General features: G+C 48.6%; 6 protein-coding genes, 1 long non-coding RNA gene and 1 pseudogene across 29 annotated transcripts in view; 4 read left to right on the top strand and 4 right to left on the bottom strand.

Moving 5' to 3' along the window:
* SREBF1 (sterol regulatory element binding transcription factor 1) overlaps positions 1-2,319 on the bottom strand; it is a 25,772-nt gene extending 23,453 nt beyond the window's left edge. For 3 of the 4 annotated variants that reach the window (XM_054671007.2, XM_016932328.4, XM_054671008.2), the window contains exon 1: positions 2,021-2,319. In XM_054671007.2, the coding sequence (XP_054526982.1) occupies positions 2,021-2,111 (91 nt within the window). In that variant the 5' untranslated portion in view covers positions 2,112-2,319. The remainder of the gene's footprint in view (positions 1-2,020) is intronic. The other variant, XM_054671009.2, reaches the window with a different exon arrangement.
* A 6,540-nt stretch (positions 2,320-8,859) lies between these two features.
* Positions 8,860-133,548, bottom strand: TOM1L2 (target of myb1 like 2 membrane trafficking protein). Of its 10 annotated transcripts, XM_009432661.5 has the most exons (16): positions 133,342-133,548; positions 72,805-72,889; positions 63,943-64,021; positions 59,022-59,171; positions 50,000-50,134; positions 48,072-48,230; positions 44,994-45,110; positions 34,704-34,837; positions 32,194-32,242; positions 31,614-31,737; positions 28,053-28,170; positions 26,795-26,870; positions 23,073-23,159; positions 16,204-16,263; positions 14,159-14,195; positions 8,860-13,137 (listed from the first exon to the last, which is right to left on the bottom strand). In XM_009432661.5, the coding sequence occupies exons 1-16, from the start codon at positions 133,391-133,393 to the stop codon at positions 12,989-12,991; spliced, it is 1,611 nt and encodes a 536-aa protein (XP_009430936.2). In that variant the 5' UTR covers positions 133,394-133,548; the 3' UTR covers positions 8,860-12,988. The 10 variants fall into 10 exon arrangements, 9 of the variants coding, with proteins under 9 accessions (XP_009430936.2, XP_016787802.1, XP_016787804.1 ...); XR_010152973.1 differs by lacking the exon at positions 23,073-23,159 and having other exon boundaries at positions 16,204-18,177; positions 133,342-133,547; XM_016932313.4 differs by lacking the exon at positions 23,073-23,159 and having other exon boundaries at positions 133,342-133,547.
* On the top strand, positions 40,050-41,847 carry LOC129137693 (uncharacterized). The gene is made up of 2 exons (XR_008540440.2): positions 40,050-40,385; positions 41,065-41,847. It is a non-coding gene; the product is annotated as an uncharacterized LOC129137693 (long non-coding RNA).
* A 277-nt stretch (positions 133,549-133,825) lies between the features above and the next one.
* On the top strand, positions 133,826-179,360 carry DRC3 (dynein regulatory complex subunit 3). 3 transcript variants are annotated; one of them, NM_001279839.1, is given in 14 exon segments: positions 133,972-134,054; positions 134,929-135,039; positions 138,669-138,845; positions 144,969-145,085; positions 149,087-149,253; positions 153,879-154,025; positions 155,442-155,561; positions 156,146-156,258; positions 158,618-158,792; positions 165,639-165,770; positions 167,455-167,525; positions 168,297-168,420; positions 178,533-178,664; positions 179,027-179,360. In NM_001279839.1, coding segments are annotated over 12 exon segments (1,572 nt in total). In that variant the 5' UTR covers positions 133,972-134,054; positions 134,929-135,039; positions 138,669-138,685; the 3' UTR covers positions 179,141-179,360.
* LOC100610993 (membrane protein BRI3-like) lies at positions 142,212-142,726 on the bottom strand (annotated as a pseudogene).
* Positions 173,643-175,481, top strand: LOC112206053 (small ribosomal subunit protein uS5-like). Its single transcript, XM_063798897.1, has one exon. It carries the CDS (start codon positions 173,741-173,743, stop codon positions 174,212-174,214), a length of 474 nt encoding a protein of 157 aa, XP_063654967.1. The 5' UTR covers positions 173,643-173,740; the 3' UTR covers positions 174,215-175,481.
* ATPAF2 (ATP synthase mitochondrial F1 complex assembly factor 2) lies at positions 177,528-201,702 on the bottom strand. 3 transcript variants are annotated; one of them, XM_009432658.5, is made up of 8 exons: positions 201,339-201,702; positions 191,054-191,098; positions 190,669-190,814; positions 188,796-188,893; positions 187,101-187,181; positions 184,229-184,341; positions 183,607-183,722; positions 177,528-178,729 (listed from the first exon to the last, which is right to left on the bottom strand). In XM_009432658.5, exons 1-8 carry the CDS (start codon positions 201,469-201,471, stop codon positions 178,670-178,672), a joined length of 792 nt encoding a protein of 263 aa, XP_009430933.1. In that variant the 5' UTR covers positions 201,472-201,702; the 3' UTR covers positions 177,528-178,669. The 3 variants fall into 3 exon arrangements, with proteins under 3 accessions (XP_009430933.1, XP_001159122.1, XP_009430934.1); XM_001159122.8 differs by lacking the exon at positions 177,528-178,729 and adding an exon at positions 180,732-181,156; XM_009432659.5 differs by lacking the exon at positions 177,528-178,729 and adding an exon at positions 183,125-183,482.
* Positions 201,672-230,817, top strand: GID4 (GID complex subunit 4 homolog). 7 transcript variants are annotated; one of them, XM_016932319.4, is made up of 7 exons: positions 201,743-202,360; positions 207,602-207,661; positions 216,543-216,650; positions 219,132-219,188; positions 221,296-221,397; positions 224,275-224,405; positions 227,591-230,817. In XM_016932319.4, the coding sequence occupies exons 1-7, from the start codon at positions 201,923-201,925 to the stop codon at positions 227,652-227,654; spliced, it is 960 nt and encodes a 319-aa protein (XP_016787808.2). In that variant the 5' UTR covers positions 201,743-201,922; the 3' UTR covers positions 227,655-230,817. The 7 variants fall into 7 exon arrangements, with proteins under 7 accessions (XP_009430931.2, XP_054526977.1, XP_054526978.1 ...); XM_009432656.5 differs by lacking the exon at positions 219,132-219,188 and having other exon boundaries at positions 201,672-202,360; XM_016932321.4 differs by lacking the exon at positions 224,275-224,405 and having other exon boundaries at positions 201,832-202,360; positions 227,591-227,734.
* Positions 230,818-246,052: the final 15,235 nt, after the last annotated feature.

The raw sequence follows: 246,052 nt of genomic DNA, 5'->3' as shown, positions 1-246,052 counted from the left end.
GGTCTGGGCTGGGAGCAGTGGCTCACACCTGTAATCCCAGCACTTTGGGAGGCTGAGGCGGGCGGATCACAAGGTCAGGAAATCGAGACCATCCTGGCTAGCACAGTGAAACCCTGTCTCTACTAAAAATACAAAAAATTAGCCAGGCGTGGTGGCTGGCGCCTGTAGTCCCAGCTACTTGGGAGACTAAGGCAGGAGAATGGCGTGAACCCAGAAGGAGGAGCTTGCAGTGAGCCAAAATTGCGCCACTGCAAAAAACAAACAAACAAACAAACAAACAAAGGTCTGTATCAGACCTGTGGCCCAGAACAGGTTCTGTTGTCCAACTTGCCCCTGAAGGGAGGGTTTGCATCATTTTTCTGGAGGTGGAAACTAAGGTTTAGAGGCTGAGAGGGCTTGAGCAGGATGACAAAGGAAGTGAGGAGTGTCCAGGTTCAAGTTCTGACCCCAAAGCGCATGTCCTCCTGGCTTGGTCACGTTGCCTCTTGGGACTACACTCACTGGGCCCAGTGATGTGGAACTGGTAGTTGAGTCAGGCCCAGATCTCCCTAGGGCTTGGGATTTCAGGGTACATCACTCCAGAGGGCAGTGAAGGACAACCCCTCGTGCCAGGGATAGGGGAGGCTGTTTTGGAAAAGCCTCACAATCAGGGCCTCTCCTCTGGGGTCCTCCCCTAGCCCAGCCCCAGGGGGAAGGAGGGAGGGCTGGGAAGCTTCTGGGGCTGGCAACCAGCTGGGCTCATCTGCAAGGCTGCAGTAGGGCAGGAGTGGTGGTGGCATAGATATATCTGTTTTTGCCAACCCCAGGGTGGCCACGGGTTCCATGGACATGTCCATTCAGGCTGTGAGTCTAGGCATCTTGTTCCTGCGACCTTGGCCTCAGTTTCCTCATCAACCAAGTGCAACTTAGCCAGTGCTGCTAAAACTCCTGCTCAGAAACCATGCAGGCAATTTGCTAGGGGCTTCCGTTTGCTCTATCTACAAAATGGAAGCAACGGGCCTCCTAATTGGCACTTGGTGCCACCATTGGCCCCAAACCCCTTCTCATCACAGCCAGGGTGATGCTCCAAAGATGGAAACCGGTGCCACTGTTCTGCTCCGCCCTTTGCCTGGCCGACCAAGTCGGTTCGCGTCCTCCTCCTCCCTGACCTCACTCCTTTGCAAGCCTCTAACTCCTCACACTTAGGCCCTGCCTCGAGGCCTTTGCCCTTCCCTTGCCGTGGCCTGGAAAACATCTTTCCTTGCTGGTCCTGGGGGTGACCCTCAGGTCTCAGCTTAGAAGTCCCTGACCGCTCTACCCAAAGTAGCCACATCCCTGCCCTCCCCCAGCCTCGCTCCACCCAAGGTACAACTAAATACCCGTTTGGTTTCCCGGGAGATTTTTGTGTTCCCGAAAAGAGGGGGTACCCAGGTCTGTCTGTAAACCCTCGGTGCCTAAGACGGGGCCTGGCATTCGGTGGATGTCAGTGAATGAGTGCGGAGGCTGTGCCCGTCGCAGACCGGGAGAACCCGACACGAGGCGGGGGAAGGGCGCGAGGCAGCGCCCGTGCGCATGCGCAAGAGCTCCGACGCCGAGCTGAACTCTCGGGCAGGAGGGAATGACCGTGAGTAACCTCGCAATTACGTCACGGCTGGGGCTGGGGCGGGGCTTCGGCGACGCCTGGGTCCCCAGCTTCAGCCGTGGCCACCACAGGGCTGGAGAGTCACCGGTCGGGCGGCACCCGGCCTGGGACGCGTAGAGGCGCACGTGTCCCGGCCCGAAGCCGCCAAGGGACCCCGGCCCGGCCCAGGAGCCCTCGCCCACAAGCGCGCGGCCCGAGACGCTAGCGCGGGAACCAGGGAGGCTCGGTGAGGCTCGGGACACCGAGGCTCACGGCACGCAGCTCAGAGACACCGGGAAGTCCCGCGCGAGCACAGCACGGAGCTGGCGCCCGTGGGGGAGACAAAGGCCAGGGAGGCACCTGCGCGCCCCCTACTCGCGCCACCCGGCGCAGCTTCAAGCCCTGCCCGCCCTGACGCACCTTCGATGTCGGTCAGCAGCGCCGCGTCCAGATCGCACGGCTCGCCCAGCGCCTGCTCCAAAGCCGCCTCGCTGAAGGGTGGCTCGTCCATGGCGCAGCCGCCTCCTCCGGGAGGCCCGCCGGGCCCGCCGCCTCGTACGGCCCTTCCTAGGGAGCGCCGCCGCGGCCCCGGCTCTCAGTCGCCGCCGCCGCTCCGCGCGTTCGTGTCCTGCCCTGGCCTCGGAGGCGGCCCGGCGCCGGCGAAAAGTTCCTCGGAAACTGGGTTCCCCCGGCCGCAGCTCCGCTGGGCGGTCGAGGCGGAGGCGGGGCCTTTCGGGGAGGACCCGCCCTCCCCGATAGACGGCCCCGCCCCACCTTGAGAGAGCGGGGGACCCCTGATCCCCGGTCTGCGCCACAAATCTCCCCTCAGCCGGCCCCTCCTCCAGAGCGCCCTCCAGTCATTCATTTTATCCAGCCTCGCGCACAATGGCAGCGGCCTCTGGCCGGCTGCTGTGGGAACGCGGGCAAGCCGAGCCCCGTCTCTGGGCCTCTGTTTCTCCAGCACCAAGCAAGGAAGCCGAGTGGAAGCCCCAGGCCTGGGCCCATCCCAAACTTCATTTCCTCATTTCCTAGATTTGACTCTTTAGAACAAGAGAGACCAGGATCCAAGTTATAGGGGTCCCAGGCCTGCTGTGTTGTGAGCAGGCCTGATGTAACTGCTGGGCCAGTTACATCACTCTGCCTCAATTTTCCTCATTTGTAACATGGGCCTAATGATGCTTTCTCACGGGCAGGCTGGGAGGCTAGTGACAATGTGGAGGGGAGCATGACCTGTGAGATCAGCCTGCCCCCTCTCTGCAAAGAAACCAGAATATTGGCCTCTTGAGGACAGGAGTGGCCAAAGAAAGAGGCTGGAATTTCTTCATCTGGTTTCCTCCCAGATCCAGCTGTAGGGATAGGATACCAGTGGGCCCAGTGCAGCTCCTGAAGGAGGAAGCCAGTACCCAAGGAAGACTGGCCCCAGGGCTGTCTGACCCCAGATTTGGCACTTATTCCCAGGAGCAGCCAGGATAGGGGCCGCAAGGAAGAGGTAGCTGTGCTTTAGATCAGAGCCAGGCTGCCCTGGATCATCACAAGCTGGGACTAGATCAGAGCAGGCAGCCCTGTTGAGAAGAGGGCTGGAAACCGAACCTGGTTCTGTGGCCTAGGGACAGAGCCAGGTGGGGCAGGAAGGAGGGAAGGGGTCCCAATGAGGTGGGTTGAAATAAACCAGAATTAACATTCAGGTATCTGAATGTGATAAGGCAGTGAGCTCCCTGTCCCCAGAGGTATGCAAGCAGAGAGAAGCACCCTTGGTGGAGGGCAGTCCAGGAAACTCATCAGGGGCCTGGGCCTCAGGCCTTCCCGACCCCAGACCTTCATAAGTCAAGCCATCCTGCAGACTGCCTTGCTCAAACTCCAGATATAGCCTATCTGGCCACGCCCTAAGCAGGAGTAACATTCATGATGCATTTTAGAAGGGGTGTGTGGGGGAGGGAAGCCACAGAGCCCAAGTCCCTGGGGCTCAGCCTGGACATCCAGCTCCCTTTGTTCCTCTCCCAGAAGTGGCTGCGGTGGAAAATTACCCAGAATAGGGGCGCCAGAAGTCATAGGGGTCTCCAAACCACATCTCCCCAAGTAGCCCTGCTCAAGGGTCCACCCAGGACCCACTCCCTCCAGATGAACAACTGCTGGAGAACACAGAGAACAAAGCTGGCTTCTCCTCAGTGCCCCACCCCCACCAACACTCTAGAGGCTGCAGGAAGCTGGTGACTTCCCTGAAAATTTAAACAGCCCTTCCCAGGGAGGGGGTGGGATAGGAAGTGCTGGGTGAAGCCTAAATACCATTTTCCTCAGAGCTAGGCAGGTGATCTGGGTTTTCACCTGCTTGCTGTGTGACCTGGATCCAATACCTCACTTCTGAGTCTCAGCTACTGTATCTATAAAATGGGAATAACCCTTTCTGCAGTCCCTCTGCAGAGGCAGGGAGGGTGTTTTGGAGTCATCATCACAACAGATCTGCCTCACTGTTTTTTGTTTTGTTTTGTTTTTTGTTTTGAGACAAAGTCTCTCTCTGTCACCCAGGCTGGAGTGCAGCGGCATGATCTTGGCTCACTGCGACCTCCACCTCCCAGGTTCAAGCAATTCTGTCTCAGCCTCCTGAGTAGGTGGGATTACAGGCGCACGCCACTATGCCAGGCTAATTTTTGTATTTTTAGTAGAGATGAAGTTTCACCATTTTGGCCAGGCTGGTCTTGAACTCCTGACCTTAGGTGATCCACCTACCTCGGCCCCCCAAAGTGCTGGGATTGCAAGTGTGAGTCACTGCACCTGGCTATCACTGTTTTTGTTGTTGTTGTTGTTATTGTTTTTAAGACAGAGTCTCGCTCTGTTGCCCAGGCTGGAGTGCAGTGGCACAATCTTGGCTCACTGCAACCTCGGCCTCCCGGGTTCAAGCATTTCTTTTCCCTCAGCCTCCCGAGTAGATGGGATTACAGTCATGCACTACCACGCCCGGCTAATTTTTGTATTTTTAGTAGAGATGGGGTTTTGTCATGTTGGTCAGACTGGTTTCGAACTCCTAGCCTCCAGTAATCTACCCACTTCGGCTTCCCAAAGTGCTCGGATTACAGACGTGAGCTACTGCACCCAACCCGCCTCACCGTTTTTAAATGGGTTACCACATATGTAAATAGAATAGCTCAATAAATATTCACTCCATAACTGCAGGAGTTAGGGGAAAGGGAAAGAAGGTAAGACAAGGTCAACAGAAGACCTGCACCCCAGAAAATTCAACCCCCATGGGGCACAGTCCAACGTGGGGGTGGGAGGAATTTACGTCTTTGCCACCAAAGAAACAAATCTTTGCCCCACAGCCTGGGATTACCAGGGCAACCCTCAACGTGAGGGTAGGGGAAAACAGAAGAGGGGATACATTTTTCAGGGGGAACATGCTTGTCTTGGCAGTTTCTCTCCTCAAAGATCCTGAGACCTCCAAACAAGACCCTCGGGCCCCGGTTGGCTGGGGAGCGTTGAGCACGCCCAAGGAAAGGGGGCACAAGCCCCTCTGTAATGGTGTGGCTATCAGGGGTCAGGGATCCAGCCTGGTCCACGGTGACCCCGGCGGGCAGGTTCAGCACAGTTTACTTGCTGAGCGCTTACTGAGTGTTCAGTGTGGTTTAAACCCATTCACTCCTCTCGACAGCCTCAGGCGGTTGAGGCTGTTACCATCCCATTTTACAGATGAGTAAATTGAGGCACGTGGAGCGGGTCGGTGAAGCGACTTGCTCAGGACCTCACAGCACTGCTGCCCCTGATTTTGTCTGGACTGGAGGTAGCCGGAGAGCCGGGGCGGCTCCGCACGCGCGCGGGCCGGGGCAGCGGCTGGAGACCCAGGGGAGCCGGGGCGCAGAGCCAGACCAGCCCCGCCCCCGCGGGCCCGGCGCAGCCAATGGGCGCCCGGCCCGGAGTGGGGTGACGCGGCGTCAGAGCGTAACTCCCGGGAGCCCAGCCCTGGGTCACATGCGCCGCTCCCGCTCTACCCGGGAGGTAGGGAGGGGCGGCGGGGACAGGCTGGGCTCAGCCCCCAGGCCAGACACCTGGCCAGGAATGCCGCCAGGTGCGCGTCCCGGGCACCGGAAGGGCTAACACGGGACAGCCCCACCCGGGACTGCGTGGGGCGCCCAGAGCGGAGGATTCCTTCCAGGTCACCCAGCCCGGCCCCTGCCCGACCTCGGCGTTGCCAACTGGGAGATAGGAATTCGCATCTCCCCGCTTCCTCTCCAAGCCTCTTAGAGACTGAGAGGCAGCTTCTGTGGGTTTCGAGCCTTTTCGGGCAGGCGTCCAGCACGGGCAGGGCCTCTTCCAGGCCGCTTGTCCTGTCCAGCCATGCCCTCGGTGCCCGGAGCTCAGCGGTGGATGGCAGGGCAGGCACTGGGCAGGAAAACTGGGTTGTCCACTCTAGCCATTGCCTAGGCTACTGAAACCCCTCCCCACTCCCAGAGCCCCCCTGCCCCCCTGCCCCCCTGCCTGGCCCTGCATATCCTTCACTGCTGTGGGAGCCAAGCTGGGACCTGCCCAGGTTATGGCAGAGGGGCCAGGCTGTGGGAAGAGACTGCTCAGAGCCTGAGTCTCCCCTCCCCCACTTCTCCATCTGTATATAATGGGGTCAGATGACTGTTGACATGGGTGATTCTGGTCCTAGATGACGCTCGTGGTCTCATTCCAGCTTGGGCTCTGTGGTGAGCTGGGCGAGTTCTTTCCAGCCCTCTCTGAGCCTCCATGGCCAGCTTTGCCCCTGGAGGCTCACACCCATGTGGGCACCTGCAGGCTTATCATGAGTCACTGAACACACCCTCCACAAAAGAGCTACTTGAACCCCAAAGATTGCTGCACAGTGAGGGGTGTAGCTCACAAAGGCTGAGGAAGACTGATACCTGTTCCCTGGGGGGTAACTGGCTGTTTGAGGAGAGGCCAATTGCATATTGAATGGGGTGAGTCTAGCCGGCAACAGGGAGAGTGAGGAAATCAATGTAATAAGGCCCCTGTGGGCATTGGGTTTACCACCCACTACACCAGGCAACAGGGAGAGTGAGGAAATCAATGTAATAAGGCCCCTGTGGGCATTGGGTTTACCACCCACTACACCAGTTTACGGATCAGGAGAGTAAAGAACAGAGTGAGACAGTGACTTACCCAACACCTACAGTTAAGCCTGCAACCCCAGGGAGGAATGGGGTGGACAGGAAATGGCACCAGACAATGGAGTCCACTCAATTTCCGGAAGCATCCTACTTACTCCCTAGTGCTGAGAGTAGAGATTTTGCGTCCTGGAATGTTGAGGGCCTGGGCTTGGAGGCCCTGGACAGACTCCTCTGGGGTCCGCCCCAAAAGCTCTGACAGGGACTCCTGTAAAATAAACTGATGGAATTTCTGGGTGGGTCATGCAGACCTGTCCAAGGTCTCAGGTTCTGCCCTCCCGCTGCCCCCAGGACCCAAAGGAGACCTTTTTCTTGGAAAAACCACAGGCTCCCACAATGCTTCCCTCAAGTGTGCAGCTTGAGTGCCCTGGGGCTCAGCTATGTGCTCAGAGCCTCCTCTCCCTGCAGGCCCTGGAAGAGAGCTACAACACTTAACTGGCTGCAGAGTGTCCTTGACTCTGGGAATAGAACCAGGCTGCACATTCCCCAAGGGCAGGACTGGAGCAGCCCTGTCCCTCCCCTCTGGCACCAGCCTGGCACACAGCAGGCTCTCAGGAACACTGCTGAAAGCACAAGTGGCCTAGGTGTCCTGGTGAGTCCACAGTAGTGTCTCAGCACCAATCTACTCTCCACAGGGTAGGGACAGAGCTCAGGCCTCTTTCAGTGCCCACATTGCCTGGTACAGTGCTGGGGGCACATAATGAGCCAGGATCTATGCTATCTGTTTAAAGGGACCTGGGTTTGCAGCCCCCCACCCCCACTTCAGAAGCCCACTCCCCTTCTCCCCGGGGTGTGGGAACCTTTATCTCACTCCAACTGGTCAGAAACAGGGCTCTGCAGAGCTCCCTGGAGCCCAGGGAGGCAACTGGCCAGAGGTAGCTGGGTGCCGCCCCTTCTGGCTACGACTGGTGATGGCGGTGGTCCCAACACGGCCCCTGCCATGACCTGACTCCTATCAGTGGGCAGGAGAGCCCCTCCTGAGCCACGCTCCCAGAAGGGCTGCTGTTCAGGGTAGGTGGGGCAGCTTTATCTGCTGGCCATGGAAGTGGTGTCTTTCCTGCCCACTTCATGGACCTGTCTGGGAGGTCTGGCTCTGGGTTGGGTACTGGTTCTGCCACTACTCCCTGTGCAGCCTGGGGCAAGCCTACAGCTCTTTCTAGTCCTCCATGTCTTCACTGGCACAGCAAGAGTTTGGGAAGATCTCCAGGTTCATCGGGGGTTTGGTGAGTCCACCCTGACTTGAGGTCTGTCCTTAAGCCCCAGCGAAGGGATTAAAGGGCCCTCGGCCTCCCAAGCCACTTGGAGAAGGCACAGTTCCCACAGGCTCCCACAATGCACCCCTCATGACCCCCTATGCCTCTGGGCCTGAGGGGCCTGCTTCCAGGAGGACAGCTACCTTACAACAAAGGGCTGCAGGTGCCCACCTCCAGGACAAGGGGAGAGGGGGAAGGAAGCCTTTTTAGAAAGGGAGAGCAGGCTGTGGGGATGGGAGGAGACAGGTTTCTTTTTGGGGGAATAAAAATGTTCTAAATTTGGTTGCGGTGATGATTGCCCAACTCTATGGATATTCTGAAGACTACTTAATTGTACACTTTAAATGGGTAAATTGTATGCTGTGTGAATTATATCTCAGTAAAACTGTTAACAAAGTGTGAAGTCTACCTGGCTTGGAGCAGCAGTTCTCAAATTCAGTGCCCAGCACAGGCTCTGCAGATGATGCCCAGCCAAGCTGTGGGAGTCCAGCCGAGGGTGGGGGCTGGGGCTTAGAGGGGGTCAGGGGTGGCTCAGGCCTGCTTGCTCAAGGCCTGGGTGCCCTGGGCAAGGGTGAGTGGCCTCCTCCTGCCCATCTGGGACCTGGGGTGAGACCTAGGAACAACCACAGCACTTGGTCCTAGAGCTCTCAGGCAGGTTGTAGCAGGCTTACAGCCACTCCCACCGATGTCACAACCTGGGCCACGCACAGGGATTTTCCTGGCCAGGTAAGGGGCTGCTCAGGCAGCCTGGCCACTGGGGAAGGGTGGACTGAGGGTCCCCATGGCCGCCCCTGCTTAAATAAAGCAGGTGGTCAAAACTGGCAAGCCCTTCGGACAGTCGTAGCCAATTCAACAGACCACACAGGTATAATTTGTTCAATTATTTATTTATTGTGGAGTATTTTACATGCAAGAACCCAATTAGAGAGAGGGTATCTGGAAGGAGGGCCAGTGGGGTGGATGGATGCTCTGAGCCTCGGGTGCACTGACCCACCCTCCAGAACCAGCTCTGCCCACAGAAACACATGACAGTGACAAAAACACTAAACTTCTAGGACGAGTGGACAGCAAACGCGACATTCAACACATTCCTCTTTTCAGTAGCCCCCAACAATCCTGAGAATCCTCACAATTAAGTGCAAACTTTAGGAAATAAATATCCGTCCCCCTCTCCGGGAGAGCCTGGAGGTATGGACAGACAGAAGCAGTTCTGACTCGGGGGCTGATGGCTGCTCCCTATGGCTGGTGGCCGCAGGGGAAGCCTGACTTGGACCCCACAGATAGGAAGGGCTGGTGACGGGCACTGGGGGAGGCGAGCACTTCAGGGGCTGACAGGCAATGTCTCTGGGGTGGAAACACTTCTCTCTGGGTGGGGAAGGCTGGCTGTAACCCAAGTGGGTGAGACGTCCCCACAGCCGACAGTGCAGAAGCTCCCAGGGACCACTCCAGCAGTGCCAGAGGCTGAAGCCAGGCTGCAAGCAAGGGCTCCTCCACACTGCTCTTCCAGAGCTGCCCCAAGGGCTGGCCTGGCCCCAGGTGGGCCCATGGCCTACCCCAAGCCATCCAGAAGGCTGGGCCCAACTGAGTTAGAGATGCATGTCTGCGGGGCCCCAGGGTGGGGTGTGGCAGCGGGAAGGAGGGGGGCAGGAGCGTGAGCATCGGCAGCAGCTGCCCTGCGAGCATCTGTTGCCCTTGGGCCATGTGGAGCCCTTGCCCCAACTCTCCGGGCTGGGTCCTCTCCTCCCCAGGGGCTGGAGTGACAGCACAGGCCCCAAGACCACCAGGTGGCATGGTGGGGTGGTGGGGGAAGGCTAGTGAACCAAGGCACCATCACTCACATGGAGGCGCTAATAGAAAGACAGGAGGACAGACGGATGGTCACCTTTCCCTCTAGCCCAGGCCAGCAACAACCCCTTGAGGCTCCAAAGCTCCTTGTCCCATGCACGCTGGTAAGCGAGCCAGTCATTCTCTCAGCCTGGCCACAGATGGCCTGCTCAGTGCCTGGAGACTGCCCAGGCAGGGCTACTCTGCGGCAGGCAGGCCAAAGGCCCATGGTGCCGGGGGCCCAACTGCACATAGCGCCATTCTCTGCCGCCCAGTGGCCAAAAAGATAGGCAGGAGGGAATGGTTAGTTTTCACATCTCAGCAACAATGAACACAGAAAGGGTTAAACACATTCCCAAGAAAATGTTTTGACAAAATAAATATTTTAACCTATAATCAGGTATAATTAGTGCTTATAAGGAATCCCAGCAATAATTTAGTGTAATTAAGTATATACTGTATCTGTGATTTCTAACACTCACGGAGAGGCTGCTGGGCCTTGAGAGTCCAGGTTTCCTGACAGAGCCGCGCCCCCTTCCTGGACCAGGCAGCCTAAGGACTGTGCTCCCCAGATGGTGGGGTCTGGGAGCAGAGATCTCAGGACACGACATCTCGCCAGGGCTAAGCGGAACCCACTCTGGGGCACCGGGGCTATACTTGCTTCCCGTGCAGGCCTCAAGCAAGAGCCCCCTCTGCCTACAGGTGGGGCAGGCTACCTCCGGATAGGAGGTGCAAGCAGGCCACCTGAGGGGTGGCTCCAGGCCAGGAAGACAGGTGACACTTGTCAGCATGGCCAATGGCCTCCTGCCAGCCCATACAGGTCCACCACTCCCTGCTGCCCCTGGGGCAGCCAGGCCTCTCCAGTGATGCCTGGCAACCAGCTGGCGCTGGAGCTGGAGCTGGGGTGGGGCAGTTCTGGGAGTGGGTATGAAAAACAGTTTTGCTGGGGGCTCCCCAGGAGGGCGCCTATTTCAGCTTCACGCACTACGGAATCCCTGCTCCTTTCAGAGCCTCCAGGCTCCTGACTTTTTGGGACTCCTGGTTCCATGAGGCAGGGAGGCTGGCTCTTCCCTCTGAGGACACTGGGTCTGGGCTGCAGTGCTGAGGCTGCGGAGCACTGACTGCCCGAGGTCCGGCCGCCCACCACCCGCAGGCCCAGCTCTGGCAGGGCCTCAGAGACAACCCAAGTCACAACCCAAAGGCAGCCAAAGGGCTGGGGCCTCTGGGTGCACCTGGGCCATCCCAGCCACCTTTTCTGCAGCTCAAGTGAAGCCAGCTGACTTCAGAAGTCTTCACATTCAAGCTGGCCTCAGGGGGGTCTGTCTTTGAGAAACATTGAGGAGGCAGGGGCTCATCAAGCATCAGGGAGCAGAAGGCCCAGGCAGGTGTGGCATGTGCTGCCAGAGAGGACAGGGCTAGAATCAGGCTGGCCACTCCACGGAGGAGCTTCCTGGGTGAACCTGAGCAACTGGAGTGAGACATCCCAGCTAGTCCCGCCCTCAGCCAGACAGAGGTTTCCTCTCTGGAGGAAGCTGGAGGGCTGCTAGCCTGGCACAGGGTCCTGGGTTGGGCAGCACTTGCTCTTCACTGGAATAGTTCCTGTTGGTGCTCAGCATGACCCCCAGCTGAAGTCGCCATCCTGAATGCTCCCCAACGACCATGTCGCTGGTCTCTTCTCCCGTCAAGCCCAGCCCCCTTTCCCTGCTTGGCTGGTGGTCTGGGCCGTCCTGCCAGGTGGGAAGGGCTAACTACACCATGGATCAGGAACTTGTGCTGACCTAGGCAGTGCATGCTGGAGGGGACAAGAGCAGACTGACCCAGCGAGCTGGGCCCAAGACACACGGGGATGCACACAGCTGCAGTATTCTCCTTCTGAGCAACAGCAGCCTGGTGAGAGGTGTGGGGCCAGGTGTCTGGCTGGACCAGGGCCTGGGATGACCCGAGTCCCTTGCCCATGGCCAGGAGACACACCAGTGAGGACACGGGATGGGAATACATGTTACCAGCCCCTAGCTGCTCTGCCTGCCTTCAGGATCAGCTTGGGGAGAGAGTATAAATTGGTGGCCAGAGGACCTCTGAGGTGGGAGGAGGCCAGACTGTCAGAAGAGTCTGTGCAAGGAGGCCAAGGCCTATGCCAGGGAGCAGAGCAGGGGCCTTAGTGCTGCCCAGGCCTCTCAGTCACTGGGAACCTCCAAGGATGCCACAAAGCTGTTTGCTGCTGGCTCTTGAGGCAGATGTGCGAGGCTACGGCAGGCCAGGCCACAGCACTGAGTGTGGCCCATGTGCACATCTGCGACACTTCCCCAGGCAAGCCAGAGCAATACCTCCAGTGCAAGTCCCTCCACAAGCCAGGACCAGGTGTGTGGGTGTGAGCCTGCAGTGTGTGCGTGGCAGTTTGGTTTATTGGTAGTGTCGTCTCAGCAGCGTGCCACATGGCCACCATCTGCGGGCTGCCTGCTGCCCTCCCAATTGTCCTTGGCCCTCTCCCTGCCCAGGGAGCCTGCAGGGCCCCTCGGTGCCAGGCTCGGCTGCTGAGCCAGCTTGGGTGTGAAGCCTGGGCTGGCAGCTCAATGATGGAGAGAGGGTCAAGAAGGTGAGAGACCCCCCCCCCGTGGAGACCCAGCAGAGCCTTCTCAAATGCTGATAAGCCAAACGTCACAAGGTGACAAGTCCAAGGAGTGAGACCAGGCCCATGAGTGCAGCACACCCTGCTCTTCCAGAGATGCCACAAAGCCCCTTCAGGGAGAGAGGGGCCCAGGAGGGCAGAATGCCTGAGAAGGTCGCTGAGCCAGGCAGAGGTGAGCACAGGGCGGGGCCGGGCGTGCTCTTTCTCCATGGGCGGGTGGAGGAAAGACAGTCCGGGTGGTCTGCTCAGGAAGCACTGCCTGGGGCTGGGCCACTCTGCCCGCTCTTCCTGGGAGGAAACATGGGCAGAGGGGCCCGTGGTGGGAGGGGAGAGAGTCTCTGGCTGCAGCTGTCCCACCACTCAGAGAAAAGAAGTGGCTGAAGCTGGTCCTGACTAGTGGGAGGCCTGGGAGCAGACACGGTGGCATTTCCATGGAAACACAGGTGTGCAGGCCGTGTGGAGCTGGGGATGTAGGAGTGGCCAGTGCCCGGTGTCCACGGGGTGCGAGCGGGGACCCGCCATCTGGGGAGGCAAACCACAGAGCTGCTCACAGGGCGAAGAGGGCATCCTCTGACCGCTCTGGCTTCTTCCGGCCAGAAGGGTTTGAGGCTGGGGCAGGAGCCTCCATGGGGGGCGAGGGGAGGTCGGGAACCATTTCAGCAGCTTTGGCTCTTTCTTCAAGGAATTTATCAAACTCTGCAATACAAACCAAGGCAAGGGTCAGGGTTGGTGAGGGCAGGCCACCAGAGGAAGCGCACCCTTCCACTCCCCAGCCCGTTTCCTCCTCTAGGGCAGGCATGAAGCCCACCTAGGAGCAGGTGGGTAGGGAGGGGTTCGTGAGCTGCAGTGTGGGGGGAGGCTCCTGGCTGTGCCCAGTCCTCCTGCCCTGGAGGGAAAAGCTCTGGAAAACACAGCCCAGAGTGCTCACCCTACCGCTGACCATTTTCCAGATCAGCACTGGGTTTTGTCCATTTTCCAGATCAGCACTGGGGGTGGGGCAGGGTAAGCTGGAGGGGCCAGCTTCTGATTAAACAGGCAGGAACCATCCCACCTACCCCACCCTTGCCCACCAATGGGGGACTGAGGAGATGCTGAGGAATGCAGTGGGGAGGGGGGAGTGCCCCATTTCTATGGGCACTGAGAGCTAGGGAGCAGGGTCCTCCGAGCGGTCTGGCCACAGGGTCTGGCAGACTTGGGGAGAGGAGGACAGGATCACGGAGAGGCAGGTGGAGTGGGGCAAGATGAGCTTGGGGAGGCAGGATGTGAAGGGCAGGGGATGTGGGGGTGGCCATGTGGGAGAACTAAGACCCCGCTGCTCCCATCCAGCCCATCAGCTGAGGCCCAGGAGAGGCTCCTCCCTTCTGGCTCAGTGGCCCAAGGGTGCTGCTGCGCACCTCCACAAACTGCGTGTCTGAGCTGGGCTGAGCACCTGTGGGTCAGGACCAGGTGGCAATCTGCACCCGCTATTCACCAGCTCTGCAACTTTGTGGAATTGACATGTTCTTTCTGACCTGTTTCCCAATAAGCGAGATAAATCACACTTCCCAAATCAGCGTAAGACCTGGGTGGGACAAAGCCACCCGTGAAGCCCATGGCTCAGGGCCTGGCACCAGTAGGTGCTCTGGCAGCGGGGGCTCCAAGATGATGGGGGCTGGCTCCTGTGCAGCCTGCGCAGAGGCAACAAAAGGGGGCTGTAAGGCCACTGGCCAGGCCATACCTTCACTTGTGACACCCTCCTCCAGATCATCACCCTTCTGTGGGAGGAGCAGAGAAAATGAAATTAGGGCACTGGTCCAAGCACTGCCCACCCAGCCACCTCTGTCTGCCCATGGCCACCCTAGGGCAGCACTGCCCAGGGTAGCCTGAACAAAACTTCCTAATTTTCCCTGTTTCCAGATTTCTGTAATAGTAAAATACTGCTCTTCTTATTGGAGAAACAGAAGCTTTGTTTTTAAAAAACAAAAGCAAAAAATTCAAACATGTTTTAGGTTTTGATCCTCTAGAAAGGCTGGAAAGAAAACTCCAAAAACGGTGCAGGCTGGTTCTCCAGCCTGGGCTGCGGAGGGCGGGACCCCACCTTTGGCACTCTTGAGCCTCTAGGGAGAGGCACAGAGCAGTAGCCACAGGGGGCTGAACCTGAGCACACACAGGGTCACGTGTGCCCAACACAACACCCACTCACTGCCAGCCACAGGGTTTCTGGGAAGACGCTGTTGACACCAATAGCTGGAAACCGCATGAGGCCTTGATGGCTCAGGGCCACAAAGCCCACAGCACAGGGCCTGTCACTCAGTAGGTACTTTGGCAGTGGAGGCTGTGCCTCCAGAAGCCATGTCCTGCAGCCTCCTGGGAGCTGCACCAGCCTCCTCCCGTGGCCCAGATTATATTACCTGCTGCTGGCTCCTCAAGGAGCCATGGAGGCTCTGTGCACTCAAAAATTAAAGTGCATCAGACTTGATTTTGTTTGGAGAACACAGTAGTGTCTTGAGCTCATGGGGTTCCCTGGGGACTGAGGAAGAGCAGCATGTGCAGGGCCTCATTGGGAAGGGGCAGGATGGGGAAGTGACAAAGCCCTGGGCTGGGCTAGGAGACCTGGGTTCCTTCCTGACTCTACCACTGACCTGCTATGTAGCCTTACTGGATACATCCCCTCCCTGTCTGGACCCTGGGGTCCCCCTTAGAAGTTAAGGACCTTGGTCCTTCCTGCCTTGCTTCTGTGAGAGAAGCAATTTCTTTTCGAGGCAGCCCCTTGGGAAAGATGTCCCGGGGTGTGTTCTTCCTCCCTGACACCCAGGCAGCTGCCTTCTTTGGCAAGGCATGTGTTTGGAAAGCTGACCTTCTGGGGAGGAGGCCCAGAGCAGCCAGAGGCCCCAACCTGAGGCCTGCTGTCCTAGTGTGGGAGGTAGCCAGGTCACCAGCCCACAGACAGCCAGGCTGACCCTGTGGTTAAAGAACTCAACAGGCTCTTCTGCCTGGGGACAAGGCCCCCTGCAGAGGAGGCACCTAGGAGGGAGATGAGGTGTCTCCAGCTCTGGGGGAGAATCCAACTACCCCATGACTCTGGGCAAGCCACTTCCCAGAGTGCACTTCTTCATCCGCCACCCTGACCCCCTACTGGGCTGCTGAGAGTGAAAGTGCTTTGTAAAGAACAGAGGGAGGGGCCAGCAGTTATCACATGCAGCCACTGCAGCTCTCCTTTCTTGGGACCTATTGCCATTTTCAGATGCATAGTATCCTCATCTTCTAGCCCTATCTCTGAGGATGGAGACAATGGGTCTTTGGGGCAGGGGTTCTTTTACATCAAAAATCAGGAAGGGAGGAGGGAGATGACAGCCAATTAAAAACAAAAGCACTGTGTGTATACTTCACAATTAAAAAAAAAAAAAAAAACATGCTCCCCCTACACTCCCTCCCCCAAAAAACCAAAGCACGGCACATACATCTGAAATGGAAAAGATACTGGGGGGAAGGCAAGTGTGTGTTTTGGAGCCAGCTATGGCCAGGACTGTGTGGGTGAAGGAGGCTGTGCCCAGGGCCTTGCCCCCAGCACAGTTGGCCTCCGCAGGCCGGGAGGCCACTGCAGCACCCACAGCTATGGGCTGATGTCGGGGAGGAGGGGCAGCTATGGAGCTTGCCCAGACCTCCCTTCTCCACTGACCCAGACAGGGGTGGAGCCCCTGCTGATGCTCCCCCAAGGCCTGTCCTCAGAAGAGCCTCTGCCGCTCCACACCCCACAGATGAAATAGAAAAGTCGAGTCTCACCAGGTCGGTCCTGAGCCACACCTCAATGTCGTCCATGACAGATGGCTGCGCAACGGGGATCTATGGAGGCGGCAAGCAGTGGGCCAGGCAGCCCCCACACAGCCAGCGAGGGGAGACAGAACACCGGAACAAAGGAAATCATCAACAGCAACCCCAAATAAAACCAAAATATACACAGAGCAAAAAAACACAATTGGCACGGCACACAGGGGCAACACAGGGCAGCCACGTGTGAGATGGCAGGTGAGGAAAGCAATGAGGTGCAAATGATAAGAAGCAGGCTCCCGGCAGGGCCGGCGGTAAGGAAGGTGGCTGTACGCGTTCTTGAAATGGAGAACTTTTTGACTATGAGTGTCCACTCTCACATTGCGGGGCCTCTCAGCCCGGGGCTGCAAAACACCTTCTAACTTCAGGAAGGCGCTGCCATGCAGGCTGATTTTGAACTCAGCCACTATGACAGTCCGCTGTCAAGCCCAACCCAGGGAAGGCCAAGTGACAGCCTGCCCAGAGCGGGGTATAGGTGCTCAGAGGGCAGGGCAGCACCAGCCCCGGGGGGATGCAGGGGGTCTGTTTACTCCGCTGAAGAGATTTTGAAATGCGTCCTGGTGCATTTCTGAGTGGAGAGGGGAACTGGAGGAGGTGCGTGCTCCGCTGGGCTGGGTGTGGCCTGGTAGACAGAGGCAGGCACATTTTACCATCAACAGAAACACAGCAAAAACGAGGGCTCTGATGACAAAGGGGACTATGGGGCTTTAGTCTTCTTTGTGTCTCTTTAGGGGAAATTCATGAAGCAGCGCTGAAAGCAACAGCTCCCTTTAGTCTCGTCCTTTCTTCCCTGTGTTCAATGGCTGGCTGTGCTTCAGGAGTCAAAGAAACCAAGTTCAGCTGAGCACTGGGGCGCAGCAGCCAGAGCCAGGGAGGTGACAGCTTCCAGGCATACTAAGGTGTACCACGGGGTTGCCTGAACAGTCACCTTGCTTGGGCCCCTGTGCCAAGCACCTCAGGGACAGAGACTCTGAAAAATGCACATGGCTAAAAAGGTTTAAGTTGCCGTCAAATATGACATGATAAGAAGTAAGCTCCCTAGAAGCCATGTTAATGGAATGTTGGCTCCCAGCCTAGAGAAATGAGGTGATGACCCTTAATCACCTCCTCACCTACCCTGGCTCTGGGAGGTACCCTTCCGGGGCTCACTTGCAAGACCCCTATTTCTATTACAAAAATGCCAGCTCTGTCTATAGCTGGCTTCACCCAATGCCATGATCTAGGGTAAGACTAAAGTAAAAATAAGCAGTAAAAGGAACGCATACCCCAGTGTCTATCAAATGTAAAAAATAACACGACCTTCACAAAGAAAAAGAACAAAGAACACATATCACCAGCAGTGATGTGACAACTCCAGTCCTGGGGGTTGACACCTGCTGCTGATGGTGGGAGAGGGTGGTTTGGGGTCCCAGGTGGAGTCCAGCACTCTGAGCAGGTATCTACGATGCCACCAGAGCTTTTCACTCCCTCAGTGAGCTCAGCTGGCCCCTTGCTCTGAGGAATGTGCTCTGTGTCCTAACTTCGGACCCAATGTGGGAAGCCCACAAGAGCACTTTCAGAAAGGCCCAAGCCAGTCACTGATCAGATTAGGAAGAGTCTGTGTTGCCCATTATTTCTTTGACTTACTGGGGAGTTAAGAATGTTGAATTGAGCAGGGCACGGTGGCTCACGCCTGTAATCCCAGCACTTTGGGAGGCCGAGGCGGGCAGATCACCTGAGGTCAAGAGTTTGAGACCAGCCTGACCAACAGGGAGAAACCCAGTCTCTACTAAAAATACAAAATTAGTTGGGTGTGGTGGTATGTGCCTGTAGTCCCAGCTACTGGGGAGGCTGAGGCAGGAGAATCACCTGAACCCGGGAGGCAGAGGTTGCAGTGAGCCGAGATCACGCCATTGCACTCCACCCTGGGCAACAAGACTGAAACTCTGTCTAAAAAAAAAAAAAAGAACATTGAATTGAAAAGGTATCAGGGAGTCTTATCACCCAGACATGAAACCTAGGGACAGGAGGCATGTGGGTCCTCACTGGGGGGATGGAGGCACAAATGACTGACAGATGTGTTAACAATGCCTAAGGCTGGCACTTCCTTGCCCATCAAAAGGCAGTAGGGTACACTGCTACTCTGTGCTTGCTGGCAGGCCTTCTGCCTTGACACATTCCTGGAACAGGACACACCAGTTATCATGCTCTCAATGACTGTAAGTCAGAATGTGTGGCCTCTGGGAGGACGCATGCCATGCTGAGTCCCCAAAACTGAAGCTTAGAAAGTCAGCAGCATCTCCAGAAAGAAAACAGTCCCACACTAGCGGTTAGAGTGTGCACCAGCCCTTTCTTTACACCTGACCAGCTTTTGTCCACTTAGCAGAAACAGACTAGATGTCCTGAGCTTTCCAATATGTTGCAAAAGCTACAACAAAGACATTAAGGGGTCAGGGGCCTTAAACCTTCAGATTTTTCTTGTAATTGTTTTGTTGCTGCTAAAGAACAAATCCCTTGAGGCCTGGGGTCATACTTTAATTTTCTTCTTTGGGGATAAATCTTGAGAGCCAACATGCTCAGAAAATAAACAATGACACTTAAGAAATTCCTCACCTCCTCAAAAATAACTTCCCGAAAGCTGGCTCATGGGAACCCTTTTCTTCCATGTCCTAGATTTTTCCAAATAAGTAGTATGTTTATGGAATGGCATCCTCCAGACCAAGCCCTAGAGGGCACACTGAGGAGAGTGCACTGGGTGGGGTCCATCTGGGCCCTCACACTCACTGGTGGCAGGACCTGGGGTGAGTCGCTCCTCTCTGGACCCCACTTTCTTCACCGGAGAGCTCCCGAGTTTCTTCTATCCTAAGAAGCCTTAGAGATTTGGGTGGAGAGGCAGGAGCAGGGGACAGAGGCCTGAGCAATGCTTGGCCTCAATTTCCTCATCTGTGAAATAAGGCGATTGCTAGATTGTATTTGGCTTTCAATTCTTATGACTCAGAAACCTTAACTTTCAGGTTGGTGCTTCTGTTTTCTAATTCAGAAACCCAGGGATGTCAGAAATTATGGAAACTGACTCATTACAATATAGAAGCCACTTGGCCTCAGGGCGTGAACCATGGTGGAGCAGGGTGATGGTTAACAGTTAAGCTTATATAACGTAAGCTTAAATTGACTTTCTTGTGGCCAGACACAAAACCTTAGCTATCTAAACCTCTTGTCCTGGTAAATAAATGCCTTGAGTATTATAACAGGGCAAAGTTCCTTCTAACAATGTAGGTGCTATCAGACTCAGACTAAACATGTACACTGCTTGGAAAATATGAACCAAAGAAACTGTGGGAGGCCGAGGACGCGCTCCTTGTCAGGCTGATGGGAGGGAAGTGGGGCCCTGGCTGGAGGAGGGGGCACTGCGCTGAGTCTTAGGGGACTCTGTTTCTTCCCTGCAGCTTTGGGCAAGTCACCAGGCCCTTAGGAGGCCTCGGTGTCCTCATCTGTCAGACTAGGGGCTGGCCCAGCAGATTCCTAAGAAGGCTGTTGGCTCTGATGTGTCATAGTTTTATTTTTATTTTTATTTATTTAGTTAGTTATTTATTTAATTAATTTATTTATTTAGAGACAGAGTCTTGCTCTGTTGCCCAGGCTGGTGTGCAGTGGTGCGATCTCAGCTCACTGCAACCTCTGCTTCCCAGGTTCAGATAATCCTTGTGCCTCAGCCTCCTGAGTAGCTGGGATTACAGGCGTGAGCCACCACACCTGCCTAATTTTTTTTTTTTGTATTTTTAGTAGAGACAGGGTTTTGCCATGTTGGCCAGGCTGATCTCAAACTCCTGGCCTCAAATGATCTGCCCAGCTCGGCCTCCCAAAGTGCTGGGATTACAGATGTGAGCCACTGCACCCAGCCTGACATGCCATAGTTTCAGCATTTTCTTGGGCAATGATCCAAGCTGAAGGCTGGTCTGAGGGATCTGAAGAAGCGTATGAGTTGGAAGAGAGGGACAGAAAGGAAGAAGACATGTGAAGAGAGAAAAGGAAGGAAGCTAGCAGAGGAATGCCCTCCAATAGAGACTGCTGCCTGAAGCTCAGCCCCTCTGAAGATAGGTAGGCCAGGCTGGCTTGGCTGAGGCAGTGGTTAGACCAGCCCTGCCCATTTTCAAAGTCCACAGACATCTTGGATGTCAGAAGCCACAGGTTTTGATCTGAGTGGCAGGTGAGCCATCCTGCTGTCAGCTGATTCTCACTTGGAACTGCAGGCAGGAGCAGCTCTGCCTCAGGGATCAGGAGGGAGGGTTGCCTGCCCAAGGGGGAGAGGCATGTCTGTCTGGTACTCCAGGGGTTAGGATTATCCTTCCAGTGTAAGAGCCTTGGGGGCCTCCAGGTCTGAGGAGGGAGTCCTGCCCTCCAAACCCAAGCCTGGATTTTGGCAGCAGCATTCTTTACTAACCTACCTCTGTTCTTGTTTTGACTTAGATTCTCTCACATGAGGATATTTTCCTGGCTGCACCCTGCAAAAGGGAGACACCCCTAGCTGATCACCAGCCAGGAGAGGCAAAAAGACCTCACACTAGAGAGGCCAGGGAGGGAGAGCACAAGCCTAGCAGTCTCCCTGAGAGCTGCCCGGCCCTAGCCCATTGACAGGTCTCATTTCTCTTCAACCAGTAATAAGCCTGGTGGTGTCAGTTAACTTCTGTGTTGGCTATCCACACACCTGAGTCCCAGGAGCATAAGGGTTCCAACAGATGCTCCTCTGCAGCTTCCCACAGCCCCATGCCCACAAGGAAACCCACCTGTCCAGTTTTCAATGTAACAAGAACAATTTCTGTAGCTCAGGTGTGCTATTTCCAGAGAAGCTGTGAATCCCTTCCTATGTCACTTCAAGCACCACCCCACTGGGACCAAGTCTAAAAGCCTTTGATCTCACTCAATAGTACAAAAAGTTTCCAAGTAAAGAATTTGTACTCAGGAGGCTTGAAAAGACTCAAGGTTTCTACACTATGGGAAATAAGGCAAAGCAATTAATATTTGTTGTAAAGAAAAAAAAAAAAAACAAATTGCAGTCAGTCAGGCAAGACACCAGGTTAGCTGTTAGTTAGGTTTGTTTCTGGGAAGTTAGAGACTGGAGCTCTAGGTGGGACCTGGCAGTGGCGAGGCAGTCTGTGTGGGCAGAGACAGGCACCACCACCAGCTGCCAAGGCCACCCTCAGGGGAGTTTGTGTGGGCAGTATCCTTTTTTGCAGGATTAATAGGCACAAGGGCATGTGGGCTGGATCTTCCCAATGAATGGACATGGTTTCCAGAAGCCCTGCTGCAAAGGCCCCCGACATGTGGGCCAGAGGCCAGCCTGTCCCTGAAGAAGCAAATGAGAGGCCTGGGCCAGCACATCTCTCTAAGAATGGGCTTGGGGTCTAGTGGAGGAACTGCCTTCTCACGCAGAGCAGCAGTATGCTGCTGCTATGAGAGGTGGCAGGAGACCTGCCCAGGCTGACAGCAGAGCTGTGCAGAGGGCACCAGCCCAAGCTGGGTGGCAGGCAGATGTCCCTTGCTCCCACGGCTCTGGGTGACCCTGCATGGCCCAAGTTCCTACTCACTGGTCACGCTTTGCTCAAGCAGGTGGACCCTGTGCTGCTTGCAGTCTAGGACCTGCTGGCCTTTCCTCTGGCCACAGCCTAGCATAGCACACTATGGGCAGTTATGTATTCCTCTCACCCCACCCCACCTGGAGGGAGAGGCACATGTTTGCACTGCTTTCATCATCTTTCCTTCTCTGCATTCTCTCCAGCTCAGGCTCCACCACATGTACCACAGCTTTGGGCTCTGCTAGAGGTGAAATGGTCATCCCAAGGCATACAGCCTGAGATGAGCTGACCCTCTCTCCATGCACCAGGCTCAGGCCACCTGAACAGACAAGGCAGGAGAGACCCTTGCAGGTCTGTGGGCCAGGAAAGCTCTGCTACATGAGAACTAACTGTGTTTACAACATTGAACTCCCCTGGGCTTTGTTTTCTTTTTACTCTGTTTCTACTGTTTTTGTGTATTTATTTTTTTTTTTTTTCGAGAGGGAGTCTCACTCTGTCACCAGGCTGGAGTGCAGTGGTGCAATCTCAGCTCACTACAATCTCTGCCTCCCAGGTTCAAGCGATTCTCCTGCTTCAGCCTCCCAAGTAGTTGGGATTACAGGCGCATGCCACCACACCCAGCTAATTTTTGTATTTTTAGTAGAGACAGGGTTTCACCATGTTGGCCAGAAGGGTCTCGATCTCCTGACCTCGTGATCTGCCTGCCTCAGCCTCCCAAAGTGCTGGGATTACAGGCATGAGCCACTGCACCCGGCCTGTGTATTCTTCAAGAGGTTTCAAATCATTTTGACGGACTTAGTGGATACAAGCAACTATATCATAAAAATCTGTCAAGCCTAGGACTGCCGAATTCACAGGCACTGGGCTACAGGGGGCTTCCCTGACTGGTCAGATGCTTTGAGTCTGTTCCCTTAGAATTGTTCCCTCCCAAGCAAAAGCCACAGTAACTTGTGCTCATCCTGGAAAAGTGAATACTGCCCGGAGCTCCGGAGACAGTAAAAGGAAGGAAAGGACCCTCTCCTCATCCCTGCTAATGTCCCAGACTCTTAAGGCCTGGGGACAGGGAGGTATTTTTGGGACTGGGAATCTGTGGCTTACAGAGATTATGCAAAAATAGGAGGGGAAATTTGGCACCCCTGCCAGAAAGAAGGCGTGTGGCCTTGTACTGTCTGATCCACGAAGGCTTGGCAGGTCACAAGAGGAAGACATGAGCTGTTACACAGGTAGGGGCTGGGGTGGACAGCAGGCTTGGCTCGGCTGGTGACTCCTCACCATTCCTTGGGTTATAAGCCAGCTGTCTATGGGCTCCAGGTCAGACTCCCCACCTCTACCTCTCTTCTGGGCCGAGGACAGAAAAGTCTCAGAAAGAAAAGTCACAGCAAGACCCATGAGAAAGAAGTCAATAGCACATATTGTGGAAACAGAAAAGTCACTCTTCAGACGTGATCCTTTGCCACGTAAGGAAATGTGATGCCCTGCTCCCAACCTCCACCCCGGCACGTCCCCCTTACCTGCCTGGAAAAAAGAAGAAAAGTTTAGTAACCAAGAATCCCAACAGGATAACACATACTCATGCCAACTACTCCCGTGCCCTTGGAAAATCTCCAGGAGATCACAGAAGGTTGACCAGAGCCGCTTCTCTCAATTACGGCTATCAGGGTTGGGAGGGGGTCAACTTTTCAAAGAACCAGCTTTTACAAAAGCAGTTCTACTTTTTTCTTTTTCCTGCATTTTTTCTTTTTTTTTTTCTTCTCTTTTCTAGTGGCATGTGTATTCTTTTTCTAAACTCTTGAATACTAAATTTAGGTGTATTATTGCCTTTTAAAATATTTATTTGAGATGAGGTCTCACTATGTTGCCCGGACTGGTCTCAAAACCTCTTGGGCGCAAGTGATCCTTCCGCCTCAGCCTCCTGAGTAGCTAGAATGACTTTTTCTTTTTCTCTTTTTGAGATGGAGTCTTGCTCTGTCACCCAGCCTGGAGTGCAGTGGTGCGATCTCGGCTCACTGCAACCTCCGCCTCCTGGATTCAAGCAATTCTCTGTCTCAGCCTCCCAAGTGGCTGGGATTACAGGTACCTGCCACCACACCTGGCTAATTTTTGTTTCTGTTTTTTTGAGATGGAGTCTAGCTCTGTCGCCAGGCTGGAATGCAGTGGCACGATCTTGGCTCACTGCAACCTCTACCTCCTGGGTTCAAGCAATTCGCCTGCCTCAGCCTCCCAAGTAGCTGGGATTACAAGCATGCGCTGCCATGCCCAGCTAATTTTTGTATTTTTAGTAGAGATGGGGTTTCACCATGTTGGCCAGGACGGTCTCAATCTCCTGACCTCGTGATCCACCCACCTCGGCCTCTCAAAGTGCTGGGATTACAGGCGTGAGCCATTGTGCCTGGCCCTAATTTTTGCATTTTTATTAGAGACAGGGTTTCACCATCTTGGCCAGGCTGGTCTTGAACTCCCACCTCGGCCTCCCAAAGTGCTGGGATTACAGGCTTGAGCCACTGCGCCCAACCCTGGGATGACCTTTTCTTGACTGACTTGGTTGGATTTGATTTGTAGAGGTGCGGCTACACAATTTTCTCCCATTCATTTATTTTATTTTATTTATTTTTGAGACGGAGTTTCACTCTTCTTGCCCAGGCCCAAGTGCAATGGCATGATTTCGGCTCATTGCAACCTCCGCCTTTGGGTTCAAGCGATTCTCCTGCCCCAGCCTCCTGAGTAGCTGGGATTACAGGCATGTGCCACCATGCCCAGCTAATTTTGTATTTTTAGTAGAGATGGGGTTTCTCCATGTTGGTCAGGCTGGTCTCGAACTTCCGACCTCATGTGATCCGCCCGCCTCGGCCTCCCAAAATGCTGAGATTACAGGCATGAGCCACTGTGCCCAGCCTTCCCCTTTTTCATTGTGTTCTTAATTTCTCCCTTGGCCTCGTTTTCATTTCCAGGTCAGCATGGCTTGGGATGGGACAAGGTAACCTGAAATGCTGCAGGTGGGCAAGAATATGTGTAGACACACACAGACACACACAGCCCACATGCTCTGCTGCCCTGTATCGCTAAGGCTGTGGCCATGGCATTGCCCCATGGAGCAGCAAACATGAAAAGCAATCTGATGGCCGGGCATGGTGGCTCACATCTGTAATCCCGGCACTTTGGGAGGCCAAGACGGGCGGAGTGCCTGAGGTCAGGAGTTCGAGACCGACCTGGCCAATATAGTGAAACCCTGTCTCTAGTAAAAACACAAAAATTAGCCGGCTGTGGTGGTGGGCACCTGTAATACCAGCTACTCAGGAGGCTGAGGCAGGAGAATCGCTTGAACCTGGGAGATGAAAGCTGCAGTGAGCCAAGATCGTGCCACTGCACCCCAACCTGGGCGCCAGAGCGAGACTCCATTTCAAAAAAAGCAATCTGCCTACTGCTGGGTGGAAAACCTGCTGGAGTCATCAGGACCTTTAAAAACAGGGAGCTAGTCCAAGCCACACACACAAAGGGTGAAGGGCGGGAAGTCACTCACATCTCCTGGGCTCAGACCCAGGCCTGGGCACTGATAATGGCAGGGGTGCAGCAGGACACACCCTGGCATGGACAAGGCAGGTCCTGGAGCCAGAGTGAGGGACAAATGAGGTCAGCCTCGTAGGGGCACAACAGGGCTGCTCCCAGTGCAGGCCAGGGTTGGCCACGAGGAGGGGATGTCCTCACCAGGCAGTATCCTGGTAGGCCCCTGGCTGGGCTCTCTAATGCCCACGCTGGGGCAGGTGGGAGGACATTCTAAGTAATGGGAGAATCAGAGCCATGAGCACTGCATTGATTTTGGGTGTCCCAGTCTCAGGGGTTCAGGTGGCACTGCCCACTCCTGTGGAAAGGCACGGCACTGAGGACCCAAGGCAGCCAGCTGGCTCTTCTGCGCCCTCTGGTGACCAGTGCAGAGGGATGCATGCCCTCAGATCCACCAGGTGAAGACCAGCATGGATGAGGGAGTGAGTCCCTTCCCCCAAGAAGGAGCATCCCGTGGAAACCAGCACTGCTGCCTGCCTGGGCCCATTGGACAGGGGCTTCAGAAGGCTAAAAATTGGGACCCAGTAAGCAAACAGCCCTTTGCAAACCTTCCTGTCCAGTGGACAGATGATCACTGCCCTCTCTAGCCCAGCTGGGGGACCCAGACAGGAGTTCCAGCTGTTGTCGGCAGTTATTCCAAGGACCCTCCTCCTCCCTGCCCCTGCAAACAGACGTGCATTCATACACATTTCTTAGTTAGGCAAAAAGAAAAATCTCATGAGAAGCATTAAGACACACATCCTTTCCCCTTCAGTAATCTGAAATTGTACAGAAAGCATGGCTATGTTTGGGGAGGCCCAAACACATACCATTCCCTCCACTTCACTGTGCCGCACCCCCTCACCGCCACAGGACACCCTCCCAGCCACCACCCAACTGCGCCAGCTCTGTAAACAAACCCTGGCTCTCGAGTGCCTTCTAATGGGGTTGGTACTGCTCTGCTAGGCCAGTGACAAATGGCCATCAGAGATGTGGCTCGGGTCAGCATTGTCCTTCCTGGTGCAGGCCATGGTTTTATCAGAGCACTGACCACCCTGTGGCACTGTAACAGGTGACCATAGGAGACTTGTGCCTGGAGAACTTGGGGCCACTGTGGTAGGAACAGCAGGGGTTCTGGAGATGGACACTAATCCTAGGATTGGAACCCCGGCTTGCTGTCTGCTTTCTGGGTGTCTCAGCCTGTCTCCCACCTGCCTGGGACTGTTTTCTCTTGGGTGGATTGGGAAGCTCATGTGTGGCCTCATCTCACGGGGTGAGGTGAAGACTCAATGAGGCACTACCTGGGTTCCACGGGGTGTCCCTCGTGGGTCTCTCCCCCAGGGTGTCCCTGCCCCCTGTGCAAGCCAGTTTCTGCTGAATTACCCAGCCAGCTTTGCCAAACCACCTGACTTTCCCTCCAGAAGACTCCAGGCAGAAAAACAGGGTTAAAGACCTACCCCTTCTGAGCTCTGTTTTCGATTGTCTAGTGCAGAAGCAAGTCCTCCGACAGCCTGAGGATCCTCATAGGTTACCCTGGAGATGAAGAAGCAGCACAAGCAGAGTTCATTTTCCTCCAATGGTCATGGAGGGATGGGGTAGTGGCCTGTAATCACTTCTATCCTATGGTCCTTCCTCAGATGTCCTTGGAAAAACATTTCGTGAAACCTTGACATTGAGCAGAGGCTAAGGGCTCATGTTGTCTGTCTCCCTGCAGTGGACGCTAGGAGGCCTGGGTCCTAGCTCAGGCTGAGCCACTAATCTCTGCGATCTCAGATTTTGTGCACCTCAACATCCCTCTCTTGAGTAACAATACTGAGCATCTCTGAAGCTGAATGTCCAAAGTGCCCTAATACTCCTCAGAGGGAAGACTAGATAAACACAAAGTAACATTAATTCTTATTTTATTAGCAGCAGCCTCAGTGGCATTTGACAGGGAAGGTGGTCTCTGGGACCCGGGCCTGTCACTGATTATGGGAGGTCTTCCTCCACTCTCCGACTCCTTTAGCTATATATGTTTTACAATCAACTTTTGCTGGTGAAGGGTACATGGGACCTTGGGTTTCTGCTTACCCTACTGAGCCCCAAGCAGGACTCAGGGTGCTGAGTGCACCAAGATGCTGGGTCCCTGGGAAAGGTGGGAAAAAGTGTGTTTCACCCGCCTTTAGGCTGAACAGAAAGCTCAAAACATGTACAGTGCCTCCCTGAGATGTAGGGGATTCTCTCTTTTGGAATCAACTCCCTGAATTCCAGATGGCTCATCCTAGCCAGAGCTGCTATCAGAGGAGCCTCTGCTCTGACCACTTATTTTAGTCAGGAAAATCTCGCTGTAAGGAATGGGTTCACCCTGCATGGCTGCACCCTCCTGCTTCCAAGCTTCTCCTGTGGATGAGGGGCCAGGCAGGGTGGTGTCTGCAGCAGCAGCAGCAGCATGGGGAGAAAAGAGAAAAGCTGTCTCTTACAACTGACAGGAGAAATCACACTCCAGTCAACCCCAAGGGCAGGAGAGTGTGTGTGTGTTTGGGGGGGTGGGGGAGAAGGTGGGCAGTTGGTATTTATTCAGTATCTGCATCTAATGCCAAGTCCTTACAGCCATGCTTTAAAGTTCCTGGCAGTCCTGGACATGGTAAATAAATGCCTTTTTGTGCTGGCCTGTGATCAGGCATGGGTCAATCCCCCCAATATCTTTAGAGAGCCACTAAAAGGGGCCCCACATACGTCTTGCGCTGCTCAGCCAAGGAGTTTCCTCTCGTCTGGGCAAACATGTCAAAGCCGTCACGGGGATTACATTGCTGGAGTGAACTGAGGGTGCCACTGACGCTCTCTGTCCCCAAGTCTGTGGCAACAAAACAAATGGGTGGCAGATGAGAACAAAATGTAGACTGTAGATCTGATGAAGGGCCCCCAAGCTAGGACGCCAGCCAGGCGGGTTTAGGTTCCATGGGGAGGGTGGGGCGGGACTTTCCTTGGTACTCCCAGTGCACCACATGCCGGAGGAGCCAGGGCGGGCCAGATGGGGGACGGAACAGCCACTGCCCCTCAAACTGCTCAAGGAGGCGAAAGAGTCATAACAAAAAAGAGATTGCTGGGGTGACAAGGCAGGGACTGGCGCCAGTGCACCTGCAGATTTTCCATAATGCCCTTCTCGCTTGGGCTCCTCATTAACTCAATCACAATGTCCAAGGACCTGGAACATCTATTTATTCAGCAAATATTTCTTAGGTACCCACCATGTTCAGAGCTAGATCTTGAGTAGACCAAATTGAATCTGATATGGTCCTCAGCTTCAAGAAGGTCAGAGTGGGCAAGAGACAAGCCACAGCAGTGCTTGGCTTGAGACATCAGGAAAGACTCAAAACCAACACAACAGTGGGTCTGTAAGGATAATGAGGAGGATGCTGTGGGGAGAAGGGGAAAGGCAGATAAAAAGGCACAGGGTTTGGAGGCCAGGGTGTGTGAAGTGAACAACGCTCATAGGAAAAAATTTGTGGAGGAAGTGGCTGGTAATACCTCAAATGCCAGGTAAAGGAGTGGGTGGGAAGACACTAGACTTTTTTTTTTTTTTTTTTTTTAAAGAGACAGAGTCTTACTCTCTTGGCATGATCATGGCTCACTGTAGCCTTGACCTCCCGGGCTCAAGCGATCCTCCTACCTTGGCCTCCCAAGTAGCTAGGACTACAGGTATATGCCACCAGGCCCAGCTGTTTTAAAATTATTTTGTAGAGACAAGGTCTCGTTATGTTGCCCAGGCTGGTCTCAAACACCTGGCCTCAAGTGATCTTCCCACCTCGGCCTCCCAAAGTGATGGAATTGCAAGTGTGAGCCACCACCCCTGGTGGACACTACACTTTTTTTGTTGTTGTTGTTTTGTTTGAGACAGGGTCTCACTCTGGATGCCCAAGCTGGAGTGCAGTGGCATGATCTCAGCTCACTGCAGCCTCGACCTCCTAGGCTCAGGAGATTCTCCTACTGCAGCCTCCTGAGTACCTGGGACTACAGGTGTGTGCCACCACTCCCAGCTAATTTTTTTGTATTTTTAGTAGAGATGAGGTTTTGCTATGTTGCCCAGGCTGGTCTTGAACTCCTGGACTCAAGCAATCCGCCTGCCTTGGCTTCCCAGAGTGCTGGGATTACAGGCGTGAGCCACTATGCCTGGCCTACTATACCTTTTTTAAGAAGAGAGGTAGCAGAATCCAATTTGATTTTTTTTTTTTTGAGACAGAGTCTCGCTCTGTCACCCAGGCTGGAGTGTAGTAGAGCGATCTCGGCTCACTGCAAGCTCCGCCTCCCGGGTTCACGCCATTCTCCTGCCTCAGTCTCCTAAGTAGCTGGGACTACAGCCGCCCACCACCACGCCTGGCTAATTTTTTGTATTTTTAGTAGAGACAGGGTTTCACCGTGCTAGCCAGGATGGTCTCGATCTCCTGACCTTGTGATCCGTCCGCCTCAGCCTCCCAAAGTGCTGGGATTACAGGCGTTAGCCACCGCACCCGGCTTTTTTTTTTTTTCTTTTTTGAGATGGCATCTTGCTCTGTTGCTCAGGCTGCAGTGCAGTGGCACAATCTCGGCTCACTGCAACCTCCGCCTCCCGGGTTCAAGTGATCCTCCTGCCTCAACCCCCCTAGTAGTTGGGATTACAGGCACACACCACCATGCCCAGCTGATTTTTGTATTTTTAGTAGAGATGGGGTTTTGCCATGTTGGTTAGGCTGGTCTTGAACTCCTGACTTCAGGTGATCCACCTGCCGCAGCCTCCCAAAGTCTTGGGATTACAGGTGTTACACTTTGAATTTTAAGTATTAAATCTGGCAGTCATATATGCTGGACTGATTGAAGGCAGAGACATCTGTTCTGATACAGAAATAGTGGCTACAAATATACGAAATATTGAGAAGCTACAATTACAGCAACTGATAGCCACTAGAAGTTTAACTCAAGTCAAATGAAAGGAAAGTAGACGAGAAATATTTTTTAAAAAGGAAAACAGAAAAGCAAGACAGAGGAAAGAATTTTGAGGGCCATGCTTATTATTTCAATGTTATAATTTCATTTGTTATAAATTGGTATCATCCAGTATAACCAATGTGCTAGAGTCATATATACACTTTGAATGTACAAACTAAATGAACTGTGGAAAGTGGTGAGTTTCTTTTAAGTTCCAGACAATGGACTGCTTTAGGCTGATGGTAAAGTTCAAGGAGAGCAAATATTTCAGTGCTGCTACCTCCTGTTTCCAAGCCCTCTGTAGATATTGACAATCAATCAATCACAGACTTTTCTAAGCCCTGATGTGGCTTCAGCATCCTCCTCAAACCTGTGTTCCAAGAAGCCAAAGAGCTGAAACCTATCTGCCCTCCTTGACCTAGTTAATATTTTTTTTTTTTTTGAGATGGAGTCGTCCCCCAGGCTGGAGTGCAATGGCGTGATCTCGGCTCACTGCAACCTCTGCTTCCCGGGTTCAAGCAATTCTCCTGCTTCAGCCTCCTGAGTAGCTGGGACTACAGGTGCCCGCCACCAAGTCTGGCTAATTTTTTTGTATTTTTAGTACAGACGGGGTTTCACCATTTTGGCCAGGCTGGTCTCAAACTCCTGACCTCAAGTGATCCACCCACCTCAGCCTCCCAAAATGCTGGGATTACGCGCCCGGCCTTGACCTAGTTAATATTGAAAAGGAAATTACTTCAATCATAGGGAATGTTCCATATAAAACATGGCAGGTGACCTTTCTTTTTTTTTTTTTTTTTTTGAGACAGTGTCTTGCTCTGTCGCCCAGGCTGGAGTGCAATGACGCGATATCGGCTCACTGCAACCTCCACTTCCCAGGCTCAAGTGATTCTCCTGCCGCAGCCTCCCAAGTAGTTGGGATTGCAGGTGCCCACCATGCGCAGCTAATTTTTGTATTTTTAGTACAGACTGGGTTTCGCCATGTTGGTCAGGCTGGTCTCAAACTCCTGACCTCAGGTGATCCACCCACCTCGGCCTCCCATAGTGCTGGGATTACGGGCATGAGCCACTGCGCACGGCCGTGACCTTTCTTTAATTCCTTGGAATTTCCCCCATCCCTGCTTTCCAACATAGATTTTAAACTTCAAATTTAGGGGGAAAAAAGGTATGAATTGAAGGTAAGGTGGTACAACTGGCTAGGACTCAGGAATACACTTTCACATGTATTTCCCAAAAGACTCTCTTTGGGTCTTCCAAGAAAGAAAGAGAGGTGGCCTGCAAGGGAGGCCAGTGGTAGGAAGTAGGTAGGCCCTTTTGTCCCTGTGAGACACTCACCTAAGCCTGCAAGCTGGGAGGAGAGGGAAGATGGGGGCGCTGTGTTCCCCACCATTGGGCTCACCACGGCTGGAGACCCTGGCCCCAGGTCTATTAAGTTGTCTTCGGTTACTTCATTCAGTACCTGTCAGAACATGAGATTGGCCATAAGCCCCAGAACCCTGGAGTCAGACTCTGAGGTAGAAGCTGGCAAGGCAACTATGCAGGGTTCCAAGAAGAAAAGTATCAGCGCTGCTCTAGTACAGAAGCAAGGCCACTTCCCCCACCTGCCTTCCAGGTCCATGGTGGGCCTGGATGTCAGTGAGCCCTGCTCACTGCCTCCTCCCCGTCCCCACTAGAAGGAGGGGTTGCTGAGTCAACAGTGACTGTCCTGGGAGATGCAAACTTAGGGCTTGCTTGCCACCTTCCCATCAGGGGTGCCTGCTAGCTCTGCCCTAGTATCCCATCAACCAGGGCTTGCCTCTTCAATTTCCCAAATATTTCAAAACCAGTTAGAAAAACTGGAGGTCTCTCCAGCCTCCAAAACGTGGAGGGGTAGGTCTGGCCTCAGGAAATGACAGGATTCTGAAGGAATACTTACTCCATTACTGGCATTTTGAACCGATCGGCCAGACCTGTATCGTTCGAACCTAACAGGGGAAGGGAAAGCAGAAGTAAGGAGAGAGGATGCCTGTGATATGGCCCTGTGGGGTGCTCGCTAGTCCTATGAAGAATCCCTGGGACCAAGACCAGCCAGTCCCACCTGGGGGCTAGGGAGTGAAACCATATATCAACTCTGCCACAGCTTCCTCTGTGTGGGGCTTCCCCTGAGAGGATCAGCTTCTCACCCAGCACCCAGAGTGGGCATCAGAAAGGGGTGGTGGCTGGCCCATCATGGAGGTCATTGTGAGTGTCCCCAGCCTCTCCTCACACACCTGGGCCCAGAGATCTCCTCTTGTCCCTGGAGGGAGGGTGGCTTAACCACCTTACCTTGGAGCTCTCCAATGTTTACACCACCAGGCAGTAGCTGCAGACTCCCTATTTCATAGGGCTGTGTTCAGGAGCAACTAGCTAGTGTTCCTAACATGCTCCCAACTCAGCCTCTGGGGAAAGGGGGTGGGGCACACATAGGGTGGGCACCAGCAGGAGGAAGGCGGACGCATGGCCCTGGCTACGGCCTGGGGAAATGCTCGCCAGTAGCTGCTACAGAGAGGCCTGGGCCAGTCATCGAAGGACTGCTAGGAGGGTGGAGTGAGTGTCCTCTGCACCCAGTCAGGCAGTGCAGGGGGAGTTGGCTTTGAGCAACTGTCGAAGGCCAGGTCATCCTCCTGTCAGGTGGGGAATGGAAGAGTAGTTATGAGGTGTGTGTTGGGGTGGGGCAGAATAGATTATGTTCTGTATCGTATTTAAAAACTCCAAATGCCATGGGCAGTGGTAGCTAAGAGACTTTTTCCAGCTGGAGCCTTAGACACCCAGCTTTAGTGAGTTATGCTGCTCCAGATTTGTCTCCCAACTTGCTGGAGTCAGCAGCTGGTGACAAGAGATCCCCAGGAGGAATGATCTGGGTAAGGCAGTGAGTGTCCACTGTGGTTTTAAAAAAGACTCGTGTGTTTTTTCAACAGTGGTCTACAAGGAGAACAGGAATATTAATACATCTGAAACAATTTTAATCCTGGGGTACCTTTCCCACACTCATCTTCAATGAACAATGAGTATCATCAAAGACACTCTAACCAGGATAGCACTTCCAGCCACCAGCCCCAGGCTTTGCCTCTGAATTATGTGTAATGCTGGGACTGGGAGACTCTTGGGTGAAAATACTCATATTAGTTAGCTCCTGTTACGCTTTCTAGCAGGGCTTAAATAGGTTTAATAGGTTAAACCCAAGCCCATTTACCATGGAGAAACTGGAATCACATGGCAAGACAAAGGGGCCTCAGGCTGGGAGTCAGGTCCCCTTATATCTGCTCCTGTTCTCCAACTGATGCACTGGGGGGTCCTGGGGATGCCCCCACACTTACTGCAGAGGTTTATTCACCTGTCAGGTGGGCACAGAGCCACTGGTGTGTACTTCCGTAGTCAAAAGATGAGACAAGGCCCAAGGCTGTGACAGCCATAACAAAACCACCCTTTAGGTCCCCAAAGGGTAACGCAAATGCAAGCATCTGTCCCACTCACCCTAACTGATGCCAGGTCCTTGTCCTCCTGATGAATCCAGCAGTAGGCTGTGAGTCAGCTGGTGCGGCAGAGGGGACCAGGACCTTAAGTCTGCAGGGGACTCAAGCCACTGTCCTGTCCTCTCAAGCCTCATCTTTAAGGGGAAAAGGTTGGCCTGATCATGGTCCTTTTTGGTCCTTATGCTGAGTCCTTCATGAAAGCCCAGTGTGCTCCCATCAGGTGATGAGATGGGAACTGTGCTTGCCATTATTCCTCCTATTTAAAACTAGGTCTAAATAAGACATTTTGGACTTTGTCCTGAGGGAAGGCTTTGGAAATGAAAAAGAATTTGCAGGTTTGTTACCTCAAACCCAAAAATGATTTGGCTGCAGAAAGAACTGGAATGAATGTGTGCACGCTTCCCTAAGCAGCAGCATTCCGGCACTTACACCCGCCTGCTTCCCCTGACTGCTCTAGATAACATTGACATTTGCAAAGGGAAAAGCTTTTTTTCTTTTTTCTTTTTTTTTTAAGATGGGAAAGAGGAAATCCTTTTTCTTACTAGAGATTTTTTTTCCCTTTAATCCTTTTCAAATTCAAAGGATCATCAAAGGAGCAGGTGCAGAAGCTCTGGGGCCCAGAGGCCCCCAAGTGCTACCCCTCCCTGGGGCTGGGGGTGGCGGGGCAGTGGGGAAAGGCAGAGCAGCCTGAGGCTTACAAAGGGCAGAGCCTAATTCTGCACGTCAACTTCCTGCTGCTTCTGCTGCTCAGTTCCCAGGAGGACAAGAAGCATTTTTCCTGTCAGCCGGGAACAAATTAGCATCTCTGATGAGTATTTTCCAACTCTAATCTCTCTCCCTCTCCCTCTCTTTCCTTTGTTTATGAAAGAAGTCCCTCTGTTATGGCAACAATCTTTTCAAGGGAAAAAAAAAAAAAAAGAAATCCGGCTCCCACCTCTCGTATCGAAGGAAGACGTTGTTGAGGTCATCGTTCACATGCAGCAGCTCCTCGGTGACCTCCTCGTTGGACACGCGGGAGATGAGCTCCACGATGCGCTGCTGCATGGCCCGACAGGTCCTGTTGAGCTCCTAGGGAACACATGCACCTCTGGGTAGCCTGCTGGGTGTGCTTTTTGTCACATTCTATCTCCTTTGAAAAAATTTGTACTGATTCTTAAAAGTCACAAAAGGAGTACATGCTTGTTCATAAAACCAGACATGTGCCGAATTCAAAGTAGAAGTTCCCTCTTCACTGCCTGCCCCTCCTTCCGCAGAGGAAACAAGTACTTTTTCAGCAGACAAATGTCCAGACATACTGTTGTATGTATACAAGTACATGCTTGTACAAATCATTAAAAAATATTAAAATGTGATTCTTTCCAGATTGCTTTTTCTCAACAAAATATTCCAGACACCGTTCTCCATCACTTGGTACAGACTGCCTCATTCCTTTCTGTGTGTTTCATAATGTATCTCGCCATTCTTCTATTGCTGGACATTTAGATTGTGGTCTCTCTTTTTGTGGCCAACCTAAATAATGCAGCAATGAACACCTGTACACACACATGCATATGCACTTGGGCAAGCACTTCCATAGGACAAGTTCCTTAGCAGGGAAATTTCTAGGTGAAAGGGTATGGTCATTTATAACATTAATTAGTAATAGTAAAAGGCCCTCCGAAAATATGACATCAGTTTACTTACACTTCCAGCAACAGCAGGAGTGTATTTTATGACTGCATTAGGTATATTTTGGTGGCACATCTGCCACTTTGCCGAGACCTCAGAAGCCCAGGCAGCTCCCTGGCTGGCCAAAAGAGGAAATTCGCACACCCCCAGTTGCCCCTGGAGCCCTCTCTACCCTTAGAAGCAACATCCCCGTGACGACAGAGCCTTAGCACTTTATGGCCTGGCTTCCATGAGCCTTCCCTGTTCCAGAACAGCAGACTTACTGATGCCCTTGTTCAAACTTGCTTACAGAGCTCCGTCAATTCCTGCCAGGCCCCTTGCCATCTCGATGCCAGACTGAGGATGCTACAGAGGAGGGAGCTGGCAACACTGCCAGGCTGGCCCCCAAGCATGTGACCAAAGCTACAAGTCCCAGTGTGCCATACAGGGTTAAAGCAGAGGGAAATGCTGTTCCCACCTACCTGGGCACTGGAGGGTGCCAGTGAGTTAAGGGGATAAGACATGAAGGATAAGTCACTCCTTCTCACAGCTCAGCCTCAAAACGACTTCATTTTGAAACCGTTTCTGGTAGAAGTAACTGATTTATTCACAGGAGACACGGCAATCTCTCTTTAGTTCCTCATATTGTCTCATAATCTTGCTAGCTTGGCTACAGGGTCTTCCTTCCTACCACATCATAAACTCTTGAGGGGGTGTTGCCATTTATCCACTCAAGGATGCCCTCAAGCCCTGCACTGAGCCACACACAGTGAAAAAGCCCAGTAATCACCTGCTGAACACATCACCAAGGTGGTCAATCAGCCAGTGGGGAATCAAAGGCATCCCCCCTGCATGTCCCTGGTATCCTGCAACACAGCACTCACACAGGGGCTGGGCTTCTTATCTGCCCTCCCGTCTAGACTGAAGCTCCTTGAGGGCAGAGAAGGTGTTTCCCTGGTACCCATGACACATGGGAGGCTCTCCCCAAGTACTTCTGAGAGAATTAATTAATGACTCTAAAGTATTCAGAGGCCGGGGCCAGGTGTGGTGGCTCATGCCTGTAATCCCAAAACTATGGGAGGCCGAGGCGGATGGATCACGAGGTCAGGAGATCGAGACCATCCTGGCTAATACGGTGAAACCCCGTCTCTACTAAAAACACAAAAAATTAGCCGGGCGTTGGTGGCGGGCACCTGTAGTCCCAGCTACTTGGGAGACTGAGGCAGGAGAATGGCGTGAACCCAGGAGGCGGAGCTTGCAGTGAGCCGAGATCACGCCACTGCACTCCAGACTGGGAGAGAGAGCGAGACTCCATCTCAAAAAAAAGTATTCAGAGGCCAAGTGCGGTGCCTCATGCCTGTAATCCCAGCACTTTGGGAGGCCGAGGCAGGCGGATTACTTGAGGTCAGGAGTTTGAGACCAGCTTGGCCAACATGGTAAAACCCCATCTCTACGAAAAAATACAAAAATTAATTGGGCACAGTGGCATGCACCTGTAATCCCAGCTATTCAGGAGGCTGAGGTGGGAGAATTGCTTGAATCCGGGAGGCAGAGGCTACAGTGAGCAGAGATTGCACTACTGCACTCCAGCCTGGGGAACAGAGTGAGACCCTGTCTCCAAAAAATAAAAATAAAATATAAAGTATTCTGAACTCTTGGTCCCCGCAAATTACCAGCTCAGTTATCCACATACGCTCAGTCTTCTCAGCACTCTTCACTCAGAGAATGGGGAATTCTTGTTCATCCAGGATCTAATTTTCCCTCTCTAGGACTCATCCCAGGCCCCACTGAACCAGCAATAAGCACTTATAAACATACAGACAAGTGCTAGAATTAATAAGAGGTGAATACGGGATCTTAATTGCAGGGGACACTACTATCCAGTAAAGAGAAAACTCCACAAAATACCCACTCTCTTCTGTTGTGAATGGCTCATGTCCCCAGGCCAGGCAGGAGAGGGGCTCTCAAAAAGCTGCCTGGGCCTTGGGGCCTGCCAGACGTGGTCTGGATTGCCAGGCAATAATGGCCACAGGCGCCAATGGACACTCACAGGTCAAAACCCAGTCACAATTACTGTACACAGGAAAGCCAACAACACAGGGGAAACACTCATTACAGAATGAAGCATACTCAGGAGTGATGCAGAAAACCAAGGCAGGCCCTTAACATTAAAACAAACAAAAACAAAATAAAAATGTCCAAACTTACGAAAGAAGCAATCACATAGATCACGTGAAGGATTCCAACAGCCAGGACTGAAGTGAACAATTAAAATAATTATAGTATTTCAAATAGACTGGTAAAACGCAGTGAGCATCTGTTCAGGGCTGACAGAGGAGCACAGATTTAGGTTAACTTTGACAGACCATCCTCCCCTGCTTCCTAAAAGAAAAAAAGGATACTTGGCCAACACTTGGGCAGTAGATTTACCCCATACTTTGGAAGAAGCACCAGAGGGAGACCTGGCCAAAGTGTGCAGGATGGAAAAGGGAGGCTGGGCAGTAGGACAGAGAAAAGAGGTCAAACAAACTTCTGCCTCTCTGCTCTGCCATGGACTGTTCCGGGCCACCGTGCAGGTCTCCTCCCCAGGGATGTGGACGTGCCAACACACATGAGGACCGAGCCAGGCACTGCTGAGCTCCTCTTTGCTCCAGCGCTCCAGGTGTCTGCGGAAAATCTCTGATGAGCAAAAGGATCTCAAGTCCCAGCTCAGGACCCACCCCCTCCAGCAAACAGGCCCATTACAAGAAAGTGTGGCCTCTGGGGCTTGTGGCCTAGCAGCAAGCCCTGGCTGTCCTTGGTTGGGGAGGGAGAAGGAAAAAAGTCAATCACTTCTCATTCAAACTGCAGGCCAATCACAAGGCACAGGACGTGCAAGTCAGGGGAGTGTGGCAGTAGGTTGTGGGAAATAGATCCAAGTTACCCTCCGGAAGACTGGGGTATCAGCACCTAAGGCCCACAGGCCATCTTCAAATACACCTCAGACTTTCCAGGATATAGGTGGCCTCAGGCACTTGCCACATTGCTTAAGGGCTCCTGAGAAGTTGGCCATCTGCCTGCAATGTCCCTTATTTCCTTTTCCATCAAACAAACTCTTACTCATCCTTCAAGGCCTCAGGATGTTTCCCCACTCCAGTATTTTGTCATAAAAATTTTCAAACATACAGCAAAACAGGAAGAATTTTACAGTGAACAGACACCATATGCCTATCACCTAGATTGTACCATTAACATTTTACAGTGACAGCTTTAACACGTACTTCCCATTTATTCATCTTCCTGTCCACATACAATGTTTTCTGGGGATCTCCCACCACCCCACCCTCCTCAAGACTCCCAAAGCATTCAACACACTCCAGTCTGTCATCAGAGCCCCTCTACAAAAACCTCCAGCAAGGGGTGACCAGCCCCCACCTGCACTCCACACAGCAGAAGCCCCGAAACAAAGAGTAGGCCTCAAGGGTGGTTCACTGGATTTAGAGGAGAACCAAACCAGATTCCTCAGTAGACTGCAGGAAGTGTCTCAGAAACATGGCTACAAATACTCCCAGCACCGGCGGCCTGATGGAAGGGAGCAGGGGTTGATGTCAGTCTCCTCAACAGAGCCCTAGCCCCAGCTGGGTGCTGGGGACGAAGCTGCAGGCAGCAAGTAGCCTGTGACTGGATACACTCTCCAAGTCTCCAGTCCTCTCCAGGCCTGCTTCTCCCTGGGTAAAATAAGGGGGCTGCATTCATGAGGAAGTTCTTCTGCAGAAGGCCACTGACATGCTGCAGCGGCCTCCATGGCACGGGGCCAGGGCAGCTGAGGCTGCTCTGCTTTTCTCGATTTTAAACATTGCCATTCACTGTAAAATTTTATTTGTGGAGGAAAAGGTTCCATACTTTATTTATTTATTTACTTACTTATTTATTTATTTTTTTAGATGGGAGTCTTGCTCTGTCGCCCAGCCTGGAGTGCAGTGGCACAATCTCGGCTCACTGCAAGCTCCGCCTCCCGGGTTCATGACATTCTCCTGCCTCAGCCTTCCGAGTAGCTGGGATTACAGGTGCCTGCCACCAAGCCCGGCTAATTTTTTGTATTTTAATAGAGACGGGGTTTTACCATGTTAGTCAGGATGGTTTCGATATCCTGACCTCATGATCTGCCTGCCTTAGCCTCCCAAAGTGCTGGGATTACAGGCGTGAGCCACCACGCCCAGCCATTATTTATTTATTTATTTATTTAATATGTTGAGATGGAGTCTTGCTCTGTCACCCAGGCTGGAGTACGGTGGTACGATCTCAGCTCACTGCAACCTCCGCCTCCCAGGTTCAAGCAATTCTCCTGCCTTAGCCTCCCAAGTAGCTAGGATTACAGGCACCCGCCACCACACCCGGCTAATTTTTGTATTTTTAGTAGAGATGGGGTTTCACCATGTTGGCCAGGCTGGTCTCAAACTCCTGACCTCAAGTGATCCACTTGCCTCAGCTTCCCAAAGTGCTGGGATTACAGGTGTGAGTCACTATGCCTGGCCTCCGTTACTTTAAAAAAACGTTTGGAAAGTGTTAGATGATTTCCGAGGCTCTAACATTGTGACCTCAGCTTGGAGGAAGAATGAGCCCCAGGGGCACAGAATGCAGTGATCTCATCAACAGTCAGCACCAGGAACATCTGCTCTGGCCTTGTGTTTGCTGCCTCTTCCCCACAGCCTTCCCACTGGGGTGATGGGTTAGACAGCTCCCAACCCCACAGGCAGGGCCTCTATGCTCCAAACCTGGAGAAGCATCCTGATGGCTTTCCAAAGAGCTATGCTAAAGACAGGCCCAGAGACTATGACCTGGGGCTTCCACATCAGGGATTTCCAGGGGTCTCTGCACAGAGAAAGCTTTACCATCTCTTGGCTTCAGTCTTTTACACCTGTCTCAAAAAGGAAGAAAAGGCCATGCGTGGTGGCTCACACCTGTAATCTCAGCACTTTGAGAGGCCGAGGTTGGTGGATCACTTGAGGTCACGAGTTCAAGACCAGACTGGCCAACATGGTGAAACCCCATCTCTACTAAAAATACAAAAATTAATCAGGCATGATGGCAGGTGCCTGTAATCCCAGCTACTCGGGAGGCTGAAGCAGGAGAATCACTTGAACCCGGGAGGCGGAGGTTCAGTAAGCCGAGATCATGGCATTGCACTCCAGCCTGGGTGACAAAGCGAGACTCCTTCTCAAAAAGAAAAAAAAAAAAAAAAAAAAAAAGGACAGAAGGTGAGAAGGTGAAAGGAGGGCCAGATGTTAAAGACTTTTGCTACCACAGTGCCAGCCGGCCACCTGCATGTCCTCTGTGGTGTCATCACAGCCAGACCCTCAGCAGGCTCACTTGGGAGACTTTCCTCTGCTTCCTCCACCTCCAAATCACTCAAAGTGTGATTCTCTTTGGGCCTAAGACACCCAAGAGCCTACTGCTTGCTCAGGTCACCCTTTCCACTGTGCAACAGCCAGGACAGGAATTTCCTAAATGTTGACGACTTCAGCTTTGGCCTTCTCCCATTTCTGGTCCTCAACAGAGGGAAGAACAGCTGGTCACTTGTACAAAAGCCCTCCATCTATTAGAACACCTTGGTAAATATCCTCTTTTTTCTATCTAATTAATCCCAATGCCTTTATCTTTTCTTCAAGGTACATTCTCATCTCTACCTCACGCAACAGTCTTTTAATCATCTTTATGGATTTCCTCTGAGCCCTCCACAAGTTTGAAGGAACACGGAATAAGGTCCTGAAGATCTGTTTTCTGTTGCTGCAAAGATGGGAGGGAGAAAAAAGTCTTTGTTGATGAGAAAGGGGAATAATGAAGCTAAACATGTAGAATAAACTAGATTTCTCTAGAGAAAATGGCCTTGGCCGTTCTGTCTTTGTTGAAATGAGACGCAAGAAGCAAGAGGAGGTACACCATCTGCTACTTGGAGAAACGAGGAGGCCTCTGTTATTATCTTATGCTGATGAACGGCCACAGAAGAACATATATTTTTGGCATCATTGTATTAATTAAAAGTTATTCATTGAAGACAAAGCTCAAAAGGCTAAATTGGGAGAGACAGAGGACACTGGATGACATAATCGCAATCTTTAAAGATCCCAGAAAGCCAAACTCAGGCTTTCTGCAGGTAAGGGCATGCACTTCAGCAGGGACAGATGCAGTGTCCTGAATTTCGGGCCCAGACCTAAGGTTCCTTGAACACGATGACAAAGATAGGCTTAACCACCAGATGAGAAGTGACGCAGCAGGGTTTTCAGCTGATGGAAGCTCTCCATTTTATGTCTGCCTCTTGTGAAGAACTGCCTATCCCTCCCTGTGGTGGGCTGCCAAATGCTGCCAAATGCCACATTTGTTCCATGTGGAGACTGGGCAGTGGGTGGGGCTTACGGCAATCTTCAAATATTTAAGGATCTACCCATGTGAAAGAGGAATTAGTCTTGTTCTAGTGTCTAAGAAGACAGACCAGGATCAAAGTTATAGGGAGCCACACCTTAGATCAATGTGTGAAAGGGCTTTCTAACAATAGTCACGAAAGCTAGGATTTGTGAGGCCTTGCCTAAGCCCAGCCCTGCGCCAGGCACTGCCAAGGTGCAAGTGATCACTCCAGTCTAGAGAGGAGAAGGGGGCCTGGAGACGGCTGGTGACTTACCTGGCATCGCCCAGCTCATCAGTGGGAGGGCAAGGATGGGGAGGCATTAATTCATAGGCCTGTGTAATTTGTATGCCTGCTGTGCTGCTGCCCGAAGTCTAATCAAGATGTCCATTTGAAAGCAAGAGGGCTGCTGTGAACAGCCTGTCACTGGGGACACGCAGAAAGACCCAACAGATAAGATGCTGTGGAAGAAATCTGAACACAGGGGTAGAACTGAACCAACTTCCTGGAAGGTCTCTCCCAACTCAGAGAGTGGAGGATTTGACGCATAGCTCAAGATGAAGAGTTGCTGTGTTCACTCTGGGCACCCTTCCTTCCTTCTCCTCAGGCGCTCCAGCTACGCTGACAGCACAGGGTGCTAGAGTGGCCTCAGCCTCTCCTCAAATACAGCCACATACCCATGAGTCTGCAGGCAAACAGCTCACACTGCCAAGCTTCCCTGCTGCTCTTGCTTCACTATGGGAAGCTACACCCAAAAGTGCTTTGCGATGTGCAGGAGGCAACCGGGACATAACCTGCCCACAGTTATGATCATCCTAGGGCTGACACCACCAATTATCTCTCTTCCTATTCCCCCCACCTCCTACCCCAGCAATTTATACTTGAACTGGGAGCAGCTTCTGTTGGTGGGAACATCTGGGTTGTTTGTTTCCATGGCCTAGCCAGCACTCTCAGCTCTGCACTTCTCTGCCCCCCGCACTCTGGCTGCCCTCCAGCTTGATGGAGGGTCCTGGGGACACATTCTGATTCCAGCACTTTCTAAGCAGACAGTGGTATTTCTCCACATGGAAGGCTGGCTGTTCAGTGTGGCTCTGACCCTTGGGAGACCCTGCCTGCTGGCTTTTGACTGCCAGGGGAAGAAGGGGTGGGAAGATGTCGGCAATGGCGGAGGCATGCAGCCAACCAGCCAGGAGGGCTGTGTCTGTTCACGGCTGTCCACAGTGCTGCCCAGCTCCTGAATCTCCTGTTGCTGGAAGGACAGCCTCCCACTGGCACCGAGAGTCATTCCTTTTCTATTTGATTTATAAGATAGCAGTGAGGGCTGGGAGGCTTGGAGTTGGAACAAAACAGAGGGAAGGAAAACGTCATGGGAAGCAACCTATTTTTGAAAGCTGTGAGCTGACGCCAGGAGATTAGGTTCTGTTTGTCTTGGCTGATGGGCTTGTTTAAAAAAAAAAAAAAATCCCAAACCCCCTCTCCCCCCAAAACACGAAGTATTCCTGCTGTCTGGGTCTGCTCTGGCTGTCTGGAAGCATCTTGGCTTTGTTCAACACACCCCCTGCTGCCAGGAGCACGGCTCTATCCAGAGCAAATCCCCCCCGTCAGCAGGAATTCCGACGCTGACACAGCACAAAGCTGCCTCAAGAGGCCTTCTCAGTTTCTGGACTGACCTCAGAATCCTGTGCATCTGGGTAACGCCTGGCCGAACCTTCCTGCAGGCTAGGAATGGAGGCCAATGACAATGCATTCAAGGGAAGCCAGGTCCCCTGGAGTGTGGCACATATTCAGCTGGATCTGCTGAGCTGAGGCAAGCCTGGGCTGATGCAGGTGTGTCAGGAGTGAGGTTTGGGAACTAGGGAGAGGCCACTCAGGACTCCTCACTGGGGCTGGGCCAAAGGTACTTGTCTCAGCTTCAAGAGCAGGCTGGTGTAGTTACATGGAGACAAGTTGTTTCCCGGTCTATTTCCTGCAAAAAGCTGCAAGCTCCAGGGACCACAGCTCATGCACCTCTGTGCCCCTAGGACTGTGTTTTGTGTCAGGCCTGGAACAGGTCTCCACCCACCCTCACCCCCATAAGAGCCGATGGCTTTGGAGTAGGAAGGGGGCACAATAAGCAGCAACTTGGGACCAGGACAGGGCCTTCACAGGCGGCAAGCATGTGCCAGCAGCAGGGTAGAAGGTGTAGCACTTGGGGACCAAGACTGACAACGGAGGGCCAGACACAAATGGCAGTTATCAGCAGCAGCAGCAGGTGTATCATGAGAAACTCATGCCAGGTTGCTAAATCAGTCTGGCTCCTGACCTGTTCCCTCAAGCATCTTGCCTCCCATTGAAAAGTGTGTGGGGCCTTGCAGTTCACAGCATCCTTTTTCCACCCTCCAGAAGGTCACTGCTTCTAAGGGCAGTACCACTGACATTTTCTGCAAATGCCAGGGTCATCTGAGGCTGGGTGTGGTGGAGATCTGGGCACTGGCTCTGGACCTGGCTGCCCTGGGAAACAGGCCTGAGGTGGGGGCCTTGACCCTGGTTTCAGGGGTAGACTGCAGGCCGCCCACTCCTGGACCCCGTTCTGCCATGCCCCCAGATCCATGGGCTGTCCAGCGGCGGGGAGGCCAGTTTGCAATGGCAAACCACAATATGCCTGGGAACCCTCAGTGTTAGGGAAAAGCATGGGAGCATCACACTTCATCTCAGTCTCAGGACACCTTGGGGGTGAGGTGCCACTAGAAGGGCTCCTGTGCACAGTCAAGGTTGAACAGGCCCTCCTGCAAAATGTGATGTTGAGGGACCAAAATACAGAAATAGTACAAGCTCAACTACATTTAAAATAAACCTACAAAAAAGTCAGAAAGAAAATACATCAAAGCACCTACAGTGGTTATTTACAGATGCTTGGGTCAAAGAAAGTTATTTTCTTTTCTGTGCTTTCTTTTTCTTTCTGTGAGCATGTATTCTACAACTGGCATTTTATAATCAAGAAAAAAAATGTTATTAAGGAAAATAAAAAAGACAGACAGTGGTACTGGCCTCTGCCTGTCCGTAGGCAACGTGAGGCTGCACGTGCGCTCACATGGACTATCAACAACAGGGCCACTGGACCTGTCCCGCCTTGCCGCTGTGTCCCCGGGTGGGATCCTCCAACAGTGTACGGTGGTAGAGCTGCCACCACAGGCCAAGTGCTTCTGAAAGATGACTCACCTGCAGCAACTCCAGATCAGATGAATCCTCCTGTCCAGGGACCATTTCTGTTAACATCTCAGACATGACTTTTGTGTTTCCTCGAACGACGTCCAGTTCACTCCGCAGCCTGGCAATCTGGTGGGGGCCATGAGGAAGGAAAGCAGGAAGGAAAGGTCAGTCAGCCTGCACTTGCAATATCAGAATCAGCTTGCTCCTAGGCTAGTGACAATCCTTCTCACTGGGAGATCTGGGTCGCCTTTCTGAGTGCACAGTGCAGAGGCCACCTTCTCATCTCCCTCTGGCCTGCCTGTCAGCTCTGAGAGAGCTGAATGGGCCCTGCCACCAACAGTCTGTTGTGCCTCTCTGACTGTGACACGAAAGCAGTACCACATAGTGAAGGGCTCCGTGTCAGGAGTGCACCAAGCTGGCTGTCCGTCTCGGCTCTCCCACCACGGGAACTTGAGTAGAAGCTGAACCTCTCAGGGCTTCCGTTGCTGCTCTTTAAAATCCAAGTGCAGGAGGGCAGGAGCTCTGAGATCCCTTCAGAGCTGAGATCCTATTCTACAAAGCTCTGAGTTATAGACTCTGCTCCTAGGAGTTTTACATCTAAACACTAGGATCCCTCTGAGAGGCTGGGCAGTGTCAACAGCACTTTTCTGCTGTGGCAAGAATGAGAGAACAGGGGAAGACGACAGGGGAGACACCTTCCCCACCCAGCTCCCTACATGGTAACACAGCCCCTTGAAAAATACCCAAGTTGCCCATCAGCGATCCCAAAGCCTGGACCCGGGCCAAGGCCCAAGGATCCTCTCCAGCAACAGAGACATCATACACTTTCTCCCCTTGCCCTCAGTCCTGTGCCTCAGATCTGCCCCTTCACTCCCTCAACCCCCTCGAAGGATCTGCAGAAACCACAGGGACCTTCCTTGCCCACAGTGAAATATCATAGAAGAATCTGCATAGAGGTGCCTACTGGTCCCATCACTCAGTGACAAGAGACCAAATAACGCTGGACAGAGGTCAAGAACTGCACAGGACACTGGAGGGAGCCCTGGAAGACTCAGCAGCAACATCCAGAGCCGGACCTGAGCCTCTCTGAGCCTTCGTTTCCTCACCTACAGAAAGGTGGCACTAACCTCACCAGGCTGCTGTGAGTTTCCCATGCGGCGCCTAGCATGCAGGTATGCTCTCTACTACACACATATGGCCTTTGTTCCTGCTCAAAGGTCCAGAGAGAGGAACTGTAATGTCATTCTTCCTGCACTGTGACCCAGCTTAAGTGACAACTTCTCTCCTCAGTGAAGCCTTTTCTGACTCTCCCCACCCCATCCTGAGGTAGAAGCAACCACTCCCACCTCCTCAGGTTCCCACTCGCTGTGCCATCTTCCACTATTGCAGCTGTAGCAGCCTCTCCTGTGTGGGTGGGCTCTCTCAGCAGACCTTTAGCTTCTTAGGGCAGGAACTCAGCTGGGTTGAGCTTTATACCCTCAGCACAGAGACAGGGACAGGAGACCTCAATCAATGGTCTAGCAGGGAGATGGTCTGGGTCCCGAGAGGCTCTTGTTAGCCTCTGGCTCTGCCTGGTGGATGATCCAGGGGTTTTCTTCAAAGTCTTGGTAGAGAGAAGAGGTTTCTGGCTAGGAAGGCCCAGGAAGGCTATGGGCAGCCACCTGGTAGACTCTGAAGCCCTGGGTCCTCTTGGCCAGGCTGGGTGCTGACCTGCCTACCTCTGCTTGCATTCTGCTCCCCAAGGGGCAACATGCCTCAGGGCTCCTGTGCTACCTATGCCCAGACCCTCCAGACCCAGCATCTTCTGGCTACTAGGAGGGCCTTCCCAAGCACCTCCCACACTGTGAGTCGGTGAAGGGGCTGAGTAACTGTCCAACTTCAAACATTTTCTGCCTTCCCTCAGAGCAGGAAGGGCACAGTTCTGCCCATAGAAGCAGGGCCAAAAGCCAGAGACCTTCTTTCCCACAGCACTTGGGTAGCCACAATGAGGACCTCTTCCATCTGCCTGTCAAGCCCACAGCTGCCTGGTGGGGTAACAAATCACTTGTTCTACTGATGGGAGACCGAGGTTAAATGTCCTGACTGAAGCCTAGAGTGAGCAGCAGAGCTGCGGGCTCACACCCAGGCCCTTGGGGCTTCAAGTTCACTCCTCCTGCTCTCACCGTACTCCCTGCTCAGAGCTAGCAGGGAAGTGTGAGGAACACGACACAACACTGCCATCCCTACACACACATTGCTATCCCTACACACACATTGCTTGACCCCTCTGCTTCAGTGAGGTTCCACAGTCATGACATTGTCGCAAATAGTAAATAAGGATTTGGTAAATATAAACATTGGAGAGTTTTTTTTTTCCCCAAGTCTAACCAATTCTCAAATTGTAACTAATTGAAGTTTTATGGATTCTTCTAAAGAGCACTCCCCAATTCATCTAAAAAATCCAGTGTGGGGTTAAAACTGCATTAGTTTATCAGGAAGTAACCCGGGAAGGTGGGGAGTGTTTGGGATAAAAGCAGGCTTCTTGTGCTTCAGGAGGGCCTCCCTGATCAGGTCACAGGCCTCTGATGGCTGACTTTTTTTATGGGATAGATCTAAGCCTCTGCATGACAGACAAGCCCATCACAACTCAGCTGCACATCTATGCTTTTGGCCTCACATTCTGCCATGGTTTCCTCCCAGATCTGGGCCCTACATATGCACCTGCTCTCCAATCAAGCCACCTGCTGCTCCGAGAGAGCAGCGTCTGCATCTCTGCATTTAAATGTCATTGCTGAGCATGCGGTCTCACCTGACAAAGCCCAACTCCTGTGTCAGGACCCTCTGCATGTCAGGTCCCCAGTGCCTCCCAGGCACCACTCAACCCTGGGCTCACAACTCTGAGCCCTTGGTTCTGCTCCCCACCACAGCCTGACCACACTCCATCATGACTTCCTCAGCATCTGTCTCCCCTGGGGATTGAGCCCATCCATCTCTGTGTCCCTAACACCCAGCACAATACCTGGCTTGGGAGGCCTTTGTAAGTGTCTCCCAGAAAGATGAATAAGGAGAGTCAGCTGGCTTGCCTATGGCCCCGAAGTATGCAAGTACCTGTTCTGAATTGGCTGTGATGGGGCCAGTCACACTCAGAGCTGGGGCCTGCGGTGCGGAGTAGGGAGCAGGAGGCGGCGAGGAATAGGAACCAGCACTTGTCCTCTGCTGTGATTGGGACCTGGGCATGGTCGCGGCTGGATCCACTTCAGGGACACTCTGGCATGGCAACAACAAAGTCCTCTGTTTACCTGGGCTGCCTGCATAGCTGGACCTGGTACCTACCCCACCCCATGCAGCACTTCCCCAAGGCTGCCCACAAAAGGCTCAAGGCCCTGCTCCACTGCTGCCCGGGTGAGGTTCACAGAACCCCACTGAGCCCAGGCTCTCCATCTGGGAAGTGGGGCTGCCAATGGCTCCTCCCTCTACTTACCTCTCAAGGAATGTGTGGCAGACAATGAAAGCAACTCCAAAAGGCAGCACCGAGAGTGCTCTGTGAGCCCTCTGGTCATGGTTCCTATTATTAAGACCACCTCGGGATCCAAGTGGAGGGAGGGCGGTTATTAAGTTTTGCTAATCACAGATCTTTACTTGGTACCATAAGAATTACTTTTTTGGTCTTTACAAGTAGACTAATATAAATAGTAATTATGCAATTTACCAAATGTTTTTTGTAATTATAGGAACAACAACACTGCTCTCTGTCATTATTAGAAGAATGAAACAGGTTATGTTGATTTCACAAAGCATAGCGCATGGTCTGGAGGGATCATGATGAAAACAGCCTCCAGAAAGGGTAATCCCTTGGGCCAGGTGCGGTGGCTCACGCCTGTAATCTCAGCACTTTGGGAGGCCGAGGCGGGTGGATCACAAGGTCAGGAGATAGAGACCATCCTGGCTAACACGATGAAACCCTGTCTCTACTAAAAATACAAAAAATTAGCCAGGCATGGTGGCGGTCACCTGTAGTCCCAGCTACTCAGGAGGCTGAGGCAGGAGAATGGCGTGAACCCGGAAGGCGGAGCGTGCAGTGAGCCAAGATTGTGCCAGTGCACTCCAGCCTGGGCGACACAGCAAGACTCCGACTCAAAAAAAAGAGAAAGGGCAATCCCTCATGCTTGCCCTTTGAGTATCTCAGATGACCTCTTGCACATTAAAATTAAGTCGTGTTCCTACGAGAGACGTGCACAGGTGTGCTATCCTTCTCAGAGATGGGCAGTGGGGGCAGGCAAGGTGAAGTGTACTGGGATGAGGTGCCTCTCCCAGACCCTGGCGCTTTCCTGGCTCTCCCCCAGGCTAGGAGTGGAGTTGATTCCCAGCCAGTAGAGGGACTAGCTTCCTTGAGAAACCATGAGGCATGACCTACATGCTTTTAACCCTGAAGTGCCAAGCTGCCCCCTCCACAGTGCTCAAGTTACTGTTGGCACTGCAAAAGCTTTGGTGGGATGCCCCTAAAGGGACCTTCCCAGGGCTTTGATCCCAAGGCTGATGGAATCAAGGATTGAATCCAGAATCAATTCTGGATTGATGCTGAATACTCACAGCTCAAAATAAATTTTAGATCCGTTTGACTTGGTACAATTGAAAAAACAGAAAGCTACTTTTTGACCCAAGAGTGACATCAAGCCCTGAGGTGCTATGGTGCTCTGAGGGACAACAGGATTCCCACACCAGATTCTAGGGGCCTCTGAAAAGCAGGTGCTAATGACCCTCACAGGATGGCCCCGCCCAAGTAGCCATTTCAATGAAAACCCTGAACTGATCCCTTTATTATATTCTTCCACAGACACTGCTGCCACTTAATCACCAGTCAACCAGCTGTCTCACTCCTGCATGCCCCTTGTTATTAAAAAGGAATGCCCCCGAGCTTTAAGAAAGCATGATGACAAGCTGAATAATTCAAAGGCAGCAGCAGAAGGGTGGCTGCAGCAGCTTGGCTCACCCGTTCTGCAGTAGGTCTTTCTAGAAAGTGCCAGCTGGAAGCTTACCCGCTGTGGTGTGTGTATGGGAGACAGAGCGTCCAAGTCTGCCACGGGAAATTCAACCCCTTTCCTCTTCAGCTCCTCATATATGTGCACAACGCCGGTGAGATCAGGACTGCTTCGAAAGGCATCAGCCCATGCCTGGGATAATAGAAGGCCTGTTAGGAAGCATTTCTCAGAGCTGCCATGGTATCTGAAAATCCAAAGTGGCCCACGTCCTCTCCCCGAGACCAATGCTCTCCTACTTGCACATGCAAATTGCACTAGCTAAACCTATTCTGTTCCTCTCCTTCCGCAACTGCTGCCACGACACAGCTGGTGAAACCCTGGCTTTCAATGGTGCTGCTGAGCGTGAACAAAAACACAAAACTTAATTTAGCAGGTATTTCCTTGGAGAAGAGACAGAGAAATAACACCTATGCACGGTGGTGCATCCTAAAAAGCAGGAATTTTCCTAATGGCAAGGAAATCAATTGCTGGGGCTGTTCAGCTGCAGGGAGTGGAAGCTGGAGCCTTGTCAGCTCAGCAGGGTGCCTGCCCTCTGTGCGGGAGCACCTCTGCCCTGAAAGCTTCTACTGGTGGAGTTGGGAACCGGCAACAAATTGAGCAGAATGGAAAGGAGAAATTGATGTGTGACATGAAGTAAAGGCTAACTACAGGTTTCCTCAGATCAGAGACAACTAATGCTGAGCTTGTCTAGCCTAGCTCTGTCTAGCGCTGCTGCCGGTAGGTGAGATGACTGTGGTTCAAGGGAAGAAGAGCCCATTGGGAGCTAGACCCAGGCCAGACTGGGGAGTTCACCCCCAGGGGTCCTTTTCCCAGACCCAAGCTTCTTTCATGATGTCCACTGCCAAAAATGTCAGCACATGTGTGCCCAAATCGAAAAATCCCAAGAAAAGCCCAATCACCAGATTCCCTTCAGTGAAAACATATCACAGAGAGGAAAGAGCAAAAATTCAAGTAGATTATCATTTCTGTTGACTCATGAAACTTAAAAATTAAAAAAAAAATTCTGGGCCGGGTGCGGTGGCTCATGCCTGTAATCCCAGCACTTTGAGAGGCCGAGGCGGACGGATCACGAGGTCAGGAGATCAAGACCATCCTGGCTAACACAGTGAAACCCCATCTCTACTAAAAATACAAAAAAGTTAGCTGGGCGTGGTGGCGGGTGCCTGTAGTCCCAGCTACTCAGGAGGCTGAGGCAGGAGAATGGTGTGAATCCGGGAGGCAGAGCTTGCAGTGAGCCGAGATGGCGCCACTGCACTCCAGCATGGGCGACAGAGCAAGACTCCGTCTCAGAAAAAAAAAAAAAAAAAAAAAAAAATTCTGTTCTTTGGAAGTCTTGGACTATATCAAAAACAGAATACTCAAAGGGCTCCCCAGAAATGGCCCTTCCCATGCTGTCCCATTCACCATACATACCCAAAGGAGGAGGCAGAGCCTCCTGTGCCCATGACTCCATTGCCAAGTCTGTCATTGTCACAGAATTTAACTGTCTCCCTCACTCCAGCAATGTGGTACAACCAATCCTGAGGCAGCCACAGAAACTCTATCTCTAACCAACAGACCCATTTGAAGTTAAAAGGTCAGTTTCCAAAAAGCCTCCTTAATTATGACTGATGCATCTCACCAGGAACAGTACTGTCAGCCCGGCTTTCCCTGATGCACTTATTTAATTTGCATGCTCAGGGATTTAAAACTACTGGATCAGGACAGCCCCTCTTGGCCAACACTCCTTCTGGATTCTGAGGAGGGCCAAAGAAGGTGCCTCACAGAGCACTGTCTGGAAGGCCCAGCTGGAGGAGAGTAGGTTGCCCGTAGGGAGTGCCTCTGGCCCCGCCCCCACCAGCTGCGCTGGCTGCCTCCACCTGGTTCAAAATCCAGCTAAGTCCTGTGACGCCAACCTCAAAATGCCTTAGCATTTTAGTTTAGGGTGTTGACTTTAGGGTCTAAAAACCAGTTTCACAGCCCACTGTCGGAGGCTGGGGAAAAAACACATGGCAGTTCTTCCTGGCACCACTTCATGCCTTTGTACATGGAGTACCAACAGCTCCAGGGATTCCTTTCAATTCATCTAGCTCTCTACCCAAGCCAAATTTGAGATAATAGGAATAAAGATGAAAGAACTATGGCTCTTCTCTCCAGTTGGAGGATACTTCTTCGGGTCCACTTTCTAAGGCACTCTGCTTCCATGTTCACAGAGACAGACTGGAGTGGGAGGGAAATGCACACCCAAGTTGGGCCAATCAGATGCTCCTCCTTCCAGGAACTCAGCAGCACTAGAAGCTGGGATGTTCTCACTGGGTAGGCAGAACTGTCCTCTGTAACTCCAGGGCCATGTGCCAGCACAGGACTGGAAGCAGAGACAGCCTATGTTCTCCAGAAGGAGCAGCTAGAGTGCTCGGAGGTGCAGGCGTACAGGAGAGGATTTGGAAGGCCTTCCTGATCTTTTCTGTCCCTTCCCAGGGCAGGGTGACCTGGACTTCTGGGAGACTCTGCCCTGTCATGACAAACTCTTCTCTTTGCCTAGGCAAGCTGGAGTTGGCATCTGTTATTTGCGATCAAGTAGTCTTGGCTAATCTACCCGCTTCCTACCTGCCACAATTCCAACCCTTATCTGGGACCTCTGTGCAGACTGGATGAGATGGCTGCTAACAGAGCAGATATTCATGATGGCAATCTCTATTGAACAGGATTCTCATGCCAACAGAGGAAAAAACGGGGTGCAGGGGCGCCTCTGAATAAATGCAGCTCTGGGTGTCTCTCATCTCTGGGTGTCTCCCATTCATATGTGAAAACGTACAGATGGGAGACATCCAGAGAGGCCATGTGTCCCTAGCATCTTCTTGGGACATGCCTCAATAATTGGGCATGGGTCAGAGCTGTCCCCCAGGCTGGAGTACAATGGTGGTGCCAGCTCAGCTCACTGCAACCTCTGCCTCCGGGCTCGAGCAATCCTCCCATTTTAGCCTCCAGAGTAGCTGGGACTATAAGCATGTGCCACCATGCCTGGCTAATTTTTGTATTTTTTGTAGAAATGGGGTTTCATCATGTGGCCTAGGCTGGTCTTGAACTCCTGGACTCAAGGGATTCACCCACCTTGGCTTCCCAAAGTGCTGGGATTACAGACATGAGCCAACTGCGCCCAGCCCAGACACCTTTTGAAGGCAGACACCGAGTCTCTCACCCTTGCCCAGAGAAGGCAGTCAGTCAACATTTATCAGGTTAAACTGAATTCAGTTCTCACAGTTACTAAGCATCCTTATTTTCCTACTTCAGAGAACAGAGGAAAGATGGCCACTTAGGCTGTCAACAGACTGAAGTGACAGTGACAAAGGAGGGGTGCTGGAAGGCTGACCCAGCTGAGAATACTCCCTAGAGGAGATGTGGCAAGCCTCAGGAGGTCTGGCCACGCTTGGAGTGCTTAACCTGAAGCCTGGGAGCAGCAGAGAGGGTGGGGCAGGCTGCCTCCCTTAAAGCTGCCTTTTCAGAAAGCAAAGTGATGCAGCGGTGTGAGCACACTCTGAGGGCCTGTCACAGGAGCTAGCTGGTTAATGACCAAGTGGTCAGTTCACTGGAAGCCTTCTTTTCCTGCCTGTGGCTACAAGATTAGGGGCTTGGAAGACCCAGAGGAAGGTCTAATGAGGAGAAAAAAGGAAAGAGATCAATTCAGATCTCCTTCATTCCTTTGGACCGTATACAAAACCCCAGAATAAAGCCAGAAACAAACATAAACCATAACCTATTCATTTCTGTATCCCTGAAAGTTTTGACAAAGCTTTGAATCATCAAATTTCAGACCAATAAACCATTGCTGATTTAAACTATGGGCTCTGGGATGCCTTTGGATAGAAGGTTGCTTCTGTCAGCTCCTGCTTATGCCCCCAGACCAGACTTCCTATTCCCAGTGACAGGGTCCCCAGGGAGCTGCTGTCCACACAGAATCTGGCCAGAGCCCAGCTACCAGGCTCTGACGTCTTCAAAGAACACACACCTCCAGCTTCTCCTGTCCCCACTCCCATCCCCACCCCAATCAGTTCACTTTCTTCAGTGGAAAGTGCATATGGTTAGACTATTGCTGGGGCATGGGGAGGGGGGCTGGAGAGGCATGACCACACTGAGGTGACTCTGCCAGGATGACTCCATTTCTGCTCCTGAAAACAATTTCAAGGGAAAGGCTCAGGGATGGCATAGAGTGGGAGCATCCTTTTTGTCTTCTCAACAAATGGGACTTAATGTAAGCAAACAAAAAGGGACACAAGCCAAAACACCAGCCAAGGCATGAGGTGAAAACATAGGGGTGAAGCTGAAAGCTGCCGGAAGGGAAGTCTTTGGTGCCCCTGGGGGTAGAAGTGAGTGTCAGCAAGCTACCAACCAGGCTGCACCACTCTCAATGTGTCTTTCCTCCCATCCTCCCAGGGAGACCGGCTCCATCCAGAAAGGCAGATCCTGTGGTGCGGGTAAGCCGACTGAGCCCTCGCACCTGTTGGTAAAAAGTCCCAGAACCACACTGCTGGGTCTGTCTTTTGGCGGGTTGAGGGGGACGGGGTGGCTACGGATGGCTGGAGGGCAGCCAGAAGACAGAAAGCCCCCATACGGGAAAGGAAGGAGTACAGTGGGGAAAGGAGGGGTAGGCATCAGCTGGATTCTCTTTGCAGTTGGCCAGGGTGCTACTGATGGCAAAGGTGCCACTGGGTAGGCTGACCATGCCTGCGAATGGCACTCTGAAAGGGAATCAGAAGGTGGGCTGGGGGCAGGCAGATATGCACGGATGAGCTCTATCACCCACTTCCCTATAGGCACAGGGGGACTTTGGAAAAGCTAGTGTGGAGCCCAACCTCCCCCTTCCCCTCAATCTGGCTGCAGCTCTGCTTCCACCATCCTCAGGGCAACCAAAGGGGCAGTGGGCTTTGGCCAGCAGCTGGTAATCAGAGCCATGGGTTCTACCTCTGCCAGGACCCCCAACCATGCCTCACAGGCAGGAGGTGTTAGGGAGGCACGTCTGTGTGGCCCCTTTACCTTGAAAGCTTTTCAAGTGCTAACACATTCGATCTACTTTTCCATAATGGAAAGGTTAAGGCTGTACCCCACTCCACCCCCAAGCCACAAACAGTCAAAAGCCAGTTTAAGTCCTTCCTGGCTGGGCCCTCACCCTCTGTCATCTGCAAACCTTTGTTTCTCCAGTTAAACTGCAGGCTCCCTGAGGGTAGGGCCAGGACTGACCCTGTCCCACTTCTCTGAAGAGCACCAAGAAGCATCCTGATACCACGATGGTGCAGAGAAGTCTGTTACCGCTCTGGCACCCCACACTTAGCTGAACCTCCTCTCAGCCTAGCCTCATTGACATGAGAGCTGCTACCAACTCACAGGCTGGCAAGGCAGCCAGTGACCTGTCACCTCCAACCCCATTCTTGTCTCATGGTGGGAGCAGCACTTTCTCTCCTGGGGGAATTGTCAGAGTCCCTGGGGGAGTCTTAAGTTTTCTAAAGTATATTCAACATGCAAATAAAAGTACTTTCTTTCTCAAAGGGGCTAAAAAAAGGTTGACCCAATGCAATGCTACTCCATGCTCTAATGAAGAAGATTGAAAACAGGGTGTGTGCGTGAGGATGCGAAGCAACTAACATTCTTGGGTGCTGGTGGCCGAGAACACCCAAGAGCCCAGTGGAGCCCATTCCCCACCACACAGCAACCTCACACCCCGGTATGAGGTGGATACATATGAAATTGCTAATATTTGGCCATTTTTGACCAACAAAGATGGCACTTTCACATATTCAACTTAATATATTCCCATTAAAAAGGAATATATATATGCTCAAGAAAAGTCAAGTGCTAGATGCTCATAGCAGCATTTTTCACAGTACCCCCAAACTGCAAACACCAAGTCCCCATCAACAGTGGGAGGGGTAAATAAACTGTAGTGTGTTCACACAACAGGACTTGGCACAGCAATGGCAACGAAAGACCTAGAATCACAGGCAACAATGCGTGTGACACCCACAAACACAGCAGAGGCAACAGAGCACTCTGGATGAAGTTCAGGAACAGAGAAGACTCGTCTATGCTGTGAGAGCTCAGGCAAGTGGTCATCCGGAAGGTGGGAGGTTTTGGGTGTGGTCATATTCTGTTTCCAGATGCAGGGGCTGGTTACATGCTCAGTTTGTGAAAATTTATCAAGTTGTATACACTTTTATGTGTGATTTCCTGTATATATATTATAATTCAATTAAAAGTTTTAAAAAAAGAAAGGGCTAGGGATCCTGTTTATTCTATTGGTTCACCCTGTTACAGAAGCCAAGCCACCCACAGCTGAATGCTGCCTGCTGTCCTCTGCTGGGCAGCCATTACCAAAGGTAAGAGCTCTTCAGGAACACTGCAAATCTGGAGAGGAAGAACACTCTCCAGCTGGGTTATCAACCCCCATCTAGGAGTAGCACCATTATCTGAAGCCCATGCTTTTCACAGCTGGACCAGGAAACTGTCCAGCCAGGCAGAAGCTTGCGAGGCATCTCAAGGCCCTGTTCTGCTCAGATCCCCATGGCCAGCACACACTGCTACTGCCAGACCAGCAGGGGGAGGCCTCAGAACATGGTGCTGGCCACTTCACACCATGGGCTGATCTCATGGGCTCAGGATTGAGAGCAGACAGGCAAGAACCCCAAGTTCCATTTTACAGATAAGGTGGTACATGCCCACAATAAATTAGTACACCTGTCTGAGGTTAGCAGCAGGACTGGGTAAAAGCTGGGAGGAGCTGGAAAGTGTGGAGGGGTGATCCTGATAGGAAAGCTTGGAGGTGAGGGCAGGGTGTGCGGGGACAGGCATCCTCAGGGTAGAGGTGTGGGCCACAGCCAGTGAAGAAGGCTGTGTCTGCCCTCAGCCATGGTCCCCACACAGTCAGCAGGGACAGTGCAGTTCACACCCCTTGTGATAACTGTGCTTGCCATGCGGTAGGCTAGCCACCCTGCTGGGCCCGCCACCCTGCAGACAGGCCTCGGGGTCAGAAAGCTCTACCACAGGACATGCTTTGTGAGAAGAAGCCACCATTTGTTTTCCTAACATGAATTCCTGGGGGTATTGAGGTAGGGGAGTGCAGCCCCAGAAGGAAGGGCTGGGGTAGAGTGCGGTGTATGAGGAAGGTAAAGTGCATGCACACGTGTGTGTGTGTGTGTGTGTGTGTGTGTGTGTGTGTGTGTGTGTGTCTGAGGGAGACAGAGAGACAGAAGGATGTTGGGTGGGCAGAACAGGGACGAGGGACAACCCTAGGGTAAACATGGGAAGGCCTCCCAGAGTTCCTCAGAATTAACTACATTCACTCATTCATTATAAAGAAATACTGAACACCCGCTCTACACATTGCACTGCTCTAGACCCTGGGGACAGCATGTCCCTGGGTTCTTAGGGAACGAAGAATGAGGCAGACAAAAGAAATGTTAGCAAAGCCAGTCTTGAAGACCACAAAAAAGGATGATGTGAGACAGAGAGTGTGTGTGCTTAAAACCAGCTGGAGGCCTCCGAGGTACCTGTGAATGAGGAGCAGGAGTCACTGCTCTGAAACCTTTCAGGCAGAGGGAAATGAGCACAGGGAATGGACAGAGGCTCCTCTCCAGCTGCACACCTGACCCATCTGAGAGCCCGGCCTGCCCCGGCACTCCACTTCCTGCATTCTCCGCTGCCTCTGCCTGGCTGCCTCCCTTTGCCCTTGCTGGAGCCCCACACCCAGCCCTGGGTTGGTCTCTCCTCTTGGCTCCTGCAGGCCCTTGTCTTGCCTCTGCCACAGCACTAATCACCCAGGCTGGATGTGCCTGTTGACTTATGTGCCTTCTGTGTCACCACGTGCTCTGTCTAAAACCCAGGTCTGCATACATCCCAGCTCAGAGCCCTTCGATGGCTTCCCACTGCCTACAGGACCAAGCATGCCTCCTCGGCATGCATGGCCACTGGCCTCTGGGCATCCTTCTGGTCCCATCTCCTGCCTGCTCCCCCACCCCAAGCCCTGCCCCCAACATTCTTCATTACACCCCCTTCCCCACATAGTGGTCTCTACAACATGTCCACAAATTATTTGATCCTCCTTTCTTCAAGAGATGGAGTTTATTTCCCCTACTCTTGAGGCTAGGCCTGGTGACTCCCTTCTAACAAATAGAATATAACAGAAAAGATGGTATGTGACTTCCAAGGCTAGGTCATCAAGACCTAATCTTGATGTCCACATGGTGATAAACTCAGGTCTCTTGCCAATAGTCATCAAGGAACTGAGGCTTCCTGCCAACAGCCATGTGGGTGCACCATGGTGGAAGTGGAGCCTCCAGCTATAGTCGAGCCTTCAGACAATGCAACCTCAAGAGAGACTCCAAGCCAGAATTGCCCAGCCAGCTGCTCCTGAATTCCTGGCCCACAGAAACTAAGAGATAATGAACATTTTCCGTTTGAAGGTATGTTTTGAGGTAATTTGTAACACAGTGAGTGATAACAAATACAACCCAAATATGCCAACTGCTCTCTTTGATGCGTCTGGGCCTTTGCACATGCTATTCTCCCTGCCTGTGAAGTCTCTCCCACTGACTTTTCCACCAAACTCCCCATCATTCTTCAGGGTCCAACGGAAATGTCATCTCCTCAGTGAAACATCCCTTAACACCATCCCCAGCCCCTTACCTTGCTCCGCCTGACCCAGAGTTGGCCCCTGCCCTGTGACCTCACCAAACCTGCACGTAGCTCTAACATGGTTCTTCCTACTCCAAGTTTTCTCAGAGGCCTGTTGAGGCCACCCTACCTGCCTTTGTGAGCAGCAGAGGGATGGCACCCAGAAAGCTTCAGGAAGGCTCTGTTAACTGGCTGGAGAGCCATCAATTAGAATTTCATTCCAGTGGGATGAGAATTTTTTTTGAAGTATTTTGCACCAAATATTTTAAATGTAGAAGTCTCCATTTTTTTTTCCTCCAAATGGTGGGAGAGCATGAGGACTCATCAATAAGAGATTCATCTTACTCTTCCAACAAATTGGGCAAGGGGTCCAACCTACCTGGATCAGAGCAAGCACTTTGTCCTGTACAATGGTGGGAGGGTTGTTCTTGGGAGATATAATTTTGACCAGAACACTGTCGATGAAATCTCGGTTGGCCACAAGGATGTGGAAGCGGTGGCCACAGTTCTTCACACATGTCTCCAGCACCTGATGTGGGGAGGGAAGGAAAAGGGTCACCCCAGTGGGAGCTGGAGAAGACACTGGGAACTGAGGAGTGCAGCTGAGTTTCCACCATCCCCTCTGTCTTGCTCCTAGATCAGCTTTCTGACACGTCTCCTCCAGAGCCAAACCTGCATGGCACACGCATTCCCACACTCCATTCTCCAGGGATGACAGCAGCCCCTTACTGACTGAAGTCTCCTGTCCCTGCACAATAATCAGGCAATTAGTTGGTAATTGAGGCACCAGCTTTGCATGAGAAGGATGCTAGTGTTTTAATGGGATCAAAATTACTGAGCGGTCCCTGAAAATTAGCATTTTAACTCCTCTCTCTGGGCCTCTGGGTATAAGGCATTAGCCAATGGGACATGGGCTCTGTCACAAGAGGAGGCTGCTATGACAGCTTGAATTGCTTAGTGAGTTACTGGCCCTTATATGTGAGAAAGCAAATGCACACACACATCCCCCACTCAACCCTGCTTCTGCAACCAAAATTGGCAATGACAAAGGATTTTCCACTCTTGACAAATGGTTTGTGGACCTCAGCTGCCAGGTGACTTTAATGTCCATGTTCAATTCAGACCCTGCCTGCTCCTCCCTTGTCTGGGAAAACGAGTGACACAGGCTTTAGCTGCTCAGAAAAGCCCAGCATACTGGTTCTGGCCAGACGGTCAGTGAGAGCTTGAACCTCAGCTCCACCACTTTCTCCCTGAATGGCCCAGGACAGATCTTTCTGAGCCTCAGCATCCTCATCTGTAAAGCAGAGATGATGAGCTCTCCCTTGCAAGATCGTTGGAAAGATTAGCAAGAATACGTTTAAAGCATAGGCCGGGCATAGTGGCTCATGCCTGTAATCCCAGTACTTTGGGAGGCCGAGGCAGGCGGATCACCTGAGGTCAGGAATTCAAGACCAGCCTAGCCAACACGGTGAAGCCCTGCGTCTACTACAAATACAATAACTAGCCAGGCTTGGTGGCACATGCCTGTAATCCCAGCTACTTGGGAGGCTGAGGCAGGAGAATCGCTTGAACCTGGGAGGTGGAGGTTGCAATGAGCTAAGATCACGCCATTGCACTCCAGCTCAGGCAACAGAACAAAACTCTGTCTCAAAAACATACATACATACATACATACATACATACATACATGCATAAAATAATGCACATAGCAAAGTATCCTGCATAGGGGAGGTGCCCAATAACTGATGACCATGATTACGTGATTACTGTTCAGAAGGCTGCTGTACACACGACGAAGGGGATGGCCTCTTATCCTCCCATAGGACAGGTATGTAGCCTCTTGGAATTCGGAGGTGCCAACTGGGAGTGCTCTGAACTTCCCAGCACTCTGTAAACCAACCCACAGGGTTACCTGGCCCTTCCCATGCCAACAGCCCCCAGTGCCACAGTCTACTAACTGGGGAATGCCTCCTCAAAACGATGTCACCAGCAACAGGGAACATTTCTGACTACCTCAGTTATTCTCATTTGCCCAAACTAATCCAACCACTGGTTAACTTCTGCAGCCATCCCACAGGGCTAGGTCCAAGCAAGTGGGCTTTACCTGGACAAAACATAGCCGTAAAGAAAGGTCCATAACTGGAACACTGACTGAATGCGACTATATGCCAGGCACTATGAGAGATCCTTCCATAACATATGGAGTTTTATCCAATTCTCACAACTAATTACTTCTCCTTAAGTGGACCTTAATATCCCATGTTTTAGAGTTAAGAGGTTTAGAAAGGTGAAGACATTGATCTAGGTACAAATTGTCAGTCAGTGCCAGAAGGAGCACAGGAGCTGTGATTAGCCTTCTCTGGAGCTCCAGTCTCCTCGCCCACCTTGAGGCCACAGGGCCATCCCTCCCTCACAGCTCTCCTCCAAGCAGCCACATCAGCTAAGAGTGCCTCAGATGACAGGCAACATGTGTTAGATTTATTGTTCCCCTCTTTGGTCCTTGAAATAACCCTGTAAGATGGGAATCATCCCATTTTAGAGATGAGGAAGCTGAGGATCAGAGGTACCATGTAACTTAACCTAGGAGGCCAAAGCTGGGACTCCCCATGCCAGGCAGCTCCGCAGCCAGCCAGAATCGTTCCTTGCCTTGCTGCTGGCTGCACCTTAGGAGGCCCCGGGTTCCTCTGGGCTTGCCAAGGAAGATTCTGGAGGTTAGCACCCTCAGGGCCTCTGAGTGACCACAGGTTTTACTAAGCCAAGGAGGCATTTTCCTTTCTGAGTCTCTGCTTGTGCCTGATTCTGGTAACCGTGAGGTAATTGGCATTCACTCTCTTGTAGTGATCCATGGGGGCACTGAAATGAACCAGAGGGGTTCTTTCTGTTCTCAAGGGCCTTACAGGCACCCTTCTCTCTAGGATTCTCTAAAACCTTCCTCCCAACTCAGGCAGTGGGGTGTTGGGGTCAAGGCAGATGGCAAGAAGTATGCTTTATTTTGTGAGAAGCAGGTGGGAAAGGTGAGGCTGCAATTATGAGTGGGGAAGAGAATTGGAAAAACAGGCATAGGTCTGAGGAGTAGAGCAGCCTGGGGCTCCACTCCACTCTCAGAGCAACAGTGGCAGGAACCACTGCCCGCCATTAGGGAATACATGCTTAGTTTCTCCTGCACAGCAGTCCTCAAGGTCAGTGTGTCCCAGCCTGGTCTTGGAAGTGCCCTGGACAGAGATGCATGTGCCACAGAGCAGCCCCAAAGCCTATCTGAGCAGGAGATCTAGGAGGTCCTCCCTGGGCTGGCAAGAGCCGCTTTAGGCCACCCTGCCAAACAGGACCCTGGCAGTTTTGTCCCTATAGGTTGAAAGGCATGAAACATACAGTGGTAATTTTCCAGAATGAAGCCAAAAGCCATGGAGAAAGTAAACGGGGCCTCTAAGCAATCAGAAGTGATGTTTAAGTCCACAAACGAAGACACAAGCAGAGAGCCCCTCAGGGCTTCTTACTAACTTATTTTGGGTAAATATTAACAATTTTGGTGGGTACAGATATGAAGTCCGGAGAGGGCCACAGGAAACAGGAGGACTGAAAGTGACTAAGAGAGTAAGTGAAGCCCTATCAGCAGACGTGAGACCATGCAAAGTGCACTAGGATGGGGCCTCGGTGTAGGGACGGCAGCCCTGCGCATTTCACAGGCCTCCCAAAGGCATGGCTGGGTTTGTAGTGAAGACCTAACCCACAGGAAAGGTCAAACAGTGTCCATCATGCCCTGCTAGAGGAAGGCAAGTAAACGCAGAGTTCACTTTAGAAAGATTTCCATCCAACACGATTACCATGAAGTTGGGTGTGTAAATGGAGAAGTTTTAGATAGCAGTAAAATTCCCTGATATATTAGAGCTCATTCCCTTGTGATATGAGTTATTGAAAGCCACTCGTTTTGGGCATCACTCCTGGTTTAGTGAATGCTGTGGCTCAAATTCTGAGAAAAAATAAAATAAAAGCTTCAACTCCCTATTTCTCAACCAGTCTTTTCTCCTTTATTATTCAAATCCCAATTCCCTGGCAGAACTCTCTTAATAAGTTTTGGGGTTTCGCTTGGGCAAAAAATCCAAACAGGTTCTCTGCTTTAAAAGGAAACATGGTTGTTTTGGATAAATAACCTACTATTTCAAAGCCCCAGAGAAGTCGACCTGGTGACCTGTTACAGTTTCTATTTTAAGAACTCACTGTGGCCCAGATTTTGCCACATCTGAAAAACTGTTAGTTCTCAAGACAGAAATAACACCTGAAGTCGTCTTTTTAAATTCTCTGACAGCTTTGGTAAGGGCAAAAATCTGGTCTGTTCCTTCCTGAAAAAAATCACTTGGCTGACTTTTTCAAGAGTCTTTGTAGCTATTTTCAGTTTTTACCCCATGCAAAAGACCACTTTATGATGGCAATCCACAGCTCAGTACACCTCACTAGCTGTGAATGCTGGGTAAACCTCCAGACCTCTCTGAGCCTCAGTTTCATCATCTGTACGGGGGAGGATAGTAAAATCTCTTTTGGAGGGTGGTTGTAAACATATTCATTAATGTCCAAAAAGTTCAGCACAGTCCCAGGCAGGGGCAGGTACTCAATAGGTGGAAGTTAACTTTTTTTTTTTTTTTTTTTTTTTTTTGAGACGAAGTCTCACTCTGTTGCCCAAGCTGGAGTGCAGTGGTGTGATCTCAGCTCACGGCAACCTCCACCTCCCGGGTTCAAGCAATTCTCCTGCCTCAGCCTCCTGAGTAGCTGGGACTACAGGCACCTGCCACCATGCCCGGCTAACTTTTGTATTTTTAGTAGAGACTGGGTTTCACTATGTTGGCCAGGCTGGTCTTGAACTCCTGACCTTGTGATCCTCCCGCTTCAGCCTCCCAAAGTGCTGGGATTACAGGCGTGAGTCACCGCGCCTGGCCAACATTTTTACAAAGAGGAAACTGATATCTAGAGAAAGAGTTGGTCTCAGTCTCAGAGCAGGCTGGTGACAGAAAAGGGACCCACCCAAAACCTTTAGCTCCTCTGCTCTGGGCTTCTGTACCTGACAGCACTGCACACACCTTATCTTCTGCTTGTATACATTTACCAAATTGAAGCTCACCACTCCCTGTTTCAGAGGACAGGAAAACCCAAAGGCAATACCAGAAGGCTTTGCTGGACTCCAGTGGCCCAGGCACCAAGCCATTCAGAGGTTGTGCTAAGTGGGCAGAGGGAAGGCCCTGTGAGGGGGGCAAGGCCAGGAGCAAGGAGTTCCCCAGATGACTTCTCTCCTCAAGGAGAATAGCACTCACTGTTAATGCCAGCATCACCTCTCTGTAGTTCCGGTTCCCGTTGAGCCGCTTCTTCAGGGCTCGAATGGCATCCTTTGGCCTGGAAAAAAGAACAGACATATAAAGATACTTACAATCCCACTTGAGGACACGATCCTACAGATATGTGAACTAGTATATATGCAAGAATATTTGCTGGCTGCAGCATGTTTGTAAATGTAAAAGACTGCGAACAAACTGAATGTCCATCAATACACAACAGGTTAAATTAAATCATTGACACAATGGAATACTATGCAGCTGAAAAAAAGAATAAAGAAACTCATGCACCAATATACACCAAACTCAAAGACATGTGCATAAAGTTCTTTGCCTAACAGTGTACAAAGCTTGCTATTAGTTGAGTTATAGAAGGAAAGCAAACATACATAGCACAGGTGCCAGCGTAGGGAAGAGACTCTCTAGAAAGAGCTATAACAACCTGGTAACTGTGGCTGCCCCTAAGGAAGGGAACCAAAGGCGGAGGGAGGTTTTTCACTGGACTGCCTTTTTGCAGACCTTTTGAATTCTGTATCACATGCAAGTATTATTTATTCAAAACCATAACTAACCCACTGGTGTGTGGGTACATAGAAGAGAGTTTTTCCAGAGAAACCACATGAGAGACACAGAAGAGAGCGTGCCAGGTCCTTGTGAGCCCTGGATGCCCGGCTCTTCCTGAATTCCATGGAACTCCTTTTCCCAGAGAAAGCTTAAGTGAGTCTCCTTAAAACCCAACAAGTTTTGTGTTTTTAGGTGACAGATCTGAGGTGGATTCCCAGATAAAATCTTGCAGAATTATAGACAGTACTCAGTTCACAAATGGGCTCTGTCCAAAAGTTGGAGTGGAGTTGTTTGGAAGTTGGAGTGAGTTCTTCCTTAATTACTGTTATACCTTAGAGTCAGGATTCCCAGGCAGCCCTCTAAGTATACATATTACATGTAGGTCTTGTGTCTAACATGTAATTTAATTTATTCTAACTCAGGATTCAACAAAGCTGTGGGCCTAGCAGCTGCCCCTGGCACAAAGACCCTGTGCTGACCTGACCCATCACCCTATGCTCTGGGGAGCCCTTAGTCCGGCTGTGGGCCAGCGCTTTGCTATCACACATGGGTTCCAGCCTTCCACTAATCTATGTGTCAATATACTGGTCTTTCCCAGCTTGCACGTTTGTTAAGTCAGGGATCTCCTATTCCTACAGTTTTAAAACATTTATACTCTACCAAATGAAAAGGCCTCTTCAAATGTGTATGAGGAAGTTGAGGAGGGGAAAGGGTTGATGCTCTGCTAATCAGCTTAATTTAAGAGAAACTGGGCCGGGCATGGTGGCTCACGTCTGTAATCCCAGCACTTTGGGAGACCAAGGCAGGTGGATAACCTGAGGACAGGAGTTTGAGACCAGCCTGGCCAACATGGTGAAACCCCGTCTTTACTGAAAAATACAAAAATTAGCTGGGTGTGGTGGCAGCTGCCTGTAATCCTAGCTACTCAGGAGGCTGAGGCAGGAGAATCGCTTGAACCTGGGAGACGGAGGTTGCAGTGAGCTGAGATCACGCCATTGTACTCCAGCCTGGGCGACAAGAGTGAAACTTCATCTCCATAAAAATAAAAAAGAGAAAGTGTGTCCAGCATTATGGCTCATTCCTGTAATCCCAGGACTTTGGGAGGCCGAGATGGGTGGATCACTTGAGATCAGGAGTTCAAGACCAGCCTGGCCAACATGGTGAAACCCTGTCTCTACTAAAAGTACAAAAAAATTAGCTGGGCATGGTGATGTGTGCCTGTAGTCCCAGCTACTCTGGAGGCTGAGGCAAGAGAATCGCTTGAACCTGAGATGTGAAGGTTGCAGTGAGCCGAGATCATGCCACTGCACTCCAGCCTGGGTGACAGAGTAAGACTCCATCTCAAAAAAAAAAAAAAAAAGAGAAAGAAAGAAAAAAAGTATAAGGAGCAAGGCTTCTAGAAGAACATTTTAAAACACCCTGAATCACCTGTTTCCCATTCCCAGCTTGACATATGGCTGCCCTGTAGGAATTCTTGGCCCCTGGGTCAAAGGGCTGATGAGACAGACACAAGGCTCCATGGGGACTGGGCCCAGGGCCAAGTATGTCTGCAGTACGGCTGCCATTTCCAAAAGGGGATGCTGATTTCTGCAAATATGGGACTTAACCGGCTCTCTGCTTTGAAGGCTGTTTGTGGCATGAGAGCTGATGAAATTCAGTGACTACTGGCCAACAGCATGGACTGATTTCCTCTCTCCAAGGCTCTGCCAAACCACCGCTGTCCCTGACCCACAGCTGCCACACCCCTCAGTCCTCTCTTCTGTCCTCTTGAACTTCCATGGAACAGGAAAATAGGAAGAGCGCCTGAGGGCTGCAATCATTTCTGGCTGGCAGAGGATCAGCACACTCAGGGCTCTCCTGGTGTGGGGGCCACGGGGTGGGAAATCAGACAGTCAGCAGCTTCCTGGATGAGGTTTAAAATGAAAATTCATCCATAGGCTCTGGGAAGTACTGGCCGAGAGTGATGGGTGAGCACAAAAGCAAGTATTTATCTCTCTCCCCGGGGGAGAAGCTTCAGAGAGGAGGATCAAAGTCATGTCAAAGGAATCACAAAGTTTCAAGAAGCTGCAGCAGATTAGATAGTGTGGAGTTGGAAACCAGGAGAAGAGACAGAAGCATGTGTCAAGAGCCAAGATGGAGCAGAAAGAAAGGATCAGGAAGAATCAGTGGCCTGTGTTGAGATGGCATCAAGCCCTAGCAGCTTTCAGGGGAAAGGTCAGGCTCCTCAGGCAGTGCTCACAGCCTCGTGATTTGGCCTCTGGGCCATGATCAGGCTCCTCAAAGTCTCCCTGGACCCTAGACTTATAAGAACTCTTCCCTGATCCCCAAACAAGCCTCCTGTCATCCCTCCAGCCACAGCCTTTGTATCTTTGTCCTTCAGCTTCAGAACTACTCTCTGGAAAAGCTTTCTCCTCATCACCCCCAAGGAGGACATGGCTGCCCCTCTTCTGTCACCCTGAACATGCCCTCCCCATTATTATCTTGCTCTATTGCATGTCTTCAGTTCCTCCTCTGTGCCCTCTCCAGCTTACAAGATAGAACACAAAGATTCTATGAGCTGAGGAGGGTCCAGAGATGGCCATGTAAACGACCCAGGTCGGGGGTTCCTCATGAGAGCTGCACATCAGAGTCACCTGTAGTACCATTCCCAAATCCACAAGCTGTGCCTTGATTGTGTAGGTCTGAGGTGAGGCCTGGAAAACAGAGTCTAAAACAGTCCCAGCTGGGTGCTGTGGCTCACGCCTGTAATCCCAGCACTTTAGAAGGCCAAGGCAGGTGGGAGGTCAGGAGTTCAAGACCAGCCTGGCCAACATGGTGAAACCCTGTCTCTACTAAAAATACAAAATTAGCCGGGCGTGGTGGTGCACACCTATAATCCCAGCTACTCAGGAGGCTGAGGCAGGAGAATTGCTTGAGCCTGGGAGGCGGTGGTTGTGGTGAGCTGAGATCACACCATTGCACTCCAGCCTGGGCGACAAGAGCAAAACTCTATCTCAAAAATAAATAAATAAATAAAAACAGTCCCAGGTAGGTTATTCAGTCAGCAACTCCTGGTTAATGCCTGAAGGACTGTCATCAAGGCCTTAGGCATCAGCATTCCTCAGGCTGATGGTGACCTCAGCTCTGGACATTAGGGAAAGCCCAAGGAGAGGCCTCTGGGGCAGTTTACCAATCTGCACCCACCAGGACCACAGCCTCCCATTGGTAAAGTATTGCACAAATACAAGAAGTGCAGGCAGCACTTCAGTGGCTGCGGCCAGGTGAGCCTGTGCTTGCATCCTGCATGTGCCCTTCCAAGCTGTGCTGCAAGGCCTTTGGCAAGTGACCAAACTACTCAGCCTCAGTTTCCTTAACACTGAAACAGGCTGTCACTACCATATAGAACTGTTGGGGGTAGGGGGCGCTGCTTGTGATGATGCACTGCAGGGCTGGACACAGGGCCTGCAGGGCATGGCACATGGCAAGTGCTCACAGACGGCAGACAGGGTAAGGGCAGTGAATCCACCAAGATAGTCACCAAGACTGGGCAGATAACTGACACCCAAATGAAAGTGATGACAAAAGTCATGGGCAATGGAAATCTTTAAAGTGAAATAGTACATCCACATAGATATAGTATGGATATGAAGATACAGTTATGTAGCCAGATACGTCATATATATTTACTCCTTTAATCCTTGTAACAACCCTATGAGATAGGTATTATTGGCAACCCCATTTTATAAGTGAGGAAACGGGACACAGACACAGGGAGATGAAGTAACTCACACAGGCTCACACAATAAGCAAGTGGTGACCTAGAATTGCTCCAGCCTGTGGTGTCCACCTTCCTCCCCTTCATCCACCTGCCTCATCTGGCTGATACCCTGGCACTCTGTAAGACTCCAGTCTGGTGTCACTTCCTCCAAGAAGGCTTTGCTGCCAAAAGTCCCAAGGCTGACCACTGCCACTGCACTAGTCTCCGTAGCTATATATAGCTTCTCTCTCTCTCCCTGCCCCCCACCCAGCACTCGTTATGCTGTGTTATGCATATGTTTATATGCCTGCATTCCTCATCAGACTGTGAGTACCTTAGAGACTTCATTCATTTATTCACTTATTTAACAAATATTTATTAACAGCTAATCAAATGCATTGTGCTAGGTGCTAGGGACAAAATGTTGAGTAACTGGCCGGGCGCGGTGGCTCACGCCTGTAATCCCAGCACTTTGGGAGGCTGAGGCGGGCGGATCACGAGGTAAGGAGATCGAGACCATGGTGAAACTCCGTCTCTACTAAAAATACAAAAAAAATTAGCCGGGCGTGGTGGCGGGCGCCTGTAGTCCCAGCTACTCAGGAGGCTGAGGCAGGAGAATGGCATGAACCCAGGAGGCGGAGCTTGCAGTGAGCCGAGATCGCGCCACTGCACTCCAGCCTGGGCGACAGAGCGAGACTCCATCTCAAAAAAAAAAAAAAAATGTTGAGTAAAACAGATGGAAATCCTGTCCTCATGGAGATCACAGCCTTGCGGGGGTTGCAGGGCAAGACAGACACTAACAACCGTCCCACAGATCTGTAAGTTTAAACTGTGATGAGCATCAGTACAACACGGGTTATGAAATCATATAACAGAGGACTTGTCCAAATCAGGAGGGGAAGGGGTTAGGGAAATGAGATTCAAACTGAGAGATCCAGTGAATGATGGGATCTACTTAGTGAGAGAGGTGACAAGAACAGAAGGGACAGCAGGTCAGAGGCCTTCAGGGAGGGCACAAAGGGGTGGGTGGGGTGCCCTACTGTCAGTCCAACTTGTGGGAGTTTCTTTCACTCAGGAAGAGATTATTATTATTATTATTATTATTTAAGATATGGGGTCTCACTACATTTCCTAGGCTGGTCTCAAACACCTGGGCTCAAGCAATCCTCCTGCCTCAGCCTTCTGAATAGGTGGGACTACAGGCATGAGCCACTGCACCTTGCTAGGAAGAGATTTTGAGACACCTCACAGCAGAGGCAAGAAGAAAACATTCTCAGGAATCACTGAGGTGCTCTCACTCAAAAAGGTAGCAACAGGAGCTTTAGCCACTTGAAGAGAAAGATGTGTGTGACCAGCCTTCTGGGAACTGAGGATTTGAAAAAGAAGGCATTGGCCCCTTCAGAATAAGGAAGCTCCTGGGGTTCCTGGGCTTCCTGCCCTCAAGTCATAGAGATATTTGAGCAATTCACTGGAAAATAAGAGTTGCCAACATATTTGTATATTGCTCAAACCTGTAGAGAATTTCAAGCTGGGCCCAGGAATATGGAAAATTCAAGGAGCTGAAAGATCAGCAGGGTTGAAGAGCTCAAAGTGGAGCTGCCGAGGGGTCTGGGGCTCCTCATGAGGGGCCTGGTTAGGGTTTTTAACCTAAGTGCCTGCGAAACCCCTGAAGGCTTGTTAGCAAGGGAGCAACTTGGTCATTCTGCAGCAGGAAGGGGTAGGAGGGAAGGGGTCGAAGCAGAGGTCCACCTCTAGGGTAAAGTGCAGACACCAGAGAATGCGGCACCTGACCTTGACTACCTTTCCAGCCGGATTCCAGACCCTCCCGCTCCCCCAATGTCACCCTGTCTATCCTAGACCGCTTGTATCCCTTGACACACTGGCCCTTTTGATGCCACCCTTGGCTAGGGGACACATTTCTCCTGCCATCCTGGAAGACAGCCCCTCCAGGAAGCATCGATACCCACCTTTCCCTCTGGGACCATGGCATCAGGGACAGGCCTTGGCCACAGCCCTTGCCAGTCCTGCCAGGTGAGCATTCAAGGGCAGGCTGGAACATTCACCTTGGCATCCTGTAGCTGCTATACCTCCACCCCTGGGGGTCAGTAAACATGGCCAGATGACTGGACAAGCAAGTGAATGAGTGGCGTGTTAGGAGGACGTGAGGAAGGTAGCCACTCGGAGCCCAGTGACGATGGGATTAGAGATGTGTAGTCCCTAACAACTATTTGTGAGTCACGTCTGTGTGCCAGGCACCAAGCTGATCACCTATATTTAGCTGGTGAAAATATGCCACCTTTCACCAAAGACTCCCACGTTTTCATCCAGTGCAGGCCACTGCCCCCAACTCAAGTTCCCTGTGCAGTTCCCTGTCACATCTTCCAGGAGCCTGGCTGGCAGCAAAGATCTACTCCTGATCTCTGCTCCCCAGCCTGCTCCACCTGAGGAAACAGCAGCTCCATCCCATGGCTGTTCAGGCCCCAAACCTTGCAATTTCCCTTGACTCTTCATTCCTGTCCTATGTCAGCCAATTCCATTGGCTCTACCATCTAACACATTCAGAATCCCATCACTTCTAATCATCATCTCACACCAGTATTACTGTGATAACCTCCTCACTGGGTTTTCTTTCTTCTTTTTTCTTTTTAGAGACAGGGTCTTACTCTGTCGCCCAGGCTAGAATGCAGTGACACCGTCCTGGTTCATCACAGCCTCGAACTCCTAGGCGTAAGCAATCTTCCTGCCTCAGCCTCGTACAGTGCTGGGATTGCAGGTGCACGCCACTATGCCAGGCCATCGCTGGGTTTTCTGCATTGTCTTTGGCCTGCCCCCAGTCAGGCCACTTTGAACACAGTAGACTGAGTGATCTCTTTCCAATAAGAGTGGGACCACACCACTCCTCTGCTTGAATCTCCAAAAAGGTTGAAGCCAGAGTTGCTCTGGTTCTACGTGGCCCTGTGTTATCTGGATCCCCAGTATGTCGGTAACTTCCTCTCCAGGTACTCTCTTCTTTGACCACTCTGCTCCGGGCCCATTAGCCACCTTGCTATTCCTCAAACACATCAGACACCCTCTGTCCCAGGACTTCTGGGTTTGCTGTTCCATGAGCCTTGACAATTCTTCCCTTGTATAATCCTCACCCCCTACTCCCTCATCTCCTTCAAGTCTTTGTTCAATGTCACCTTCTAAATGAGACTTTTCTGTTGTTTTGTCTTTTCTTTTCTTTTCTTTTTCTTTTTTTTTTTGAGACAGGGTTTTTCTCTGTCACCAAAACTGGAGTACAGTGGCATGCTCATGGCTCACTGCAGCCTCGACCTCCTGGGCTCAAGTGATCCTCCCACCTCAGCCTCCCAAGTAGTTGGGACTACAGGTGTGCACCACCACGCCTGGCTAACTTTTGTATTTTTTGTAAAGACAAGATTCAACCGTGTTGCCCAGGCTGGTCTCGAATTCCTGGGCTCAAGCAACTGGCCCACCTTGGCCTCCCAAAGTGCTAGGATTACAGATGTGACCCACCGAGCCCAGCCAAGACTTTTCTTGATCACTCTATTTAACATTGCTAATTCCCAGCCTCCTCTCTCCCCATCTCCCTTCCACAGTCTTGTCCTCATCTGACCAGGTTATATGTTTAATTATCTTGTTTATGGCCTGCCTCCCTACTACTCTAGACTGGCCGCTCCCCAAGGGGAAGGAATCTATCTTGTTCACTGCTGTGTCCTCAGTATTTACAATAGGGCCTGGCACAAGGTAGTCATTCGAGAAATATTTGTTGCATGAAAGCAGGACCAAGCTTGAGAGGCTGGTCCCCAGTTCACACATGGCAAGGCTAGAGTGACAGTGCTGAGATGCCAGCCCAGGGATGCCTGAGTCCCAGCTGCTCTCCTTGCCACTCCTGAATATGGTTTAAGAGGGCATGGCTACAGTAAAGTAAGTGTTAGTGGTATGGACAGAGGGCTAAATACAGACCAGTTTGGAAGAAGTACAAATAGAGTGCAGCTATAAAACAAAAGAGGATTCAGGAAATAACAACAGGAACGGATCCAGCAGTGCAGGAATGCAGGAGGGGCAACGTGTTCTAAGTCCACTCATGCCGCTTTCCCACTCCCGGCCGTGTCTGCCCCATGCCCTGGACCTCCCTCCATGGACACGGTGGTGCTCTCTGACTCCTGGCAAACCAGGGCAGAGACAGGCTGTGAAGGAGAGGCAGAGGCCAGGGAGGAGGGGAGGGACGAGGTGACACTTGGGCTGCAGAGACTAATGGCCACTGGGAACCAAGTAATCAAGCAGCTTCATTTCCACTTGTGATTAAAAGCAGGTGATTAAAAGAGGTCATCCCTGTTCTACCTCCAGCACTGCCATTGCGCAAGTGGGGGAGGGATGAAGACAAAAAGGACAGATAATTCAGAGTGTCAGCTTATTCGATGGCAAACCAAACATACTAGGAACAAAACAAAAAATAAAACCTGCCACCCTTAGGCCCTGACAAGCTTTGAGTGGCCCCTAAAAGCTCAGAGAGGCTTCCCAGGAGAGGGGGGCACACGTACCCTTCCTCCGTCTCATTGATGATGTCACAGATCTCCATATTCAACGTCCAATCCTCACTTTGCAGGGAGCCATCTGTTGCCTTTTCTGTGAAATCAGAGAGAAAATGGGTTTACATTTCTCCTGGAATAAGTGGGCCTTGGCAGGAAATGGGAAGAGACCAGAACCACCACATTCTCCTCCCAAGCAGATGGGCTGAGCCAACAGAGCCATTCTAGGAGTGCTATTATCACAAGAGAACACCCGGGAAAGGTCCTGGCCTGAGGGCTGATGTTATAACGAGGTTCTTCATTCACCAAACTCTAGACTGAAAAGCTTATGACAGGCCTAAGCCATCAAAAATCACCCCAAACATGAGGATATTAGGTTTATGAACCCGTAGAGTCTGGAGCCAAACTACCTAGGTTCAAATACAGGCTCCACTACTTACTAGTTGTGTGGTCTTGGGTAAATTACTTAACTTCTAGGTGCCAAAGCTAGTGAAAACAACAGTACTTACCTGATATATTTGTTATGAAAATTAAATGGGTTGATATACATGAAACACTTAGAACAGAGCCTAGCACACAGTCAGTACTATACAGGTATTTGCTATTGGGATTATTAAAAATCAATTGCAGTAGTTAAAAACTACATTTCAGATAAGGGGGAGAAAGAAAGGACCATTGGTTATCAAGCCACTGTAGATGTGGTGTTGGGTGTTTCATGTACATTATTTTATCTCATCCACAAAATGACTTTCTGACCATTCAATGAGGAAAGGACAGTATTTTCAACAAATGGTGCTGTGAAAATTGGATTGCCACAGGCAAAAGAATGAACTTGGACCCTTTATCTTACACCATATACAAAAATTTACTCCAAATGGATCAAAGACATAAATGTAAGAGCTCAAACTAAAAAACTCTTAGAACAAAACATAGTGAAAAAACTTCATGACACTAGATTTGGCAATCATCTCATGGATATGACACCAAAAGCACAGGCAACAAAAGAAAAATTTTGAACTACATCAAAATAAAAACTTCCAGGCATCAAAGGACACAACACAGTGAACCTGCAGAGGAAGAAAATATTTGCAAAATTATGTATATGATAAGGGGTTAATATCCAGACTACGTAAAGAACTCCTATAGCTTAATAACAAAAAAAACCCAAACTATCCAATTAAAAAATGCAAAGGACTTCAATAGACATTTCTCCAAAGAAGATATATAAATGACTAACAAGTATGTGAAAAGAGGTTCAACAACACTAAGCATTAGGGAAGTGCAAGTCAAAAACACAATGAAATATCACCTCACACCCATTAGGATGGCTACTATCAAAAAAATAGAAAATAACAAGTGTTGGCAAGGATATAGACAAATTGGAACCCTTTTACACTTTTGATGGAAATGTAAAATGGTATAGCTGCTATGGAAAACAGGACGGTAGTTAAAACACAGAATTACCCAGCCAGGCGCGGTGGCTCACGTCTGTAATCCCAGCACTTTGGGAGGCCAAGGAGGATGGATCACCAGGTCAGGAGATCGAGACCATCTGGCTAACATGGTGAAACCCCGTCTCTACTAAAAATACAAAAAATTAGCCAGGTGTGGTGGTGGGCACCTGTCGTTCCAGCTACTCGGGAGGCTGAGGCAGGAGAATGGCGTAAACCCAGGAGGCGGAGCTTGCAGTGAGCCGAGATCATGTCACTGCATTCCAACCTGGGCGACAGAGCCAGACTCATCTCAAAAACAAAAACAAACAAACAAACAAACAACATAGCATTACCCTATGATCTAGCAATTTTACTTCTGAGTATATACCCATAAGAACTGAAAGCAGGGCCTTGAGGAGATATTTGCAGAGTCATGTTCATAGCAGCAATAGTCACAAGAGCCAAAAGGTGTAAACAGCCTGTGTCCATCAATTAAAGAATGGATAAGCCAAATGGATATACATATAATGGATTATTATTCAGCCTTAAAAAGGAAGGAAATCCTATTGCACGCACAATATGGCTGAACCTTGAGGGCCTTGTGCTAAGTGAAATAAGCCCTTCACCAAGACAAATACTAGATGATTCTACTTACAATCAGGTACCTAGAATAGTCGAATTTAAAGACAGAAAGTAGAATGGTGGTTGCCAGAGGCTGCTGGGGGGTGTGGGGGTGGGGGAATGGGGAGTTATTGTTTAATGAACACAGAATTTCAGTTTGGGGAAAATGAAAGAGTTCTGGAGATGGTTGTTGATGGTTGCACACAATGTGAACATACTTAATGCCACTGAACTGTATACTTTAAAATGGTTAAAATGGGCCAGGCAAAATGGCTCACACCTGTAATCTCAGAACTTTGGGAGGCTGAGGCAGGAGGGTTACTTGAATCCAGGATTTGACAACAGCTTGGGCAACATAGCAAGACATTGTTTCTACAAAAAATTTAAAAATTAGCTGGGCATAGTGGCTTGTGCCTGTGGTCCTAACTACTAATGAGGCTGAGGCAGGAAGATTGCTTAAGTGCAGGAGTTTGAGGCTGCAGTGAGATATGATTGAGCCATTGCATTCCAGCCTAGGCGACAGAGTAAGACCCTGTCTCTTAAAAAACTTTTTGTTGAGTGGTTAAAATGATAAATTTAATGTTATGTGTATTTTAAAAACCACCACCAAAAAAGACAGAAAAATTATACATAGGTCAATGGACTGCTGGGTCAGGGAGTAGCAGGGTGGGGATCAGAGATCATTTGGGTCTGTAGCCTCCTTTGACGGGAAACCCGGGGCCCGCAGAAGAAAAGGGAAAGGTCCAGGAGCTCAGGATCGTCAGTGGCAGAGCCAGGACTACAGCCAGGGTCACTTGACTCCCTTCCCCCTCTGGGATGTGAGCTCTGTGAGGGCAGGGACTAGGTCTGTCTTGCCTTCCACTGGGTCCCCAGTGCCCAGCACTTGGCAGTAGTGCAATGCATTTACATCAGATGAATGACTGCATTAGCATCCCTTCCTCTAAGTTATGGATCTCAGCCCTGGCTGCACATGAGAACCACCTGGGGAGCTTCTAGAGAGCACCAATACCTGAGCCTCATGCCCCAGAGGTTCTACTTTGAATGGTATGGGGTGGGATTCAGTGATTATTACTATTATTATTATTATTATTTTTATGTGAGACAGAGTCTCACTCCATTGTGCAGGCTGGAGCGCAATGGCGTGATCTCGGCTCACTGCAACCTTTACCTCCTGGGTTCAAGCAATTCTCCTGTCTCAGCCTCCCGAGTAGCTGGGATTACAGGCACGTGCCACCATGCCTGGCTAATTTTTGTATTTGTAGTAGAGATGGGTTTCGGCATGTTGGCCAGACTGGTCTCGAACTCCTGACCTCAGGTGCTCCACCCGCCTCAGCCTCCCAAAGTGCTGGGATTACAGGCATGAGCCACTGTGCCCAGCCCCAACACTCTTGATGGTTGGGGAGGTAGATCATTTGGCTGTTTTCTTCTCCATTCTCACCAAAAGGATGTTGCTGAATGCAAAATGCTAAAACCAGTCCTCTTTTGCCTTCTGGTGTTGGCTGCTTCTGAAGTCACTATATTTAACATCAAAGTGTAGAAAGCGGCAGCCAAAAAGCCAAGCCGCTGGATTGCGAGGCTCCTCCAAACAGGGCTGCCTTAGGTTTCAGAGAACATAGGAGGGTGGGTGGGCAGAAAAACCATGCTCAGAGCCAGCACTATCACTGCTGTCAGCGTCAAGGCTTCAGGGCATCCTGGCCTGGGTCCTACCCCAGGCGAGAGAAAATGCCATGGCAACGGCATCAGGATGCTATGCTGCTCTCGCACTGAAGATTTAATGGGAGCCGTATCTGATTACCCGAGCTCAGGCCTGCCCTGCCCTGTCCAGTCCAGCCCAGCCTGGCCTACCCTACCCAGCCTCTTCTCCAGCCCAGTCCTTGGCCATTAGCATATCACCAGAGAGGTCAGCACTTTACAATTATCCGTCCAGAGGGCTGGCTGGTGGGAAGGACTTGCCCCACTGTTCCCTAGAACACTGTGTTTCTGCTGTTGCACCAGGTTTTATTTTAGGTTTTGACGATTTAGGTGACAAAATAAATGAGATTGAACTTTGCTTTCCTCTGGCCTGGGGACAGGACTGAATGAGGGAGCCCACATTGAGTGGCCTTAGCTCCAGAGGCAATCAGATCCAACTTTGCTCTTGATTAGCTGGAAATTCTTTTATGAAGAGAAAAATCAGAACTGATTTGAGCTCCTCTGTCAGCCTTACTTCCCTCATCTGTTTCAGTAGAGCTAAATACCCATGGTTGTGTTTGTGTGGCATTTTCTGCAAAATGAAAAGAAAGCAGCATTCTTTTTGGGTTGGTTCTTTATAATCAAAATGGGTATATATCTTTTAGCTTGAAAACTCAAATCCCAGTAATTGAATAGAATGCGCTGACCCTGAGGATAAGTTATCATGCCTTTGAACCCTTCCCCAGTATCATAAGAGGAAAGGAAAGGGTGAATATAAGGTTAATGGATTCTGCTGCTAAACCGAACTTGGAAACGAGGTTTCATTGATTTAATATTTCCTCTATTAAGCCTCCCAAGACTGTATCCCTTGTGGCCCTACCAAAGTGCAATCTCTGTACTTTCTTCTCCATGAGAGTCTGTGCCACAGCTTGAGTTCTGTGAAGGGGAGAGACTACTACCCCCTAGCCAGCTGGCCTCTCCCCTTCCTGGCTCAAAAGAGTAGCAAGTCCAGGCCCGCAGGCAAAGCTGCTTCCATCAGGATAAGTCTCCTCTTGAGGAGGCTGCTGGATTTATGGCTGCAGACATGCCCCTGCTGTGTGTGACCCAGGTGGTGAGTCATTCCCTCTGGGCATGGACACCTTGAAGAGGAGGGGTGTTCAGAGACAGCTGCAGGAAGAGCAGGGGCAGGAGGCAGGCACCATTTCACTGCTGCAGGCTCCCAGCACACCTGGGGCTCATTCTGTGTCTGGATAAGCCATAGGGTGACAGGGCACACTGCTGTCTCAGTGGCTACATTGTGTCCTCCCCCTTAACCTTCCTGGAACCTCTGCCCTCAGTCTTTTCTTCTCTAAACGGATGTGCCTACCACCACCCCCATTCTTCCTAGGCCTGCCTGCCCTCCCTTGGGGGGCTCTCATTTCCCTGATAGGCCCAGGTCTGCTCCTTGCTGGCTTTATGACTTTTACTCTCTTTCCCACATGCATGAAAAGGGCAGAGAGGGGGTATGGCATCTCTGGGGCCTATCTGGCTCTTAACCATTGCTGACATGCATTCTCATCCCTTCCTCTCCTCCTCCACTTTCCCCGTCTTGTAGACAAGTATCAAATACTGCTTCTGTACCTGCCAGCCTGGTGCCATCTGAGGACTGACTTTGGTTAAGATTGCTCCAAATCTCAAGAGCCTCCTAGCCCCTGCCCAGTCCTCTGGCTGTGTATTGCATTCATGTGAAGTCAGATTCTTACTATTTGGGGGTGGGGTTGCTTTCTCAGAGCAGGGGCTTGGAGGCACCTGGGTGGTCAAGTCTTTGAGTCTTTGAGTGCCAAGTGTGATGAATAAAGAGAAAAGGTTAGGGATATATCTTTTTTAGGTAAAAAAAAATTTAAAAAGAGCAGTAAATAAAACAATGAGGCTTTTTAATGCAGACGGAAGACTGTTGCACAAATGTTTTGAGCAACAGCTATATTTTTGGAGTGTGCTGTCACTGCTTGTAAAGTATAGCTTTTGTTTGGATGTGTGAGTTCTATCTAGTATGTTACGTAAAAAACAAGTGTCACTTCACCATAGCTGCATCCAGTAAAACAAGGATACTTCCAGCCTGTACAGAGGTCTTCTATGTTATTATCTGAGTATCGGCGAAGTGTGGATTGTATTAAACTTTTATTAAAATAGTGGTGATGGTATCCTTTCATGAATTGAGAGTTAGGATGGGGTAGTTTCAGAATTCCTCCAAGATATTAACTTCAGATCCAAACTCAGGCTTTGCTAGCAGGTGAGACTATATCATGCAAACATCCAGGCTTTAGAGACAGAACTAGGATCAAATATTGGTACCACCAATTCAATGATGGGATCCTGGCTTACCAGGTGTGAAGTGGTTTCCCAGTGTGGTTTTGTTTTGTATTTCTCTAATGACTACTGATGTTGAGCATTTTTTCATGTGCTTTTTGGCCATTTGTATATCTTCTTTGGAGACTTATCTATTCAATTTTTTTTGCCCCTCACCCCTTTTTTTTAAGAGACAGGATCTTACTTTGTCACCTAGAATGGAGTGCAGTGGCCCAATCATAGCATCATAGCTCATTGCAACCTTGAAATCCTGGTCTCAAGCAATCCTCCCACCTCAGCCTCCCAAGTAGCTGGGACTTCAGGGATGCACCACCACAACTAGATAATTTTCTTTAAAAAAATTTATGTAGAGATGGGGTCTCGCTATGTTACCCAGGCTGATCTTGAACGCCTGGCCTCAAGTGATCCTCTTGCCTTGGCCCCCCAAAGTGCTAGGATCACAGGCATGAGCCACAATGCTTGGCTCCATTTTTAAACTGAGTAGGTTTTTTTTTTTTTTTTTGGTTGTTAAGCTGTAAGAGTTCTTTATATATTCTGAATATTAATCCCGCCTATTTTATGGTTGTCTTTTCACTCTCTTGATTGTATCCTTTAATGCACAAAAGTTTTAAATTTTGATTGTCCCATTTATCTATTTTTTCTTTTGTTGCCTGTGGTTTTGGTATCATATCTCAGAAATCTTTGCTAAATCCAATGTCATGATTTCCCCTTTTTAAGATTTTTTTTTTTTTTTTTTGAGATGGAGTCTTGCGCTGTCACCTAGGCTGGAGTGCAGTGGCGTGATCTCAGCTCACTGCAAGCTCTACCTCCTGGGTTCACGCCCTTCTCCTGCCTCAGCCTCCTGAGTAGCTGAGACTACAGGCGCCCACCACTATGCCAGGCTAATTTTTTGTATTTTTAGTAGAGACGGGGTTTCACTGTGTTAGCCAGGATGGTCTCGATCTCCTGACCTCGTGATCTGCCTGCCTTGGCCTCCCAAAGTGCTGGGATTACAGGCGTGAATCACCGCACCCGGCCTATTTTAAGATTTTTATAGTTTTCCCTTCGCTCTTATGTTTAGGTCTTTGGTCTCTTTGGGGTTCATTTTTGCATATGGTATAAGATAATGGTCCGACTTCACACTTTTGCATGTGGATATTCAGTTTTCCCAGCACCATTTGTTGAAAAGACTGTCCTTTCCCCTCTAAATACTTTTGGCACCCTTGCTGAAAATCAATTGACCATATATGGGAGAGTTTATTTCTGAGTTCTCTACTTTATTCCATTGGTCCATGTGTCTTTCCTTATTCCAATACCATGATGTTGTGATTATTATAGTTTTGAAGTAAGTTTTGAAATCAGGAAGTGTGAGTCCTCCAACTTTGTTCTTTTTAAAGGTTGTTTAGGGCCAGGCGCAGTGGCTCACACCTGTAATCCCGACACTTTGGGAGGCCGAAGTGAGTGGATCTCATGAGGTTAGGAGTTTGACACCAGTCTGGTCAACACAGTGAAACCCTGTCTCTACTAAAAATACAAAAATTAGCCAGGCACAGTGGCTCACACCTGTAATCCCAGCATTTTGGGAGGCCGAGGCAGGTGGATCACGAGGTCAAGAGATTGAGACCATCCTGGCCAACCAACATGGTGAAACCCCATCTCTACTAAAAATACATAAACTAGCTGGGCGTAGGGGCACACACCTATAGTCCCAGCTACTCCGGAGGCTGAGGCAGGAGAGTCGCTTGAACTCAGCAGGCAGAGGTTGCAATGAGCCGAGATCACGCCACTGCACTCCAGCCTGGGAGACAGAGCGAAACTCCATCTAAAAAAATTAAAAAATTTAAAAAATTAGCTGGGCGTGGTGGCGCACACCTGTTGTCCCAGGTGCTTGGGACGCTGAGCCAGGAGAATCACTCGAACCTGGGAGGCAGAGGTTGCAAAATGAGCCAAAATCACATCACTGCACTCCAGCCTGGGCGACAGAGCAAGACCCCATCTCAAAAAAATAAATAAAAATAAATAAAAATTAAAGGTTGTTTGGCTATTTGGGGTCCCTTGAGATTTCATGTGAATTTTAGGATGGATTTTTCTATTTCTGAAAAAAATACCATTGGTCTTTTTTTTTTTTTTTTTTTTCAGAGACAGGGTCTTGCTATGTTGCCCAGTCTGGACTCAAACTCCTGGGCTCAAGCAGTCCTCCCATCTTAGCCTTCCAAGTAGCTGGGAATACATGTGCATGCCACCATGCCTGGCTTCACTGCAATTTTAACTGGGATTTCATTACATCTGTAGATCACTTTGGGTAGTGTTGTCATCTTAAAAATATTAGCTTCCCAGGCCAGGCATGGTAGCTCATGCCTGTAAATCCCATCACTTTGGGAGGCCAAGGTGGGAAGACTGCTTGAGCTCAGGAGTTTAAGAACAGCCTGGGCAACATAAGGAGACCCCATCCCTACAAAAAATTTAAAAATTACCCAGGAGTGGTGGCTTACACCTGTCATTTCATCTACTCAGGAGGCTAAGGTGGGAGGATGACTTGAGCCCAGGAGGTCAAGGCTGCAGTGAGCCGTAATTGAGCCACTGCACTCCAACCTGGGCAACAGAATGAGGCTGCCTTAAAAAAAAACTGTCTTCCCATCTATGAACACAGGATGTTTTTCCATATATTTATGTCTTCTTTCTTCTTTAATTTCTTTCAGCAACGTTTTATAGTTTTCGGTGCACAATTTTTTGCTGCCTTGGTTAATTCCTAGGTATTTTATTTTTTTAGAGGCTAGTGTAAATGGAATTGTTTTCTTTTCTTTTCAGATTGTTCATTGTTAATGTATATTAAGGGAAACACAACTGATTTTTGAATGTTGATTTTGTATCCTGCAGCTTTGGCAAATTTATGTTATTCGCTCTAGCAGTTTTTCTTTTTTTTTTTTTTTTTGTGGTATCTTCAAGGTTTTCTACATGTAAAGTCATGTCATCAGGGAACAGAGATAATTTTACTCCTTCCTTTCCCATTGAGATGCCTTTTATTTCTTCTTCTTCCCTAACTGCTCTGGTTACAATTTCCAATACCATGTTGAACAGAAGTGGTGAAAGGCAGCATCGTTGCGCCTATATATATTTTTACAAAACACAGTCATACACCATGAGAGCAAACAAAGCTGATGAGAAGACCCATTTGAGTCCTTATTCCATAAAAAATTGCAAGAGGGTGAAAACAGGAACCATAACAGGATCTGCAGGTGTTTGCAAGCCCTGAGAAAGTCACCTCAGACTTCTGTCTGGAAAGCCTTCTCTCCAGCCTATCTGCCCATATCTAGCTCCCATCCAACGTCCTCTCCAGAACCTTCTTTGCTGCCGCCCACAAGAGAGGCCCTCTGATGGGCTCCAGCACCTGATAGTACAGTCCACACAAGGACTGAGCCTTCAAGACCATTCTAATGTTCTGAGAACTTTTTCAAATCTTACCGGCTTAATGAGCCGTTAAGTACCTTCTTGGCCCCCAACCCCAACCTAAACTGGAAGCTGCTTGGAGGCAGGACATCTTCATGTCAAGAAGGCCTGGCTTTATGCTGATGAGCGCCCTTTATAAGTAAAATGATGATTATAAACCCTCCTGAGGCCCCCGGGTGACAGGCACTGGGCAGTCTGGTGAGATGAGAGCTCGGTTCCCAGCTGTCCCCGGTTCTCCCTTCGGACTTAGTAGCAGGAGAAATGTGCATTATAATGGAGTCTAGAACAGGGAGTGTGAACTCAGATTTTGGTGAGTTCTAGTTCTGCCAATTACTGTGTGACTACAGGCAATAACCTGACCTCTCCAAGCCTTTTGGACTGCTGTAAAATGCTGCAATAACAGCACTCTCTCACACAGTGGCTGTTAGAGGAGACTAAATAATACAGAAAACACCTGACAGAGCCTCTAATACAGAGGACCTTTCCTTGCTGTTACTTCTAACCTTATTACAGCTCTTCTGAAAGGAGCTCTGCCAGTGCCCTCCCCTTGCACCCCCCTCCTCTCCTATTCCCGTGTCACCACTGCCACCTACAGGTAAACAGCCATCCACAAGCTACACCCATCAGATTCAAAACCCTGGGAGCTCTAGCTTTTTGGATTTCTGGGTTACTGAGCCAGGAAGACCTCCATGCTTCCAGAAGGAAGCCCCCAAACTTGGCTTGCCCCACCTGTAGGGTAAAGGAGCAGCCACACCACAATTTCCTTAAGAATCCAAGCATTAAAACTCCAAGAGGTCTTAGAGACCATCTAGTAAAAAGATTCCCCATAAGTCCACATTTCCTGGACCCCAGGAAGTGGGGCATGGGGGAGGAGGGGCCACGGTGTTGTTGCAAGTTCCCTATGGGCAGTTTCTTGCCCTTAAAGCTACCATTGAACCACTGGTCTCAAGTCTTCAAGGAAATGGCTCTCATTCTTTTCACCAAAAAAAAATGGAGAAACAGAAGAGAGAATGAAAACCCATTTATTTGGTTTGAGCCAGGTTCTTGACAGACATTACCTCATTTAACCCTACCATCCCACCCCCCAGCCGCCAGGAATGTTCTCTCTCTCTAATAGGAAGAAAATGAAGCCTGGTGGGGTGACTAGCCCCACAGTGTGCAGATAGGAGGTAGCAATACTGCCAACCACATGACCCAGGTCTTCCTGGTAAGCCTGGCTTTGGACCCTGATCCATCCTCAGGTAGAGGGTCACAGAGGCAAAGAAGACCCTGGCCTCCACAATAGACGGTCCAGAGTATTGGATGCAGCCCACCCTCCTGATTTTTAGGTGAAGTCTAAAGACCCTCTTGATTTTTAGGTGAAGTCTCAAGTGTAAAAGAGAGTGCTGGTGAAAGTGTCAAGTTAAATTAGATGCTGGGTCACTTTATTCTCTTGTTCTTTTTTTTTTAAATTAATACATCTTTTATTTTGGAATAATTTTATATTTACTGAAAAGTTGCAAAAGATAGAACAGAGTTCCCATTTGCTCTTCTCGCCATTTCCGCTAATGTTCAATTTTTTTTTTTTTTTTTTGAGATGGAGTCTCGCTCTGTTGCCCAGGCTGGAGTGCAGTGGTACAATCTCAGCTCACCACAACCGCCGGCTCCCGGGTTCAAGCAATTCTCCAGCCTCAGTCTCCCAAGCAGCTGGGACTACATGTGTCTGTCACCACACCAGCTAATTTTTGCATTTTTAGTAGAGACGGGGTTTCACAATGTTGGCCAGGCTGGTCTCGAACTCCTGACCTCGTGATCCACCCGCCTTGGCCTCCCAAAGTTCTGGGATTACAGGAGTGAGCCACTGCGCCCGGCTTTTTTTCTTTTTCTTGAGACGGAGTATCACCCTGTTGCCCAGGCTGGAGTGCAGTGGTGCGATCTCGGCTCACTGAAACCTCTGCCTCCTGAGTTCAAGCAATTCTCCTGCCTCAGTCTCCTGAGTAGCTGGGATTACAGGCGCCCGCCACCATGCCCAGCTAATTTTTGTATTTTTAGTAGAGACGGGGGTTTCACCATGTTGGCCAGGCTGGTCTCAAACTCCTGACCTCAGGTGATCCACCCGCCTCAGCCTTCAAAGTGCTGGGATTACAGGTGTGAGCCACCGTTGCAGGCAGTTCACATCTTACATAACCACTGCACACAGGCCAAAACTAAAAAGTTAACATTGGTATAGTACTATTAACTGAACTCCAGATGTTACTTGGATTTCTCCAGTTTTTCCAATAATGCCCTTTTTCTGCTCATGATCCGATCCAGAATACCACACTGCATTTTGTTTTCCTCTCTTTGAAACCTTCTGTTTTCTTTAAAGACCAATAAACTCTCAAACTCCCCAACTTATTCTCCTGTCTGGAGAGCTCAGTTCTAAAGGACAGCTCTGTGTGAGCCCCAATTCCACACCCTGGCCTCATTAGGACACCACATCCTCCCACTCCCCAAACAAAGGAACCCTTCAGGCCAGCCAAACAACAGAGAAAACAGAAGCTTGTTAGCCACACAGGCCCGAGGCTGCTGACCCAAGTTCTTTTTTAACTGGAATTCCCTTGAGGAGGATCCACAGATTTAAAATGCATTTGGGGTGTGCTCTCTAGAAGCAGAGCCACCGGTATTTGATGTATTCCGTTCTTTGTACTTAATGGAATAACTTACGTGTGAGTCAGTGTGTGAGAGTAGCTGGGGGAAGAGGCCAATTTAGGGCCGGGATGGAAATTGGCCATGGGGGAGGAAAGGCCTCTGCAGGAGCCAGCCAGGCCCCAAGATGGTGCCAGGCTTGGGGAAGAGGGGGCTGTGGCCAGCTTGTCCCAGCCTAGCAGGCTGTGCTCTAATGTCAGACAGGTGGGGTTGGCTGGGAGGATCAAAGTTTCTCTGTGACCTGGTGATCAGGTTACAGTTTCTGCTTAAAGCAGAGCAGATAAGGGAAAGTGGGGGCGGGGTGGGGGGTGGGATTCACCTGTCCTGTCTTCCTCTCGGCCTCTTCGGGCAGTCTGCTTTGCTGCCAATTTCTTCTTCCCCAGAGCGCCTCCCAGGGGCTGTTCCCCTCGCCCTAGTGCCCACCATTCACCACCAGCACTCTCAGAGAAGAGAGGAGGTGTGCCTGAGAATTTCAGTGTGCCACACTGTCACCAGCCTTTTTTTTGAGCTTCTCCCGATGACAGAGATACATCCCAGAGATGTGAATGCCACTCCTTGGGAAGGATTATCCAAAGACTTCCCAGCTCAATTTAAAAACTTCAACTGTGAGGCCTCTCCCTGCCAGACTGGGATGGAAAGAAGTAAGATGGAGCCCCTACACTGAAAGCGCTCCCCATTAGAGACCAGCAGACAGCCATCCAGGACACAGGGCACAGACCTGAGGCTGAACAGGGGAGCAGAGGGGACTGTGAAAGCTAAGAAATGGGCCTGGTACAAGGAAAGAGCAGGAATTTGAAGAGAGAGGAACATCATAGGCTATGCAAACATCCTCCCAGGGCCAGGGCCTCGGTGAAGGGGAGCGGTGAGAGGAGGCCAGCTCTGGAGTGTCCTTTCATTTTCTCTAAGGAGTCTGGGCTTTCCACAGGAGGCAACATGGGGCTTTTCAACAGGAGTGACAAGAATATTTATGTCTGAGACAGATCGCTCTGGTAACAGCATGGGGGCTGTAGTGGAGTGGAGAGACTGCAGGCAGGAAGCAGGGGGCAGGTTATCACAACTGCTCAGTGAGAAAAGGAGACAGGACAGCATGTTGGTCAAGGTCATGGCTTTGAATCTGGGGATTGCGGGTCAGTCTTGGCTCTCTCTGACCTAGGACACATTTCTCACGCTCTCTGAATTTCATCCATAAAACGGGGAAAACAATTGTACCTCCTCACAGGGTGTGGTTAAGATCAAATAAGTTAGTGATGTAAGACACGAAACAGGGAACCTGGAACATAGTGAGGGCGCAATAAATATGAACCACAATTCTTAACTTGTGTATTCTGTGGACTGCATCTCAGGAAAGACGGAATTCCAGCGGGGAAGCAGAAGGGGAGGGTGACTGTCTCCAATGCTTTTATTGCAGCCTCCAGGTGGAATAGTGAAGTGGCCACCTTAACTGCCTCCTGGAGTGTGAGCAGAGAGGACCAGGACAAGGCTGCAATCTGTTGGCCAGGCACCAACTAGCCTGTGAGGCCAACCAGGGACCGCAGGCATCACCAGGAACAAGGCTATAAAAAGGCCTCAAAGAGTGATTACAAAATTCCACACCAGGAGAAAGACTCCCAGAAGTTTCCCAGGGCTCATACCTGCTGTGCTCATTAAAGTCACAGTGTTGGCTGGGCGCAGTGGCTCACGCCTGTAATCCCAGCACTTTGGAAGGCCAAGGCGGGCGGATCGCCTGAGGTCAAGAGTTCAAGACCAGCCTGGCCAACATGATGAAATCCTGGTCTCTACTAAACATACAAAAAAATTAGCCAGGCGTGGTGGTGGGTGCCTGTAATCCCAGCTATTTGGGAGGCTGAGGCAGGAGAATCACTTGAACCCGGGAGGTGGAGGTTGCAGTGAGCCGAGATCGCGCCACTGCATTCCAGTCTGGGCGACAAGAGCGAAACTCCATCTCAAACAACAACAACAAAACAACAACAACAACAAGAACAACAAACACCCATGGTAAAACTTCAACACTTGTATTAACATGTATTTTTTAAGCCTGGGCAACATAGGGAGACCCTGTCTCTACAAAAAAAAAAATTTTTTTTAATTAGCTGGGCGCAGTGGTGAGCATCTGTAGTTTCACCTACTCCAGAGCCTGAGGCAGGAGGATCACTTGAGGCTAGGAGGTCAAGGCTATAGTGAGTCGTGATCGCACCACTGCACTCCAGCCTGGGTAAGAGGGTGAGACCCCATCTCAAAAGAAAAATGTTAAAATTGTAGATTTTATGTTATACACATCTTTAAAATGGTAAAAAAGATACTTGGGAGGCAAGAGGATCACTTAAGCCCAGGAACTGGAGGCTGGGAGACACTCCAGTCTGAGAGACAGAGCAAGAACTTGTGTCTAAAAAAGAAAAAAAAGGCTGGGCGCGGTGGCTGTCGCCTGTAATCTCAGCACTTTGGGAGGTCGAGGTGGGCAGATCATAAGGTCAGGAGTTTGAGACCAGCCTGGCCAACATGGTGAAACCCCGTCTCCACTAAAAAAATACAAAAATTAGCCAGGCATGGTGGTATGCACCTGTAATCCCAGCTACTCGGGAGGCTGAGGCAGGAGAATTACTTGAACCCAGGAGCAGAGGTTGCAGTGAGCCGAGATCGCGCCACTGCACTCCAGCCTGGGCAACAGAGCAAGACTCTGTCTCAAACAAAAACAAAAACAAAGGTAAAAATGACTACATATTGTATGATTCCATTTATATAAAATGTCCAGAATAGGCAAATCTATAGAGACAGAAAATAGATTAGTGATTGCCTGGGGTTGGAAGGGCTGGGGGAAATGGGGAGTGATTGCTAATGGGTACGGAATGATGAAAATGTTCTAAAACTGATTGTGGTAATGGTTGAACAACGCTGTGAATACAATGTTTTTTTTAAAAAACTCTGTGACTATACTAAAAACCACTGACTTGTACATTGTAAATGGGTGAATTGTATGGCATATGAATTATATCTCAATAAAGCTGTTGAAAAATGGGAGAAAAGCTACTAGGAATGTGTTCAATGTAGTATTATTTAAAATCCTTAGCTGGGTACAGTGGCTCAAGCAGGAGGATCACTTAAGCCCAGGAGTTTGAGACCAGCCTGAGCAACATAAACCTTGCCTCTACAAAAAATACAAAATTAGCCAGGCATGGTGGTACATGCCTGTAGTCCCAGCTACTCAAGAGGCTGAGATAGGAGTATTGCTTCAGCACGGGAGACTGAGGCTGCAGCGAACCGTGATCACATCACTGCACTCCAGCCTGAGGGACAGAGTGAGACCCTGCCTCAAAAATAAAATAAAATTCTTAAAACTTCTCAAATATAAAATAAAAAAGTGATGATTAAATATAGTATATTGATTCCACTGAATATTATATAGCTATTGATATAGTTTGGATATTTGTCCCCACCCAAATCTTATGTTGAATTGTAGTTCCCAATGCTGGAGGTAGGGCCTGGTGGGCAGATCCTTCATGCCTTGATGATGTCTTTGTGATAGTTCTTGCAATATCTGGTCAGTTAAAAGTGTGTGGCACTCCCTCCTCCACTCTCTCTCTCTGTTTTTTGTTCCTGTTTTCACCATGTGAGGTGCCTGCTCTCCCTTCCCCTTCTGCCATGAGTAAAAGCTTCCTGAAGCCTCCTCAGAAGCAGCTGCCAGTACTATGCTTCCTATACAGCCTGCAAAACCATGAGCCAAATAAAACTCTTTTATAAATTACCTAGTCTCAGGTATTTCTTTATGGCAATGCAAGAACAACCTAATACAGCCATTATAAGTAATAATTCTTAAAACCATAAAGAAACATTTTGTAATGATGTAAGAAAAAAAAGACACAAAATTGATTTTTAAAAAAACATGCATATGGATAATGCCTGGAAGATAAATGGGAAAAAGTGAAAATAATCAGTGTGTTGAAGTATTTGGCTTAAAGGCAAACTTTAAAATTTTTTTATGTTATTACTGTTACAAAAAGAAGGAAAGAGGATATTATACAGCAAAAGACTAAGAAAGAAAGTGGCAAACTAATGACCAAAACTAAAAGCCAGTTATTTAATTCTTCCATCAAAAATAGCCAGGTATAGCCCAGGCGCAGTGGCTCATGCCTCTAATCCCAGCACTTTGCCACGCTGAGGTGGGAGGATCTCTTGAGCTCAGGAGTTCAAGACCAGCCTGGCCAACATAGCGACCTCACCTCGTGTCTACCAAAAAAATATATATATATATATTAGCCAGATGTGGTAACGCACGCCTATAGTCCCAGCTACTTGGGAGGCTGAGGTAGGAAGATCGCTTGAGCCCAGGAGATGGAGGCTGCAGTAAGCTATGATGGTGCCACTGTACTCTAGCCTGGGTGACACAGTGAGACCCTGTCTCAAAAAAAAAAAAAAAAAAAAAAAAAAGCTAGGTATAGGCTATAAGTTAGTCGTGGTGCCTCATGCCCATAATCCCAGCACTTCGGAAGGCCAAGGCAGGAAGACCACTTGAGCCCAGGAATTCAAAACCAGCCTGGGTAACACAGCAAGACCTTGTCTCTACCAAAAATTTAAAAATTAGCAGGGCTCAGTGGCACGCACCTGTAGTCCCAGCTACTCCACAGGCTGAGGTGAGAGGATCACTTGAGCACAGGATGTCGAGGCTGCAGTGAGTTATGATCATACCACTGTATTCTAGCCTGGGGGACAGAGTAAGACTCTGTCTCTTGGAAAAAAAAAAAAAAGCTAGGTACAAGCTTTCAAGCTGGCCTAAACACAAGTAAGCTTCATTACTTAGTCTGAACATACAGACTAAGGATAAAAGCCTGGTAACCCCAATATCTCTCAAAAGGCATTTTATTCTGACCAGGCCTCCCTGCTAACTCTCCCTTGTCCCAAAGGAGGTCACCCAGGGTACCCAGCTAGTTAAGGAGGACCAAACTGAGAGCCAGTCTGGACTGGCACAAGGGGAGATGTGGACATAAATGTACACGTGTTTCACATTCCAAAGCCAAATACAATAGGGTTCTAGATCATCTGGGAAATTACTCCTATTCATCAACATAGAAAGGTCACGAATATCAACAGTGAGAACAAACAGGGAAGATTACATTTAAATGTAACCATATTTGGGCCTGGTGTGATGGATTACACCTGTAATCCCAGCAGTTTTGGAGGCCGAGGCGGGCGGATTGCTTGAGCTCAGGAGTTCAAGACCAGCCAACATGGTGAAACCCCATCTTTACAAAATATACAAAAATTAGCTGGGCCTGGTAGCACACGCCTGTAATCCCAGCTACTTGAGAGGTTGAGGCACAAGAATCGCTTGAACCTGGGAGGCAGAGGTTGCAGTGAGCAAGGATCACACCACTGCACTCCTGCCTGGGCGACAGAGAGGGACTCTGTCTCAAAAAAAAAGAAGAAAGAAAAAGAAAAAGAAATGTAACCATATTTAAATATGAAGAAGAGCCCCAACACAAGCATGTATTCCTGTTTATACAATATTCAGGGCTAACAGACTTATCACACACAGGTTGTGTAACTTATTAATGACAATGTGACTTTAAACAGTAGTTCTAACTGGGTCACCTTGAATAATACGAAACAAAGCTTGCCAAGGGAAACATGCAAATAAGATCAAAATCCAACAGGGAATAGGCATTTTCCTAGCTTTTCGGATTTTTACTGTAGAAAAATAAACACAGTATCTATCTAGTTTCTTTAGCACTAAAAAAACCAACAGCATGAAACTGCATTCTTCAATGGGGGTGGAGTCCAAAGGGACAGGCCTGACATTATTTTCAGCACACTGTACCAAGTCAAGCTGGTATGTGGATAAAGCAGCACAGCTGGGTTTACCATGTGAGTAATGGGCAGAGAGAACCTACCACCCTATGTGGCGCAAACCACATGAGGCCAGCTGCAGAGGCTGTGGAGAGAGGCCTCTCTTTATCCCTTCTTCTTTCCCTCCATCTCTTTCTGAGGCCAGGACCTGCATGCAGACCTTTCTTGATAAAGAACTCAACCTCAATGTGATACATCAAGGGAAACATTCCCTGAAGAACATGGTGGAGCAAATAAACATTTGGCCTCGTGAGAATGGCCACAGAAAACACTAGGGAATCTTAAACTGTCAGTTGGATGACTAGATATTTTATGATATTAAGGATTATGATTAATTTATTTTAGATATGATAATAAGCTGTTGGCTATACTTTGTTTTTTTTTTTTGAGACAGGATCTCACTCAGTCACTCAGGCTGGGAATGCAGTGGCACAATCTTGGCTCACTGCAGCCTCAACCTTCCAGGCTCAAGTGAGCCTCCCACCCTCAGCCTCCTGAGTAGCTGGGACTACAGGCATGTGCCACCACACCTGGCTAATTTTTGTATTCGTGGTACAGCCAGGGTTTCACTATGTTACCCAGGCCTCCCAAAGTGTTGGGATTACAGGCATGAACCACCACACCCAGTCAGCTATACTTTTAAAAAGATTCCTTATCTTTTAGAAATGCATACTTAGGTATTCATAGATGAAATTATATGATGTCTGGGATTTACTGAAAAATAATCCAGGATAAAAGTGTGTGGGGCTATGGATGAACCAAAACTGCCATGAATTGATAATTGTAGAAGCTCAATGATGAGTATGTGGGGGTTCATTATAGTCGTCTTTTTCCTTTTGTATATGTCTGAAATTTTCTGTAACAAAAAAAAAAAAATCAGTAGGAGACAGCATAAAACCATTCATAACTTTGACCCGGCAATAGCCCCCTAAGGAAATAAATAAGGGGGAAGGGGAGAGCTGATTCTGCAAAGATGCATAATTGAGAAAAACACTGCTGCTCCCAACAAACAAGAAGATGGCTAAGCAACGAGGGTACATCAATAAGGCAAAAACGCTACGTGGCTTTTTAAAATGATAAATACTTCAGCCTAGTCGCTAAGTGGAAATCGGTATAGGAATGCTAAGTGGAAAACAGGCAGGATAAAATATTATGTGCATACTAATCACCACAAGGTAAAAATGCATGCTCACATAATGGAAAGGGTCAAAAGAGAACACAGAAGGCGACATCCTCCCTTTAACGCTCAGCTCGTTGCCTCCTCTCAGTGAGGGCCCCAGACGGCCCCCGCGTGAGCATGCACACACGAGATGAATTAATTGCACTCTTCTGGGATCTCACAGTCCTCACTTGCTGCGGCTCATCCAGCCCCTATTGCTTGTGTAATGGTTCCTCATGGACCTGCCTTCCCTGATGCACCATGAATTTTACCAGCACACAGTAGGTATTCAATAATGTGTGTCAAACAGAATAGAACATAAATAGCTGCTGTCTGTGTCTCAGGATTTTTTTTTTCTTTAGAGCTATTCCCACCCACAGTAGCCATTCAGGAAAGGCATTCCTCAGTATCAGAGAACAATGCTTCCATTTCTGATTCACAAATTGCTTCTGCTACATGGGTTTATGAAGCCAGCAAGGCAAAACAAAATCAAGCAGACTTCCTGTCTAGATCCTTGCTGGACCACACAGAAAAATCCCATTTTGTTTTGCAAGCTTGTAACAAGTCTCATTGCTATGGTTCCTAATACCAAGTCTGAAGATTCCCCAAGCACTGCTGTGAGAACGGGCCTTTCCTTGGCTACTTAAAAATGCTGCATGGCTGCTCTCTGTGGCTGGCACTATAGTAAAGGGTACGAGCCAGAATGCAGTCGGGACTGTGGCTACTCAGCAGCGTCAGGCGGGGAAGTCAAGAACTGCCCATCTAGACAGAAGTGGGCGGCAACACAGCCTGGGCCATGCACCACCCAGTCTGAATGTTTCTCCATCTCTTCTGCTTAGAGCTGCTTTGAGCAGCAGGCTTTGGGTGGGTGAGAGGGGTTGATAGGGATATTCAAGAATGTCAGAGGCTGGGCGCGGTGGCTCACACCTGTAATCCCAGCACTTTGGGAGGCAGGTGGATCACCTGAGATCGGGAGTTCCAGACCAGCCTGACTAACGTGGAGAAACCCCATCTCTACTAAAAATACAAAATTAGCCAGGCGTGGTGGAACGTGCCTGTAATCCCAGCTACTCGGGAGGCCGAGGCAGGAGAATCGCTTGAACCCGGGAAGCGGAGGTTGTGGTGAGCCGAGATTGCACCATTGTACTCCAGCCTGGGCAACAACAGCAAAAACTCCATCTCAAAAACAAAAAAAAAGAATGTCAGGAAGAAATCCATAGACTGTCATTTTTCAGAGCAGTAGTTAACTTTTTGGATAAGATGTTAAAGGAAGAATACATTCCCTTTGAAAATCTGATAAGACCTTTCCAGAGAATTACACACACAATTCTGCACACACTTTCAACAGGTTATTCACCAATCCCTGGCCTCAGTCAGATACCACTTCTGCCCTAGAGCTTTAGCTGTGACTGTTGGTATGAACACTTAGACAAGTTAAACACAACATGAATTTCCACAACAGCAAGGCAGCTGCGATGAGTGAGGTACTACAGAGAGTGAGTGACAGCTCTGTTGGGAGGGCTGTCTCTGTGTCTTTATGAAGACCACTAGCAGAGATACAGAGCCCATGCCTGGGCACACACAGGAAGGCAAGAGCACCATGGTTAAGACACTCCATTCCAAAAACAAAACAAAAAAGACACTCCATTCTAGTTCTTCAGAAATGAGACTGCCAAGCCTGAAGTCCTTAAGGTTATCAGACCATGAGACAGCCTCTTTTTGTTGGACTGGAATGCTGACACTACTCATTATGCAGTCATTTTACCGAGTGTTGCCTTAAGTGCTCCAGAAAGTGGGGTATAGAGAATTACCAACATACAAACTTTAGCCCATTCTCCTAACAAAAACCAAAAAATTGGTCCAGATGGTCTTAGGAAATGACCAAATCAGAGACTCTTGTGAAAGTGGTTAAAAAAAAGGGGGTCTGGGAATGTGTAGGACCTAACTTTGAACTTGGTAGGCACAAGGAGGACTGCAGAGACCCTCACGGTAGACAGACACCTGGCAGGCCCCTCCTGACACTTGGGGCTCCTAAGTCTTGTCCAAGAGATAAAATATCCTTCCCCGGCAGCCTCTTGCAATCACCTCATGCCATGAAAATGTTTTGAAACAAGCTTTGGTCACATCACTGCCCTGTTCCAGCCCTTTATTAACTTTCCTTGTGATGGTACAAGAAGGGTATGTTCCATTTACTTCCAAAAGGAATTTAGGGTAATTTTAGTAATAATTTATACCCAAGACAAATAAAACAAGAAGGCTGAAAACCAAATGGAATAAAAGAAGAAATGTTTTACCAAGAACCAGAGAGATAAGACAGTTATTGCAACTAGACACTAATTAGGCCCATGCTTCCTGGTGGCCTGGGCAAGAAGGGAAAGACAATGAGTTTCCACAGTCCTTCCTTGCTGATTAAAGGCAGAATAAAAGGCATTCCTCTAGGATGGGGATTTTTTTTCCCTAACAGTAAGTTTTGAGATTTATTGCAGTCACTCATATTAAGGAATAATGAATAGCATAATATGGAATGTCTTCAACAACAGTTTCATATAAAATATAAAATGTTCTTCCTGTAACTTAGCCTGGTATTAACTGCCCTTTACCATTTGTCCCAGTTACTTTTGCAGCCTCTCTTTTCCTATTTTGCCCCATCCCATCCCCACAAAGAACTACACATTCAACCAAACCAGACTCCTCTTTCCAAGAACACATCCCCACCTTTTCATTACTACCTATTTTTACCCATCCTATCCTCTTTAAATCCTTCCTCTTCTACAGATTTCCCCAATTCTCCAATCAAAAGAGGTCTCATTCTACCACACAGCCCATGCCTCTGTACTGCCAAGCAAGGCAGAGCACCAACAAGGCAAAGTCATGTAGAAGTGGCAGCAAGATCTTTGGAGTCAGGCCAATTGAGCTCAAATCTGATTCTGCTGCTTATATGCTGTGTGATCCTAACCAAATAACTAAATGTCTCTGAGCCTCAGTTTCCACATCTATAGAACAGAAACAGGGCCTGGCACACAGGAGTCCTCAGGAGAACTGGGGGAGCAATAGCTGGCACAATAGAGACTTGGGTATCTGTCTTCTCTCCCCCTCCCCCGTACAAAATGAGCTCTTTGAAAGGCAATACAATGAAGCATCTCCCAGAAGACCTTACACATGAGGGGACCTCAAAAATGGAGTTGCAGAGTTATCTAAAAGCCTGACTGTTTGGAATTAGATCAGAGAGTCTGACATGCAGTAGCTTCATGCCAGATCCAGGTTCAGAACGCAAAGCTCCTATAACTCCTGGGCCAAACTTTACACACGTGACACTGTTAGCCCCTTGAGGGTCTCAACACACTGACTTCCTATTTCACACAATAAAGATCCTCTTCCTTGTCAGAAAATAATTCTTATCATACAGGTCTCCAAATACCCATGCAAATCACATTAATATAACCCGAGGTGGCCACCTTACCCAAAGATCTCATCAAGGGGAGCTGGTGTGTGTTTAATTGTTATGAATGTATATCACTGACCAATGCCTTGATAAACTACAGATAAAATCTATCAGTTCTTGATGGCTAATTTGGTACAACATGAATATTGTGAGTTCTAATAACTCACAGGAGACTATTCTAGTACTTACCAGCTATATGTCTTCCACACTCATATAACAACCATAATTACCTTTCATGGGTGAGATGTTCTAGTAATTCTTAAGTGACTTAACCCTAGAAAATCTATGGAAAAAGCTAATATCAAAGAATTTTTGTTTTGAAAGTAGAAGACAAGACCAAGAACTTATGAACATGCTTTTTATTTTATTATTCTTATTATTTTATTTTTATTTTTTGTAGAGACAGAGTCTTGGTACTTTGCCCAGGTTGGTCTCAAACTCCTGGCCTCAAGCAATCCTCCTGCCTTAGCCTTCCAAAGTGCTGGGATTACAGGTATGAGTTACCGTGCCCAGCCCTCTTTTTTAACAAACATGCCAGAAAACATACGTCCCTTTGTTTCCTGGGGATAGATGAATTATGGTAACGCTGTCCCTGGGCAGCAGTGTAAAACTGTTTTACAAACAGTTGAATCTTCTATTTTAGAAGTTCCCCTCAGAAGTAGCATGGCTGTATTGTTGGGGGAAAGCCAGGCCTCTCTGGAGCAGGCATGGGATGTGGTGGGGAATGTACTTTGGAACCAGACAGAACTACATGCAAATCTTACTTTAAAATATTGGGGTAAGTTGTTTCAACTCCTTGGGCCTCAATGTTCTTATCTATATAATGGAGTTAATACTATTAATAAAAATGGAAATGGTTCTCCCATTTTATTGTGCACCCGAATCATCTGTAGAGTTTGTTAAAAATATAGCTACCTGAGTCCCATCCCCAAAGATTCAAAGATTCTGTTTCAGTGCATCTGATGTGGGGCCCAGAAATCTGTGGGGATTTAAATTATTTTTCATTTTTAATTGCACAATATGTAAATACATTTCCCCCTTGTAAAATATTAAAACATTACCTTATCAGTTATGATTGCATTCAGCTGCAAGCAATTAAAAAACTAACAGTCGTTTAAACAGATGGGGGTTATTTTTCTCAGGGAACAAGAAGAAATCTAGAAACAGGCAGTATAGAGCTGGAGTGGATTTATGGAATCCACTCAAGGATTCCATAAAGGACCCAGGAACTTTTTGTCTTCTTCCTCTGCCATCCTTGGCCTGAGGCTTCCCTCCTTTCCATCCTTCCAGCTGCAAGGCACCACTGCTCTACCTGGCAGTCTATAAAGCAGGCAGGAAGAACACGAAAGGGCCAAAGGACTTTGCCATCTTATTTATGAAGAGGTGCTCTCCTCAGGAGCTCCTGCCTCTTGTTCATAGGCCAGAGCTGTGTCATACAGTCACCCCTAGCTGCAAGGGAAACTAAGTAAGATAATATAGCTGGGCACATAGGCAATCCAAACAAAATCAGACTCCGTCAGAAAAGAAGAAATGAGGAACAGGTATTGGGAACCTGTGGAACAGTGTCTACTGCAATTACAGATGAGGTTCATATTCCCTTGGGGCCTCTTTCCCTTGACCCCCATCAATCCTGGCCTCATGGGCTTTTCACCAAGCTCCCCAGGAGGTTCTGATGCCCCCTAAGCATCATTTTGAGGGCCACAACCACACTTACAGTACTTATGCAGAGGTCTAGATCTGGCTTTAAAATGTTTAGCCTGGTGGAGCCATAATAGTTGTCTGATGGATATTTACTCTCATCCTCTTTCCTTCCCCTACAAGTCACCCAGAAAACCCACTCGTTTGTTACAACCACAACTCAAGTTTGCCCTAAATGGCCTTGCTCAGCATCCAACACTGGGGTGTGAAAAAGTATTGGCTTATTTTTTTAATCAAATCCATCCTTCAAAAGATGATGATCTGCCACCCTAGACAATATTTAAAGAATGTGACTTGGGCCCAAACATGGCTGAAGCATGAGACCCTGCCTGAGATGACAGTATCATCCCACAAGGTGACTCACTGCCTGGAAAGGCTTGCCCCTAATCCACAGACACATTTAGACACTAGGTTAGGAAAAAAAAATCTGAGTAGGCAAGTGTGCATCACACATTAAGTGGGGGGAAATCAAGACACAAACTAGTATTTTTTTATATTTTATATTAAAAGTATGTACAGTTTTATATTAAAAGTGTATACCTGGTTGGGCATGGTAGCCATTTTCAAAGTGCTCCAATCCCAGCACTTTAGGAGGCCAAGGTGGGAGGACTGCTTAAGCCCAGGAGTTCAAGACCAGCCTGGGCAACATAGTGAGACTTTATCTCTACAAAAACAGTGTTGAAATTAGCCAGATATGGTGGTGTGCTCCTGTAGTCTCAGCTACTTGGGAGGCTGAGGGAGGAGTATCACTTGAGCCCAGGGATCAAGGCTGCAGTGAGCTATGATGTCATTAAATCCAGCCAGGGAGACAGAGTGAAACCCTGTCTCAAAAATAAAAACCACACAAAAAAACAGTATATACCTAGGCAAAGGAACAAAGCCTGAAAGGCTAGCCCCTGATACGGTAACAATGGCAAACATCTTAGTAGCGAGAGTAATTATGTCTTACTGTGTTTTGTTTTGTTTTGTTTAGGGGGATAATTTCTAAAATTTTTCTCCTAAAAATACATATTAATTTTGTAACAAGATTTATGATTTTTAAAAATGTGTCGACCTATACAGCCATCAGAAATAATAATATGCGATATTTCATCTTATCTGGTCTTTGGGTAAAATTAAAAGGCAAATAAGAACGGCATCCAAAGCAAGGGCACGACTGTGTATGCAGGGCACGGTGACAAGGCCACTGCCTACAATGGTAGTGTTTTAACAATCTGAAACCATTCAGATTTAACAGGGGAAAACCTTCAGAATGAAACACAGGCTCCAGGTTCCTGAGATTTCCTAATAGAGAAGCTGCAAAGAGAAATGCAGGTTCATTACTCAGCCACCGTGCTGCACTCAGCTATCCTGCACATAGCAATTAGAGTGGAACTCAGGGCACCATGTGCACTGCATACAAAGCCAGCCACCCTCTGGGAGGAACCAAAATGCACAAGACCCCACAGCATAGAAAGCAGCCAGCTATTAAGAAAAGTTTTTCCAATTGGTACATTCTCGGCAAACCCTTGCCTGCAATTTCCTCAGGAAGCCTCTGTGGCTATCAAACAAGCAAACTAATAAATACATTAATAGGCAAGATCTACAAGTTGGTTGCTGTTAACTTTGGGGAGGCAGCTGAACTGTGAGTCAGGTCTAGGGAGGTAACTTCATACTGAAGGCTCTATTCTCTATACATCTTTCTACTCTAGCAAATGCTTATAATCTGTTGGCAAATAACAGCCTTAGCTGAGCTTCTTCTGAAACAAAGATGCCCCCAGTTGTTAAGAACTCCTTGATTTAAATTGGGCTTGCTGCATTCTGAACCTCTTCCTCCAAATCTGAATGGCAGAAAAGTGACCTTCTCCACATCCTCTTACTGCTCTTTCTTGTCAGTAGACCTTGAGCTTGCCGAGCTGTGCTTTCCAAGGTCCTGGTAACTGTGCCTGCTCTAGGAGGTAGCTTAGAGGACTGGAGAAAGCAGAGGATGGTGCACCTGGAAGCCCCAATCCTGGTCCCAGGGACCCAGGGCAAGTCACCTCCTCCCTGGGTCTCTATGGGATCCAATGCAAAGCTGAATTATACACCTTATTATACCATCTCTAAAGTCCAATAATGATGCCATCATGCTCCAAGAGCCATTAGGACATAAGGAACGAGGTCACAAGTGATGAAATACAGTTGGCAAATCAACCTAAAAATATTCAACCTCAGCAGGAATTACAGAAATGAAAATTTAAGTGAAATGCACTTCCACCTATCAATTTAGCAAATTCTGAGGAATGACTCACACTGGTGGTGCCTGCCTTGTGCAACAGTCTGAACTGGTCTCCCAGAAGGGAGGTCTTCCCCTCCTATCCTACCCAGTCCATCCTCCACCCAGCAGCTAGTGACTTTTCTGGAATGCAAATCTCATCATGTCACTGGCCTGCATTTATATCTCCTTTACGGTTTCCCACTGCTGTTAGGACAAAGTCTACATTCTGTCACTTGGCCTCGCTTGCTCCGGCCCTGTCTTCCTCTGCAGCCCATCTCTCTCCACCCTCCCTTCGGCCTCTGGCCTTAGCTCCCCCAGGCGTGTGCCCTTCAGCAGCTCTGGGTTTTCACACATTCTGTTCTCTCTGCCTGGATATCTAGGACAGTCTCTCCCCACCATCCTATCTGCTTCTACTCTTGTTAACATTTAACACCTTCAGGATGTGGCCTAAAACCCTTCTTCCAGGAAGTTTTCCCCAACCCTGTTCCTCACATTAGTGCCCCTGCCCCAACCTGGGCCAGGTTAGGTGGGGTCTCCATAAAAACTAAGCATATGTAAAGCAGCATAAATTTTTTGGAGAATAAGAAACTTAAAAACAAGCCTACCCTTTGACATGGTAATTCTATTTAAAGGAATTTATTATATGTAAATAATCTGAAATGCAAAGATATAAGCCCTAAGATGTTTATCACTGCATTAATTATAATAGCAAGGAAAAAAAGAAAAGAAATAATCTAAATGTCCAACATTAGAGGAATGGTAACGTGAAATGCAATGTATTCATCCACATAAGGGAATATTATGTAGTCATTTAATAATGATATTTATAAGCTGTTTTTTAATTAAAAATGATTATTCTATATTAAGTGGGAAAAACAGGGCACAAAATTGTACTTACAGCATTATCTCTGTAAAGAAAAATGTTTTAATAATACAGGAAGAAAATACACCAAATGTTTATAGTAGTAACCTTTGTGTAGTAGGATAATGAAAATTTTTCTCTACTTCTCTACATTTCTTTCTGCTTTCAAATTTTCAGGGGAAAAAGGCTTTTTAACAGTCTAAGTTCAACCTCTTTGATTCTTCCACATTGTTCTAAAGCTGCCTCATACCATGAGGGCTCAGAGTTGAACTGGCCTCTTGTACCCTGCCGTGCTGACCTCCCACGATCTTTCTGCTTAGGGTCTCCTGACCCATAGCATGTTGTGACAAATGCCAGGGGAGCAGAAAGAAGGCTGGAGGCCATCTGTCCCTGCAGCCCCAAAGGATAAAGGAGAGCAATGCCTGGCAAATTGTCCCTACTCCAGTGGTACATATTCCAGAGTTATCTGGCAGGCTATTCAACATGAACCCTTCCTCCCACAGAAGTGATGATCATAAAAGCCTAATGAATTCCCTCCTCCGGTTTTGTAACAAGCATTCTACTGTAATCCTATTCAAGGAACACCGACATTTTTATTTTTATCTTTGATCAGAGTCAACCAATAAGGAAATGGTAGCCTGTGTGCCAATATCCACCCCTGATGAATAACCAGCCATGATCAATGCCTCACACTTGGGTCCCATCAGGCTCGGATTAGGGGACTTTCACAGGTAAGAATGGTGAGGGCCAAAGATCTGTAGCAAATGAAGGCTGTCACATATGAACCAGATGAAACAAAGGTTCTTTCCTGCCTTTTTGTGTCACCAGTGGGGGAGGGCCTTTCCCAGTGATTGAGGACCCCAAGTCATGCAGGCTTTGCGTCACCTGCTGGTATCATGTGCTCTCAGCTCATGAGCAGCTTTCTAAGGCTGACAAACTGCTCAGCAATGACACACAGCCCACATGCTACAGTCTCTTTTCCTGCAGGCTGTAGGAATGAGAAAGTGCAAGGATAAATGACACTAAATAATGCAGAGGTGAACACCACTCATGCAAGAGCATAACAAAGTACATTTGAGAGAGCTGCACAGTGGAGGGGGGCATGTGGAAAGGTTAGCACTCCACACTGGGCTCCAAATCATAGCTCTTAAGCTTAAAGACAGCTCCCGCATTGGTCTCCTTCATGTCTCACCAGTCCACCTGCATCTGACACTGCCTAATAGAGAACCACACTCCATTCCTGCCACTCACAGAAAGGTCTCCACTGATGTCCACACAAAGGCTTGGCTGGGATTTTGCCATACGGTGGCTCTGCTTTGGAGGGCTCTCTCCAGAACACAATGCCACCAAGAGCAGAGACCTCCCTCTGTGTTACTCCCTCTCACCCAGCGTGGTGCAATGGGAAGAGGAGAGGACCCAGGACTGCAGGTAGAAATGAGAGGGAGGCAGTTAGATCCAATTAAGCAAGTCATTTTCATTTAACTGGAGAAGAGACCAACGTGGGATGTGCTGCCTATGAGATAATGAGTTTTCCATTACTGGAGGTATAAAAGTCTGGGCGGGTAGCCACCTGGCAGGACGTTCTAGAAGGGGTGCCTGCTGTGCCTAAGACCTTGCCCTCAGCAACCCAGAGAGCTCCTTCCACCTCTTAGACCCTTGGTGCCTTTGATTTCACTGCAGTGGCCTGAAGCTGCCTTCTTCACTGGTAACATAAGGCTGACAACAGTCCCGCTCTGACTAGGATGTTCTATATAATAAATGACTACCAGGAGAGGCACTGGGGAGGAATACAGCAGCCACTCAATCCTCCACTAGAGAATGGAGTGACGACGTGCTCTGGAAAAAGCCAATGAGACTCAAGATAGGCATGAGGTTACAAATCTCTCCAGATTCCATTTCTACCCACATACTCATAAACGCACAGGGACGCAACCCAGCAGGCAGATAGTCACAAACCAATACTACCTAACCTTTACTGACTTATAATATCCTACATGCCTTAACTCATTACTTTATTTAATCCTCACCATGAGGCAAAGGTTGAAAGGGTTTTTTTTTTTTTTTTAATATTTTGTAAAGAGGTCTTGCTAAAGTGACCGCCCCACCTTGGCCTCCTAAAGTACTGGGATTATAAGCATTAGCCACCACACCCGGTCTAGGTCGAAACTTATAATTCTCACTTTCTATACACTGGGGAGGGGCCGCCCAGAGAAGCTAAATGACTTGCCCAGACACACACACAGCAAGCAGTGGCACCTGGACTAGAATTCCATTCTGTCTGACTTCTGAACCCAAGTGTTTCACCAATAAGTTATAATGCAGCGACTCAGTAATGGGATGAAAAGGATAAAATGAAGAACCTTGATATACAGACAGCCCCTAAGTAATTTGTTTCTACCCATTACTGAAGTATCTTCCGTCTGAATTAAACCTTTGCAAAGAGAGGCCAGCCCTCTCTAGTGTGACTTTCTCTCCCTAACAGTGCCTAACTTTTGGTGTTGAGACGAATACCGGGCAAAAAGTTGGCAGCTGGCTTTTAGAGTTGAAAAGAACCTTAACTTTCATCTGATGGGAGGCCTCCCAGATGGGCTGTGCCCAGCCACTGCCCACAGTCACCTCACTGTACTTGTGATAGACCTTAGCAGATTCTATTCAGTCTTAAAAAATATATGACATTATGAGACAACTAGAAATTTTGAACACTAGTTGGATACATGATAGGAAATTACATTTTAAAAGTACAATCACAGTATTGTGATTGTTTCTAAAATGAGTCATTTTCTTTTAGAGATACATATTGAAATATATGCTGAAATAATATGATTTGGGGGACTTACTTCAAAATAATATGGGCAGGGTGTGCATATTGACAAAATCTAATAGGTCATGAGTTGATAATTGTTGAAGTTCTATAAAGGGTTTGTAGAAGTTCATTATACTATTCTACTTTTGCATGTTTAAAATTTTCTATAACACAAAGTTTAAAAAGTAAATTTGAAGATAAAATTGACACATTCAATATTCTTAGAGAAAAGTTAAACATAGGGCAGAGATTATAAATGTAATGAAAGTATAAGTAAGGGAAAGATTCAAACTCAATAAACACATTTGTTGAGTCCCCATTATGTAGGAGGCTCTGTAGTAGCCTCTACTTCCTCATCTATAAAATGGAAGTGTTAAGAATTCTGCTTTGGGCCAGGTGTGGTGGCTCATGCCTGTAAATCCTAGCACTCTGGGAGGCCAAGTCGGGAGGATCACTTGAGGTCAGGAGTTCAAGACCAGCCTGGCCAACATGGCGAAACCTCATCTCTACTAAAAATACAAAAATTAGCCAGATGTGGTGGCAGGTGCCTGTAATCCCAGCTACTTGAGAGGCTGAAGCATGAGAATCACTTGAACCCGGGAGGCGGAGGTCGCAGTGAGCTGAGATCACGCCTCTGCATTCCAGGCTGGGCGACAGCGCAAGACTCTATCTCAAAAAAAAAAAAAAAAAAAAAAAAAAAAAAAAAAAAAAGGAAGAAGAGTTCTGCTTCATAGGGTTGTTACTCAGATGAGATGAGCTTATACGTGTCAAGCACTGATAAGAGTGGCTGGCATATAGCAAGAGTAATCAATAAATGGTAGCTTTATACAACCCTATGCAATAAATACTATTAGAATCATTTTACAGATGAGGAAGATGAGGCTCAGAAAAGTATGATAACTTGTTCAAAAAGTCATGCTGCCAATATGAGGGAGAATTTGAATTTCAGAGTCAGCACTGCCCCCACCCAGCTCAGGGATGGACTCTGGCATGCCATAGCCAGGAGAGAGTCCTGTGGGTGCAGAGCATGGAGAAGTCAGGCTTTCAGGGAAGAAATGAGCTGTGACTCCTGAACAAAGAGCAGGAATAAGGTAAGCCTGAAAGAATGAAGGAAGAAAAGCACTCAAGACCCTCAGCAATGCCATTCCGATGAAGTTCAAGGCAAATTCTTTTCCTAATTAAAGGCTGGTCTCCACAGCTGTCATTGGGGTGACCTCGCTAATTCAAATAAATAGCCACAGGGTTTCAAAGGGAACAGTTTTAACTCTGCTTTCCATAATAAGGATTCTGGATTACAGCCCAAAGCTTTAGCTAGTTAAGTGTGTGGGTCAGTCTCATAAATTGTTTTCTTGGCTGGATCCCAAGAAAGCCAGACTGTCATTCGAGCAATGAGGTGATTGGTTTTGCATTCCTACCCAAAAAGGAGGCTTCTCTATGATGCTTGCAAATCATACTTGTAAGATTTGTACCATTGGGATTCTCAATCTTCTGCTAAAATCTGTTCTAGTGTTTTCTTTGGGGAAACTACACTTCTGAAGATGCCTGTCCAGAGATAGCACCCCAGAACAGAGCCACTGGAGACCATTTCTCCAGTGAACAGGTGGAAGGGTCATCTCAGTAAGAAAGCCTTCTACGTTTGCTAACTGCCCCTTCTCTGAGAACTTTGGGGAGGGGCTACTGGCCCCCTGAAGTTCCTGTTCCAACTCGAAATTCTTTTCCTTACATGATGGTTGGGGCACTACTACTGAGCAATTCCAGAGGGCTTTGCAGGAAGTGGGCTTTCCAGAGGGAAGTGCAGGAAGAGGACTGGTCGCAGTCCAAGGATGGCACTTGTGTCCTGGCTCTGCCCTCGGATGACTATGGACGACTTCCTTATATGCTTGGCTTCCTTGTTTAAAATCTTGGTTTTAAACAAGTTTAAACTTCATGGCAGCAGGAAAACAAAACATATGTGAAAAAGCTAGACAAAAAGCTGAGAATCATCATTACGCTGACTCCCATTAAGCTAGAACTAGATCAGATCTTTTAGAATAGGGATTCCAAGCCACGAGGAGATATCCACGGGCAGTCTAAGTCTTCCCTGTGGGTCCCTCACCTGCCCGTCCCTAAAGGCAGAGTGGAACAATGGAACCAGCCAGGCAGTGAGTTGGTCAGGCCTGGGTTTGATTTCTGGCTCTGCCACATTTATTATCTTCCAATGATCCATTCTTAGCAATTTTACAGTGGAAATGGATACATAAGCCCTGTCCATGTCTCACTAACTCGGCTGACTGAAAAACAAAAATCCACAGATAACCTATGAACCTCATTTTGCCTTAAAGAGTTTCAGCCTCTAAGCCAGGCGCAGTGGCATGCACCTATAGTCCCTGCTACTAGGGAGGGAAGGTGGAAGGATCCCTTGAGGCCAGAAGGTCAAGTCCAACCTGGACAACATAGCAAGACCTCATCTCTAAAATACAAAAGTCTCAGCCACTTTCCCACAAAAACGTGGCACAAAAGAGCTGACGTGCGTGAACTTTTTATTTGAATGTTCTGTTCTCTCTACTTCTCTCCATTACAGGGGCTTATGAGAACTAACAGCTCCTAAAATGAGAGGCAGAAAGAAGGCAGAAGATATGGACAAAGGAGTCTAAGGAAAATTTGTAATCCAGTTCACCAGCTTATAAAAAACCAGCACTAGCTGAAAACAGCAGACAAAAGTAAGGACCAGACGACCCTGATCTGCCTGACCCAAGATCAGCATGTTCTTTTTCACAAGGCCACATTGCAAGGTTCCATTAATAAATAGCAGTAATAAGGATGGGGGCCTTGGGGTCAGGCAGACCTGGGCTCAAACTCCTGGCTCTGTAATTTATTAGCCCCAAGATCTCAGGCAAGTTCATTAATCCTGGCTTTAACCCTCAATCATATCATATGTAAAATGGGGATTAAAAACTATATACTTTGCAGGATTACTATACTAACCAGAAAATCATATCTATTTAAAGGACATTTATAATACTAGTTACTATGTATTAAGATCTTATTATGGGCCGATATGTATGGGCCAATATGTACATCTTCCCTTTTAAATCTCAAAACAACCCTATGAGGGAGCTATTATGTCCCCCATTTTAAAAAATGAGGCTACTTAGTAGGCTCAGAGTAAGTAATTTGCCCCAAAAGATACCGTGTTGGGATGAGAATGTGACTTGGGTTTGTCTGCTCCAAAGACTGTGTTCTTATTGTCATTACAATGGTACTATAAGCAGTCACATCAGCACAGTAGTTAGTATAGAAAAGGAAGCAGTCAGAATTCCAGGAAAGGCTTTTGCCAGCTTTAGTCGCGACAGCCCTGGGATGGGCCATCACCATTCCATTTTACAGATGAGAACTTGGGGCTCAGAGACATGAAGACTGTTAGAAGTAAACAAAAACTGTTTATCTTTTAGAGCCCTTTATCTATTTCAGTATTTATAAAGTAATTATTATAAAGTAATATGATGTCTGGAATCTGCTTCAAAACAATGCAGAGTGGGAGGGGAGGATGATTAGATGAAACAAGATTGGATTGGCCAGATGCTTAGAAGCTGAGTCATGGGTACACAGAGGTTCATTACACTGTTCTCCCAATTCATATCTATGCTTGAAATTTTCTATGATAAGAAAAAGCAAAAATAAAAAAATACTTCATCTCCCGGAGAAAGTATAAGGCAGAAGCAGGTCTCAAACTGGGGTATGTTCTGTCCCCAAATTCTGAGTCCTCTCCAATCCACTGTAACAGTCACTTTAAAAAACCCTTTCTTCTTTCCATCTTGATATGGGTCCAAAGTGCTGCTAATTAGAGCTAGGGAGTTAGGAAGGCAAAGCAGTCTCTATTAGGGGTCAGATAGTGGCAGACCAGCCTGCTGCTGGGGTGCGACAGAGGGCTGAATCCTGCTGCCTGGAGAGTGCAGGAAAGGCCTCAGCAAGGTAACAACACTTGGGTATGGAGAGAATGTGGATGATCCAAAAGAGAATGTAGGAATGTGAAGGCAAAGGAGAGAAGGAGCAGCCAGTGCAAATGCATGGAAAGGGGAGCCCAAAGGCTGAGCTGCCTCCAGATCTCTCTTGGGGATTGCTGCTGCAGCCTCCTCATTGTTATCACTTCCTCCACTCTCTCTTTCCATAGTCTACACTCCACACTGCCCCAGGTGGTCTGCACCAAACAGAAAATCTGATCTCATCTTCCCCCTAAGTATTAAAAACCTCCCAGATCTCCCCACTTCACTTCAGATAAGGTCTACACTCCTCAACCTGATGCTCAGGGTGACTATCTCTAACCAGCCCTGACTTCCACTTCCTACCCCTTGCCAGGGCCCCACGTGAACATCCAGAGCCCAAGGTCTAGCTGCCACAAACATACAGGCCCCTTTTCTCCAATGTTCTCTCTTCCTTGCACATCCCTCCCCCTCCAGGTAAACTCCTACCGGAGAGCAGCTCAGATGTCACCTCCTTTGTGAAGGCAGTCCTTACTCTGCCCCTCTCAGTGCATGCTGCTACATTATCAGAGCACCCCCACACTGCACTTGAGGGTCTTCCTCTGGATGAGAAGGTGGGCTCTAGGGCAGGGAGAGGCAGCAGACAAGGTGATCAATACAAGGTGCTTATTAACACTACTAGTGACATAAATAATGCAGCCCCCGGATAGGCAGGCAGGGGTTGTGCGAGCCATCATGGTGCCTGGCACAAAGTGGCTGCCGTGAGAGGCTGCCTGGTGAGTGGACAGGTGAGGACGGCAGGATGCTGAGCAAAGGGATGCTGAGCAGAGGGCTCCTTCCTGACCTTGGCTGAGGCAGCCTTGCTGCGGTGCCCTTCATGAGTCTGTAAGCTCACGGCTGCAGGAGGCTAATTCAGTGCCTAAAAATGCTGTAACAGTTTCTTTGAAAGGTTCCAGACAAATGGAAAATGACACCGACAGCTTGACGCTCCCTTCACCTCCATGGCTGCAAACCTAAAGAATATTTATGATCCGTGGGATCAGAGATTTGGTGTCTTAGAAGCAAAGAAAGGTCACAAGACAAACTAACGCAGACCATCTGCTCTTGGCTGGGGAAAGAGATTCCCATATTTGGAGTTATTCTCCCCAAAGCACCAGGCACCTGCTTGTCTTGTGAAAATCTATGAGCTAACACAATGATTTTTATTTAACGTAGTATAAAACCAACGTCTCCTACAAGGAGAGGTGAAAAGCTGAACACAAACATGCCGACTAACAGGGAGCTACGGAAGCCTTCTGGCGGGGAAACAGGAGGTCCGCACTTGTGCTCTCCATATTAAATGCTTAGCGACAAGGCCTAACAGAGGAGAACAAATGCTCCCAGAGATGTCTGCCTGATGGCAATGGAGAAAAACTCATCTGGGGCTAGTACTAGTGGAGCTCCCCTCCTCCTCCATTTTTCATAGGCCGGATGCTCCTGCAATTCCCAACACCGTGCTCCTGACATTCCAGCAGATGCTGCCCGCACTGCCGCCGCCACACTAATCCTTCATCCTCCGGGGCCAATGGAAATGTAGGATTTCCCATTAATCAGGGCCGTGGACACCAAAATAGCTCATCTGACCTTTGCAAATACCAAAGGGTGGATTTAAAGCAGAAACTGGCAAAAGATAATGCAAAAGTCTTTAGCTTTCTTTTCAGAGATGATTTTATGCAGTCATTAGCTAAGAAACAGATTGCCAGTAGGACCAACAAGGTTAAAAATTAGGTGGAAAGAGCCAAATGTTTCACCACACACACACATACACACACACACACACACACTCTCTCTCTCTCTCATTCCTTGATGAATTATTTAACTTACATTTAAAAAATATATATGGCTCAGAAATCTCTTGGCATTGGCACTGGATTGAAAACAGTGTCAAACTGGGAAGTAGCTGTTCTCTGAGAGAACACTTATACATCAAAACAAACATGGATTTCAATGTGCAATACCAGGTGGACTTCATCAGACAACACAGACCACAGATCTGCTATTGATGAAAAGATAGACCCTCTCTTAGGGAGACCCACATTACATAGGATGAAACTTCATTAAACTTCCTTATCACATACATACCCATCTTCTCTCTATTTACAGCCTATACATCTTAGTTAATCATTGATATTTTGTGAGCAAAAGTGACCTTAATATTTCACGGAGACTTTCTCTGCATAGCTATAATTCAGCACCACATAAAACTGGATCTTAAGTGTCTTAATGAAATGTAGGACTCTTTCCATTTAAAAAAAGAGAAAAAGTAATTATAGAAAACTGGAAGAAAAAAGAAGAAAAGCTAGTCACATAACTCTGCCACCACCCTAATTCAATCTTTTTTCTTTTTTTATTTTTTAAAAAAGATGTCTATTTTTGAGACAAGGTCTCAGTGTCACCCAGGCTGGAGTGCAGTGGCACAATCATGGCTCACTGCAGTCTCAACCTCCCGGGCTCAGGTGATCCTCCCACCTCAGCCTCATGAGTAGCTGGGACTACTGGGGTGCACCATCACGCCTGCCTGGCTAAATTTTTCATATTTTTTGGTAAGACGGGGTTTCATCGTGTTGGAGACCAGGCTGGTCTCCAACCCCTGGGCTCCAGCAATCTGCCTGCCTCAGCCTCTGAAAGTGCTGGGATTATAGGAATAAACCACCGCACCCTGCCGTAATTCAATTTTGCATAAGAGCTTTATTGAGATATAATTTACATACCATGAAATCTACCCTCTTGAAGTGTACAATTCAGTGGCATTAGTACATATATTCACAGAGTTGTGCAACCATCACCACTATGTAACTCTAGAATATATTCATCATCCTAAAAATAAATCCTGTACCTGTTAGTAGTCACTTCCCATTCCCCCTCTCCCAGCCTCCTACAACCACTAATCTGCCTTTTCTCTATATAGATGTGTCTATTCTGAACATTTCTTATAGATGCAATCATACAATATATAGCTGTTTGTGTCTGGCTTCTTTCATGAAGCATAATATTTTTACCCAATTCTATTTTTTATTAGCACTTTGTTAGGTTTCTTTCCCATCTCGATTCTGATATATTTAAAACTTAATCCTTTGCTAACATTATAAAGTTAAGTCTGTTTTTTGCTAAACCACAAGTTACTGACCCTAAGCTAGGCTCATGGGTGCAGAGGCTGCAGGAGGCCTGTTTTGCTCTCTAAACATCAGCTCATTATATTGGTCTAAGTATTGATCTAATTTTTTTTTTTTAAGACAGAGTCTCACTCTATCGCCCAGGCTGGAGCGCAATGGCACGATCTTGGCTCACTACAACCTCTGCCTCCTGGGTTCAAGCCATTCTCCTGCCTCAGCCTCCCAAGTAGGTGGGACTACAGGGATGTGCCACCACGCCTGGCTAATTTTTGTATTTTTAGTAGAAATGGAGTTTTACCACGTTGGCCAGGCTGGTCTCAAACTCCTGACCTCAAGTGATCAGCCCTCCTCAGCCTCCCAAAGTGCTGGGATTACAGGCGTATGCCACCGTGCCAGCCTAAGTGTTGATCTAATTTTAACAGAAGTGCCTCAGGGTTAGGAAAGTACTGACTAGTTATACCAGCCCTCAGGACAATCCCACACAGTAAATACAATCTTCAGCAAGGAACAGGAAAGAACACTAGAACTGGGATTTAAATAGGAAGAGCTACTACCATCCAGTGAGCTTTTCAGTTTTATACGGTGGGGGGTCTCACTATATTGCCCATGCTGGTCTTGAACTCCTGGGCTCAAGTGATCCTGCTGCCTCAGCCTCCCAAAGTGCTGGGATTATAGACATGAGCCACCATGCCCAGGCCAGTGAGCTTTCTGTTTTGCAAATATTGTAGGCTAAATTGTGCCATCCTCAAGTTCTCATGTTGAAGCCCTAAGCACCAGCACCTCACAATATGACTGATTGAATTTGGAGACAGGGTCTTTAAAGAAGTGATTAAGTTAAAATGGGGCCCTAATCCAATCATGCATGCACAGAGGAATGACCATGTGAGGACACAGCAAGACAGTAGCTGTTGGCAAGCCACGGAAAGAGGCTTCTGAAGAAGCCAAACCTGCAGCTTGATCTTGGATTTTCAGCCTCCAGAACTATGAGAAAATAAGTTCGGTTAAGCCTTCCAGTCTGTGGTATTTTGTTATGGTAGCCCTAGCAAATGTCTCATTTAATGCCCCGACACATACTTTTAAAAATAGGACTTCTATCCTCATTTTACAGATGAGGAAGCTCAGGCTCAAAGAGTTTACTGGAGCTGGGACTCAAAGTGAAGTCTGATTTTGAAGATTTTGTTCTTTCCAGAAAGTACAACAAGTTGTATTCATTTTTAATTTTTTTTGGTAGCATGAGGGGTCACACTGTTAAAATAAACAAAGAAAAATCTTTGTTCTGTTTTTTTTTAAATATATATTCTTTCCAGAATATACCTGGTTACAGTCCAAATTCAGAATCCACTCATTTCAGAAATACTTTTGATGGAGGAAAAGAAAATTAATGAGTCAAGTGCTTTACATGCATTATCCAATTTGAACACTAAACAATTCTAAGAGATATATATTAGTCATAATTGAGGAAACTAAGGCTCAGAGACATTAAATTACTGTATCATGATACAATGTTTGTCTTTCATTAAGTTCCTTAGTCAAATAGTTTCATTTTGAAAGACCAAGTGTACTAAATTCTGTTTATCAACCTTTCACTGAGACTTGCTGTACTGGATACTCTTGATACCAAGATAAATACGCCCTAGTCCCTACCTTGGAGAGAGTGTCAAGTACAGCTGGGGAGGGCAATAGCCCCCCCAGAGCTGCTGCTAGCCCATATGGAGCTTCTGTGCAATCAAAAAATGTGCCCCCTTGGCCAGGTGTGGTGGCTCACACCTGTAATCACAGCACTTTGGGAGGCCAAGGCAGGCAGATCACTTGAGGTCAGGTTTGAGACCAGCTTGGCCAACATGGTGAAACCCCGTCTCTACTAAAAATACAAAACAAAAATCAGCCAGGTATGGTGGTGCACGTCTGTAATCCCAGCTACTCGGGAGGCTAAGGCAGGAGAATGACTTGAACCTGGGAGGTGGAGGTTGCAGTGAGCTGGGACCATGCCACTGAACTCCAGCCTGGGTGACAGAGTGAGACTTCACCTCAAAAAAAAAGGTGGCCCTTTCTTAGAGTGAAAGCAGCCCCAGAGCACAGCCTTGCTGAGCAGCCCTGTGGCTCTGCCTTCAGTTCACACCCCCTCTTGCTAAGAGTGAGATCAGCGGAGTGCCCAGAGCAAGGCAGGGGTCCTAGGAAGGGCTAGCTTCCCCCTATCAACCCCACACTCTCCACACCCAGCCTCCCTCCTATTGCCTGATGGATCAAAGACCCCCATGATCTGTGCTGACCCTGTGAGGGGTGGGGGGAAAGAGTTGGAGTACAGAGCCAGGGCTGCTCAGAGTAAGTATTGGGCAAAGCCAAAAAGGCCTATTTTTATTTTTTGAGATGGCGTATCACTCTGTCGCCCAGGCTGGAGTGCAGTGGTGCGATCTTGGCTCACTGCAACCTCCACCTCCTGGGCTCAAACAATTCTTGTGCCTCAGTCTTCCCAGTAGCTGGGATTACTGGAATGCACCACTATACCCGGCTCCTTTTTTTGAATTTTTAGTAGAGACAGGGTTTTACCAAGTTGGCCACGCTTGTCTCGAACTCCTGACCTAAAGTGATCTGCCTGCCTTAGCCTCCCAAAATGCTGGTATTACAGGCGTGAGTCACTATGCCTAGCCTCTCTTTTTTTTTTTTTTTAGAGACAGGGTCATGCTATCTTACCAAGGCCGGCCTCAAGCTCCTGGGCTTAAGTGGCATGGCACTGCACCTGGTCGCTGTTCCAATACTTTGTATGCTCCCATTCTAATGAGAGTGAGTCTTGGCGAGGAGCCTTAGGCAGACAACAGGATCCTGCTAGAAGAATCTTGCTTTGATTTCAATGTATTTATTTATTTTAATTTTTATGTTACTTTAGATTAATGCCAAGTGAGACTACTTTTCAATTGAGAGTGATAGAAGCCTTTTAAAAGAAAATGTGCCCAAGTAAAAAAAGTGAGTCAATACACAGAAAATCTGTGACAGCATAGGTGGCTCATAGATAAGGGAAAACCATGAAGGTAGTCCCCAGGAGAATGGAAACTGCAAGATCTGGGAAAACCTAGGCCAGAGCCTTGATGCAGAGGGAAAAGAAAGATCAGACACTGCAGTTTCTTCTTTCTGGTGGCCTATGGGCAGGCAGGACCTACCAGGAAGGGGGTGCTGTTTCATCTTCCCCACTAGGGGGAAGATCCCTGGCAGGATGTCTCCAGGGATCTACCTGGAGCCAACCTAACAAGCCAGGTAAGGGCTTTAGTGTGGGGCAGACCTGTTCAAGTTTTGGTTCTGCTACCTACTCCCTGAGAGGCTTCTGGGATGTCAATCAGCCTCATCCATAAATCCTAGATGATAATACCCACTCCCTTGCGGGGCTGCAAGGAAAATGACTAGCACCCAGTAGACGGCAGTTCCCTCGCCCACCCAGCCCTTTCCTAACTCTGGCAGGGACCAGATCTGAGATCCAGTCTCTGAGAACGTTCATAAGATTTAGAGGAAACAGAATCATACTTCTCTGTTCTGACTAGAATTAAAGAATATACAAAATGCCTGATCTCACTTTGTCTTACTGGGTTAGAGATGAAAAGGAGGAACATTTAGTACTTGGGTAGACACTGTAGATTCTCAAGCCTCATGTGTCACCAGTAAAATGCAGGGAATTTGAGTTTGTGCATAAAAAGTTGCTGCCCTGGAGTGGCAACAGAAAAATTTGGTTTCCTCAGGAGTAGCAGACAGGTAAGGCAAATAAATAAAAACCATATGAAAATTAACTGAAGAATGGTGACCAAAGGGTTTTTAGCAAAAAACCTTTCAAGAAACGTAAAGGTCTTGCATAGCCTTTTTACAGGGCAAGGGGAGGCCAAGGATGCAGGAGGAACGAGTCTGGGCAGCTCCACCAGCAGGCATTCTCTACCTCTGCAATTTCCATGGGGACGTGGTGCTTAGGAAGGAAGTTAGCCGAAGGCAACTTTCATCCACACATCTTAGAGGTGGTTTTCCATTAGACAATGGGGACCAACAACCAAATGCCTTTTCCCCTCCTCAGATGTGTAGAAATTAAAAGATACCCGGTATTGATGAGAGTGCAAGGCAAACAGTCACTTGGGCTCACGTGGTGTGGTGGTCACACACGCCACATGGTGTCAAGCAGGAGAACTGCTTGAACTGGGGAGGCAGAGGTTGCAGTGAGCCGAAATCTTGTCACTGCACTCCAGCCTGGGCAACAGAGCGAGACTCTGTCTCAAAAAAGTATAAATAAATAAAGGTAAATGTTATGTTATGTGTATTTTACCACCATAAAAACAAAAGACTGCAGAGAGTCATTCTGGTCCTTGAGCATGAATTAATCAGGAAGCAGCAGTTTGGTTGCTGCAGTATTCCTGTAAGGTGCTAGAGACAAGCAGGAGTGCCCCGGATCACTTTCCCCACCTCAGGAGGACAGAGAACCACTGTCCCTGCAAAAGGCATCACCAACTGTTTAAGAGGCAGATCCCAAATAGGGACCACCATGGGGGCAGAGCCTTAAGCATCACCTGGCCCCTAACCCAGGAGGAAACCTGTGCCCCACAGCATGCACATGGATGGGGTGTAGAAACAGCCCACAGCTGACCTCACTGACTTGCCCCCACCAGCCCAACACACATGAAGACACATGGGTGGGGGGAGCACATAGGGTGTGTAGTGGGCCTCACTGGGTTTCAATCCTGTTGGTTGTGTGATTCTGAGAAAGTCACAACACAGGTAAAAATGCCAGCTCACAAAGTCAAGAGGGTTAAATGAGATAAAATCTTGAAAGAACACAGCACAGTCCCCTGCACAAGCAGGTGCTCTATGCATGTTCATTGCCTTGCCTCTTCTTCCAAGTCACACAAGGATGCCTTCCCTTGTACCCTGTACAGTTAGCCGCTCTCAGGACAGGCATAGGACAGGGCAAGCATTGTTCATCTTTGAATTCAAAATCCCACCGGCTCAACATAGTGCATTCAAATAGTCAGATAATTATTAAATACATATAAGTTATAAGTGCCACTGCAGTTCAGAGGCTTCTGGGCCAGCTTTGTGGCAGTGGGAAGATCTAGGTTAGGTTTCAAAGGGTATATTGGTCTAAACCATGAGCAAGAGAGAAGGGATGCTTTGCAGGGCCAAAGGCCATGCTGAGCACAGAAAAGGAGGGAGTGGGAACGGCAAAGTAGAGACCTTGGTAAGAGAAAAGACGGGAAGAAGCCCAGTCAGTGAAGGCCTTGAACACCAGGCTACATTTATAAATCATTCTTTTTTTTTTTTTTTTTTTTTTGTGATGGAGCTTCGCTTTTGACACCCAGGCTAGAGTGCAATGGTGCGATCTCGGCTCACTGCAACCTCAGCCTCCCAGGTTCAAGTGATTCTCCTGTCTCAGCCTCTCTGGTAGCTGGGATTACAGGAACCCACCACCATGTCCTGCTAATTTTTGTATTTTTAGTAGAGACGGGGTTTCGCCATGTTGGCCAGGCTAGTCTCGAACTACTGACCTCAGATGACCCACCCACCTTGGCCTCCCAAAGTGCTGGGATTACAAGTGTGAGCCACCGCGCCTGGCCCTATTTATAAATCATTCTAAAGGAGATGGGGAGTTCCAGAAATTTTCTGGTAGAGTTGTCCAAAGTTTTGGAAGGTTCCAGAGTGTAGAAAGGGAGGGAGAATATGAAGGAGGAGACCAGCTAGGTGGTATTGAACTGGTCTAACTTACAGCCTCAAGCAATGGTCCAGGCATGACCAAGGGCTGGACTAAGTTAGAGGAGGAGAAAACTAAGAGCAAACACATACTAAACACATTATGAAAACAAACAAAAAACTCTCACACAGATACTACGCTCTAAGGCCAACAGAGGTCCCAGAACCTCCATGGCAGTGTGGCTCCTCCATCCATTTGCTCAGCCCCTTCCTGAACTCCCTTTCTTTTGCTGTTGCTCACCCTAGAGCAATGTCTTTATGTTCAAAAAGCATTTATGGAATTGAAATGATTGCATCTCATGGGCACCTTGTCAGAAATGTGCCATCACAAGTGACATTTTCGGGTGTCATAGTTAGTCTCTCATCTGCTGGTGGATCTGATTTGCCCAGCTGACAAGTGAGAAGACTGTGACACCAACAATTATAGAAACAAACTCAACCTAGAATCTGGAAATCAAGCTGTTCTCTCCACCTCTTCTATCATACTCAGCAGACAATATGGTGGCCACCGGCAGAGGGCCCTCACTTCTCAAACCACAGCAGCTAGTGGGAACGGCAGGACCCCAGACCACACAATTCCTTTTTTTTTTTTTTTTTTTTTTTGAGACAAGAGACTTGCTCTGTCGCCAGGCTGGAGTACAGTGACGACATCTCTGCTCACCTCAATCTCTGCCTCCCGGGTTCAAGCGATTCTCCAGCCTCCGTCTCCCACGTAGCTGGGATTACAGGCACACGCCACCAAGCCCAGATAAATTTTTTGTATTTTTAGCAGAGACAGGGTTTCACCATATTGGCCAGGACAGTCTTGATCTCCTGACCTCGTGATCCTCCCGCCTCGGACTCCCAAAGTGCTGGGATTACAGGCGTAAGCCACTGCGCCCAGCCTCTTCTTTGTTGTTTTTTAAGAGATGGAGTCTTGCTCTGCCACCCAGGCTAGAGTGTGTCCAGAATTGGTGGGTTCTTGGTCTCACTGACTTCAAGAATGAAGCCATAGACCCTCGCGGTTAGTTTTACAGTTCTTAAAGGCGGCGTGTCTGGGGTTTGTTCCTTCTGATGTTCAGCTGTGTTCTGAGTTTCTTCCTCCTGGTGGGTTCGTAGTCTCGCTGGCTTCAAGAGTGAAGCTGCAGACCTTCGCGGTGAGTGTTACAGCTCTTAAGGCAGCGTGTCTGAAGTTGTTCGCTCCTACCGCCTGGAATTGTTCATTCCTCCCAATGGGTTCGTGGTCTGCGCCAGCCTCAAGAGAAAAACTGCAGACCTTTGCAGCCAGTGTTACAGCTCATAAAAGCAGTGGACTCATAGAGTAAGCAGCAACTTTTGTTTCAAAGAGCAAAAGAACAAAGCCTCCCCCGCACGAAAAAGGACCCAAGTGGGTTACCACTACTGCCTCTGGCCCCACCCACATCCTGCTGATTGGTCCATTTTACAGAGAACTGATTGGTCTGTTTTACAGAGACCTGATTGGCCTATTTTGACAGGGTGCTGATTGGTGCGTTTACAACCCTGAGCTAGACACAAAGATTCTCCAAGTCCCCACCAGATTAGCTAGATACAGAGTGCTGATTGGTGCATTTACAAACCTTGAGCTAGACACAGAGTGCTGATTGGTGTATTTACAATCCCTTAGCTAGACATAAAGGTTCTCTAAGTCCTCACTAGACTCAGAAACCCAGCTGGCTTCACCCAATGGATCCCACACCTGGGTCGCAGGTGGAGCTGCCTGCCAGTCCCCGGCAGTGCGCCTGCACTCCTCAGCCCTTGGGTGGTCGATGGGACCGGGTGCAGTGGAGCAGGGGTTTGCGCTCCTTGGGGAGGTTCGGGCCGCGTAGGAGCCCACGGCAGGGAGGCTCAGGCATGGTGAGCTGCAGGTCCGGAGTCCTGCCCCGCCGGGAGACCGCTGAGACCCGGCGAGAATTCCAGCACAGCACTGGCGGGCCGGCACTGCTGGGGGAATGGCACACCCTCCGCAGCTGCTGGCCTGGATGCTAAGCCCCTCACTGCCCGGGGCCTGCGGTGCTGGGCCCGCTGAGCTCACGCCCACCCAGAACTCGCGCTGGCCCACAAGCGCCACGCGCAGCCCGGTTCCCGCCCGTGCCTCTCCCTCCACATCTCCCTGCAAGCTGAGGGAGGCGGCTCCGGCCTTGGCCAGCCCAGGGAGGGGTTCTCACAGTGCAGCGGCGGGCTGAAGGGCTCCTCAAGCACAGCCAGAGAGGGCATCGGGGCTGAGGAGGCGCCTGAGAGCGAGCAACGGCTGCCAGCACGCTGTCACCTCTCAAGAGTACAGTGGCACAATCATAGCTCGCTGCAGTCTCCACCTCCTGGGCTCAAGCAATCCTCCTGCCTCAGCCTCCAAAGTAGCTAGGACTACAGGGAGTAGCACTACCACACCCAGCTAATTTTTAAATTTTTTGTAGAAACAGGGTCTTGCTATGTTGCCCAGGCTGGTCTCAAATTTCTGGCCTCAAGCAATCCTCCTGCCTCGGCCTCCCAAAGTGCTGGGATTACAGGCATGAGCCACCACTCCCTTATATAGCCTTTCAAAATGGCAGGTAGAGAAAACAATGCATATGATTCTTCTTCAAAATATCACTGGGATTCAACACAAAAGAGCATATACTGTATGACTCCACTCATGAACTTCTAGAAGAGATAAAAGATCAGTGGTTCCCTCTGCAGTGTGTTGGAGGTGAGGATTAACTGCGAAGGGACCTGAGGGAGCTTTCTGGGGTGAGGTTGACAGTGTGTATCTTGATGGGGTAAGGTGACAACATGTAAGCATGTGTCAAAATTATAACAAAATGTATGCATTTTACTACAAGTAAACTACCTCAATGAAAATCATTAGAAGGCAAATATATATATATTTACACAAAATATATATAAAGTATAACATTTATATAATATATATAAAATATGTATATGTATATATTTACCTGTGTGCATGTATTTACATGTGTGTATACTTACATATCACAGGCTATACACACACACGTACACACACATATGATTCATAGGTATGTACAGTCTCATGGAAAGCTGTAAGTCTTAAGAAAAACTAGGCCAGGCGTGGTGGCTCACGACTGTAATCCCAGGCCGAGGTGGGCGGATCACGAGGTCCGGAGATCAAGACCATCCTGGCTAACACGGTGAAACCCCGTCTCTACTAAAAATACAAAAAATTAGCCGGGCGTGGTGGTGGGCACCTGTAGTCCTAGCTACTCAGCAGGCTGAGGCAGGAGAATGGCGTGAACCCAGGAGGTGGAGCTTGCAGTAAGTCGAGATTGCGCCACTGCACTCCAGCCTGGGCAACAGAGCAAGACTCTGTCTCAAAAAAAAAAAAGAAAAGAAAAGAAAAAGAAAAACTAAAAGCCACTTTGATTTGGGCCTTAAGCTTTAGGTCTGAAATGAACTTGGAAAGCTTGTTCAAACTCTGTTCTTCAAAACGAACGAACGAACAAACCATGCTCTTCAAATGAGTAACTGACAGGATGTGCCCCATCCAAAGTCTCACAGCAAATCAGCAGCAGAGCAGTGAACAGTCCCAGACTTTCCCAGTCCTAGCCTGGGATTGGTTTCTCTGGTCTGGACCAGTGCCAGAAAAAGTAGATAAAACAGAAGACCATCGGTGATTTTATGAGCTAATTTCATTTAAACCATCAAATCTAGAGCTAAATAGTACCCCCAACCAAGCCCAGTCAAAAACAGGAGATAAACTTTCAAACAATAAAATGTATTTACCTTCATGAGGCTTAGTTGAAAATTTCCACTACATTAAAATGACAGACTTACTACCCCATGCTTACCCTCCCTGCCCATATACAAATATCTAAATGACTGGCAAGAGGCTGTGAGCTAAATAGGAAGACATGTAAGAGTCATAAAACTGACTCACTGTGGGACCTTGGCAAGTCTCCTACTGTGATACAATAAGAAATATATATTTGGTCTTTGTCCAGGTTCCTGGCACACCTTACCCAAAACCCCTGGAATCTCCTGAGAGATAAGTGTCTTTTGTAGGCTAATGAGATTGGGGCTCCCTAGCCAGAAAGACCAAGGTACATTTCAGTGTTGGAACTTTTAGCCGTACCCTCATCCCACCTTACCTCCGGAGAGGGGAGAGGGACTAGAGGTTGAGTTATTCACCAATGGCCAGATTTAATCACTCATGCCCACATAATGAAACCTCCATTAATACCCCTAAACGATGGGGTTCAAAGAACTTCCAGGTTGAACACATAAAGGTGCTGGGAGGCTGGCACAGAAGTTCTCTGCCCCTTCCCCACGCCTTGCCCGATGAATCTCTTCCATTTGGCTGTTGCTGAGTTATATCCTTTGTCACGAAAATGTAAGTAAAGTGTTCTCCTGAGTTTTGTGAGCCATTCAAGCATATGATCAAACATGGGGAAGGCATCACGGGAATCCCCAATTTATAGCCGGTCATGGGAAGTACAGATGGTAACCAGGAACTTGTGACTGGCATGTGAAGTGGGGGCAGTCTTGTGGGACTGAGCCCTTAACCTCTGGGGTCCGCACCAGCTCCAGGTAGTTAGTGTCAGAACTGAATTCAATTGTAGGACATCCATTTGATATCAGAAAAAAGACAAAAACAACAAAAAAATCCCTGCACATTTGCTGTCAGAAATGTCATACATCACAGACACCCTCTCTGGCCTTGTTTCCACAACCTGTAAAAATGAGAGGGTTGGACCAAATACCACTAAGACCCTTTCAACTAGAGTCTTCTGATTCTTTGAATTGCTGGTTTAAGAATTTCCACAGTTAGCATAGGAGACTCTCGCTCTCTGGAAGCCACTAGCAAATTCAGCTTTCAAACCCCAAGCAACATCATTTCTCAGGCCTCATTTCCTATTTCGACTAATGACGTGCCAGAAATCTGTGTGATTTCTCCTTTGAGGAGCAGCAAAAAAAACTCCACAGTGTCCTATTACAGGACCCAGTTCTTGTCCCCAGCTCTCAAAGACAGCCCAATTCTCTGAGATGAAAGAATCAGTCTCTCTCCATTACACTCAATTTTAAACCAAAACCCGAAACAGAATTTTTGACATGCCTCCCAGACTACAAGGCTTATGCTTCATTAATGATTAAAAGAGCAGCTGGTGATGTCTTAAAAGCAAGTTGGTCAGTTAGACAATTTAGCATCTGTTTAAATTCCGTCTTTTCCTCCATCCATCACTGTAGTTCTAAGGCAAATCCAAAGAGAAAGTAAAATACACAGGTCTTCCATTACTAAGAAGTGCCTCAGCGAGGATATAAGAAAGCACGTCCTTCGAGGAAATTCTCAGAAAACTTACTGGTATGAAGAGGACACTTGTACACTGAGTTACGGGAGGAAAACTGAAACTGAGTACATAATTTACAATACTAGTGTAGGTCTGGATTTAAGACAACTATTACTAGATTTTTCAGCTACCAAGTTCATTCAGGCATTCATTCACTCAATCCCACAAACAATACTAAGCTCTCTGGTTTAGTGGTTAAGAGCACCAGCTCTGCTGCCTACAGACCTGGGTTCAAATCCCTGCTCTGCCACTGATAATCCACAGACCTTGAGGAAGGTACTTGACTTCTTTTTTTCTGAGACAGGGTCTCTGGCTCTGTCACCCAGACTGGAGTGTAGTGGCACAATCTCAGCTCACAGCAACCTCTGCCTCCTGGGCTCATGCCATCTTCCCACCTCAGCCTCCTCCCAAGTAGCTGGGACTACAGGTGCATGCTACCATGCCCAGCTAATTTTTGTATTTTTTTGTAGAGACGGAATTTCGCCATGTTGCCCAGACTGGTCTCGAACTCCTGAGCTCAAGTGATCCTCCCATCTTGGCTGCCCAGAATACTAGTATTACAGGCATGAGCCATTGAGCCCAGCTGGTTATTTCACTTCTAAGCCTTAGTTTCCTAGTCTTTTAAAATATGACTGATAGGCCTGGGTGACACAGTGAGAGTCTGTCTCCAAAAAAACAAAACAGAGTGATAATACCTGCCTTACAGAATTGTTGTGGGAATTAAAGAAAAGAATGCATGTAAACTACATAACCCAGTACCTAGTAAGGAGAGACATTCTGACTGCTACTAATAGCACCATCCTTATCTTTAAGGCATTGTGTTAGATTCGACTGAAAGATAAGGGCATGACACGGAAGGTACAAGCAACAAAAGAAAAAAGTAGAGAAACTGGACTTAAAACTTTTGTGCATTAAAGGACACTATCAACAGTATAAAAAGGCAACCCACAGAATGGGAGAAAATATTTGTAAATCACATGTCTGATAAGAGATTAATATTCAGAATATATAGAGAACTCCTAAAACCGAACAACAACAAAACCCAATTAAAAACTAGGCACAGGACTTGAACAGACATTTCTCCAAAGAAGACATACAAATGGCCAACAAGCACATGAAAAGATGCTCAATATCACTAATCATGAAGAAAATGCAAATCAAAACCACAATGAGTCACCAATTCATACCCATTAGGATGGCTACTATAAAGAAAAAAAAATGAACCAAGTGCAGGGGTTCACGTCCTATAATCTCAACACTTTGGGAGGCCAAGATGGGAGGATCACCTGAGTCCGAGAAGTCCAGGAGTTTAAGACTAGTCTGGGATACATGGGGAGGCCTTGCCACTACAAAAAAATAATTTTTTTTTTAATTGGCTGGGAATGGTGGTGCATGCCTATAGTCCTAGCTACTCAGGAGACTAAGGCAGGAGGATTGCTTGAGTTCAGAAGTTCGAGGCTGCAGGGAGCTATGATCATGCCACTGTACTCTAGCCTGGATGACAGAAGGAGAACCTGTCTCTTAAAAAAAAAATTGAAGGGCCGGGCACGGTGGCTTACACCTGTAATCCCAGCACTTTGGGAGGCCGAGGCGGGCGGATCACGAGGTCAGGAGATCAAGACCATCCTGGCTAACACGATGAAACACTGTCTCTACTAAAAATACAAAAATTAGCAGGGCGTGGTGGCAGGCGCCTGTAGTCCCAGCTACTCGGGAGGCTGAGGCAGGAGAATGGCGTGAACCCGGGAGGTGGAGCTTGCAGTGAGCAGAGATTGCACCACTGCACTCCAGCCTGGGCAACAGAGCGAGACTCCGTCTCAAAAAAAAAAAAAAAATGAAAACAGACATGAATAGATATTTGTACATTCATGTTCATAGCAGCATTATTTACAATAGCCAAAAAGTGGAAGCAACTCAGGTGACCATCAATGGAAGAATGAATAAACAAAATGTGGTATAAACACACAATGGAATATTATACAGCCTTAACAAGGAAGGAAACTTTGACATGCTCCAACAGAGATGAAACTTGAAGACATTATGCAAGTGAAGTCAGTCACGAAAGGATAAATACTATATGATTCCATTTATATGACGTTTCATAATAAATATATGATTCCACTTATATGAGGTTCCTAGAGTAGTCAAATTCATAGTGACAAAGTAAAATGGTAGTTGCCAGGGGCTGGGGGGAGGAGGGAACAGGGAGATATTGTTTCACTTTTGCAAGACTAGAAGAGTTGTAGAGATGGCTAGTGGTGATTGTTGCATTTTTTTTTTTTTTAGGGACGGAGTCTCGCTCTGTCACCCAGGCTGGAGTGCAGTGACACGATCTTAGCTCACTGCAACCTCCTCCTCTAGCAATTCTCCTGCTTCAGCCTCCCGAGTAGCTGGGACTACAGGCGCACACTGCCATGCCCGGCTAATTTTTTTGTATTTTAGTAGAGACAGGGTTTCACCGTGTTGCGCAGGCTGGTCTCGAACTCCTGAGCTCAGGCAATCCACCCGCCTCGGCCTCCCAAAGTGCTAGGATTAAAGGCATGAGCCACCGCGACTGGCCCAATGTGAATATATTTAATGCCATTGAACTGCACACTTAAAACCAGTTAAAATTGTAAATTTTGGGCCTGGTGTGGTGGCTCACGCCTGTAATCTCAGCACTTTGGGAGGCTGAGGTGGGTGGAATCACAAGGTCAAGAGATTGAGACCAACCTGGCCAACATGGTGAAACCCTATCTCTACTAAAATTGCAAAAAATTTAGCTGGGCGTGGTGGCGCGTGCCTGTAGTCCCAGCTACTTGGGAGGCTGAGGCAGGAGAATCGCTTGAACCTGGGAGGCAGAGGTTGCAATGAGCCGAGGTCGTGCCACTGCACTCCAGCCTGGGCAACAGAGTGAGACTCCGTCTCAAAAAAAAAAAAAAAATGTAAATTTTGTTATATATATTTTATCAGGTTTTTTTTTTTAAAGAATAAATAGAAACACGTGCCCTCATGGAACATTTAGTCTAAATGATGTAAAACATAACAACACATTTTGCTTTTACATACTCACTTGACCCCTGTAAGATGTGATGGTGCAAGTGTTCTTGTACTCCCTTCACCACCACAGTTTACAGATTGGGAAACTGAGTTTTAGCACAGTTACTGGACTCATACAAAAGCAGTCGCATCGAGAAGCAAAGATGGGACTGACTCTAATCTAGAACAAAGAGTGCTAAGTGCTGGAAGAGAACAAAGAGAGAGCAATGGGAATCCACATTCCTATTGGTGGAACTATGCTATCTTTCTGGAATTCCTATTTGAAATCAGTTTAGGCTCCTTCTTGTCCAAATGGAAACAGACCATGCTTGATGTCTAAAAGGCAACATGAACAAAGAAAAACGCTGGAGCTAGAGCCCCTGGCTGGAGAGGACCGCTCCGCCTACTTGAGCCAGGAAACCTTGGGCACGTTTCTGAACCCCTTTAAGTCTCTATTTCTTCACCTGTAAGATGAAGATAACAGTGCTTCCAGAAAAAAAAATTTTTTTAATGAGATAAGTATGCACAGCACTCAGCAAGGTGCCTGGCACATGGTGAGGGGCCAGGAAATGATGGCTAGTAATGTTAGCTTTCAAAGATGCTAAATACCAGTGACAAAAAGAGTGAATAACTATGAAGAATATACTCTACCATGTGCTGTGAAGGTCACAAGGAAACAGAAAGTAGAGGAGCCTCCAGCCTTATTCAGAAGGTATGGCAATAAACACATGATAAATAACACAAGATAAATAACAATAGTAACAGTGGAGGGAAGGAATCAAGAAGTCTATATTAGTTGATTGCAGGACACCGTGCTAGGGATTTTAAGCACATTATCTCATTTAATCGTCACAAAAACCTGGAGGACAAGTAATATTTTCTATTTTACAGATAAGAGAAGAGCCAAATGAATGATATGGATAGCAAGCACTGTGAGCTCAGAGAAGAGATTCATCACCATAAACAGGGTGGTCTAGGAAGGCTGCCTGTAGGAAGAGGTGAGGGCTGATGGGCATCAGGCTTGATGACTGAATGGAGAAAAGCAGAGAATCTCCTAAATCAAGAAGGTTGGAGGGAGCAATAACATATGTAACCAAGTCTGAGACTGGTTTTAAAAGTTGCCTCTTTTAACCTCAACAAGCTGGGTCAGCAGGAAAAGCCTGAATGTTATTTATATCTTTTCAGACTACTAGGTTAGTGCAACATTTCTGGGTGATTTATCTGCTAGGTCAAGAGCAACAACCCCTAACTGATGCTCCTCTGGGCAATGTATTTACACCGTTTTCCTTTCCTAATATCCCAAGTAAATAAATAAATAAATGTAGATTATACAGAAATATGCTAAAAGTGGTTCTACAATGTCACCTCTTCAAGGCATGAGAAGATGAAGAGTGAAATACAAAAGTATTCCATTATGTGAAATAAGCATCTCAACAAATTTGTGAGGACGCACATTGTGGAGATTTTTTTCTCCTTTGCATTTTTTCTATATCTTCCATATTTTCTATCGGTTATACATCGTTTTGTAAAAAGCACAATGAAAGGCTGGGCACAGTGGCTGAAACCTATAATCCCAGCACTTTGGGAGGCTGAAGCGGGAGGATCACTTGAGCCCAGTAGGTTGAAGCTTTAACTACGATCGTGCCACTGCATTCCAGCCTGGGCGACAAAGCAAGACCCTGTCTCAAAATAAATAAATAAATAAAAAGCACAATTATATGAGAATTTTAGATATTCCGATAGCCCACTCCTAAGTAGGGGCATTCCTCTAGAAAAGCCCTGGGAATAGGTCAGCCCTGTCATTGTATATGATAAACAGAGCAGGAGGAGGAGCAGGCTGACGCCCCACGTGACTTTCAATGTCAGGGGTTTTAAGACCTGTCCAGGCAATTAAGGACAAATGCTCTAGACTAGACTTCTTCTCAATGCTCCATCAACCTGCCTTGGCACCTTTCTGTTTCTGAGGGGGCTTCATAGACAGTGTCCCTATCCTTGACCACAGCTGACATCCCCCCTCCTTCCCCCACCTTCCCTCCCCGATTCTGCACAGAAGCGGGCTTTCATGGTAGAGAGAATGATCTTCTGGTGACTGCTAAGGAGAAATCTCCCTACCTCTGTAATGATAGTCATGCTTCCATGCTATTCCCCTCCCTAGAAGTCTTTCATGCCTCCCCAGTACCTCTAAAAAATAGTTCAAACTACTTAGCCAACATATGAAGCAAGCCCTCCACACAATCAGGCCTTATCCTCCCTTCCCAGTCTCACCTCCTATCACTCCCCTTTGCTAGGAACACAGAATAAATCCCATCACCCCCGCCTACCTCTTAACATCCAGCATTTGCTCAAGTTGTCTCTGCCAAGAAACCAAACATCCTTTACCATTTCTACACAAACCAAATCCTCCCCATTCATCAAAGCCCTGCTCAGCAGACACCACCTCCTCAGAGTTTTCCTGAGTTCTTCCTTCCCTCCTACAGTGTTCCTCCTCACTTTACTCTTGCTGAGGGCAGCACAGCATGACAGGATACCAGCTCTGGAGCCAGAATGCTGCATTCAGACTATAGCTCCCTCACTGCTAGCTGTGTGACCTTAGGTAGGTTCCATACTTTCTCATTGTCTTAATGTCCCCATCTGAAAATGGAGATAATCACAGTACCTTCCTCACAGCATTGTTGTGAGGATGGAATGACTGCAAGATGTATAAAGTGCCCACTTCAGTCTCTGGCACATAGGAATACAACATTAAACTTTTTTTAAAACCCCAAAAACGGGGCCGGGCATGGTGGCTCACACCTGTAATCCAAGCACTTTGGGTGGCCAAGGTGGGTGGATCATCTGAGGTCAGGAGTTTGAGACCAACGTGGTCAACATGGTGAAACCCTGTCTCTACTAACAATACAAAAATTAGCCGGGCATGATGGTGGGCACCTGTAATCCCAGCTACTTGGGAGGCTGAGAGAGGAGAATCCCTTAAACCCAGGAGGTGGAGGTTGCAGTGAGCTGAGATCGCGCCACTGCACTCCACCCTGGGCAACAGAGCAAGACTCCATCTGGAAAACAAACAAACAAAAAAACAAACAAAAAAACAAACAAAAAACCCCAAAGCCTTTAGCTATTATTATTACCACCTGAGGTCACCCCTCCCCTCCTACATTTCCTTACTGCATTTATCTATCCAATCTTGCAACTACTTTCTATCTGATCTAATTTAGATACCTACACACTGGGAAATTCTCAGCTTGCTATATACAGATAGTACAGGGCCACTGAATGAATAAATGAACAAATTCTAAATAATCACTCTTTTAGCCTGTCCACAAGAAAACCTACATTTAATGTTTGAAGAAAGATAAAGAAAAGATTAAAGAAACAGAACTTCAAAGCAAGAACTACAGTTCTCGAAGTGAACCAGTAGCATCAGCATCACTAGAGAACTTGACAGAAACGTAGAATGCTACTTCCCACCCCAAACCTACTGAAACAGAAACTCTGAGGGTAGGATCCACTTTTAACAAGCCCTCCAGGTGATTCCCTTGAGGCTGAATCATGAGCTCTGAGCGCAAAAAGTAACATAAATGGCAGCACAGAATGAGCACTGGATCAGGAGTAGATTCTAGGCTTCACTCTGCCATTGACCTTGCACAAGTCTCTTAACTTCTCAGAGCCTCGATTTCCTTATGTGATACAGGGATGATAACACCCAAATAGTTAAATGTTGTGAGGGTTAAATGAGATTCTATGTACAGAGTTTGCATATAGTTGGTACTTAATAATTATAAGTTCCTTCCAGTTATCTTCCTGTATATCTCACAAGGTTGTGAACACTAAATAAAATGACTGAAGCAAAAGGGCTTTGCAAATTCCTGCCCTTGAACATCAGACTCCAAGTTCTTCAGCTTTGGGACTCAGACTGGCTTCCTTGCTTCTCAGCTTGCAGATGGCCTACTGTGGGACCTCATCTTGTGATTGTGTGAGTCAGTACTCCTTAACAAGCTCCCCGTAATATAAACATCTATCCTATTAGTTGTGTCCCTCTAGAGAACCCTAATACACATAGCAATCTGAGGGACAACTAACTATTCTTGGTACAAATAGCCAGGTTAAACGTCTACCATTCACAGGATATTATGAAGTAGTTTATGTCCAACACCAGTCAGTCTACAAACAAACTCTGCAACAGAATATCTGCTTCTTGCCTGTTTATTAAAGCAGAACAATGAAGAGAATACATGCCCACCACCCCCAATATTCTGGTCAGAATTAACTAACTACTCACTGATCTTTGAATCTAAACTTTACTCTTGGAAAAGGATTTTCTGAAAACTTTTTCTAGCCAATACAAGGAAAACTGCAAACTGCTGCAGACACAATGGACCTGACTTGGGGAACTCCCCATGTATGTCATCCAACTCCAAGCAGTTGTGGAAGGCTGAGATTAAGACAGTTAACATTTTGAAGCTTGTTGCAGAACAGAAAATTAAGAAATACAAGTAAGTTCTCTTTCTTCCACCACACTTCTTAGCCTCGCACACCATGGCTAGGCTTTCTCTCTCTCTCTTTTTTTTCTCTTTTGGAGATGGAGTCTCGCTCTGTCATTCAGGCTGGAGTGCAAATGGCGCGATCTCGGCTCACTGCAACCTCCACCTCCCAGGTTCAAGGGATTCTTCCGCCTCAGCCTCCCGAGTAGCTGGGATTATACGTGCGTGCCACCATGCCCAGCTAATTTTTGTATTTTTAGTAGAGATGGGGTTTTGCCACATTAACCAGGCTGGTCTTGAACTCCTAACCTCAGGTGATCCACCCGCCACGGCCTCCCAAAGTGCTGGATTACAGGTGTGAGCCACCGCACCTGTCCAGCTTACTCTCTCCCTAAACCATGCTTTCTACTCAGGAACTGCCCTCCAGAATAAAGGGCGGGATGGATGCAAGAAATGCACAGTTAACTATGTCAGACTGTGGTCTTAGCCGCTAACTTGAGATGAACACGCTAAGTGTTCTACTAAATCGTACCAGGTTAGAATGTTCACATGAGGCCCACGCATAAGACAGAGTAAGAATTACTCCACCAACTGCTCAGACCCAGGACACCTTTTGTGAGCATGTTACCTCTACCGAAGGCTCCCTAAGAGCAGCTTGTTAATATTTGTATCCCCAGAGCCTGGCACAGGCCTGGCCCCCCACAGGCACTCATAACTGCCTACTGAAGTGAACAGACAAAATTATTTAGGTGTAAGCCCCATGCAGCTGTTGAGAAGTATTATTTTATAAGCAGGGAAAATTAGGTCCAAAGAGACTAAAAGTTGAAGTCAGTTAAAGAACGTAGTCTTTGGGCCGGGCGCAATGGCTCACTCCTATAATCCTAGCACTTTGGGAGACCAAGGAGGGTGGATCACGAGGTCAGGAGTTCAAGACCAGCCTGGCCAAGGTAGTGAAACCTTGTCTCTACTAAAAATACAAAAATTAGCCCAGCACGGTGCCAGGCACCAGTAATCCCAGCTACTTGGGAGGCTGAGACAGGAGAATCGCTTGAACTTGTGGGGCGGAGGTTGCAGTGAGCCTAGATCGCACCACTGCACTCCAGCCTGGGTGATGAAGTGAGACTCCATCTCAAAAAAAAAAAAAAAAAGAATGTAGTCTTTGATGCCACCCATCCAGAGCAGGGCTTCCTCCTGTGCCCAAACCCTACTTGCCACCACTCCCCACAGCCACCTCTGCTCCATTCAGACTGGTGCTCACAGATGTGCCTGTGCCCCACTCCCTGCCTCATTCAGCTGTCCCTAGGCCCAATGATATTGTTTTCTGCATGCAGAGTTCCTACCCATCCTTTATGAACAGCCCTCAGACTCAAAGAAGCCAGTCCCTGTCACCCCAGCCTCTTCTGAATTGTTTCTGACTCCTTCAGCACTTACAATCTACACCACTCATTGTTTCATGCATCTCTGTCTTCTCTCCTGAAACCGTAAATCCATTGAGGACAGGGATCACAGAGGGACCAGCTCTCCTTTTTTTTTTTTTTTTTTTGGAGACAGAGTCTCACTCTGTCGCCCAGGCTGGAGCGCAGTGGTACAATCTTGGCTCACTGCAACCTCTGCCTCCCAGGTTCAAGCGATTCTCCTGTCTCAGCCTCCTGAATAGCTGGGATTACAGGCGCCCACCACCACACCCGGCTCATTTTTGTATTACTAGTAGAGACAGGGTTTCACCATATTGGCCAGGCTGGCCTCCAACTCCTGACCTCAAGTGATCCACCACCTTGGCCTCCCAAAGTGCTGGGATTACAGGCATGAGCCACCACAACCAGCCTACAGCTGCTGTTTTTAATCATTAGCTTTGTAGTTGTTATTTTATTTCTGTATTCCCCCTCCCTCCCACCAATCCCCCACCCCCGCACATTCTTTTAAAAGAATACTAACAACACTAAATATCAAGAAAGTCACTTTGACACTTTGTCACAACAGTACAGAATATACATTAGAACCTAATTCTGTCCATTAATCATTTACCTGAACTGAACTGAAATGACCTATTGGCTACCTGGCAGTGGGGAGCCATCATCATCTTTAGTCAAGCATCTTATGAGCAATGGTGAATCCTGGGGCCTGGTAGGGTATTTTCCTTCACAGGTCACAGATGGGCCAGTTGTTTCACATACCCTCTCCAGATAGAAAATCCAACCCTAACTTAAATATTCTGTTATTAACAGTGGCAGTTTCAATTTACTGAGCTTCTACTATGTTCCAGATACTATGCTAAGTGTTTTCATACATTATCTCATTTAAACTACATTAATCTGTGAATAGGAATCTTTCTCTCTCTCTCTCTCTCAGAAGACTGACAAACTAAACCTCAGAAAGCAACACAATTTTCTGGGGTCACACAGCCAAGAAATGGGGGCCAGGTCAAAATTCAACTTAGGTCTTCCTGACAGAAGTATCAAGCTCTTTCCACTTGCTATATATCCCTATATCTCTTATATTTGGTTTTTTTTTGTTGTTGTTGTTGTTGTTGTTTGTTTGTTTTTTGAGACAGAGTCTCACTCTGTCGCCCAGGCTGGAGTGCAGTGGCACAATCTCAGCTCACTGCAAACTCCGCCTCCCGGGTTCAAGCAATTCTCCTGCCTCAGCCTCCCGAGTAGCTGGGACTACAGGCGCATGCCACCACGCCTGGCTAATTTTTTTTTTTTTTGGATTTTTAGTAGAGACGGGGTTTCACCGTGTTAGCCAAGATGGTCTCGATCTCCTGACCTTGTGATCCGCCCGCCTCAACCTCCCAAAGTGCTGAGATTACAGGCGTGAGCCACCGCACCCAACCACATTTGTATTTTAAATCCCCTTTAACTTCTACCCCTCATTTACTACCTTGTCATTTTAAAGGTGTAGAGCTTCCTATTATAAAGGGGACAGAAAGGAAAACAATTCCCGCAAGTTTTCTGGCTCCCTCCATTAACTGGCTGGAAATTAGTTTTTGGAGTGTGGCTGCCATGCAAGAGCACCTGAAGAGAGTGGAAAAGGACATGGGGAAGAAGTAAGGAAGTGAGAATCCAGAGACTCTCCAGTGGGCAGCAAGAGACAAGATGTCAAAAAGGTGGGAAAACACTCTTTTGGGGTCCCTCATGCATTATAAAAGATACTACGCCAGAAAGTAAAGAAAGGCTCCTAAATGCTAATTAGCCAACAGGAGAGACCTCAATAAGTTTATAGGCTCCACTAAAGGCTGGAAAGTAAGCTAAAATTTCATAAGCAAAGCAGAAAATAAACAAATCACTACTGCTGAAATCAGGCCCATAAGAACACCAAAGATCCTGGCTCATAAAAGACGTTTTACCAGTCCTTCGACCAACCAGGAGGAATCCAGTTTTCAAACAAACTAATCAGCATTCTTGACTGATCAAGTGGCATAAGCCACTGCCTTGGGTAAAAGGGCAAGTTGCTTTCTTAGTAAGGAAGTCCCATATGGTGGCCATTTCAGTATTCCTTTACCTATACTTTGGGCTTTCCTTATCCATGATTCTGGCCATCTCTGGTGTCCCCAGGTGTCCACATCCCCCCTATAGGATTAACAGATAATGCTGAGTACCATTCTCTCTACATTGCCAACAAAAGATTTCAGCTTTGGTAAATTTAATATGAGGTGAGGGAGGAAGCAACAGTCAATGTGCAGAGTACTACAAAGAATATCAAAACTTGAGAACTTTAAAGGATCTATCACATCTCATCTCCAAACACTTTGACAGACAGGGGAACTTCAAACCAGAAAGGGCACAAGGTCATATGGAGTCACTGACAAAACCACTGCTAGAGTCCAGGCTTCCATGATTCCCAGTCCAGGGCTCTTATCATTAAATAACACAGCCTCCCTTCTTTCCTGGGAGGCACTGCAGGCATGCCATCCCCCTGCCAAGATAATCACCCTCCAAGAGCCCCTCCTCCTATCCCAGTCCCTCCTACAGCCCAGCTGAGTTGCAGCTCAAATTAGCAAGTCCCGGAGCAGGGGGCATTTCTGGGAGGGTGCCCAGTCTGAGGGTTGCTGGTACCGAAGAGGAGGGACAAAGATGGAGAAGAAGGTGACATCCCACAAAGGGTTTGGGAGAACTGGGTCCTTGGGGCAGTGGCAGTGAGCCTGCTGGGCTGGATAAAGACACATGCAGTGGCATCTCCCAAAGCGCATTGGGGAAGCAGACCAGCAGTTGGCACCACCTCTAGCAGCAAAAGGAAGGGCTGAGCCTTGATGGGCAGGGAAGCCTGGGGCATCTCCGAGTCCAAGTTGGGCCTCAGGGGTGCCTCCTGGCAGAGTGGCACTGGCGCGCCCGTGAGGTGGCACCAGTGCCCGGGAGGAGGCCCGAGGACACAGATGCCCTGCCTGCCCGTGGGATAGCACCGGCACCCGGCGAAGGCCCAGCCCCCCCGTGAGGTGGCACCGGCGCCCGGCGAACGCCCGACGACCAGGATGCCCAACCCGCCCGTGAGGTGGCACCGGCGCCCAGTGAAGGCCAGACGACCAGGATGCCCAGCCCGCCCGTGAGGTGGCACAAGCGCCCGGCGAAGGCCCGACGACCAGGATGCCCAGCCCGCTCGTGGAGTGGCACCCGCGGCTGGCGGAGGCCCAGCCCGCTCGTGAAGTGGCACCGGCGCCCGGCAGAGGCCCGCGGTCCTCACCAGCCGGATCAGCGGCCGCCGTTGCCCAGCCTCCTGCCCCACACGCGGCCTTACCGAGGCACTGCCCCACTGGTGTGCTGAACGGGTTCCCCAGGAGGAACTCCATCTTGGGTGGACAACACGCAGCGGCCCGGGCCCCCTGTCTGCCACCTAGGCCTCCGCTGTAACCCGCCGGACTCCCGTACTGACTGACACTTGCCCCCTCCCCACTCTCTGGAACGCCGAGCTTAGGGCCTTTGGCCCCGCCCCCTTGCCGCGTCTCTATTGGGGGACACCTACCAAGCCCGCCTCCTATTGGTCGTTACACCTCCGTCAGCAAAGCCCCCACCCACCCCGCAGCGTCCGATTGGGCGGAGGAGCGAGCTAGGTCACCGGAGTCCCTGTCAGCCGTGGCGGCACCTCCCCTGGCCCGCCCCCAAACTGGAAGCTGCGCATTTTGATTCCTCTGTATATTGGTCAATCTAAAGGATGCTTACTATTATTGGACAAAAGACAAGTCAATCACGCAAATGGACGGAACAGAGGTGAATCTAGGAATATCCCCGCCCATAGAAAGTACTGATTGGAGAAACATTTGTTTTCTCTACGGCTGGTTGGTGTAAGGAGTGTTTCACCACCCGCAGATGTGGTCACGTGACTTGTCAACTTTCACCCAGGATGTCTCCCTCCTGACTTCCCCTTAGCAACCAAGTCGCGGCGCTTGGTTCCCCAGCAACCGGGAGACGCGTCTGCTGCGTGGAACCGCCGAGTTCCCAGCGCTTGAGAAGGTGAGACCTGGGAGCTGAGGCTCCCGGAGGACTTGCAGGAACAGATAGTGCCCGACGTAACTCTTTCCTGTGACCTTTTTCTCGGAGAACGCCGGCCCGGCCCTTCTCATTTATAAAATGAGCACGTAGGTCCTCTCCCAGCCACTTTACAGTCGTGCTGAGACAGCCAAGACACTTTAGTCCTGGGCTTGTCAAGCTTTTGAATAAAAAAAAAAAAAAAAAAATACTAAGGAAGCATTTCCCGAGGGAGCAGGGCCAGAATGGATTTTTAAGGGGTTCCGTCTTCCAGCCTCCTTTCATAGAAAGAGAGGTACCCGGTCCACTGATAACTTTTCCCAGAATTTAGCCATCATAACTGACCTCATAACTATCAAATGATTTCATCTTGGTACTGTATATACCGCTTTGGATGTAAATACGGCTACTCAAGTTCTGTATCCGTCTCTGTCAGTAACTCATTGTACGACTTTGGACAAGTTCCTTTACCTCCCTGGAGCCTCAGTTTCCCTAGCGGGGAAATAAGGGCATTAGGACTCCCTTTTTATGGCCTCCGGAGCTTACATGTACTTAAATAATGCATGTGCACTGAGCACACAGTAAGCATTCAGTAAGTGATTGATTTTATTCTTTTTTAAAAAAATTTTTGTTCATTATTTATTTATTTTTTATTTTTTAAAATGGAGACAGAGTCTTGCTATGTTGCCTGGGCTGGTCTTGAACTCCTGAACTCAAGCAGTCCTCCCACCTCGGCCTCCCAAAGAGCTGGGATTACAGGTGTAAGCCATCTCGCCCAACCAATTTTCTTCTTATTAATTCATGGCCAATAGGGACTATAGTTTTCAGATCCTGTTGACCTCAGGTTATCATTTCCCAGGAAAATTCTGGATCTGTTATCTGTGAGGAGGCCACTCCATTGACAGTTGTGTAAAACTCTGCTGCTTTCCCCAGCTCCAACCTCTCTGGTCTTCAACAACACTATCATCAGGCAAGTCAAAGGGGACCCAGGTTGGGTGGTAAACTATAAGATCCCCATAGAAGAGGACTGTTTGGGCCTTGGCCCTGAACCCAGGACAACTGTGAGAAACACTGTGAGCTGTGGCAATGATAGTCCCCAGTACCCTGGATACAGTTGAGTCATGATTAGGAAAATGAACTCTGCCACGTGCTAAGCGTATGAAGTTGGGCATGTTAATTAACCTTTTTAACTAGCTTCTGTTTTCTTATCTGGATGTTGGTGAGTATTAGCCCTACATGTAAATTAAGTTTCTAGAAATTTCTCCCATCTACATCTTGCTAACACCCTGGTCATCTCTCACCTCAGTACTTTTGCAATTCTCAGTACTGTTGCTAGAGTGAGCTTCTTAAAAACTAAGATCTGATCACAGATCAGATCTTCCCTTATTTTTTTTATTTTTTGAGATGGAGTTTCGCTCTTATTGCCCAGGCTGGAGTGCAATGGCACGATCTCGGCTCACCGCAATCTCCGCCTCCCGGTTTCAAGCGATTCTCCTGCCTCAGCCTCCAGGGTAGCTGGGACTACAGGCATGCACCACCATGCCCAGCTAATGTTGCTGCCCTTATTAAGCCCTAGGTGCTTTCCAGGGATTCTAGGATAATAACAAAACTCCCACAGACCTCTCCAAACTTGCATCACTTCAGCCAAAGTGCAACAAGTCTGTTCTCTCCCACCTAAAGGGCCTTTCCACAAAGTTACCTCCTCCTTCTTTCCTGCTTGTCCTTCCAATCAGCCCTGTCTTCCTTGGCCAGGCCAGGTGCCCCTAATGTACAATTTCATAGTTCCCTACACCTACAAATTGTCATGGTTTGTAGTTAAATATTTGTATTATTGTTTGATTCATCCCTGAAGCTGGGGTAAAGTCCATCTGTTTTATTCACAGCATATAGCAGTTACTCACTACCCATGTGTGGACTAAATATGTGATCTCACACAAATGCAGAAGGGAGAAATTATCCACCTTTTACAGATGGGAAAGCCAAGGCTTAGATAGGTGAAGTGAGTTGCCAAAAGATGCACAGTCAGGATCCAAATCCTGCTCTGATGTGCTTAACAAATAGCATATGTAATAACAATCCCCCATTTCCTAGCATAGCAACTGCTGGGCTTGACTGAAAGCAAACTTGATCTGTCACAGGTACCAGGCCCTGATGAAGTAGGAGGGATAAGTCAGTTAAAGTTTTGAAATCAAAATTAAGAGTCATTTCCCAAAGTATAGCACCTTTTTTTTTTTTTTCTTGATGGAGTCTCGCTCTGTCACCAGGCTAGAGTGCAGTGGTGCACGATCTCGGCTCACTGCAACCTCCGACTCCCTGGTTCAAGCGATTCTCCTGCCTCAGCCTGTCAAGTAGCTGGGATTACAGACATGCGCCACCATGCCCAGCTAATTTTTGTGTTTTTAATAAAGTCAGGGTTTCACCATGTTGGCCAGGATGGTCTTGATCTCCTGACCTTGTGATCCACCCACCTCGGCCTCCCAAAGTGCTGGGATTACAAGTGTGAGCCACCGCGCCTGACCTCCCCACCCCCCCCCCCCCAAAAAAAAGGCCAAACACTTTGCAGAAAACATCAGCCAAATATAACACATTAAAATTCCCCCAAAGACAAGTTGATGACAAGTTATGGGAAACCGCAGGGGAAGCCATTGCATAAGAGTGGGGAGCTAGAGAGAGGCCGAGGTCTGGAACTGTCTTTGGGGGTAGAATCAGTCACCTCAACGAGATGGAGCCAGTGTGAACAGATTGGAGAGAGTGGGAGGAAAAGGACCAAGGTCTTGGGAGGACGGAAGGCACAGGTGGAGAAGGGGTAGGAGTTGAAGGGTGTGGAGGCTATGCCTCCCCTGGAAGCAAGAGAGAAGCGTGCACAAGAGCTCATTGGGACATTTGATGAGGGACAGTTCAGGGCAGAGGATGCATATTTGCAGAAGCTGCATCCAAGTGGATGGTCAGGGAGGCAAGAGGAGGGCAGTCTTAGAGGGAAGTCTCTAAGACCAGGTAACAGGATTGTATGGCCCAACCTGGCTTTTCAGCAGACACCATCAGCCCTGCACCAGGAGTTTCTCCAGCAGTGCCCAGTGGAATGAAAAACAGAGCACAGGGGCTGCCTAGCATCAGGGACCAGCAGGGCAGAAGGACAGGAGGTTCAGGGAGGCCCAGATGCTGGGAAGGCATGTAGACAAAGATAGGAAGTAGGGCCAGCAGGGAGGCAAGAATCAGGGGTGGAAAGTGGGGGAAAATATCCCTCCTGGATGTCCTCACCAAGAGGGTTGATAAGGATGAGAATGTGGTCCAGCCACGAACGGCAGCCTGGAGTCAGCCTCACAGTGTGACTGACCAAATCTACAGATCCCCCCTGTGCTGTGGTGTCTCAGTCAAATCCCTCTGGACCATTAGCAACAGAATCTACCGGAGGCTGGGCACGGTGGCTCATGCCTGTAATCCCAGCACTTTGGGAAGCGGAGGCAGGTGGATCACCTGAGGTCAGGAGTTTGAGACCAGCCTGGCCAACATGGTGAAACCCCGTTTCTACTAAAAATACAAAAAATTAGCCAGGCGTAGTGGTGGACACCTGAAATCCTAGCTACTCAGGAGGCTGAGGCAGGAGAATCGCTTGAATCCGGGTGTTGCAGTGAGCTGAGACCGCGCCATTGTGCCCCAGCCTGGGCGACAGAGCGAGACTCTGTCTCAAAAAAAATAAATTAATTAAATTAAAAAATAACCTACTGGAGCTAGCTTAAGTAGAAGAGGATTTCATGTGAGAAACAGGAAACTCTCATGAGGCCTGGACCTAGGGACATTAGGGACTGGAAAGCCAGCAAGAAGGAGGCAGCCTCTGTCTGTGTCGATCTGTCTGTCCTTTGTCTTTTGTTTTCTGATTCCCAGGTTCCCATCTCTGCTTTTCTCTGTGCATCTGCCTCCTCCCCCTCTTGCTCTCTGCTTAACTATGTGCCCAGCCAGCCCACACTCCCTATTCCTCCCCAGCTCAAGCAGCCAGCTCCGATGGGCACTCTCATTCCACAGCCTCAACTTCACATCTCCCACGGGGAGGACGTGAATGGGCAGCTTGGGTCAGGGGCTCCCTCTGCACCAGGAGAAGCTTGTGGTGTGGTGTGGTGTGGGGCATACACACATGACGGCCTGGAGGGGGTGAGGTGCTCAAGGAAGAGGAGCTGCAGGCTGACAGGCCTGGCTGGGGCTGCCCAGGGAGCACAGTCAGTGGTTGGTACCCACAAGCCCAAGTGAGGATGGGCATACAAAGTCAGAGGCCTGACACAGGGTCACAGTCATAAGATGAGCCAAGATCACAGGCTAGGGAGACCAGTGTGGACACCAGTCCAGTGGGTCCAGCGAGGGTCCCAGCTGTGGCTGTAGGGTCAAGGGGTGAAACCCTGTGGACAGGCCCAGGTGGTTGTCAGGAAGCCCTGGAGCAGCCTTGGCGTAAGTATACAAACCCCGGGATGCAGCAGACCCAGGGCCGGGCGTGGGGCATTCCTCAGAGTGCCAGTGGCCACAAGACACTACAGGGGGAAACCTCAGCCAGACCCTGCCCTCAAACAGAGAAAGAAGCAGGCCGTGAAGGAGGAATGTGGTGTTTTTTAGGGAACACGTGGGGGAAGATGAACCGGCCGTGCAACTCGATGGAGCCGAGGGTGATGGACGATGACATGCTCAAGCTGGCCGTCGGGGACCAGGGCCCCCAGGAGGAGGCCGGGCAGCTGGCCAAGCAGGAGGGCATCCTCTTCAAGGATGTCCTGTCCCTGCAGCTGGACTTTCGGAGTATGTATCCAAGGTTCAGGGGTGGTGGCCAGGGTGGGGCCCTCCCTGGCTTTCTCTGCTCCATCTTCAAGCCCCAGGATTCCATGCAAAGTCCACGGTCGAGGTTCCCACATCAGCATTAGGGCCTACCTGGGTTACAAGGCATAGGAGCAGCACAGATGTTTGTAAAGCGTCATACTTAGTGTCTTCATCATTTGAATATCCACGACGCTCCTGATTCTGAATAAGAATAGAAAACAAGATAAAATTGTCCCACGCCAAATCTAAGTGAGCCCCCAAGACTATGCTGTTTCCATCACACAACTCCACATGGGTGTCCTTGGAGTGGGGGTCCCTGGCAGGCAGAGCCTAGGAAGTCCCACGTAGCCAGAAGCAGAGGGTAGGAAGTGTGGGAGAATGAGAGAGAGCGGGCACTGGGATGGCAGCTTCAGGGAAGGGGTGACCAAAGAGGCTGGTAGCAGGAGGAGCACAGGCCCTTGAGGCAGGGAGGCACATCAGGAGTGAGAAGATGTGGCTCAGGACCAGGCGGACCCTCACTGCTTCAATGTCCCGTCTGTGAAATGGGATGGCTGTCATCCCTGTCTCAAGCATTGGGTGGGGGGACAAGGTGAGACAGCACGTGCACAGTGCCTGGCTCACACAGCAAGCCAGGCACAGTAAGTGAAGGCAGAGGCAGTACGAGGGCAGTGAGAGAGGTGGGCAGGGATCCTGAGACCCCCCTTTGTATCATGTGCAGGCAAGGCCACAGCAGAGTGACCTGGTCTGATTCACATTCCTGCTCTGTCTTGGGGCCCCTAGGCTGGCCGGCATCCAGTCAACAACAAGGAGGTATTGAGACCCTGCCTCAGTCCAGTCCTGCTGCCAGAGCCAGGGACACGACAGTGGGCAAGTCAGGCATGGCCCAGGCACAGCCCCACGAAGCCCATAGGCTCCCAGGGCTGACCACCCAAGCAGGGAGGGCCCTGAGCCACAGCCCCGAGAGGGGTAAAGGGGCACAGAACAGGTGCGGCAGGAGGGGGCTTTTGCAGCTGACTGCTTGCCCTCTGTTTCCCCTCCCCAACCTGAGGTTCATGCAGCCAGTATTGAACACCTGCCTGTTACATGCCAGGTACTGTTATAGGCACTAGGGATTCAACTATGAGCAAAAAAAGACAAAAGCCTTGTCCTCATGGAGCTGACATTCAACTTGACGGGGGACAAATAAATAAAATGAAGAAGGAAAATAATACTATTTGCTAAACGTAATATGTGGTGTGAAGGAAAAAAGGAAGGAGAGGAGAAAAGGGAAGTTGGGGGTGGAGTACAGTGTTTTATAGGGTGGCCAGGGGCTTCACCAAGAAGGTAACAATTTAGCAACAACTTGAGGTAGGCAAGGGAGAGAGCTGCTGTGCAGATCCACCAGGGAAAGTGGAGCAGCCAGTGCAAAGGGCCTGGGGCAGGCTGGACCCCCGCCTTATCATCTCTGCTGAGGAAGCCACTGTGGAGAGACAGGTCAGGGAGGTCATGGTGTCAGCTTGGAGACAATGGAAGGTGTTTGGCTCTTACAGTGAGTGAAGTGGGGACCCCGGGAGGGTCCTGAGCAGAAGTGGGACAGGATGGGACTTAGGATTTCACAGGACCCTGCTGGCTGCGTGAGGATAGACCGTGGAGGCCAGGGGCCGAGGCAAGGATCTAGTAAGATGGCCACTGCTGTACTCCAGTGAGTGATGACCACAGGCCTGGCCGAGGTGGTGGCCACAGAGGCAGATTTAGTGTCTTTGTTGAAGATTAAATCGGCTTTTTTTGGCAGTCCTGTCATGCTGGTAACTCATTTAGAGCTAACTGCCAAGTGCATCCTGATTTGTTGTGTTGTTTTGGCTTTTCCTCCTGAACTGCTGACACCTAGGAAAAAGCCAGCATGCTGGCGTGTGTGGCAGAGCACCCGGTGTGCAGGAGCCACAGGGGGAGTGCTACTGCTGGGGGGCTGTCAGATCAGGGCCAGAAAAGGCACCTGGAAAATCCAACCCAGGGTTGGGAGGTGGCTGGGAGGCTGGGGCAGAACTGGCCCCACCCTGGAAGCACAGGTGGGAATTGTGGCCAGTATCATTCTGGGAAATCTGGCCACAAACAGGGAGCTGAAGAACAGGCACCAGTCCCACCCAGCCCTGGGGACCCAGGAGAGGCACTAGGCAGCAATCCGGCTCTAGGGGAAGGGCAGTCCCACCCAGCCCTGGGAACCCAGGATAGGTGCAAGGCAGCAATCCAGCTCTAAGGGAAGGGCAGTCCCACCCAGCCCTGGGAACCCAGGAGAGGTGCAGGGCAGCAATCCAGCTCTAGGGGAAGGGCGGTGTGCCCCTCTGGACCTGGGTCAGAGAACCCTGTCGTCCCCAGAACTTTGTGCAGGGAGGGGAGCTAGGAGGGGTTCCCCACTTTCCCACTGGGACTTTCACAACCTCACAGGCAGGCTCTGCCCCTCTGAATGAATATTGAAACTGCAGCTGGACTGTATGGTTTTTTTGTTTGTTTTTTTTGTTTTTTGTTTTATTGTTGTTTTTTGTTTTTTTTGTTTTTTGTTTTATTGTTTTTTTTTTTTTTTTTTTGTAGAGACGGAGTCTCGCTCTGCCGCCCAGCCCAGGCTGGAGTGCTAGAGTGCAGTAGTGCGATCTCAGCTCACTGCAACCTCTGCCTCCTGAGTTCAAACAATTCTCCTGCCTCAGCCTCCCAAGTAGCTGGAACTACAGGCATATGCGGCCACGCCTGGCTAATTTTTTTTATTTTAGTAGAGATGGGGTTTCACCATGTTGCCCAGGCTGGTTTCGAACTCCTGAGCTCAGGCAATCTGCCTGCCTCAGGCTCCCAAAGTGCTAGGATTATAGGTATGAGCCACTGCGCCCAGCTTTTTTTTTTTTTTTTTTTTTTTTTTGAGATGGAGTCTCGCTCTGTCGCCAGGCTAGAGTGCAGTGGCACGATCTAGGCTCACTGCAACCTTCACCTCCCGGGTTCAAGTGATTCTCTTGCCTCAGCCTCCAGAGTAGCTGGGACTACAGGTGCACACCACCACACCCAGTGAATTTTTGTATTTTTAGTAGAGACGGGGTTTCACCATGTTGGCCAAGATGGTCTCGATCTCTTGACCTCGTGATCTGCCCACCTCGGCCTCCCAAAGTGCTGGGATTACACGTGTGAGCCACCGCACCTAGCCACTAATTTGTATTTGTATTTTTAATTTTTTTGGCATGAATCTCATTTATTGAAAACATTATATTTCACCTTTCTCAAATTGAAGACTGCAAAAAATAAAAGCAGTGCTTTACTGAGTTCTCATTAACCTCAGGAGCAGCAGCGCTGCCTCTCCACGCTCCAGGAAACCCTGGCTCCCGCATGCCACATCTGTCGCACCTCACTTTACAAAACAGTCCTGAAGCTTAATCAAATAAAACTATTGTACATTAGAAAAAGAGAGCTGGGTGTAGAAAAGCCAGTTGTGGTGTTCCCTTTAAGCAAAGGCTGCTCTGCAGTTGGGGCATCTTTGCTTCCTCAAGGCAAAACAGCAGATGAACCCAAAGGGGAACAGGATGATGGCCAGGAGGATTCCCAGGAAGGTGAAGCAGTCCTCCAGCACCCTATCCCTGCAGACGGGACAGCCTCTCATGATGACGATGGCATTGGTGGGGTACCAAGTGATAGTCCAGCTGTGGTCATTGTAGACCCTGGGGTGGTGGTTGGGTATCCCTGTGATGAGGTAAGGGGAGGGCAGGCAGCAGCAAGGGGTGGGCAGCAGGGATGATGCTGTAGCCATGCAAGCTGCATGCGTAGTTGCCCTGGCCGTCCCCTAGGTTGTAGGTGGGCAGCCACTCCCACAGCAGGGGCGTGTGGTCCATGGCAGCCCGGCTCAGGTCAGTCAGTCCTGGCAGGGGACGCAGTGGGGGACGTGGCAGGGATGCAGCAGACTGGCCGGCTCAGGCTCCTCTGAGGCACAATGCCTCAGCACCGATTTTTATTTTTATTTATTTATTTATTTATTTAGAGACAGAGTCTTGCTTTGTCACCCAGGCTGCAGTGCAGTGGCATGATCTTGGCTCACTGCATCTCTGCCTCCTGGGTTCAAGTGATTCTGCTGCCTCAGCCTCCTGAGTAGCTGGGACTACAGGGACACCAGCTAATTTTTGTATTTTTATTATAGAGACAGTGTTTTTCCATGTTGGCCAGGCTGGTCTCAAACTCCTGGTCTCAAGCAATCCACCGGCCTTGGCCTCCCAAAGTGCTGGGATTACAGGTGTGTGCCACCATGCCCAGCCACAGGACCAAATTTTTTTTTTTTTTTTTTTTTTTGAGACAGTCTCACTCTGTCATCCAGGCTGGAGTTCAGTGGCGTAATCTAGGCTCACTGCAACCTCTGCCTCCTGGGTTCAAGCGATTCTCCTGCCTCAGCCTCCAGAGTAGCTGGGATTACAGGCGCGTGTCACCACGCCCAACTAATTTTTGTATTTTTAGTAGAGACAGGGTTTTACCATGTTGGCCAGGATGGTCTCCATCTCTTTTTTTTTTTTTTGAGATGGAGTCTTGTTCTGTCGCCCAGGCTGGAGTGCAGTGGCGCGATCTCGGCTCACTGAAAGCTCCGCCTCCTGGGTTCACGCCATTCTCCTGCCTCAGCCTCCCGAGTAGCTGGGACTACAGGTGCCCGCCACCACGCCCAGCTAATTTTTTGTGTTTTTAGGAGAGACAGGGTTTCACTGTGTTAGCCAGGATGGTCTCCATCTCCTCACCTCCTGATCTGCCTACCTTGGCCTCCCAAAGTGCTGGGATTACAGGCGTGAGCCACCACGCCTGGCCCACAGCACCAATTTTGAAAACTTCTTTCACTTCTGTATTATTTCAGTTCTTTTAATGAGCATATTCTTTTTTTTTTTTTTGAGATGGAGTCTCGCTCTGTCACCTGGATTGCAGTGGTGCGATCTTGGCTCACTGCAACCTCTGCCTCCCTGGTTCAAGCGATTCTCCTGCCTCAGCCTCCCAAGTAGCTGGGGCTACAGACGTGCACCACCACGCCCAGCCAATTTTTTGTATCTTTAGCAGAGACAGGGTTTCACCACATTGGCCAGGATGGTCTCGATCTCTTGAACTTGTGATCCGCCTGCCTCGGCCTCCCAAAGTGCTGTGATTACAGGCGTGAGCCACTGCGCCCATCCTTAATGAGCATATTCTAATTTTATAAAATTTAGAAATCATTACAAAAGCAAATATGGAAAAAAGGAGCATATAAACAACAGAGCTGTACGTGGCTTCTGGGAAAACCTGGCAGACAAGTTTGGCCTCTAGAGTGTTACATATACAGTACATATTTACTTATACATATGTGTTTTTCAGAACCCTCCTGGCTGCCAGTGACAGAAACCAAACTCTGGCTTACCTAGCAAACAGAATGAACCAGCTGTGTAGCTGGCGTGGGTGGTCCTCACAGGCCACAGGGGCCAGGCACTTCCATGATATCAGGAATCTGCCTCGTTCTTGCATGGATGACTTATCTCATCCCCTACGTATGGACATTTGGGAGCTTTTCTGCCCCTTACGTGCCTGAGGGATTCCTTTGGACATATATACAGTGTGGAGATAGATTCCATGTAGAGAAATTATAGTTCAAAGGGCACTGACTTTAAATATTTCAAAAAACATTGCCAAACAGTGCTCCAAAAAGGCTGAACGAGGTGATCAACCCTCCTACCAACAGAGACACATGTTTTCATTCTATTTATCACACTGTGGAAGGAAGGCCTCTGTCTGTGTCCTGTGTCCTAAGGTGGACCAGCCTCCTGGAGAGTCCCTGGCCTGGCCCCAGAAACAGCACAAGCGAGTCTCCTGCCCAGGCCAGGTCCAGCTCACTTCCACCCCAACAACTTTTTAGCCCCACCCTAGTAAACCTATTAGGTCTTTCTGTGGCTCTGGGTGGCAGTACCGATCCCTGCCCACCTCATAGGGACACAATGTTCCTCGATGCTCAGCCCACATCTCCAGGGTGCCTGCGTACTCCAGGGCAGGGCAGAAGAGTTCTAGGTCCCTTTTGTGTGGTTCTGCCTCACTCCTCCTGTACACTAGCACAAAACTCTGACCCTAACCTGAGACTGAAATCACCTTCCATTATTTCAGACATCCTCCGCATAGACAACCTCTGGCAGTTTGAGAACTTGAGGAAGCTGCAGCTGGACAATAACATCATTGAGAAGATCGAGGGCCTGGAGAACCTCGCACACCTCGTCTGGCTGGGTAAGGCCCTTTCCTCTGTGTGTCCACCCTAATCGAAGGTGACACCCTGACAAGGTTATTGCCTTCCCAGGAGACAATAATTGTGTGCGACACTCAGCTGCTGGCCCATCATTAGCCAGGGTACGGCAGAAGCTCTGCCTGCTGGGAGCAAGAAAGCTGCTATTTTTTAAAAGCCTAGGGCTTGTGCTGGGCAAAGTGCAGCAAAGATGTGCTCAGACACAAGACCACAGAATATTCTGCTCTCATCTGCCCAAACTTTCAGTCTGGATGGGGTACAAAGGGGCAGCTGTGGACTCCTATTTAATCTAGACTCAGGCTGACAGATAACCATCAACAGGTAACCATTGGCTGGTGGGACCCAGATCAAACCAGGAATAATCGTCACAGAGGCTAGTGTGTATCAAGCACTTAACTACATGCTAAGTGGGGCCTAAGTGGGGCCTATATGCTTTCCATATGGGTCTTTCAGTTCACACAGCATCCCCGTCATAGAGATGAGCAAACTGAGGTCACCACACCACATCAGGCCTCACTGCCAAGGCCATGGAGGGTTTTGATGAGATGTTCCTTCTGCTGGCCTCTTAGGAGCATCCTCACATCTGGTGAGGGGCAGTGGGTCCCTAGCAGGGAGAAGGTGATGGGCCTGAGAGCTCCTTATGCCCTGTCTTGTTTAACCCCCATTTTAATCCTAAGAGTTGGGCATCTGTTATAATCCCAATCTACAGAAGAGGAGCTGAGACTCAGGGAGCCCCAGGCACTGGCCCAAAGCTGCACGACCAAGAAGTATCAGAGCTGGGACTTACCCCCACGCCTATCTGACCTCACAGCCCACATTCCCTCCATCCTATTAGGCGGTCTTCTGGTAATAAGGGCACCCTGGGGCATCGTGAGCCTTCCAATTTGCCAAACACTCCCGTCCTCCTTTGTGCTGACAATTGCAAGCCCATAGCAAACCCACAGGCAGGGTTATGCTGCCATTTCACACATGCAGCAACTGAGGCTCAGGGAGGCTGACCAGCTTGATGGAGTCATGTGCTACAGGTAGCAGGAGCAAACCACAGCCAGGTCCTCTGACACCTGGGCCCAGGTCTCTTGTCCCAGGTTTCTCATTTCTCTGCACTCTAGCACCCATTAATGCTGATTCATGAATGCCATGGTTTTAAGCAGGAGCTGTCTGGCCTGGCTGTCTCTCAGACATAAAGCAAGTACCACTGAGCCCCATGACAGCTCCCTCTTTCTGTCTGCTTACCTAGAGAGAAACCTGAATACTGGTCTTGGTTCCCTCCCTAACAGAAGCTTATCTTCCTACTACTTGGAGCCCCTGCACACACACTTCCTAGTCAGCTCATTCCCCCAACCCCTTGCAGTGGCCATCCACGCTTCCAAGGGTCATTGGACTGATGGCCAGTGCTCCCTGGGATGGGGGTGCTAGAGCAGTGAGGGCAGGCTCTGTTAAGAGGTCACACTGCCCCTCAGAGTATAGGCAGAAGCTGGTCTTTGTCCAGCCATGGCACTAGGTGCCCAGGGACCCAACCACAGCCAGAAGAGCTGGATCCCTGGGGTGCTGAGGATGGGGGTTAGGGAGGTGGCACTCCCATGGTTCAGCACGACCTCCCACACTGACATGCACAGGGCTGAGGATGTGCTGGAGCTGGCTAGCCCTGGCTCTCAACAGCTGGCTATACACATTTCTTCCCAACTTTGCTTCCAGGGATGCCACGCTGGTAGCTTGAAATTGGCCACGGTGGGAGTATTTACACCACAGAAATGAGCAAGCACCTCAAATCAGGGGTTTTCCTCAGCCCCCATTGGTAAACACTTGCTAGCACACCACTAGGGGGTAGGCTAAGCCTCCCAAGAACAGAACCCAGTGGCACGGTGGGAAAGGAAGTGTGCAGGCCTGGCATTTGTTAGACCCCCATTCAAACCCCAGCTTGGCCAACATACTGACTTTGCACAAGATATTCCACTCTGTGAACCTCAGTTTCTTTTTTTTGAGATGGAGTCTCATTCTGTCACCCAGGCTGGAGTGCAGTGGCACAATCTCAGCTCACTGTAACCTCTGCCTCCCAGGTTCAAGTGATTCTCATGCCTCAGCCTCCCAAGTAGCTGGGATTACAGGTATGTGCCACCATGGGTGGCTAATTTTTGTATTTTTAGTAGAAACAGGGTTTTGCCATGTTGACCAGGCTGATCTCGAACTGCTGGCCTCAAGCAATCCACCCGCGTCAGCCTCCCAAAGTGCCGGGATTACAGGCATGAGCCACTGCACCTGGCCCGAACCTCGATTCCTTTATGTGCTGTGCTACCTTGAGCATATTACCATGAGGCCCATTTGAATCTCAGTTTCCTCATCTATAAAATGGGGATGATGCTATCTGTGCTATGAGGATTAAACAAGGTAATGCACTTAAAGGGCCTGGCGTAGAGAAAGGACAGAGTTATCATTGGTCTCAATGTCAACAGGTGAGCATCCCCTGATATGCGGAGGAGGCTAAATTAAGATGTGGTTAAACTCATCTCCCAAATCACCTTTTTTTTTTTTTGACACAAAGCTTCACTTCATCACCTAGGCTGGAGTGCAGTGGCACAATCTCGGCTCACTCCACCTCCAAGGTTCAAGTGGTTCTCGTGCCTCAGCCTCCTGAGTAGCTGGGATTACAGGCATGTGCCACCATGCCCAGATAATTTTTGTATTTTTAGTAGAGACAGGGTTTTGCCAGGTTGGCCAGGCTGGTCTGGAACTCCTGACCCCCAAGTGATCCCCCTGCCTCGGCCTCCCAGAGTGCTGGGATTACAGGTGTAAGCCACCACGCCCAGCCCCAAATCACCTTTTAAATGTGATCACCCTGTGGTTATCATGCTCATATTTCCAAGCCCAGGAAAAATGCTCATTTTTGGCCTCTAGGCCATTGGTGTTCCAGGACAAGATAACAGCCCCACCTGCCAGCTAACCCTGAAAACCTGTAGTGGGGAAAAAGTACTTTTAGGCCGGACATGGTGGCTCACACCTGTAATCCCCACTTTGGGAGGCCGAGGTGGGAGGATCACTTGAGCCCAGGAGTTTGAGACTAGCCTGGGCAATATGGTGAGAGCCTGTCTCTATACAAACCTTTTTAAAAAATTAGCTGGATGTGGTGGCGTATACCTGTGGTCCAGTCTACTCAGGAGGCTGAAACAGGAGGATCACTTGAACCCAGGAGGTCAAGGATGCAATGAACCGTGATTGCGCCACTGCACTCCAGTCTGCACAACAGAGCGAGACCCTGTCTCAAAAAAAAAAAAAAAAAAAAAAGGAAGGTACTTTTATTCCCAAAGATGTAGAATTAGTCAAAAGTCTCGGTTGGGGTTGAGGTTGCAGTTGATGAGGGAGCCTGAGACAGCTGTGATGGAGCTGGAGGAACCTGACCTGCCACATGTCCAGGGAGAAGCCTTAGATGAACTCTGGCCCCACTGTGGTTAGCTGTGTGGCTTTGGGCAAATCACTGAGTCTCTCTGAGCTTCTGCTTCCCAAATGATAAAACAGCAAGAGAAATTCCAAACTACCACTCAGGGCTGCTGTCAGAGGATATACACGAGTGCTTGATAAACTGGTAAATGCAAAGCACACAGGAGGTGGTCTTGCTAAAATGCCACAGGTGTGAGGAAAGGGGACACTCCACTGCTGTCTACCCCTGACCCCCAAGGGCACTGCTTCAGACCTGCGGGTTAGTATTTTCCTCCCAGAACTATGGCAGATTATAGACACCAGTATTTGCCCACATGTCCCCAGCCAGGAGGATGATTGGCGGAACTGGAGAGGGTAGTGAATATTGGAGGCTGCAGGAAATAATTCACACCCGGCTTCTAAAAAAATCACAATATTAGACAGTGAGTCAAATTCTGGCCCTGGCAGCTTGGTGCTGGCTCACAGGGCACTCAGTAGCCCTGATGGTTTTATTTCAGGACAGCCCATCCCCTGACCCAGGCAGCAGACCCTCACAGCCCTCTCTTCTTCCCAGATCTGTCTTTCAACAACATTGAGACCATCGAGGGGCTGGACACACTGGTGAACCTGGAGGACCTGAGCTTGTTCAACAACCGGATCTCCAAGATCGACTCCCTGGACGCCCTCGTCAAGCTGCAGGTGTTGTCGCTGGGCAACAACCGGATTGACAACATGATGAACGTGAGTGGCCGCCCAGCCCGCCCTCACGCACACCTGCAGAGCCTTGGAGCGCCGTGGGTTGAGTGGGGGTCTGTGGCTAGGGGAAGTACAGGCTGAGTGTTCAGATCTTCTCATTTTCCTGGAAAAGCCAGGAATCCGGATTACTCCATGAGGGATTTGCTCATGTTTAAATACCATGCTTAACCCAACAAAATTCATCGGAGAGCACTAGTTTACAACCTCCACATTAGTGGCGGTTCTTTCCCTGTGTCTTGCACTTATTTAACAAACATTTGCTGAGGCACATACCTATTAGTGTTGGGCGTATGTCCTGTGCTCACTGGGAACAGAGACAGACGAGATGTGGTCCCTTTGGAGTGACCAGCACACACCCCCATAGTCAAGGCAGGAGACAAGAAGCCGGTGTCCTGAGGAACAATAAAACAAGGCCTATGGGTGGTAGGAGGGCACCCTGAGGCTTAGGGGTGTGCACAAGTGGCAGTGGACACAGCTGGGGGTGTGGCAGCAGCTTTAAGCTGCCACAGCTGTCGTCCTGTGTCAGAGGCGACACATCAGATGGCTCCTGGCTTGCTTCTGCAACCCATCAACCCTGGGGGCTGTCCAGTAGCCTTTGAAGATTCCTTTTCTGCTTAGGTCAGTCAGGTGGCCTGGGTTCAGATCCCAGCTGCGGGCCGTGGTGGCTTAGGTGAGTGACCTGGGAGGGTCAAGCGCTGAGTTGTGACCGGTATGTAAGTCTGTCCAGCAGGACCAAATCCAGGAGGCACTGTAGTCTCGGAAGTTTGCCCTGCACGCCAGACAGGAGCATCTAAACCCAACCAAGGGTCAAGCCTTCTATGCCTCAGTTTCCTCATCTGTCAGATGGAGATGATGGCCATGACCCTGCTGCCCAGGCTTTTGCAGGAATCAAGTGGGATCATGAATGTAACGCATTTGGTTCGGTGTCAGGCTGGGGTATGTTCCTAACAAATGGAGGACTGTCATAGCTGAGGGCCTTCCTGCGAGTGTTGGGATGAGGGGAGCTTGATGCAGACTCACTGAGAGATAACTAGAATTTGCCATCCAGCAGAAGGAAAAGGCTTCCCAGGAGGATGGAATGGTGTGAGCAAAGGCCTGGAGGTAAGTTGGGAACGCCTGGCCGCACGCATTGTTGAGGAGTGCAGGGTCCCTGGACGAGGTCAAAGGTGTGTGGTGCAGGGTTGGGCTCAGGATGTGGCCGGGCCTCGCCGCAGTCAGTCAGGATGGCCAGAGAAGCAGTGGGAGCCGAGAAGGCTTCTGTCTGAGATGTATTTGGGGCAGGTCTACATTTAGGAAGGAATTCACCCCCATGAGGGTGGATTTGAGGGGGATTGTGAGAATGGGTTACCCCAGGACAGTGTGACCAGAAAGGATACTGTACCTGCAGGTAAGAGAAGCTGGCCCCAAACTGGCTGGAAGCAGAGGTAAGGCAGGGACTTGCATGCAGGTGGCTGGTTTGAGAGGTGGCTTCAGGAAGCTGGAGTAAGGGAGGCAGGGAAGAACCAACACACAGGCGTGTCACTGAGACTGCTGCTGCAGGTGATGAGGGAGGATTCCCCTGGCCTCGGAAGTGTCCAGAATGCCTCCCAGAAGTGACCCTCTAAGGACAGGAGCCTAAGGCATTTGATTCCCGCAACAGCTGAGGGAGACCCCAGGGGGATTAACTTTCTTGCCACCTGGCTTTTGGGCTGGATGGGCTTCTTTGGCTTCAGAGATATCTCTGAGGCAGAAAGTGAGTAATGAGATAGGACGCTGCCAGCTAAGGTCTCTCATGGCTACAGCTGAAGCCGGAGGTAAGCTGAGCCCCTGCGGCAAACAACAAGGGCATTTAGTGGCGTGATAATTGGCACTGCAAGGAAGGGGTGCTTATCAGCAGAGCTTCAAGGACGTGAGTTCCTTCTGCCTCTGGGCTCTGCCATCCTCAGCATCTCCCCAGAGCTTGATTCTCTTAATGGTTGCAGTCAAGGACACGGGCTTCCTTGTCTGCATCTAGCAGGATGGAGAGAGCAAGAACTCTCCTTCCGACAGTGGCCCTTTAGTCTGATCAAGCCCCCTCAGGGTCTACACTGACCCTCAGCCTATCATCATGGCTGGGTGACGGCCAGGCTGGGCTTACATGAACGGCCTGGGGTGGGAACCACCGAGTTGTCACTAGCAGTTCCGTTGGGTCAAGCCACAGAGATGGTGGAGTCTCAGAAGTTTGCCCTGCATGCCAGACAGGCAGCATCCAAACCCATGCATGGTCTTGCATGAATCAGCCCCTGACCTTGTCTTTACTCCCATCTCAACTTCTTCCCAGCCCTCTCCCCGCATTCTGCAGCCACCCTGGCCTTTGCTCAGTGCCTGGCATGTGCCAAGTTCTTTGCTGCCTGGGGCCCTTGCCTGTGCTGTCCTGGCTTCCAGGAATGTGCTCTCCTCTGCTCTTCTGCGGCTGGCTCCCTCAGGTCTCAGATTAAATGTCACCTCCCCAGAGAGACCTCTGAATCTCCTAACTGAAAGAGGCCTCCCTGTTATTTTCTCTCAGGGTGCCATCTTGATGTTCCTTATAGCACTTAACTCAAAGCATAATGGTTTTATTTACTTTTTAAAACATTTGGCCGGGCCCGGTGGTTCACACCTGTAATCCCAGCACTTTGGGAGGCCAAGGTGGGCGACTCACTTGAGGTCAGGAATTCGAGATAAGCTTGGCCAACATGGCGAAACCCGTCTCTACTAAAAATATAAAAATGAGTCGGGTGTGGTGGCGGGTGCCTGTAATCCCAGCTACTCCAGAGGCTGAGACAGAAGAATCGCTTGAACCTGGGAGGTGGAGGTTGCAGTGAGCCGAGATCGCGCCACTGCACTTCAGCCTGGGTGACAAGAGCAAAACTCCATCTAAAAAAAAAATAATAAATTAAAAAGAAAACATTTTTCCCCCACTCCTAAAATATGTGCTCTTGCCATAAGGGCAGGGACCCCACAGGCCTTGTTCCCCACTGTATCTTCATAATTTAGCACATGCCGGAGGCCTGCTAGGTGACTAATAGTGTTTGCTGCTAGGTGACTAATAAATGACTGAAAGAAATTCACTCAGAAAAGCATGCTAGATTTTTTTTTCTATCTTTTGCATAGTACAGTGTCTAGATGCTATCCAATGAAGTATTGCTTTTTTTTTTTGAGATGGAGTCTCGCCCTGTCACCCAGGCTGTAGTGCAGTGGTGCAATCTCGGCTCACTGCAACCTCCGCCTCTTGGGTTCAAGCGATTCTCCTGCCTCAGCCTCCCAAGTAGCTGGGACTATAGGCGCCTGCCACCATGCCCGGCTAATTTTTTTTTTGTATTTTTAGTAGAGACGGGGTTTCACCATGTTAGCCAGGATGGTCTCCATCTCCTGACCTCAAGATCCGCCTGCCTCAGCCTCCCATAGTGTTGGGATTACAGGCGTGAGCCTTGTACCCGGCCAAAGTATTGCTTTTTTAAAATACTTTTTTGCCAGTACTTTTAATGGCAAAAACCACAGTTACTTTTGCACCAATCTAATATTAACTACCTGGTTAACATTTTCCTCATTTTACTAAAAATAGAGTGTAGGGAGAATAAATAAAGTTACTGGAATGTTCCCCTAGCTGTTATCCAGGGAATCCAAGGTTAGCCATAAGTTGGGTCCCATTTAATTTAAGATATTTGTACCTTCCATGGGGCTTTACAATCTACAAAGGCATGCCTGGCCAGGTGCAGTGGCTCACGCCTGTAATCCCAGCACTTTGGGAGGCTGAGGTGGGAGGATTTATTGTGACCAGGAGCTCGAGACCAGCCTGGTCAACACAGCAAGACCCCATCCCTACTTAAAAACAAAATAGGGCCGGGCGCGGTGGCTCACGCCTGTAATTCCAACCCTTTGGGAGGCCAAGGCTGGTGGATCGCTTGAGCCTAGGAGTTTGAGACCAGCCTGGGCAACATGGCAAAATCCCATCTCTACTACAAACACAAAAATTAGCCAGGTGTGGTGGTGCAGGCCTGTAATCCCAGCTACTCGGGAGGCTGAGGCACGAGAATTACTTGAACCTGGGAGGCAGAGGTTGCAGTGAGCCAAGATCGCACCTCTGCACTCCAGCCTGGGCAACAGAGCAAGACTCCATCTCAAAAAATAAAATTAAGTTAAATTTAAAAGATTTTTAAAAAATAAATAAAAGGGTATGCCTATGCTAGTAACAGCAACTAAAACGCCCATTACCGAATAGGTGTCAGGCACTCTTCCAGTGCTTTTTATAGCTTATTTCACTTGGTCTTTATAACACCTGTAACACACATGATATCCTTATACCCGTTTAACAGATGTGGACATTGAAGCTCACAGATGTTGGGTAACTTGTTCAAGGTCTCACCACATGGTTCAGCAGACCTGAACCATGGTCTGCTGGTTCTTTGAAAAGCCCATTTCTGACAGAAGGTCTCGGTACTGCTTCCCAGCCTGGAACACCCCCACGCCTGCACACTGCCTGTCACCCCACCCCAGTGCTGATGGTGCTGTGGCCAGGCTGACTCTGAAAGAGTACTGAGGAGGGAGGTGCAGCTGTGTTTTCAACTCTGTGGCAGCCAAGAAAATGGGCCTTTCTCCCTTTTTCTCCCCAGATCATCTACCTCCGGCGGTTCAAGTGCCTGCGGACGCTCAGCCTCTCTAGGAACCCTATCTCTGAGGCAGAGGATTACAAGATGTTCATCTGTGCCTACCTTCCTGACCTCGTGTACCTGGACTACCGGCGCATTGATGACCACACAGCAAGTGTCTCCCTCTCAGTCTCCCAGCCCTGTGAGACAGAGTCCTCAAGCCCCCAGGTTTCTTGGAAAAGGGGCATTGAAGAGTAGCTTCCCCTGCCCACAACTAGGAGAGAAAGGGCAGCTCCCTCTTCCTAATCCCTTTACCTGACTCTGTCAGAGTGATTCCAGCAGCACCCTTGTAAGTACTGTTTTGTGTGCGTTCCCAGGGGCCAGGCCTCTTCCACACACTGTCCCAGGGCCACCTCACAGCCATCCTGCACTGTCTAGTTTTCCAGATGAAGAAGCTGAGGAGGGCTGGGAGCAGTGGCTCACGCCTGTAATCCCAGCACTTTGGGAGGCCGAGGCGGGAGGATTGCTTGAGCCAAGGAGTTCAAGACCAGCCTGGGCAACAGAGTGAAAAAACTTCTGATTTTCACTCTGATGGGAGACCCCATCTCTACAGAAACTACCAAAATTAGCCAGGTGTGGTGGCACACACCAGTAATCCTGGCTACTCACAAGGCCGAGGTAGAAGAATCGCTTGAGACTAGGAGTTTGAGGCTGCAGTGAACTAAGAAGATGCCATTGCACTCCAGCCTGGGCAACAGAGTGAAAAAACTTAAAAATTAGAAAAGAAAAGAAGTTGAGGAGGCCCAAGGAGGGCAAGCAGCCAGGATCACTGGCTCAAGGCCAAGCCAGGATTCACCCTAAGTTGGTGTCATCCCAGGAGCAATATTAACAGCTGAGCTCCAGAGGGAACCAGGCCATCAGAGGCTCAGGCCTGGCTCTCAGGGGCAGAGTCAGGGCTGGAGGTAGAGACCTGAGTGTCATCTGAGGATTGCCAATTGGCAGTAGTTGAAGCCATGGTACAGGTGGGATCACCTGGGGCACATGGAGTGAGCTGGGGGACGGGGACTAAGTTCTAGAGGTGCCAGCATTCCTGGCCAGGTACAGGGGGATGAGCCAGTGTGGTGGAGAGAGCCAAGGGCCAGACCCTCGTGACCAGCCCTATGGCCTCACTCTACCTCTGTCCTGTTGTCCTCCTTCCCTAAAAGAGGGCCAGAAGGCCTGCTGAGGGCTGTTGGGAGTGAGAGAGCAAGTCCTCTGTGGAGAACACCCAGTCTGGGGCGAGGGGAGCACTCCATTGCTGTGGCTCCTGCCCTGGAGATGGCCCCGGGAACCCCAGCCTGCCACGCTGCCTTCCGCTCCTCCTGGTCTTTCCCTGATTTCCCTGCGCTCACAAAAACCTGGTGAGGGTCATCAGGAGATGGGCATTCTCATCCACGAGACCTCATGGCTTTCACAGCCTTCATGCAGGCCCCTGTGCAACACCCCTGCCCATGCGCGGGAGGCTGCAGCATGGCAGAGGCGGCATGGCAGAGGCGGTGTGGCTTGGAGGAACCTCTGGTAACAATGCCACTCCCGTTCCCTGGTCAGAAAAAGCTTGCGGAGGCTAAGCACCAGTACAGCATCGATGAGCTGAAGCACCGGGAGAACCTGATGCAGGCCCAGCTGGAGGACGAGCAGGCGCGGCGGGAGGAGCTAGAGAAGCACAAGGTACCGCTCCGGCAGGCTGCACGCCCTCGGCCCCCTCAGATGCCCACAAGAGGGCACTGATCAAGTAAAACGGTCCGCAGGGATCCCCAGGCTCTGAAAACACAGAAATCATGCTCCCTCCACAGGGCCTGATGCCCTCTCCCTGCCTGGCTCATCTGCTGTCTGCCCCAGGGCCAGCTCCGTCTCAGTCCAGACCCTGACCCTACTCCTTATTGGCATTCCTGCCTCCAGCTGCTGGAGAGAATGTGCTAAAAACAGTCTGTCAGAGGCCCCTTAAGACCCTTAAGGCAGTTCCCCATGACATGCCAGGAACGGCTCAGGTCCTGTAGCCCAGCATGGCCCTGAATTCATGACTGGACCCAGTTGGCCTCTCTCCCACCAGTCTCCACCCCTCCTTGCAACCAGACTGAGAAATGTATAACATTCTGGAAACAGCCTGCAGTTTTATGCCTCTGCACCTCTGCACATGCCATTCTCTTTGTCTGGAACATGCTCCCTCCTGACCTGCCTTCCTCATGGGCCTGTGAGATGATGCAGGGGCCCCTGACAGGAGCCGTCCTACCTACGTGTGTTTCTGCCCACAGACTGCGTTTGTGGAACACCTGAACGGCTCCTTCCTGTTTGACAGCATGTACGCTGAGGACTCAGAGGGCAACAAGCTGTCCTACCTGCCTGGTGTCGGTGAGCTCCTTGAGACATATCCTTCTGAGTTCATGGCTGTCTCAGAGCCTCTGCTACCAGCCTGCCTTGGCAAGGCCCCTTCCGCTCTAGGCCTCAGTTTCTTCATCTCTCTTGTAAGACCTTGGGAGGTAAAATCTCCACTTGAGAGCAATGTACCCAACAGGCAGTTCAGAGTCCGGTCAGCTGAGCTGCATGGGGGAGATGCTGTCTGGATTTCAGGGACATGTGGAGTATCTGGTCAGCATGGCATGGGCTGGCCATGTTTGGCAAGCCAGGTTTTCAGAGGTGGAGAAATGGATTGAAATGTGTTCTCATTAGCCATACTCACTTGTTCTTGTTGTGCACTTGGATCTGGCATTTATTGTTTTCTCAACCACCCCACTAGGCAGGTACCATCATTAACCCCATTTTATAGTTGGGGAAACATAGCTTGGCTGTCCAGGGTCACCCCATTAGAGGCCAGCTTTTGAAGCTTTGTCTGTGGGGCCTGAGAATCTCATTCTTTCCCCAGTTGCCTGGAGCCCAGAGGACGTGGTTGGTACCTGTCATTAGGGCTGTGGCTGTGACCATCGATCAATTGGCTTAAGTTGTGAGCTGAGGGACTCAGGACAGAATCAAGGAGCTCCTGGATCTGAGAGCTCTGAGCTAAGGCATCCAGTCACAGGTGAGTCTGTGGAGCCACCTTCACTGGATAGAGAAAAATTCACTCAAAAACCTAACATTCTGGGCCTGTGAGGTGGCTCATGCCTATAATCCCAGCACTTTGGGAGGCCAAGGCAGGAGGATTGCTTGAGGCCAGGAATTTGAGACCAGTCTAGGCTAGGCAATGTAGTGAGACCCTATCTGTATTAGTCTGTTTTCATGCTCCTGATAAAGATATACTTGAGACTGGGCAATTTACAAAAGAAAGAGGTTTTTGGTTTTTTTGTTTTTTTGTTTTTGTTTTGTTTTTTGAGACAGCGTTGCACTGTTGTTGCCCAGGCTGGAGTGCAATTGCGCAATCTCAGCTCACTGCAACCTCCGCCTCCTGGGTTCAAGCGATTTTCCTGCCTCAGCCTCCCAAGTAGTTGGGATTACAGGCATGCGCCACCACACCTGGCTAATTTTTTGTATTTAGTAGAGACTGGGTTTCACTATGTTGGTCAGGCTGGTCTCAAACTCCTGACCTCAGGTGATCTGCCTCGGCCTTCCAAAGTGTTGGGATTACAGGCGTGAGCCACCGCGCCCAGCCAGAAAGAGGTTTAATTGAACTTACAGTTCCACATGGCTGGGGAGGCCTCACAATCATGGCAGAAGGCAAGGAGGAGCAAGTCACATCTTACATGGGCAGTGGGCAAAGAAAGAAAGCCTGTGCAGGGAAACTCCCATATTTAAAACCATCAGATCTCATGAGACTCATTCACTATCATGAGAACAGCACAGGAAAGACTCACCCCTATAATTCAATTACCCCCCACCGGGTTCCTCCCACAACACATGGGAATTATGGGAGTTACAATTCAAGATGAGTTTGGGTGGAGACACAGCCAAACCATATCACCATCTCTAAAAAAAACCAAACACACCTGACATTCTGGAAAGAATGAGGGCAGGGTGGTGAGGAACAGTGAAGAGCAGGGCTCCAGAGCTGGGTTGTTTCTGCCAGCTGGTGACCCAGGTTTGCCTTGGCTGTAGCCCTGTGTAGCCGTGTGACTTTGGGCAAGGCATTTCATCTCTCCGGGCATCAGTTTCCATCCCACAGGATCACCAAGGTCCTGTAGGCTTTACCTGGTTGACTCCAAGGACTCCATGTGGCAGGCTCTTTTGTACCCTCAGCTGCAGATGAGGAAACTGAGGCCCAGAGAGGTGAAGTGACTTGCCAGGGTGGGTCCTGGAAGCAGTGGCAGAGCCAGGACTTGAACATCCCCAGCACAGCTACAGCAGCTGAGCACCAAGACAGGCCCTCAGTAAGGGTGCCCTTCCAGATAGCACACCAGAGACAGAAACACACACTGCCTGCTTCCCCAGCTGGGACCGGCTCGCAGGCCCCCAGGGTCCCCAGGCCTCTCTTCTGGGGCCTCTCTGAGCATGTCTGCCTTCTGCTCGGTAGACTCCGCAATGGATTCTGCCTCCTTCCTTCACACAGGCCCCATTCCTGAATCCCTCAGGCTGAGGGTGGGGATGCACCAAACACACATTTTACCTACATCTCAATCCTGGCTCTCTGGGCCTTTGATTTCTTCATCCACCAAATGAACCAAATGAGACCAGGAGTTTGAGTCTCACACACTGTTGAGCGCACAGTCTGTGCACTGTGCCAGGGTTACCAACACCTTGGCCGTGCCCTCCGCAGCCTGCTCCTGAAACAGCTGTGGGCTTCCTTAACAGCCACTCACCTACAAGGACAAGTTTGTCATCATCTGCGTGAATATTTTTGAGTATGGCCTGAAACAGCAGGAGAAGCGGAAAACAGAGCTTGACACCTTCAGTGAATGTGTCCATGAGGCCATCCAGGAAAACCAGGAGCAGGGCAAACGCAAGATTGCCAAGTTCGAGGAGAAGCACTTGTCGGTAGGCCCCGAGCCTCCTGAGGCCCTCCCTGTCTCCTGCTGTAGGCCCTCCCTGCTCTTGCCACTCCCACTGTAGGGGGGCTGCAACTCCTGTACCCTCTGATGACCCCTGAGGCCAATGGTTATTGTCCCCATTTGCCAGAGATCATACAGCTAATCAGTGGCAGAGCCAAGGCCCGCCTTACACCAGCACCACCAACCACAGCTCCCCACTGCTTGACGTGTGGCCTGTGGGTCTTTGTCACACAAAGCGCCCTTGGGATTCAAGGTCGGCCCTACCCCCCAACTTATCATCATCGTTACTATTAATAACAGTATTAGTATGACCATTACTATTTTGACAGTAATGATTACCATCCTTTTATTCATTCATTCATTTAATAGACATTTTCTGAGCTCTACTCTCTGCCTGATCCTAAGAAGCTAGAGCCACACTGGCCATGGTTCCTGCCCTTGTGGGGCTCAGACCCAGGCCCAGGCCCCACCCCCCACCTGAGCAAGCAGAGGGATCAGTGCCATCCTGGAGGGAAGCCTGGGGAGCCTTGGGGGTGCCCTAGGGGCGCCTTATCTCAGGCTGGGGAGTTTAGGGAAGGCTGAGGCTCACAGAAGAAAGAAAAGTTGATGGGGAGGAAGGGCGTTCCTCCACCCACTAGGAGCAGCAAAGGAGAAGACTCTGGGTGGTCAGGACTCAGCCTAACCAGGCCATGGGGTCCAGCCCAAGCAGGGGCCATTGGGAAGGGCACCAATCTTTGTATTTGATGGCAGCTGCCTCTTTGAGTTGGCATTACTTTTAAAGACAGGATGCTTAGCCTGTTGTAAATCACAGATCTTTGTGAGATGCTAAGGAAAGCTGTGGACCTTCTTTTTCCTCAAAAAACTGTTCACACACACCAAGCTTGCTTGTAGCATAAGGGGCTTTAGGGAGCCCATCCTTGTTGTGAACTTAAAGTAGAGCAAAGTCCCTCGATGCGCAAGTTCAGATCTGATGGAGTTGGTGATCCACTCCCATGTGCTTCCCGCCTCCCCAACGGCCACCCCCATTCCTGTCTCATTAACCTCCAGGGCCTCACATGTTGTGCGATTTAATTCTCAAGACCCTCCTTGTTATATTTTAGGGAGCAGGGGTTACTGCATTCAACCAGAAGTTCAAAACTGTCAGCAGAGGAATACATTTGGCTCACATATGTGTTTTATTTGGCCTGAATAGGGTTTTAAAACATTTCGAACATCCTGCTGACATTAGAAACTAGCAGATTTCACAGAAAAAATTGTGGTTGCCAGCTTCTCTGGAAGCAACTGTCATCAGGGCTTGAGTGGCAGTTGTCCCCTCTGGACAGGTCATGTCTCCAGTCCCGCAGTCCCTGTCCAGCCTTCCTTCCTGATATTTATCTGGTCCCTGTAGCCACTGGGCTTGGGAGTGTCAGCTAGCTGGCTCTTCCTGAGGCCTGGTGCAGGGACCCAGCCCTCAGCAGCGAGTCCCTTTGCATAAGCAGGATATGGGCCATGCCAAGCCTGACTTGGAACATGGAACGTGCCACTCGCTCCTCCGTTCAGGCACCTGCCTTCATTGCGGGCCAGCTCCTCAAAGGCCACCTCGGACGAGCTGACCATCCTAGTGCTCCCCTTCTAGAGCCAAGAGCAGTGGATCCTGCTCAGCCTGCACGCGGAGTCCCCGGGCCCTGGAAATGTGCTCACATTCAGGCCCAGCAGCACCCTGTGGCCTGGCACAGGGATTTTCCATTGTTCCCTGGGTGCTTTCCATGCACAGCCTGGATAGAGGCCACTGACTTGGAAGTTCCCAAGACCCCATAGGCCCTGCAGACCTCCAGTTCCCTCCCTGACAGGCCCTCTCCTATAGGTTTTCCTACGCTCCTCCCACTCATCCCCATTAGGCCTCATCCATTGCACACAGTGCACTGCTCCAGGTGCCCAGTGAGTCACGTTTCAGGGTCATGCTGCAGCCATGTAAGGCTTGGGGCTCAGGCAGACTCCTCACTGGTGACCCAGAGACACATTATTGACCCTCTCCTAGCCTCCATTGCCTCATTTGCAGAACAGAGATAACCACCTTGAAGAACTGTAGTGAGAAACAGAGACAGAGAGGGAAAGCACTTGTGCAAGGCCTGGAGCAGAGTCAGCCCAAAAGGATGACAGCATGTCTGTGTGTAGTCAGCTGCACTCTCGAATGAGTAGTGTGTGCACATGGCACAGCCTGAAGAATGGCCACTGGGGGATATGGTCTCCCTCCTACTCCTGTATCTCTCTGTGTGTGTGTGTGTGCGCGTGCACGCACACGCGCACATAGCATGCCCTATTCTGTACTTTGCTTTCGTGTGTGTGTGTGTGAGCATAGCATGCCCTGTTCTGTACTTTGCTTTCCTATGTGTGTGTACGTGTATGCATAGCATGCCCTGTTCTGTACTTTGCTTTCCTGTGTGTGTGTGTGTGTGTGCATAGCATGCTGTTCTGTACTTTGCTTTCGCGTGAGTGTGTGTGTGTGTGCATAGCATGCCTTGTTCTGTACTTTGCTTTCGTGTGTGTGTGTGTGCATAGCATACCGTTCTGTACTTTGCTTTCGCGTGAGTGTGTGTGTGTGTGTGCATAGCATGCCTTGTTCTGTACTTTGCTTTCCTATGTGTGTGTGTGTGTGTGTGCATAGCATGCCCTGTTCTGTACTTTGCTTTCGCGTGAGAGTGTGTGTGTGTGTGTGTGTGTGCATAGCATGCCCTGTTCTGTACTTTGCTTTCGCGTGAGTGTGTGTGTGTGTGTGTGCATAGCATGCCTTGCTCTGTACTTTGCTTTCGTGTGTGTGTGTGTGCGCGCGCATAGCATGCCCTGTTCTGTACTTTGCTTTCGCGTGAGTGTGTGTGTGTGTGTGTGCATAGCATGCCTTGTTCTGTACTTTGCTTTCCTATATTATGCATCTTGGAGAGCCTTCCAAAATGAAAAAGTAGCTTCTTTTTTTTATAGCTAAAATATCGCATTGCATGGGTGAGCCATAATTATTTAGCCAGTCCCTGTTGATGGACAGTTAGGTTTTTTCCCAACCTTTTGCTCTTTTAGTGTTCCACTGAATAAGTTGGTGCAAGTTTGACCTGCAGGATGAAGTCCTAGAAGTGGAACTGTGCATTGGTTTTTTTCATGGTTATTGTCCAACTGTAACCTACAGAACCTGTACCTTCCACAGCCGTCATCAGGCCAGTGTCACAGGCTTCCTCATGTTTGCCAATCTGTGCACCCTGAGTATGCGTTTATTTTCTCTTACGTGGGGATGAGCAACATGTTTTGCATGTTTTACAACCATTTGTGTTTTTTATTCTGTGAATTATTTGTACTTATATTTTGCCCTTGCCCACTTTTCTATTTGGTTTTTGGTTTCTCTCTCTCTTCTTAAATTATTTATTATTATTATTTTCAGAATAGGGTCTAACTCCATTGCCCAGGTTGGAGTGCAGTGCACCATTATAGCTCACTGCAACCTTGAACTCCTGGGCTCAAGCAATCCTCGTGCCTCAGCCTCCTGAGTAGCTGGGACTACAGGAACACAACACCACACCTGGCTGTTTCTTTCTTTTTTTCTTTTTCTTTCTTTTTTTTTTTAGCTAGTCAAATTTTGCAGTGGGAGACTGTATACCAACTTCAGTGACACCAAATTTAATAAGTTCTGATAACCTACTACCATCAGACCAGACCTTTCTTTTTTAAAAAGTTATTACCTGGCTGGGCGTGGTAGCTCACGTCTGTAATCTCAGCACTTTCGGAGGCCAAGGTGGGTGGATCACCTGAGGTCAGGAGTTCGAGACCAGCCTGGACAACATGGTGAAACCCCGTCTCTACTAAAAATACAAAAATTAGCCAGGGTGGTGATGCATGCCTGTAATCCCAGCTACTTGGGAGGCTGAGGCAGGAGAATCACTTGAACCCAGGAGGTGGAGGTTGCAGTGGGCCAAGATCATGCCACTGCATTCCAGCCTGGGCAATAGAGTGAGAGTCTGTCTCAAAAAAAGAAAAAAAATGTTATTACTTTGTAGGAGCTCTTTGTAGATTGTGTCAGTGAAATGAATGGCAAATATTTTTCCCGGTTTGTGTTTTATCTTGCAATGTTGTCTGTGGCGCTTTTGCCATTCAGAATGAAAAATTTTTTTGGCTGGGGGAGGTGGTTCACAACTGTAATCCCAGCACTTCGGGAAGCTGTGGCAGGAAGATCGCTTGAGCCCAGCAGTTTGAGAGCAGCCTGGGCAACATAGTAAGACCCCATCTTAAAAGTAAATACCTAAATAAATTTAAAAGAATTTAAAAATTTTTAAGGTAGTAGAATTTACCAATCTTCTGGTTATATTTGGCAAGATCTCAGATTATTTGTTAAAAATCTCCCAGGTTTGGCCGGACGCAGTGGCTTATGCATGTAATCCCAGCACTTTGGGAGACCAAGGCGGGCGGGTCACCTGAGGGTCGGGAGTTTGAGACCAGCCTGCCAACATGGTGAAACCCCATCTCTACTAAAAATGCAAAAATTCACTGGGCATGGTGGCAGGCACCTATAATCCCAGCTACTTGGGAAGCTGAGGCGAGAGAATCGCTGGAAACTGGGAGACAGAGGTTGCAGTGAACCAAGATCACGTCACTGCACTCCAGCCTGGGTGACAGTGTGAGACTCTGTCTCAAAGAAAAAAAAAATCTCCCAGGTTTTCTGCTAGCACTTATGGTTTAATTTTTTACATTTGAATCTTCATCAGGAATTTGTTTTCATGTAAGGCTTGAGGTAGGGATCGAGCCTGGTTTTTCTCCAGACAGGGTAGCTATTATTATGTCATTCGCCCCCCTCAATCATGCTGTTACTCCATCCTCCTTCATGACTAATACCAGGCATCAACAAAAACAAGCCAAAATCACATCTGGTGTTGGTGGTAACCCAGGCCCTTTGCTAGTAAGCAGCTGGTAGTCAGTGCTGTTTGGACCCCAGGTTGCCATATACCCTCTGAGCACCCCCTCATTCCAAAGGGCTCAGCATCTATTTAGCATTAGCTTCCACTTGCTCACTGGGGTTCTGTGTGGGTTCAATTCATCTCCTCAAAGACTGGAACTGTCTTTCCTTGCCAGGGTCTTTCCTGGCCTGTGCCTGTGATAGGCCTTTTATAGGAGCCTCCGATAGCCGAGCTCCACTGTGCACCAGGTGCTTCCTGTACACGGCCTCTGATCCCCAGGACCCCGTGAGGCAGAGATGCTTCTCCCCATTTACAGTGAGGAAACTGAGTCAGCGAATGAAAGTGGGTCTCTCAAGGTCACACTGCTAAGTGACCCAGGCAGGATTCAAATTCAGGTTCACCTAACTCTGAAGTTGTAAGGCAGGTAAATTTTTTCCTCTAGCTTATCAGGGTCACTGACTAGGACCAAGAATTAAACTGACATAAGACAAACGAGAAAAGCATACAAATTTTATTGAGTAATTTGTACATGTACATGGGAGCATTCACAAGCAAAATGAAGGCTCAAGAAGCCGTTAGGGCTGAAAGCTTATATACTTAGTTGGACAGAGAGTAGTGAATTGTGAGAACGTGACAAGACAAAGAGGTTTGGGCTAAGGCAGTTCATCGTGGAGAAGTGACAAGGCAGATGAGCGTTAGTTTAACAAGGTTTGTTCACACAGATTCCCCTTGGCCCGGACTCCCTCCCTCTGATGATAAGAATGGCTTCTTGGCCGGGCACAGTGGCTCACACCTGTAATCCCAGCACTCTGGGAGGCCGAGGTGGGTGGATCATGAGGTCAGGAGTTCAAGACCAGCCTGGCCAAGATGGTGAAACCCCGTCTCTACTAAAAATACAAATAAAAATTAGCCAGTCATAGTGGCAGGTGCCTGTAATCCTAGCTACTCAGGAGACTGAGGCAGAGAATTGCTTGAACTCAGGAGGCAGAGGTTGCAGTGACCGAGATCGTACCACTGCACTCCAGCCTGGGTGACAGAGTGAGACTACGTCTTAAAAAAAAAAAAAAAAAAAAAAGAATGGTTTCTTTCCTCCTGGTACAGGGAGGGCACGTTTCCCATGGGAGATTTAACTTCTGCTTTCAGGAAGAAAAAGGGAGTTCAGGGTGTCCTCTTTGCATTTTCTGTTTTTAAGCTTTTTTTTTTTTTTTTTTTTTGAGACAGAGTCTCACTCTGTCGCCCAGGCTGGAGTGCAGTGGCACAATCTCGGCTCACTGCAAGCCCCACCTCCCAGGTTCACGCCATTCTCCTGCCTCAGCCTCCCGAGTAGCTGGGACTATAGGCACCCGCCACCATGCCTGGCTAATTTTTTTTTTTTTTTTTTTTTGTATTTTTAGTATAGATGGGGTTTCACTGTGATAGCCAGGATGGTCTCGATCTCCTGACCTCATGATCCACCCACCTCGGCCTCCCAAAGTGCTGGGATTACAGGCATAAGCCACCGCTCCCGGCCTTTAAGTATCTTTAACTCAAAATAATCACTATGCCAAAGCGGCATATTTTGGTGTGAAATGCTCTGAACCCCATGAAAGCCATGGCTCCTTCTACCCTGCCTACCAGCCTCTAATAAAAACCTGAGCTAACAGGGAGTGAGCACTTGCTAGTGCTCAAAGAGCCTCACATGTGTTCTCTCACTTGTGTCAAGGGTAGGGGCTATCAATCGCACTTTACAGACCAGGAAACTGAGGCATGGAGAGGGTAGGTAGCTTCTACATGCTCTCAGAGCCAGCAAATGGCAAAGCTGAGACTTGCACTTGGGCAGGCTGACTCGAGTCCAAATTCTTACCCATAAAACCAAATTGCCACCTGCCATTATCTAATTACACTTAGTTGTTGATTCCTAAAGTGCAGTCTATTGTTTCTAGAGTTTAAGTGCCATTCGAGAGGAGTCGGAACTGCGCAACATTGAGAAGATGATCCTAGAATGCAGTGCTGACATCAGTGAGTTGTTCGATGCGCTCATGACGCTGGAGATGCAGCTGGTGGAGCAGCTGGAGGTAAGGCTGGGCCCTGGGCACAAGTGCCAGAATCTGGCGATGCAGCTGCACATCCATAGGTGAACTGTAGCCTTCATGGGCACGCCTCTGCTGGAAACATCCAGCACGACTCAGCGTGGCAGGCTGTAGCTTTCTTGCTCATCAGTACTGTTTGCTTTTATTACATTTTAATCATTTAGATTGGAAGTGATTCTTGTGGAAAATGAGAGGTGAGCTCATTCTTCTGAAATGTTCCCCCTATCCTGGAAGTCAGTGGGGAGAGGTTTTTGATTAGACCCCTGGAGCTATCCGGGTACTCTAAAGGCAAAGCGCACCCCCACTTGGGGACCAAACAAAGACCCCTCCGCATTGCAGCCTGCAGTTGCCGCTTCTCAGGCGACGCGAGGAGGCTGCAACTCAGCACTAAGTAGTGGAAATGAAAAGCGCCGCTGTCTGAAATTCATTAGCAGCCAGAGTATGTGTTACAAGGCAGCGGAGGCTGGGAGTCTGAAGTGGTGTGATGAATTGAACCTCATCGGATGCTGCTGTGGCTGGGCCAAGTGATAGCACCTAATCAATTCCTCACACGTCAAGTGACACCTCAGACATGGGATAGATTTCCCCATCACATCACAGGGCAGGTGCTCCCTCCCTGCTGGAGAGCACAGGCACTGCAGAAGCAGCGCACAGTGCCGGGGGAGAGTGAGGCAGCAGCTCCCAGCCTTTTCAGGCACGGAGATTGCTTTTCAACATCCAAACATTTCCCAGAACCCATGTGCCATCCTACTTGTATTACTGGTGGCCAGAAAACCACAAGCGCAATCATGCTTTTCAATGACCCTATTTTTATTCACGAGAACAGCACATACATGTGTTTGAAAATTATGTGATGTGCTCACTCTGCAGACAGTACTCACATTCCTATAGATTCCACCCCTGCCCACCTTGCAGCCCCTGGAGTCTATAGCAGATGGGAGTGGGGCACTCCGAGAGTGGCAGGCCTGGAGATCACATCTTCCATTGTTCCTTCAATCAACACTAACTCCCATTTGGGCCTTGCTAAGCACCACAAAACAGCAACTAACTGAAAGAGATCTGGAGTGCCAGCCCGCTCCTACTGAGGGCCTCCTCTCTGTCAGGCACCTTGCAAAGCATTTTTTGTGAAGTGACTCATTTAACCTCACCACAACGCCACAACGCAGGGATTATGCAGGTAACCTATTTCCCAGATGAGGAAGATGAGGCCCAAGGAGGTGAAATGCCTTTCCCAGAGTTACACACAGTGCTGGAGCTGGGAATACTGACCCAGGCAGTCTAGCTCTTAACAGCTCACTCCACTGTTTCCCTGGAGGTGATGCACAGATGTCACTGAGAAACCCAAAGGAGAGGGGGGGGTTGGCTGTGTGTGTGTGTGTGTTGGGCAGGCAGGTAAGGGGAGTAAGACCAGGACAAGTGTTCCTGGCAAAGTTCCAGTGACAGCATTAAACATTCAGATGGTGAGGGAGTTAATATGGTTGGAGAACAACAACTTTAGAGAGAGCAGAGGGGTCAGTTCACAACCATCTGCTCAGGAGGGTCAAGATGGGTGGTCTTTACGCTGAAGGTCTGTGATTAGAGGAGCTGGTTGCTAAATTTTGAGGAGTACCTTTTGCTCTGTGCTGGACATCTAAATATGCATGTTAACTGTGTTCTTTAACATTTCCAGGAGACTATAAACATGTTTGAAAGGAACATTGTTGACATGGTAGGACTGTTTATCGAAAATGTCCAAAGCCTATATCCTTTCTGTGATGACCTTCCCCCATGGGGAGGTGCTACAGAGCCCCTCGGCTTGTCCTGGCCTCTGGACAAAAGAATGTTCCACAGGGTCTGAGGAGGTTTCCCGACCCTCAGAACAATGATGGCCTGGTTAGAGCTGTGGTTTGGATGCCCAGAGGGACAACATCCAAACTGTTTGCAGTAGGCTCCCAGCATGATTGTTCTCATATGAGTGATGTTCACTAGGAAATGACGCCCCCTGTGTTGCAGGCAAGCACACTCTGGGGTTGAGGCAACCCCCACGTGGAAGACACTATAAGGAGTACATCAGGTGAAATGTTAGGGTGAGGAGCCAACATTGGAGCATGGCCAACCCTTCTTCCACCCGAACTCAGGGCACTCCACATGGGGCAAACTGCTGTGCTCCAGCTAGCAGCAGCCCTGTGGTCCTGCCCTCCTGGGGCTCACAGTCCCTCAGGGAGACAAGTTATAGAGGCAACAAGTGGTACCAAATGCACAGGGTGAGAAGCAGTTAACCCAGAGGCCAGGAGCCTCCATGCAGGAGGGAGAGAAGAGTGTGATGGCAGGGGCCGAGGGTCCGTCCAAGGTGTGGGGCAGGGGCAGGGAGTCGGGGAAGGCCCAGGGTTCAGAGCTTGTGAGTGGACGGTGCTGCCAGCCGGAATTTCCGAGCTCGCCTTGGGCCCTTAAAGTCTGTCTCCCGCCGTCTGAGAGCATCAGGGACGCGCCGGGCCTGCTCCTCCCGGGCCTTTGCTTAACTCGGGGCTGCACGATGGCCCAGTGCCGGGACCTGGAGAATCACCACCACGAGAAGCTCCTGGAGATCTCTATCAGCACCCTGGAGAAGATTGTCGAGGGCGACCTGGGCGAGGACCTGCCTAACGACCTGCGCGCGGTAGGCGGGGCGGGCGGAGCATGTCGGGGAAGGGCTGGATGGAGTTGGACTGGGTGGGGAAGGGGCGGAGATGGGGCGGGGCGGGGCGGGGGGAGCTGGGAGGGAGGGGAGGGGCGGGGCGGGCTGCTCGGAGCCTGACAGATGTGGTCCAGCCCAGCTCTGTGGCTGGACTGAGGCTCTGTGAGTAAGCCTGACAACCTCCCAGAGCCTCAGTGTTCTCATCTGCAAAAGGGCACACTAACCTGCTTTACAGGGTTGCTGGCAGATAAAATAGGCTAACAAAGCACCTGGTGGGGCACCCAGTGGGGCCCAGTTAAAGAGGAGCTCATGATAATTAGATGGTTTCAACTTTCCAACAGGGTCATTTCCAAAAGTTCAATTATGTGGAGGCTTCTGGCACTTTCTAAGAGAAGCAGTTACAGGTAGAGGTTGAAGTCTGAGATTTCCCCTGGAGGTCTTCTTAACCTTAGAGTCTGTATGATGAGTACTGTGGGGGTGTTGGAACCACCATTTCTGATCCCGCACAATGCCATCCGGTTTGCACCAGCACATCCACTGATGAATGGTCACAAAATCAGCAGGGTCGGCCTGGGGAACCTGGCTCCATCCCTGGGGTCTGCACGCTAAGAAGGCTCTCCCGGATGTCTGCGCTGGGTCCCGCAGTAGCATGTCTATGTCTCTGGAAGGAGTGTGGGCATCAAGGGCCCAGACAGAGATACTATGTTGTCAGGGCCTGCTTTAGTGCATGCATCATTCACTCCACTGCCAGTTTCTCAGCTTCTCTCTGTCGCGACATCACCACCGAGGCAAGCCACCATCGTCCTTGGCCTGGACTGCTTGCCTCTTTACTGTCCTCTTACAGTCCGTCCTCCATGTGGCAGCCAGAGGGACCCTTGAAAACCCAAACCCTATCACTGCACACTTTTACACAACACCTTCTAGTGGCTTTCATGACCCCTAGCGTCAGCTCCTCCCCATAGTCCCCCAGACCCTCGTGGCTGACCCTGCCCATCTGGGCGATTCCCACCCCCAGAACCCTCACTCCTGATGCTCAGCGGCAGCCTCTGAGCTCTTCCCCAGTCACCCAGGCTTGCTCCTTTCAGTTGATATTCCACCTGGCAGACACGCTCTTCCTAGGTCCCCATGTGCCTGGCTTGTCCTTGTCATTCAGATTTCAGCTTGACTATCAGCTCTTGGGAGAGGCCTTTCTTCATCAACTTCCAGAAAAACCACTGTCTCTGTATCACATGCCCCATTTATCAGGTCAGGTCAGAGCCTCATCATAGTTTCAAACTACTTGGCTGATGTGTATTTGCTGCTGATGTGACTATTCACACTACATGTAAGCTCAGGAGGGAGGACGGGGATGGCCTTTTCACCACCATGTACCCCCTCAGTACCAGCAACAGTGTACAACATGCAGCACAGATGCCAGGCATCATCTGCAGAATGAGTGTGAGAGCGTATGCTCACCAAGCCTCCACTCTGCCAGATATGGGGCTAAGTCTTGCAGACACACAGGACCAGCAGTCCCTGACTTCCACAGCCTCTGTCCTGGGGCCCAGACAGACACCCAACATAGCAGTGTGGTGATAGGGTCACCGTGACACCAGCCTTCCCTCCCTAAGCTGTTAACTGCAGCTAATTGCTATTGACCAGACACAGGAAAACACCACCTTCCCTGTGAAGTAAGGCTGTCCCTGAGTGCCCAGTTTGGAATTCCCCAGACAGACCATCTTGGGGTGGGTGGAGATCCCTCCCAGCACAGCTCCCATGTCTGTGACACCCAGAAGGCACAGGACTGAAACGTGCCCAATTTCTAATGACTAGGACACACAGAAAAAGATGAATCCAGAGGCCAACAGCAGAGAGGCAGGCTGGGCTGGCATTTTCAGTGGCCAGCCCTCCCTCCAGCCCAGCTGGCTCTGCCTGGTGCCAGCTGACCACCATTCCTGTGGCTTTACACCTGCAGTTATAGGAAGAGACTCCCCAGGACCTTATACCATGGCCTAAGTCTCCTTCCATCTAAGCAACAAAAAATGTGACCTACCCTTCTCAGGAGGAAAAAGTATGCTCTGACTATATGAGTAATACCAACATCACTTTGAAAGGCTGAGGTGGAAGGATTGCTTCAGCCCTGGAATTTGAGACCAGCCTGGGTAACATAGCGAGACCCCCTCTCTACAAATAATAATTTAAAAATTAGGTGATGCGCACCTGGTGGTCCCAGCTACTTGGGAGACTGAGGTTGGAGGATTACTTGAGCCTGGGAGGTCAAGGTGAGCCATGCCTGTGCCACTGCACTCCAGTCTGGGTGACAGAGCAAGACCCTGTCTCAAAAAAATAAAATAAAATAAAGGAATAATACATCGCTGACATTTGACTGGGGGCCTCCTGAGGGCCAGCCCTCTGGGAAGCACTGAACTCATGTTTGCTTTTTTAATCTTCACATCAACACGGAAAAGTAGGTACTATTATGGTTCCCTTTTACAGATGAGGAAACTGAGGCACAGAGATGAAGGTAACCTGCCCAAGGACACACAGCTTATAACAGATAGGGTTGTGATTTGAACCAGGCAGTTTGATTGAAAGCCTTTGACAAAATGTCTACTGTATAGCAAGATGGGGATGTTCAGAGGAGGGACTAGGGCTGTGGGTGAAAAAAACCTGGCTTCTGTTACCTAATTATCAAGGAGCATATCTTTTTTTTTTTTTTAATTTAAAAAACATTATTTTATTCTTGTACTCATTTCTTTTTTTTTTAATTAATTTATTTATTTTTATTGATCATTCTTGGGTGTTTCTCACAGAGGGGGATTTGGCAGGGTCATAGGACAATAGTGGAGGGAGGGTCAGCAGATAAACAAGTGAACAAAGGTCTCTGGTTTTCCTATGCAGAGGACCCTGCGGCCTTCCGTAGTGTTTGTGTCCCTGGGTACTTGAGATTAGGGAGTGGTGATGACTCTTAACGAGCATGCTGCCTTCAAGCATCTGTTTAACAAAGCACATCTTGCACCACCCTTAATCCATTTAACCCTGAGTGGACACAGCACATGTTTCAGAGAGCACAGAGTTGGGGGTAAGGTCACCGATCAACAGGATCACAAGGCAGAAGAATTTTTCCTAGTACAGAACAAAATGAAAAGTCTCCCGTGTCTACCTCCCTCTACACAGACATGGCAACCATCCGATCTCTCAATCCCTTCCCCACCTTTCCCCCCGCTTCTATTCCACAAAACCGCCATTGTCATCATGGCCCGTTCCCAATGAGCTGCCGGGTACACCTCCCAGACGGGGCGGTGGCCGGGCAGAGGGGCTCCTCACTTCCCAGTAGGGGTGGCCGGGCAGAGGCGCCCCTCATCTCCCGGACCGGGCGCCTGGCCGGGCGGGGGGCTGACCCCCCCAACTCCCTCCCAGACGGGGCGGCTGGCCAGGCAGAGGGGCTCCTCACTTCCCAGTAGGGGCGGCCGGGCAGAGGCGCCCCTCACCTCCCAGACGGGGCGGCTGGCCGGGCGGGGGGCTGACCCCCCCACCTCCCTCCCGGACGGGGCGGCTGGCCGGGCAGAGGGGCTCCTCACTTCCCAGTAGGGGTGGCTGGGCAGAGGCGCCCCTCACCTCCCGGACGGGGCGGCTGGCCGGGTGGGGGGCTGACCCCCCCACCTCCCTCCCGGACAGGGCGGCTGGCCAGGTGGGGGGCTGACCCCCCCACCTCCCTCCCGGATGGGGCGGCTGGCCGGGCGGGGGGCTGACCCCCCCACCTCCCTCCCGGACGGGGCGGCTGGCCGGGCAGAGGGGCTCAAGGAGCATATCTTGATAAGTCACCCTGATGAGGTTATCTCTAAAACTCCACTCATGCAGTTGAGTGACTGTTATCAGCTCATGACCTACGTGGGGCCAATCTGTCCCATATCTATTTTCAAGTCTTTCCAGCTTTGAGAGGAAAAGCAGAACGTACATGCTGAGGAGAGAGCCTGGAGCTGGCACTGAGGGAGGGCATCTGAGTGGTGCTGGCAGCCACAGCTGCCCATTTAGGGAGGTGGGGAGGACAGAGGTGCTGCCTGGCTGCTCTGAACATCCACGCGGGTATCCGGCTGCGAGGGCAGGGTGAGTGCTCAGGCCCAGGGAGGATGCAAGTCCCCAGGGTCTGCTCAAGTGGCAGTGGGTCTGACCCAAGCCAGCAGTCTCTGGACAGGGAGACTGCCACAAGATTCTGGCTGGCACCAGGAGACTCCGCGTTGGCTTGTCCCTGCCCATCAAGCCAAGCTGCTCATTTGTCTGTGGCAGAGGAGAATGCAGGGTTGTCAGGTGCCCTTTGTGGGTATGATGGAATGATCTGATCCCACATGCCATGGGGCAGCAAGTCCTCAAGCCACTAGCAGTGCGGTGGTCCTGGGGAGGGGCACCAGCTGTTGCCTTCTCAAAAGTCACTTTGTTGCTACCCAAAGCAACCTACAGATTCAATGCAATCCCCATCAAAACACCAATGACATTCTTCGCAGAAATAGAAAAAAAATCCTACAATTTAGAATCACAAAAGACCTTGAAGAGCCAAAGCCATCCTGAGCAAAAAGAACAACGCTGGAGGCATCACATTACCAGACTTCAAAATTTACTACAAAGTTGTAGTAACCAAAACAGCATGGTACTGGCATAAAACAGACACACATTTCTCCAAGAAAACACCAAATGGTAGATGACACCATGGCAGCAGGAGGGCCCAGAAGCCTGGAATGGGAAACCATGGAAGCTTTGTCAGCAGCTTCTGGGGCTAGGATTGTGGCCATAGTCAGGGCAGGGGCTGAGGCTGCGGGGAGCTCTCAGAGGCAAGGTCCAGGCAAAGGAGTGGATGCCCATCACCAAGCTGGGCTGCCTGGTCAAGGACATGAAGATCAAGTCCCTGGAGGAGATCTATCTCTTTTCCCCGCCCATCAAGTAGTCTGAGATCATTGACTTTTTCCTGGGGGCCTCTCTCAAGGATGAGGTTTTTTTTTTTTTTTTTTTGTTTTTGTTTTTTTTTTTTGAGACGGAATTTTGCTTTTTTGCCCAGGCTGGAGTGCAATGGCATGATCTTGGCTCACGACAATCTCCACCTCCCAGGTTCAAGTGATTCTCCTGCCTCAGCCTCCCGAGTAGCTGGGATTAGGCATGCGCCACCATGCCCAGCTAATTTTGTATTTTTAGTAGAGATGGGGTTTCTCCATGTTGGTCAGGCTGGTCTCAAACTCCTGACCTCAGGTAATCTGCCCGCCTCAGCCTCCCAAAGTGCTGGGATTACAGGCGTGAGCCGCCACGCCAGGCCTAGGATGAGGTTTTAAAGATTATGCCAGTGCAGAAGCAGACCTGCCCCAGCCAGCGCAGCAGGTTCAAGGCGTTTGTTGCCATCAGGGATTACAATGGCCGTGTCAGTCTGGGTGTTAAGTGCTCCAAGGAAGCAGCCACTGCTGTCAGAGGGATCACTGTCCTGACCAAGCTCTCTACTGTCCCCGTGCAGAGGCCACTGGGGGACCAAGATTGCAAGCCCCACACTGTCCCTTGCAAGATGACAGGCTGCTGCGGCTCCATGCTGCTGCACCTTATTCCTGCACCCAGGGGCACTGGCATCCTCTTGGCCTCTGTGCCCAAGAAGATGCTGCTGATGTCCAGTATTGACAACTGCTACACCTCAGCCAGGAGCTGCAGTGCCACCCTGGGCAACTTTGCCAAGGCCACCTTTGATGCCATCTCCAAGACCTATAGCTACCTGCCCCCTGACCTCTGGGAGGAGACTGTGTTCACCAAGTCTTCCTCTCAGTAATTCACTGACCATCTTGTCAAGACCCACACCAGAGTCTGTGTGTGGAGGACTCAGGCTTCAGCTGTGGCTACAACACAGGGTTTTGTTTTGAGATGGAGCCTTGCTCTATCGCCCAGGCTGGAGTGCAGTGGTGCAATCCTGGCTCACTGCAACCTCCGCCACCTGGGTTCACATGATCCTCCTACCTCAGCCTCCCGAGTACCTGGGACTACAAGCGCACACCACCATGCCTGGTTAATTTTTTGTATTTTTAGTAGAGATGGGGTTTTACCAATGTTGGCCAGCCAGGCTGGTCTCAAACTCCTGACCTCAAGTGATCCGCCCACCTTGGCTTCCCAAAGTAACACAGGGTTTTTATATAAGAAAAATAAAGTGAATTAAGCCTGTTTAAAACAAACAAAAACACAGATACATAAACCAATGAAACAGAATAGAGAACTCAGAAATTAATCTATGTATTTACAGCCAACTGATTTTTGACAAAAGTGCCAAGAACACTCACTGGGGAAAAGACAGTCTCTTCAATAGATTTTGCTGGGAAAACTGGATATCCATATGCAGAAGAATGAAACCAGATTCCCACCTCTCACTCTATACAAAAATCAACTAAAAATGGATCTAAGACCTACATGTAAGACCTGAAACTGGCAGGGCGCAGTGGCTCATGCTTGTAATCCCAGCACTTTGGGAGCCTGAGACAGACAGATCGCTGGAGCTCATGAGTTTGAGACCAGCCTGGGCAACATGGCAAAGACCCACCTCTCTATAAAAAATACAAAAATTAGCTGGGCATGGTGGTACCTGCCTATAGTCCCAGCTACTCAGGATGCTGAGGTGGGAGGATGGCTTGAGCCCAGGAGGTGGAGGTTGTAGTGAGCTGAAATTGCACCACTGCACTCCAGCCTGAGCAATAGAGCCAGACTTTGTCTCAGAAGAAAAAAAAAAAGACCTGAAACTGTAAAATGACCAGAAGAAAACAAGAGAAATGCTTTAGGACATTGGCCTGGGAAAAATTTTTATGAATAAGACCTCAAAAGCACAGACAACAAAAGCAAAAATAAATGGAATATATCAAACTATAAATCTTCTGCACAGCAAATGAAACAACAGAGTGAAAAGACACCCTACACAACGTGACAAAATATTTGCAAACTACTTATCTGACAGGGTATTAATATCCAGAATATACAATGAACTCTAACATCTCAATAGCAAAAAAACAAACAATTCAATTAAAAACATCTGAACAGATGTTTCTCAAAAGAAGACATACAAATGGCCAACAAATACATTAAAAACTTTTCAGCATCACTAGTTATCAGGGAAATGCAAATAAGAACCAGAATGAGGCATCATCTCACCCCACTTAGGATGATAATTATCAAAAAGACAAAAAATAACAAATGCTGGTGAGGATGCAAAGAAAAAGGAACTCATATACTGTAAGTAAGAATGTAAACTAGGACAGCCACTAGGAAGAACATTGTGGAGGGCCCTCAAAAACTACAAACAGAACTATCATATGATCCAGCAATCTCAGTACTGAGCATTTATCTAAAGGAAAGGAATTCACTATATTGAAAACATATCTGCACCCATGTTTACTGCAGCACTGTTCGCAATAACAAGATACAGAATCAACCTAGGTGTCCAACAACAGATGACTGGATAAAGAAAATGTGGTACATATACACAATGGAATACTATTCAGCCATAAAAAAAAGAATGAAATCCATGGCAACATGGATGGAACTGGAGGACATTATGTTAAGTGAAATAAGCCAGGAACAGAAAGTTAAACACCTCATGTTCTCACTCATATGCCGAAGCTAAAAAAGTTGATCTCAAAGAAGTAAAAACAAGAACAGAGGCTTCTAGAGACTGGGAAGGGTAGAGAGATGGAGGAATAGGGAGAGATTTGTTAAAGGATATACCAAATTACAGCTAGATAGGGGGAATAAGTTCTAGTGTTCTATACCACTATGGGATGACTATAGTTGACAATAATATATTATAGTTTCAAATAGCTAAAAGGAGGATATTGAATGTTCTCAACACAAAGAAATGATAAATGTTTGAGATGGATATGCTAATACCCTGATCTGATCACTATACATGATAGGTGTTGAAACATCACTATGTACCCCATCAATATGTACAGTTATTTGTCAATTTTTTTAATGCCAATTTTTTTTTTTTTTTTTGAGGTGGAGTTTCACTGTTGTTGCCCAGGCTGTAGTGCAGTGGTGCAATCTTGGCTCACTGCAACCTCGGCCTCCCAGGTTCAAGCTATCCTCCTGCCTTAGCCTTCCGAGTAGATGGGATTACAGGCACCTGCCACCATGCCCAGCTAATTTTTGTATTTTTATTCACCATATTGGCCAGGCTGGTCTTGAATTCCTGACTGAGGTGATCCACCCGCCTTCCCGCCTTGGCCTCCCAAAGTGCTGAGATTACAGGCATGCGACACCGTGCCCGGCCAGTGCCAACGTGTTTAAACAAAGAAGTTGCTTTGAAAGAAATGTGTCTTTACAGCCACAAGGACTACAGAGCAGGGCAACAGCTCAAAAAAGACTCAGGAATACCTGTTTGCACAGCCCCTGCCTCCACCCTAGTGCTTTCAACCTGCAGAAACTGGAGAGGGATCTGGAATATTCTACCCATAAAAACTATTCTAAGAGGGAAAATTGAAGTAGCCACCACTCTAGGCCACCCAAAGTCCAGAAACAACTTGTAACTCACATTTCAAAACAATTCCCTTAAACCCAGTTTCCTTTTGTTTTCATTTTACAAATGTCACACAGTTTTTCATAACCAATTCTAATCATGTATGTTTCTAAGCAGATTTCAGTTTCTGTTGCTTCTCACAGCTTTTGAAGCTGTTTTCTACATATTCAAACTCTGAGGGGTATGATTTCTCTGCCTGGCTTAGAGCTCCACTATGACCCACCTTTTAGAATGAAGGATGAGAACCTTTTCGTGATGGGTTGACACTGTGGTTGTAGTTATCTCTAAAATAACCAGGACACCCATTCCTAAGCACACTGCCAAGGCTCACCGAAAACAGGCTTTACACACCTTTGAACCATTCCCAGAGCCTGGCCTGGGACCTTGTACACACATGGAAAGAACTTAATAATTTCTTGACATTTCTCCCTTGTGACTGTGCTAATTGGTCCCCCAGACACCCCATTCCACATATCAGCTAACCTGGCTTTTCCCACATGAGATTATGTGAAAAATCAGCATCCCACAAGACATTAACAGGCATTACTCTGAAGTCTGTAGCCAAAAAAGTTGGAAAACCAAGAGAGACAAAGCTTAAAGGGTTTATTTTCCACAGGACTTTGTAGAGCCTTCAGAATACTTTGTGCCCAGCAAATCTTTAGGAGGGGCCTAGGATGTGCTGGCTTTCCCAAATGTATTTGACCAAAGAATACTTTTTTTGGCAGAAATATTAACATCTTAAGATTGCACAGAACGTTTTAGAGACCATTAAGTTAACTGCCACTACAGGAAAGAACAAAAAGTGCACACTCCACTTGCAAATCCTCCCTGCAATACAGAGCATTCAGGTGCTCTGCCTTACCAAGCACCTCTGCTTCAAGGTGGAAGCAACTACTTACTGAGTGCTTCAGTGGCCTTGCCCTGCTCTGGGAAATGACTCCATTTCAACCATCCCAGGCAACAACAGCCACAGTGTCAACACCTAGAACCAGTGAGGCCTATTAGAAGGTGGTTGTTTCTAACAACTTTTTACAAGACAGCAAAGTCAGGAACAAGAGAAGGCAGAAGGATACTCCAAATGGAATCCAAAGTTTGGTTTTGTTGACATGAGTGGCAGTGGAGAGACAACTGTGGGGTGAACACCCATGAGTTTGTAGGGCCTGCTGTCTTCAGAGCAGCCTCGAGACCCTCAGCCAGCCTCATGCTTCCACCCAGCAGGCAGAGGTTTTGGGCAAGTTAGACTTGAGAGTAATTGAGAGAGAAGCATTGTGAGAACAGATGTCCTGGGTGAGGTGCCCCCTGGGCAGCCATCTGCCTTCACCCTGGAGGAAACATGCTTCCAGCGGGGACTGCAAAGTAACACCCTGGTTGGCCCTTTCCCCACAACAGCTGCCCTGTGCGGTTGGGGAAGCGGCTGTCACAGATGAATTCACAGATGAATCGGCAGAGTGCGCTGATACAAAGGTGGGCTCTGCTCTGAGTGTGGCCTGCACAGCCAGGGGACTTCCAAATGCTCCTTCTCTGTTCAGCTCCCTTTGTGTTCACGGTATAATGACACACACTTTCTCATTGGATTCTTTTCACTCACCAGCTTTTTGTCGATAAAGATACGATTGTTAATGCTGTCGGGGCATCGCACGACATCCACCTCCTGAAGATTGACAATCGAGAAGATGAGCTGGTGACCAGAATCAACTCTTGGTGTACACGTTTAATAGACAAGGTGAGTCAATCCCAAGCCATCCTAGCAGGCTGGATGAACTTTTCTAGCTGACATGGAAATCCTCCCTAGGTAGTGGATAGAATTTTCATTAAGGAATGAAATGAAGGAAGAAATAAAATTAAGGATTATAGAATTCCACACTGAAGACAACATTGCCCAGAGACTTTAAAACCCATGGGCTTCATCATTTTCCTAACTCCTACCTCAAATATACAGAGATCAGCAGAACCTGGGGAGGCTCTGAAGCAAATGAGGTTTGCAGATCTAAAGGAACTATTTTCCCCTTCCCTCACACTGGATTCAGTGAAAGATATTAACCAATGATCTGATATAAGGAATCGGGCTTTGGTTTCACTCCTCAGATTCACAAGGATGAGATCATGAGGAACCGCAAGCGCGTGAAGGAGATCAATCAGTACATCGACCACATGCAGAGCGAACTGGACAACCTGGAATGTGGCGACATCCTAGACTAGATGAATGTCAGCCACAGGAGCTTCTTCAAAACATAGCACCAGCCCCAGCCAGGAGAAGGAAGTGCACACGCCTCACCCAGCACCTCTAGAGAGTTGCTGGGCATCTCTCAACCGCGATCCCCAACACCATTCTTCCCCCACCCCTGGAAAAACTTCCAAAAGTAGAGAAAATAAAGGACTCATTTCACATTTCCCCTACTCATAAAAAAAAAAAAAAAAAATCAGCTGGGTGCGGTGGCTCACGTCTGTAATCCCAGCACTTTGGGAGGCCGAGGCATGCAGATCACGAGGTCAGGAGTTCGAGACCAGCCTGACCAACATGGTGAAACCTTGTCTCTACTAAAAATACAAAAATTAGCCAGATGTGGTAGCGTGCGCCTGTAATCCCAGCTACTCAGGAGGCTGAGGCAGGAGAATCACTTGAACCTGGGAGGCGGAGGTTGCAGTGAGCCAAGATCGCACCACTGCATTCCAGCCTGGGCGACAGAGCGAGACTTCGTCTCAAAAAAAACAAAACAAAACAAAACAAAAAAAAACATGTTCATGTAGGAACAAGAGAAAGAGTTTGAGATGAACAGCCGGTCCCAGGCCAGCTGACAGAGCAACTCCCAAGGGCACTGCCATCAGCTAGATTCTTGGCTGTGGCATAAAGTCAGACACGTGCCCCTGCCGTTTCCCCTGCCATGCCTAGGCAGGCTGCCAGCCACAGGCAAAAGGAGGCTGGTGTGGGCTAAGACCTTCTCTGCTCTGGGTGCTGAGGGGCAGGGAAGCAGGAGGAGAGGCTGCAGCTCCCACCACAGTGCAGGGGCCTGGGCCTGCCCACCAAGGCTAAGGTTAGCCACAGGGACCTGAGGACCCTCCAGAAGAGCAGAGCGCAGGCGGGGCATCCCAGCTCCACCATGTCACCCCCGCAGCCCTGGTGTCATCTGTGACAGTACCTCACAGTGCCTTCGAGGAACAGTTCAGGGAGACAGTGCATGGGAAGCGTGGAGAGTCACCCAGCATGAGATCAGTGCCCTGTGAGCAGGGTTGATGCCATTACCTTACTCAGGCTGGCAAGGACACAGGGCTGAGAGAGCCTGACTGCCTGAGAACCACTCTTCCCCCCTGCCCTCTTACTGGCCTGACACCAGAAAGTAGCGCCTGCCTCCTGGGACACTAGAGGTGGCTATGTCAGGAGGACCCTTAGGACTCCTGGGTGGGAGATGAGCAGAAACATGCACATCAGGTGACCTTGTCAAGCCTGTCCAGGCTTTTAGCCCAGAAACAACTTCTATTTTCTACTTTCTAGAGTAAATCATTTGTTTTAGAACAGTAAGAACAGATAGAAACAACCAGCTTAGACCACAATTGTTTCAAAAGATTGTTTGATTAAAAGCCAGCCAAAAAAAAGCCTTCAGGCTGAGGCTGAAGAACACAAATAGAGTTGTCTGTGGATTACATGATTGTTTCCCCAGTGCAAGGTTCCTGACCACAGGCAGCAGATATCCAAACACGCCATGGGAGATAAGCTGTTTAACCCTCTGGAACCTAGACAAAACAGGAAGAATGGAGAAGTGCAGAGGCATACGTGAAAACAGGGCTCAGCACATTTCCAGGGTGGAGAAATATTTAATAAAATCAGAGTCAAGAGAAAGTCACTTGTACAATTCATCTCCTACATTCACTGCTGGCCAGGCCAGGGGCACCTGGGTTGAAATCAGGCTGACCTCCGGACAGCCGTACTAGCGCACTGTGTCTTGGGGGGACTCTCAGGGTGACGCTGAGGACGAGCCCCCAAAAGCCAAGGAAGCCAGCCCCACAGGCTGGGGAGCCCTGAAGGCTGGGGGAGCTGTGGCTGCACTGCCTCTATCCTGCTGAGTGTGCTCTGCCCAGGCCTCACTCCTTCAGGAGCTTGTGCTTGACTGTGGTGCTCTCGGAGCAGAGATGGATGAAGAGGGTGCCGGCGGCGGTGCGGGCCCGCAGCTCCTGCAGCTCATAGTCATGGGCCCACTCAATGTTGCCCCACTTCTGGATCTGAGGGAAGGACAAGACAAGTTGCTGGGTGAGTGGCCAGTGCCTGGCTGCCTCCTGACCAAAGCCACGTTCCATTCCAACAGGTTGGCTGAGGGCAACAGGTTTGTATCTTGCCAAAACACATGAGACATGCCTAGGGGGAGGCAGCAGGTAAGAACACCCAGGTACGCCAGACACGGTGGCTCACGCCTGTAATCCCAGCACTCTGGGAGACCGAGGCAGGAAGACTGCTTGAATCCAGGAGTTGAAGACCAGCCTGGGCAAATATGGTGAAACCTCACCTCTACAAAAAGGTTTAAAAATTAGCTGGGTGTGGTGGGGGTGCACCTGTAGTCCCAGCTATTTGAGAGATTGAGGTAGGAGGACTGCTTTGAGCCCAGGAGGCTGAAGCTGCAGTAAGCCAAGATCACACCGCTGCATTCCCACTTGGGCAACAGAGCAAGACCCTGTCTCAAAAACACCACACACACACACACACACACACACACACACACACACACACACACACACAAAAAAAAAACACCCAGGGAGCCGGAGCAGGCACCTGTGCTCTCTGTGGCATGGATGGTCTGGAAGAAGTGCAGTCCAGGCCCAGGCCCAGGGCCAGTGGCTGCCCACCCACCACTGGGCAGGCTGGGTACCAGAACCACCCATGTGACTTCTTTGAGGAGGCCTTATGTGCCATCCCTTCTCCTACACTTCCTCCCAGAAAGCCTGTGAATGGACAGCCTCTCCAAGTTGCCTTGCCATGCTGGGCTACAAGTGCCCCCCAGCGCCATGTGGGTGGAATAACTAAATCAAGTAAGGCCACGCAGTGGCTTCAACTCTGACTCTTGTGGTAGTCACAGAACTACAGATGCCTCTGCTCTGCACACTGGGGACAAGTTGCAGATTCTCTGTCTGGAGCTCTAAAAACAAGAGGGAGGAACCCTCAGACACACGATGTGGCTGTCCAGACAGTGTAACTCCAACCAAACCTTGCTGGCCCCTCCCTGGCTAGTTGCCCAAGAGGCCTGGCCTGGCCGCCCCAGCTCATCCAGGAACTCAGAATCCACCATGCTACACAAGCTATTTGAACTTCTGGGCTGCCTGGTCCCAAACTGTACAATTGTAATATGTCATCTGAAGAGTATTCCATACTTTCATTGTATACCATCACATACATAATTCAGGTTATTCCTCTGTTTGTAGAGGATCGAAACCAAAGTTCAGAGAATGATGGCCTGGCTTGGGTCCCATAGTCAGAAGCAGAGCCCAGACTGGCTTCCCACCAGCCCTACAAGTCACCCCCTTCCTATGTAATCAGTTCTGACATCCAGAGAATAGTAGCGGGCCTCCTTTGTTATACAAAAATAGTTTTTTCCCTGGCATTTTTCTGAGCAGAAGACTACAAGAACTAGGGAAATACATCACAAAAAGTTTTGTGGTTTTTTTTTGTTTGTTTGTTTGTTTACCATACTAGGGACCAATTCATAATAGCAATTAACCTTCCGAGGTTGGTGGAATAACAACAAAAAGACTGCAAAGATGGCTATAATTTTCAGAGTTAAAAAATGCAAACCATACTGTGGCAAAACCTTAATTCTGAGCCCACTAAATCAAAACTTGTATACAAACAGCAGCTACCCCTATGCTCCTCTGCCAGCCAGATAAAATGTCAGGGTATGAAGGCTCAGCTGATGAAGGAGCACAAACGGGTTCTCAGTCATCTTGGCAGGGCCTGTTCTGCAGGCTTTATCAAGCCCAGATGGTCTTTATCCACCCGTGAACCTCCTTGTGCAGAGTGAGGCCTGATGGCCTTGGCCCTAAAATCACCAGACCTGGCTTCAAACCCCAGCTGGCACATTTTCCAGAGGTGCAACCTTGCACCTCCATTTCCTTCTGTGTAAAACAGAGATAACCACAGCTCCTACCTGCCCAGGCTGCTGAGAGGAGGTGAGATGGATACAATGCAGGAACACAGCGGTAGCACTTACTGTTATTTTTTTATTGTTATTATCTTTTTTTTTTTTTTTTTTTTTTTTGAGACAGGGTCTCACTCTGTCACCCAGGCTAGAATGCAGTGGCACAATCTTGGCTCACTGCAACCTCCACCTCCCAGGTTCAAGCAATCCTCCCACGTCAGCTTCCCAAGTAGCTGAGACTACAGGTGCTAATTTTTGTATTTTTGTAGAGAGAGGGTTTTGCCATGTTGCCCAGGCTGGTCTCAAACTCCTGACCTCGAATGATCCATCCTCCTCAGCCACCCAAAGTGCTGGGATTACAGGTGTGAACCACCATGCCAGGCCTACTTGACAATACTTCTGCTGGTCCTTGATTTTGATTTCTGCGTGTACACAAAAGTAATAAAAGCCAAGTATGCATAACTATATTTCAGATGGGTTAGCTGCTCCCCCAAAGTGAGTCTGAACTAGGAAGGGGGAGGCGGGACCTGAGGTGCTGCTCCTCACCTGGTACTCCTCCTCCAGGCGTGACAGCAGCACGGCCTGCTCCACTGTCAGGCGCATGTCAATCAGGCCCAAGGTCAGCACCATGGACTTGAGCTGGGCAGCTACAAACTCAATCCCTGCAGGGACACAAGCCAAGTCAGAACCCAAAACAGGGAAGCTGCCACAACCTACCCCTTGTGAGTCCCAGCAGCCCTAGCAGAGAACAGGAGTGAGTGGTGCAAAGAGCCATCCAGCGATTGTCCCACTCTTCTGAAAGAGCACTCTGGTCTCCCCTGGGGGTGATCCTCCTCTGCTCTTACCCAGTGAGACACATGACCCGAACTTGACAAATCAGAGCTTTCCGCACCCAGTCTAGTGATTGGTTCATGGATGGACATGTGACCCAAGCCAGGGCAATGAGACTGAACTCAAGACTTCTGCTTGCGAAGTCAAAGGTGGAAAGGTGTGAGCCTAGAGCGTAGAGTGATTGGCTAGCATCAGAGCCACCCAGCCTCCACACTTAGCTAGCCCAGAACACTCCGTGCCTCTCCACTCACAGGACCTGGGGAGGGGCAAGTACAGGCTTCAGACACTGATGGCCTTCACAGCCACCTGCCAAGCCCACAAGAAACTCCATACATACCTTGTAAAGCCCATGTGTTGTAAGATGCCAGGTGGCTGACGAGCACCTCCCGAGTCTTGGCAGGGATGCTGGGTCCCATTATGCTGGTGGAGGAGCTGATCTCCACGCCGTATCTGAAAGGAAAAGGGCTTCGGCATGTCTCTGTCATGCTGTAGCCCAAGAGCAGCCCACCTTTTGACTAGAAACAAAGGCCTAAGCTTCAGAGCATGTGTGTGCATTGGCCAAGGAGCTAGTCTTGACTACAGGAGCAACTGCCACCATGGTCAGTGGCCTCCCGACCTGATTTTCTGTTCCTCAAAAGCAAACTTGGAGGACCAAGAAACTGTGCTGAATGAAGGGATGGTTCCTGAGTCATGTGAGCTAGGGCTCGGTTATACGCAGCTGCCTGAAATGCTCATTCATTCACCTGGAATCTCCATCAAAAGGCCATCTGCCTTTTACATCTCTTTAAAAAGTTTTTCACATTTGAGGACATATAAAAGTTAAAAACAATATTTAAAATGGTTTTCCTTAAAATAATGTTTATGTCATATATCATGGAGGTTTTCTTTTTTATTGAGACAGGGTCTCGCTCTGTCACTCAAGCTGGAGTGGGCTGGCATGATCTTGACTCACTGCAGCCTTGACCTCCTAGGCTCAAGCGATCCACCCACCTCAGTCTCCCAAGTAGCTGGGACTACAGGCATGTGCCACCACACCTAGCTAATTTTTTTTGTAGATACAGAGTTTCACCATGTTGCTCGAGCTGGTCTCAAACGCCTGGACTCACGCGATCTGCCAACCTCAGCCTCCCAAAGTGTTGGGATTACAGCCATGAGCCACCATGACCAGTCAGCAGTCATTTTTTCAAACTTTTTTTTTTTTTTTTTGAGATGAAGTCTTTCTTGCTTTCTACCCCAGGCTGAAGTGCAGTGGCATGATCTCGGCTCACTGCGACCTCCGCCTCCTGACCTCTGCGCCTGGCTGAGAAGATACATTTTCAAGAATAATCATAACTAAATAAAACAGAAAAACACAATGGGGGATAAAAATAATTTTTGTAATTTTCTTCCATATATCACTGATTTTTTTCTGTTGCTTAAAAAAATCCGGCTGGGGCCAGGCGCGGTGGCTCATGCCTGTAATCCCAGCACTTTGGGAGGCCGAGGCGGGCGGATCACGAGGTCAGGAGATTGAGACCATCCTGGCTAACACGGTGAGACGCCGTCTCTACTAAAAATACAAAAAAAATTAGCCGGGTGTAGATGGTGCATGCCTGTAGTCCCAGCTACTTGGGAGGCTGAGGCAGGAAAATGGCATAAAACCCGGGAGGCGGAGCTTGCAGTGAGCTGAGATCACGCCACTGCACTCCAGCCTGGGTGACAGAGCAAGACTTCTTTCAAAAAAAAAAAAAAATCCTGCTGGGTGCAGTGGCTCACACCTATAATCCCAGCACTTCAGGAGAATTAGGTGGGCAATCACTTGAGGTCAGGAGTTCGAGACCAGCCTGGCCAACATGGTGAAACCCCATCTCTACTAAAAACACAAAAATTAGCTGGGCGTGGTGGGCGCCTGTAATCCCAGCTACTTGAGAGGCTGAGGCACGAGAATCGTTTAAACCCAAGAGGTGGAGGTTGCAGTGAGCCAAGATTGCATCACTGCACTCCAGCCTGGGCAACAGAGCGAGACTCCATCTCAAGAAAGAAAAAATAAAAAATCCTTGCTGAAATTCCTAATAGTACAAATGGACTGTAAGAAATGGCTAAGTTTTTCTATAAACTCTTAAGGATGAGGTATTTCCTGCCACAAGAACCTGATGATTTTATACTACAGCAAAGATCTCTAGGCACCTAAATTATTATTACATTTCATTAGATTCTGAAATGACACTGTATTGTCACATTCCCACATAGTATTGTAGTCTGGTCTTTAGAGCACTGCCTTTGCCTTCTCTTTTAAGACCCAAGGACACCTGCCACATTGTGAGCATCGGGCAGCATGTGGCAAATCAGTGAACTGATTGGTAACATCACTTTTGTGGAAAACTGCTATACCAAGAAATGTGCCTTGCAAGCTTAGAAAATACCACGGTCAAGGTAGTACCATGAAAGCCAGCCCTTCCAAATTTCCCTTGGGATCAAATGAAATTGAATTTATTTTGCCACCACATCAATAATCCATTCAACTTTGCACTCAAGAGTCTTCCTATTAAAGAAAAATATTTCATATCAATTCCTGGAAGCTACATATCCATTGGATGTTACCCGTAATTTTGCAGGAAGCTATCCAGACTTTTCTCCAAGTGCATACATATCGTATATGTTGTTCTGTTATTTTATTTAATAGTACAGCAATTGTGACAAAGATTAAAATCATTGCCAAAATTTGAACATTTACTGTGTGCTAATAAGCAGGATGCTAAGCCTTTACATGCATCAATTCATTTATTCCTCCTCAAACCCTGAGAGGTAGGGATTATTAGCCCCATTTGTAGACAAGGAAATTGAAGCTCAGAGAGATCAACTCATTAGCCAAGTCACACAGCTGAGTCTTCAGCAGAGCTGGGATTCAAACCGACACTGCTGCTCTGACCCGCGGGGAGAAGGTGGCCTGGGAACTCCACTGCTTCTCCAAGGACACAGAGCTGCCCCTACACTTCATGAACCGCTACAGCAGGTGTGCTGTACCTAGTGGCTGAAATTAAATTTGAGGTGCTTTTTTCCCAGGATGACCCTATCCCTGATCATATGAGGGGAGCCAAATCCCACGAGTGCTCTGAAATCAGAAAGCTGACTAGCTAAGGGCACTAGTTTTCCAGCGTGACCCCCTGACCCCTACACTCCACCAAACGCAGGTGCCCAGTCAGTGCTTTCTGCAGGGCTGTACATCTTACCTTTTCTCAGCCCATTCGATGATTGGATCCCACTCATTCCTTTGAAGTTCCACTAATGTCTCGGGCTCCTCCACCCTGTAGCTAATTCATTGTAAAAATCACCTTCATTAATAAAAAAGTACAATTCCTTCATTCAGTGATAGAAAAGGAAAAACACAAAGGACAACAGCAAAAACTTCACCACCACCATCCCAGCCCCACAAGTCTTTTCCCCTAAAGCAGTGGTTCTCAAAGTGTGGCCCTGGCACCAGCATCGCCTGGGAACTTGTTAGAAATACACATTCTCAGGTTACATGCCTATAGAAATCAGAACCTCTGGAGGGGGGCCCAGCAATCTGTTTTAACAAGCCCTCTAGGGGATTCTAATGTAAGCTTGAGTTTGAGAACCACTACCCTAAATGCCCCCAAATATTTGACAGGTCCAAGCTTGCCACACTGTTACTGCCATCCTAAAGCAGATCCAATCTACTAACTGCAACCCTGGGTCCACACCCGCTTGACCCAGATGCTGAATGGGAATGCTGTGCCAGATGCTCAGTCTTTGCATCTCTACCCTCACCCCCTCCAAGAGACTGTGCCCCTGGTCACAGACCAAATAGCCTGTTTATACCTCATAAGTCCACCCACCTCCTGGCTACAGATGCAGCTGCTGGCACAGATGCCAGACCTGATGGGACCAAGCTAGAGGTCAGGCTGTGCCATTTGTTTGACCAAGAGACACAGACATGAGCCAGTTGAGAGGAGCTGAGCTGCAGGGCCTCATGGGATGGGAATCCAAGTGGGCACTATGGAAATCCACTGTCTTGTGTAAGCAAAGTGGGGAAGAGAGGTCATGAGTTATGCAGGAAAAGCTGGGGTGCTGGGAGGGGCAGATGGACAACCAGCCTTTCCTCCCTCACCTTCCTCTCACCCTAGTAGGGCACAGGGAGGAGCTCTGACATTGGATCTTCCAGCTACCTTTCCTGGTGACCCAACTGTCCTTCATTTCCTGTCAGGATCCCTGTATTGTTTTCAAGAATCCCCTTTTTGTCTGAGCTAAGTTGAATGGGTTTCTGCTCCCTGCAATCAAGTGAACCCTAATATAAATGGAGTGGGCGTTCCCACTAGCTATGGGTCACCCCTTTCGAAAGCACGCCTCCAGCCATCAGTGCTGACTTCCTGTGTCATCGTGAGATGACTCAGGATCCTAGAGCACTTGGGCTAGCAGGCACGGTGCTGCTCAATCATTTCCATTGTTTCTCAACTTTCCTTCAGCATCACTGAACAATTAGCCAAGAAACATAGACACAGAGGAGAATTCAGAACTGGAGAAGGACACTCCTAGTTATCAGCATCCATAGTGCCAAGGATGCTTACCTGAGAAAGTGTCGGTGGGCAGAAGTTTAAGGTCACAGGCTCCCCCTAGGCCTAAGGGGCCTGTGGTCACGGCACCTGCAAGAGCTGCATAACCACCCTCCCAGCCTAAGGAGCAGCTTCTGGGCTAGAGAAGAGGGGTGGCCATGTTCTGACACCATTGTAGCCCGAGGAGTCCTCCTCCTAAGGGGCTAGAGAGCAGCCAAGTGCCAAAGTCAAGTGGGCCACCTTCCTTGTCCTTGCAGTAAATGGAGAGGGTTTCTTCTTCCACTGATAACCATCTGGGCAAATCAGGAAAAATAGCCTCAATCCAAGGGGAATGCCCATCTAAATGTCCATTACCAGATGGTGTCGGTGTCCAGAAACTTCACGGCTGCCCGGATCAGCTGATCCTTGTTTCTCTGGGTTGGGTTGTCCAATGATGTGTTGCACAATGTGGTCTGAATCAAAGGCAAAAACCACCCTGTCACTGCCTGCAGGGCTCAGGCAAAAGCCCTGCTTTCCTGAGGACACCACATCTGACACATAGCAGACAGCACCACAGCACAGCCCTCCACCAGAGGCGTCTGCATTACCGGAGCAGCAGCACAGCTACTGAGAGTGTGCCACAACCAGGATCCATGCCAAATGCTTTGTGTTGACGCTCACAGGACTCGAGGGAAGCTTGCAGCAGCCCCAGGATTAGTGAACCTCCCCCATGGTCACATGCCTTTTATTACCAGGCTCTAGTGTATTTAATTTAATCCTCACAACAACCTTTTGGAATAGGTACTATTATTATGTCCATCTGGGATTTGAAAACTGAGGCCCAGACAGGTTAAGTACATTGTCAAATACAGTTAATAAGACATGTATTAGTGATGGAGCTCAAATCTGACTGGAAACCTTTACCAGCTGCCTCCCTTACACCTTAGAAAGTAGGGAAATAGCCCATACTTTCTATGGCTCACGCCTGTAATCTCAGCACTTTGGGAGGCTGAGGTGGGCAGATCACCTGAGGTCAGGAGTTCAAGACCAGCCTGGCCAACATGGTAAAACCCCATCTCTACTAAAAATACAAAAATTAGCCTGGCATGGTGGTGGACGTCTGTAATCCCAGCTGCTTGGGAGGCTGAGACGGGAGAATCGCTTGAACCCAGGAGGCAGAGGTTGCAGTGAGCCGAGATTATGCCATTGCACTGCAGCCTGGGCAACAGAGTTAGACTGTTTAAAAAAAAAAAAAAAGATCTTTTTTTTTCCAGACTTACCTTGTCAATAATAGGCTGCTTAGGTTACTCTATTCGTTTGTAGCCCTAATCACCCTAATTTCACTAGGTTGTCAAGGACCAGGCCAACCACCTCAGCAGGCTGTGATGTTGGGAGGAGGCCCACCTGGGTTTGCAAAGGTTGAGCACAGCAGCAGCTGGGATGATAGCAGCTGACTCCTGTATTGACTGAGTGCCCAGTCAGTGCCGGGGACCATGCCAAGGGCTTTCTTGCATCATCTCATCTCATCCTGACCACGGCTCCGTGAGGTGGGTACTATTATCACTCATCTTTAATCGGTGGGGAATATGGGGCTGCGAAAGGGCTGCCCAAGGTTACAGTTTAGAAGCTGCAGAGGCTGGACCTAAGAGTGTGGCTGGGCCCTTCCTTCCCCAGGCAGCCTTGGTGCCTAGGCGAGCCACTTTGGTGTGGACGAGGGGGCTGGTTCTATAGGGAGTCTTCCTCACCTCACCCATCTGCCTCCAGTGGATCTTATATTCAACTAATATTTACTGAGTACCAACTAAATTACCTGCTAGTGGCTGTCCAGACACTGGTGAGTAAAACAGACATGGCTCCTGCCCTTCTGTTGCTTACCAGGCAGTGGAAGAGACAGACAATAAATGTGCAAACATAAAACAATTATAAATTGCCTAAGTGCTGACAAAACAAATGGCCAGCTGCTGTCATAGAAAATAGGAGAGCTGGGCAGTCAATGAAGGTGACATCTGTCCGAAACCAAAGGAGAAACCAGCCATCCAGCACAGTGTTCCTAGGAGAGAGAGCTGCAAGTAGCCGGGCCAGACAAGGAAAGAGTTTAGCACGTTAGTGACTCGAGAGGAGGTGAATCCCTGGGGGCCAGACAGGCAAAGGACCAGCCCCCAGGGCCTTGTCGGAATTTGGTAAAGGGTCTACCCTACGAAGCCCTGGGTGGGTCTCAGGGTCCAGGTTCGCACTGTGAACTTGTTACCAGGTGCATGGTGTAGTACTTGATGGTATCCTGCTGGGAATCCCACTCAGTAGCCACTGCAATGGCCAGGGCCTCGCTGGGGACGGTAAAGAGCTTGGCTTGGGGAGTTTTCAGCTTCCTGTGGTCCAGGTTTATCTCAAAGCCACCTTGAAAGATCAAATGAAAAACTCTCAGGGATTTGTTAAGTGGAATCAAGTGACCATTCCTATATTTAGCCACTTGAATTGGTGCAGACAAAGCCAACTCTGAGTCCCTTACAGAAATATATCTCACAAAAAGCAGGAAGGATAATCGCACCACGGAACCAGCTGAAGATGAAAAATGTTCCCAACCATTCACAAAAAAAAAAAAAAAAAAAGAGGCAGTCAAAATTTCAGACACTCACCTTCACCCTGTGTGATGCTGACATTCTGATAAAACCTCTTCCTTTCTGTAAGAAAGATTTTTCAAAGAGGCAGTTTAAAATAACGTTGAGACAACTCAGGAAGCGACAGGACCAGCTTGTATCATTACTGCTAATGTTGATTGATTGGCTTGATTTTCATATCCCCATTCAAGGTCTGCCCTACTCAACACAGTATAATCAACCGCTTCTGATTAAAGCTGGGGGAAGGGAACATCTGATCTCCAGGGAGAAGGGAGGAACAGAACATGCTGGTCATACCTCTGCCAGCCCCGCAGCCTGGGGACAAGTCTGATCAGGAGCATCTCGGCATGCTCTCCCACCCTCCCCACCACCAGTGCCACCTCATGCCAGCACAACGAGTTCAAACCTAAAGTCGGTGTCTGAGTGGGACAAAGCTAGAGACCCATTTCAGGCAAGACTCTGATGCCTCTAAGGAGTGAGTGGAAAGCCAGTGTGCGTGCGCAGGGTGTGCATGTGTGATACGTCGGCAGGATACAGAGCTCCCAAGGGCATTTCCCATCCCCTCTCTCCAATTAATTAACCTAATTAACCCGCTTGCTTGTGTATCCAACAGGAACTCCAAACATTTCCTTCAAGAATGGGAAAATCTGTGTCCTTTGTTTTCTTTTGAAAATAACTTGAATAAAATCTTACATGAAACAGTCTCCTTCTTTTACCCTGGAGGGATTAACAACCAAGAGCACTTCTAAGGAATTATGCAGATTCCCTCAACTGATAACAAAGAAGTCACATTTTGGAAGCTATAAGCTATAACTCAGTCTCTCACATCTGTGACAAACACAAAACTTTCATTCATTCATTCGTTTGTTCACTCGTTCATGTGTTCACTGAGTTCTCAAAGTCTTTGGAGACCCTAACTGAAGTTATTTATTGGAAATAATGATGCAGCATGTGGAAGAAAAAAGAGCAAATCATTTGCTTTATTTATTTATTTTCTTTTTTTTTTTTTTGAAATGGCGTCTCACTCTCTTGCCCAGGCTGGAGTGTAGTGGTGCAATCTCAGCTCACTGAAACCTCCGCCTCCTGGGTTCAAGCGACTCTCCTGCCTCAGTCCCCTGAGTAGCTGGGATTACAGGCATGCGCCAACACACCAGGCTAATTTTTGAATTTTTAGTAGAGGCAGAGTTTTGCCATGCCAGCCAGGCTGGTCTCGAACTCCTGACCTCAAGTGATCCAACCTGTGAGCCACCATGCCCGGCCAAATAGTTTGCCTTTAACGCTAAAAAAAAAAAAAAAAAAAAAAAAAAAGGCTGGTCGCAGTGGCTCATGCCTATAATCCTAGCACTTTGGGAGGCCAAGGTGGGAAGACTGCTTGAGGCCAGGAGTTCAAGACCCAAGCTGGGCAACATGAGACCCCATCTCTACAAAAAATACAAAAATGAGGCCAGGCGCAGTGGCTCACGCCTGTAATCCCAGCACTTTGGGAGGCGGAGGCAGGTGGATCACCTGAGGTCAGGAGTTCGAGACCAGCCTGGTCAATGTGGTGAAACCCCATCTCTACTAAAAATACAAAAATTAGCCAGGTGTGGTGGCACATGCCTGTAGTCCCAGCTACTCGGGAGGCTGAGGCAGGAGAATCGCTTGAACCCGGGAGGCAGAGGCTGCAGTGAGCTGAGATCACGCCACTGCACTCCAGCCTGGGTGGCAGAGCAAGACTCCATCTCAAAAAAAAAAAAAAAATACAAAAATTAAAAATTAGCCAGGCATGGTGGCACATGCCTGTAGTCCCCAGCTACTAGGAAGGCTGAAGCAGGAAGATTGCTTGAGCCCAGGAGGCTGAGGCTTCAGGTGAGCTGTGATGGCACCACTGCACTCCAGCCTGGGCAACAGAACAAGACCCTGTCTCTTGGGAAAAAAAAAAAAAAAAAAAAGCTTAAGTTAAAATTTCATTAATTCAAATAGACCATGAAAATTCAGGAGAAATTAGTATGTGTGCATGGACAGGGAAGGGTAATGGAGAAGTGGGCAACTGGTTTTACTCCAAATATTTTTTTTCTTTTTCTTTTTTTTTTTTTTTTTTGAGATGGAGTCTCACTCTGTCGCCCAGGCTGGAGTGCAGTAGCGCGATCTCAGCTCACTGCAAGCTCCACCTCCCAGGTTCACGCCATTCTCCTGCCTCAGCCTCCTGAGTAGCTGGGACTACAGGCGCAGCCACCACGCCTGGCTTTTTTTTTTTTTTTTTTTTAGTAGAGACCGGGTTTCACCATGTTAGCCAGGATGGTCTCGATCTCCTGACCTCCTGATCCGCCTGCCTTGGCCTCCCAAAGTGCTGGGATTGCAGGCGTGAGCCACCGCGCCTGGCCTTTTTTTTTTTTTTTTTGAGATGGAGTCTCACTTTGTCGCCCAGGCTGTAGTGCAGTGGCGCGATCTCGGTTCACTGCAAGTTCTGCCTCCTGGGTTCACACCATTCTCCTGCCTCAGCCTCCCGAGTACCTGGGACTACAGGTGCCTGCCACCACGCCTGGCTAATTTTTTGCATTTTGTTTAGTAGAGGCGGGGTTTCACCATGTTAGCCAGGATGGCCTCGATCTCCTGACCTCGTGATCCGCCCGCCTCAGCCTCCCAAAGTGCTGGGATTACAGGCGTGAGCCACCGCACCCAGCCTACTCCAAATATTTTTATGTTTTCCCATCATATCAGTTTTCTATAAATCTCATTTGCTATCACTAATACTTACAGACAGAGGGCCCAAAATTGCATTCCACATTTGCCCTTACTAAACTAAGGCCCAAATTGTTTTCCCACAAAAATATGTGTGTGTCTACTTGGCACTTGGGATACAAGAGTGAATAAAATAGACAGAGTTTAAAGTGTTTTTTTAGGCCGGGTGCGGTGGTCACGCCTGTAATCCCAGCACTTTGGGGGGCTGAGGCGGGCGGATCACGAGGTCAGGAGATTGAGACCATCCTGGCTAACACAGTGAAACCCCATCTCTACTAAAAATACAAAAAATTAGCCGGGCGTGGTGGCGGGCGCCTGTAGTCCCAGCTACTTGGGAGGCTGAGGCAGGAGAATGGCGTGAACCCGGGAGGTGGAGCTTGCAGTGAGCTGAGATCGCACCACTGCACTCCAGCCTGGGTGACAAAGCAAGACTCCATCTCAAAAAAAATAAAGTGTTTTTTTAGGATCAGATCTGTCCACCAAGATGATGTTGTCTTACTATGGCATGATTTACCACCTTCATCTGAAATCACAACACTGATTATCTCATACGTTTGACACTAAAATTAGAAGTTTACAGCACCCTACTGCTTTTAAATTTCTCTACATGCTGTCCTGGTCATATCCAAATGGCAGGCTAGACATGGGTCTGGAGGCCTCCTTTCCTCTGTCAGGTCTGGAGTGAGGTAGACCATGTCCTTTGTGTTTTCCAATGCAACAGGCTGGGCTGCATGTATAAAAGCCAGGCCAGGCAGGAAGTTGGGAAGGGCTCTGAAAGCTCTGACTCAACACTGGGGAAAGGGTCTTCCCATGTCAGCAGGAAGAGCCAGCAGAGTGTACAAATGTACAAGAGTGAGCACTCTAGCATACTTCCAGGCCTGGTCTGGGAAGTGAACCCAAGAGACCTGGGGCAGAGGAACAGACTCAAGGCAGGAACTGCCAGCACAGGGCTGAACCTTCAAAAGCTCCTGGGACAGCCAGGTTTCCCAAGAGGGAAGTCTTTTTTCTGTTTTGTTGGCCAGGCTCACTTCTGTAACTGAATAAGAAAAAACTAGATGGGAGTGGGATAGATGGAGGGCAGGGAAGAAGCCACCAAAAATTTCTCCAAGCAGAAGAAAACCATGCAGAAAATCAGACGGCAGAAGGGCAAAAGAAGCCCAGGGGCCGCCAGGCCTCAGATTAGAAGGCAGGTGCACATAGATGTGTTTTAGCCAGGGGCTCTCCTGAATGACCCACTGACACTTGGAGGGGCAAACGTGTCTTGGAACAAGCTTTGGTGAGTACTGATCATGTTCCAGGACATACAAGTCCTGGGGATGGGACATGTGCAAAGCTCATCTCTGCACTCTCCAGCCATTTACTGTCTAGTAGGAATACAGACACTAAACCAGGCAAACAATAAGGTGACTTCTGTGATGGGGCAGGCACGTGGAACGATTAGTCAGAATTAAATTGCAACTTGAAGGTGAGGCAGGAGGTACCAAACTTTATGATTGATTCAATTTTTTTTTTTTTTTTTTTTTTTTTTTTTGGCAGAGCAGGGCTGTGGAAGTAGTTTCCAGAAGAAGAAACAGGTTGCATGAAGGACCAGGGTTTCTAGAGAGCAGTTGTGGACTAGACGGATGGTCAGAAGGAGAATGCAAGATTCTCTAAGATGCTAGAGAGGGCAATGGGGCCACATCTGGGGGACATGTAGATCACTGCAAAGACAGCAAAGGGAGCCAAGTAAAGGCTCCACACAGGCATACAGGAACTTGATCTGGGGCCGGGCATGGTGGCTCATGCCTGTAATCCCAGAACTTTGTGAGGCCGAGGGGGACAGATCACTTAAAGCCAGGAGCTCAAGAGCAGCCTGGCCAACATGGTGAAACCCTGTCTCTACAAAAAATAAAAAAATTGGTGAGGTGTGGTATTGCCTGCCTGTAATACCAGCTACTCAGGAGGCTGAAAATCAGTTGAACCCAGGAGGCGGAGGTTGTAGTGAACCAAGATTGCGCCACTGCACCCCAACCAGGGTGACAGAGTGAGACTCTGTCTCAAAAAAAAAAAAAAAGAACATGATCTGGACAATTCGTTTGGGGGGATCCATGTTCCCTAACAATGTCACATAAGACAAAATGTGAGACCACCAGAAACCTATGAAGCTTCCATGTTCTCGGTGAATACAGGGTTAGCAGACATCAATGGTAACCCTGTCTTTAAAGATGAAAAAAATCAGCCTAGCTTCGTAGGATCATGCAGAACTGGCCTTTCCTTTAGAAAGATTACCAGCCTCAGGAACCACAACTCCCACAGTGCACCAAGAAGAGGAAGTACTGGTTTCAGAGCTGTCTCAGTGCCTTTATCTTTTAAAACAGTGCCATCTGGTGGGCCTTAAACCTTAAAGGTGAAATTCTAACTCCAGGGCCATCTGTAATCCTAGGGCGGCTCTAACCAACTCTTTTCAGGTATCAAAATTCTTCAGCCCAAATACATAAAGAACTCTTACGACTCAATAACAAAAAGACAAATAGGCTGGGCATGGTGGCTCGAGCTTGTAATCCCAGCACTTTGGCTGGCTGAGGCAGGTGGATCACTTGAGTCCAAGAGTTCAAGACCAGCCTGAGCAACATGGCAACACCCTGTCTCTACAAAAATACAAAAATTAGCCAGGCATGGTGGCACGTGCCTGTAGTCCCAGCTACTCAGGAGGCTGACGTGGGAGGATCACCTGAGCCTGGGAGGTTGAGGCTGCAGTGAGCCATGAACACACCCCTGCACTCTAGCCTAGGCAACAGACCGAGGCCCTGTCTCAAAAACAACAACCCAATTTAAAAATGTTCAAATCTGAGAGACCGAGGTGGGAAGATCGCTTGAGTCCAGGAGTTTGAGACCAGCCTGGGCAACATAGCAAGACCCTGTCTGTACAAAAAAATTTTAAAGTCAGCTGGGCATGGTGGCACACACCTGTAGTTCCCAGCTACTTTGGAGGCTGAGGTGTGAGGCTCGCTTGAGCCCAGGAGGTTAAGGCTGCAGTGAGCTGTAACTGAGCCACTTGCACTACAACCTGGGTGACAGAGCAAGACCCCCTCTCTTTAAAAAAAAACAATGGTCAAGGGATCTGAATAGACGTTTCTTCAAAGAAAATAAACAAATAGCCATTAAGCATGTGAAAAGATACTCAACATAATTCATCAGAGAAATGCAAATCAAAACCACAATGAGATACCACTTCAAACCCTTTAGGACAGCTGTAATAAAAAAGACAACAACAAGTGTTGAGATATAGAGAAACTGGACCCCTCAAACACTGCTGGTGGAAATGTGAAATGGCACAGCCACCTTGAAAAACAGTCTGGCAGATCCTCCAAAAGTTAAACAGAGTTACCATTTGACCCAGTAATTCTACTCTTAGGTATATGTCCAAGAGAAATGAAAACATATGTCCACACAAAAACTTGTACATGAATGTTCATAGTAGCGTTATTCATATTAGCCAAAAGGTAGAAACGACCCTGTGTCCACCAATGGATGAATGGATAAGTAAAATGTGGCATATTTACACATACAATGGAATATTGTTTGGCAATAAAGAAGAATGGAGTCATCGATACATGATACAAGATGGATAAAACTTAAAAACGTTTGGTCATGGTGGCTCACTCCTGTAATCCCAGCACTCTGGAAGGCCGAAGCAGGAGGATCACTTGAGGCCAGGAGTTTGAGGTCAGCCTGAGCAAGACCCCATCTCTACAAAGCACTAAAAAGCTAGCTGGGCATGGTGGTGTGTGCCTGTAGCCCTAGCTACTTGGGAGGCTGAGGCAGGAGGATCACTTGAGCCCAGGAGTTTGAGGTTACAGTGAGCTGTGATCGTGCCACTACACTCCAGCCTGGGCAACAGAATGAGACCCAATCTCTTAAAAAAAAAAAAAAAAAAAAAACCCAAACTTTAAAACATTATGCTAAGTGAAAAAGTCAGTCAAAAAAGACCACATTCTATTTATATAAAATGTCCCAAACAGGGAAATCTATAAAAGAACAAAGGAAAGTAGTAGTTGCCAAGGGATGGAAGTAGTAAGGGTGGATGATAGCTAAAGGGTGCAGGTTTCTTTTAAGGGTGATAAAAATGTTCTAAAATTGATTGTGGCAATGGCTGTACAATTCTGTAAATATACTAAAAACTATTATATTTACACTTCAAGTAAATGAATTGTATAGCAAGTAAATATCTCAATAAAGCTGTTAAAAAAATCCTTCAGGCCAAATGTATAACATTTAGCAAACTTTTTCTGCAAAGAATCAGATAGTAAATATTCTAAGCTTTGCAAGCCATACAATATCTGTTCCAACTATTCAACTCTGCCACTGTAGTGAAAGTAGCCATAGATGATATGTAAATGAATGCATGTGGCTGTGTTCCAATAAAACTCTATTTACAAAAACAGGTGGCAGGCTGGACCCTGATCTACAGACTACATAATCTCCCTCAATCCACACCACTATTCTATGAGGATGACAAGGCAGCTAATGCCTTGGAGGTGATAGAGAAGCTAAACATCTTGTCTTGGTGACAGACAACTGGTAAATAGCAGAGACAAGACTTCTAGCCTTGACTTCATCAGGCAGTTGCATTCAGCCAGATACGCTGAATAGATAGGTTTCTCCAGAACACCTGCCACTCTGGGAGTCAATAGACCTCTGATAAGCTGGTGCAGAACTAAACTGCCACAACAACCTCACATAGGTCTTCTTGTTGCAATATCTCCTTCTCCAACACCTCAGTGACCCTTTCCTAAACTCCTCCTCTCCTTCTGATAACCTTCAATGGCATGGCCATTCCTAAGTGGCCAAGTTCAATCAGCTTGCTGACTGAAGTGTTCATTGAGAAGAACCCACTGCGGTTTAATCTTCTACTACTTCAAATACGCACAAATATCTCACAACTGGTAAGGTCTTTAGAGAGAACACGTGGGGGTCAGGGGCTGGGCGCGGTGGCTCATGCCTGTAATCCCAGCACTTTGGAAGGCTGAGGAGGGTGGATCATGAGGTCAGGAGATCGAGACCATCCAGACTAACATGGTGAAACTCCGTCTCTACTGACAATACAAAAAAATTAGCCAGGTGTGGTGGTGGGCGCCTGTAGTCCCAGCTACTCGGGACCCTGAGGCAGGAGAATGGCGTGAACCCGGGAGGCGGAGCTTACAGTGAGCCAAGATTGCGCCACTGCACTCCAGCCTGGGTGACAGTGCAAGACTCTGTCTCAAAAAAAAAAAAAAAAAAAAAGCATGCATGGGCCTGATTTATGCACCTCCCTTCTCATTCATTCATTCCTATTTTCTTTCACATTTGACTACCTACCATGTGCCAGGTACTTCCAAGAGCCTAACTAGTAAGTTTAGGCTTTTTAGAAAGGAAAAGAAGGCAGTAGATCAAGTGCCACCATTATGTAAAGTGAGCATCCACAAATCTAAATTAACCCTTTGTGGTCGGGCATGGTGGCTCACGCCTGTAATCCCAGCATTTGGGAGGCTGAGGCGGGAAGATCACCGGAGGTCAGGAGTTCATGACCAGTGTGGCCAACATGGTGAAACCCCATCTCTACTAAAAATACAAAATTAGCCACGTGTGGTGGCGGACACCTGTAATCCCAGCTACTTGGGAGGCTGAGGCAGGAGAATTGCTTGAATCTGGGAGGTAGAGGTTGCAGTGAGTCAAGATCACACCATTGCATTCCAGCCTGGGTGACAAGTGTAAAACTCCATCTCAAAATAAATAAATAAATACGTAAATAAATAAATTAATTAACCCTTTGCTTTTTGCCAACTTGGTGAACTCCTGAATGTGTCCCCTTTGCTATGCCTCCCTGGGATGCCCTTCCTTCCTCTTCTTTACTGGCCCTTCATGGCCCATTTCCAGGCCCTTCCCCTGAGTCCTACAGGTGAAACTTCAGCTCCCTGCTGCATCCAGCCCCCTTCCCCATTTCTATAAAGTTATAGAACTTGGCTGGGCGCGGTGGCTCACGCCTGTAATCCCAGCACTTTGGGAGGCCGAGGTGGGCGGGTCACAAAGTCAGGAGTTCGAGACCAGCCTGGTCAATATAAACCCCATCTCTACTAAAAATACAAAAATTAGCAGGGCATGGTGGCAGACGCCTGTAGTCCCACCTACTTGGGAGGCTGAGACCACAAAATCGCTTGAATCTGGGAGGCGGAGGTTGCAGTGAGCCGAGATGGCGCCACTGCACTCCAGCCTCTGCGACAGAGGAGACTCCGTCTCAAAAAAACACAAAAAACAGAAGAAGAAGAAAAAAAAAGAACTTGACAGCCAGAAAGATCCTCAAAGGCAACCTAGTACTTCAACGCGTGGAGAAAAATGAGGAAGTAGTTGCATGCCCAAGATCACACAGACCTCAGAGGTTCAGCCAGCATCAGATCCTAGATTTGCACTCCTGCCACAATGCCAAACTGCCTGTGAAGTTCTGGATTTTCTAAAACAGGCAGTGTCAGGGAAAAGTCCCTCATATCTTGCTGTCACCCTGGACACGTTCTAGATACCCAACACTCTCCCACCTTTTTGCTGAACTCCTACTCATCTATCATGGCTCAGCTTAAACAAACGCCCTTTCACCCAAGACCCATTCTAAACCCTGAACATCCCCAAGATGGGAGTAAGCGATTCTCTGTGTTCTCACAGTTTCTTTGTATGTCCCTTATCAGGATATTATAAACCACAATTTAATCAGGATATTATAACCTTTTGCAATGAACAGTGAACATCATTCAGGTGGGCCTTTTTCTTCTTTAATTGAGCTTCTCTACCAATACATACAGGTGGGTCTTAAAGACAACCGTGCCTCCTGCCTCCAGCACAATAAAACTAATTGAATGGTGGGAGGGTGTTACTGCTCTTCATTCACTAAAATGAGTCATTCTCACTCTTACCCTGACACCACTCACCATCAGCAATGAAAGAGCCACTACTTCTAAGCTTCATCAGAGTTGGAGGTGGAGGTGACTCCACAGTCAGAGTTGGAGGTGGAGGTGACTCCACAGTCAGAGGTGGAGGTGTCAATTTCTATTTAGGAGAGAAGGCTGCAGATGGCAGAGGTTGTGGTAGGAGGGAAAGTCAGGAAACCTGCAGCAGAAGTGCCCGGGATGGAGGAATGAAGACCCAGGTTCTAGGTCCCTTCTGTGCAGGTCTTGTGTTGGGCAGTGGAGACACGGAAAACAGTCAGACAGACACCACAAACCTCTGAGAGAGTCTGCCTGTAACCTAGACGAAGTCCTGATTCAGAGCCCAAACTTCCCCTTTTGAAAACAAAGATGACACCTGCTTTCCTTATTAAAGGGAGGGCAGCCATAAGCTTTGAGAAAACCTGCACAGGCCAAATATCAATTACTGTATCGTGCGTGACTCGCTGTTCCCTCTCGGGTCGTCTGCCCTTGTCTGGGCTTCACTTTCTCATCTGTAAAAAGACCTGACTGGCCTGCATAAGCTCATGAGCCTGAACCCTGCCTCAGTTACTTCGCTTTGCACAGCCGAAGCCCGAAGCCCACCTTACCCCAGCTCGGCCCCTACCCAAAAGAACATGTCATGGTCTTACCTGTCGGCGGGGCGTAAGCCCGGGCTGGAGACGGGATGGTTGGCCCCGGACTCATAGAAGCGCTGGGGCCACCCGCAGGCCGATTCAGGAGACGGCGTCCCCCGTCCCGCAGCCGGAGGCAGCTCCTCCACATCGCGCCCGAGGGTCTGGGAAGATGCAAGACGCGAAACCTGGAGCAGGAAACACAGAGCGATGGGATCCCCAAAGCCGCACGGTCGGGCTGTACGGAAACCTCTCAACGCCTCCTCAGAGCCCTCAACCTCCCTTGGACGCCGCCATCTTCCGCATGACACCAACGGCGCGCCGTCGCCGCCGCGCGCCTCCTGCGCACACCCCCAGTCAATCAGCATCACAAACGCACCTCGCCCCGCCCCCTCCACGCCGCGCCTCGGCGAGGAGACTACAAGTCCCAGCGGGCCGCTCGCGCACCGCGCCACGTGTTTTCTCCTCCCGCCAATGGGCGGAAGCGCCGCGTGAGCCTGCTCCCGCCCCCCAGGCTCGCCTGAGCCAATCGGAAGGGGCGGGGTGTGTGTGTGTCTGTGTGTGTTTGTGTGTTGTGTGTCTGTGAGTGTCTGTGTGTGTGTATGTGTGCGCGAGGGCAAGTCGGGAGGGGGACCCAGCTCAGGACTGGGAGGCCCTGCTTGCAGGTCCCTGGGTCCCGGTGGCGGCCGGAGCGCTTGCTCCGCAGGCAGCGGGCGGGTGGTCGCCCCTCCCGCCCCCACCCCGCGCGTGCGCGCCCCGGCCTCTCCCTCCCCGCCACCCTCCTCGGCTCCCGCGCGGCGGCGGCGGTTCCTCTCCCACTCCCCCCAGCCCTGGCTCCGGGGGACCCCGCGATGCCGGTCCGCACCGAGTGTCCCCCGCCGGCCGGTGCCTCCGCTGCCTCCGCGGCCTCACTCATCCCGCCGCCGCCCATCAACACCCAGCAGCCCGGCGTGGCCACCAGCCTGCTCTACAGCGGCTCCAAGTTCCGCGGCCACCAGAAGAGCAAGGGGAACTCGTACGACGTAGAGGTGGTGCTGCAGGTGAGCGCCGGGCCGGGCCGGGGCCCGAGGGCCTCCTCGCGGCGCTCACGGGCCGTGCCCGCTTCGGCTCCTCGACCCCGCAGCCGCGGAACAGGCCCTCGCCGCCGGGGCCTCCTGCACCCGGCGCTTCCCACCCGGGACCTTCCCAGCCTGTGTCTCACACTCTCCGAGCCCCAGCCCTGACCTGCCCCTTCGGACCTAGAGCCCGTCGTGACCGGCTCCTGGCGGACCCCGAACACTCCCAGACTTGAAGCCCGTGACCGGCCCGTCTGGGATCCGGAAGCCCCTCATGACTCGGAGAAGGCCTGGGTCCTTCCTCCCCATGACCTGTCGTCACTAGATCAGGGACTGCCACCAGCCCTTTTCAGACCCTGAAGAACTCTCCATTGGTTTCACCAGACTTGGGACCCTCCCCATGTCTGGGCCCACGTCAGATTCTCTCAGACCTGAGACATGTCCTCCTGCCCCTTCCTCAGTTCCAGGAATCCGCAGACCTTGGGGTCTTCCTCCTCCTGAGATCTCCTTAGGAGGGCTTCATCAGACCCCCAGACGGGGGAGCACCTAACCCGCAACTGAGTGGTCAGGCCCTGGCCTCACCTCAAGACCAGGCACTCACTCCCTGAGTGCTGCTCACAGTCTGCTGGGATGTTGCCTCCTGGGTCCCCTGTTCCACTCACTGCTTCTGTCTCTTCATGGTCCAGGCACCCAGCTCCTTCCAGCTTCTCCACCCCCAGGCCTCCTGCCCCTGCTCTGGGACCATTTGCAGTCTTTTCCCAGTCTTCCTGGCCTCTATCCAGACTTCCCCACCCCATACCTTCGTCTTGCTCGATCCTGGTTCCAGGGGACCCTCTTTCCTGTTCTTAACTTTTCTCTACATAGGCACAGGGCTTCCTCTTAGTCTCTGGTACCCATGTACTGGGAAATCTAACTCACCCAATTTTAGTTCATGTCCAGTTGCCTCCCCCCATTTGACCTGGATTCCTGAATACCTGCTGCCAGTCCCTGATCAGCTTCGGAAGTACAGCTTCACTTGTCTGGGCCTTTCCCACACCTCACTCCTCTCAGGCTTGACACTTTTTGCCAGCTGAAATGGAGTGGCAGTGGTGAATACTCTTTTATCTCCCCTCCCCACGAAACTCTTCCTCCTCTATACCTACCCCTGCCTGACTAAGAACCCCTTTCCCCTTCCCTTTGCCCTTTTTTTCCTTAGTCTGACACCTCATCTGCCAAGCTGTTCCCAGAAGCCCCTCCAAACACCTGTCCCTCTGAAAGGCACTGTGTGCTGCCCCACTGCCTCCCCCCGCCCCACCCCCCTGGGGTGTGAGGGTGGAATGTACAGTATATTTATTCCTCAAGCTCTCCTTTTGGTCATTTAAAACAAATCTTAGTTTCACTTCTGAAGAGTAGGTCTCCCATCCAAAAGACAATGAGGGTGCCTTTTCTTTCTGCTAACTGCGGAGCACTCATCACTCTTTTATTCTCATACTGCTTTGTGGGAATAAATCATTTTCTCTGCTTACTTGAAACAGCATCGTCATGTTAATCATATCTTTGGGCTGTAAAGTTCTATCATGAGCCACGATATTTATTATAATGGAAATACGATTGTGGCTGAAATATTTTTGTCTTCATAACTGTGTGCCTAATGTAGTGATCCTCTTCTTAAAATGTGAGAGTCGAGTATGAAGGTACAGGGGTTTTTCGGTTTGTTTTGCACCTAGTCATAGAATTCTGGAGGTGAGATCCCTGGGTGGGTCACGTTTGGGATGATCTTGGATTTGTCCCTGTTGTTCAGTTTGATGGTTTCTGATGTAGTAGGGGACAATTGGCAGGATAGCCAGGCGTCAAAGGGGAGTCTGCTTTGGCTACTGCAGCAACTGCTGCTCCCTTCTGTCATTAGGGTATCACTTCTGAGCTCCTTTCAGAAGGAGAATCATGAACCAGGGGAAGCGGTGGTTGAGTTGGGGCAGGGCTGATAGGTCTCAGGCAGCCCAGAGCAGAAACCTGGTGGATGGCTGGGAGCCACTTGAGTAAGATGTCTGATGGTGGGGGTGGTGGTCATGCCAATGAATGCTGCCCTACATCTGGATTGGTGAGCTGCTTGGTCATCATCACGACTAGTCAGTGGCATGTGAATTGCCCCATCATCTGGTTTTTCAGCCAGGACTAGTTTGTCAGACACAGCCTTCTTAGACTTAAAATACTTCTGCCTTTTATAACTCAGCTTCTTTTTGTTTTGTTTTGTTTTCTTTCTTTCTTTTTGTATCTTTATTTAGATACAATTCACTTATTTAAGGTGTACAATTCAATAGTTTTTAGTATATTCACAGTTGTTTAACCACCACCACAACCTAATTTTAGAATATTTTCATCACCCCAAAAGGAAACCTTGTATGTAACCCTTAGCCATAACCCCCACTCCAATCCTAGGCAACTGCTTATCTATTTTTGTTGCTGTTTGTCTATTCTGGACATTTCATATAATCATATAGTATTTGTCCTTTTGAGATTGGCTTCCTTCACTTAGCATAATGTCCTCAAGGTTCATCCATATGGTAATATGTATCAGCACTTATATTCCTTTTTATTTTGCATCGTTCATTGTAACAATTGTCCATTGAATGGATATACAACATTTTGTTTATCCAGTGATCAGTTGATGGACATTTGGGTTGTTTCCACTTCTGGCTACTATGAATAATACTGCTATGAACATTTATGTACAAGTTTTTATGTGGATGTATATTTCACTTTGGTAGATAACTACCTGGGAGTGCAATTGCTGGGTCACATGGTAACTGTGTTTTAACATTTTGAGAAACTGGCCCTGCATTGTTTTACATTTCCACCAGCAGTGGGTGAGGGTTCCAGTTTCTCCACATCCCCGCCAACACTCACTGTTCATCTTTTTTGTTGTAGCCATCCTAGTGTTTTTGAAGTGGTCTCTCACTGTAGTCTTGATTTGAATTTCTATAATGACTGTGCTGTTGTGCATCTTTTCTTGTGTTTTTGTTGTTGTTGTTGTTTTGGAGTACTTTCTTTTCTGTGATTCTAGTGTAAAGAGTTCCTCAAACCTTTGTGAGTTTCTGACTGGGTCTCCTCTCCACCCCCCACTTACTGTGACTCCTCTTTCCTCCTCTGCCATCTAAGAAGCCAGCAGTAGAAGGGAGCCCTGGTCGCTGTGAAAGGAATATTTAAAAGAACAGCCGTTGGACACAGCTGTGCTGTGACACCTTCTTGCTAAACACGTGCCCTGTTATCTTTCTTGAGATACTCGCCTGCCATTTGGCAAAAGCTGTATGCGTTGTGGTGTATTTGAGTTCACCAACCATTATCAAGATCAATTTGGGCAGAGTAGAGAGACACTTGGTTGAATGGAGGCCAAGCTGAAATTCTGATTCTTGAGCATGTGATAATCCATGCAAAATGTTAGCCAATTTACATTTCAATTTTTAATCTTATTAGCAAGTATCCTTGCCACCTGATACACTTTTCAGCAGCTGTGAAACCCCAAACTATATTGAATTCAATGAGAATTGCATACATGAAATTTAAAGACTCAGGTTAGAATTATGTGTCCTTTAATAAAAGTTCTTTGCTGAACCATGTTAGTGTGGATTAGCTGTTTTAGATAATGTCCAATGCCAAGGTCAGCAGATGAGGATATTTAAAATGCTTTGGCAGTTTTCACAGGGAATACCTTTGTCACCAGCACCAAACTGTGAAGGCACTTTGGCTTCATTGAAGTTCATTTGCTTTGGTGCTGACATCATCTGGTTGACTAAGTTCATTACAGTTTTTAAGCATGGCTTAGTATTTGATTTATGGTATAATTGGAAGTAATCAGGTTCACAAATCTGATAAATGCCACAAAACTATTCTAATTTCTTGAAATAAGACCTCACTTAACATTAAAATCTCAGTGTACCACAGGTACCCTTGTACTTGGTTTGCTTTAATTCAAGGATTTACCTTGTAAGTGAATCCAATTGTCATGAAATCTGAAACTCCCTATTCAGAATGAGTCTGTATAGATTTGGGTGAAATCTCACATCAGGAGGAGTTTTGAGGTGACGTGGCTTCAGGTTGGTTAATTCAGAGGCCTACGATGGGCCCAATTTTTTCCATCTTTCTATACTACCATCCTCAGCATTTCCTGGCCTATTTCTCCCCTGTGGTCTAGATGTCTCCCCCAGGACTGGACACTCCATGCGGATACTGTCACCACTAGGGGACAAAAAAGCCATTTCTTCCTCATGCGCCTCTTCAAAAGCCAGGGATTTTTCACAGATGCACCCAGGAGACTTACACATCTGATGAGCCAGAAATGGGTCACTCAACCCTAAATACATGACTTGCAAGGGGATAGGGACACCTGTGTGCCTTAGATCCATCAGGTTGACCAAGTCTTACGTGGTAGGTAGGTACCAGAGCAAAAACTGGGCCCTGCCAGCGTGAAAAAGGAGGAAATTGTTTGTTGGGTAGGCATCCGGCAGTGTCTCAGCAACCAGTAATTGGTGACTGCTAAACCTCAAAGTCTACTATGCCTGTTATTTCTATTTATTTTAGGCTCCTGACTCTTTTCATTAAGAAACACAGCATCCATATATAAAATGCACAGAGTGGACATTCACAATATAGTCAGACTTTTGGTTGGCATTTTGGTTCATAACTGAAGTTTATACCACATAAATCTTTATAAGATGCCATTTCTGAACGGTCTGCCCATTTTATAAAGAGATAATGCAGGATGATGTTTAGTGTAAAAACTAGAAGAGGAGCAGACCTCCTAGACCAATGATTGAGCAACACAGAAATAGAAAAAGGCTTGAAAGACATTAGAAAGAAAGTCAAGCCTGAGGTTAGGGATGACACCACGTGTACAGGCAGAGACAGAGGCCCTGTGCCCAGCAATGCTCAAGGTCTCTAGATGACCGGGAGACATGTGTTGAAGATAGTACAGAAAATGAATTTGAGTGGGCACCCCATTTCAGAAAGGCACTTCAGTCTCATGATATTCAGCTGAAGAAAGTTGAGAGGGTCTTGGGATCAGTTTGCTTTGGCAGAACAGGCATGTGTGTGGGGAGAACTTATCAAGATTCCAGAGACTGGGTGAGCCTTGGACTGCCCTGGGTGTTCACTGACCACCAGTCTGGCCTCACAGGATTTGCAGAGTACCCTCCTGCATGTCCCCTAGTAAGTTTATCTATTTGTGACAGGCTGTGTATCCTTTCTTTTCAGCACGTGGACACGGGGAACTCTTACCTTTGTGGGTACTTGAAGATTAAAGGCCTTACTGAGGTAAGCACTTGCTCACACAAACCAGCACTAGAAAGTCTGTGGTGTGCTCCACAGGCTCATTGGGGTTCAGGGCAGGCGGTCTCAACTCCTTGAGGCCTAATTAAAGCAGACTACTCCTGAGCATTGCTACTGTATAGGGAACATAAAACAGGCAGTTTCAGTGTGTCTTGTTGAGAAGTGTACAGATTCACAAATCTTTTAAAGAAAAGTTTATAAGTACGTCATAATTGTCACAACCAACACTATTGATTTTATTTTTAACCCTTTTTGGGGGAAAAAATAATAAGAATATAGCTGCCACCCTCATCATAAGTTTAACAGTTTCTGAGATAAGCATCAGTCCTATAAAAAATGAGCTTTTAAGTTCTTTAAGCCTCTTAGTTCATTGGAACAATGAAAAGTTACTGACTGGTCGCGGTGGCTCATGCCTGTAATCGCAACACTTTGGGAGCCTGAGGCGTGCAGATCACTTGAGGTAGGGAGACCAGCCTGGCCAACATGGTGAAACCCCATCTCTACTAAACATAAAAAAAAAGAAATTAGCCAGGCATGGTGGCACAGACCTGTAGTTCCAGGTACTTGGGAGTCTGAGGCACAGAGAATCACTTGAACCAGAGAGGCAGAGGTTGCAGTGAGCCAAGATCACCATGCACTCCAACCTGGGCAACAGAGCAAGACCCTGTCTCAAAAGAAAAAAAAAGGGAAGTGACCATCTAGTCTCCAGCAGAAGTACCTGCTGTGCAGAGTATTTTATTTTCTTTGAACCAAGTTTCTAAACCTCAGAACTCCTGGGACTTTAGAAAGCAAGGAGGAGCATCCTTTCTTTTCCATTAGCAAGGAAACAGGAAGTGGAAGGAGGTAGCTGGACTGGCCCTCCGAATGCTGGGAATGCCCAGGCTGGACCTAGCTGCAGGGGGCCTCTGGCCTTTGTCAGCTCTCATGGTCTGATGATCCAGCAGTATTTGGACAGAGTGCTGTGCTGGATGGGGCAGTGGAAAGGAGCTGGGGTGGCATTCTTCTTCTGCCCCTTCCTGCATCTGTGACCTTTAACTTCTTTCAGTGTCCTCATCTGCGAAGTTGAGAATTAAAAATTCCTGCTCCAGGCTGGGTGCTGTGGCTCACACCTGTAATCCCAACATTTTGGGAGGTCAAAGCAGGAGGATCACTTGGGGCCAGGAATTCAAGACCAGCCTGGACAGCATAGCAAGACCTTGTCGCTACAAATAATTTTTAATAAATTAGCCAGGCATGGTGGTGTGTGCCTGTAGTCCTAGCTACTCAGAAGACTGAGGCTGGAGTATCGCTTGAGGCTAGGATTTGAAGGCAGCAATGTGCTGTGATCATGCCTGTGAATAGCCACTGCACTCCAGCCTGGGCAACCTAGGAAGATCCTCTCTCTTTAAAAAAAAAAAAAAATTGGGGTCGGGCGTGGTGGCTCACACCTGTAATCCCAGCACTTTGGGAGGCCGAGGTGGATGGATCACCTGAGGTCAGGAGTTCAAGACCAGCCTGGTCAACATGGTGAAACCCCATCTTTACTAAAAATACAAAAATTAGCTGGGCATGTTGGCAGGTGCCTGTAATCCCAGCTACTCAGGAGGCTGAGGCAGGAGGATCACTTGAACCTGGGAGGCGGAGGTTGCAGTGAGCCAAGATTGCACCATTGCGCTCCAGCCTGAGCAACAAGAGCGAAACTTTGTCTCAAAAAAAGAAAAAAAAAAAAAATCCCTGCTCTGTCTAAGACAATCAATGGACTTGTTCTGGGGGTAAGGAAAGAATGTTAGAGAAAATGACAGACTCAAATATGGTACTAATATGTGATTCTCTTGTGAAGTCCTGATGAGCCTCAGTCTTAAGACAAGTTTCTGGCTCCTGGTTCCTATCTGCTTTTCTATTAGAAGCTTAACTGATTAAGGATCTCCTATGAAGTTTGTTGTTGAGACCAAAGGTATTTCTTCTTTAACTCGAGAATTGTATCAAATCAAGTAGGAGTAGAAGTGATAGCAAAATACAGGATTCCAGCCTTTGGGTTTGTGGTAGGAGAGAAGATACTAAAACAGAATATGCTCAACTCTCAGGTAGCCAAATACATTAGTTAACTGGGTGCAGAACATAAACACTGAATTTCGTAAGGAAACCAGCAAGTGTGTAAGGCATTGGAATGTTAACACTGACTCCAAAACCAGTCATTTGGGTGATAAGAAGCTGCACAGAAATGGTAAGTAGCATTCGAAATCTTGAAGAAGTATACAGAAATGCTAATGGCATTGAGCTCTCCATCGGGAACAAATAGCCCTTCCTTTAGGAAGCCCCCGTGAGTCGAGAGCAGCAGTCAGGCTCCTTTGAGGAGGGGGCACTGACAATGGCCCTTCAATGGGGGCTAACCCAAGGGGAGCCCTAGGCTCTTAACAGAACCTCTGCAGATGGCGTGGCCTCGATGAGCACATACCCTCCCCAGAGTTGCCTGTTCCTGGTCGAGCAATAAATAGACCACGTTATGCTGCTGCAGGGGTGTTGCGTTAAAGCAAGTCCTGCTCAGGCCTTAGATGTAGAAGAATTCTTTTTAAATAATGTTTTTTAGTAGCTTTATTGAGATAATTCACATACCATACATTTCACCCATTTGAAGTATACAGTTCATTGGTTTTTAGTGTATTCACAAAGTTGTGCAACTATGTGATAACTTTTTTTTTTTTTTTTGAGGTGGAGTCTCGCTCAGTCACCCAGGCTGGAGTGCAGTGGCGCAATCTCGGCTCACTGCAAGCTCCGCCTCCTGGGTTCACGCCATTCTCCTGCCTCAGCCTCCTGAGTAGCTGGGACTACAGGTGCCCGCCACCACACCCGGCTAATTTTTTTGTATTTTTTGTAGAGATGGGGTTTCACCGTGTTAGCCAGGATGATCTCGATCTCCTGACCTCATGATCCGCCCGTCTCGGCCTCCCATAGCGCTGGGATTACATGTGTGAGCCACTGCGCCCGGCCGATAACTTTTTTTTTTTGAGACAGAGTCTCAGTCACCCAGGCTGGAGTGCAGTGATGTGATCTCACCTTACCACAACCTCTGCCTCCCAAGTTCAAGCGATTCTCCTGCCTCAGCCTCCCGAGTAGCTGGGATTACAGGCGTGCGCCACCCTGCCCAACTAACTTTTATTTTTAGTAGAGACAGGGTTTCGCCATGTTGGCCAGACTGGTCTCGAACTCCTGACCTCAAATGTCCACCCTCCTTGGCCTCCCAAAGTGTTGGGATTACAGGCGTGAGCCAACGCACCCAGCCTGATAACTTTTAAAATTATAAGTCTAGTATATGGTTGCCGTAGATAATAGTAAAATGCAGAAAACTACAATGAATCTTTGAATAAATTTTGTACCTGTATTTGGGTTTTTTTCTTTTCCATTTATGTTTGTTAAAATATCGATTTTTTATTTTTATTTTTTGTTTTTGAGGAAGAGTCTTGCTCTGTCATCCGGGCTGGAGTGCAGTTGTGTGATCTCAGCTCACTGCAACTTCCACCTCCCAGGTTCAAGCAATTCCCATGCCTCAGCCTCCCGAGTAGCTGGAATTACAGGCATGTGCCACTACACCTGGCTAATTTTTATATTTTTAGTAGAAATGGGGTTTTACCATGTTGACCAGGCTGGTCTTGAACTCCTGACCTCAGATGAACCACCCACCTTGGCCTCCCAAATTGCTGGGACTACAAGCATGAGCCACCGTGCCTGGCAAAAATATCAAATTTTTAATTTATTTTAATTAAACTATAATTTGGGTTTTAGTCATAGTAGTTGCCTTCCTCACGTATACAATATGGAAAAGTATCTACTAAAATGGAGATAGGCCAGGCACGGTGGCTCATGACTGTAATCCAGCACTTTGGGAGGCTGAGGGCAGCTGGATCGCCTGAGGTCAGGAGTTCGAGACCAGCTTGGACAACATGGTGAAACCCCATCTCTACTAAAAATACAAAAATTAGCTGGACATGGTGGCGGGCACCTGTAATCCCAGCTACTCAGGAGGCTGAGGCAAGAGAATCGCTTGAACCCAGGAGGCAGAGTTTGTGGTGAGTTCAGATCATGCCACTGGACTCCAACCTCGGCAACAGAGTGAGACTTCATGTCAAAAAAAAAAAAGGAGATAAATGGCCTCTTAGCTACCTCACATTCACAAACAAGCACAGCTTTTTTGTTTGTTTGTTTTAATTTTTATTTTAGGCTTGGGTGTACATGCGCAGGTTTGATCTATAGATAAACCTATGTCACGGTTTACCTATGTAACTGTTGTGGAGATTATTTTGTCACCCAGGTACTAAGCCTAGTACTGAATAGTTATTTCTTCTGCTCCTCTCCCTTCTCCCACCCTCTACCCTCAAGTAGGCCCCATTGTCTGTTCTTCCCTTCTTTTTTTTTTTGAGATGAAGTCTCGCTCTGTTGCCCAGGCTTGAGTGCAGTGGTGCAATATCTGCTCACTGCAACCTCTGCCTCCCACGTTCAAGCAGTTCTCCTGCTCAGCTTCCCAGGTAGCATGTACCACCACACCAGGCTAAATTTTTTTTGTACTTTTGGTAGAGATGGGGTTTCACCATGTTGGCTAGGCTGGTCTTGAACTCTTGACCTCAGGTGATTTGCCTGCCTCAGCCTCCCAAAGTGCTGGGATTACAGGCTTGAGCCTATTGTTTCCTTCTTTGAGCCCATGAGTTCTCATCATTTAGCTCCTACTTATAAGGGCGGTATTTGGTTTTCTGTTCCTGCATTAGTTTGCTAAGCATAACGGCCTCTAGCTCTACCCGTGTTCACGCAAAAGACATGATCTCATTTCTTTTTATGGCTGCATGGTATTCCTTGGTGTATATATACCACGTTTTCTTTATCCAATCTGTCATTGATGGGCATTTAGGTTGACCCACTTTTTACTATTGTGAATAGTGCTACAGTGAACATTTGCATGCATGTATCTTTATAGTAGAATGATTTATACTCCTCTGGGTATATACCCAATAATGGGATTGCTGGGTCGAATGATAGTTCTGTTTTTAACTCTTTGAGGAATTGCCACATTGCAAAACGGAGCTTTAAAGTTTGTTTTCATGCCTTCTGGAAGTGAAATTCTAGAAATGTAAAGAATAAATATGAAATAACATTCTTTTTGCACTTTTGAGCCATCCTTCAGTCAAGAGAGGCGACCTTTCCAGGGAACCCAGCAGCTTTCAGGGGGTACCTGGGAGCCCAGCCTTTGGGGGCCATGGGCAGGCCCCCCACTTACTCATTACTTGGGTTTGGAAGGGTTGGAAGCTCCAGCTGAAGTTGTGCTAGACTTGTGCTTAACTAGGGAGACAGGTCACACCTACCAAAACTCACAAAAACAAAAGTGCCAGTTTTTGTCAGAGAATGAGATTCCTGTATGTTCCAGAAGTTCCTGTTGACTTATCGGCCAATTGAATGTGAATCCCCCAGAAGACAGGTCTACATGGAAAGTCGTGGTACCTATCACCACACAGTTTTGGGTGAGCCTGGAATCAGTGGGAGGATTAGTTGGGGGACTTAAATGTCTGACAACAGCCAGACCCACCAAGGGATGCCCACTCCTGCTTTTGCTGCCTCTGTTACTCATTTCTCGATATCCTTTCTTCTGACATGGTTTTTCGTCCGCTCTATAAATTACCCCTCATTGGGCTGTAATAAAGTGCTTGAATTTCCTGTTCCTGCTCTGAGAATATTTTATCTTTTCAGTGACTTCTGTACACACTGAATCTCATTTATTAGGTATTTATTTTATTTAATTCTCAAAGTTTGAGGGTACCCTGTAGTTACCCTGATATACTGCCTAAAGTATGTTTACAAAGAAGTCAATGCAGAATTATTCATTAAGAAAACTAGTGATTTAAACCATAAGTGTTTTAATCATATTAGGACCTCCTCCCCACCCCTCCCTTTTTTAAAAATAGAGACCGGGTCTTACTATGTTGCCCAAGCTGGTCTTGATCTCCTAGGCTCAAGTGATCCTCCTGTCTTGGCCCCCTAGAGTGCTGGCATTACAGGTGTGAGCCACCAGGCTTGGCCTTGTATTAAAACCTCTTTATCATTTCATCCTATCCCTTTCAAGGAAGTTCAGAAAAAAGATTAAAGCTTGAAACTTGGAAAAATAATATAAACAGGTTGTAGTTGGCTCATGCCTGTAATCCCAGCACTTTGGGAGGCCGAGGCGGGTGGATCACGAGGTTAGGAGTTCAAGACCAGCCTGGCCAAGATGGTGAAACCCGTCTCTACTGAAAATACAAAAATTAGCCAGACGTGGTGGTGGATACCTGTAATCCCAGCTACTCGGGAGGCTGAGACAGAGAATTGCTTGAACCCGGGAGGCGGAGTTTGCAGTGAGCCAAGGTTGTACCACTGCACTCCAGCCTGGGCGACAGAGCGAGACTCCATCTCAAAAAAAAAAAAAAAAATAGCTTCTAGTTTAAAATCTCAAATGCAGGTGCTGATTTATTGAGAACTTTTTTCCTTAGTAGTCTTTCCTAGAACAGATTATAATTAAAAGTTAGTTTATACCGGCTGGGTGCGGTGGCTCACGCCTGTAATCCCAGCACTTTGGGAGGCCAAGGCGGGTGGATCATGAGGTCAGGAGATCAAGACCATCCTGGCTAACACCATGAAACCCCATCTCTACTAAAAATACAAAAAATTAGACAGGCGTGGTGGCATGCATCTGTAATCCCAGCTACTTGGGAGGCTGAGGCAGGAGAATCACCTGAACCCGGAAGGCAGAGGTTTCAGTGAGCCAAGATTGCACCACTGCATTCCGGTCTGGGCAACAGAGCAAGACTCTGTCCCTCCCCCCAAAAAAAAAAAAAAAAGTTAGCTTATACCTTAAAAATTAGGTTTACATTTAGGAAAATTTCTCCTCTCTCATTTTTTCAGTCTATGTATTTAAATATTTATGTGAAGAATCCAGCAACAGTGTTAGGATAGGGGGGTTGTGGGTTTGGGGCAGTATTAGATTTATCATATTTTAAGGTCACTGTTAAGGAAACAGATCCCCTCCATGGTGTCATCCTAAAGCAGGCCTCCTGAGCCACCTGCAGCGGTGGTGACGTTCTGTTTCCTGGGAGCCTCTGCGCCAGTGGCTTTTACTGTGGCAGCCTCTCTCAGGAAGGTCCTATACTACATGCAGGCCAGGTTGGTAGATGTGGCAAAGCCATCAGAATGAGGTGTTTGATGCAGAATAAGAGGGGCTTACATCTGATCTGAAGGAAAAACGTGGGCCTTCTGCAGTCCTTGACGTTAGGACTGTAATCTGTGGTTTTCCAGGCCAGTGACTCTCATAACCATGCTCCTGGCAGACACCAGGGGCTTGGCAAGGTAGCCTGAGAGGTGGGTGCTTGGTTGGTTTCTACAAATGCAGAGAAATTGTAGACTTTTTACGGTGTTAACTTTTTGTCTTATTAATCTTTTTTAAAATCATTGGTGCCTACTTATTAACGCATGAACAAAGAGCAATTAACAAAGCACCCACGCCAGCACATGGCTTCTTGCTTACGTTTTCAACGGTGTGGTTTTTACATTCAGACACGATTTACGTATGTTTTTCCTCATATAAATTGTTTTTAGTTCATATGTTTTTCCTCATATAAGTTGTTCTTAGTTCATGTGACAGAATTAAACGTATCCCTATGTATCAAGGTATTCTAAGACTACCTTCAGGGACCATTTGTATAGTTCATTACTAGAAGTTTCTCTGAACATGTAGAACACTGAAAAAAAGTATTTACTTTTTTTTTTTTTTTTTTTTTTTTGAGACAGAGTTTCACTCTTATTGCCCAGGCTGGAGTGCAATGGCGTGATCTCGGCTTACTGCAAACTCCGCCTCCAGGTTCAAGCAATCTCCTGCCTCAGCCTCCCGAGTAGCTGGGATTACAGGCATGCGCCACCACGCCCGGCTAATTTTGTATTTTTAGTAGAGATGAGGTTTCTCCATGTTGGTCAGGTTGGTCTTGAACTCCTGACCTCAGGTGATCCTCCCACCTCGGCCTCCCAAAGTGCTGGGATTACAGGCGTGAGCCACCGTGCCTGGCCAAAATAAAAGGCATTCTAGGCTGGGTGCGGTGGCTCACACCTGTAATCCTCGCACTTTGGGAGGCCAAGGCAGGTGGATCACCTGAGGTCAGGAGTTCGAGACCAGCCTGGCCAACATGGCGAAACCCCGTCTCTACTAAAAATACAAACATTAGGTGGGCGTGGTGGCAGCCACCTGTAATCCCAACTACTCGGGAGGCTGAGGTAGGAGAATCACATAAACCCAGGGTGTGGGAGGAGGTTGCAGTGAACCGAAATTGTGCCATTGCACTCCAGCCTGGGCGACAGAGCAAGACTCTGTCTCAGGAAAAATAAAAAAGTATTCTACCCCAAAATCCACCCTGGAACCTTGGAGAATTGGTGTAAAAGGGACAAATGACTGAGCCAGTTGGAGAACCAGTGGCTTGAGGGAGCCTTAGTGGTAGACACAGTGATTTTGGAGCCTCTTTGGGTCTAACCTTGGAAAGTAAAATCTACCAAGTTATGATCTGCTTTGTATGCTAGAATATTAAAAATTTATTTGTGGAAACATCCAAATTATTTTCTAAGAGACTAGCATGTAACAATTGAAGTCAAAGAAGGGCTGTCTGCTGCTGGCAAAATCCAGGAAACCCTTCATTCTCTGGGTGATTTAGATTCAGGTCCATTGCCACAGCCTGTTGGCAAACTGGCTGCGATCTAACTCTGGTTTGGATTGTCAGGTAGCAGTGTCTAGGTACTGGAAAGAAGTTAAAGCAAAGTTTATTCTTCCTTTGTAAAAAGGTTAAAAACTCTCACTCAACATCTTATTTTGATATTTGGGTTTTTACCATAGGAGTATCCAACCCTTACAACCTTCTTCGAAGGAGAAATAATCAGCAAAAAACACCCTTTCTTAACTCGCAAGTGGGATGCAGATGAAGATGTTGATCGGAAACACTGGGTGAGTAAATCTGATCTGTGCTGGGTCATCCAAGGGCTGCTAGAGAATTGAAGAAATGCTGGGAGCCAGAGACCTTGTCCCTTATTGAGGATTACTGGGGCTTTGCAACCAAGTAAAAGGTTGCACTGCACACAGACCTCAGTTATTCCATCTTCCTTATGAGGACAGTTTAAATACGATCTGACCTGCTGCTTAAATAGCAAATGGTTGTCTGATGATAGCAACCCCAGAGTTCCAGCCAAAACTCTGCTCAGCTATCAGAATCTTAACAGTGTCCCCCCATCCTTCCCACCTGTTTGTCCATCTTCTGTCCACTGTTCCTTTCAAATCACCTCTGCTTGGGGAAAACCCTGTGAAACAAGCAATGATGACCTCCGGCTTCGGGGCTGGCATGAGATGGAGATGATGTTGTGGGAATCTGCCTGCCCGCTGGCTTATCAGGGCAGAGCCACATCATTTCTTTTTATCCTGGCTGCTGACAGACAAGTATAGTCTTGTCTTAAGTACACCACTATAAATCCTGCTGCCCCCCTTTTTAACTGTCAAGTGTAGAGCATTCTCACTCAGCAGTAGTGAATGCTTCAAGACAGTTAGTGTCCTGGGATCTTTTCATTTGTTGTCATATAAGTACCATGTCTTCAAAAATCAGTGTCTTGGCTGGGTGCGTTGGCTTGCGCCTGTAATCCCAGCACTTTGGGAGGCCGAGGCGGGCGGATCACCAGGTCAGGAGGTTGAGACCATCCTGGCTAACACGGTGAAACCTCGTCTCTACCAAAAATACAAAAAATTAGCTGGGCGTGGTGGTGGGCACCTGTAGTCCCAGCTACTCTGGAGGCTGAGGCAGGAGAATGGCGTGAACCCAGGAGGCGGAGCTTGCAGTGAGCCGAGATTGTGCCACTGCGCTCCAGCCTGAGCAACAGAGCGAGACTCCGTCTCAAAAAAAAAAAAAAAAAAAAAAAAAAATCATTTTCTCAACCTGTCTAATAGCCTTTTGCTTTAGTTGACCATGGTGATGGTGAATTTTTGTTTAACATTGAAGAAGTTCAATGGGTTTACCCTCCATAAACCAACCAGAAATGGCTGTGTCAGTAGCAAAGATTCTAGAACTCGTTCTTCCCATTGCCTCTCACACCTGGCTATCTAAACTCTCCCCTGGTTCTGGCATAGCAGTCTGTGGAGAGAACTCCCGCAGACCCTTGTCTTGAGTTCACCTCACTAGAGATCAGTTGCTTTGCTTACTAATGTTTTTTATTTGTTTATTTTATTTAAAAAAAATTTTTTTTAGAGTTGGGGTCTTGCTCTGTCGTCTATGCTGGAGTGCAGTGGCACGATTATAGCTCACTGTAGCCTCAACCTCCTGGGCTCAAGTAATCCTCCCACCTCCGCGCCCCGAGTAGCTAGAACTACAGGCACGTGCCACCACACCAAGCTCATTTTCTTTTATTTTTGTAGAGACAGAGTCTCCCTATGTTACCCAGGCTGGTCTTGAACTCATGATCTTAAGTGATCCTCTTGCCTTGGCCTCCCAAAGTGCTGGGATTATAGGTGTGAGCCACTGCACCCAACCTGTTTTTTTGGTTTTTCTTTTATGGGGGTTTTTGTTTTGTTTTGTTCTGTTTTGTTTGGTTTGGTTTTGAGACAGAGTCTCAGTCTGTCACCCAGGCTGGAGTGCAGTGGCGTAATCTCGGCTCACTGCAACCTCTGCTCACTGCAACCTCCGCCTCCCAGATTCAAGTGATTCTCATCTCTCAGCCTCTCAAGTAGCTGGGATTACAGACGTGCACCATCGTGCCTGGCTAATTTTTGTATTTTTAGTAGAGACAAGGTTTCGCCATGTTGGCCAGGCTGGTCTTGAACTCCAGGCCTCAAGTAATCCTCCTGCCTTGGCCTCCCAAAGTGCTGGGATTACAGGCGTGAGCCACCATGCCCAGCCCCAAGCTGTTTTTCACTTGAGTAAAAAAAGGAGATCTATCAAATACTGAGGTTCAGTTAAATTTAAATTTAAACTTGAGCTTTTTAAAGCGTTTTTTGAATTCTATACATTTTGATTGTTATAGCAAATGGACACTAAAAACTAGACAGTCATTTGTGTCTCTCTGTGATACAAGAGAATGCACAAGACCTGAGTATCCAGAAGGTTGGGGGAGCCCAAGTGGTGTATGAAGGTGCTGGCCACCAGCAGGTGGAGTTGGAAGGGCTCCCTAGTACCTTCTGCGCCCACCCCTGCCCAGGGCTAGGCTCTTCCTGCATGGCTTGCTGCCTCACGAGATGGCTCCTTCCTCTCCTGTACAGTCCCAGAGTAGAAGCTTCTTCCTTGTAGTAAACCACAGCCTCTCTCCCATTCAACTCTATTTTCCATTTCATATTGGTCCTGCAAAAAGCAAAGTCTTTGAGGCCCAGTGACACTCAGTTTTAGGCTAGGTTGACTACAAATTAAATACTTGGAAAGCAACTCTTAATTTTCCCATTGACTTCCATTAGAACATTGGAAGATATCTGGATCTGCAGACTCTGCTAGACTGGACTGAAACATTTTGGGTGAGAGAGGAACTAAGAAGGCCACCCTTGGTACTGGCATGTGAGGTGTGGTTGAGCCAGGGAGCTGAACCTATGGAGTGCTTCCTCCTCCAACAGTTTGTGGCTGCTTTTGTAGTACTCAGCATTTCCCCTAACTTTCACCACTCATGGAGGACTCCCAGGTTCCCACGTGGGACTCCTGGAGCTCTGTACTGCACCTGGGTTTGTCTGAGATTTACAATGTCTAATACACTTCACCTAGGCTGTCATTTTTTCATTATAAACTAGAATCAGAGATATTGTATTGCATCCTCAGATTTTCCTGAGTGGTATTTAAGTTGCTATTATAGTGGTACTATAAAGTCAAGATTCCATATATTCAGTCTACGTAGGATAAAAATGTCTATGTGACACCAGGTGTGGTGGCTCACGCCTGTAATGCCAGCACTTTGGGAGGCCGAGGCAGACGGATCACCTGAGGTCAGGAGTTCGAGAACAGCCTGGCCAACATGGTGAAACCCCATCTCTACCAAAAATATAAAAATTAAGCCGGCATGGTGGCACACACCTGTAATCCCAGCTATTCGGGAGGCTGAGGCAGGAGAGTCACTTGAACCTGGGAGGCGGAGATTGCAGTGAGCTGAGATCATGCCATTGCACTCCAGCCTGAGCAACAAGAGCAAGACTTTGTCTCAAAAAATAATAATAAAATAAATCTATGTGACAAAATCTATGACTTAATATCTCTGTATCTTGATTTTTTATTTAAGATGTTTTCTTATCAAATTAACACATGCTTGTTTAAAAATATTTGAAAAAATAGAAAAGCTGGAGGAAAAGGAGTCATCTATGGCAACATCTAAAACTAAAATAGCTGTTAACCTCTTCCTGAATCTCTTTTGGGTATACGGTGTATACTTGTTTTTTGTCTTTTTTTAAAAAAATGGGATCATAAAATACAGTTTTGTAACCTATTCCTAATCTCCTGTTGTAAATGTAGTCAGCCCTTCATATATGTGGGTTCTGTATCTGTGGATTCAACCAGCCACAGTTTGAAAATATTTGAAAAAAAAATTGCGTCTGTACTGATGATGTATAGATTTTTTTTTTTTGAGACAGAGTCTCGCTCTGTTGCCCATGCTGGAGTGCAGTGGCATGATCTCGGCTCATTGCAAACTCCACCTCCCGGGTTCACGCCATTCTCCTCCTCAGCCTCCCAAGTAGCTGGGACTACAGGCGACCACCACCACACCCAACTAATTTTTTCATATTTTTAGTAGAGACAGGGTTTCATCGTGTTAGCCAGGATGGTCTTGATCTCCTGACCTTGTGATCCGCCTGCCTTGGCCTCCCAAAGTGCTGGGATTACAGGCGTGAGCCCCCACACCCAGCGGATGTATAGATTTTTTGTTCTTGATATTTTTCCCTGAACGATACAGTATAACCACTATTCACTTAGTATTTACATTGAATTAAGTATTATAAGTAATCTAGAGATGCTATAAAGTATAGGGGAGGATGTGTGTAGGTTATCTGCAAATACTGCACTGTTTTATATCTGGGACTTAAGCATCTGCAGATTTTGGTATTCATGGGGGTCCTGGAACCAATCTCTCACAGATATCGAAGGACAAGGCTATCATGTGTTTCTAGTGTCTGCTTAGCTAGCTGGCCCAAGCCCCTAGATCATGCAGAGACACAAGCTTCACAAAGCCCTCTTCTCTGAGACTGGGCAGGCTGTTTCTAAACTGTTTTGCATGGCTCTTTTTGCTACTTTGGATTTACTTGCAGAGGTCTTCTCATTAATTTTTCTTAGCTTTCGTCTGTTTATTTTGTCTGTCTGTTCACCATTCCCATCCTTTGGCCTTTTCCTCAGCCATGTTAACAAGGCAGGTGTAGGGCAGTGGGGCCCCAGCTGGAGTCCAGGTATCTGCCCCAGGGTTGAGTCTCCATTCAATGGGGTGACCATAGGGCCCCATCTGTTACTTGGTCTTAGCTGCCCTTTTGGGAGCCGCGTCCCTAGCTGTCATGCCTTGGGAAGGTGAGTTTACCTGGGCACATAAGCATAGTTCTGAGAGCAGCCTCTCCTTCTCTCAGTCAATTGGCACACTCTCTTTTCTGCTTTCAGGGCAAGTTTCTGGCTTTTTATCAGTATGCAAAATCATTTAACTCAGATGACTTTGATTATGAAGAGCTGAAGAATGGAGACTACGTCTTCATGAGGTGGAAGGTAAGTTCCCACCAGGTGGCCCTCCAGACTCCCAGCAAGCCAGGCCCTGTATTGCACCTACATACCCACTCTAACCAAGGGCTCCCCATGTCCAGTGCTCGTCACAGCTGGTTGTCATGGCAAAGTCTTCATGGCAGGGTCTTTGCACGCCTATAAAAAGTGGGCCCAGCTCCAGGGCATGCACTGGTTAACTGCTGATGTCCCAGACAGCTCCTCCTCGCTGTGCTTTTGGTGGGTAGCAAGTGGATTTGGGCCTAGGTGGCCGCCTCTAACATTGTCTTCTCCCTTTCCTTTCTCCCACCCAAGAATCTTGTTGAACCCCCAAGTTGAATCACTCCAAGTGTTCTGTGGATTCAAGGCAGAGCCAAACTTGCTTTGAACTTAGTCATCAGTTGTACCCAGATCCCTCTACAGGCTTAAACACCATCCGTGGGCCGGGTGCCCTCCACCACATCCTTTTCCCAGAGCTCAGGAAAGTCTCACCTCCTCTACTTCCCTCCAGCTCAGGAAATGAGGGACCGGGAATGGAACACGGGTTTTTGACTCAGCAGACCTCAGAGAGCCCCACCTGACTGACTTGATGGATTGGCTTTTAGCTGCGAGGTCATTTGTGCTCCCTGCTTTGATAACGTGATATTTACAGCCCCAGAATAGCAAAATCAGGAAGCCAGTTTGTTAAATAACTTTGAGAACATACCAACCCCTAGTCCCCAGTCTGCAGGGAAAAAGTCGTTTTATCTTGAAATCTTGTCAGCTTTCGTAAAGATGAATCATATTGAGTTGCCTTTCCTGGTCTTTATTTTGCGTAACTAACCACTTTAGGAAGTGGGGATCGGCCGGGCGTGGTGGATCACACCTGTAATCCCAGCACTTTGGGAGGCTGAGGCAGGCAGATCATGAGGTCAAGAGATTGAGACCATCCTGGCCAACATGGTGAAAACCCATCTCTACTAAAAAATACAAAAAATTAGCCGGGCATGTTGGCATGCCCCTGTAGTCGCAGCTACTCAGGAGGCTGAGGCAGGGGAATCACTTGAACCTGGGAGATGGAAGTTGCAGTGAGCTGAGATCATGCCACTGCACTCCAGCCTGGCGACAGAGCAAGACTCCATCTCAAAAAAAAAAAAAAAAAAAAAAAAAAGAAATGGGGATCACTGGGCACCGTGGCTCATGCCTGTAATCCCAGCACTTTGGGAGGCCAAGAGAGCCAGATCACGAGGTCAGGAGTTCGAGACCAGCCTGGCCAATATGGTGAAACCCCGTCTCTACTAAAAATACAAAAATTAGCCAGGTGTAGTGGTGCACGCCTGTAATCCCAGCTACTCGGGAGGCTGAGGCAGGAGAATCACTTGAACCCAGGAGGTGGAGGTTGCAGTGAGCCAAGATTGCGCTACTGCACTCCAGGCTGGGTGACAGAGCAAGACTCTGTCTCACCAAAAAAAAAAAAAAAAAAAGAAGTGGGGATCACCACTCTTCCAGTAGGTTGCCAGATGCAGAGAGTAAACAGGGAACAGTATGCTCACGAGCTTGCCATCTAGCGGGAAACATGTCAACTAAACAACCTGTTAAAGGAAGTTTATTGTTTGAATTTTGTTTGTTTTGAGACGGAATCTCACTCTGTTGCCCAGGCTGGAGTGCAGTGGCACAGTCTTGGCTCACTGCAACCTCCGTCTCCCAGGTTCAAGCAAGTCTCCTGCCTCCGCCTCCTGAATAACTGGGACTACAAGCGCGTACCACCACGCCTGGCTAATTTTTGGGTTTTTTTGTTTGTTTGTTTGTTTTTTGAGACAGTCTCACTCTGTTGCCCAGGCTGGAGTGCAATGGCGCGATCTCGGTTCACTGCCACCTCCCCCTCCCGTGTTCAAGCAATTCTCCTGCCTCAGCCTCCCAAGTAGCTGGGATTACAGGTGCCCGCCAACATGCCCTGCTAATTTTTTGTATTTTTAGTAGAGACAGGTTTTCGCCATATTGGCCAGGCTGGTCTCGAACTCCTGACCTCAGGTGATCCACCCACCTCAGCCTCCCAAAGTGTTGGGATTGCAGGCCTAAGCCACCACACCCGACCTGAATTTTAAATTAATTTTAAAAGCCACAATTTTAGAAGTTGAATAAGGAATGGGAGAGTGTCTTAAATTTGTTTAAAAAGCAATGGGCTTGTTTTGCCTCCAAAGAATGTCTCAGGGTGGCTCATCTGTGGTCCTTTAGTAGACCACCTGAGGCCCTGGAGCTTCTGACCTCATCTCTCTGGGAAAGTAGGTGCCAGGACCTGGGTTTCCAGCTTTCAGCTCCAGCAGAGGTGGCAAGCTTGCCTCTCTCCTAAGGTCCCTGGTAAAGAACAGTACCATTCTGACTACTGCTTTTGACAAGGCGTCAAGCTCTTGGAGGGGGTGTCACAGGGGCTACTGGCAACTGCTTTGCACTCAGAATGGTCCACAGACCTACAGAAGCGACTCACTGTTCTAGATGTTATCAAGCATCTGTTGACAGTTCTGAGAACTGGAGCAGAAACTTCGCTCTTCCCAGGTTGATTGTCTGTGGTCTCTGAAAGATAGAGAGGCAGGCAGACAGGCAGGTGAGTAGGTATTGATTTATATATTAGATGTTTCGGCCATGGTACCTTCTCTGAATTGCTGATCCTAGTGAGCTCAAGACACAGTTTGTCACTTTAGTATATAGAATACTCCAGGAGCACATGGACGCTTTTTAGAAGTCAGGCTGAGACCCCACGGGCCCGCCATCACCCAGCAAGTCTAGGTTAGACTATGAGATCCTATATTTTTCTCGAGTGGTCCTTAGAACCCCCTGATGCTTAACAGGGAGGCCCCGTGGGTGGTCAGAGAATGCTATCTGTTACTGACCCTCTTCATCTGTGTGCAGGAACAGTTTCTGGTCCCAGATCACACGATCAAAGACATCAGTGGTGCTTCTTTTGCCGGGTTCTACTACATCTGCTTTCAGAAGTCAGCAGCCTCCATAGAGGGCTACTACTACCATAGGAGTTCAGAATGGTGAGGACCTCTGAGGACAGAGGCCACGGGGAGGGCTTGCTGCCCAGCTGGCTCTCCCTTGGCTCATCAAACCCAAAAGCAACATCTTAGCCTGTCTCTGTATAGATTCTGTGCTTTATTTGGATGCTGAGAGCTTATTTCAGTGATCTCAGTTGCTCACAATAAGGCCTTATCCCTATGCACAGAGCAGAGTAAATGAGATGAAAATGAATTATAGGTGAAAGAACTCATTTCTAAGCACTTTTAAGCAATACTGTATTTTTGGCAATGTTTATCTCAATCTTGCTGGTTTTTATTTAATCCTTGCAAATTGAATTAGTAACTAAAATGTGAATTGATCCAGTACTGGACAATGTGAATTTTGCTGTCAGCAGCTTTTTAAATTTTGTGGCTGCATTCCTTAGAGTTGGTCCAACATGCACTTGATTTAAGGCTCGTGACCTGGGGGCCTGTGAGTGGACAGTCCTGTCCAGTGTGTCACCAATAGTAAAGGACTGAACTCTGCCTGAATGCTAACTTTTGCCACCTTTTGAGGGATTCTGCTGCCTCCTTGCTGCTTTTTAAGCACCTTGCTGTCCCTGGAGGGCAAACCATATGATAAAATGCCTGATTTCCTCTCTGAAGGTAAAAATTCTTTCTTTCCAGTATTTAACACTTTGTTATATGTGAAGTGATCCTACCCTAGATTCCTTGTTCAGTGGTAACGAAATTATATCTGCAAGTAAATGCCAGCCCTGTAGCCACGATTTTTAGGCTTTCAGTAATGGTTTTCACGCAAGTTTGTAAAACTTTTATAATCCTTTTTAAAAATAACAGCTGGCCGGGCGCAGTGGCTCACGCATGTAATCCCAGCACTTTGGGAGGCCGAGGCGGGTGGATCACGAGGTCAGGAGATCGAGACCGTCCTGGCTAACACGGTGAAACCCCATCTCTACTAAAAAACAAAAAATTAGCCAGGCATGGTGACAGGCACCTGTAGTCCCAGCTACTCGGGAGTCTGAGGCAGGAGAATGGCGTGAACCTGGGAGGTGGAGCTTGCAGTGAGCCGAGATCGGGCCATTGCACTCCAGCCTGGGTGACAGAGTGAGACACCATCTCAAAAATAAATAAATAAATAAATAAATAACAGCTTTGGTCCGGGCACAGTAGCTCACGCCTGTAATCCCAGCACTTTGGGAGGCCGAGGTGGGCAGATCACGAGGTCAGGAGTTCGACACCAGCCTGGCCAATATGGTGAAACCCCGTCTCTATTAAAAATACAAAAATTAGCCAGGCGTGCTGGTACGCACCTGTAGTTCCAGCTACTCAGGAGGCTGAGGCAGGAGAATCACTTGAACCTCGGAGGCGGAGGTTGCAGTGGGCCGAGATTGCACCACTGCACTCCAGCCTGGGCGACAGAGTGAGACTGCATCTCAAAAAAAAAGTGTACAAGTCAGTGATCTTTCCTATATTAATAGAGTTGTGTAACTATCAAGTTTAGAACATTTTCATCACCATAAGAGGAAACCCCATACCCTTAGCCATTATCCCAAACTCCTCATCCCCTCTGAGCCCTGGGCAACCACTAGTCTTTCTCTTATGTATGTATAGATTTGCCTATTCTGGGTATTTTATATAAATGGAATCCTACAAAATATGGCCCTTGCTTCTGGCTTTTTTCACTTAGCATAATGCTTTGAAGGTTCATTCATGTTGTACCATGTATCAGAACTTCTTTTTTATTGCCAATTAATTTTCCATTACAGGTATATACAACTTCTTTTTTGAAACAAAGTCTCGCTCTTGTCCCCCAGGCTGGAGTTCAGTGGCACGATCTCGGCTCACTGCAACCTCCGCCTCCCAGGTTCAAGCAATTCTCCTGCCTCAGCCTCCCGAGTAGCTAGGATTACAGGCGCCTGCCACCACGTCTGGCTAAGTTTTGTATTTTTAGTAGAGACGGGGTTTTGCCATGTTGGCCAGGCCTGTCTCGAACTCCTGACCTCAGGTGTTCCATCCGCCTCGGCCTCCCAAAGTGCTGGGATTACAGGTGTGAGCCACCGTGCCCGGCCGGTATATACCACATTTTATTTATCCATTCATTATTTAGTGGACACTTAGATTGCTTCCATTGTTTAGCTCTTGTGAATAATGCTGCTGTGAACATGGGTATATCTGAGTTCCTGCTTTCAATTCCTTGGACATATACCTAGGAGTGAAATTGCTAGGTCATACGGTATTGCTATATTTAACTTTATGAGGAACTGCCAAACTGTTTCCCACAGCAGCTGCACCATTTTGCATTCCTACCGGCGTGTATGAGGGTTCCAGTTTCTCCACATCCTCCCTGGCACTTGTTATCATGTCTCTATAATTATAGCTACCCTAGTGGATGTGAAGCAGTATTTCATTGTAGTTCTAATTTGCATATTTTTGATGGCTAATGCATATTTCTTTCCTGATAATTTGTTTTTGGTAAGAAATAAGCCGCTTTTTCCTACATTCTTCCACACTCCTGTATGAAACAAGTAGGGGAGAGCCAACATGCTAGACATTGACTCTAAATGTGCCCGAGGTTGTCATCCCAGCATGTAGATTGTCTGCCCCTATTTCTCCTCCCTCTGCATGACTCCCTGGAGCACCTGCCAACAGGGGAGGCAAACACCTCAGATATCACTAATGTTTTCCAAGCCTAATACCGTACCTAGGAAAGTGAGAAAATTTAAATGAAAGGTAAAATACAGTTTAAGGCAGTAGTGAAATGAATTTTTCTACGCTCTCTTTAGATACCATGAGAATCAGTTTATGCCTATGCTAGCCATAAAGTTCTTAGGATGTGACAGCCTGGCATTACATGCTACAGCAGGAGAGGGCAGAGCAGCCGGTGAGGTTAGGGCTTGGGCGTGGGTCTCCATCTTCTCCCACAGCTTATTGAGGTCTCCTTTTTATAAAACCTACCATAGTTAACTTCATGTTTAGAGCAGAATGAAAAAAAACATTCATCTTGTGCATGGTTCAGGAGGATTAACCAAAAAAAGAAAGAATGAATGAAATCAAACTAGGTTCAACTTGAGAAATAGAAAATGAATGTGCATTTCAGTCCAAGTATGTGACTTGTTGGGTGCTCTGCTTTTTGAGGGGTTACTAATGTCCTTTGCTCAGGGTGCATTAGATGACTACCTACCGTTTCTGTCTCCTCCCCCTTGCAGGTATCAGTCCCTCAATCTAACCCATGTTCCTGAACACAGTGCACCCATCTATGAATTCCGGTGACAACGGTTCAGAACAGCAACCAAATAAAACTGAACTTGGCAAAAAAGAACTTTGCCGAGAAAATTGTGTACCTGCCAGAACCAGGAGAAGTGTGTTCCTGTTTCTTCACGAGCAGACTCGCATCACAAAGCATGAATGTTAACCCACAGAATCCAAGGAGCATGGCTGGCCCGTGGGGCAGGTGGAGGGAGCAGTCTTCGTTCTTCCTCCCCTCAGTGGCAGTTTGGTCTTCACCTGTTTTTAAGCTACCTTAAACTCACTTTTCCTTCCTGCACAGCTAACTTCTACATCACTGAAATGCCCATTCCTTCCTCCGTCCCACCTCCAGCCGAGTAGAAGGTCTGCTCCCGGATCACCCTCAGCCTTGGTGCTCAGTGGTCCCCAGGCCCTAGACCCCCACCCCCCGCCAGTTGCTTTGTCTGGTAGCTCAAGAGAAGGCAGAGCCCCAGCACCTCTGTGCCCCCCAGAGCTCTGTGCAGGGAGTTGGCCAGCTGCCGCAGCATCGGCCACCAAGGGCACGAGAGGCGGAGGCTCCAGTCCCTGCTGGGCTGCCTCAGTCTTCAGTGCTGATTGTGTCACGGGTCAGCGTGTGCTGCTGAGCCCTGTACTGTTAACAGTGCAAAGCTAGTGAGTGGCTGTCAGGTTCCCTGGGCCTGCCATCAGGGATCACTAAATTTAAGGCTTCCAGATCCCTGGCAGGAACAGATTCCAGTCCTGCTTACTCAGTACATTTGCTCCAAACTTTTGAACTTGAGGGCAATACTAAACTTAAAAATAAGAGTTTTTTTATTACAAAATTATTTTTATGGTCCCTTTAACGAGGACCCTATGGCAAATGCACAATTATTCAGAATTACATTTTATCGTTTTCACATTGAAAACAGCAAATGTTGACTTAGTAATTTTTATATCGATATCTATATGTATATGTATATTTAATCAACCAGCAGTTTTGAAACTAGTCATCCTGGTACAAAAGTTTTGCAGCATTGCCTAAATTATAGTGCTCAACACAATAACTGTTTTTGGGGCCAGTTTAGCATTTGTGCCTCCTCCTTTTGCTACTCAAAACAGCAATGCTTGGCGGCAGCCTTCCATGAGGCAGAAGGGGTCGTCGTTCTCTGAAAACAGTGACTCTGAAATGTTGGGACAGGGGAAGGGGTGGGAAACATGAACATGCTCAAATAACTCGAGGCTCACGTGCCAAAGTGTGTGTGTGTGTGTGTGTGTGTGTGTGTGTGTATGATGTTTTGTTTTTTTAAATGTTTTAAAAGCTTAATAGGTTGGCATCAGTTGTAGCCCACAAACATGGCTAGGGCTTTGGGGATTTGGCATTTTTCTGGTGGTTTACAAGACTTACTCCGAATACAAAAGGAAAAGCTTTAAAAACAAGATTGCATCATAACCCCCAGGAGCAAAGCAACCTGGAGGCTGCTTATCCATGGGCGGGCAGCATAAGAGAACGTGAAGCCCTTCAGTGAGACGAGACGAGCAATGGGAAACCTTTTCTGTTCTTAAGAAGTGACTTTAATTTTATTGACATATGTACTGTATGTTACTGAGATTGAATGTTAGGGGAAGCCTTAAGGTAGAGGTATTTGGGAAAGTAGCCAGTGGGCACTTATGATATCTAAAATCTGTTATCCCAGGACTGTGTACAGAGGGGCAACCCACCCATTCAGGAAGGTCAGGGCTTTGGAACCCTAAAAAGTTGGCCCAATGACTTAAAGGGAAAAATAATTCATTCCCAGAGATGAGTCAGAACAGTCTCCTCAATCCTGAAATTCAACAAGGCATCAGAAGGGCTGGCTGTGGTCAAGCCCAGCTGCTGTCATGTGAGGAGATGCTCACTGTGGTCTTGTTGAGCTGATGGCCTTGGTTGAGCTGATGGACAAGTGAAGGAGGCCGTGGGGCTGTGCTGTCCTTCCTGCCGTACGTGCCATTCCACTCTCTTCAGCTCTCCCCTCAACAGCATGCGAGCCCATACCTTCTGCATTTTTCCAGGCCTGTGAGGGATATAGGCCTCCCCTTGGAGCACTGAGTCCGGAGGTCATCCCTGAGCTCATCCACGGCTCATGCTGTGGCTCCGAGTAGTGGTCTGAGTGGGCAGGAAGGGCCATTTGCAAACACTGCTGTGTTCTAGACAAACAACCCAAGTCCTATGGCAGGATTTCTTCCTTCCTTCCTTTTTTACCCAGGTAATGAAGTGCACCCATTGTACTGGGAAGAATGAAGAGGTGATACCTTTACTAGATCCTTCAGACACATCTATGAGAAGATTTGTTCATTTAAAAGTCTGCCCACTGAGGATAGGGAAAGGATTAAGGATTTTTCCACCTCCTCTTAGTAACTCCTGAATTACCAACATCAACTTCTTTCTCTCCGTTCCTGAAGGAACTTTGGGGAATCATCTTCATCCGTAGTTATGCTTTCCTGAACCTTCTCAGTGGTTTACATGCCTCTGAAACTATGTGCAATATTTTTGGTTGACACTTGTATCCATCCTTAAGAAATTAGTGCAGATTGCAGATGTTCTGTCTTCCATCCCAAACAAGCCTGCCATGAGGTAGGATCCTAGGGGTTTGGCTGTTCTTACTCCACTGCTCAGAAAGCTTCCATTCTGCTGTCCTCAGCCTCGACCCTCTTCTGTGCTGGACTTCCACCCACCCACCCTTTTCAAATTTAGATAGCATTTCAGCTGCAGTCCCAAAGTAACAAAACAATACCTACTGTTAAGTAGGAAGTCAATCTGTGTGCTGGTTTTGTTGGTTATGTTGAAATCACAAACTCCAGAGGAGCAAAGGGGTTTTTCAATGTCTTTTGCTTTCAGAAACAGAGAATATAATATTCTCACTAAGGCCTTGAATTGATTTTTTTCTCATAAAATAGTCTGATAAGCTAATTTTTAAAAAGAAATGCCATTAACTGTGTTGTATCGTGGTTTAAAATTACTAACAAGTTGTGGGAAAGAAAAATAATATTTGATTTTGAATCTTAAATGTTTTTAAAAATTAGACTTGAATGGGCACAAAGTATAAATATTTTGTTTCTTTATGGAGGACATGTGGAAGGAGTTTGAGGGTTTGGGATGGGAGAAGTATTTTGCAGAGCTATCAATGTCCAAATAATTTTTAAAAAAATAATAAAGGTATTTAAGCAGTGAGTTTGTCCTATTTGTAAACCAAAGCAGCTCCATTAGAGGAAAGCAGTCCTCTCTGGGCCTGTGGCTGTGGAGCTCTCCAGGGCCAGCCGGAGACCTCTGTGTGCCAGGGCAAACCGAGGGCTCCTCTGGGCAACTGTTGCAGTGGTCTGGTTGCTCCTTTTTTATTCTGAATGTTTTCAGCTGTTCAGCACTTCTATTCAAGCTCCATTTTGTTAATTTCTGTATTTCTTCAGAAATTTGAAAGCATTTTTTTTTTTCCATATGTGAAGGGTTTATATTTCTATTTAACACAGAGAAAATGTGCAGGCAGAGGTATCTGTCCAAAGCCTGCTTTGTGTTCTGGTATGGGGACAGGCAATGCTGTTGGGCTGCTCTCGACACTGTGACTGTGGTCCTCAGAGAAGATGCCTAAGTCTCAAAGCACAGGCACTTGGACCCCCAAATAGCAGGATCCCTAAATCAGCCATTACAGTTTATTCTGACAAACCATTCTGTTACGTTTCAGGTCCCACCTCCCTAGGAGGCTTGAAGGAACATGACTGGAAACATGGAGATTTTGAGGAAACATATAAAGTGTTGAGGTCTAAATTTTAAGCAAGTTGAAATGCTAAGGGAATTTACATCAGTGGCAGGGCAAAGCTCCCCTGTTGTGTGTATTTTCTGATCTCATATTGTCTAAGCAATAATAAGCTTTTTTCTCCCATGAGATGTGGTGTCAATAAAGGAATAGACTGTTCACAGTGCTGGACTCAGGATTTAAGACACCATTTATTTTTATCTTTTGAGGCAAGCTCTCTATCACCAGGCTGGAGTGCAGTGGTGCTATCACAGCTCACTGCAGACTCCCAGGCTCAGGCGATCCTCTTGCATCAGCCTCCCAAGTAGCTGGCACCACAGGCATGTGACCACGCCCACCTAATTTTTTTTATTTCTGTAAAGATGGGGTCTCCCTATGTTGCCCAGGCTGGTCTTAACTTCCTGGGCTCAAGCTGTCCACCCACCTCAGCTTCCCAAAGTGCTGGGATTACAGGTGTGAGCCACCACACCCAGCCAAGACACCATTTATTGGCTGTTTTGTTGAATGGAAAAGTCATGGGAGGCCTGGGTTCCACCTATCAACCTTGGGTCCCAATCTGCCCTCAAGGTACATCAGCTAACCTCCCTGAGCCCAACTTCCCTCACCCAGAAAGTGGAAAACCTCTGTCTGGACTAAAGAATTGCTGAGGATTCTAGAAGATGCTCCTGAAAGCACATTGTAAATTGAATAAGAATAATTGTAAATTGAATAACATGTAAAAAGTTATTCTTGCTTAATAATAATATAAAAATATCTACTGGGCCAGGGTGCGGTGGCTCATGCCAGTAATCCCAGCACTTTGGGAGGCTGAGGTGGGAGGATCACTTGAGGTCAGGAGTTCGAGACCAGCCTAGCCAACATGGTGAAACCCCATTTCTACTAAAAATACAAAAACTAGCCGGGCATGGTGGCGGGTGCCTGTAGTCCCAGCTACCAGGAAGCTGAGGCAGGAGAATCGCTTGAACCAGGGAGGCAGAGGTTGCAGTGAGCCAAGGTCGTGCCACTGCACTCCAGCCTGGGTGGCAGAATGAGATTCCATCTCAAAAAAATATAAATAAATAAAAAGTATCTACTGAGCCTTGCCACATGCACCATTGTAGGTATTGAGGGTGATGCAGGAATAAAACATGTCTACAACAGCTATAGCAACTCTCTTTCATATCTCGATTCTTAGATCCCCAATTTATAACCTTTAGTTAGCTTTGTTTTTAGGCCATCTATAGGAACTGTAGAAATAGTAGAAATTGTGTAGATTTTAAGTGTGAAACCAATTGCAAAACAGGACAAAAGGAAAACTATAAGAATGCTGTCGGCTGGGCCAGGTGGCTCACGCCTGTAATTCCAGCACTTTGGGAGGCCAAGGTGGGCGGATCACAAGGTCAGGAGATCAAGACTCATCCTGGCTAACACGGTGAAACCCCGTCTCTACTAAAAATACAAAAAATTAGCTGGGCGTGGTGGCGGGCCCCTGTAGTCCCAGCTACTCAGGAGACCGAGGCAGGAGAATGGCGTGAACCCGGGAGGCGGAGCTTGCAGTGAGCCGAGATCGCGCCACTGCACTCCAGCCTGGGCGATAGTGCAAAGACTCCATCTCAAAAAAAAACAACAACAAAAAAAGTGCTATCTCCACTCATCTGAACTGCACCTGGGAAGGGAAGCATTAAAATTGCTCAGTAATGAGATAGGCAGTAGGCTTTGATATATTTAAAAATAAAAATTAAAAAAAAAAAAAGCCTCAAAGTTGGATTGCAGTTGAACAGCTTTTCCCTCCAGATTTTTCTTCCAAAACATCGAAAGATTGAAACTCCCTATTTGTACATAGCAGGGAAAACATGTAAGGCTTTTCATTTGTAGAGAAACATATGCTGGATTCAAGTTTATTTTTGCCATTTTTTTCCTTCTGATTTTTCAGTTCGCTTCATTTTTCAATGCATTAGTCATGGTTTCTCTCCATAATCGCTCCACAGCCCCTCCATCTTCATGCCTTCTCACTGGCTTGACCTGGAGCAGTGTTTCTGAAACCTGGCTGCACTTCAGAAGCACATGGGAGCTGATTTAATGTCAGGCAGCATGCAGACCAGTCCTCACAACCTGTCGATGTTTTTAAAGCTCCCCGGGTGACTCCAACGCACAGGAAGCTTTGAGCGTAACTAAGTGAGCCTCCCGCCCTGAAATGAGAGAAAGGCTTTCAGGCTTGTGGTGTTGGTGGACTGAGTGTGGCTTCTGGCCATTCACACAGTCACCACACTGCAAGGGAGCTGGGAACTGGAGCCTGTGAGAAGCCCCTGTGAACAATGTTCTCTGTCTTAAAACAGCTTACACGGACTTCTCCTTTTTACCTCTAAAAGATTCATTCCCCTTTCCCCAACCATATACCCCAGATTGCAACCCCTTGCTATTCTCAAATAACCTTTTTGTTTTGGAGTGTCAGTCTCTCTCTCGCTTATTTTAGCTTGATGTGAGTAGCTTGCAGAGTTGTGCTGCATAAGGAAAGAAAATAAATAGGAAGTAGCTGTCAGGGGAAGTGGGCTAGAAATGGGTTGTTGGTTTGGTTATTTCTGCAGGGGGAGGGGTTTTCTGCAAATTATATATAATGAGGCTTTGTTTATTGTGGTAAAATGTGTATTACATAAAATTTACCACTTTAACCACTCGTAAGTGTACAGTTCAGTAGTATTAAGTACATTCACATTGTGTTCCTATCACCACTGTTTCCAGAAGTTTTCCATCATCCTAAAGAAATTCTGGACTCAGTAAACGCTATCTAAATCCCCATTCCTCCCCCTAGTCCTGATAACCACCATTCTATTTTCTGTCCCCATGAATTTGTCTAGATCCCTCATAGAAATGAAATCATAATAGTATTTATCTTTGTGTGACTGGTTTTTTTCACTTGTAGAATGTGTCAGAATTTCTTTCTATGCTATGGCTGATACTCCATTGTATGTATATAACACATTTTATCCATCTGTTGATGAACATTTGGGCTGTTTCTACCTTTTGACTATTATGTGTTGTGCTGTTATGAACACTGGTATACAAGTATCTGTTTGAGTACCTGCTTTCAAGTATTTTGAGTTTGTAACTAAGGAGTGGAATTGCTAGATCATATAATTCTATGCTTAACTTCTTGAGGAACACCAAACTGTTTCTCATAGTGGCTGCACCATTTTACATTCTCTCCAGCAGTACACAATGATTCCATTTTCTCCATATCCTCTCCAACACCTCTTTTCCTTTTTACATTTTTTTTTTTTTTTTCTTGAGACAGAGTCTCACTCTGTCGCCAGGCTGGAGTGCAGTGGCACGATCTCGGCTCACTGCAACCTCCACCTCCCGGGTTCAAGTGATTCTCCTGCCTCAGCCTCCCAAGTAGCTGGGACTACAGGCACATGCCACCACGCCCAGCTAATTTTTGTATTTTTAGTAGAGATGGGGTTTCACCATGTTGGTCAGGTTGGTCTGAATCTCTTGACCTCGTGGTCTGCCCGCCTCGGCCTCCCAAAGTGCTGGGATTACAGGCGTGAGCCACTGTGCCCGGCCTTAAAATTTTTATAATGGCCATCCTAATGGGTGTGAAGTGATACGTCACTGTGATTTTTGTTGTTGTTTTTCTGAGACGGTATCATTCTGTCACCTAGACTGGAGTGCAGTGGCTTTTCTTTTTTCTTTTTTTTTTTTTTTTTTTGAGACAGAGTTTTCCCCTTGTTGCCCAGGCTGGAGTGCAATGGCACGATCTTGGCTGACTGCAACCTCCGCCTCCCAGGTTCAAGCGATTCTCCTGCCTCAGCCTCCTGAGTAGCTGGGATTAGAGGCACCTGCCATCATGCCTGGCTAATTTTTGTATTTTTAGTAGAGATGGGGTTTCATGATGTTGGCCAGGCTGGTCTTGAACTTCTGACCACAGGTGATCTGCCCACCTCGGCCTCCCAAAGTGCTAGGATTACAGGCATGATCCACTGCGCCCGGCCGTGCAGTGGCATTTCTGCACTCCATAATCACGACTCACTGTGGCCTTGACCTCCTGGGCTCAAGCAATTCTCCTGCCTCAGCCTCCCAAGTAGCTGCGACTACAGATGCACGCCACCACACCCAGCTAATTTTTTTTCAAAATATTTGTAGAGACTGGCTCTCACTATGTTGATTTGCATTTACCTAATGATTAGTGATGCTGAGAAATCATCTCAAGTGTTTATTCAACATTTGTATATCTTCTTTGGAGAAATGTCTATTCAAGTCCTTTGCTTTTTTTTTTTTTTTTTTTTTGTAGAGACAGGGTCTCACTACGTTGCCCAGGATCTCTGCTTTCTTTTTTTTTTTTTTTGAGACAGAGTCTTCCTGTGTCGCCCAGGCTGGAGTACAGTGGTGTGAGCTTAACTCACTGCAACCTGCACCTCCTGGGTTCAAGCGATTGTCCTGCCTCAGCCTCCTGAGTAGCTGGGATTACAGGTGCCCACCACAACGCCAAGCTAATTTTTGTATTTTTAGTAGAGATGGGGTTTCACCATGTTGGCCAGGCTGGTCTTGAACTCCTGATCTCGCAATTCACCCACCTCAGCCTCCCAAAGTGCTGGGATTACAGGTGTGAGCCACTGCACCCGGCCCCCTGCTCATTTTTAAATCAGGTGCATTGTTTCATTGTTGCTGAATTGTAGGTGTTCTCTATATTTTCTAGATATTAATTCCTTATCAGATACATGCTTTGCAAATATTTTCTCCTATTATTCTGTGGGGTCTCTTTACCATCTCTTTTTTTTTTTTTTTTTTTTTTGAGACAGAGTCTCACTCTGTCGCCCGGGCTGGAGTGCAGTGGCACGATCTTGGCTCACTGCAACTTCTGCCTCTCGAGTTCAAGTGATTCTCTTGCTTCACCCTCCCGAGTAGCTGGGATTACAGATGCCTGCCACTACGCCCAGCTACTTTTTGTATTTTTAGTAGAGATGGGGTTTCACCATGTTGGCCAGGCTGGTCTCGAACTCCTGATCTCGCAATTTGCCCACCTCAGCCTCCCAAAGTGCTGGGATTACAGGCACGAGCCACCGTGCCCGGCGGCCTCTTCACGCTCTTGATAGTGCCTTAATGATGCACAAAAGTTTTTTGTTTTTTTTTTTTTTTTGAGACGGAGTCTCGCTCTGTCGCCCAGGCTGGAGTGCAGTGCTATCTCAGCTCACTGCAAGCTCTGCCTCCTGGGTTCACACCATTCTCCTGCTTCAGCCTCCCAGTAGCTGGGACTACAGGCACCCGCCACCACTCCTGGCTAATTTTTTTTTTTTTTGTATTTTTAGTAGAGACGGGGTTTCACCGTGTTAGCCAGGACGGTCTCGATCTCCTGACCTCGTGATCCGCCCACCTCAGCCTCCCAAAGTGTTGGGATTACAGGCGTGAGCCACCGCCCCTGGCAAAAGTTTTTCTTTTTGATATAATCCCATTTATCTATTCTTTTTTTCATTTTGTTGCCTGTACTTTTGGTGTCATATCCAAGGAATCATTGCCAAATTTTAATGAATTTCTAGGTAACCATTTATTATAAATTATAGTACAGCTATATAATGAAACACCTCTCAGCATTTCTTATAAAAAGAAATGTACTATAGCGATACAACACAGATGAATCTGGAAACATTATGCCGAGCAGAGGAATCTAGACACAGAAGATGATATGCTGTGTGATTCCGTTCAGATGAAGTTGTAGAAAAGATGAGTCTAACTGGTAGTGATAGAAAGCAGATGGGTGGCAGCCTGGGGCTGAGTTGGGGTGAGGACTGAGTGCGGGGGGGTGGTGGTTTCTGGAGTGATAGAGATGTTCTGTGTGTCAAATGTGGGGGTGGCTGCATCGCCCTATGCATTTGTCAGAACTCATTGAATTATGCACTGGAGAATGGTGTGTTTTATTGCAAGTAAATTATGCTAAAAAAAAAGTTGAATTAAACATATTTTTAAAAACCATCCATTAATTCAGAAACAGTAGGGATGCATTGTACAAAACTAGAAAATTCAGACCAGCAAGAGAAGGAGTTTTGCTTACTTTTCCGAAGGGAGGTGTGACAGCATATTTGTATGCTGTTGAAAATGACACAGCAGAATGCAAAGTTCAAGCTGTAGGACAGGGATGGCTCAGGTAGAAGCACTGAGAGTTTGTTTCTGGGAACAAGCAGCCATGCCAATGCTGGCAAGTTGGAAGTTTGTGGAAGTTCTTGTCTCATTTCTTCAATGGTTCTTAGTGAGCTTGAGAGCAAGGTAGACAACCCTCCTGAGGATGAGGATAGGGGGAGAGGTATTGGGCCTTTGAGGAGAAAGAAGGCACGAGATGGTTGTCCAGGAGAGGGAGAGTGGATGGATGCAGAAGTCAAGCATGCCCCAAGCAAGCATGGGGATGTTCCCAACCCAGGTGCAGGTGCAGAGTAGGAAGAGGCCTGTGGTTTTGCAAGTACAGGTGAGCGAAGAGTCAGGGAGTTGTTGTGTGTGCAAGGGAGTGAAGTAAGTGAAGACCATGGAATTCAAGCTGGATGCGGAGGGAGAGAGGACTTCAAGGGGATGAAGGTGGTAGCACCAATGGATTGGAGATCTTGGTGGGCTCAAAGGATGGATGGAATCAGAATTCTAGAAAATTGGGGCTGAACTTGGTGGCTCACACATCTATAATACTAGCACTTTGAGAGGCCAAGGTGGGAGGATCACTTGAGCCCAGAAGTTGGAGACCAGCCTGGGCAACATGGCAAAAACCCATCTCTACAAAAAATACAAAAATTAGCGAGGCATGGTGGTGCATGCCTGCAGTCACAGCTACCAGGGAGGCTGAGGTGGGAGGACCTCTTGAGCCCAGGAGGTGGAGGTTGCAGTGAGCTGAGATCACACCACTGCACTCCAGCCTGGGTGACAGAGTGAGACCCTGTCTCAACAACAACAACAAAATAATAAATAAAAATAGAAAGTTGGAAAGGGAGAAGCTTTCACATTCAAATTTGGTCAGACCTCTCTTTACCTTAAAAGTGTTCCTATTGCCCACAAGATCAAATCCAGACCCCTCAGGAGAACCTCAGGTGTGACCAGTCCTCTGTGACCTGTCCAGCATCCATCTGGCTTGCTGGAGATGCTGCCAGACCTGCAGAGCCCCCAGGCAGAGCCCACAGGAAATCCCCCCAGCCCTGCTCATTCCCACTTTTTGACCTTGGCCTGACTTACTCTCTAAGGGAACCATCTTCCCCAGAACATTTTTCCTGATGTTTCTGCCTGCACCATCCACTCTGTATTAGGGTCCACCATGCATGCTCCTGGACCCCATGCTGCTCATCTCTTTAGTGGGGAGGAATCTTACTCCATTAACTTTATTTTCCTTATCTCAAATCAGATTAACAGCCTGCATCGTGCCAAGGTTGCAGAAAATGACACCTGAGTGTTTCTTATTGGGACTCTCCCTTCACCTGGTCACAAAAGGGCCTCGTGTCAGTGTCTCAGGCTGTAGGTGCTGAAGCTCTGGAGAGATCCTTCTCATCTTTAGTCTCTCCGGTTACCATGCAAGGGCCCCTTGCCCAGACCCCTTTCCTTTCCCATCTAAATGGCAACTTCTACCACTCTTGGGGGCCAAGAATATTTGCCATTTCCCAAGACTAGGAACTCCTGGCCGGGCGCGGTGGCTCAAGCCTGTAATCCCAACACTTTGGGAGGCCAAGGTGGGCGGATCACGAGGTCAGGAGATCGAGACCATCGTGGCTAACACAGTGAAACTCCGTCTCTACTAAAAATACAAAAAATTAGCCAGGCGTGGTGGTGGGCACCTGTAGTCCCAGCTACTCGGGAGGCTGAGGCAGGAGAATGATGTGAACCCAGGAGGCGGAGCTTGCAGTGAGCTGACATCACTGCACTCCAGCCTGGGGGACAGAGCAAGACTCTGTCTCAAAAAACCAAAACAAACAAACAAACAAACAAAAAGACTAGGAACTCTGGGGCCTGGTCACCCTGGGTGTACCACAGAGCCATTCCCTGCTGCCACCTGAGGCCAATCATCCCTCCAATGCACCTAGAGAGGGCCCCCGTGCAATTGTCTCTGCCTAACCGTGTTCCATAAGGGCTGGGGCCTGAAGCTTCCTGTAAGAATGAAGACAGCATTTAGGAGGTCTACTGGCTTTGTTTTCTGGATTTCAGCCCAGAAGTTTTCTCTAAAACCCTCAGATGTTAACTCATCACAGAAGACACGACTAGGTTCAAAAGGACAAACAGCCCTACACACTACCCCAACTCCAGACGTCTGAGGTTACTGCAGCTTCAATAAAGTGTGCATCAATTAGAATTAAAATGCTCCTTTTTCCATCCTGGGTCACATGGCAAAACCCGGTCTCGGCCATGTGCAGTAGCTCGTGCCTATAATCCTAGCACTTTAGGACCAGGTGCCGTGGCTCAAGCCTATAATCCCAGCACTTTGAGAGGCCAAGGCGGGTGGATCTCTTGAGGTCAGGAATTCAAGACCAGCCTGGCCAACATGATAAAACTCCATCTCTACCAGAAATACACAATAGCCGGGCATGGTGGCGCACGCCTGTAATCCCAGCTACTCAGGAGGCTGAGGCAGGAGAATCGCTTGAACCCAGGAGGCGGAGGTTGCAGTGACCCGAGATTGCGCCACTGCACTCCAGCCTGGGCGACAGAGCAAGACTCTCTAAAAAAAGAAAAAAGAAAAAAATATACAAATCCTAGCATTTTGGGAGGCCGAGGCAGGAGGATCACTTGAGCCCAGGAGTTTGAGACCAGCATGGGCGATGTAGTGAGACCCTGTCTCTATTTAAAACAAATAAACAGCCAGGTGCGGTGGCTCATGCCTGTAATCCTAGCACTTTGGGAGACTGAGGCAGGTGGATCACAAGGTCAGGAGATCAAGACCATCCTGGCTAACACGGTGAAACCCCATCTCTACTAAAAATAAAAAAATAAAAAACAATTATTCGGGCGTGGTGGCACGTGCCTGTAGTCCCAGCTACTTGGGAGGCTGAGGCAGGAGAATCGCTTGAACCCAGGAGGCAGAGGTTGCAGTGAGCCGAGATCGCGCCACTGCACTCCAGCCTGGGTGACAGAGTGAGACTCCATCTCAAAAAACAAACAAAACAAACAAACAAAACCCAGTCTCTACTAAAAATACAAAAATTAGCCAAGTGTGGTGGTGCATACCTGTATTCTCAGCTACTCAGGTGGCTGAGGTAGGAGTATTACTTGAGCCCAGGAGATCGAGGCTGCAGATTGTGCCACTGCACTCCAGTCTGGGTGACAGAGCGAGACCCTGTCTCCAAAAAGCTCTTTTTCCTGGGTCAGAGTCAACCTTCAGAGAACACCCCATGCTGGGTAAAAATAAACATTTTCTTTCCTCTTTTTCTTTTCTTTTTTTTTTTTAAGACGGAGTTTTGCTCTTGTTGCCCAGGCTGAAGTGCAATGGCGCAATCTCGGCTCACTGCAACCGCCACCTCCTGGGTTCAAGCAATTTTCTTGTCTCAGCTTCCCAAGTAGCTGGGGTCACAGGCGTGCACCACCATGCCTGGCTAATTTTGTATTTTTAGTAGAGATGGGGTTTCACCATGTTGGTCAGGCTGGTCTCCAACTCCTGACCTCAAGTGATCCACCCGCCTGGGCCTCCCAAAGTGCTGGGATTACAGCATGAGCCACTGTGTCCAGCAAAAATGAATGTTTTCATCACAGGTGCAACATGCTCCCCCACAGCCTGTCCCAACATGGTAGCCTGTACCTTTGGTGAATGCCCAGGCTTGGGGGAACAGGGGTGTCAATGGCACAGTGGCTCACACCTATAATTCCAGCACTTTGGGAGGCTGAGGCAGGTAGACTGCTTGAGGTCAGGAGTTCGAGAGCAGCCTGGCCAACATGGTGAAACCCCTCTCTACTAAAAATACAAAAATTAGCCAGGCATGGTGGCGCATGCCTGTAATCCTAGCTACTTGGAGGCTGAGGCAGGAGAATTGCTTGAATCCCGGAGGTGGAGGTTGCAGTGAGCGGAGATCGCAACACTGCACTCCAGCCTGGGCAACAGAGCGAAACTCTGTCTCCAAAAAAAAAGAGCCTGGCACAGTGGCTTGGGCTTGTGCTTGCAGTCCCAGCTACTCTGGAGGCTGAATTAGGAGGATCCCTTGAGCCCAGGAGTTTGAGGCTAGCCTGGCCAACATAGCAAGACCCAAGCTCCAAATAAGTAATAATAATAATAATGTGATGATTCTCACATACCCATTCTATCTTTTGCTGACTTCCTGTCTTTTTGTTCACTTATCTAGCTCTCCAGCCAAGCTCTGAGCTTCCTGAGGGCAGGGCTGGGTCCCATTCATTTCTCTATCCAGAGGACACACGAGTTGTGCTCACCTGACACCAGCTGAGCAGCCAAACAGTTCCATTAGCCAATTTGATTTGAGCAGATTGGTGCAAACTACTGTGCACCAGTATTGGGTCCCAGCTACTCGGGAGGCTGAGGTGGAAGGATCCCTTGAGCTGGAGAGGTGGATGTTGCAGTGAGCCAAGATCGCACCACTGCACTCCAGCTTGGGGGACTACGTGAGATGCTGTCTCAAAAGAAAGAAAAAAAAGAAAAGAAAAAAAGGAAAAGAAACAAACAAAAGTCAAGAGACAAGCTTTGGTGAAACCTTGGGGAGGGAGGCAGTGAACTTGTTTGAAGACTACCTCTCCAAGTTCTATCTCTGGATGAAGAGTTTTAAGGGAAATTAGGGGAGTACAAATGATGATCAAGGCATTCTTATGAAACGCGCAGTCTCAGGCTGGCAGTTAAGTGTTAATTCCCTGGTCAATGTCTTGTGGCCATCTGCAGGCACCATCAAGCTGTTCTTATCAGGCTGGTCAGCCTGTTCCTAGAGTTGTTGGTCAGCGTATTTTCTTTTATGTCTATCGAAGGTCCTGTTTTCCTGAGGCTGTTTTTAATGAAAAATCTACAAACTCAAACAAAGCATAATTATATCAGGCAAACAAACTTTTCTCTAACATGGAGTCAGTACTGTTAAATAAATGAACAAATTTGAACAAGGAATACTGTCCCGGTTAGATAACTGTGATTATAAGTGAAGTCCAGATTTGCCCCTAGTTACTTTGCCAGAATTTCTTCTGAAATGCTTTACTTATTTATTTACTTTTGTTGTGGTAAAATAGATATAAATATACATGAAATTTACCATTTTAACCTTTTTTTTTTTTTTTTTTGAGACGAAATTTTGCCCAGGCTGGAGTGCAATGGCGCAATCTCAGCTCACCATAACCTCTGCTTCCCGGGTTCAAGGGATTCTCCTGCCTCAGCCTCCTGAGTAGCTGGGATTACAGGCATGCGCCACCGTGTCCAGCTAATTTTGTATTTTTAGTAGAGATGGGGTTTCTCCATGTTGGTCAGGCTGGTCTCGAACTCCCGACCTCAGGTGATCCGCCCACCTCAGCCTCCCAAAGTGCTGGGATTATAGGCATGAGCCACTGTGCCCGGGCCATTTTACCCATTTTTAAGGATATAGTTCAGTGGTATTAAGTACATTCGCATTGTTGCACAACCATCACCACCCTTTGTCTCCAGAACTTTTTCATCTTCCCAAACTGAAACTCTGCACCCATTAAACACTCACTCCCCAGGTATATTTTCCTTAGAGAAATTTCAATTCAAGCCCTTTGCCCATTTTTTAATTGGGTTGTTTTCAGATATGTGATTTGCAAATATTTTCTCCCACTCTGTGGGTTGCCTTTTCACTGTGTTGATAGTGTCTTTTTTTTTTTTTTTTTTTTTTTTTTTTTTGAGACAGTCTCGTTCTGTTGCCCAGGCTGGAGTGCAGTGATGCAATCTTGGCTCACTGCAACCTCCACCTCTCGGGTTCAAGTGATTCTCCTGCCTCGGCCTCCCAAGTAGCTGAGACTACAGGCATGCACCACCACGCCCAGCTTTTTTTTTTGTATTTTTAGTAGAGACGGGGTTTCATCATGTTGGCCAGGCTGGTCTCAAACTCCTGACCTCAGGTGATCCGTCCACCTCAGCCTCCCAAAGTGCTGGGATTACAGGCATGAGCCACCGTGCCAGGCTGATAGTGTCTTTTGATGCACAAGCCAAATGTTTCTACGGTTCCAGTAGCAGCCTCTCCAGAAGCATTTAAACTCCACCTCAAGGGCTCATTGCACAGCATGCACACAAAGGCTTGTAGGTGGCCTTCCGGGTTAGGGTTTGGAGGGCCCAGACCTTCCAAGCAGGAGAGCCGGTTGCCTAGAGCAAGTCTGATGTGCGGTCATCTCCCTTGACCCTTGAAGTAGGCATGATTCTAACGTTACCTGAGAAGAACTGAGGCCCACAGGGATTTCATGGAAGCAGATACAACAGCAAAGATGCCAGGATTCTCAGAAGGTGAGTCATTTTCCAAAACTCTTCTGTTTCCCCAACTAAAAACTGGAAGTGAACCTGCCTTTGTGGGCACAAAGGTGGTGGTGAAGGAGGCTCCGAGAGCCACTGATGTAGAAGGTGGAGGCAGAGAGAGGACTTACAGGCCCCCGACCTGGGTCAGGGTTCTTCAGGCCTCCACATCTTCATGGGCCACCCAAGTTGTTCTCACCACCATAATCTTCTTTAAACCTTACAGAAACATCATACATTTATTTCCACCTACAGCCTACCATGTTACTTTGGAGTCACAGGACTTGGAATTGAAAGCCCTGGATTAACATCTCAGTCCTGCCATTGAATGGCTTGAGCACTGGGCCAGGCACTTTGCATAGCTCAAGACTTCACTTTGTAAAATGCAGATGAGAGTGGCAAGCTCAAAGTTTGCAAAAGCTCCTGTCTAGCCCAGAGCCTGGTGCATAGTAGATGCCTGATAAATAGGGGTTAAATCTGAGAAATTCCATGACATCCAGAGAGAAGAAACAATTTCCAATGGTTCTGGCATTCAACGACAACTTATCAGCAAGCAAACTACATGCCAGGTGCTCTACAGCCATTATCTTCTTCTTTTTTTTTTTTTTTTCTGAGACAGAGTCTCGCTCTTGTGACCCAGGCTAGAGTGCAGTGGCGCAATCTCAGCTCACTGCAACCCCCGCCTCCCGGGTTCAAGCTTCTCCTACCTCAGCCTCCTGAGTGGCTGGGATCACAGGCGCCTGCCACCATGCCCGGCTAATTTTTGTACTTTTAGTAGAGACGGGGTTTTGCCATGTTGGTCAAGTTGGTCTCTAACTCCTGACCTCAGGTGATCCACCCATCTTGGCCTCCCAAAGTGCTGGGATTACAGGAGTGAGCCACCACACTTGGCCTCTTACTTCATTTTTATAACAACCACATTATTCCCACTTTTAGGATGTAGAAACAGGCTCAGAGAGGTTAAGACATTTAGCCAAGCTAGGCCAGGCATGGTGGCTCACGCCTGTAATCCCAGCACTTTGGGAGGCTGAGGTGGGCGGATCACGAGGTCAGGAGATCAAGACCATCCTGGCTAACACGGTGAAACCCCGTCCCTACTAAAAAAAAAATACAAAAAATTAGCTGGGCATGGTCGTGGGCGCCTGTAGTCCCAGCTACTCGGGAGGCTGAGGCAGGAGAATGGCGTGAACCCAGGAGGCGGAGCTTGCAGTGAGCTGAGATTGCTCCACTGCATTCCAGCCTGGGCAACAGAGCGAGACTCTTTCTCATTTAAAAAAAAGAAAGAAAGAAAGAAAGAAAGAAAGAAAGAAAGAAAGAAAGAAAGAAAGAAAGAAAGAAATTTAGCCAATCTCACACAGTTAGGAACCTGGAATGTGAACACAGGTGGTATGATTTTCAAGGACGTGTTTCCTCCCCCCAACTTTTTATTAATAACATACAGAAAAGTTGGAAGAATGTTTTAATAAACACCCACATACCCTCCCCCCAGTTTCAACAATTGTTAACATATTGGCACATTTACTTTACCCTGCTATCTCTAAATATATACATTCTTTTTTTGTTTGTTTGTTTGTTGTTTTGTTTTGTTTTTGATACAGAGTCTTGCTCTGTCTCCCAGGCTGGAGTGTGGTGGCACAATCTCGGCTCACTGCAACCTCCACCTCCCAGGTTCAAGCAATTCTTGTGCCTCAGCCTCCCGAGTAGCTGGGATTACAGGTGCCCACCACCACAACCGGCTAATTTTCATATTTTTAGTAGAGACGGGGTCTCACCATGTTGGCCAGGCTGGTCTTGAACTCCTGACCTCAAGTGATCCGCTCGCCTCAGCCACCCAAAGTGCTGGGATTACAGATGTGAGCCACCGCAGCAGCCCTACTTTGGTTTTTTTTTTTTTTTTTTGAGACAGAGCCTCTCTCTGTTGCCCAGGCTGGAGTGCAGTGGTGCAATCTCGGCTCACTGCAACCCCTGCCTCCCAGTTTCAAGCGATTCTCCTGTCTCAGCCTCTGGAGTAGCTGGGATTACAGGCATGAGCCACCATGCCTGGCTAATTTTTGTATTTTTAGTAGAGACAGGGTTTCTCCATGTTGGCCAGGCTGGTCTCGAACTCCTGATCTCAGGTGATCCACCCGCCTCAGCCTCCCAAAGTGCTGAGATTACAGGCGTGAGCCACCGTCCCCAGCCCCATATATACATACTTTGAACTAGTTGAGTAAGGTACAGATGTCACACCTACTATGGATTGAATGTTTGTGATGTGATGGTATTTGGAGTTGGGGCCTATGGGG

The sequence above is a fragment of the Pan troglodytes genome, chromosome 19, assembly GCF_028858775.2.
Source record: "Pan troglodytes isolate AG18354 chromosome 19, NHGRI_mPanTro3-v2.0_pri, whole genome shotgun sequence".
In the NCBI taxonomy this organism is placed as follows: Eukaryota; Metazoa; Chordata; class Mammalia; order Primates; family Hominidae; genus Pan; species Pan troglodytes.
The sequence above is the reverse complement of the archived record's forward strand: the minus strand, read 5'-3'. Positions and strand labels throughout refer to the sequence as shown.

Bases quoted from the DNA above. Each gene is read 5' to 3' on its own strand.
- TOM1L2 (XM_009432661.5), bottom strand. From the start codon at position 133,393: ATGGAGTTCCTCCTGGGGAACCCGTTCAGCACACCAGTGGGGCAGTGC. The intron at 59,172-63,942 runs GTGAGTGCTATT...TCCCCACATCAG, and splicing joins AGGTGATGCTGGCATTAACA to GTGCTGGAGACATGTGTGAA. The intron at 50,135-59,021 runs GTAGGTTGGACC...CTATTATCCCAG, and splicing joins AAGTGCTTGCTCTGATCCAG to GCATGGGCTGATGCCTTTCG.
- DRC3 (XM_016930664.4), top strand. From the start codon at position 138,686: ATGAACCGGCCGTGCAACTCGATGGAGCCGAGGGTGATGGACGATGAC. The intron at 145,086-149,086 runs GTAAGGCCCTTT...TCTTCTTCCCAG, and splicing joins CGCACACCTCGTCTGGCTGG to ATCTGTCTTTCAACAACATT. The intron at 154,083-155,441 runs GTTTCTTGGAAA...TTCCCTGGTCAG, and splicing joins CAGAGTCCTCAAGCCCCCAG to AAAAAGCTTGCGGAGGCTAA.
- LOC112206053 (XM_063798897.1), top strand. From the start codon at position 173,741: ATGCCAGTGCAGAAGCAGACCTGCCCCAGCCAGCGCAGCAGGTTCAAG.
- ATPAF2 (XM_001159122.8), bottom strand. From the start codon at position 201,471: ATGTGGAGGAGCTGCCTCCGGCTGCGGGACGGGGGACGCCGTCTCCTG. The intron at 187,182-188,795 runs GTAATGGACATT...ACAATGAATTAG, and splicing joins CTGGACACCGACACCATCTG to CTACAGGGTGGAGGAGCCCG. The intron at 181,157-183,606 runs GTGAGGAGCAGC...TCCTTCCCTCAG, and splicing joins GCCTGGAGGAGGAGTACCAG to ATCCAGAAGTGGGGCAACAT.
- GID4 (XM_016932319.4), top strand. From the start codon at position 201,923: ATGTGTGCGCGAGGGCAAGTCGGGAGGGGGACCCAGCTCAGGACTGGG. The intron at 202,361-207,601 runs GTGAGCGCCGGG...CTTTCTTTTCAG, and splicing joins ACGTAGAGGTGGTGCTGCAG to CACGTGGACACGGGGAACTC. The intron at 216,651-219,131 runs GTGAGTAAATCT...GACTTCCATTAG, and splicing joins ATGTTGATCGGAAACACTGG to AACATTGGAAGATATCTGGA.